Source organism: Scyliorhinus canicula, chromosome 6 (assembly GCF_902713615.1).
Source record: "Scyliorhinus canicula chromosome 6, sScyCan1.1, whole genome shotgun sequence".
Classification (NCBI taxonomy): domain Eukaryota; kingdom Metazoa; phylum Chordata; class Chondrichthyes; order Carcharhiniformes; family Scyliorhinidae; genus Scyliorhinus; species Scyliorhinus canicula.
The window spans coordinates 156,995,463-157,283,820 of NC_052151.1; the positions used below are offsets into that span (position 1 = coordinate 156,995,463).

The following is a 288,358-nucleotide window of genomic DNA, read 5'->3' on the forward strand; positions in this document are numbered from 1 at the left end:
CTGTCGTTGTTCGATCCTATGTCATACGTATGGCTGATGGCTCCATTGTGCGAAGGAATCGAAGGGCACTGCGAAAAGTTGCTTGCCCACAACAACTTTCCCTCCAATTCCACATGTCGAATTGCCACCTCCAGACACCTCAAACCACGAGGCCACCAGTCATGCCTCCCACTCGTCTGCCAAGACACCGCCATCCCCTCCACCATCTCTCCCGCGGTCGACGAGGATCCAGCCGCAAGCCTCAGAGACTGGACTTGTGAGCATCTGTTCTGTTTGTTCTGTTCTGTATTCCTCAGTCAGTCACATTAGACAGACACATTCACATGTTTTTACATCCAAAAAAACCAAAATAAAAGTGGGTGATGTCATGATAGCAAACATGCAACCAATGAACACTCAGAATAGGACACAACCAATGGGCGGTCAGGACACTCAAGGTGGCATCACCACAAGGGGGCATGACATAAACACTATAAAAGGGATGAGGCACTCACACCCTGCCTCTTTCCACAGACAGACATCTAGAGAGTTAGACAGGGTTGATCAGTGGCTTAGAGCAAGCTGGTACAGTTAGACTGAGTTACTACAGTTAGATTAGCAGAGAGTCGAACTCATTTGGGAACTCTGTTAATAGCTCAATAAACATTGTGAACTAATTTCAGAGTCTGGAGCATCCTTTAGTTAAGACTGCATCAAGTAGCAGCCTGCGTTATCCGAAGCAGCAGAACACAACAGTGGGAATTGGGGAAGAAGGGGGGGGGGAGAGGGAAGAGGGGGTAAACAGGGAACATTAGAGGAGAACCAGAGAGGGGGGAGGGAGGCAAGGGAATGATAGCCAGAAGGAGAGCACGGGAAACAATAACAAACTTGGCAAACACAGGAACAGAGAGCAAGGAAAATACGGGCGAAAGACGGGACGAATGGCCGAAGCGGAGGTGAACGCGAGACAACACCGGCAGCGAAAACCATCCGGGAGAAGCAAGTAACAACACCAACGCCAGATCCATTCCCGTATTGCCCTCTCTGTATTGGACATAACTAATGTAATTGTTTCTCTGGTACCCAAATGTATATGTACCTCCCCAGTCTCTCCCCCCGCCACACACATCTGCCTACTTATGTGTTCAAAATAATATTGCTGACTGTACAGAGTTACAGTTGTTGAGCTAGTGCACAATATCGTACCAGTTTATTCTTCCTTTAGTTTTCATCCCTTCTATGCATATAAATTCTATTCTGTGTACATAACTATAAATATACTTTGTTCAAAAACCCAATAAAAAACATTTATATAAAAAAAAGAGTGTGAAGAAGTGTATCTACAACACAACATTTGTATGAATCTTTATTTTTAACAGAACAATAAATATAGCAATCATGCATCTGGACTCTATTACAATGTCATCTAGATATGGTCAACTCTATCTTGCAAGAATGGAATGCATTAGATGTGGGTGTCACTGGTTCGATCAGCATTTTTTCTTACCCAGCCCTAATTGTTCTTGAGAAGGTGGCGGTGAACTGTCTTCTGAACTGCTGCAGTGCATGAGGTGTCGGTACACCCACAGTGCTGCTAGGGTTGGAGATCCAGGATTTTGACACAGCAACACTGAAGGAGCGGTGATATATTTCCAAGTCAGGATGGTGTGTAGCTTGGAGGGGAATTTACAGGTGGTGGTTATCCCCTGTATCTGCTGCCCCGGTCCTTCTAGGTAGCAGTGGACACGGATTTGGAAGGTGCTGTCGAAGGTGTCTACGGTGGTGGAGGGAGTGAATGTTGGATGGAGTACCAATTAAGTCAGCTGATTTGTTCCAGATTGTATTGAGCTTCTTGTGTATTATTGCAGCTGCACTCATCCAGACAAGTGGAGAGTTTTCCATCACACTCCTGACTTGTGCCTTGTAGATGGGAGATAGGCTTTGGGAAGTCAGGAGGCGAGTTAGCCTCCTCAGAATTCCTCTAACCTGGTCTTGCATTTATATGGCTAGCCCAGTTTAATTTTTGGTCAATGGTAAGCCTCAAGATGTTGACAATGGGGGTTCAGCGATGGTAATGCCATCAAGGGAAGATGGTTGGATTCTCTCTTGTTGGAGATGGTCATTGCGTGCCACTTATGTGGTGCAAATGTTACTTGCCACTTACCAGCTCAAGCCTGAATGTCGTCCAGGTCATGCATCATATGGACACAGACTGCTTCAGTAGCTGAGGAATCGCAAACGGTACTGAACATTGTGCAATCATTGCTGATCACTGGGTGGCACGGTGGTGCACTGGTTAGTACTATTGCCTCACAGTGCTGAGGATCTGGGTTCAATCCCAGCCCTGGGTCACTATCGGTGAAATGTTTGTACATTCTCTCCGTGTCTGCATGGGTCGCACAATCCCACACAAGGTAGGTAGATTGGCCATGCTAATTTGCTCCTTAATTGGAAAAAAAGAATTGGGTACCTCTAAATTTATTTTTTAAAATCATTGCTGATCATAATATTCAGAATCATCTTGTCACAAAATAGGATGTATCGACAAAATGGTGAGCTTAATTGTGACAAAAATTACTATTAGTGTAGAAACAAATCCATGATTCATCTCGTCAGTCTACTTTTGATGTGGTGTTGTTTTGAGGTTCCTTTTCTGTTCCATAAACACTAATAGCTCCTTCAATTGCAAAATCAATATTCCAGGAAATAATAGCTCACCATAATTCAAAATATCAAAGTCACCTGATCATGTTTCAATAAACACAATCTATTCCTTCAGAACAAAATGTTTTGTTCTGTCTCCTAATAATTGTTATATATACTTATAATTATGGACTTATCAGTTTGGACAACGAGAGTTGCTACATCAAGCATTACAATCTTGGTGACAATCAATATCCAGTCACCTCTGCTCCTCCTACACTGGCAGAGATGGCCAGAGGAGAACTGTTACCTATCCAGTGATTTGTTACCTGTTTGCATGATTTCATATTTAATCTGTACATTAAGTTGTCACCTCGAACATACGCCCCAAAATTAGTAACCTGATGGATTGACGGAGAGCAGACAAAAATAAATTAAATTGTACACTGCTGTAATCCAAGTTGTTTCTTCCTGGAGTTATAGAATCCAGCTGTAATGGGGCTAAGTGATGTTCCAATACTTACCCATTTACCTAGTGAACGTCAAATATTAGAAAAGTCTTCTATCCTTCTAACTATATTTGAAACATTACAAATTCAAGATATCTATCTCTGTGAGGGCTTTTTGCCGACTGTCAATGTTTCTTGATTTAATGGTGAGTGCCTACTTATCATCACAAATGATGGTGGGGAAGAAATGAACTTCAAGTTACTTTTATTTATAGGATATGGGCATCACTGGCTGGCAGTTACTGCCCATCCCTAATTGCCCTTGAACTGATTGGCTTGCTAGATTATTTCAGGTGGCATTTTAAGAGTCAACCACATTGCTGTGGATCTGGAGTCACATGTAAGGATGGCAGAGTTACTTCCCTAAAGGTTCCTTCCTAAAGGACATTAGTGAACCAGCTGGATTTTTATGACAACGGGCAATGCTTCCATGGGCATCATTGGACTTTTAATTCCAGATTTCTTTTTATTGAATTCAAATTCTTCCAAATTGCTGCGGTGTGATTCGAGCCCATGTCCTCATGGATTTGAACTTGAGGGTTCTGGATTACCAGTCGTAACAATACAACTGTGCCAATGCTTCTCTCTGAAGTATACAGCAGTATTTTACAAGGCTTAATACGAAACTAAATACAATTAAATATATTCATATAATTCATTTTGTGAGCTGCTATCTACATGCCTTAAGGAATGGTCAAAATTTTAACCATCTTCAGTACCTCTTTACCCAACAAGCTGTAAAGCCTTAATTTAGAATGGCCCCAATTTATCAAATTAGGAACATCTCCAATTAACATACTAAGGTTAATCTTACACAATGACTTAAACCCTAAAAAACTCTGTCCAATGTTGTATCATTTTAAGGCTATGTCTGGAGCATAAGACCACAAGACATAGGAGCAGAATGTGTCTAGTATTACAACCAAAAAGTTGGCTGCGCCCCCGCACCGATGCTCTGCCTGGTGGGGGGGTTAGCAGCTGCGCCATGTTAAACTCCCGGCTTTCCCTGCAGGTACGGCCAGAGAATTGCCGGGTCCATGACTGCACATGTGCACGGCGGTGACTCGCAGCGGTTGCGCCATACATCACGGCGCTGACCGCGCACAGACCCAACCTGCCAGATAGTTCCCCCCTGTAACCCCCCTCGCCACCCCAGGACCACGCCTCACCAGCCCCTTCCGAAGCCCCCTTGGCCAGCCAAACGGCTCCACCCTGATTGTGGCGGCGCTGGTTTACAAAACTTCAGGCCACAAGTGATCCGCGCTGTCAGAAAGTTGGCCCATCAGGGCAGAACATCGGCGAAGGTCCTTCAGGTGACGTCCTGAGGCCGTCCCTTTGACGTACTCACCAATGACACCGTTTTGGAGGGGGCGGAGCATTCAAAAACAGGCACCGCCCCTGATTCCAGCATCAAAGGGGATTCTCCAACCAAACGCCAAATGCATTTTCGGCGTCGGCAATCGGAGAATCCCGCTCTGTATGTTTACAAACACTGCTTCCATGTTACAGAGATTAACATAGATCAACACTAGCTGATTAAGGCGTATTTGACCGAGGTCAACACTTCTAAGTCTGCCGTATATTATGATTTATTGGGAATTTAAATAGATAGGGCAAAAAAATAACCTTATCACAATTAATCTCGTAGCCGCTATCCTTCCATGAAACATAACTCCGTAAATATGTTTAAAATGTGCTGTCAAATTGATTTCGATGTAATGAAATTAAACTTTCCAACCCATATTGCTTACAGTAAATAAATCTAATTGACCACATTGGAAATAAGCTCATCAATACGCATAAATCAAGGTGCACCAGAGAGTATCAAATAATGATTTGAATTTAATAAATCTACTCCTCTATCTATGATAGAGGACACACAAGAGTCCAGAAAAATAGTCACTCATTTTCCCAGCAGTTCCAAGTCAGGCTACCAAGAGATAGAGCAATACAAATCAGAAGTAGGAAGGGAGAGCCCAAGTTTGCAAATAAATGCTCATTTACTGTCCCCAATTTTAACAGATCTTGGGAGGAGAATGGTATTGGGCATGCCAACCCTGAAACAGGCAACCAATTCAGACAATCTTGAGACAAGGCTGATCTTGAAAGTAGAGCCTAATTCCCATAAAATTAATTGGAATCCAGCTCCAAACCACATAGGTTCACTACCCGGTCAGTGGGCAAGAGCAGAAGATCAAAGGTAAGAATGGTAGAAATCACTGGGAAATCGAACTAGCTGATGGTTTTTCAGTGTTCATTGATAAAATCAAACTGAAGCCTGGAATCTGCTGAGATGCTTTGAGGGGGAAATCGGCAATTTAACCGCTGAAATCTGGTCAAATTACTTTCAATAATGGAGCAATGATCTTACAGGTATTTTAATGGCGCCCTGCCAGTAAAACATGTATTTGGAACATTTTAGTATTTAAAGGGGTTATATATTCAATTATTTCATATAATGCCAAACATTGTAAATCCCATGCTCACAAGAGCTGTTAGGCATTGTGGATTGTAAAACTATTCATACGGTGACAGCAATGACAAGTGAGTATTGCACTTACAGGAAGCGGCTAATGGCATTGAAAACAAGAATTCACAGTGCTATGAGTTGATTAATTTCTAAAAGTGCTTTATTCTTGAATGTAACAATAAATAATTGTTTAATGAAGAAATTAAGATTGGTAATAGCCCACCTGAGCTGGAGTGGTTCAGCTATGAAGAGAGGCTGGTTAGACTGGGGTTGTTCTCCTTAGAGCAGGGAAGGCTGAGGGTGGGGTGGTGGTGAGGATGGGCCTGATTGAGGTGCACAAAATTCTGAAGGTAGTAGATAGGAAAAGGTTTTCCTCTTGGTAAAAGGGTCAATAATGATGGGGCACAGATTTAAGGTAATGGGCAGGAAATTTCAAGGGGGATTTGAAGAAAAGCCCAGAAGGTGGTGAGAATCTGGAATTCACTGCCTGAAAGGGTGATAGAGGTGGGAACCCTCATAACATTTAATAAGCATTTAGAGGAACTCTTGAAATGTCATAGTATATAAGGCTGTGGACCAAGTGCTGGAAAATGGGATTGGAATAGATAGGTGCTTGATGGCTGGCACAGACATGATGGACCAAAGGGCATCTTTCTGTGCTGTCTAACTGTATGACTATGTGATCAGTACATATGTTATGAACAGATTGGTCTAGGCTACTGAGTGTGCCTTGTACCCTGTGCAGAATCTTGTGCTGCTCATGCATGTTCTCCAGTACTGGAGCATGTGGCTCTCCATGAAGTTGGCTATTCTCCTGAGAAGAGTTCATGCACTCGAGCCCCTGAGACACGGTGGCACAGTGCTTAACACTGCTTGCACACAGCACCAGGGACCCGGGTTCAATTCTGGCCTCGGGTGACTGCCTGCGTGGAATTTGCACATTCTCCCCATGACTGTGTGGGTTTACTCTGGGTGCTCCGATTTCCTCTCACAGTCCAAAGATGTGCAGGTTAGCACTGCTGCCTCATACCGCTGAGGACCCAGGTTCGATCCCGGCCCCCGGGTCGCTATCTGTGTGGAGTTTGCACATTTTCCCTCCCTGTGTCTGCATGGGTCTCACACCCACAATCCAAAGATGTGCAGGGTAGGTGGATTGGCCACACTAAATTACCCCTTAATTTAAATTTATATTTTTAATTCACTGCTAATGCACATTTCCTAATCCTAACCCTAACCCTAACCCTAATTAGGGTTAGGGTTAGGGTTAGGTGATTAGGGGTCAATAAATTCTGCAGTCAAAGGGAGGTTGCAGCTGCCAGCTTCACAAGGTGAGTCGCTGTTTCAGCACTCCTTAATGACTCGGAGGAGCAAGATTGATTTCCCAGGCTCCTTAAGGTAAAGTTGGATTCTACAGCCCTGCCAATCATAGGTCCCTCCCCAGCTTTTACTTAGCTTGAATGATCTTCAGATGTGGGTTCTCAGGCCTCATCAGAACGGAGTCGGCCTGGTGATTTTAGTTGTTGTTGCAGTATTTGCCACTTTTGGAGTACACAGAGGAGCATCCTTTTGCTCCTGAATGGATGGGGTTCCTTGTATATTTAAAGAATAATTGTAAGTCCAGTGTGTAAGTTTTAGTTTATGAGGAACTAGGTCTCCTAATGGAAGCCCAGGGTTGAAAAGTCACACCTCTTTGACCAGGATCGTAATATGCTAGGTGGTTGCCTTCCACTAGGGATTCTGGAAGGCTTCATGGAGGTGCACAATATCTAGCTGCTCAACAAAATGCTGTGGCACAGGAGACGGTGAGATGCGTGTCCCATTCGGTTTTTGGATTACTGGTAGTGATAATACCACTGTGCCATTGCTTCTCTCTAAAGGTTATAACAGTCTTTCACAAGGCTTAATACGAAACTAAATACAATTAAATATATCCATATAATTCATTTTATGTTCCTCATAAACTATGTACATGTAGGTACATGTAACCTAAGCGTAGGGATCAACCTCTGATTCTGGGAATGGCGAGGTCAGATCTGTAGGTCGTGGCTGGGCACATCCCAACACTTAGGATATAGGCAATATAGATTTTTGGCCCCCCTGTCTTTCACTGTTTGCACAAGTTCAAAACGTTGAGTGAAAACTTGAACTACAATACCTTGCACCATCTCAAAAATGGAAATTGACCACCAACTTTTCGTTACATGTGGAGGAAGAGGAAATAATTATACAGAAGAGTTTAGATCAGAGGCCATGTCGTTGTAAGCAATAATTGTAATACAGCAATGGTGTCATGCCTCAGGTCAGGTAGGTGTCCGTTTTTCCCAAGGAAATCAGTGATCAGGAATAACAACCATCATGCAACTGTAACAAAGGATTCTCAAACAATTTCCAAACCTCATTTATTGCTTTGTTGTGAAGGACAGTTTTGCATATTTAGTCAACAGAGAATCCACCACAAAAGATTTGTGAGCCTTAATTGAACTATAAATTCACACGAATTATAACTAACATTATGCTATTCAAAAATTAATCATATCTAAAGACTCTAATTCAAATCAGTCCTGACAGAAACATTGCTTGGTGAGGAAGAGTTCAATGATAAGATGCTTTGTTTTGTCTGTATTTTTGCAAATTCTAAGACGCTGGAGTATATAACAAAAAGTCTTCTCATTATTTATAAAGTTCATTAAAATGTGACAAAGAAGAAGATTACACTGATTAGATATTTGAAACTTATTGCTTTATTCTTTTCAATGTAATCAATTTAATTCATCTCCTGAGAATGTAATTATTTTGCAAACGCAATTATATTTAACAGTTAGCCTGCTGATTAGGCAAAAACAGAAATAATTAATCAGAAAATTACAAAATAGAATTAATCACCACCATACATAATGTCCTCATCTGTTATATAATAAAGAAATGTTACTAACAAATATATTAGTCAGGATGCATCAGGAGTACACAAACTTTGATTTTAAAAAATGTTAATATATTTTAAATAATCAGATTAATGAGCATCTGAAAGCTGCAACTTCATCTAAATGCATATTGGTGGCTTTAAAGGACGATTGCCCACCAGTGCTGAAAATGGCTCTTCAAGGTGTTACTTTGCTTTTCATTCAAAAGGCTTCTTTATAGGCTTTACCCTAAAAGTAAACAAAGAAAGGACTATTATGGGAAAGTAGTTATGTACCATTAGAACCCGTAATTGCGCATACACACAGGGTCAGGGAGAGAAATCATGGGCCAAGAAGAAGGAGAAGCACCAGTCAGGGCCCCTTTCCCCTTGTAGAATATTGTTAATTTGAGGGCAGCACAATAGCACAGTTGCTTCACAGCTCCAGGGTCCCAGGTTCGATTCCCTCCTGGGTCACTGTCTGTGCGGACCGGTCTGCATGTTCTCCTCGTGTCTGCGTGGGTTTCCTCCGGGTGCTCCGGTTTCCTCCCACAGTCCAAAGATGTGCAGGTTAGGTGGATTGGCCATGCTAAATTGCTCTTAGCATCCAAAAAAGGTTAAGTGAGCGTTACTGGGTTACAAACGCGGATTTCAGTGGGGTGCTCTTTGTTAGGGCTGGTGGAGACTCGATGGGCTGAATGTCCTCCTGCACTCTAAATTTTATAATTCTATGACAGGAAACTATCCCATTGGCAATTTATAACAATAATTTCAGTGATCACCTCATTAACATGTTCTGTACATTGACAGTAAATTCATAAAATACTGCAGATGCTGAAAATTTGAAATAAAACAAAGATGCTGCAAATACTCAGCATGTACGGCAGCATCTGAGTTAAGGTTTCATGTTAATGACCTTTCATCAGAACAGTAAATTTATATTTTGGAGAAAGGTTCAATACTTGCAATTCAAATTTCAAGAAAACCCATCAGATTTTGTTTTATATATTTTGACTACCCTGTGCTGTATAGAAATGAAATAATGCCTGCATGCTGCAGCTCGCATTGTTTCATCATTGGAGTTATAGAAGGGAAAGAGGGAAGGAGAGAGGATGGTCATGTGCTACTGTCTGAGCTCCCTCCTCCAACCCCAGACAGGAACAGCCAAGGAGGCAGGTCACTCCTTCACCTCTGCCCACTGGGTCCACAATGTGGCTGATGGCATACGTTTGGTAGTCACCACTGATGTATATATTGTATATAGAGGATGTTGTTTTAGTATTTACGGTAAGGCCCCTGTACTACAGTTACGGGGGTAGATCCCTGCCTGCTGGCTCTGCCCAGTAGGCGAAGTATAAATATGTGTGCTCTCAGTACAGCAGCCATTTCATCAGCTGATGTAGGAGGCCATACATCTCAGTGTAATAAAGCCTCAATTACATCCTACTATCGTCTTTGCGTAATTGATAGTGCATCAATAGGGTTGCATTCCACAGTGATAGCGAATGAAGAGCTGCTGAGCATGCATCATCTATCCGTTACACAGGAAACCTCCCCTCTTCAACCATCTTGGCAAATCGGCTCTGGGTCCCTAATTCACAGCCGTTGCTGAGCTCACAGCCACCCCTCTCATTGGGACCAGAAGACAAAGGCAATGGATTGGCTCCCAGCAGCACAGTGCCAGGCAATGACCATCTCCAACAAGAGAGAACCCTCTCCCCTTCTTAGTCAATGGCATTACCATCACTGAACTCCCCACTATCAACATCCTAGGGGATTACCATTGACCAGAAACAGAACTGGACCAGCCATATAAATACTGTGTTGAAAAAAGCAGGTCTGAGACTGGGAATAAGGAAAGAGGAAATAAATTAGAATGCAAATTTGTTAGGTGAGATAAAAAATCAAGACAAAAATTTTGTTCCAATGCTTTATAGGTCAGGCGTCGTTCCAAGTTCAAACTTGATACTAGGGCCAGTGTTAACGTACTGGTTGACCATTTGGAAAGACTCAAAGCAGCAGATATCCAGCCATTAAGAGTCAAACTGCAAGCCCAGATCGAGAATAGGTCAGATAGCTGCCACCCTTAGCCACAAGGGGTGAGAGATTACTTGCACAATCAAAGCACACCTCTACTGACCAGAAATTCTTGTGCATAATTGGGTTTACTGGGAAAAGTAGGCAAAGATCGACAGCAGGACAGCCAGGTACCATTCAAGGATGAATTTCCATAGTTGGATGAAGAATCGACAGATTTAGATTCAGCAACAGCTGGTGAGGTTTAATCATTCAGCAGTGAGTCATTCTTTATTACAGACTCACCACCCACTGGAACACAGGGGGAGATTGAAGATCTCAGTTCTTTTTATGGACAGGCACAGAAATATATGGTGCTGAAGAAAAGGGTGACCATCTGCTAGAGGAGTTTCTAGGCCTATGTTGGCTGTTGCCTGACAAAGGTTATTGCAACGACACAGACTGGAAGATGAGGTTCTAAAGATTGGTACGCTTTTGATCCACTACCAAAGCATATAAAGGGTGGGATGTTCCCGTCCGCCAGCCGCATATTTCTCAACCGCACGTCGTACATTGGCGACGGAATTCTCTTTCCCGCCGATTGTCAATGGGATTTCTTGTGTAAGCATCCCACACAGCCGTGAAACCCGTAGGCGGAGGGGCGTTGCTGGCGGGAAAGTCAGCTGTCAAAGATTTTGGGCTGGATTCTCCGATTTGGAGACTAACTGCTGACGCCAGCATGGGAACGATGAGCTTTTACGATGGAAAAAAAAGTGCGAAATGGCCACCGATCCTCTGACTGGTGGGGGTAGAGCCCCGGCTCTAGCAGCGGATACGGCTGAAGAATTGCTGGGTCCCTGGCCGCACACGTGCAAGGCGGCACCTGAAGTGGCCGGGCCTCGCAACATGACATCGACTGCAAGTGGACCCAGCCCGCCAAATAATGATCCCCTTTGGCCAGGCTCGCCACCCCTGGACCACCCCCCAGTGCTCCTAGCCCCTGCCAAAGCCCCACCTGCCCGCCGAATGGCTCCCTCGGCGACTGTGGCGGTGCTGGACTTAGTCTGCAGCCGCCACATCGAGTTCCCGAAACTAAATACGACACGCAACTGACGGGAACTCGGCCCATCAGCGGCAGAACATCGGTGGGGGGGGGGGAGAGAGAGAGGGCCTCAGGGAATGTCCTGAAGCTGCCGACAGTGTGTGGTGTACTCCTAGAGGGGGCGGAGCATCGCAAAAATGGCACCGCCCCCCCGGTTTTGGCGCCGCCGTGGATTCTCCAAATGATCGCCAAACGCGATTTTAGCGTTGGGGACCGGAGAATTCCGCCCATGGTATATTTGTTCCACTGAACCCACCAATGAGATGCATTCCTGACCTTAGTGCATTGTCATGTGCAGGAGACTGAGAAAATAAGATGGAATAGTTTTTACAAGAGAGTGATGTACTTACCTGGAAGCCTATAGTGTGCTGCAGTGTGAATAAAAGAAGCTGAAGTCACTCATAGGTAATGGGAAACATTCTCATGTCAGGACAGGCCACAGGTTACCCAAAGAGACATCCAAATAGTATATTAAGTGGAAACCAAACAACAAACCACTGTTCACAATAAATATTATCTGGATGAAATGAATCATCTTAGACTGTGTGTGACTAAAGGCTTATAAAAAGTTAAGCTTTCTGTGATAGAGCCAGGGGAGTCCAACGAGCTTCTTAAAAGTCCTTTATTTCAGCAATGGCATCATACATGCACACGGCCCGGTTACCTTTCACCGGGTCCTCATTCCTTCTTAGCTGGCTCTACAGCTGCCAGCCTTTTATGCTAGTGCTGGGTTAACTCAGTCCAATTGAACACGGAGAACAATCATCCCCAGCCGGATGAGTCCTGTGCAGGTTATTACACTTTCCTTAATAATTTGTAGGGAATCAGGATTGAAAAGATCAATGAAGGTTACATCACACCCAGAGGGAAAGCAAGGGAATTTTATTTGTTTCTCTGTAGGTCTACTAGGTCATTGCATGTGTCAACACAATAAATGAATTGCACCGCAATTGAGCTCCAGCAGTACGTTAGTAACACTTGAGAGTTCTCAAGCCTGAGCTTTGCCAACCTGCATCTATATTTCATGGGATTTTGAAGAATCGGGGTGGCCCCATTAGCTCTGATATTTACAAACAGCACAAAGAATGAGTAGCAATGTTTTTGTGCATTATCCAACTATACTTGCTCATGACAATATCAATTCTCAGTGTGTTTGGTCTACTGCCTGCATGTGGCTATATAGGTTGTTAGGCCAATCATGTTCATCACGTCATCAAAGCAGCAATTAAATTCCCCATTCTCTACACAATGCTGGCTTAATTCCTGCCAATAATAAGCACCTCTGTGTAAAACAAGGAGGCCCGAGTGTTATTGCTACCATTCTCGAAGCTTACTTAAAAGTTACGAAAGATCATCCCGAGACCATCTACACTTACCACGCCCTTCATCTACGGTCTGGAACAGGGGAGGCTCTCTTCATTTGTTATCTTTATAACCATCTAAAAAAGATGAAAGAGCACAAAGTCATTTCAATAAACATGCGCGAAGAAGCATGATATGAATTAATACACCTCTTTTCAGTAAGTCCCCAACCCACTAAAATTCAGGCTCACTAATGCTAGCGCCACTAATTCTGTGCAACAAATGGTGACCAAAATATGTTGGTGTTATTGAAGAAGCATCTGTGGTGGCCAGATGTTTACATATCAGAAAAATCATACCCAATCTGGATAACTTAGCTTTGTGAACATTGTGTTAGTTGCTCACGTCTTGCCATTTAAAAGCTGAGAAAGAATGCAGCACAGCAGAAGCGCAGCAGTAAATAGCTGACACACTTGTAAATTATAATGTTTAATTTCAAGCTCCTCAATCCAGTCCATGTGCTGAATCAGCCTTTGTGGACGAATACTCAAGTGCAACATTTTCATTTAAAATTAATTTCATGGGAAATTGAAAGTGCATTTTAAAACAGATCAATGGGTACCATTGAGGTCAATAAACTGATGCGAATTAATGACAGGTTTTCCAGGATAAGAAGTTCATTTTACATGCCTGCATTTTATTTGCTCAATCACCAATGAAATCTAAATAAACTGCCTTCTTGTTGTTATCTATAAATTACTAAATCTTACCAGGTCTGTGCACCTGAAAGACCTACCCTTGGTCTTTGCTGACCTCCTGCAATGAAATCCAAACAGTTTTCTGAATTTCTCCTGCCCCTTTGGTGCCTGGAATGTAAACCACGGTCTTTCAGCCAGTTCTTCTCATTTCCTTAACCTAAAGCACAGCTAGAACTAACATCAACTGGCCCAACCGCAGAACCGGAATATTCTGACAACCAAAACTACGCCAAGGTGTTATCCCTCTTCATTGCGGCCTCTAGGACATTCTGAAGCCAATCTATTAACAGCCAAAATGCAAGTCTGGGAGAAGAAAAACCTTCTGAAGACTTTTATGTTTTGGTAAATTGTGTGCCTCAGATGTGTGGTGATATGACTAGGAGGTTTACGGTACCTATCTGCCATTGGTGCAGTACACTCGCTGCCCATTGGCTCAGGCTGGTCATGTGCCTCTCGGATGGTTGGTTGAGACTAGACATGTGACTGCTCACCGATTGGTCGGGAGGCAAGTAGTCCCGCCTACAAGGCGGGGTATAAGAACCCATAGGACCCGGCAGTCGGCCTTTCTCTGTAAGTTGACTGCCGGGCACACAACTAGTCGATTAAAGCTTAATGTTTGGATCTTCATCTTGACTCGTGTCCAATTGATGATACATCAATATGTAATGCTACATGTAATAGCAATGCTAAGGCACAGTTTTTGGTTTCAAGGAAAAGGGAGTTGGGGGGGGGCGGGGGGGTGGGAAACAAGCCACAGGGCTACATGGTGTGGAAATCAGGATGACAGAAGGATTGTGTTTAGCTATCATGGCCCAGCTTTCACAGTAAGGAATCACACATGTAAAGTGGCCACTTAGATGTGGTACTGGATGATGGTTAGCTACAGTCATCCAGACTGGAAACGTTAGCTCCCTTCTCTCTCCACAAATGCTGCCAGACCTGCTGAGATTGTTCAGCATTTTCTGTTATTTTAGATTTGACTGGGTAATGGTAGATCTGTAGCCCAACGTAAAATCACTACTTTCAGAAGAGCAAATGAGTAAATTGAATAAAAACACATTTCTGGGTGATATGTGGTCACATATAAAGATAAATAATTCTTATGCCCAGTACATAAGATTACCTTGTCCTTAAGAGCAAACTATGGCTGTTTAATGAGAAATCATTGAAAGAAAGGAGATTATTCACATATTACATTAATATTTGTCATGATCATTAACTGAACACTATGTCAGTTCTCTCTTTTTATATTCCAACTGCAGATTCCTCACATTTTCCTTTTGTTGTGAAGGTAAGGCTAAGGTATGATTGGTAAGATAGGCAAGTCCACAGGTTTAACAGTATAGAATTGAACCACTGACCATTTATCTTTACTCCCACCCTAATGCTGGCAGTACTCTACCATCATCAAGGTCTCCCATCTTGAACTGCAAATTAATATTACACACACAGGCCTGACAACTTATGGTTTCTAAAGTTATCTGGCCTATCTTGGTAATGGGAATTTACTGCAGAAAGCCACCAGGAATTTATTCATTTTTCTCACACGTCCCCTTTTTGAAAATCATTCTCATACAAATAACACTAACTTTCAAAGGGATTAATCCCACATGTTTAGAAGTACTTGAGTTAGAATAATTCATATGTGTCTTGCCTCAGAATGAAATATTTCATTTAATTTTGCATAGTTGAAAATGACAATGAACAGAAGTTTGCTCAGAATCAAATCATATTCTGTACAATTAATATGTGTGGCAAGTTAATTCCTTCAGTCACCCACCCAAGCATTCTACATCCTTACCTTTTCATGAAGTTCCTTAATTCCCAAAATTAGGATTCCTGCTCCGCTGTCCCATCTGCTTTGCAGCTTCTTCTGTTCCTAACTGCACCCTGCACCTTACTTCTTCACCCCTAGGTCCCATCCCAACAATATTCAGAAGCATCTCACTTATCTCCCTTGTCACTTTCTCCAGAATAGTCTCCATGAGGCACCGTATATGTGTCTTTGCTGCTTTCCCAACTCATCTCCTAAATCAGGCAAACAACTCCACATGCCCAAGATTCATTGGCATCATGTACTGCTCCCTTTCCTCTGGCCCTGTCCCTCCACCCTTCAAAGATGTTGCTCCCACTCACTCTCCTTAGAAGAGATCCTACATCTTCTCCAAACAACCATCTCTTTCTCTCGAAAATTCTCAAATACTTCATTCCAACTAATCTGGCAACAAGTTCTCGCACCATCCCCTGTTTAAATCACTTCATTCTGATATCCATGCAGCCACTCAACCATGGTCAAGACTCCTGTGATATTGTGCATTTCTCAGCAGATTTTAAGGCCATGAACCATTCTGTCCTCTCCTCCTTGGCACTGATTCCAAGCCAAACATCGGCAGCACCTTTCTTGCAATGAATCATTTCTCCCAGCCCGTAGAATGTGGTTCAACATTTCATCTTTGGCCTCACCATGTTCTAAATATGCATTCTGACCCGTGGCAACATCTACAAGGTTAGTCTCAGCTTCCACACGTAGTGAAAATACCCAACTCGCTACATGGACCCTTGAATCCAGACCTTGACTGTACTGTCTGACCATCTGTTTGACATCAGGAAATTTTGACATCCGTCAGGAAAAAGATACCAAAGTTTGAGGTCACGTACCAACCGACTCAAGAACAGCTTCTTCCCTACTGCCATCAGACTTTTGAATGGACCTACCTCGTATTAAGTTGATCTTGTCTCTACACCTTGCTATAACTGTAACATTATATTCTGCAGTCTCTCCTTCCTTCCCCATGTACGGTATGCATTGTTTGCACAGCATGCAAGAAACAATACTTTTCACTGTATACTAATGCATGTGACAATAATAAATCAAATAAAAATCATGGTGTAAAAGAGCCAGAACTTGCTCCAACACTCTATGCTTTTGATTTTCCACCATCGTGCTTATTGAAAACATTTTATTCTTCAGTCCTTCTGCCTTCCAAAATGCACATTTGGCCTCGGTATTGCTTCTTTTGTGGGTGCTATATGGTCCTTAAAATTTCCAGAATGGTGGCTGTGACACCCACTCATACATCTAATAAAGTGAGCCAGGTACCATTTTAATAAAAGCTAGGACACGTGCACTTAACGCCTACTGAAAGCACACAGAACACGAGAATTATGAAATCAATCAGCATGTAATGCTGACTTGATGTTCATGCAGCAATTTTGGAGCTCCATGCTGCAGTTAATGCTCTGACTTTACCTTCCACAGTAGAACTCATTAAACTCTCCTATTTGAAGAGACGATCCAGGTTATTGCTGGATTATTTGTCCTGGCTGTTGCTGTAATTCCATGGGTTTTGGATGCTTTCTACAGTTGGTTAAAGTTTCAGAATTGCAGGAAGTGGTCAGGCAGGTGTTGAACTACCCTTTTGGTGATTTCAAACATGTTGCTCCCAAATATGGGTGTCGGGTTTTCTCTTGGCATTGGGTATAACTGGAAGGATGGGCAGGAAGCATGCAGCACAGGACAAATTGATAAAAGATGAAAGAGGGTGAGAAGAGCTGTCAGCAGGAGGCTATATGAACGAGAACGAGTGGGCAGGATGAAGTTGGTACATTGCCCCTATTCCATTAAAGGGGCACAGGTTCACAGCACCTCACTGTTGCCACAAACATTTCCAAGAGTTAACCTTTTTAACACCCGAGGCCCAAACCATCCACCATTAGTGTAACTGCTGTATTACCTAGCCAATGTGAACAAGTTTAGCATCACTAACCTCGAAAGAGCTGTGAGCATTTAAGCAGCAGAGACTCATCAGAGACTGTGCTCCACTCTCTCCAGGACGAAGAGGTGAAGGTTACTTACTTTGAAGAAACTAATATTCAGGCCGGCTAGTAGACCAAGACGCACTGGAGGTAACTTTGGCTTTGAGTTCTAGTTTAAAAAGGGTTATATGCAATACAACTCTCTCAAAACTCTGATCTGATACTGCCCAGAGTCCTGGAACCATGGAACTGGGTGTCCATGGTCTCAGTCACAGCACTGAGGGAAATATGTGCCATGCATCACCACCCACTATTTTGGGGCTCCTTACACACACTTCTGCAGGTGCTCCAGGCTACTCAGAGCAAGTTCAAAGGATGGGGTGAAAGTCTTCTGCTCCTGTATGAACTTCTGAAAGCAGGATCTGAAGGAGATTAATCCCATGGCCTTGCCAGCGACAGTGGAGGATAATGGACTGGGTCAGCTGGTTCATTTTCCTTTCCCCCACTATCATTTGTTGTTCCTTATCTGTACATTGTATTTCACCGAGTGCCCCTGCATCCAACTCACTAACGATATTTTCCAGGCTTCTCTTATCTGTGCTGGTATGAGCGGTAGTTGGCGTGTTTGTGGCAATGTTCTAGTGCAGGCACTGGGGACACCACTCCCTTTTCTTCATGGGAAGGAGAAACCGGGACAACATTCTCAATACATCCCTCAGACAATAGCTTCCAAGACAGGTGAGGTGGTAAGAATTGAGGGGGCAAGTCTCCGAGCCCCGCGCCGGAGAATCGGAACAACCGCGCCACGATGCCCCAACGGCGGCGCGCGATTCTCCGAGGTGCGGAGAATTTGCGCCGGCGCGTTTGGCACGGCGCTGCCCGCTGGAATTGGCGGGCCACCGATTCTCCTGCCCACATGATTTACAGAGTCCCGCCGGCGCCATTCACCCCTGAGCTGGCCCAACTGCGCATGCGCAGGTTGGCGTGGTGCCCATTTGGCACCGCGTAAGGAGGCTGGAACGGCATGAACCCTATGGGGGCCAGCATAGGCCGTGCCTGGGCCCTGTTCGCGCCATCGTGAAACACGACGGCATTCACGACGGCACGAACACGGGGCCTCCTTATCGGAGAAATGCCCCCTGAATGCTTCATGCAGGCGTAAGTCATGATGTGAGTGACACTATGAGTGGACATATCAAATGGGGAGTACTTGCTGAGTGGTACCACAGCAACTCTAAATTTGTCAGCTGCTCTTTTGAGCGAGTTCATTTTTGTTCTCAGTCACTTCATAAGACGATGGGAACCAAGATCTGGAAACAGAACATAATGATCAGCACTTTAATTTTTGAGTGATTAACAGAAATGGGATCCTTTCGTCTTGAGTATTTGCCTCCCCAGCTCAAAATCTCCCAGTAACCTGCTTCCTGCTAGTTATCTTTTTGTGCTGGCAGTTTCTATAGAATGAGTGTGTGTAGTACTACAGTGTGAAAACCTTATGCAGGGTTGAATTGGACTGTACCTTGTATGGTGAATGAGAATGTAAGCACATTTTGGCTAGTACACCCACCTTGTCATTTCTTTTGGCACTACTGAAGTTCTGAATTTGTTAGCAGATCCTTTTGATCTGTGTCACAGCAATTGTTTGTTGGTGCAACTTCCTCCTAACTTCAGATTTTGCTTTTTTTCAGGGAGTTGGGTCACCTGTCCTGAAGATTGAAACCTTGTGTCCCCCATATCACCACTTCCAAAGGTAAAGTGCTGAGTGCAGAAACCTTCCTCATGACAATCTCCTCCGCATTTCCAACCAGTGTGTTGCTCCTGAACCTAAATGGCTTCAATTCATTTGCTAGATGCAACCCTTTAAGAGCTGCTAACTAGTCCAATTATTTTATTGACAGTCAACAATAAGGTTTCATCCACAATGCATGTATTTTGTGTACTTTCTAGTAAATGCTTTATAGTGGGTGCAGAAAATAAGAGTTTCGGATCTAAAAATAAGCACCTATAGATTTAATTTGATCTGAATCACTATCAACTTATGGACCTGGATTTTCACTGAGCCTTGGTGACTCGGGTGTCCCCTAAAATGTCCAAAGATGTTAGGGGGATTGGCCATGCTAAATTGCCCCTAGTGTCTCCAAAAGAAGGTTAGGTGGGGCTACTGGGGGCGCGATTCTCCGCTCCCCACACCGGGTGGGAGAATCGCGGGAGGGCCGGGCGAATCATGACCACGCCGCCCTGGCACCCCCCGTGATTCTCCCACCCCCCCCCCCCCAAAATGGCGTGTCGCGGAATTGCCGGTCGCCGTTTTTCACGGCGACCGGCGATTCTCTGGCCCGGATGGGCCGAGTGGCCTGACGTTCCCGACCTGTTCACGTCGGCGTCAACCACACCTGGTCGCTGCCAGCATGAACATAGCGCAAAAGGTAAGTTTGAGGCCTGTGGGGGGCGGAGAGGGGATCGAGCACCACGGCCGTGCTCGGGAGGGGACTGGCCTGCGATTGGTGCCCACCGATCGTCAGGCCGGCGTCTTCAAAAGACGCACTTTTTCCCGTCCGCCCCGCAAGATCAAGCCGCCACGTCTTGGAAGACAGCAACCGCGCATGCGCGGGTTGGAGCCGGCCAACCTGCGCATGCGCGGCTGACGTCACTTAGGTGCCACCATCGCGTCATTCTCAGCGTGCCGCTTTGATGCAAGCATCAAGGTCCGGCAGCCGAGTTTCTTGAAACGCCGCGCCTAGCCCCCGGGGGGGGGGGGGGGGGGGGGGGGGGGGGGGGGGGGGGAGAATATGGGGCGAGGAGCGGCCTATGGTGGAGGTGTGGGCTTAAGTAGGTGCACTTTCCAAGGGCCGGTACAGACTCGATGGGCCGAATGCCTCCTTCTGCACTGTAAATTCTATGATTAGTGTCACAAGTAGGCTTATATTAACACTGCAATGAAGTTACTGTGAAAAGCCTCTCGTCACCACACTCCGGGCCTGTTCGGGTACATTGAGGGAGAATTTAGAATGTCCAATTCACCTAACAAGCACGTCTTTTGGACTTGTGGGAGGAAACCGGAGCACCCGGAGGAAGCCCATGCAGACACAGGGAGAACATGCAGACCCCACCCAGACAGTGACCCAAGCCTGGAATCGAACCCAGTTCTCTGGCATTTTGAAGCAACAGCGCTAACCACTGTGCTACTGTGCCGCCCATTCCCAGCCACAGTTACAGATTTCCTCCAGCTACCGGGGGGAAACGCGAATCCCAACGGCTGGAGAATTCCGGCCATTAAGTCAAACTTTGTTTGATAATTCTCCTGTGAAGCACCTCCGATATTTTATCCAGTTAAAAGTGTATCAATGTCAGTCATAGTAGTTTGGTAAGCATAATTAAGGGCCTAAGCAGCCATATCAGGAACATCTGATTATGCATCCAGAAAGGTCTGGACCGCTGCATTTGGAATGATCAAGTGTATTTTTGATCTAACCAATCACTGTTCAGAGGCCAAAACCAATAAGCCAAGTTTTAAAGAAAAAATGTAAAATATTTATCTGCGTGAGAAACTGGGAGAAAGAGAAGATATTTGTCAACAATTTGCAGGTCAGGCAGTTTACCAGTCAATCTGCCTTATTACTACCAGGCAAGAAGAGTTAAAATCGGCCCATCTTTCCCAAAGATTTAACTTTCCTTGATAACTAAAATCAATTGATTTTCGAGCAACGGCTTTTTGCTAATCCAAACCATGATTCGTACTGTACAAGCAGCATATTCACACAGTGTATTGGAAGAAAGTGAGAAGTGACAGAGCAAAATGAAGAGTTTAAATCTAATATTGTGGGGGAGAGATTTATTCACAGACTGTTGCTTCTAGTGGCGCTAGACACATTTAACGTAGAATCCCCAGGGTAGGACCATGGCATGGCCTGCTACTTGTGTAGCCCATGTAGCTTTCTTCATTGATATAACTGAAGAATGATACACATTTTCTGCAGATAGAGGAAAGTGGCATGATTTCCCTCCCCTCTGGGAATCAACATAATCTGCGGAACATTAACAAATTCATTTCTCCACTAGATCTGGCTATTATAAAATGAATCAGTCATTTTGATATGTACAGAATACAACGTTCCAGTTGTCATGATAAGAATTTTTCTGTATTGATTATAACGTTAACGGTCATCATTTTCTAACTGCACTAAATCTTTCATCCTACAGCATAGGGACAAAGGTATGAAACCAGCCTTCTTTGACATTCAAATTCCATGTCTCGTTCAAAGTTCGAGCACCTCATTGAAGCATGCAGTTTATTTTGTTTATTTCCTTAGTTCCCATTTATTTAATGTTATTTTATTATTTTGGTCCATGGACCCATCATCTAGATGTGCCTTCAAGCAGAAGAATCAAAGTTGAAATGACCTGCTTGTCAGGACACATTGTTCCCAGGCAGAGGAGAAGCCAGACTCCTCGGCACTGAGTGGATCTTAGGAGCGAGCTTTGGAGGAGCTTGATTTGATTGGTTAACTGACAACTGGTGGGTTGGCCAGGGACAGTGTCCTACCTGACAACAGTCAGTGATTGGCTACTGCATGATGCTTTCTGGGAGCACTTGGCAGAAGTGTTTAGACCTTGGAAGTGAAAGGAAGAGTCTTTCTCTCTCCCTACCTCTCTATCTCCTGCATGCTGAAGTGAAAGAAGTGCTCTATTGTTCTAAAAGCAGCGAGTAGCTGGCACGCCCTTTGCTGTGAACTTGAAATGATGCTGAGTCTGCAGAGAAGGTAGATAAAATCGGCAGAGAATATCATCTCAAGCCTTGAAGGAAGAAGTACCAAAACAAAATCCTGAGTTTCAGAAAGACATTGACTGGAAGTCATCCCAGTGCAAAGATCCTTATCCTTTTATTTTATTAATATTTTATTTTCCTTTCCGTCACCCTTTCCCCTCTGTGTTGTTTGTGCGTGTGCATGTAGAAAATGGGGCAAATTAGAAAGGGAAGGTTGGGAAAGGAGCAGCAGATAGTCAGTTACCTTTTCTGTCTATTTAATGATAATACTGTACGAAATAAAAGGATACTTGTGTTTTAAAGAACAAACCTGGTTATCATAATTGATTGGGCTCAAAAGGACCTCGGGTATTTTAAACAAAATCTAATTATGTCAGTGTTTTGACTCCGGGTCAAGTGGGACAGGAATTGACGGCGCACTAGCCCAGGGTGTCATGACAATATCACACCCAAATCTCCATTTGGTCTTTAATTTTGCATTATTAAACTACTCTTCCATCAGTCTACACTCAACATAAAGTGAGTAATAATTAACAAACTTACTGAACTGTATTCTTTTATTCTCATTTAAGACAGGTACACAGTATCATTGCAATATAGCGAGGTTTTGATCCTTGGAGTTTAGTAGAATTTGTCTTACTCAACTGCTCAAAAAATGTTTCAAACGCCCAACCATAGATTCTTAATGCGCACTCCTCTGCAACAACTATCACTTGCATATTACAGTTCATTATGTTTCTTTTTATCACTAACCTTTTCTAATTCTGAGACTTCGTCAACGTTCTCTTGTTTCTCTGCTAGCTCCTGCCATGTTGCCGATTCATGTGACACTGTCTCTTTCTGAGCTGATTGTAAGCTCTTTTGTTCTGAAGTCACACCTGCAACTTTGTCATCATGGGCTGGCCTTGAACGTTTTTTCCCCGGATTCTCCTCTTCTCCATGAAATACACCATCTGTTCCTGAAGGTAGTGCATTAGAATTTCCAAGTATTAAGGTATTACGATCAACATTATTGTACAGACTATCCTCTTTAGATTTATTGTATTTTTGTACGTCCTCAACTAGTCCGTCCTCATCTCCTGTCCACCCATTTGGGTCATTCCACTGCTCTCTTCTATTCTCATAACCGTCCACTTCATAATGGAGATCCTCCTTATGGTTTGTGGACATATTATCATCATAAGGTGGTATTTCTTCCTCATAAACAATTTCAGCAGGGACCTGTAAAAGACAACACACATGTTTTTGCGAGGCTAGAAATTGCATTTCCATTGTCCTAGTCTCCAAATTGTGATTATTACAGCATTCTAGTTAATTAAGTCTTCGATAATCTTCAGGTTGGACAAGTGAGCCTGAGGGGCAGCAACTGTGCAGGAAACAAAAACAATTTTAGAATCTAATCACTCTCTCGCTTTCACTTCTATGCTGTAATTATACTGCCCATTACAATCTTTATTTTTCTGTCATTAGTATTATGGTCACTGATCCACTAAGCTTTTCTCCCTTGCTCCTCTTTTTAAAAATATTTTTGTGAGCGTTTTTTCAGTTTAACAAAGTAACAGCTCATGTGTATGTGGCATTTACAACAGGTTTGTGTCATATTTACACCGGATTTTACACGAGGTCCCCCGCCTTCCCTCATTGATTGGTTAAATTCCCCTGGTAATGTTTTTATTATTACGAGGGGGGCTGCGTGACCCTTCCTCTTCTCCCCTTGTTCCAGTGTTCTATTTTGTCCTTCCCTTGGGTTCCCTTCCTTCCCCTCCCCACTCTACCCCCTTCTCTTGTGTATACCTTCCTTTGGCTTCCTACCTCTCATCTTCCCCCCCCCCCCCCTTCCTAATCACTATTGGCCTTGATCAGGTCTTGGAACAGCCCCCTCGCTTTATGGAAGCCCTCATTCAACCCTCGGATGGTGTACTTGATCTTCTCCAGCTAGAGAAATTCCGCCAGGTCTGCCAGCCAGTCTGCAGCTGTGGTGGTGCTGCTGATCGCCAGCCGAGCAGGATTCTCCGGTCTGCGATCAGGGAAGCAAGGGTGACGGCCCTCTTCCCCATATGAGGATTTGGTTGTTATACCCCGAAGACTCCACCCTCACCCCCACAACCCTGGACATCCACCATCTTAAACTGGATGAGGCTTAGCCTAGCGCAGGAGGAGGTGCTCAGTGCTTCGCTCCAGAGTCCCCAACCCATCTCCGTCCCCAGTTCGTCCTTCCATTTCTGTCTAGCTTCCTCCAGTGGCAGTCTTGCACTGTCCAGCAACTGTTCGTATTTGATCCCACAATTCCCCTCCTTCCTTACTGTCCGTGTTGATTAGTTCCTCTAGTCGAGGGTTTTTCGGGGCCCTGGGGTACTTTGGCTGTCTCCTTGCGGAGGATGGGTTTAATTTGGAGGTGCCCGAGCTCTTGTTCCATCAGCAGGTCCAAGTCCTGCATCAGCTCGTCCAAGGTTGCGAATCTATCCCTACGTAAAGGTCCCCAACTGCTGCCGTCCCTCCGTCCCCTCTCCACATAAGGCTTAATTGTATCAGTTTCTTCCTTCCTGTATTGTCACTGCTTGTAATATCATGATCCCTCACTACCAGAGAAGAACTGTGCTCACAGGAAGCAGCTGGCAGAGTTAGGGTTACAGCATTAGAAGGATAGTTCTCTGACCCTGATGAACACAGTTTTCTGCTGAGTGCAGGGGTACTATTGAAATCAGTACATTCTGCATTGTCCTATACTCAAACTCGTTCATTAACCAAGAGGGAATAGAATTTCATAGAATTCACAGTGCAGAAGGAGGCCATTTGACTCTTGGAAATATCACATTACTTAAGCCCACGCCTCCACCTGATCCCCGTAACCCAATAACTCCAGCTAACCTTTTAAGGACACTAAGGGCAATTTATCATGGCCTATCCACCTAACCTGCACATCTTTTGACTGTGGGAGGAAACCGGAGCATCCAGAGGATACCCACGCAGACACGGGGAGAAAGTGTAAACTTCACAGTGCAGACTCCGCACAGACAGTGAACCAAGCCAGGAATCAAACCTGGGATCCTGGAGCTGTGAAGCAACTGTGATAACCACTGTGCTATCGTGCTGCTGTAAAATAATACAAGATGGGAGGTGTCCTAACGCAGGTGCTCCCTGAAAAAACTAGCACGTTGGTATGGCCTACTGTCCTCAGGACTGTCAGGCACAGGCTGAAGGTCTGAAGGTATGTGCAGCATTTCACTTTTTTTTAAACTGCTCTCTTGAGAATTTTAATGGTCAGTTCGAACCTGACAGCTACCAAATCTCCGTTGATCTCAATTTCCATTTAGGGACAGCGATATTGCTGAAAAAATGACAATGGCTCCTGGCATAGGAATTAAATGACAAAGATGAGAAAACCCAGTAGGACTTGGTACGTGACACATGTGGCATGCTTTGGGTATGTTGTTCCTCTTTAGCACCCAGGTACACAGAGTCCAGAATAATCAGCCCTGTTAATGACCAGAGCTACTGGCCTAAGCAGTTCAACTAATTGTTCTTGTGAATTGACTTTTTCTTCACCCAACCAGCCAATTGGTTCACCAAATGTAAACATCGGGGGGGGGGGGGGGGAGTAAACCTCTTTAGTCAATGCCACCCAATGTGCATTTTCTTTTGACCCACAGTACGTTCAGATTTGTTTGATAATTTGTACATTGTTTAAAATATCTCGCCCGCAAAATCGTTTTGCAAATCATCTTTTAGATCAACAAAATATGGCATTATGAAATAATTGTACTGAAAAATGTGTTTTCACATGGTATTTCTCAAATTAATTTTGAGATACTCAGAATTTAAAATTTGCTTTCAGAAGATATAGTGTTATTTTTGAGAGACACATAACTTCCAACAGTTACCCCATCAATTTGCTGCACATAAAAATTCAATTAAATTTGCTCATGACTTCAATGTGAATTAATTATTAGACCGTAGTCCCTATTTCACATCCATCACAGTCAATGCCGAGTAAGATGATAGAGTGCAGAAAGCCATTTACATTCATGGCTACTGGACTACTTCATCAATGGAACAGGACAGATAAATTATTTTGCATGTGCAGCGAATGGAAGGGCACTTTGTCCTGGTCGAAAATAAATAGGTAAGAATATAAGAAATTGGAGCAGGAGTAGACCATACGCTCCCTTCAGTCAGCTCTGCCATTCAATATCATCATGGCTGATCTTCTACTTGAGTGACCGAAAACCTGTCCAACTCAGTGATAAATGTATTTCAATAGGGCAGCGCGGTAGCGCAGTGAGTTAGTCCTGCTGACTCACGGCGCCGAGGTCCCAGGTTCGATCCCGGCTCTGGGTCACTGTCTGTGTGGAGTTTGCATATTCTCCCCGTGTTTGCGTGGGTTTCGCCCCCCCAACCCAAAGATGTGCAGGCTAGGTGGATTGGCCGTGCTAAATTGCCCCTTAATTGGAAAAAATGAATTGAGTACTCTAAATTTATTTAAAAAATTAAATGTATTTCAATAGTGGGACATTGTACCCCCTGGGGTAGAGAATCCCAAAGATTCACAATCCTTTGCGTGGAGAAATATCTCTTTATCCTAGTCCTAGATAATTGGTCCCTTATCCTGAGCCTGTTTTCCCATATACCAGATTCCCCAGCCAGGAGAAACAACATCTCTATCCTAGCAAGTCCCTTCAGTAGCTTGTATGTTTCAATGAGATATACTCTAATTCTAAACTCCAGAGAGGATAGGCTTAATTTAGTCAGCTTCTCATCACAGGTAATCCTCTGGCCCCATCAGTGACCAATCAAGTGAACCTTGGCTGCATCACATCCTTCCTTAGATAGTCATGAATCAAATCGAAAATTAACGGTTTGGAAACCCTTTCAGACATATTTAAGAGACTTCTGTTGCCTAGAAACTATGAAAAGGTATCAGCTCTATTTCCACATTTCATGGAGGAGATGAATATTTGCCCACCAGAAACTGAGGATGTTCCTCATAATTATTTTAACAGCTTAGGTTGCTTTACAAAAATAGGATACAAGTCTTTTACATATACTATTGAAGTCGTAGGGGGGTCTGTCTTGCTATACATTGGCTGATGATTTGGAAAATATGCTCTTTGCTACATACACTAATAAATACCAAATTTATATTAACTTCAAGCCTCAAAGTTGAGTCAAATTAGCACCTCGAATCAGTTCCAGGAAAATGGGGAAATTTGAAATAGCAGTTAAATCACACTTGGAGATCAGTGAGAGGCAGCGTAGATGTCATAGCGGATCATCTGCTGTGGTATTAGTCAGTGAAATATTATACTAAAATGAAACTGGAAACAAACACAGAACTGTTATCATCATTATGCGTTGTGAATACAATAAAATATGAATTCTAAATGCCCACTAAGGACAGAGATCACAATTACTTATGAAAGTAAAATCATGATTTACTGTAACATATTCTTCATCTCTATCACCACAACTGTAAGCAACAGGTGTGTGCATTTTTGAAAAAATAAAAGCTTAGACGTTTACATAACAGAAATTAATTCAGAACACAATAGAAGGTTTGGCTAATAGAGCCAAATGTGTGAACTTTGGAGAAATGTCAGGTTTATATTTTTATTTAACAATATTTTGAGTTGATGCAGCGGTTAGCACTGCTACCTCAAGGCGCAAGGACCCGAATTCAATCCCGGCCCCGGATCCTGTCCGTGTGGAGTTTGCACATTCTCTCACTCCCACAACCCAAAGATGTGCAGGGTTGGTGGATTGGTCACACAAAAATTGCCCCTTAATTGAAAAAAAAAATGATGTTTTGAGTTGTAGGGAGGGATGAACAAAGGCTAGGCGATAAAATTGTATTTTCAATTCAAAGAACCCTTTCATAATCATGACTTGATATTTACTTTTTTTTAACACATCCTCACAATCTGGGGGTCACTGCTGGCCAGCATTTATTTCTTGATTGTTCACAGAATATGGGTATGACTGGTAAGTGCAGTATTTATTACCCATCCCTAATTTCCTTTGAAGATGGTGGTGAGCCACTTTAAAGTCCATGCATTTAGGAAGGGACAGTCCAGCAACTGTGACAGAACAGTGATATATTTCCAGGTTGGGATAATGTGTGTCTTGGAAGGCTATTTGCAGGTGATGGTGCTCCCATGCCCTTGTTGTGCTTGTCCATATAGGCAATAGAGGTCATAGGTTTGAAAGGCGCACAGAGGCCTTGGTGAGTTTCTGAAGTGCATCTTATAGATGGTAAACACCGCTGTCACAGTGCATCAGCGGTGGAGGGAGTGAATGTTTAAGATAAATGGGCTGCTTTGTCCTGGATAGTGTCGGGCTTCTTGAGTGTTTTAGGAGCTGCACTCATCAGGCAAATAGAAAGTATTCCATCACAATCCTTACTTATGCTTTGTGGACAGGCTGTGGAAGTCAGAAAATGAGTTACTCACCACAGAATACACAGTCTCTATCCTGCTCTTGTAGCCACAGTATTTATGTGACTCATCCCTTGTTGCCCTGAAGAGGGTGGTGTTGGGCCTTGTGCTAAAACACTTAGAATCTATGTGGTAAAAGACTTCCAAAGTGTTATTAGGCATAGGGCTCCCTAATTCTGTTAAGTGGTGATGAAGGAACAGTGATATATATCTGGGAGGCAGTGGGGCAGTAATATTGTCACTGCACTTGTTATTGAGCAACCCAGCGGACTCTGCGGACTCAGGTTCGAACCCTACCACAGCAGATGGTAAAATTTTAAAATCTGGAATTAAGATTTAATGATTGTCATCATAAACCTATCTGGTTCATTAATCTCCTTTCGGGGAGGAAATCTGCCATCCTTACCTGGTCTGGCCTATGTGTGACTCTAGACCCACATCAATGGGGTTGACTCTTAAATACCCTCTGAAATAGCCCAGCAAGCCACTCAATTCAAGGGCAATTAAGGATGGGCAATAAATGGTGATGTCCAGCAACTTCACATTCAATGAATTAAAAAAAAGTCCCAGGATGACTTTGAGGGAAATAATGGCCATTGTGTTTCAGGGTAATGGGAAGTGCGGCCTTATTTAATTTCTGCAGTGCATCTTGCAAATGGTACATACAGCAGCCATGGTACATCCATGATCCCAGATGGTGCTGAGAATCTTGATCATTAGTAACCAGGGGCTGTTTAGCACAGGGCTAAATCGCTGGCTTTGAAAGCAGACCAAGCAGGCCAGCAGCACGGTTCGATTCCTGTAACAGCCTCCCCGAACAGGTGCCAGAATGTGGCGACTAGGGGCTTTTCACAGTAACTTCATTTGAAGCCTACTCGTGACAATAAGCGATTTTCATTTTCATTTCATTTCATCCATAGAGAGCATGCCACCACACTTCTGACTTGTGCGTTACAGGTGGTCGAAATTCATTGGAGAGTCTCGAAGTGAGTTACTTACTACAGATGACACCAAGATTGGTGACATAGTGGACAGTGAAGAAGGTTATCTAGGATTGCAGTGGGATCTTGATCAATTGGGCCAGTGGGCCGATGAATGGCAGATGGAGTTTAATTAAGATAATTGTGAGGTGATGCATTTTGGTAGATCGAATCGGGGCAGGACCTACTCAGTTAAAGGTAGGGAGTTGGGGAGTGTTATAGAACAAAGAGATCTAGGGGTACAGGTTCATAGTTACGTGAAAGTGGAGTCACAGGTGAAGAGGATGGCGAAGAAGGCATTCAGCATACTTGGTTTCATTGGTCAGAACACTGAATACAGGAGTTTGGATGTCTTGCTGAAGTTTAACAAGATATTAGTAAGGCCACACATGGAATACTGTGTACAGTTCTGGTCACCCTATTTTAGAAAGGATGTTATTAAACTAGAAAGAGTACAGAAAAGATTTACTAAGATGCTACCAGAACTTGATAGTTATAAGGAGAGGCTGAATAGACTGGGACCTTTTTCCCTGGAGCATAGGAGGCTTAGGGGTGATATTATAGAGGTTATAAAATAATGAGCAGCATAGATAAGGTAGATAGTCAATATCTTTTCCCAAAGGTGGGGGAGTCTAAATGTGGAGGGCATAGGTTTAAGGTGAGAGGAGAGAGACACAAAAGGGTCCAGAGGAGCAATATTTTCACACAGAGGGTGGTGAGTGTCTGGAACGAGCTGTCAGAGGCAGTTACAATTTTGTCTTTTAAAAAGCATTTAGATAGTTATAGCTGGGTATATCAGTTAAGATGGGTATAGAGGGATGTGGGCCAAATGCAGACAATTGGGACTAGCTTAGTGATAAAAACTGGGCGGCATGGACAAGTTGGGCCGAAGGGCCTGATTCATGCTGTAAACCTCTATGACTATGAGAGTGCCAAAACCTTTTCTAGCAGCCATGGCAGTTATGTGTATGATCCTGTTGAGTTTCTGATTAATGGTGACCTCCAGATGTTGTTGGCAAGGGATCAAGCAGTGACTGCGCTATTAAACGTCAATGTGGCGATGGTCCCTGTTTGGAAATGGCAGTCGCAGTATTTCTTAACCTATATTAACACAGAATTTAGATGCGCTAGCCAGACAAAATGCAATTTATTTTACAATAAATGGAACTAGTTATTTTGTAATTTTGTGGAGGAGAGGATGAGCTTTTAATTTAATTGGACATTGATCCCAATATCCATCACCCACCAAAAAGTAGATGGTAAATTTTAAGGACAGAGGTAGGTGAGTGAGCCTTGTTAGGGAAAGTTCGGACCCCATTCGAACACTAGGCCAGTCTGATACAGAACTCCGTCTGACTGTCAGGCATTGCATAAGGATTAATCAGACTCTTCTGAAAAATATATTTGGTTAAATGGGTAATCAAATGTTAAAATAAACTCTTGGAGCAAGAAGGTTTTAAAAAATTAATTTAAAAAGCTGTGGAATAGTTTATTGATAGACCTAACACCATCTTGAGAGACACAGGAAATGATGTTAGCTTTCTATGCATGCTCTAATCTTCATATCCTGCATCTATAAAATAGGAAAAAAGGACCGCTAGACATGTCAAAGAATGGCAAAAGCAACAGTATTGCTTACATTCTAACCTGATCAATAGGTAGATCCACCCTCATATCTGCATCTTCTCTCACCTCAGCAGCACCTTGAGTTTCTTTCCGAGTGTCTTGAGCTTTAAACACACCATTGTCTTCTACATCAAATTAACATAATGTTCAACTTGTTGCATGTTCATTTACAGAAACCTTTGCATATATCAGTCATGCTTTCAATGAGAGTAGACCATTTATTACATTAAAGTCAAAAATGTCAGGAAAATCAATGTCCCTTTAAATGTAGACCATTGAAAGGTTGACGCTTAACAAGTACTTTTTCCAAAACCGGCTTAATTTCAATACTATTCATCAATATCACCAAAATGGATCCCATCCCCATAGTTCTAAGTTCACCACAGAACATAGAATCCTTACAGTGCAGAAGGAGGCCATTTGGCCCATCGTGTCTGCACCAAACCTCCCTGCCCTATCCCCCCTAACCATCCTTGGACACTAAGGGGCAATTTAGCATGGCCAATCCACCTAATGTGTACATCTTTGGACTGTGGGAGGAAACCGGAGCAGCCGGAGGAAACCCATGCAGACATAGGGAGAAAGTGCAAATTCCACCTGGAAGAGTCACCCAAGGCTGGAATTCAACCCGGGTCCCTGGTGCTGTATGGCGGCAGTGCCAGCCAATGTGCCACTGTGCCACCTGAATCGTGACTTCTTTGGTACAATATTCCAAACAAGATTTGATTCCAGAATAATGGGATGAATTCTACAGTAGAAAGCACCAGCCTCTGTACCATAAGGAAGTCTAATTTTTTTTTTTAAAAAGCGTACCCAATTATTTTTTTCTGAATTAAGGGTAAATTTAGCCTGGCCAATCCACCTACCCTGCACATCTTCGGGTTGTGGCGGTGAGACCACGCAGACAAGGAAAAAATGTGAAACTCCACATGGACCGTGACTCGGGGCTGGGATCGAAACAGTCCTCGGCGCCTTGAGGCAGCAGCGCTAACCATGCCGCTATGCAAGGAAGTCTAAATGATTGAGAAGAAAACTACCCTAGTAACCTGTCCATTGAGTACATTACTGCTCTACTGTATGCAATGTAGGCTTGCAACCCATGCTCCAAAATATACACTGTGTGTTAGGGTAACAGTTTCATTTACAGCACAACAATGGTTTTCAGATGGATCACAGTTTGTTTGTTTCGGTAAGTACCCACAGACTTTGGGAAAAAAAAATTCAGCTGCTGAATTCAGCAGCATCTTCCTCCGGCTATTGGAGCTTCAACTCAGTGAAAACAGGAAAATTAGGCAGGGAGGATCCCATTCCCCATATGGGATCTTCTGTCTACTAAATTACATAGATGGAAAATTGAGACGTCTTCTTAATCTGCTTACACACCTCCCAACCTTTTCTTGCATTTACCGTGCCCAGGTAATCCAATTTTCCCAGGTGCAGGAAATGAAAATTTCCCTCTATTTTCTGAATCCATGGATGCTAATTGCAACTAAAATGCAACAAAAATATGTTGGCCCTGTATTTCCTCCTCACACTTCTGCCCTGCATAATTTGGCTGTGAAACTTTCCTAAAACACCTCATCTGACCTTTGCTCAACCTGGAAACTTCTTTAGATTCACCAGTTTGAAATGTGTTATGAAGCCAGAATTGATGTTTCATTCCAAAATGTGTGCAGTGATTTGGAGCCTAAAATTCTCGAGCGCAGTTAAGAGACAGTAGAATTGAGGAGATGAACAGGAACATTTTTTACTCATTCATGGGATGTGAGCTTCAATGACTAGCATTTATTACCAACCCCTATTGTCCTTCAGAAGGTGGTGGTTCTGCTATCTTGAAAACTACAGTCCATACGGTGCAGGTGCACCCGCATTGCTGTTAGAGAAGGAGTTTGAGTATTTTGACCCAGCGACAGTGAGGGAACAGCAATATATTTCCACATCAGGGTGGTGACTGGCATTGAGGGGAACTTCCAGCTGGTGGTGTTCCCATGTATCTGCTGCCCGTGTCCTTCTAGATGGTAGTGGTTGTGGGTTTTGGAGGTGCTGCCTAGGCAGCCTTGGTGAGTTCCTGACGTGCATCTTGTAAATGGTGCATACTGCTACACCTGTTCGTTGGTGGTGGAGAGAGTGGATGTTTGTGGATGGGTGCCAATCAAGTAGGGTGAGTTTTTTGAGATGATGTTAAGCTTCTTGAGTATTGTCGGAGCAGCATTCATCCAGGCAAATGGAGACTATTCAAACTCACTCTTGACTAGTGCCTTGCAGATTGTGGATCAGCTTTGGAGAGTCAGGAGGTGAGTTACTCATCACAGAATTCCTAGCCTCTGACCTGCTTTTTTGTAGCTACTTTATTAATATTGCTAGTCCAGATCAGTTTCTGGTTAATGGTAACCCCTAGGATGTTGATACTAGGTGACCCAGCTATGGCAATGCTACTGAATGTCAAAGAGGTGGAGATTGTCATTGCCTGACACTTGTGTGGCACCAATATTAGTTACCACTAGTCAGCGCAAGCCTGGATGCAGGTCTTTCTGCATTTAGACCTGGACTGTTTCATTATCTGAGGAGTTGCAAATGATGGTGAATGTTGTGCAGTCACCTGCGAACATCACTTCTGATCTTATGATGGAAGGGAGGTTATTGATGAAGCAGCTGAAGATGGTTGAGCCGAGAACACTACCCTGAGGAACACCAGCAATTATGCCCTGGAGCTGAGATGATTGACCTATAATAACTATGTAATAAGTCCATGGAGGCAGACGTCCCTTCACCAGAATCCCTTTTATTAACAAAACCAACAGCAGTACGACCATGTGCATTCAACTTACTATCTCCACTTGGAGTGCAGATGATCTGACACTCCCTGTTATACACAAAGAAGAGGTTCCCTGATTGGCTCACTAATCTGGGAATTCATATTCCAATTGACCAATTTCAAAGGCCTGGTCTAAGTCATTACAAACTACAACCATCTTCCTTTGATCTCTGTTCAAAACAGCAAAGAGTTTTCCCCTTGAATCCGATTGACTCCTGTTTAGGCAGGGCTCTTTGAAGCCACATTGGGTCAAATGCTGCCTTGATATCAAGGACAATCATTGTCACCTCACCTCTAGAGTTCAGCTCTTTTGTCAATGTTTGAACTAATGTTGCAATGAGGTCAGGACCCTGGCAGAACCCAAACTGGGCGTCAGTTAGCGGGTGATTGCTAAGCAAGTACTGTTTGATAGCACTGTTGGTGACCCCTTCCATCACTTTACTGATGATCGAGCATAGACTTCTGGGGCGGTATTTGGCTGGACTGGATTTGTCTTGCATGTACTGAGGCAATTTTCCACATTGCTGGATAGATGCCAGTCTTGTAGCTGTAATGGAACAGCTTGGTTAGGGGTGTGGCTATTTCTGGAGAATTCTTCAGTACTATTGCCGGAATATTGTCAGGGCCCATAGCCTTTGCAGTATCCAGTGTCTTCAGTCGTTGCTTGATATCACGTGGAGTGAAGCATATTGGCTGAAGACTGGCATCTGTGATGCAGGGGATTTCTGGAGGAGACCGAGGTGGATCATCCACTTGGCACTTCTGGCTGAAGATGGTTGCAAATGCTTCAGCCTTGACCTTTGCACAGATGTGCTGGGCTCCTCCAACATTGAGGATGGAGATATTTGTGGCGCCTCCTCCTCCAGTGAGCTGTCTAATTGTCCACCACTATTCACGGCTGGATATGGCAGAACTGCAGAGTCTTAAACTCTGATTTTAAACTCTCCCTCACCACTCACTCCAGTCGACACATAAGTATGTCAGCCTGCAGACCTGCTCCTCGCTTTGAGTATGCCGACCTCACAAGGCTTCTCGATACAGTGGATGTGAGATAGAACAACCTGTTCCCCTGAGGGGGTCGGAGGACCAGCAGCAGAATCACCAATACTGCCTGCGAGTCAGTGGCAGCGGCTGTCAATGCAGGCAGCATGTCAAAGAGGACTGCCATACAGTGTAGGAAGAAGACAAACGATCTCCAGCGAGAAGCAAGAGTAAGTTACTACCTCTCTCCTGGCATCAGTTCCGCCTGCCACCCCTCAAATTCACAAACCCCCCTGACAAATCACCTCCCACCCTCCCCACATCTGACCTTCATGCTTGCTCCATAGCACCTCCTGGCATCCACGAGCACAACCACTTCACATCTAATTCCAGTGCCAACACATGCCACCGGCTATCGACTCCACTGACCCATCAAGCATGCGGATCAGAAAGCCCTCTCTTTGTTCCTGCAGGAGAAAATGGCCCACAATAAGCTGGAAAGGGCCAAGCCAAGGGGCCGGTATACCAGAAATCTGAGTCCTCACCCACAATGAGGACAGATCCTGGAGATCGTGGGGTTGGCCAACAGCAGTCACTGTTCGCCTGTGCCGCAGAGGTGAGGATCCACTGCCCCTTCACCCAGATGACCTATCTCAGGTGTGTTGTTCATGTCAGACAAAATGATCCTTCCCTCTCACTGACCACATGTTCATTCTCTCACACTGATTGGACAGGTCACCCAGAGTACTCCCCCCCCACCTCCCCCCCTCCCCACAATCACTCCCCACAACCAACCCACACAACCACCCCCTCCGCCACCCAAGAGAATACCTCAGAGGAGAGCCCCGGTTAGACCATCGGTGAGGCATCACAGCTATCTCCCCCACCTTCCACCAGCGCAGAGACATACACCTCAGTGGGCAACATTAGTGGACATGTTTCTGAGGCACAACCTGATGAGCACCATACAGTTGCTGATGAAAATCAGGTGGAGGTAGGAACATCCAAGTGAGTCAGCTGGATCCCAGGACTCTGCTGAGTCCCAATCAGATGCCGAGCCTCTGAATAAGGTTTTCACAGAGCTGATACAGATGCTAGGACACAGCCAGCAGATTCAGAAGAGGATGTCAGCCACTTTCCAACGAGTGCCGATTGGGGGAGTCCCAAAGGTGATGGGTGCAAGATATGATGCTGACAATGCATGGCACCAAAGCCAATGCTGTTAGGGAACAACCGCAGTGGAAAGCCTGGATCAAGACATCAGTGTCTTGAGTGCTGATGTCCAAGGCAAGGCTCAGCCTGTGATGACCATGGCGGAAGGCCTCGACCAACAACATGTTCCAGTCACTGAGGGATGTGTTTCAGACGCAGGTGGACATTGCCAAGGCACTGCAGAGCATGTCCCAGTCACTGAGAGATGTGTTCCAGATTCAGGTAGACATTGCCGGAGCTCTGCAGAGCATGGTCCAGTCACTAAGGAGAATCGCTGAGGCTGTAAACACTATGGTGCAGACAATGGGGAGACGCCAGGACTGGCAGAGCCAGATAATGCTGAGGCTTCTGGAACTCACTCCAGCTGCCCCTCCAGCCCACGAATACCCCCAGGGCCCTAAGGGCACTATCAGAGAGGAGGAAGCACTGGAGGCCAACCTGGGGACAGCCACCAAGTGGTCTCCAGTTCTTCCGAATACCTCCCTCTTGACATCAGCACATTTCAAGGGCAGGGGACAGAACAGGGTGGCACGGCGATGCTAGTGTCACTGGTAGGTCGGCCGGGGCCTTCTGGCTCCAGGTCCTCCACAGGACATCCGCCACGGGAATCAAAGGCCGCAGGGGAGAAAAGCAGCAGGCTGCCTCCACCTCTGATGTGCATCCTGGGGATACACCTAAATGTAGCACAAGACCACGTAAAATCAAGAAGCTTGAGGATTACTGAGTGGGCACTGGGGGGGGGGGTTCACGAACTGTCACGAGGGGGAATGGAAATATCCAATGTTCACTATTAAGACGTTACATGTGATACAATTGAAACCTCTGTCACATTATTCTTCACAGCAAACCTGTCTGCATCCCCACCCCCTGTTCCCCCGCCTCCTGGCACAGTGGTCCAAGATGTAATGCCCCCAATGCAGACCCCGTTCAGAGCATGGGTGTGACCGATCTATCAGCAGAAAGATAGGAGTCAGATTTTGATATAAACTGAGGAGCGCCAGAGTTAATCTCACAGAGGGTGTTCATCACTCTCCTGCCTTGTAAATTGACCCGCTGACAGTGCTGACACAGGTCCATCACCCTGGGGTGACATTACAAAGACCGTGAGAGGGTGGAATAGTGTAGTCAGGAGGGAGGGAAATGGCTGCGAATCCTGCTACCTAGAGATCTTGGTGGGCTTGGTTCAGCTCAAATTTGATATAATCAGCTGCCCAGGCATACAGCTGACCTCATGGATGCACTTGTGGGCTATAGCTTGTGAAATGCCTCAAGTCCTCGCGAGAGCCCTGGAATGAACCAGTTGCATTCAAGTTCAGGGTTGCAGTGATCGTACACACATCAGGGGTCCTCCTCCTCCATGGGTTCCAGGTCTGCGAGGATATCGCACAGGTGCTGCACTGTCTCTGTTGAGACAAATTCTCCGGCAGCACATGCTGTCCGTCACATCTTCAAAAGTGGAAGTGTTTGGTAGGACAGACAGGCAGCAGCTATTATGGGTCTCCACAATATTTAAAGATGGCTTGAAGGCTTCATAAATGAAAAACCCCTCGCCCCACCCCCACCCCTCCCCCCAGCCATTGGGCACACCCCAACCTGGAACCTGTCAGCCCCCACAACCAAGCCAAACCACCCTAAGGGTCCCCCAGCCACCCTGAGCACTGAAGCTGCAGCTGCTGTGCCCCTGAGCTGCATATCCCAAAATGGAAATGGCCACTCACCTCGTCAGTTCCCCTCAGCAGCCATTGCGCCAGCTTCATGTTTTTAACAATAATAATCTTTATTGTCACATGTAGGCTTACTTTAACACTGCAATGAAGTTAATGTGGAAACCTCCCTGTCGCCACATTCCGGGGCCTGTTCGGAAAAAGGAGTACTAAACGAGGCCTGTGTGATTTCTCACTGGGGAGCTGGTTAATTCCCATGAGGCCGTTCCATTCAATCACAGTCTCGCTCATGAGATTGAAGTAAATGTAAATTGGGGTTAATGATTTGCTCGCGATATTTGGGCGAGATCTGGATCCCGCCATCGGGAGTTGGCCAATTAGATGGCAAACTGATTCGTGGATTCTGGCCTTTCCCGCTGTTTAACTGGTACACCCAGATCTGCGCCAGGCGCAATGGGGTGGTTACATCGCGCCCAATGTAATCAATTCTTCTCAAACTTCACAAAACAAAGTCACCAGAAGTTGGAAGCCAGAGTGAAGGCTAAATTCAAACAATCTGTGCCCATATGTAGAGCTTTAATTCCCCTGATTATCACAAGCAGGGACACAGTAAAGCTGCCCTGCCAAACAGGAATAGTCTCCCTGCAGAGAAGGACTTGCATTAATGATGTCCCAGGCCCAAAATCCAGACCATTTGGTCAAGTTCCAACCTCATTACTTCCTGTCCCCACAGAAAACAGGCAAATTGGTAAGCCAGGAACCTGGCCTGTTTGCAGTGTGACTATTACTGCTGTCGTTCTTTTCTGAAGTACATTATAAACATGTGTTGCCTTTTGAGAAATTTAGGAATGTTTGCTGGTTTAGGTTATTTTCCTGTGCGTGTTTACATCTTCGCCATCATATCCTACAGAATTGTTGATTGCAGTGATTAGCTGTCAGTGTCCATTTGATAATGAATGAGAAGATTTGACTTATTAATTTTTGATGTGGCTCTGTCCTCCCCACTGATGTGCCAACCACAAAATTAGCCAGGAAAATGTCAGTGCTTAGCATCATAAAAATAGTGAAAACCGCAACCTATCTGCCATGATTTAAAACACAGTGAAGGGTAATGCAATCTAAGTTGTGTGCATTTTGTTTTGCTCTCTATATCTGTTAGAGGGTAACAAGGGGAAAGTGTTTCTGAAATCGTGGAGTTGATTTGAAAACGCTCAAAATCGATTCATTTATCCAGAGTTAAAATCAGGAAAGTGACAGGAAATGAAACACTTTGAGAAATAAAAAGTGCTTAAATTTGTTTTCAGGGGGCAAGTTGCGACTTACCATATTCTGCCAAAGGGCCAGTTGAATGTTTGTGATGTTTGACCTTCATGGGTTTTGCGCGGAAAATGGAGTTCTTCTCCCTGGACGGCTTTGCTTCCAGATCTTTTGATTGCCCTTGGACTGTTTGTGGAAGTCCCACAAGTACTTGTCCATCTGTTGTGGAATGGGAGCTATCACCTTCAGACTAGAAATGAAGGAGAGAAACATTTTCCATGTTCTTAAAATAGTTTTTATTTCCGTGCATCAGACAGATGAAATGGCTTGCATAATGAATACACACTGCAAATTCATTTCTCATTAATCCTTTTTTAATGACATATTAAACACACGGGAACAGTCAGTCATTGATTTCCCCTTAATTCCTGCACTGTTTCGCCAAACAGTTTATCAATCAGATAGCTGGACAACCTCATGATTTACTGACTGATCGTGGGAGCATAGCATTTGCGGGGAAAAAAATTCTTCACTAAATTTGGGAGCAGCAGGGAGTCATGCATCACAAGCCCAAAGCTGTATAATACCGTCTGCACAAAATGATACATTTAATTTGTTCATTGTCCCCATTTATACAAAATACTCACAGTAACTGACTCTGAGATGGGAAGGGGGGAGGTGGGGGTGCTGGTACATAGATTTGGAGTACATTCCAGTTCAGAAAAATAACATTCTTTGGGTCAGGTTTTGGGTCGCCTGGAAATTTTCCCTCATATGGCTTTTTGACAGTTATTTTTCTCGACGTCGAGGAGTTCACGAAGGTTACTTGCCTCTTCTCAAAATATGAATGCCTGTCATCAATTTCCTGAGAAAGTACTGCTATTTTCAGTGTTTCTTGTGCTCAGCAAAACGTGGGTCTGTCAGCACCTTGAAATGGAATGCTTTTCCGTGTTAGGCACAATTAGTGGCCAAATCTGTTGTGTCAGTCAAGTGCAGACTAAAACAAAAATCAATGGTTTGCATTTATATAGCACCTTTGTCAAAGGATCATCTGGACTCAAAGGATCATCTGGACTCGAAATGTTAGCTCTTTTCTCTCCCTACAGATGTTGCCAGACCTGCTGAGATTTTCCAGCATTTTTTCTTTTGGTTTCAGATTCCAGCATCTGCAGCAATTTGCTTTTATTTTCCAAGGTGCTTCACACATGCATAATCAGAGAAGAGGAAAAGTTGCTTCTATCTGCTCCAATAACAAGTCTTACATCCGCCTCTAAGAGCACTCCAACTACATCAGTGTGTTTTATTTCTTCAATACCAGCCATTCTCATGAGCCTTCAGAACTAGGATAAGACCAGCTTACACTTAACAAAGAGGGTGTTCTCAGTTAATCTATCTTGACTGAATTTAAAGTTAGCTTTTAGAAATGATTTACACAGGCAGCATGGTGGCACAGTGGTTAGCATTGCTGCCTACGGCGCTGAGGACCTGGGTTTGAAACCCGGCCCTGGGTCACTGTCCGTGTGGAGTTTGCACATTCTCCCCGTGTCTGTGTGGGTTTCACCCCCACAACCCAAAGATGTGCAGGATAGGCGGATTGGCCACACTAAATTGTCCCTTAATTGGAAAAAATAATTGGGTACTCTAAATTTATTTTTTTTAAAAGAAATGATTTACAGGACAATGATGGGAGAATGTGCCCGTTCTCAGCATCACCTCAAAACATAATGGTTGGGATTCTCCACCCCAGGACCTCCAGATGGAACAGTGAATTGGGCATTGGGAGGAAATTGAGATTGCCCCCCCCCCCCCCGCTGGCGGAGTGAATGAGGTGCACAGTGCACGCTCGCGAGGGGATTAAAATAAATGCAAATGGATCTTAATGCCCATTCGGCATTCCAAGCACTAAGTGCATGCCAATCACTGAAGTGTGTGATTTCATTGCACCAACCTCGCTTTGATCTGGTTAATGTTCACGTACATTGGGGTTTCACCACCTAGGCCACTGAGGTGTGACAGGATATGAATGGATCAAACAGCCGATGTTTTTTATAAACTGTCAATCACAGGCCACTACTCAAAAGCTATGAATGGCCTGCAGATAGTGGATCTGTGGGAACAAGACGCAGGTACAGCTGCTCTCCTTTGAGGAATGAACACATGGAGCTGCAAGGTAAGTATTTCAGCTATAACGCTTCCCACTGCCCCTGTCTGGGCCACTCTTTAGCTTCCAGACAGTGGTCCCTTTTCTGTGTGGGGAGGGGTGTTGGGGGAGGAGGAGTCTGTCTGTGGAAGGGAGGACGTCTGTGCAGGGAGTCCCTGTGGGAGTTCCACTATTACAGGTGTCCCTGTGGGGGAGGAAGGGGTGGAACCTTGGGTCTGCTTTTACAGGGGTTCTTGAGGGGGTCTCCCTATTACAGGTGTGTCTGGGAGGGGTGTTGGGGGGGGGGGTCTGTGTGTGGAAGGGAGGGGGTCTGTGCAGGGAGTCCCCGTGGGAGTTCCTTTATTACAGAGGGCCCTGGTGGTTACCCCCTAATATAGGGCTTCCTGGGGTGACTACCTATTACAGGGGCTTTTGGGGTGTGGACTCCCTTTTACAGGGATGTCTGGGGATGTCTCCCTATTACAGGGTTCCCTATGGGGGGCGGTTCCCCTTATAACAGGGGTAACTGGAGGGGGAGGCAGATCGGGTCACCCCCATACATGGGGGTAGTGGGGCATCCAGGCAATCTAGTGTTGGGGGGGTGCTGCTGTGCGCTGGGGAGAGGGGTTGGGGTGTTTACGGTTGTGGAGGAAGTCTGGGTCAACTTACAGTTGGGGTGTCCAGGCCGATTTGCGGTGCCAGGGAGATGGGGCAGTGGCTGGCCACGGGACCTCGCTATCGGGCCATCCGCTCAAGGTGGCGGCTCGATAGTGGGATTTCCTGGGAATCCCTCATATTCCACGCCATGCATATATTTGCATGCTATGGAACACTGAACTGCACCCCACTTTACAACAGCAAGGGGATTATAAAACTGGTATATATCAGCTCCGACTCTGAGGCTAAGTGCAAAGGATCTGTGGTGTATTACATGGAAAAATTTGGCGTCGCCCCCTCACCGATGCTGTGACTCCCGGCCTCCACAAAATAAATGGTTGGAGAAATGCCGGATCTGCAGCCGCGCATGCTCACTGCGACAACCTGCAGCGGTCGCGCCATTTAAACATGGTGCCGGACGAGCACGGACCTAAACTGCCATATAGTGTCCCCTGGCCACTCCTTCACCATCCCCTGGCCACCCCCCCACCAGTCCCCCCAGCCTCGCAAAGCCCCACCTGACCAGCAGCATGGCTCCCGCCCGACTGTGGTGGTGCTAGACACAGTCCGCAGCCACCATGCCAGGTTCCCGCATGGCTGAGACCACAAGTGAACCGCGCCATCGAGAACCTGGCCCATCCGAGGTGGAACATTGAGTGGGGAGCCTTCAGCCAACACGCTGAGGCCGTCCCAACCGTGTGCGGCACGCACCGCGATGACGCCATTTCGGAGGGGACAGAGCATACGAAACCTGCGTCAAACAGGCGCCGCCCCCAATTTCAAAGTCAAAAGGGATTCTCCGCCCGATCTCCAATTACAAAATTGGCATCAGGGAATGACGAATCCCTCCCATAATTTCCCAAACGGAGAATCCTGGCTAATAGCTTTGACATAACATGGATGAGATGAACAGCAAAATGTCTCCATATAGTCTCACAAACTATATCTGAACACTCATGTCCAAAGGTTGCACCCTCCTGAACTGTTGTACATTTTCCCACATATCACCAGTCAATGCTTGGCTTCTTTGAATGAAAGTGATGAATCGTGCCTCTTTCATGATGTGAACTCACATTCATGTTGGGTTGGGTTGACAATTTCACAATTCACTTTAAATGGGTGCAGGGAAAATATTAGTTCCATCAATCTGAGCTGGACTAGTCCAAGAGAAGGAACTATGCTAATCTGGCTGTTCAGGCAAATTTACCACATCCAACAATTTGTTTAATTGGTGATTCTTCAAAGTCAAAGCAGATCTATCACTGACTGGAGAAAAACTTCAGTGGTGACATTTTGCATGGAGGAGATTGCAAGAAACTGCTAGTTTTATCTCTTGAACGATGGAATCGGTGCCAGAATCTGAAAGCTGGCTTGTGGTGAATTGGCATTCTTCCATGCACATTTCCACTGAAAAGGTTACTGTGTAATAGGGTTGCCAACTTACGATGAGCTCATGTCGCCTCACTGGCACAGACCAATTTCACCCTCAAATTGAATCTTTTTTTATTAAATGTTTTTAAGGCATTTATATATATATGTACACATCAAATACACCCAAAACCAAAAAGAGAACAAACAGGAAATCTCATAACAAATAAATAACCATCACCCCTGCGCCCCACCCTCCCTCCCGCTACCCTCCACCCACTCTGCCTCTTTTTTTAACCTCAAAGTCCCGTTCCCCCCCCCCCACCCCCCACCCCCGCCGCTCCCTGCTGACTTAACTATCCTGGAAGAATTCGATAAGCGGTTTACATCTCTGGACAAATCCCTCCACAGACCCTCTCAAGGCGAACTAGATTTTTTACCAAAGGAATTCCGGGAGGTCGCTCACCCAAACCCCCAGGTTCGTCGAGCCCGAGACCCTCCATCCCAACAAGATTCATCTCCGGGTTATTAAAGAGGAAAAGGCCAAAATGTTGGCCTCTCTAACAGCCCTACGTCCAGCCTCCGCTGCGGCCCTCCCCCTCCCCCCGACCCACTTGCAAGTCCACCCAATGCGGAGCGTGGTCTGAAACCATGATCGACCAGTACCCCAAGCCGACCACCTCCGGCAATAATGTCTTACCCACCCCAAATAAATCAATCCAAGAGAACATTCTGTGCACATGGGAGAAGTACGAAAACTCCTTCGTCCTCGGCCTTTCAAACCTGCACGTGCCTAACTCCACCTCCCCTCCGCCCTCCCCCCCCCCCCCCCCCCCCCCCCCCCACACGTTCCATGAATCCCTTCAGCTCCTTTGCCACCACTGACACCCTCCCTGACCTCAGGCTTGACCGATTCAACCTTGGAGCAATGACCGTATTAAAGTCTCCCCCCATAATCAGCCGGTGCGAGTCCATGTCCGGAGTCTTCCCCAGCACTCACCTCATAAACTCTAGATCGTCCCAGTTTGGGGCATAAACATTTACCAGAACCACTGGCATACCCTCCAGCTTTCCACTCACCAACACGAACCTTCCCCCCGAATCTGCGCCTATATTCCCCACATCAAACGGCATCCGTTCATTTACCAGCACCGCCAATCCCATGTCTTCATGTCTAATCCCGAATGAAAGACTTGCCCTTTCCACCCTTTCCTTAGCCTTGTCTGATCCCTGAACTTCAAGTGTGTTTTTTGTAAAAAGGCCACGCCCGTCTTCAAGCTTCTTAGGTGTGTGAAAACACACAACCATTTAACTGGCCCATTCAGCCCCCTCACATTCCATGTAAGTAAGCTGGTCGGAGGGCACCCTGACTCCCTCCCCTGACGATCAACCATACCCCTTCTTGGGCCAGCCCCCGGCCTATATCACGCGCCCCTGCAGGCCCACCCTTAAATGTCCACCGTCACCACTCCCTCCCATGCTACGTCACAGAAACAACACCTTTGTCAGCAGCCCCCCGATCCCCTTTCCCTCAAACAAAACAACTATCCCATCCCCCTCAGCAACACTAGCCACCTGATCAACCATCACTGCGCTCCCGTTAACTAGATGTCTCTGCTATCCTGGCAGCCCCCACCCAAGGCGCCTAAGTATCCTATCCCACTCTGATTCCCCTCCCCCCCCACCCTGCTTGCACAACTCACAAATAACAACAAAACACACCTCCTTCTCCTGCCAGTCCATTGTCTCTTAAAAACTCCATCACCTCCTCTGGTGTTCCAAAATAATGTTCTCGGCCATTAAACGTCACCCAGAAGCGGGGCGGGTACAACATTCCAAACTTCACCCCCTTTTTAAAGAGGACAGCCTTTACCTGATTAAACCCGGCTCTACCCTTCGGCAGATCCGCACCCAGGTACACCCAAAGCTCGCTCCCCTCCCAGGTGCATCATCTGCCTCACCCATCTCAATAACTTCTCTTTGACTGGGAACCGGTGAAGACGCACCACCATCGACCTCGGCAGCTCATTTGGCTTCCTCATCAGCGCCCCATGCGCTCGGTCGACCTCCAGAGCCGGTCAAATGCCCCTCTCCCATCAACGTGTCCAACATTTTGGCTCCATATGAGTCAGCGTCTGCTCCCTCGACGCCTTCAGGCATCCCTACGATTCTTAGATTCTGTCTCCGGGAGCGGTTCTCAAGTCCTCCACCATCTCCTTTAACCGCTTCTGGGTCTTTTACATCAGACCCACTTTAGCCACCAATGAGACGAACTGCTCTTTATGCTCCCCCACTGCCTCCTCCACTTTCCGAATAGCCTGGCCCTGGAACGCCAGCCTCTGCTCCACACGATTAATTCCCACTTTTAACAGTTCCACCGCCTTCGCTAAGTCCTGCTGGGCCTTCCTCCTCTGCCGGCTGAACTTCTCGTTTACAAAATCCACCAGCTGCTCTGTTGACCTCTGGGCATGCAAAGCTGACCATTTACCATCCGCCATCTTGATCTGTGGCGCACAAAGTTTCTCTTGCTCCAACTGCTCCCTTCTTCTTGACCCACTTCTGGCCCGTGGATGCATCCACCAGTCCCACCACTGGAGTTTAACCTTTCTCCAGTCGGCCCTGCACCTTTTTTCCGCAAAGCATCCACCCTGCAAATGGGGAATGGTCCAAAAATACTGCCTCGAGCGGGAGTTGCCTAATGTGCGATCACTCACACCTTGGCCGCCACCCCAAGTCCCAAATCTGACTCTTTACTCAACTGATTCTGGACTGTTGGTTTTGTATCAAAGTGAACAGAATCATGCTGTGTGACATTAGCATGCAAGTGCTTAACTTTCCATTTGAAATTCTATTGTCTACTATTCTGAAGGGGTGAGGCCATTAATATCTCCACTAATGCAGCAGAGGAAGGAATTTCACACAAACACATTAAGCATTCATTGAAATCAGCTCTGAAGAAGGGTCATATGGCCTGTGGTGAATGTGTAACCACTATAATTCACACTGTACATTACTGTGTCCCTGTGGGCTCTATCTGTGAGCCGTTGCGCGGCTCTGCCCACGGGGGAGATGAGGAGCATGTACAGGGCTCCGCCCTTGGCTCCGCCCCATTCAGGAAGTATAAGTGCTGCGGTCCTGCGAGGCCGCCCTCAGTTCAGCACAGTTGCAGGCAGGCTCAGTTGTAAGCCGATTAAAGCCACAGTTTACTCCAACTCGTGTCTCAGAGTGAATTGATGGTCGCATCATGGCCTTAAAACGTTAACTAGGTGTCTCTCTCCACCGATGTTGCCAGACCTGATGAGTTTATCCAGCATTTTCGTTTTTTGTTTCAGAATTCCAGCATCCCCAGTATTTTGCTTTTACTGAAGCATTCACAGAATTTCTACCCTTTCCGTCTCCTACGGTGGCCAGAAAGTGAAGGGGAGTTTGCAAAGGACGACAGAAATTAAATATTTTTCTCAGTGTTTGCCGATATTTTAATCATAGCAATTCTGTCCATGAAAGCAATGAGCCAATGCCAATCAATAATTAATAATCAAAATGAACATGTGTCAGAATAGAAGGGTAATGAGGGAATTACACATTAAGGTTGTGAAATTGCTCCACTCTTGGGGTCTATGTTCATAGATCTTTGAAAGTTGCCACTCAAGTGGATAGAGCTGTGAAGAAGGCCTATGGTGTGCTAGCGTTCATTAGCAGAGGGATTGAATTTAAGAGCCGTGAGGTGACGATGTAGCTGTACAAAACCTTGCTAAGGCCACATTTGGAGTACTGTGTGCAGTTCTGATCGCTTCATTTTAGTAAGGATGTGGAAGCTTTGGAAAAGGTGCAAAGGAGATTTACCAGGATGTTACCTGGAATGGAGAGCAGGTTGTACGAGGAAAGGTTGAGGGTGCTCGGCCTTTTCTCATTAGAACGGAGAAGGATGAGGGGCGACTTGATAGAGGTTTATAAGATGATCAGGCGAATAGATAGAGTAGACAGTCAGCGACTTTTTCCCCGGGTGGAACAAACCATTACAAGGGGACATAAATTTAAGATGAATGGTGGAAGATATAGGGGGGATGTCTGAGGTAGGTTCTTTACCCAGAGAGTAGTGGGGGCATGGAATGCACTGCCTGTGGAAGTAGTTGTGTCGGAAACATTAGGGACCTTCAAACGGCTATTGGATATGTACATGGATTACGGTAGAATGATGGGGTGTAGATTAATTTGTTCTTAATCTAGGACAAAAGTTTGGCACAACATCGTGGGCCGAAGGGCCTGTTCTGTGCTGTATTTTTCTATGTTCTATGTTCACTCTATGCCACTGGCCTCACTGGAAAAGGAAATCAGTTGCAGTGTAAAAGGGGGCCGGTAATTCCCCACTAGCCCATTTCACACTCTCAAGAATCTAGCACACAGCATCGCCTACGAATTACAATGTTGGTGTGATATAACATGGGCTAATCGTAGGATTGCCGTTTTGCAAACTAAGCCACTGGTGGTCAACAACCAGTTTACCTGTTGGGGAGAGGCCAACATTCCAGAATCACTTGATCCACCTTGTGAAATGTGCTGTAGCTCAAACTGAAGAAACAAAAATTCAGATTAATAGCAGTTCAGCCGAATTACAAGGCAAAAACTTTGAACATGGGAGAGAACAAGTCCTGAAAACCCAAACTGAAAAGACTGCATTATTCCAAAAGTATGCACACGGGCACCGCTGCTTATTACAGAACCTCACAGATACACTTCCGTTTTTGCTCTTTAGAAAGAACGAACTACCCAGTGTTACCCCGATAAAGTAATTAGCAACACCCTCTTCCTCAACATTTATTGCCCATCCCTAATTGCCCTTAAGGGGGCAGTTAATAGTCAACCACTTTGTTGTGGATCTGGACACACATATAGGCCAGACCAGGTAAGGACAGATTTCCTTCCCTAAAGGACATAATGAACCAGATGGGTTTTTACAACAATCGACAGTGGTTTCATGGTCATCATTAAACTTTTAATTCTGATTTTTAACAAATTCAAATTTCACCATCAGCAGTGATGGCATTTGAACCTGGGTCCCAGAGCATGGCTCTGGATCTCTGCTTTACTACTCCAGTGACAATCTTCCCAATTCCGTCAGTCAGCCACTGAGATTGACCGGCAGATCTCTATGGCAGGAGGGACAGAGGTTGTGTCTTGGCCGGTTTAGCCTGTCAGCAGCACTTTCTGGTTTCGTAATGGGCTTCCTTTATGTGAGCAATCTGCCCCCTCTCTTTACCTTAGATTCTTTTACGTCCTCAAACAGTGACAAAATATGAAACAGAGATTAAATTTAAACTAGCCCTTGTACAACTGGTGAAATGATCCCAGCAAGTATGGGTTAGAAGGAGTTGTAGATACTGTTGAGCAGAGACCTTTGAAGGATCCTACAAAGCAATGAGGATTCTTTTGACCAACAATGTAGAGTTGCACTGTCAAGGTAGCTAATCGCTAAATTAACCACTCTCAAACATGGTTTGCTGTTATTATAAATCCTCAATACAAGTAACATTTCTAATCCATTTACCAATATTGATTGCAATTAGAAGGTTATCAAGAACCCAGGCATTTTTATTGAAATGCTATCTACTATGATAATATCCAAAACTGAATATTCCGGCATGCTTTAGTTGGAGGTGTTACAATAGCTTTCTGGACTAATTGTATTCAGACCATGGATAATATCTGTGGTAGAAAATACAATCCACACAAAAGAGAACCCAACCTCATTAATTATACACCGACATTTTACACTGTATTCCGCGGTGAGGAAGGCCTGATGGCGAGTAGTCCGCCATCATTTCCGGATTCCATTTGAATAAGCGCCCAACATCAGAGACCTAGTATTGAAGGAAGAAAGTGGACCTCCTGTAAATGAAGATTGATCTCAGGGAGCACTCTGAGGCTAGAAGATGGGTCTCCTGAGAAGAAAGATGGATCTCCAGGAGCATTCTGAGGCTGGAAGATGGTCCCCTCCAGCACAGCCTCCATCTTGAACTCCAGAGACAGCAGTAGGCATTGATCAGGTGAGTCCCGAAACCTACACGCCACATTGTCCAAGACATGTTTCACGCTGGCGTGTTTTCCCATCGGCATCATGGAGAGTCTGGCATGGAGGGGGTCAAGCCTTCATATGCATCCCATTAACGGGATGCAAGTGAGGTTAACACAGCCTCTGGTGAGTCTTCCAGCCCGCCATAGCAGGCACCAGAGGAAGATCCCACTGTAAATTGAAGCTGGTATGAAAATAATTTCTCAGCCTCCCTCCATATTCTCCCCTCATGCCAATCATCAAACCCGCTAGCGGAGCTTGGGAGAATTCCACCAGCATATTTAGTACTCAAGTAGGAGCTTTTTTTAAATGTTATTCAGCTTAATCTATCAGTGCATTTTACAGGTTTCTTCATTGTGAATAAAGATCCTACTTGCAAACAACGCAGGGAGAGACTGAGTTAGATTTTCTTCTGTATTCCCATTGGAAGTGGGGCAGAATAATGGTGGGGAATGAGGCAATCCCTGGCAATGATTATACTGTCATCTCACCACCCAAGCTCAATTTTACTTCCTCCCTCATCCTCAAAGGCTCCTCCATTGTACACACATGAAATGCAAAGTACAGTAAGCCCAAGTCCATTTTACACCACCTGACGATCCAGTAACTGTTTCTCCTTGAAACAACCCCAGGAAGGCTGCATGAAGCTTGTCATCTGGGAATCCGCTGACTCTTTAAATACCCAGCTACCTTTCTTGGTTCCACACTGGTGATCCTACTGCAGCACCACCAGGGAATTTGTGCCCAGCGCTGGCAGGCTCCACCTTGCCAGGTGGAAATCTTGCCGACAGCCCTGCACGCATACACTACTACCTTGGCCTCGCTACATTCTCTTCCAATTCCAATTAAGGGGCCTCACGGTAGCATGGTGGTTAGCATCAATGCTTCACAGCTCCAGGGTCCCAGGTTCGATTCCCGGCTGGGTCACTGTCTGTGTGGAGTCTGCACGTCCTCCCCGTGTGCGTGTGGGTTTCCTCCGGGTGCTCCGGTTTCCTCCCACAGTCCAAAGATGTGCGGGTTAGGTGGATTGGCCATGCTAAATTGCCCGTAGTGTAAGGTTAATGGGGGGATTGTTGGGTTACGGGTATACGGGTTACGTGGGTTTAAAAACGGGGCAGCAGGGTAGCATGGTGGTTAGCATAAATGCTTCACAGCTCCAGGGTCCCAGGTTCGATTCCCGGCTGGGTCACTGTCTGTGTGGAGTCTGCACGTCCTCCCCCTGTGTGCGTGGGTTTCCTCCGGGTGCTCCGGTTTCCTCCCACAGTCCAAAGATGTGCGGGTTAGGTGGATTGGCCATGCTAAATTGCCCGTAGTGTCCTAATAAAAGTAAGGTTAAGGGGGGTGGGTTGTTGGGTTACAGGTATAGGGTGGATACGTGGGTTTGAGTAGGGTGATCATGGCTCGGCACAACATCGAGGGCCGAAGGGCCTGTTCTGTGCTGTACTGTTCTATGTCTATGTCTATGTCAGGGAAAGTTGGCAAGGTCAGGGCATAGTCAGAGAGGTGGGCACAATTCCCACCTTGCTGCCACACATACCACAAAGAGGAGGCTCTCGTACATCTGTTTCCTGTTCAATTATCTGTCTGCAGCTACTTAGCATCATGCTGTAGTTCACATGCTAAGTGTTGCTGTTCACAACATGACTGCCAGTATTGCTGAATGAAGTCATTTGTAATTGTGCCAATTGGCAGTAAGCACACAACCTCTTATACTCTTATACAATTTAGCTGACTTCATCCACAGTGAGATAAATTACTCGGTGTTCTTTCCACAAAACAAATTAACCAGACTCCAAGCAAACCTTTCCAGACAGTTAATAGAGAAAACTCCTCAATTGCCTTTCTTCTTCTGAGGTTGGTCTTCCCTTAACGTACAGTATTAAGTTTTAATAATTGTCCCAAAAATGCAAGTATTTAACTGATTTGGTGATTGCCTAAAGTTAAATTTGGGTTGGATTCTCCGTTTCGTGACGCCCAAAGCATGTTTCTCGATGGGGCAGAGAATCGGTCTTCGGGGGAAAATCGGGATCGAGCACCCGTGCGGCGTTACGACCATCCTTTGGAGGAGGGATCAAGGTTCACCACGGTGCACCAGCAGGAGGATGTAAATGAATGCAAATGGGTCTTTAATGACTCATCTGCATCCACTTGGCTGCCGCAGCACCAGAATCTCTGGTGCTCCATGATTATCCGGTCCCCTGGTATTTACCTTCAAGGCCCTGTTGTGGCAGAACTTGGTGGGCCACAGGGGTAACCCCTTAGGGGAGTTAGCCCCAGTGCCCACAGAGGGCTGCACTCCCACTCTACCCCTCCTTTTGTTGTATTATATTGCTACTCCTGGTAGCATGTTGTATTACTTGGTTAAAGTAATATCTGTCGTTACTGGTTGCAGATGATCTTGAAGAATACACGAGACTTCGATGTAAATTAAACAAATTTATTAAGTAACGATAAAACTAATAAATGAGTTTGACACTCTACTGAAGTCTAGAAATAAAGTAATGCGATATAACTATATAAATTGTATCTGAACTACACGTGGGGCAGGATTCTCCCGTACCCGGCGGGGCAGGGGGGTCCCGGCGGGACTGAGCGGCGTGAACCACACCGGCATCGGCCTGCCCCAAAGGTGCGGAATCCTCCCCACCTTCAGGGGCTAGGCCGGTGCCGGATTGGTTTGCACCCCGCCGGCCGGCGTGGAAGGCCTTTCGCGCCATGCCAGCTGGGGCCGAAGGGACTGCACCGGCCGGCGAGTGTCCGTGCATGCGCGGGTGCATCAGCGGCTGCTGACGTCATCCCCGCGCATGCGCAGGGCGGGGGTCACCTATGCGTCGGCCATCGCGGAGGCTGACACGGCTGACGTGTAGTAGAAGAGTGCCCCCAAGGCACAGACCCGCCCGCCGATCGGTGGGCCCCGTTCGCGGGCCAGGCCACCGTGGGGGCACCCCCCCGGGGCCAGATCGCCCCGTGCCCCCCCCCCAGGACCCCAGAGCCCACCCACACCGCCAGGTCCCGCCGGTAAGGGATCTAGTCTGATCCACGCCAGCGGGACCGGCAAAAGACCAGCAGGACTTCGGCCCATTGTGGGCCGGAGACTTCGGGCAGCCCTGGGGCCCATTGAGTCGCGCCAGTCCCCGCCATTCTCCAGGGCGGGTGGCGCGACTTACGCCTCGCTGACTTTTGGAGGGCCGGAGAATTTGGTGGCCGTTGGGGACGGGACTCACGCCGACCCCCGCCGATTCTCCGACCCAGCGGGGGGTCGGAGAATCCTGCCCGTGGTGTCTAGGCTGTGATCTAACTATACTGTACTACTGCTGTCTAGCTAATCCTGAATGGAAAGAGGCCAAGAGCCTTTGGGAGCTCAGTTATATAGTGTGATCTGGTGATGCTCTCTAGTGGTAGTACAGCTAAGTGTTGCGATTAACCCTTTAGTTACATGTCTATCTAGATATCATTACATCTCTAACAGACGCCACCCCCAAAACCCCCTCAAGGACCCCTTGAATAAGGAGACAACCTTAATAGGAAGACCCTCCCCTCCCTCAGGGACCACATGAAAAGGGACCCACCCACCCACTAACATGCATGAGTGATTGGAATGCACGTATGTGATTGAAATGCACTTACCTCTCTCTGATGTGGTTGATGTTTGTAAACATTGGGGTTTCACCACTGAGAGTCACACATCCGTGAAGGGAGATGAATGAACCAAGGCTGCAGCTGGTTTATGGGAGCTACCAATCACAGCAATCTACGAGAGATGAATGAATGGCTTGCAGCTAATGGATCTGTGGGGTTGAAACACAGCTCACAGCTGTTCCCCTTCGGAATGGACACGTGGAGCTCCAGATATAATTTTCTTCACTCCTCCTCTCCTGACTGCTGTCTAGCTTCCAGACAGGGTCTCTTTTCTGGAGGGGGGGGGCAGTCTGTTGGGGCCCACTGGTAAGGGGGTTCCTATTGGGGGTCCCTTTAGTTAGGTGGTCTCTGTGGGGATACCTCCAGTTAGGGGGTCCTTGTAGAGAGGTCTCTTTAATTAAGGAATTCCTGTGGGGGTTCTCTAAAGTTAGGGGGTCTCTCTGGTTAGGGGGTCCCTGTGGGCGTTAGGGGGTTTCTATGGGGGTGGAGCCCTCTAGTTCAGGGGTCCCTGTGGGGGCCCTTCAGTTAGGGGGGGTCCCTGTGCAGTGGTTCCTCCAGTTAGGGGGGCCCTCCGGTTAGGGGGTCCTTTGGGGGGTCTCCCTTATTATAGGATCCCTGGGAGGTGGGGGGGGGGGGGGAGGGTGCATCGGGTCACTCATGTACTTGGGGAAAGAGGGGTACCCAGGCAATCTGGGGGTGGGGGATGCTTTGCAATGCAGGGGTGGTTGCTTTGAGGTGCAGGGGTCGGCGGGGGAGGGGGCACGGGACTCTGCTATTGGGCCGTTCGTTCAAAATAGCAATAAATTTGCATGGCAGGGGTACGGAACTGTTTCCCGATTTGCGCTCCCGGGGGAACGTAAATCATTTGCAATTCTCCTCCGGCAGGAGAACGTAGGACAGGATTCTCGGTTCCGTGCTCCTGTTGTCTGGTGCAGTGCGCCCCACACAGCACGGGATACTCCCTCCCGGCAGCCGGCCCATGTGTTTTCCCATTGTGGCCCCCCCCCTCCGCCCCCCCCCCTCTCCCCCCCCCCCACCCCCCACCCCCCCACGTCGTTGGGGAATTTACGGGTGTGAGGGCGCTTTCCGGCGAAATGGAGAATTCCGCCGACGAAGAATCCAGCCCATAGTCTCCCAAACGGAAAGTCCACCCCCAAAATCTGAAATAACACCACAGCTTATTGTTACACCGACCGTTTAAAAGTTTTTGTCATTGTACAAAATTCCAAAGACATACACATCCTTTTAAAGAATCATGCTTTTTACTTTGTCAAAGAAATAATGAAACAAAGTTTGGAATCTCCGGTTCTCGATTGGATGAAACGCTCCATGACTGGCAGGAGGGGCAGCATGGTGGCGCAGTGGTTAACACTGCTGCCTCACGGCGCCGAGGTCCCAGGTTCAATCCCGGCCCTGGGTCACTGTCCATGTGGAGTTTGCACATTCTCCCTGTGTTTGCATGGGTTTCGCCCACAACCCAAAGATGTGCAGGCCCCTTAATTGGAAAAAATGAATTGGGTACTCTAAATTTATTTATTTTTTAATTGAAAGGGCAGCACGGTAGCACAGGGGCTGTTTAGCACAGGGCTAAATCACTGGCTTTGAAAGCAGACCAAGGCAGGCCAGCAGCACAGTTCGATTCCCGTAACAGCCTCCCCGAACAGGCGCCGGAATGTGGCGACTAGGGGCTTTTCACAGTAGCTTCATTTGAAGCCTACTTGTGACAATAAGCGATTTTCATTTTCCACAAGTGGATAGCACTGTGGCTTTACAGTGCCAGGGTCCCAGGTTCGATTCCCCGCTGGGTCACTATCTGTGCGGAGTCTGTGCATTCTCCCGTGTCTGCGTGGGTTTCCTCCGGTTGTTCCATTTCCCCCCACAGTCCAAAGATGTGCAGGTTAGGTGGATTAGCCATGCTAACTTGCCCTTTGTGTCCAAAAAGGTGAGGAGGGGTTATTGGGTTATGGGGATAGGATGGAAGTGAGGGCTTAAGTGGGTCGGTGCAGACTCGATGGGCCGAATGGCCTCCTTCTGCACTGTATGTTCGATGTTCTATGTCTGTCAGCAGCAGGTGTACTAAGTGAACAAGTAGGTGCAAATTCACAACTCAAGGCTGACTCAGCTTCAACACTAATTAGAACTAAATGTAATTTTAGCTCAGAGAAACAATTCCATTACTAGGAAAATGAAAATGTTACCTCAGTTCTCTTCTTTTTTCATAAATTTAGAGTACCCAATTATTTTTTGTTTTTTTTTCCAATTAAGGGACAATTTAGCGTGGCCAATCTACCTATCCTGCACATCTTTGGGTTGTGGGGATGAAACCCACGCAGACATGGGGAGAATGTGCAAACTCCACACGGACAGTGACCCAGGGCCGGGATTCAAACCCAGGTCCTCAGCGTCGTAATCCCAGTGCTATCCGTTGCGCCACATGCCGCCCTACCTCAGTTCTCTTATGAGATTGAGAGATGAGATACAAAGGCAGGGTTCCCCCTCCCTTTGTTTTCAGGGGGACAGGAATGGCAGTGGGATGCAGGGAATCGAACAGGGGTCCCAAAGCAAGTTTTACGCCAAAGGGATTTCCCCACTCAATTGTCCCCACCCCCGCCAAATGACGTAACAGGAAACAGACTTTAAAAGTCGAGATCTCCATTTACATCAATTTAAATCTCATTACCAGGCTTTTACACCTGATCGTCCCCACACGTTAAATTGTTCTTTCAACCACATCGACTGGTCCCCATGACATGGCCCTGTGAACAGAACGCACCAGAGGTGCACAGGCGAGTACAGCCACTGGGGGAAATAGATCATGCACAGGTAGTGCCCTGGCACTGCCTCCTTGCGTGGCCCCCTGGCGCTGCCTGGGTGATCAATTGGACTCGAATCGTGAAGAAGTTCCATATATCAGGCTTTAATCAACTAGTTGTGTGCCCGACAGTCGACTTACAGAGAAAGGCCGACTGCCGGGTTCTATGGGTTCTTATACCCCGCCTCGTAGGCGGGACTACTTTTCTCTCAGCCAATGGGTGAGCAGTCACATGACTAGCCTCAACCAATCAGCAGAGAGGCACATGACCGACCTGAGCCAATTGGCAGCGAGTGCTCTGCACCAATGGCAGATAGGTACCGTAAACCTCCTAGTCATACCACTACATTCACCCCTTATGGAGAAAGAACCTGGGGGGGGGGGGGGACAGGAGTAAGAAGGGGGGGGGGCTGTTGAACTGGTGGTATGACTAGAGAGAACGAGGTGTACCGGGGTAAATGGTGGCTGTCCACTGTCTCGCGACGACTGTACAGATACAATGAACGGCAATGAACAGTCCACAAATAGATAAAAAACGAGAAAAAAAATGTGCAACTTGTGCATTGGAACTTTGAATGACACGAGGAGTCCGATAAAAGTCCAGTGGAACATCAGATCGACGCGATCAGTCTGTCGGGCGCCCTCGATGTTCTGCTGGACCGTCGCAGCGGTGCCGGTGACGTCGGGCCGGTGGCTGTCCTTGACTCCGGGAGCGGCGGTCGTGATCCTGTGTCCGTACCCCTGGTCGGTGCTAGCGAAGCTCTGGCCGGGGGAGGGGGTTCCTGTGCGCTGGGCTGTGGGGGTGTGGGGGGTGGGGTGGGACTGGGCGGAGGGTGGTGAAGTGGGGGGTTGGGGCTGCACGCACACGGGTGCCAGGTCTCGAAGGGAGACCGTGTCCTGCCGACCATCGGGATACTCCACGTACGCGTACTACGGGTTAGCGTGGAGTAACTGGACTCGTTCCACCAACGGGTCGGACTTGTGCACCCGCACGTGTTTCCGGAGCATGATGGGCCCGGGGGTGGCCAGCCATGTCGGGAGTGGGGATCCTGAGGACGACTTCCTGGGGAAAACAAGCAGACGTTCATGAGGCATTTGGTTTGTGGCAGTGCAGAGGAGAGACCGAATTGAATGGAGGGCGTCGGGGATGACCTCTTGCCAGTGGGAGATAGAGAGATCTCTGGACCGTAGGGCCAGTAGGACGGTCTTCCAGACTGTGCCATTCTCCCGCCCGACCTGCCCGTTACCCCGAGGGTTATAACTGGTCATACTGCTAGAGGCGATGCCCCTGCTCAGCAGGAATTGACGCAGTTCGTCGCTCATAAAGGAGGACCCCCGGTCGCTGTGGATGTACGCAGGGTAACCGAACAGGAAGAAAATGGAGAGGGCCTTGATGACGGTTGTCGTGGTCATGTCGGGGCAGGGGATGGCGAAAGGGAAGCGGGATTACTCGTCAATCATACTTAAGAAGTATGTGTTGTGGTTGTTGGAGGGGAGGGGACCCTTGAAGTCCATACTAAGACGTTCAAAAGGGCGGGATGCCTTTACCAAATGCGCTTGCTCGGGGCAGTAGAAGTGCGGTTTGCACTCTGCGCAAATGTGGCAATCCCTGGTCACGGTCCTGACCTCCTCAATGGAGTAGGGCAGGTTGCGGGTCTTGACAAAGTGATAGAAGCGGGCTACCACTGGATTGCAGAGGTCCACGTAGAGGGAGCGGAGGCGGTCAACCTGGGCGCCGGCGCAGGTACCGCGGGACAGGGCATCAGGAGGCTCGTTGAGCTTCCCAGGGCGATACAAGATATCGTATTTGTACGTGGACAACTCAATCCGCAATCGCAAGATCTTGTCGCTCTTGATCTTGCCCCTCTGTGTATTGTCAAACATGAAGGCCACTGACCACTGGTCTGTGAGGTGGTCCTCCTACCGTCCAGATAGTGCCTCCAATATTGCACAGCTTCAACTATGGCCTGTGCCTCCTTTTCCACCGAGGAATGGCGGAGTTCGGAAGCGTGGAGGGTCCGGGAGAAGAAGGCCACGGGTCTGCCCGCTTGGTTGAGGGTGGCCGTCAGAGCTAAGTCAGATGCGTCGCTCTCGACCGGGAACGGGAGGGACTCGTCGATAGCACGCATCGTGGCCTTTGCGATATCCGCTTTGATGCGGCTAAAGGCCTGGCGGGCCTCCATCGACAATGGGAAAGTGTTGGATTGGTGAGGGGGCGGGCTTTGTCGGCATAGTTCAGGACCCACTTGGCGTAATAAGAGAAGCCCAGACAGCGTTTAAGGGATTTGAGGGAGTTGGGGAGAGGGAGATCCATCAGGGGGCGCATGCATTCGGGATCGGGGCCCATCACTCCGTTACGCACTACGTAGCCGAGGATGGCTAGACGGTCGGTGCTAAACACACACTTATCCTTATTATATGTGAGGTTAAGGAGTATTGCGGTCTGGAGGAATTTTTGAAGGTTGATGTCATGGTCCTGCTGCTCGTGGCCGCAGATGGTGACGTTATCAAGATATGGGAAGATCGCCCGTAAACCGTATTGGTCAACCATTCGGTCCATCTCCCGTTGGAAGACCGAGACCCCATTTGTGACACCGAATGGAACCCTTAGAAAATGATAGAGGCGCCCATCTGCCTCGAATGCGGTGTACTTGCGGTCACCCGCGCGGATGGGGAGCTGGTGATAGGCGGACTTAAGGTCCACTGTGGAGCAGACTTTGTACTTCGCGATCCTGTTAACCAGGTCGTAAATACGAGGGAGAGGGTACGCGTCTAGCTGCGTAAACCTGTTGATGGCCTGACTGTAATCAATGACCATTCGGTTTTTCTCCCCAGTCCGAACTACCAGCACTTGGGCTCGCCAGTGACTGTTGCTGGCCTCGATGACTCCTTCCTTTAGTAGCCTCTGGACCTTGGACCTGATGAAGGTCCGGTCCTGGGCACTGTATCGTCTGCTCCTAGTGGCTACGGGTTTGCAATCCGGGGTGAGGTTCGCAAACAAGGAAGGGGGGTCCACTTTGAGGGACGTGAGGCTGCAGACAGTAAGGGGTGGAATAGGGCCGCCGAATTTAAAGGTCAAGCTCTACAGGTTGCACTGGAAGTCCAGTCCGAAGAGTGCCGGTGCGCAGAGGCGAGGGAGGACGAGGAGTTTGTAATTTTTTTAAACCCTCACCTGGACCGTGAGGTCCGCTACGCAGCGCCCGCTGATGTGGACGGAGTGCGAACCTGAGGCTAGAGCTATCTTATGCTTGACCGGGTGAACGGGGAGCGCGCAGCGTCTTACCGTATCGGGGTGGACAAAACTCTGTGCTCCCGGAGTCTAGTAGGCAGCTTGTTTCGTGTCCATTGAGAAGGATCTGTGTCGTTGCCGTGGAGAGCGTGCGTGGTCGCGGCTGGTCGAGAGTCACTGCAGCGAGTAGTGGCAGGAGGTCTGGGTCATCTTCGCTTGCGGAGTAGGCGCTGGTGGGGTCCTCTGTATTGGTTCAAAATGGCGGCGCCCGTTGGCCACACGTGGTGTCGGGTCCCCAAGATGGCGGCGCCCAGGACCCACGCGTGGAGATGGGGCCCCAAGTTGGCGGCGCCCGGGACCCACACGTGGCGTCCGGGATCCAAAATGGCGGTGCCCGTGTGTCACGCGTGGTGGCTAGAGGCAGGGGCAAAGAGGTCCGTGGGTTGCTCATGGTGGCCGGGAGTGGGGGCAGAGAGGCCTGTGTGCCACGCGGGGCCCTGGAGGAGCGTGGTCGCTGCGTGGAACAGCAGCGACCAACTTTGATTGGCAGGCCACTGAATAGTGACCTTTCTTACCGCAGCTCTTACATACTGCGGAGCGGGCCAGACAGGTGGGGGTGTTTGGCCAGGCCACAGAAGTAACAGCGGGGCCCCGTGAGCTTATCAGGGCGTCCCGCAGCGCAGGCCTGGGGGGGATCGGAGTCGGCGGGGGACAGGGGAGTTGCGTGCCACGTTGCCCAAGAGGCTGCCGCGCGGCCGGGTGCATATGTGCGGGCGTTTCGGTCAGCAACCTCCAGAGAGAATGCGAGGGTCCATGCCTCAGTGAGGCTGAAAGTATCTTTTTCTAATAGTCGCTGGCGGATTGCAGAAGGTTGCATGCCTGCACGAAGGCATCCCGAATGAACAGTTCCGTATGTTTTGCCACAGTAACTTGCGGGCAGGCGCAATTTCTCCCCAAGACAACAAGGGCCCGATAAAATTCATCAAGGGACTCACCGGGGAACTGCTGCCTTGTAGCCAGGAAATGCCGTGCGTAGACTTGGTGAACAGGCCTGAGAAAATGTCCTTTCAGAAGGTCCATGGCCACGTCATAGTCTTGTTCATCCTCAATCATCGAGTAGACGGCGGTGCCCACGCACGAATGGTGGATGTGGAGTTTCTGCTCCTTGGTGGGTTGGCTGCCTATGGTGGAGAGGTAGCTGTTGAAGCACGCCAGCCAATGTTTAAAAGTTGCTGACGCGTTTGTAGCATGCGGGCTGATGCGGAGGTAGTCTGGTTTGATCCGAAGCTCCATTTCAAAATTCTAGTTGATTAAATTGACGTACCATCAATTGGACTCGAGTCGTGAAGAAGTTCCTTTATCAGGCTTTAATAAACTAGTTGTGTGCCCGGCAGTCGACTTACAGAGAAAGGCCAACTGCCGGGTCCTACGGGTTCTTATACCCCGCCTCGTAGGCGGGACTACTTGCCTCTCGGCCAATGGGTGAGCAGTCACATGACTAGCCTCAACCAATCAGCAGAGAGGCACATGACCGACCTGAGCCAATGGGCAGCAAGTGCTCTGCACCAATGGCAGATAGGTACCGTAAACCTCCTTGTCATACCACCACATTGGACATGGCCTCTGGCACTGCTCCTTGAGAGGGATTGTTCCGTGGCGGGGGGGGGGGGAGGGGGTTTTCAGTGGGGTGTTCACATATCCATTTTATTTTTAAAAGGGCGCCCCGATCTTTCAGAAACGTAAGTTGCTGGCGAGCAGCTCAATCTGAGCCCGCCTACTGGCATGATGTCATGGGACCGTCCGAGACAACGCTCTGCCAAAAACCCAGATAATTCCGGCCAAAGTTCATACAGAATAGCAGGAGCTTTGGTTTGCATCAAGAACATGTTACACCAGGGACGGGATTCTCAGTCAGCCGACGCCGGAATCCGGAAATGCGATTAAGCGCAGAATTTGTAATGATGTCGAAATCATGGCAGGTGCATATTTCGGACCATATCGCAATTCTCCTTGGGTGCCTTTTGGTCCCACCCATCCCATCAGCTGTATGGGCCTGCTCCAGCACAAACAGTGTCGTCTTGTTGGCTGGGATGGTGTGTGGGAAGTGAAGTGTGTGTATGTGGATGCAGCTTTTTGGCATCCTGAGTGTCAATCGCGAGTCTGGCGAATCCGGCACCATTTCTCATTGGAATTGATTGTGTTCCACGTGGTGCCAATGCTAACTCCTTAACAGTCGCTGAATCGCTCCAGGTGCTAACTCCTTAACAGTCGCTGAATCGCTCCAGGTGCTAACTCCTTAACAGTCGCTGAATTGGTCCAGGTGCTGACTCCTTAACAGTCGCTGAATCGGTCCAGGTGCTAACTCCTTAACAGTCGCTGAATCGGTCCAGGTGCTAACTCCTTAACAGTCGCTGAATCGGTCCAGGTGCTAACTCCTTAACAGTCGCTGAATCGGTCCAGGTGCTAACTCCTTAACAGTCGCTGAATCGGTCCAGGTGCTGACTCCTTAACAGTCGCTGAATCGGTCCAGGTGCTAACTCCTTAACAGTCGCTGAATCGGTCCAGGTGCTAACTCCTTAACAGTCGCTGAATCGCTCCAGGTGCTAACTCCTTAACAGTCGCTGAATCGCTCCAGGTGCTAACTCCTTAACAGTCGCTGAATCGGTCCAGGTGCTGACTCCTTAACAGTCGCTGAATTGCTCCAGGTGCTAACTCCTTAACAGTCGCTGAATCGGTCCAGGTGCTGACTCCTTAACAGTCGCTGAATCGGTCCAGGTGCTAACTCCTTAACAGTCGCTGAATCGCTCCAGGTGCTAACTCCTTAACAGTCGCTGAATCGCTCCAGGTGCAGTGCCAGTTCTGCTATCAAGAAAATCCACGAACCTTGCGCCAGCAGCAACACTTCAGGCTGGCTTCTCCGATTTTGCGGCTATGTCCGGAGGGTGTCGTTGGTGCCGCTCCGGGAGCGTGTTGGCCTCGTCTTCGTTACCCCTGAGTGGAAACAGTGGGAGGACGGATCCTCCTGGGATGGGGGCTGCAGTGAGGTTCGCTGTGGGGAGGGTGAGTGGTGCAGGGGTGAATGAGGCAACCGGTGGGGGAGGGGTGTCAGGTCGGGGGCCGTGGGTGGGGATCCAGCGGGTGCCAGGTCCCAGAGGGAGACTGTGTCCTGGCGCCCGTCGGGGTGCGCCACGTAGGCGTACTGCGGGTTCACATGTAGGAGGTGGACCCTTTCGACCAAAGGGTCTGACTTATGGGTCCGCACGTGCTTGCGAAGGAGGACAGGTCCAGGAACTGTCAGCCATGTTGGGAGCGAGACCCCGGAGGTGGACTTCCTGAGGAAGGCAAGGAGACGTTCATGGGGGGTTTCGTTAGTCGCGGTGCACAGGAGCAATCGGATAGAGTGGAGCGCGTCAGGGAGGACCTCCTGCCAGCGGGAGACCGGGAGGGTTTTCGACCGCAGGGCCAGCAGGACGGCCTTCTAGACCGTCCCGTTCTCCATCTCCACCTGCCCGTTTCCCCGGGGGTTGTAGCTGGTCGTCCTGCTCGAGGCAATGCCTTTGCTGAGCAGGAACTGACGCAGCTCATCACTCATAAAGGAGGATCCCCGATCGCTGTGGACGCAGGTGGGGAAACCGAACAGGGTGAAGATACCGTGGAGGACTTTAATGACCGTGGCAGAAGTCATATCCGGCATGGAATAGCGAAAGGAAAACTGGAGTACTCATCGACCACGTTCAGAAAGTACATGTTGCGGTCGGTGAAGGGGAGGGGCCCTTTGAAGTCCATGCTGAGGCGCTCAAAGGGGCGGGAGGTCTTCACCAGGTGCGCTCAATCTGGCCGGTAGAAGTGCGGCTTGCACTCCGCGCAGACTTGGCATTCTCTGGTGATAGTTCTGACCTCCTCAATGGAGTAGGGCAGGTTGCGGGCCTTGATGAAATGGAAGAACCGGGTGACCCCGGGTGGCGAGGCTATCGTGGAGACACCAGAGTCGGTCCACTAGTGCGCTGGCACATGTACCGCGGGATAGGGCGTCAGGGGGCTCGTTGAGCCTCCCGGTGCGATACAAAATCTCGTAATTATAGGTGGAGAGCTCGATCCTCTACCTCAAGATCTTATCGTTTTTGATCTTGCCCCACTGTGTATTATTGAACATGAAGGCAACCGACCGTTGGTCAGTGAGGAGAGTGAATCTCCTGCCGGCCAGGTAGTGCCTCCAATGCCGCACAGTTGGCGAAACCTGGTGGCAGGCGATGAACAGCCAGACGAACGTCCCGACGAGCAGGGGTCCTGAGGCGCCGACCAAAATGGCGCCGAAGATGACGGCGCCCATGGCGGGTGGCATTAAAGATGGCGGCACCCACGGGCAACACATGGCCTGCGGAGAAGAAGATGGCAGCGCCCACGGGCCGCATGTGGCTTGCGAGGAGGAAAATGGCGGCGCCCCTGGGTCACACGTGGGGGGATGTAGGAACGCTGGGCCTAAAAAGAGCGGCGACCGGATGGGCCTGGCACACTGAAGCAAAGTCTTCCTTCTTTCCGCATCTGTTGCAGGGTGCGCTCAGCAATGGCAGCGCTGCTGGGGGTGTTTGTTCTGCCCGCAAAAATAGCATTTGGGCCCACCGGGGTTGGCTGGCTGCCGTGCGGCACAGGCTTGCGGTGAGCTATAGTCGGTAGCTGGTGGGGCCCACGATGGCCATGAGGGTGCCGTGCGGTCGGGAGCATACAACTGGACGTTACGGGAGGCCACTGTTAACGAATTTGTGAGCTGCCTGGTTCCCGCAAGATCGAGCGTACCCCCTTCCAATAGGTGCTGGCGGACATACGCAGACCCCATGCCCGTAATGAAGGCGTCTCGGATTAAAAGTCCTGTGTGCTGGACTGCCGAAACTGCCTGGCAATCACAGTTCCTCCCCAGGATGTGCAGCCAGAAATCGTCTCGGTACTCACCGGGGAGTTGCTGTCTCATGGACAGGAGGTGCCTGGCGTATAGTTTGTTGACTGGCCGAACGTAGTGTCCCTTCAGGAGCTCCATTGCTTCGGAGTAAGTGGGCGCATCCCGGATGAGAAGAAAAATGACAGGGCTCACCCGTGAATAAAGGACTTAGAGCTTCTGCGCGTCCGAGGGTTCCTCAGCAGATGTTCAGAGGTAGCTTTCAAAGCAGGCTAGCCAGTGGTCAAAGCGGACATAGCGTTGGCTGCTTGAGGGCTCAGCTGCAGGCGATCGGGCTTGATGCGAAATTCCTTCATTTAAAAAATCTTGCTCAGTAAATTGATGCGCTATCAATTACGACAAAGACGAGAGTAGTGGAATAATCGAGGCTTTATTGAGCAAAGATGTTATGCCTCCTGTCGCTGCTGCCAGAATGGCTGCAGCCCCGGCGAGCACACACATTTATACTCCACCTACTGGGCGGAGCCAGCAGGCAGGGATTTACCGATGTACGTCGAGTATTTGTGTCTTACCGTACTACATATAATACAGCCAGTGGTGACTACCCCGGGAACAGTCCCCGGCTTCACCTGCAGATACGGACGGAGAATGGCCGGGCCCGTGGCTGTGCATGCGCACAGCGGCGGCCACGCCGCACAACATGGCGCCGACCGCGCTGGTCCCGCCCTGCCAGAGAGTCTCTCCCTGTAACCCCCATCGCCACCCCTGGACCACCCCCCCACCAGTCCCCCCAGCCCCGCCGAAGCCCCCCTGCCAGCGGAAGGGCTCACCCCTGACTGTGGCAACACTGCACGCAGTCCGCAGCCCGCCATGCGAGGTCCATGAAAACTGAAAGGACACGGGGAGGGCCTTAGTTGACGTCCTGAGGCCGTCCCAATGGTGCGCAGCGTACCTTGCGATTACGCCATTTTTGATAGGGCGGAGCATCCGAAAAATGGCGCCGGCCCTGATTTTGGAACCGGATTCTCCGGCCAATCGGCAAAGGCAATTTCAGCTTCGGCTATTGGAGAATCCCGCCCTAAGTGTTGGCGCCGGGTCTGAATCGGTGGACTTCTACGACAACTAAATGGGCGCAGGTCCCGGAGCAATTCATGAGCAGTTAATGGACCAGCACCAGCACTACGTGAAATGTGAGCGATTCCAATTTGCCATTGTCGGGATTGACCCGAGAGAGATTGACAAGCTGCAGCTGCATATTAGCATTCCGCTCCCCACACACACTCATCCCAGCCAACAAGGTGGCAGAATGGAAAGCGGCCCCCCAGTTTGCCGATGCAGAGCTCAAGACATTGCTCGATGCCGTGGAGGAGAGGCAGGCCGCCCTGATCCCTGGGATGGGAAGGAGGCTGCCAACCGCCGCTGTACATCTGCCTGGGCACAGGGGGCAGAGGGCATGAGCTCCGTAGGCCCCACTGACAGGATCGGACAGCAGTGCAGGAAAAAGCTGCACAACCTCCTCAAGGTGGGCCGGGTGAGCAGGCAGCACCTTGACACTGGCAGCAAGTCCCACCCCACACAAAAGTAACCACCCACTCCACCCGGAGGATTAGCAAACCCCACCTGCCAGCAGTGTGCATGCCCCCTCAGCCTGTGCCACATGTCACGATCCATACTGGCTACCATAGCCGGGAACCCTGGCTACAAAGGCCACCAACTGCCTAACCCCTGTGCTGCCCGTGTTAAACTGTTTAACACTGTGCACTTTCTGTCTCCGCACCCTCCACCAGGAGAAGACTGCTGGACCTGCGGCTTCTCTCTGCAGCAAAGTGGCGGGCACTGGACCTGATTGGTGGGCCCGGAGAGAGGGCAGTCACCAAGGTGGAGGTCGACATTGGGCAACTAAGTGACCTGCTGCGTTGCAGATTCCTATAGCATGCATGGCACCATCACCACACCACCCACTCACCACCCCCCTACCCCCCTCGCGAACCCTGTCTCACACCCACTCCACACCCACCCTCTCACCACCCCGTCCTCTCCACCGCTTCACCATCCCCACACCACCACCCCAACCCGCGGAGATGCAGACACAGAACCAGGGACCACGTGAGGGCTTGTCAGCAACCATCCAGTGCCTGCAGGTGCAGTTGGAGAAGTCCAACTGACTGCAGGGGCAGGAAACGGTGCCTACCATGTGTTCCAAAACCGCACAGGTGGCATTCATAATGGAGGCCTTGGGGAGGTAGGTATCGCCCATGGGTCAAGATGTCCAAGACTTGGGGAACTCTGTGCAGACAATGGCTGAGGCATGAGACAACGCTTCCCTGGCTCAGGCAGCTATGTACCAGGGGCACCTGGACATTGCAGCAGTGCTCCAGAGCTTGGCCCAGTCAGAAAGGGTTATGGCTGAGGGTGTTGCTGGTATGCCCAGGTGTGGCTGACCTGTGCCGGTCCCAGAGGGAGAAGCCACACTCTCTGAATGATGTGTCAGTCCCAGAGGGAGGCGGCCCAGTCCCTGTGCTCCATGGCCGCGAGTATGGAGATCCTGGTCAACAGAAGAGCAGGCCTTCAGGACTGGCAACACCAGTTAGCAGGGGAGCCCCCAGAGTTTTCTCCAGTTGCAAACCCGTCGCACGAGTAGCCCGGCGGCCTTCGGGCACATCAAGGGAGGAGAAGGTGATGAAGAATGTGCCTCAGACCCCGCAGGGGAGGTGCTGGACTACCACAGCTAGATTGCACATCCGATGGGCAACAGCCAGAACAATGTGGCAGGACGACACCTGGGACCCCAGAGCAACAGCCAGGCCCATCCAGGCCCTGTCGCTCCAGAGGACGGCTGCCAAAGGGACATCCATGCTGTCGGCCAACCTTCCTAGTTGGTGAAACTGGAGGCGATTAGAGCGTCCAGTGCGTGTCAGCCCACATTGTGCGGCCTCCTGTGGCTACCTGGATCCGATGCCCTGCCAATCCAGGCCCTCCTCTGCATCTTCCTCTTCGGACAATGCCTGGCATTTATATTCCTCCTCCAGCACGTTGCCCCTCATCTGTAAGATGTTTTTGAGTACGCAGCAGGCCACCATGGTGTGGGCGACCCTCCTAGTGCTACATTGGAGGGCCCCTCCAGAGCAGTCCATGCACCTGAACTGCATCTGCCATGGGCACCGCTCGATCATGCCCCGGTTGCAGAATGGCCATTGTTGTAGCGGGTCTCCAAGTCGGTCTGTGGTCTTCTGTTAGCCGTCATCAACCACGGCCGCAGCGGATAACCCCTGTTGCCCAAGAGCCAACATTAAAAATTGTGTCCTAGGGCAGCACGGTGGTGCAGTAGTTAGTGCTGCTGCCTCACGGTGCCGAGGTCCCAGGTTCAATCCCAGCTCTGGGTCACTGTCCGTGTGGAGTTTGTACATACTCCCCGTGTTTGCGTGGGTTTCGCTCCCACCACCCAAAAGATGTGCAGGCTAGGTGAATTGGCCACGCTAAATTGCCCCTTAATTGGAAAAATGAATTGGGTACTCGAAATCTATTTTTTTTTAATTGTGCCCTGGCCTCAGTCTAAATATGAGCAATACCAGGAAAAATCAGCATTAATACATGTGAAAATCTGAGAAACAAAAACAGAAAATGCTGAAAATATTCAGCAGGTTAAACTGCATCTGGGGAAAGAGAAACTGAATTAATGTTCTGGGGCGGCACAGCGGTACAGTGGTTAGCACTGTTGCCTCACCACGCCAGGGACCCGGGTTCAATTCTGGCTTTGGGAAACTCTGCGGAGTTTGCACATTCTCCCCATGTCTGCGTGGGTTTTCTCCGGGTGCTCCGGTTTCCTCCCACAGTCCAAAGATGCACAGGTTAGGTGGATTGACCATGCTAAATTGTCCCTCAGTGTCCAACGATTGGGTGGGATACTGGAATAGGTCAAAGGATTTGGCCCAGGTGGATAGATCTTTTGAAGGGTTGGTGCAGATTCAATGGGCAGAACGGCCTCCTTCTGCCCTGTAGGAATTCATCAGCAATGGTAACATCTAGAAATGTAATAGATTTTAAGCAACTGAAAGGGTGGGGGAGGGGGGGGAGAACAGCAAAACAAAAGGAGACATTAAGTGACAAAAGGGTTGATGGTGCAAGGACAAATGGATTGATACTAGGACAAGTAAAGAAACAAAAGATGTGTCTGGAGGAGGTGTGAATAGCAGATTAATGAACAGCCGCCATCTGAAAACAAAAGCAAGAAAAAAGCATAGTAAGTGAAATCAAATCCTGTCAAATAAGCAGAAACAAAATGGGGACAGTTTAGGGTTTGGATTATTTTGAATGTATTGTTGTGTTTGAAAGGCTGTAAAATGCCTAAACAAAAGATGGGACAACATATCATGTAAGAAATACAAGGCCCAGGAAACACAATACAGAAGGATTTGGATCAAATCGAAACTGGAGCTGAAATAATTCTGATTTATATGGTTCAATGTGGAATGGTATTAAGTCTGCAAAAGGGAAATAAAATGGTAACATCATCTGGGCAGTTCTTCCCTGAGGGAACAATATAGCAGAAGTTTTGGAAGATTGCTCGGGGATAAGTCACTGAAATCAGGACAGTATGAGTAGCAAAGAAACCAATGTTGAATGGCATTTCCTGGAATGTTTCCCCTTCTACCTTCTCATGAGTACCTCCTCTGTGGCCTCTTGAACTCTTCCATTCCTTCTCCAAATGCTGCCTCTCAACAACACTACCACGTAAGTGAGTGGAGCAGTTTTCACATGTGTGCTAGTAACACCCCCTGGCTCCTGCACTCCTCAACTCCATGGGCAGAATACTATGTACACCGGTCGGATGCCTGACCCAGAAATGTGTGAAATTATGCTGATGTTGGCGCACATTGGCAGCGCATCTGCCCTCAATTTTTCAGCCACTTGAGGGGATTATCTCTCCAGTTGCTGGGTGTATTACATTGCCCATGCGATTTAAATCTCGTCACATGGGCAACACGGGCAGGCAGACCAACCGTTCTTTGCACTTTTCTCAATCGAGGGCAGGATAAAAGGGAGCTGGAGCAAAGGCAGGCTGAGGAATCAGGTGTTTGGTGGCATGGGGTCAGGGATTGTTTGTGAATATTGAGAGTGGTTTTCCTATGTAGGGTTTGTCATCGTGTGGAGCTCACAGGCTACTGCTGTACTCTGACACCACAGACTTGTGTTCCTCTATTCTCCTCTGCACACGGGTCAGCACCATTTGCATACCAGCAGATAGATACAGTCTACTCAGCAGGGAGCACACCCTCGGAGGAGAAGGACAGGGACAAAGAAAGAGGTGGCCTGGTGGTCGCAGGCATCACCCTGTAGCAGAGGAAGGCACATGATGCTCAGGACCATTAGAGTGGGCAAGGAAGACGCCCCTGCAGAAGATGCCACTACCCAGATGGTAGGGTGTACAGCGATCCCACTACCTTGACATGACTGTGGTCCAGTGTTGCAGAAGATTACGACTTTCAAGGGAAGCCATAATGACCATTTGCCAGATGATTGGGCCAGAGCTAACTTCCAATTGCGTGGGTGGATAGCCAATGCCCATGCCTCTGAAGGTTGCTCTGGCACTTTATGCCTGCGCACTTTTCCCTCCATGCTCACACTCAAGCTCCAGGGCTCACACCTTATGGCTGGTGAGGATGGCCAGGTTTGGCACCTCACCACCAATGGCTGCTCTCTCCATTGCAGAACTCCATTGAGTACTGCACCCTCTATCGCCAGCACCGTATTGTGCTGTCCCCCCATTTCAGATCACCCCCGAGATGTTAGAGAACGTTATCACCCCTTTGGATACCTGACCCTTTGATGGACCTAGAGCTTCATATTCTCCCCTTCAGCCTTGGGATGCTCAGGTAGATGTTTAATTGCAATTATGGATGGACATTCTTCTTTTGTCCCCCAAACTGGATGATGCCCTCTCAGGACTCACTCTTGCAGAGCGCTGCAGGCCATTGAACCTTTTCTGGGTGTGGATCCAGGTGTGTCAGCCTCAGGTCATTCCCACTGGCCTCAGCTGCCACCTCTGTCCAGGTCTACTTTGTTAGGTGGAGTGACTTCCCTCTTTCATCCCTAGGTATTAGGACATCCCTCCCGGCTGTCACCGCCTCCAACAGGGCTCACAGACAGTTCTTGGATAAACGAGGGGCTTGCTGGCCACTGAAGCTCCCCTCCCACCTGTTGTGTTTCACAGCAGACAACATTCGGCATCCTCCAGTTTCTTCAGCGGCCTCAGTGCGCCGTCTTTAAACTTGGCAGTGGGCCACCATTGGACACAACGCCTGCCATGCGCCCACCCCTGCCAAACCCGATCACCCAATGTGGCCTATGCTTCCTAATTGATGTTGGGTGGGACCGGGAATCTCGACCGCTTCTTGTTCCGCCTGCCGAGCAGACACATTGCACCTAAAACTCTACCCCATGACTCCTTTGGTGCTGTAAAGCTTTCTTCCATCCAAGTTATGGATGAAGCAGTATCTTTTCCACCTTCGCAAGACTAAAGCCATTCTTCTAGGCTTCCAAAGGTCATCCCTTCTGTATCTCCTGATTCCAATTCCCCAACAATAGAAGAGGCAACTGAAATAAAGGGTAGAATTTTCCCAACCTTTGGGAGGTGGACTAAGATGAGGCGTGGGGGTGGGGGTAGAGCCACTAAAATGCTGGGGAGCCATCATCAGGATGACTCCCCATCGCAGTCCCACCACAGAACCACTTTGGCAGCATTGGCTGCCTGGCAACTGGAGGCGAGCAGCCAATTTAACTATTACGGGCCACTTAAGGAGCCATTTTGAGTGGTTACTGGGATTTTCCTGATAGTGGAGCTCCCTGTGGTCTCCCTGTGGCTGTCCCTGGTTGGGGGTGGGGGGGTGGCAGTGTGATGATGTCCATCAGAAACAGAGGCGCCATGGCCTAAGGAGGGGAGCCCAGAAGCAAAGACTGTCCCTGCATTCACCACAATGCCACTGGAGGGGTTACCCCTCTGATGGTCGGGATCTGCCTGCCTCGTCCCGGCAGAGAAAAAAAAATTCTGACTCCCCAGCAAAGGCACCTTAATATTGAGGCATCCCTCACCTTCCTTCCAGCTTTAGTAGCAACCATTTATCTCGGTCCTGACATCAGGACTTACCCACTTCCGAGAAATCCCAGCCAGAGTGTTTCGACAGGTAAAAAGAAGAATCAAGGGAGATGTTCTTGACGTATTCAAGGCTCCAAAGAGCACAGATAAGATGATTGATATAATCACAGATTTTACGAGAAGGTACAAACTTCGGGCAGACAGAGGATGGTCATGAGATAGTTTAGATTCAAGTACTTTGTAAATGGGATCATCAATAGGTGGGACCAATCACCGAGGAAGACATTGAAGGCAGAAAGAGTTACATCTTTCATGATGTGAGATTGAGGGTAGCAGATATAAATGTATGCACAGTTTGAGTTTAGAATTCGCAGATGAGCTGTAATGAGTTTTTCAGGTCCTGTGTATTCCAATATTAATACATATTTTACACAATATAGCCATTGAAACCAATTCTGCTCATTCTATAGTTACGTCAAAACAGTTTGACATTGTGTTTTTTACTCTCCGAGGTCCAAATATACTTTATGGAGGTATTGGAAAAAAAAGAGAATTTTTAAAAAGTTGGATATGAACCTTTAATAGTTCCTTTAATACTGAAAACTCTTTATGTTAATTAAATTAGTTTAATTGGGTTACACAAAAAACCTCACCTTTTGTGCCTTCTTTTCGTCTTCAAGGTGGAAAGATTATGAATCATTTAAAACAGTACAATTTTCCTTCATCCAAAATAACTGTGCAACTGCATCTAAAGGAGTCAATCTCTGATATTCGGGTGTTGTCCTGTTTTTGAAATTATCTCTCACTGCTTATGCCTTCAGAGTATGGTGTTTCTAAATGGTCTTTCAAAATGTTCAACATGAAAATAGTCCCTCTGTTTCACTCTGCCCCTCCAACATGTAAACCCCTTGGGATATTTAACTACTTCAAAGTTGCTACATAAATGTATGTTTTTTTTACTTTAAGATGTTCTGGGTTTTGGATGCTCTCACCTCTAAAACTACAAACAATAAAAGGCAATAGCTCTCGACTCATTAATCTGTACCGGAGTTTACTGGGCAACTCGCACTTTGCCATTGCAAAGATGCATCGATCTTTAATCCAACTAAAATTTAACAGAAGAGCATAAGAACTAGGAGCAGGAGTAGGTCAAATGGCCCTTTGAGCCTGCTCCACCATTCAATAAGGTCGTGGCTGATCTTTTTCTTGACTCAGCTTCACTTACCCGCCCGTTCTACATAACTTTTTATTCCTTTACTGTTCAAAAATCTATCTACCTCTGCCTTAAAAACATTTAACACGGTAGCCTCAACTGCTTCATTGGGCAGGGAATTCCACAGATTTACATCCCTGTGGGTGAAGAATTTCCTCCTCACTCTAAATCTGCTCCCCCTTATTTTGAGGCTATGCCCCCAAATATTAAGATTACACAATTCCACAGTCCTTTAATTGGTCCAGAAAAATGAGTGCTGTGAAATCTGTTGAATCTTTGCTATTGGTTTCATGCTATTTAACAATATCGACTAATGATCTGCTGGTGCAACAAACGACAGCTTTCATCAAGGACAATTTAGGAATAGCAAACTTATGCATAATTATCAATCAGCACTGCATGGATAGTTTTTAAAAATGATTTTATTTCCAAGTTTGACAGAGATCTCTCATGGTTTGGTTGGGTCTCTTGGTGCGCCTCTGGAGTGAATGCTCATTTGCTCCTCTGAACTGATTTATTTTATTATTTAACAGCAATTAATATTAAATAGGCGACAATACAACTGGTTAACAGCTATCTAATTCCCAACCCCCGCCTCTTTCTAAATTACCCACTACACCCACACACAGACAGCACAGAGGGAAAGAGTGGTGGTGAGGGAAGAAAATTATGATAAAAAAAAGATGGGGATCCTTGACTTCAGATGGCTATCTTCCTGTTAATTTCTTTCTCCAGCTTAGGCTTTCAGTTGGATGTAACTTTCCCTTCAGCTTGTAATGGTTTTCACTGTAGACTCGCAGAGCCAGCAGGCAGCCAGCAGCCGAGAAGGAGAGGGAAAAAACACAGCTTCTTACTTCAAGGGTCTCAGGACTTCTGCTGAATTCTCTATGGAAAAACCCTACCTGGCAGGAACTGATCGCTGTCTGTTGCCAGGCAGAACACATTCCCTGGCCAACCCATTGGCCATCAGCCAACTAATCGAACCAAATACCTCGAATCTGCTGGGTGCAATAAAGTCTAGGATTTCCTTTCTTAAATACAAAATTTGAGGACATAGTGTTCCAGTTGTCAAGCTATTTGAAACTTTGACTTTTGTGTTTTGTCCGCTCAACTGAAAGGTATATCTCAATTAATGATTCCCCGGCCAAAAAAAGACAATAAACATAAATTGAAAGAATTGTTGGGAACAAAGAGAAATCGAAAGGAATGCTAACAATAGTTAGGTTACATTTTTATTCCAGGCCGAATTTAAACCCAAATCCCAGAAGTGTAGGTGAACCAATGCATTGTTTCAACCAATCTTTAGAATTCAGTTCTGTTTATAAAGTGAGTGAAAAGCAGGGATTAGGCCATGTGTGAAATTGCAAAGCGCCAGAGAGTTAATTTCACCGTAAGTGATTCCACTAAGTATGTGACTAACCCAATGACAGTTATTGAATTGAACAGTATAGAAGTTTACTCCAAAATCAATTCATCCCCCTGTAAATAAAAATGACCACTGCCGCCCAAAGACACAAGACTTTATTTTTGAATGGATCATTTCTCTCCTCGGAGACTCTACACACTTGATTATTCTGCTCAAGTCTAATCTAATCATTTATTAAGGTGGAAAGATAGGTAATGCTTAAACTGTGACATATTTCACTGCTGTTGGTGATTAATGATATGACTTTTTAAGCATTGATTTTGAAATATGCAGCATCAATTATGTTTCGTGGAAAGCAATGACAATTATGAAATGTCAAGGCATATCCATCATTCAGTCATTTCTGTGTTTGATTCTTTTTATACTTGCAGAATAACTTAGTAAAATAAAAAAAAACAAATTACTAGTAAAAGGAATAAAACAATAACTTATTAAAAAGTAAGAACCTTACAACCAAACATGACAGAATATGTACATTTTATCACAGAATTTACAAAAGTGCATTTAGTCAAAATCAATGGGAAACTTGAAACCCCGATTTTACCAATTTCTCTTTTGAATTCAAGCAAATTGTCCTGTGATTCAACGCGTTTTGCTCTTGTCATATTTTGTTAGCTTAACAAAAGGAAGGTCACTGTGAGAATATCGCCTTAGTGACATCAACTAATTCTGATGAAAACACGAAATACAGTGGAATCAAACATAATTCCCTGAGTAGCTCTTATTTACGCGACATTCCATGAATTTGAGCTGTGGAACCTCGAGGCATAGCAAATGTAAAGAATAAGGCAGATAATTAAAAGATATCTCACAGCCAATAATGCTTCTGCCCACAATCCTATGTAAGCAGCAACTGATGGCTTACTCTCAACTTGACATTTTGCTCAGTTTAAAGTCTCACATGGACAGAAAGAGAGTGAGTAAATCTCAGATATTGTTCACGTTGACTTCTTGATAGTGCTCTATGTACTATTTGATCAATAACTAATTTGAAAGCCAGATGCCCAATCCAGTATTAAGACCACCTATTTCCAAATTTCTAATGTAACCCACCCCTTTCCTTACCTCACCCCTTCCTGCAGGATATTTTACTACATTTTATGCTGCTTGATAATTTACTTTCATAGTTCCTCTTTGCCTTCCTTTTTTTTAAATATACTCCAATGTTATGCTTGCCCACCCATCCCTGCTTTCCATGTGCTTAGTAAACACCTCTTCCCTTACCGCCAGTGTTTTCCCTGTCTTTATTAATCCATGGTGTTATATCATTGTTTTGTTTTTTTAAAGCAGGATATATTTTTCAAGTTAGTAAAGGTGCCACACCACAGGCAGTTATTCTCAACAATTATGCACATGGTCTTCCCAGTGAGAATACAAAACAACAGATTATACTTAGAAATCACCTTTACACAAGTTTCTTCACAACGACAGGATCAGGCAAAACAAAATCCTGAGACAAAGGAGGAAATATTAGGCGGGATGACCAACAGCTTGGTCAAAGAGTCTTAATGAGAATCATAAAGATGGAGAAGGAGATGGAGAGGCATATTGATTCAGAGAGGGAATTCTAGAAAGTGGGACCCAGGTGGCTGAAGGAACAACTATCACTGATGAGACAAAAAGAAAAGGATGGACAAGTGACCTGAGTTGGAGCAATGCAAAGTTCATGGGAGACTGTACGGCTGGAGGTGGTTACAGGGAATGGGAGAGGTAAGGACATGATTACCGTTAAATCAGAATTTTAATTTGGAAAAATATAGGCGCGCAAATAGAAAAGTGGCAAGTGATTGGGATGTGGTGCGGGATGGGGTATTTTGTTATTAATATGGCATGTCTTTGCTAGGCATGACACTATCTTTCCATTATATGTTCGCAATCACAATAGAAGCTGCCTATTTGAATTTGTCAGGCTGTACGCCCACCCACCAATGGAGGTATTATTTGGAGGAGAGTGGAATTACATCAAGAAAAGTTTCTTTCATGAATGTGGGTATAGGAATTTACAATGAAAGGAATGAACAGAAAGGATCTGCATAATTGTTTAGATATAAATGTGTGTGTGCATTTAGATAAATTAGTTTTCCTTGTAAATTTTTTAAACGATTTTTGAAACCATGATTTGAACTCTGGGTGAAAATCAGGGCCACCGAATGCAAAGCGGGTGGTGAGCCTTCCAACCTTGTGAAGCGTGAGGCCTGAGTTTCATTTGTATACTCTTAAACTGTCTCCCAAACCCGTGGGAATTATGACATGGGAGGCAGGCGGGAACAGAAATTGGAAGGTTTTCAGGTCAGTGTAGGGACCCAAGAAAACAGTTTTCTGCCAAGGCAAGTTATAAATATGGAGGAGAGAAATAAAGGAAATCTCTGATCAGGGTTACGGGGGTTGGCTGGAGCAGTGGAGATCGGAATATGCTTGTTGTTCCAGCTGGAGCTTTAAAAAGTAAAATAAAAGCATTTACTTGTACCACCAAAGGCCTAGATGATACCTGAAGGTTTGAAACCCTGTGGCTCTTAGTCTAGTCAATGGTTAAAATACCATGCACATCCCAATGACATCATTGGGAATTGGTTTCACCATTATTGTGTAACAGGCGGCCTTTCAGGAGGTTTCTTTAATCCTTCATAGTATCAAGACATCATTAGTGAGACCAACTGAGGAGAGGCAGAGAAATGTGCCCTCTTATGGTGATGCCACTGCTGGGTGTTCTGATTACCCATTGGTTGTGTCTTGTTCTGATGACCCATTGGTTACAGGTCTGCATATCATTACATCTCCCCCCCGCTTTTCTTTTGTTGTTGTGTGCCTGTCTAATGTGGTGATGGTAGCTGTGGTGAGAAGACCTAAACACTCCTTTTCAATCTGCGCATACTTGGTCTCCGTCGGTGTCATTGCCCGTGATGCGTATGCTACTGGGAACCATGGTGATGTGTCGTCTTTCTGTAGCAGTACTGCTCCAATGTCATCCTGACTCACATTGGTCGAGATCTTAGTTTCACAATCTGGGTCAAAGAATGCGAGGACGACGCAGTGGTGAGATTGGCCTTCAGCTCCAACCACTCCGACTGGTGTTCTGTCTTCCACTCAAAGGCGGTTGATTTCTTTTTCCGTTTTCTTAGAGACCTTGCGTGTGTGGCCAAATTTGGGATGAATGTGCCTAGGATGTTTACCACTCTAAGGAAGAGCAGTACTGTTTTCTTGTCCTCGGAGACCTTCATTGCCTCAATGGCATTTATTTTGTCCGTGTCTGGCCGTACACCGTGTTTTGATATCTGATCACCCAGGAACTTCAGCGTAGACATCCCAAAGCAGCACTTGGATTTGTTTAGCTTGAGGCCATGCGCTGGAATACTCTCTTCAGTCGCAACACATGTTCCTCCGGAGTTGAAGACCAGATTATGACATTGTCAACGCAGACACGAACCCCGTCTATTCCTTCCATCATTTTATCCATGATGCGGTGGAATATTTCTGATGCCAAATGGCATTCAGTTGTCGCAGAATATGCCAAAAGGTGTGTTGAAGGTGCAGAGCTTTCTGCTGGATTCTTCGAGTTGAATTTGCCAGAATCTTGGGATGTGCCAGTTTTGTGAAGAAGCGCGCGTGTGCAATTTCGCTCTGATTTCTTCCCTTTTTGGGATTGGGTAATGTTCCCGCATAATGTTTTTGTTTAGATCCTTGGGGTCGATGCAGATTTGTACGTCCCCCAAAGGGTTCTTGATGCACACCATCAAGCTGACCCAGTCAGTTGGTTCAGTGACCTTAGAGATGATGCCTTTCTTCTGTAGGCTTGGGAGTTCTGCTTTCAGTCGATCCCTCAGTGGAGTAGGGACTCTCCTTGGAGGGTGGACCGCTGGTTTTGTGTCAGGCCGCAGTAGAATCTTGTACTCGTGTGGAAGTGTCCCCATTCCGCTGAAGACATCTGGGTATTAGGTCAGTATGTCGTTGATGCTGGCCTGAAGATCCTGATGAGACGGCGTCATGCTGTAGACCGTTTGGATGAGGTGCAGTTGCTTGCAGACTTGCGCACCTGTCTGGTTGGACAATCTCGAATCTCAGGCTTGTCTCTATGTCTCGGTTGGACACTGTCAGATGGCATGATCCCAGTGCCATGATTGCGTTGCCATTGTAGTCCTGTAGTTTGCAAGCAGCTGGAAGGATTTTGGGAGCCTTCTTGATTTTCGTGAAGTCCAACTTTGAGATCAGGTTGGCGGAGGCACCTGTGTCCAGTTTGAACTGGATGGGGCATCGGTTGACATCCATCACTGCATTCCATTCATCCTTGGAATCAACGGCAAGGATTGATTGGACTTGCGAGGTGTCCGGTGTGGCATTTTCGCACTTCGTGATGATACCTATTTGGAATGTTTCATCCAGGTAGTCATTGTCTGGATCTGTTGCACTACCTTGATCAGAGTCATGCATTTGGTGTTGCACACTTCTGATGCGGTTCTGTTTGAACTGTGGTCGCCGACTCCTGAATTGTGGTGCAGATCTGCACAGGGCTGCATACTGGTTGAGTTTCCCACATTGGAAACATTGTTTGCATTTTGCAGGGCTTTTTTTTCTAAAGTAGGCAGTTCCACAGTTTGTACACGTCATGACGGTGGCATCATGATGGTCCGTGCATCGTTGCGCATGCGCGGTGCGGTTCTCGGCTGTTTGCGCATGCGCGGAGCAGTTCATGGCCGATTCATAATCCCGGTCCTACTGCGCATGCGCCAGGCCCCAGAAGGAGCGTGCAAGATGGCAGCCATCGGAGATGTGGAGGCGCTGCATCTGGGAGATGGCCTGAACGCTCTCCACCTCCTGGGAGGTTTCTTTTTCACTCTCAGCGTTTCTGTATTGTGAGTAGAGATTTTTTGAATGTTCATTTACATTGCACATTTCAACAGCGATCTTTAAGGTCATATGATTAATTTTTAGCAATTGCTCTCTCAGTGGATCAGAGTGGATTCCAAAAACGATTTGGTCTCTGATCATGGAGTCAGTTATGTCACCAAAGTTGCAGGATTGCACTAGCAGTCTAAGGTTCGTGAGATAACTATTGAAGGATTCATCTTTATCTTGCATCTTTTGTTTAAAGATGTAGCGCTCAAATATTTTGTTTGTGTCAACCTCGCAGTGGCTGTCGAATTTTTCCAGGATAGTTTGGTATTTTGTTTTGTCCTGCCCTTCTGTGTATTGAAACGAGTTGAAGATCTCTATCGTGTGGTCACCCGCAGTGGTCAGTAGGAGAGCTATCTTCCAAGCATCGGTCACGCGGTTCAAGTCGGATACTTCTACATATAGTTGGAATTTTACGGTGGTCCTGAGGTGATGGGGAGCCTTTGTCTTGTCTTGTCCATCATGCCTGGATTTGTTAGCTGTTTGTGTTGGCTCTGTTGCCGAAGAGTTGTCTGAGTTTGTCTCTGATCTTACTTAGTTGAACTAGGTAGATTCAGTAGCCACTTCTGTACCATGTGTTGTTACGTTACTTTGAATAACAGAAGCCGCTACTTGGTGTATACTTGGTGAAGAATACTCCAGACCTTGAGGTAAATTGAATGTATTTATTGAGCGATTAACAAAGCTCCGAAATGAGTTCTACAATCTACTAATCTGACTCTAGTAACACAGTATACTCTACTAATTATATGAACTTGCTCTGGACCATATGCTATGGTGTGGCGGTGCTGCTAAGCACACACGTCTTGCTCTCTAGGTTTCTGCCACTGGAAGGGGCAAGGCCTGTGTGCCTTGTCCTTTTTATAGTGGTCGTGTGGTGCCCTCTCGTGGTGATGCCACCGCTGGGTGTTCTGATTACCCATTGGTTGTGTCTTGTTCTGAAGACCCATTGGTTACATGTCTGCATATCATTACAGGTACCTGGCCCAAAGACAGGCAAATCTTGTACCGGAGAGTAATCTGAATGAAGTCAGGCCCTTGTTAAAAAAACTGCATTCAGATGTGAACAGTTGGCAGCTTTCTAAAGCACCACCTTGTGTGGAGCAAGGCCATAGCTAGCTGTCAGTGTCAGTGCTATAGCTACATTGCTGGCAGGACCCCTGTGCCTTGAAGCAGTCATTACAGCTGTTGACCTGGCAGGTACTTAATACTGCTGTGTTGTTGGTTGCGGATTTATTTGTTCACATAAATAATTCAGATCTGCATTTAAAAGGGAGTTAATCACCTTAAAACAAATACTTTGGACGGAATAAAATGGGTTTTGGACAGGGTGGATTTCCGTTGGTCAGGGTGGGGCACTGGGGGGCATTTGCATTTAAGGCTGTCCAAAATTAGGAAGAAAGTGAGGCTGGGTGTTCAATAACCCCCAATCCACAAAGGGCAGAAGATTGAACTCTCACCTTTCTTCCTGTCCTTGGAAGGTCACATTACAAAAAATCAGGACGTCCCCCCAACTCCTGCCCGGCAGCCCACGCCAATCGTTTTGACATGAAAAGCACATTATCAGGGTCAGCTGGCTTGGGAACAAGCCTAATTGACCCTAGATTACGTATTTGAATATGGCGATTTGAATATGAATATTGAATTTGAATATGCTGATTTTGGCATACTATGTGGGTGAACTCAGGGTGGGAAGGTGGTGGGGTGGGTATCTGCCCTATTTCAGGCCGCCCCATGCCCCCTTCAGAAACATAGGGTATGCAAAATGCAGTCCTTTGAGTCGTATTTGTTTTGAGTTTCATCCATAAAAGGTGACCTTCAAGGGCTTTTGGTGTTTTGGTATTTTAATGCAAAACAGATTTCTGTAGAAGCAGTTTTCTAATCCTTAATTAAATGCATGTACGTGTTGTTGGGAAGAGGCAAGATTGCTTTATTTTGACCCTGTTAGAATGTAGGGGTCTTTAATCTACTCATTATTAGAAAAAGGGTAATAGAAGCACAGAAGAAAGCCCAAAGAAGATATGTGTTGTAGTGCGAGGCAAAGTGATGAGACAGTGTTGAAACACAGGTCTAGGAGCAGCATGGTGGCGCAGTGGGTTAGTCCTGCAGCCTTATGGCGCCGAGGTCCAGGTTTGATCCCGGCTCTGGGTCACTGTCCTTGTGGAGTTTGCGCATTCCCCCCCCCCCGTGTTTGCGTGGGTTTTGCCCCCACAACCCAAAGATGTGCAGGGTAGGTGGATTGGCAATGCTAAATTGCCCCTTAGTTGGGTAAAATGAATTGGGTACTCTAAATTAAAAACAACACAGGTCTAGCTCCCTCAACACCCAAGCCTACTCTGTTGATACCCCAGTTGGCAGGTCTGCGCCTAGATACCCGACGGGCTGGGGTTCACCCACTCCATCCCCATAGACTTCAGGTGGGTCATGTGGCCCACGAAGCATCACTCCTTAAAGGAAACATGCTACCACAATATGCAAAGGTGTTGGCAGAGATAGAAGGGCACAGCTATCGGGCCACAACGTATTTCTATAGAAAATTGAAATCTGAGAGTTGACCAGAATTTTAAAAAGTGTATTCAAAGATAATGTTTTCACTCAGTAAGGAAACCAAATGTTGGGGACATAAATATAGAATAGTCAAAAATAAATCCATGGGGTATGCAGGAGAAATTGCTTTGCTTGGAGAGTGATTAGAATGTGGAACTTGCAGTTTGTCATGTGAGAGTACCTTTAAGAAATGTGTGTTTATAAATGGGTGTGTATATAAGTATCTGTAGTGAGAGTACCTTTAAGAAATGGGTGTTTATTACTGCAGTGATGTCAGAGAGTGGGTGGAGCTGGGATGTCTGTCAGCTTTTTACTTTTGTTTCAGGCTGTTTGCTGCAGGGTGTGTTTTAGTGTTGTTTTCAGGGTTGGACCTGAAGCCAGACAAAACAGGTGTACTGCTGTTCTCTCTGCCATGAAAAGACTATCTCTTGATCATTTGGTGAATTCAGAATTATAAAAGTTCTCAGTAGTGACTTTAACCTGATGTGCTTCTGTTAAAAGGTGTTTCTTTTGTCTTCTGGATGTTGTTTGTGAAGTTATTAAGGATTACTTAGTGCTGTATTCTTTGGGGGTTGTATTTGAATTGATGGTTGCTAAGATGTTCACTGTATGTTCTAAAAAGGTTAGCTTGAGTTCATAGAATAAACGTTATTTTGCTTTAAAAAAAAAACTTTTCTATTTCTGCTGTACCACACCTGTAGAGTGGGCCATGTGCTCCCCACACCACAATCTCGTAAAAATTGTGGGTCAAGTGAACTCCATGATACACTTTGGGGTTCTCTAAACCCTGGCCCATAACAGGTTACATGAAGTAGTTGAGGCGAATAGCATTGATACATTTATGGGGAAAGCTAGATAAGACACCTTCAGCCAGAGGTGTCAAGTGGATGATTCATCGCAGCCTCATCCTGAGGTCCCCAGCATTACAGATGTTAGTCTTCAGCCAATACAATTCACTCTACGTGATATCAGGAAACAGCTGAAGGCACTGAATACTGCAAAATATGGCAGAGAGAACAGCAGTACACCTGTTTTGGCTGGCTTCAGGCCCAACCCTGAAAACTAAACTAAAACACACCCTGCAGCAAACAGCCTAAAATGAAAGTAAAAATCAGACAGACATCCCAGCTCCACCCACTCTCTGACTTCACTGCAGTAATAAACACCCATTTCTTAAAGGTACTCTCACTACAGATACTTATATACACACCCAGCGCTTGTGGGCCCTGATAATATTCCGGCAATAAAACTGAAGAAATATGCTCCAGAACTTTCTACTCCTCTTGCCAAGCTATGCCAGTACAGCTACAACACTGGCATCTACACCAGGAATGTGGAAAATTGTCCAGAAGTGCCCTAAACACAAAAAGCAGGACAAATACAACCCAGCCAATTAATGCCCCATCAATCTACTCTAAGTCATCAAAGTGATGGTAGGCGTCACCAACAGTGCTAGCAAGCAGCACTTACTCAGAATAACCTGCTCACTAACGCTCAGTTTGGGTTCACCCAGGGTCACTCTGCTCCTGACCTCATTCGCGCCTTGGTTCAAACATGGACAAAAGAGCTGAAATCTGGAGGTGAGGTAAGAGTGACTGCCCTTAACATCAAGGCAACATTGGACCGAGTATGGCAGGGGTGGGCAAACTTTTCCGTGCAAGGGCCACATTCAGAAATTCACAATTTTAAAGGGCCGCATAGTATATTAAGTAAAATAATTACTTCACCCGGTTATGATTCTGGGCGCCTCATATAGAACATAGAACATAGAACAGTACAGCACAGAACAGGCCCTTTGGCCCTCGATGTTGTGCCGAGCAATGATCACCCTACTCAAGTCAACATATACACCCTATACCAGTAAGTAACCCAACAGCCCCCCCCCCCCCCCCCCCCCCCCGCCCATTAACCTTAAAAAACCATTTTTTTATGACTTGATCTTGGTGGGCCGCATAAAGACCTTTGGCGGGCCGCATGCGGCCCGCGGGCCGTAGTTTTCCCACCCCTGGAGTATGGCATCAAGGAGCCTGAGCAAAACTGGAGTCAATGGGAATCAGGGGGAAAACTCTCCGCTGGTTGGCATCATACCTGGCACAAAGGAAGATAGTTGCGGTGGTTGGAAGTCAGTCATCACTGTCCCGGGAAATCACGGCAGATGTTCCAAGATAGTGTCCTAGACCAACCATTTCTGGTACTATTATCACTTACCTTCCTCCCAACATAAGTTCAGATGTGGGGATATTCGCTGATGATTGAACAATGTTCAGTACCATTCATGACTCCTCAGACACTGAAGCAGTCCACGTACAAATGCAGCAAGATCCGGACAATATCCAGGCTTGGGCTGATAAGTGGCAAATAACATTCACACCACATAAGAGCCAGGTATTGACCATCTCCAATAAGAGAGGATCAAACAATCACAACTTGACACTGAATCCACCACTATCAACATCCTCAGGGTTACCATTGACCACAAACTGAACTGGACTAGCCATAGAAATACTGTGGCGATGAGAACAGGTCAGAGGCTAGGAATCCTACGGCGAGTAACTCAGCCCCTCCCCAAAGCCTGTCCACCACCTACAAGGCACAAGTCAGGAGTGTGATGGAATACTCTCCACTTGCCTGGATGAGTGCAGCTCCAACAACTTTCAAGAAGCTCGTCACCATTCAAGACAAAATAGTGACATCAGTGTGTACCATCTACAAGATACACTACAGGAACGCACCACGGTTCCTAAGGCAGCAGCTTCCAAACCCACGACTGCTATCATCTAGAAGGAGAAGGGCAGCAGATACCTGGAAACCCCACCAACTAGAAGTTCCCCTCCAAGTCATTTCACCATCCTGACTTGGAAATATATCGTTGTTCCTTCCCTGTCGCTGGGCAAAATCCTGGAACTCCCTCCTTAATAGCATAAAATGTGTACCTACACCACATGGACTGCAGGTTCAAGAAAGCAGCTCACCACTACCTTTTCAAGGGCAATTAAGGATGGGTAATAAATGTCGGCCTAACCAGTGATGCCCACATCCCGTAAAAAAATGAATTAAAAAAAACTGGTTTCTGTTTTTTGCTTTTAGCAAAATTGCCTCCAATGTGTTTTCAGCTAGAATATACATCGCTTTGATCCACAAATCAGTCTTGATTCTGGATAAACTGCTACTGTCAAGAAGTTGGGAGGCACCAGAAGAAAGCAAGCTAGGTCAGGCAACATGGCAAGCTGGGACTCTCAAAGATCCTAAAGACAGTTCTGAAGGTATATCAAGACTGCACACATATACAGTACATAGAATTTATAATTAACTCTGCTTATGGTTAAGTGATTATTTTTTGGAAGCATTCTCTGGCCATTACAATAAATTCCAGTCAATTCATACCTGTCAGGAGCCATGCAAAACCCATATTCAAAAGAACTGTAAAGGCAGCCAGAAATGTATATTTTTCATGCTTCTTAGTCAGATTGATTAATATCTCCCTGCATTTTCATAGCCAATAGTTTAAGGAACGTTCATGTACTTGATTTATTTTCTTCCACACTCCTCAGCTAGACTATTTGATAGTACAGAATTAGAGGAGATTGAGTTCAATCTGGAATGCACTTAATTTGTTTTACTTCCCCAACCCTAGGTTGGATCATTTTAAGCACACAGGAATCCAACCCAACTTCATTACTCAAGTAGTAATGAGTTGGCTGGAGGCAGCACATTCAGTAATATTATGGAACATTCCATATTTAAAATGTTACTAAATTTCAAAAATACTAGTTCCACATTTTAAACATTACCAACATCTTGCTAGTATCTAAGAGAGAATCTGTTATTCGTCAGTTGTGAAACATATGAAGGATGTATGACCATGTTAACTCTTCTAACCTATCACATTTTAAATTGCTGTGAAGATGATAGAGATTTATGCGGAAGAGTTATTGCAGCAGGTTCCAACCTAACAGTATAATAAATTCAACTATAAAAGAACAGAGGAAATAAAAGTAAAACCATACCCTCTCCCTGACCTTTCGACCTCTTCTGATTGGAGGCAGCAGATCGGAGTGAAATCTGTAACAAAATGCACACAACTATGTAACCACCATCATAAACCTGAGGTCAGCATCCATTGTCCAGGCACTTACCATGCTCTGTAAACCAGCTCATTTATTAATCTGGGAACCATTTCAAGTTTTTCCCCTTTGCTCTATCACGTTTTGAAAGTCATTAAATTTGATAAATATCAAACAAGCAACACATAAATGCCAAACTGGTCAAAATAAATTGAAGAGAAGGTACAAAATGATAGCTTTATGTAACTAACATTATAAATGCTCTGTAAGAAGAACACAGGTCCCTTATTGAGGTGTAAAAATATAAAATAAATTAACACGGACTTGCCCGGGAGGGGACTATAGTTAATACTGTGTTTAACCAAAAAAAACCAAATAGTGCCAGATTTCCAGTGAGCTTTAACCATTGACAGCAAGGCAAGAGGCATCTCTGTGGTTTGGTTTACCGTTTTCTCTCAGTCTCTTTTCCAGCAGTTTACTGTGTTTCTACTGGTGAACACTTCTCTTTAACCCAGCTCTCCACCACCTCTCCAAGCTCACCCACAGAGGCTCATCTTTGGTTCATCCGTGAAGCACGTTGGTGTGGTGGTATAACTAGGAGGTTTACGGTACCTATCTGCCATTGGTGCAGAGCACTCGCTGCCCATTGGCTCAGGTCGGTCATGTGCCTCTCTGCTGATTGGTTGAGGCTAGTCATGTGACTGCTCACCCATTGGCCGAGAGGCAAGTAGTCCCGCCTACGAGGCGGGATATAAGAACCCGTAGGACCCGGCAGTCGGCCTTTCTCTGTAAGTCGACTGCCTGGCACACAACTAGTTGATATATGGAATTTCTTCACGACTCGAGTCCAATTGATGGTACATCAATTTAATCAACTAGAATTTTGGAAATGGAACTTCGGCTCAAACCAGACTGCCTCCGCATCAGCCCGCATGCTACAAATGCGTCAGCAACTTTTAAACATTGGCTGGCGTGCTTCAACAGCTACCTCTCCATCACAGACAGCCAACCCACCAAGGAGCAGAAACTCCACATCCTCCACTCGTGCGTGGGCACCGCCGTCTACTCGATGATTGAGGATGAACAAGACTATGACGCGGCCATGGACCTTCTGAAAGGACATTTTCTCAGGCCTGTTCACCAAGTCTACGCACGGCATTTCCTGGCTACAAGGCAGCAGTTCCCCGGTGAGTCCCTTGATGAATTTTATCGGGCCCTTGTTGTCTTGGGGAGAAACTGCGCCTGCCCGCAAGTTACTGCGGCAGAACATACAGAACTGTTAATTCGGGATGCCTTCGTTGCAGGCATGCAACCTTCTGCAATACGCCAGCGACTATTAGAAAAAGATACTTTAAGCCTCGCTGAGGCATGGACCCTCGCATCCTCTTTGGAGGTTGCCGACCGAAACGCCCGCGTATATGCACCCGGCCGCGCGGCAGCCCCATGGGCAACGCGGCACGCAACCCCCCTGTCCCCCGCCGACACCTACCCCCCCCCCCAGGCCTGCGCTGCAGGGCGCCCCGATAAGCTCACGGGGCCCCGCTGTTACTTCTGTGGCCTGGCCAAGCATCCCCGCCCGCGCTGTCTGGCCCGCTCCGCAGTCTGTAAGAGCTGCGGTAAGAAAGGTCACTATTCAGTGGCCTGTCAATCAAAGTCGGTCGCTGCTGTTCTGCGCAGCGACCGCAGATCGCCTCCCACGCCCATCCAGGTCCCCGTGCGGCACACAGGCCTCTCTGCCCCCGCTCCCGGCTCCCACGGGCGACCCACAGACCTCCTTGCCCCTGTCCCTAGCCACCACGAGTGACCCGCGGGCGCCTCCATTTTGGGTTCTGGACGCCATGTGTGGGTCCTGGGCGCCGCCATCTTGGGGCCCCGACTCCACATGCGGCCAACGGGCACCGCCATTTTGCATCAATACAGAGGACCCCACCAGCGACTCCTCCGCAAGCGAAGACGGCCCAGACCTCCTGCCACGACTCACTGCAGTGGCTCTCGACCAGTCGCGGCAACGCACGCTCTCCACGGCGACGACACAGATCCTTCTCAATGGACACGAAATGAGCTGCCCACTAAACTCCGGGAGCACAGGGAGTTTTGTCCACCCCGATACGGTAAGACGCTGCGCGCTCCCCGTTCACCCAGTCAAGCATAAGATAGCTCTAGCCTCAGGTTCGCATTCCGTCCACATCACCGGGTGCTGCGTAGCGGACCTCACGGTCCAGGGGAGGGTTTTTTTTAATTACAAACCCCTCGTCCTCCCCCACCTCTGCGCACTGGCACTCTTAGGACTGGATTTCCAGGGCAACCTGCAGAGCTTGACCTTTAAATTCGGCGGCCCTATTCCACCCCTTACTGTCTGCAGCCTCGCATCCCTCAAAGTGGACCCCCCTTCCTTGTTTGCGAACCTCACCCCGGATTGCAAACCCGTAGCCACTAGGAGCAGACGATACAGTGCCCAGGACCGGACCTTCATCAGGTCCGAGGTTCAGAGGCTACTAAAGGAAAGAGTCATCGAGGGCAGCAACAGTCCCGGGCGAGCCCAATTGCTAGTAGTTCGGACTGGGGAGAAAAACCGAATGGTCATTGACTACAGTCAGGCTATCAACAGGTTTACGCAGCTGTACGCGTACCCTCTCCCTCGTATTTCCGACCTGGTTAACAGGATCGTAAAGTACAAAGTCATCTCCACGGTGGACCTTATGTCCGCCTATCACCAGCTCCCCATCCGCGCGGGTGACCGAAAGTACACCGCGTTCGAGGCAGATGGGCGCCTCTATCACTTTCTAAGGGTTCCATTCGGTGTCACAAATGGGGTCTCGGTCTTCCAACGGGAGATGGACTGAATGGTTGACCAATACGGTTTACGGGCGACCTTCCCGTATCTTGATAACGTCACCATCTGCGGGCACGACCAACAAGACCATGACATCAACCTCCAAAAATTCCTCCGTACCACAAAACTCCTTAACCTCACATATAATAAGGATAAGTGTGTTTCGCACCGACCGTCTAGCCATCCTCGGCTACGTAGTGCGTAAGGGAGTGATAGGCCCCGATCCCGAACGCATGCGTCCCCTGATGGAATTCCCTCTCCCCAACTCCCTCAAATCCCTTAAACGCTGCCTGGGCTTCTTCTCTTATTACGCTTAGTGGGTCCCGAACTATGCCGACAAAGCCCGTCCCCTCACCAATCCAACACTTTCCCTTTGTCGATGGAGGCCCGCCAGGCCTTTAGCCGCATCAAAGCGGATATCGCAAAGGCCACGATGCGTGCTATCGATGAGTCCCTCCCATTCCAGGTCGAGAGCGACGCGTCTGACATAGCTCTGGCGGCCACCCTCAACCAAGCGGGCAGACCCGTGGCCTTCTTCTCCCGGACCCTCCACGCTTCCGAAATCCGCCATTCCTCGGTGGAAAAGGAGGCACAGGCCATAGTTGAAGCTGTGCGATACTGGCGGCACTATCTGGCCGGCAGCAGGTTTACCCTCCTCACAGACCAGCGGTCAGTGGCCTTCATGTTTGACAATGCACAGAGGGTCAAGATCAAGAAAAACAAGATCTTGCGCTGGCGGACTGAGTTGTCCACATACAACTACGATATCTTGTATCGTCCTGGGAAGCTCAACGAGCCTCCTGATGCCCTGTCCCGCGGTACCTGCGCCAACGCGCATATTGACCGCCTCCGCACCCTCCACGCGGACCTCTGCCATCCAGGGGTAGCTCGCTTCTATCACTTTATCAAGACCCGCAACCTGCCCTACTCCATCGAGGAAGTCAGGACCGTGACCAGGGATTGCCACATTTGCGCAGAGTGCAAACCGCACTTCTACTGCCCCGAGCAAGCGCATCTGGTAAAGGCGTCCCTCCCCTTTGAACGTCTCAGCATGGACTTCAAGGGTCCCCTCCCCTCCAACACCTACTTCTTAAGTGTGAGCGACGAGCTGCGTCAATTCCTGCTCAGCAGGGGCATTGCCTCTAGCAGGATGACCAGTTATAACCCTCGGGGTAACGGGCAGGTCGAGCGGGAGAATGGCACAGTCTGGAAGACCGTCCTACTGGCCCTACGGTCCAGAGATCTCCCTATCTCCCACTGGCAAGAGGTCATCCCCGACGCCCTCCATTCAATCCGGTTTCTCCTCTGCACTGCCACAAACCAAACGCCCCCATGAACGTCTTCTTGTTTTCCCCAGGAAGTCGTCCTCCGGATCCCCACTCCTGACCTGGCTGGCCACACCCGGGCCCATCTTGCTCCAGAAGCACGTGCGGGTGCACAAGTCCGACCCGTTGGTGGAACGAGTCCAGTTACTCCACGCTAACCCGTAGTACGCGTACATGGAGTATCCCTACGGTCAGCAGGACACGGTCTCCCTTCGAGACCTGGCACCCGCCGGCATGCGGCCCCAACCCCCCACATCAATACCCTCCGCCCAGTCCCACCCCCCCTCCGGCGCCCCCGCAACCCAGCGCACAGGAACCCCCTCTCCCGGCCAGAGCTTCGCTAGCACCGACCAGGGGTACGGACACAGGATCACGACTGCCGCTCCCGGAGTCAAGGACGGCCACCGGCCCGACGTCACCGGCACCGCTGCGACGGTCCAGCAGAACGTCGAGGGCGCCCAACAGACTGCTCGCGTCAATCTGATGTTCCACTGGACTTTTATCGGACTCCTTGTGTCATTCAGAGTTCCAATGTGCAAGTTGCACATGTTTTTCGTTTTTTTCCCCTAATTATGTACTGTCATTGCCGTTTCTTGTATCTGCACAGTCGTCGCGAACCAGGTGGGCAGCCGCCATTACCTTGGTACACATCACAAAGCTCTAGTCATTATCACCAGTCCTACAGCCCCCCCCCCCCACCTTCCTACTCCTGCCCCCCTCCCCAGCTTCTTTCTCCACATGGGGTGAATGTGGTTGATATGACTAGGAGGTTTACGGTACCTATCTGCCATGGTGCAGAACACGCGCTGCCCATTGGCTCAGGCCGTCATGTGCCTATCGCTGGTTGGTTGAGACTAGTCATGTGACTGCTCACCGATGGTCGGGAGGCAAGTAGTCTCGCCTACGAGGCGGGGTTATAAAAACCCGTAGGACCCGGCAGTCGGCCTTTCTCTGTAAGTCGACTGCCGGCACACAACTAATTGATTAAAGCCTGATATATGGAACTTTATATATTTGGAACTTCTCACGACTCAAGTCCAATTGATGGTACATCGTTGGCACATTTCTCTAGCTAAAGATGCTGCACCAGAAAAACTGCTGTGATGTTTACCTGAGAGCCGTGAGTTTCAATCATCTCCCCATGTGGGTGCAGCAGCTTTACAAGAGGGCCTGCATCCTTAGGACAAGGATTGGCAATAAATTCTTGCCTTACCAGCGAACCTCATATTCTGAAGAACTTGTCATGAAATCGATAATAACTCCAAAATCAGCTTGCTACGTTTAGGGATCCTCGAGCTTAAAAGAACATCAACAAATTAAACTGAGTTAATTGGACTAACAGAAGTAAGAGACCAGACAGTAAAAAAACAATATCTGATTCAGGAAGTCCACTGAACACGCTTGCATAATTGTTCTGGAACATTAAGAAAGAGTCCATCCATGCTTTCTTTTAAGTTGACTACTATTCTGATACCAACCTTAACTACAGATCAAGGGAAAGGGTTTCTGCTGCCAAGGGAGAAAATGCTGGGAAATCTCAGCAGGTCTGGCAGCATCTGTAGAGAGAGAAAAGAGCTAACGTTTCGAGTCCAGATGACCCTTTGGTCAGTGTGCAGTGGAAATCTGGTGAAAATCTTAAACAGACTCGCAATGGGCTGAACGTTTGCTGGCGGTGCAAGAGGAGCACCCATGTCTCCTCACTCATGTAAAATATTAACTTGTACAAAACCCACCCAGTTATACTTGAGTTAAAAACCATGGCCCAAAATGTCACTAATAAGCAGCAATCAGAGAAAACCTCCTAGCCTTCACCCATTTGTGATACTATTGACTGAAACTGAATGTTAGGTCAGTTACTTTTGCTACATTACACTACTCTGAGCTCTCAAGTCGACTGAGGTCACAGACATATTAAGGCACTACACCAGCAATGATGCTTTCATATCTTTCGGTCACATATTTATTTCACAGATGATTCACTTTTACATTTTAGATACATTGTATAATTGGATTCTTAACTGATCATTAACTTTGGCAAATTACCACATCACTGGTCGGTGAAATTGTCATTCACACTCAAGAGGGCAAAATCAATAGTTCATTTTGCACAAGAAAGGGTGAGCTGATTCTTTTCCCCCACATGAACAAGTTTTCTTCCTACATACAAGATGAATGTGCATATAGTTTAAACACAGTTTGCTATTATTCAATTTGATGTTAATAATTTATATTAAGCGCACAAAATACACTAAGGTGAATCTAACTGTGATTATAATCGATTATGACTTCCTATATAAATGTTAAACTTCACGATTTTCACTCACAGTTTGCAAACACTAACCATAATGACCAAGCTAGCCAGTAATTGGTCAGAAATGCATACAAGTACAAATTTTATATAGCATATAAAATGAACCTAAATTGTATATAAATGTGGATTTTGGAATTGAATTTTTTCAAGTGACTGTCAATTGTATTGAATTTATACCATAATTGGGTAGTAAAATTATCATTACACTCGTGGGATAAATTAATCATAATACAGGATTTTCTTGGCCATTGCAATGTCTTCTGGTTCCCTTAAATTAAAATAATCATACTTTATAGTCAAAATGCTGAAGCTTCATCGAGGGTATTTGTTGCATCATTGGTGGACTGATTCATGCGTTGTTACTCAGCACATGACTGCAGTGCGGTAGTCAAATTTGAAACCCTGGATTACATTCTCGTAACTCCTACTTCTTCACAAATAATATAGCTATATTACACCCCTCTTTCTTTAGAAAGATATGTAATGCCTCTATATCAATATAATGCTCCAATCATTAACTTTTTTATTCCAATCTAACGGACAGAAAGGGGGTAAATTCAAACAGCCCAGATTTCCTCTTACACCTGTCTGTAGACAGAAGGAACTTTGAACTAATTTGTTTTAAGGAATAAATAGGGACTTTTTTTTCCCGACCCCTCAATCTTTGTGTGATCCCATTTTACAAAGAATCTACAGCAAACTCAAATTAAGATTAACTCAGCAGGTTAGTTGATTTCACACATTCAAAATCCACAAAAGGCATGTCAGCACCGTCCCACTCCACATTCACAGAGTCAAGGAGGGATACAGCACAAGGACCAGAGAAAAACTGGATATTGTTTCATGTGAGTTCCAAAGTTCCAAAGTCAGAGTTCAAGAGGAATTTTTTCACAAATTGAATTCAACTGATTAGCGTCCGGGATTGTAGGATTGTAGAATATTCACATTAGAGTGAGACTAACTCGCGAGGCATTGCAAGCCGGGTAGATCTGGGAGCGAGGTCTCCCAGCTTTATCAACCACGCTGTGCCGCGTCGAACTGCTTTTCTGACACAAGACGATCAGTGGATCTCGGCCAGTATCTGGAAATTGACTTTATTTTCAGGACTGATGATGTCTCAACCATTATGGGTTGAAAGTGCTTCTATTTATGTTCATAGTCTGGTGTATGAGAAGCCATTGTCTCAATATACTCACTGACAAAATTAGTTATAAATGCGAATGACCTTCCTGTAGCTCCCTTTGATATTAGTATGAGTAGTCCCAGTGGTCCGTTGGCAGCTCCTTAGGCATAATGAGGTGCGACATTCCTAAAACTAAGAGAATTGTTTTGTTCTGGAGACTGCGGAGATAACTCCCAGAGGGTCGGGCCACCTCGATTGTGTTTGTTCAGCAGAAAAGTCCAGTTTAACAGTAATAAATAGCAATAAGGATAACGTTGAAAACATACATAGCATGGGTTTCTGTTCCGTGTTGGCAGAACCCAACACTAAACCAGAGGATTAGCAATCAACTTTATAAAATAAACTGAACAGCTTAAGAATATTTTAAAGTTTGTTTTCTTTTCTGAAAATATTATTGTGGTGCTAAGGTGGGAGGATGTTGTGCCTCCATCTTGCAGATTTGGTATTCTTTGCTCTCAGTGATGAATTGGCACACTGCACAGGGCATGTTATGTGTGTTGCTTGTGGTGTGATAGAATCTTGCTTGAAGTTGCAAATGTTGTGTCACTTGCTGACGATGTGCACCTCTTGTTGGTGATGCTGTTGATGTTGTATCTCCAGTTAATGATGCCACTGGTATGCTGATGATCTTTCTGCTTTTCCTGCTCAGGTGCAGGTCAAATATGGACTCTGCTCCCTCTCATTTGATTACCGGTTTTGGTCTCAATGATTTAGGACCTTGGAATCTCAGTCTCACCAACATCCTTTGCTGGATTCCAGGTTTTCATGATTGGATCCTGCACATGTACAGTTTGTCATTTCAACAGCTTAGGCAGCATTTTACCATGCTTGTTCAAGTGTTGACCTGCTTCTACCTGTGCATCAGAAAGTTGTAGTAATACTATCTCCTGGTCACTTGGAGGGACTATCTTGCTTGGCAGTGTGGTCTTATACTTTACTTCCTTCAATAGCTCTGCAGGTGATTTCATGTCAGCCTGGAGAGGTGTGGATCAAAGTGACAGGGCAAGGACATTCTTTTTTCTCTCTACATTTTGTGAGGGTTCTGACTCTGTAGACATGTTTTTCTATAAACCCATGGGTAATGTGATGGTGAGCTGATGTTGAACCCATACTGTTCAGCAGATTCCGTGAACTCGAGATGAATTTGGTTCCATTATCACAGATTATTCTTTCAGGAATTCTTTGTTCAGCGAACAGAACTCATACTGGTGAGATGACTGTTGTAGCTCTCAAATCTTTCACTTTTTGAATAAAAGGGAACCTTGATCATTAGTCTGCAACTATGAGATGCTGTTCTTGATTATAGAACATAGAACAGTACAGCATAGTACAGGCCCTTCAGCCCGCGATGTTCTGCCGACCATTTATCCTAATCTGAGGTCAACCTTAACCTACACCCCTTCAATTTTCTGCTGTCCATGTGCCTGTCCAAGAGTCACTTAAATGTCCCTAATGACTCTGACTCCACCACCTCTGCTGGCAGTGCATTCCACACACCCACCACTCTCTGTGTAAAGAACCTACCTCTGACATCTCCCCTATACCTTCCTCCAATCACCTTAAAATTATGTCCCCTCGTGACAGCCATTTCCGCCCTGGGAAAAAGTCTCTGGCTATCCACTCTATCCATGCCTCTCATCACATTGTACACCTCTATCAAGTCACCTCTCTTCCTTCCTCGCTCCAGTGAGAAAAGCCCTAGCTCCCTCAACCTTTCTTCATAAGATGTGCCCTCCAGTCCAGGCAGCATCCTAGTAAATCTCCTCTGCACCCTCTCCAAAGCATACACATCCTTCCTATAATGAGGTGAACAGAACTGGACACAATATTCCAAGTGTGATCTAACCAGGGTTTTATAAAGCTGCAGCAAAACCTTGCGGCTCTTAAACTCAATCTCCCTGTTAATGAAAGCCAACACACCATACGCCTTCTTAGCAACCCTATCAACCTGGGTGGCAACTTTGAGAGAGCTATGTATGTGGACCCCAAGATCCCTCTGTTCCTCCACACTACCAAGAATCCTGCCTTTAACCCTGTATTCAGCATTCAAATTCGACCTTCCAAAATGAATCACTTCATATTTATCCAGGTTGAACTCCATCTGTCACTTCTCAGACCAGCTCTGCATCCTGTCAATGTCCTGTTGTAACCTGCAACAGCCCTCAACACTATCTACAGCTCCACCAACCTTCGTGTCATTGGAAAACTTACTAACCCACCCTTTCACTTCCTCATCCAAGTCATTTATAAAAACCACAAAGATTGTGTGTGAATAGTTCGGTTCCCACAGTATGCCATGGTCTGGGTGGTACTTCGATACACATTGGGGGGGGATTCTCTGGTCCGCCTTGGCGGCGCGCCATTCATTGGTGCTCTGATTCTATACTTGTCAACGGAATTTCCCATTGTAGCCAGGAAACTAGCTGGTGGGGGTGCACTGCCAACAGGTAAAGTGAATCGCAACGGCCAGAGAATTTTGGCCATTTGCTGCTCTGTATTTCTATACTTCTGACAGATTCATTGCAGATCTGGCAAATATTTTAACGTCTTTCTATATGCCTATCCAGTCACAGCAAATTTGGCTCTGAACTTACATTTCTCCATTCCCATGTGGCCTTCATGTATCTTCTGGCATGATTCTTCCTGCATCTTTTTGGGTATCATTATTCTGGAACCAGCTGGCGAGGTGTCGGGCTGGATTTTCACAGAGTCGAGGAGACTCCACAGACCTGTAAAGTGAAAGATGGGACCCACAACCAGAAATTCTGTCCCCACTTCCAGCAGACACCAAGTGAGCAGGGCCTGAAACATACAGGCATCAATTACGAATCAGCTGGGCCAATTTTAGTCAGTGCACAGGACAACCAGATCCAATTTTTACTCCTGGAATTACTGCAATTCGCAACGCGTGCTTCATTAATTTATGGTGGAGACATAAATGCTCTTAAAGGACAGAGAAGTTATTTAAAACTGCCAAGCTGTTAAATTATTTAAATCCCCTGTCCTTTAACTTTTGTGAAAAATAAGCTTGCCTTTGTCTATGAGTGAAAAAAATTAGTTCTTGCAGTATCAATACATGTATGTTGACGTAATCCTAAAGTGTATCACTGGAGCATTATTATTGCTTGACTGCTTCCATAACCTGTCATCATCACAGTGGGGAGCTTTAAGATCATAGTTTGACCAACAGCTGCCAGAGGCTATCGAATGTTTAGCTGTTTTTGGTATGGAGTTAAGAATACATATGTTTGTTTTATAAGGAATTAAGTACTTGAAGTGATTAAATATATCGAATGGATTTCATGACTGATATTGTTTTATTATAGAAGTGAAGTCCATACCAGAAACTTAGAACTTCATTTTATTTAATCTTAGCATGCTTCCTGAAGTCTGGTAGATGGTAGGTACCTTGGCATAGAGAGTTTGAGGACAACAGATGGTGGGTGGTAGGAGGGGTCATGCATTGCCCCTAAGTTGCCACTGGGCTATCAGGGGCCATGAGGATGAGTGGGATGTCATGAGTTCACATCAGTTGCACTAATTTAGCATAGAGACTACAAGGTCATGAGGAAAAGTGCAGTGGCATGGGTTGGCATGGAGAGTATGGAAGATATTGCGGATGGGGGAGTGGGATAGATTGGTATGGAGGGCATCAGGAGACATTGGGGATGTGTGGAGAGGCAAAGGCTGGGTTGAATTGGCAAGGAGGAGGATGAGGGTTAGTGGACCTAATATTTAACAACACAACTGGGGCAAAGTCCCAGAGAACTGAGGGGACCTTGAAAACAAACCAACCCACATGGGTCTGCATCTAGGGGCAGCAGGCCTGAATCTATCCAGAACCCAGCCCGCATGCACGCCTCCCAGCCCCGAAGTGAAAGTCACACTGTTCAGTCACTTTGTCCCAAAGCAGGAATGCTGAGCCAAGAAATTTCCCGACTCCAGCTACCCGCCTCTAAGATGAAAATCCAGCCTGTATCTCTGATGGACCATTACTGCCATATTTCTGGCTGTGCTTATCAGGCCATCCATTGATCACTTGCCGAGGGAGCCTCTATAACTTTCTGTCTTTTCTAGTCTCACCTCTAATTTGACCCAGGTTCTGTGGTGTCATGTTCACTAGATGATGGATCTTTATACTTTGATCATTTCTCTCCTCATGTATTGAGATAAGCTGCAGCTCTTCACAACTGTTCAATCACAGGATAGCAAGACAATCTTGTCAGCGACGCCGAACATACAAAGGAAAAGATGTTGAGGTGAAAATAAATATACACAGCTTGGTGTTGGAGATGTTGTTGTTAGTGTTAGAGGCCTGCATGTGGCACATCTTCCACCCTGTGGATTTTTTCATTTTAGGATACAGATAGGTTCTTCTGTCAGACACGGGGTCTGGGGGTTATCAAGGGGTTGGGTGCAGCTCAGTTTCGAAGTAAGGATGTCAAAAGAAAGTGCTAGTACTTTCCAGGGTTTTTTTGGCAAGAGCGATTAGGGTCCAAATTACCAGCACAGGTGTTGGAACATCAAGCCATGGCATGTTGTTAAAGAAAAGGGCTTGAATTTCTATTCGGAAAAGAGACATAAAGTTATTACCCCCCCCCCCCCCCACAATCAAAGTGAAGACACTGAAGAAAGGTTTGGAATGATAGACTGATATCCTTCGTGTCCCCCCCCCCCCCCCCCCCGCAACTGATTGCCATGTTATTACACGGGTGTTGTCAGACTGCTGTACCTGCTTGGGTTGCAACGCTCCAGGATTAACCCAGAGTTGCCAGGATTGAAGATCAATCTCCAGAGCATTGCTGTCGACAGCCCTGGAGAAAAATCAAGGAAACATTTTTTTGGGATCGTTTTCTTAGAATATTTCCCTTTACATGATATAAAATATTGAAAATGGGAATTAAAAGGCTGTTTGGATGGCAGTGAAACATCACCCATGGGTAATGAGTCTTTTTGCTTTCCAATTGGCAGAGGAAGGCAATCCATCGCAAGGGTGGGTGGGTCAAGGGATTAATGGCACAAACATGGCGGCAAGGCATGTGAAGAAACCCCCAGGAATACGGTTAATCACATTTGGCAACTTTTGTATATGCTGCCCCAGATTTCTGATTTCACCTGAAATCCTGTTCAGGTGCTTTGTCAAGCAACATTATAAAATCAAGCAGATTTTGAATGTAACTTTTCTTGAAATATTGACAGGTAGCATAGGGTTATGGTGCATCTTAGATTGGTTCTCAGTTTCTGTTCACCTTGACCCCCAAGTCCAAGATCATCTAGAGTATCTCTAAAAGTTCATTCAAAATGTACGTTTAAGAGTTAGGGAGGAGAAAACTTGAAAAACGACTACCCCTGCTTAAAGGAATACATGTATGAAAACAGCATTACGCTCCGGCCCTGAAGGTTGCTTGACCTCCCAGCGCCAGTCACCAGAATGGCAAGGGAAAGATACAAGAGGATGGAAGAACACTGAATAAGGTGTACTGCCAGAAAAGGAGTTACCTGGAGATGACCAAGAGGCAGTGCCAGAGGAGATTGTCTGTGACCCCTGTCTGGACAGTTACAAGTGTGTAGCCCACTCCCCTTCCCCAACATCCCCCCTTTTATTAGCTCAGCAATCAGTTTAGTTGGTCTCAATGGGGATGTGTCAGGATAGCTGGTGAACCCTCATCCAACCCTGGTAAAAATAGCTGACACCGGAAACAGCGTCAGCAAACCGACATGCCGACTATTGCCGGTATTTCTGGCCCCATCCACCTCTACTCCCAACCTTGACGGAGCGCCAAAATTCAGCCCTCTGTTCCTCTTCTGCTCTTCTGGTTTCCAAGAGTTTAGAGATGCCTTTGGTCAATATGCATTCTGAACCAAATATTTTGCAAAAACACTCATTACTAAATGCTGCAGTGGCAATTATCAACTGGGGAGGAGTCACCCAGAGAATAGTTGGAGGGAGTGTTTGATGATGCATAAAACACAGGGCGGGGGGGGGAGAGCAAGTGGAATTGTATTTGTTGAAGTTCATATGGCTGGAGGCTTAGCCCAAGGACTCCAGCAGCTGCAGAAATCAGGAATCACACTACTTGCTTACAAATGCAATTTGACAGTATAATCTGTTGTTAAGTAGTGTCTCGAAGCTGCAGACCACCATCATTTATCTGAAGTGCAATGAACCCTGCATTTTACTGGTTGAGATCCTAAACTCAGCTGTAGCTTTCTTAACAAATGAGCCCTCAGAGACCTGGGTTCTCCTTTGCACTCACACTATTGAAGGTCATCCTAGTTCTTCAGAGGTCTACACACATGCACATCTCTGAGCAACTGGCAGAATCCCACAAACACATATTTAAATGAGCCTAATGCAAGGACTAATGGCTCATTTAAATATGCTGATCTGGACCGCTCCCAGTGAGGGTGAGATCCAGATCATGACATCCCATGAGACTACATTTAGTCTGATGAGGCGTTTCAAACATGGCAAATCTCGTGAGAAAATGTCCTCGTCCCTGTTATATTACGTGATTGTAATACGTCGGTTACTCTTCTGCTTACTTCCAGAATGATCTGATGGTTGTAGTTCAGCAAAACTATCAGTATTCAAATTAAGCAAATAACATTTATTGAATAACAAATATAAATATCTATGAGTTTGTTCACTCTTCTGCAACTATAACTGATGATTAAGTAAATAAGAAGTATAAATAATGTTTAACTCCACGTGCCAACTAAGCTATATCTCTAACACTCTGCTCACTAGTCACTCCTTATACGAAGAGGCGGGAATCTCCTCTGAGTGCAGTTTATATACATGGATCTGGTGCTGCCATCTAGTGGTTGTCTAGCACCATAATGCAGATGTTAACCCTTTACATACCAGCAGATATACAGATCACTACATCCCCCTTTTTTAAACATATTTTCTATGTGACAGAGAAATTGTATAACAAGATAAGTATAAATCATAAGATGTATAGCTGTACAAGCAAAACTGGAGTAATAACTATACACAATGGTGCAATATTTTATAAGTTCAGTCTGTTTGGTTTTCATCGTCATCTTGTTGATCTTCTTGGCTGACAAGGTGGTGAATCTGAAGCTTTCACAGTCTTGTGCATGTCATCTGAATTTCTGGTATGCAGTAGATTGTCACAAAATATTGACTCTGTGAAGTCTAAATTTGAAAAAATGTGGTGGTGAAGTCAAATTTTGTGCAAAGCATTTTTGTTACTCAAAAAATCATGCCTTCTGCTGATTTTACTATGCAGGAACGTGGAGCTGCTTGCCTAATGATTGTAGCTGGAGCAGACCACCCTTATGATTTTTGGTTCTAACAAGGTCATCATTTGTCAGCGGTTTCAATTCAGATGCATGTCTGTCGTAGTATGATTGTTGTCCTGAACGTTGTTCTTCAATCTTCTTCAGAACAGACAAATGGTCTGGATTCTGCAGTCTAATTGCTGGTAAGGTAGTCCTGAGATCCCTGTTAAATAACATTTGAGACGGCGAGAGTCCTGAAGATAGTGGTGTAGTTTTATAAGCTAACCACTCAAGATGGATATCTGACATCAAGTCATTTGCTTTACTTTTTTTAAATAAATTTAGAGTACCCAATTCATTTTGTTTCCAATTAAGGGGCAACTCAGCGTGTTCAACCCACCTACCCTGCACATCCCCGGGTCATGGGGGTGAAACCCACGCAAACACGGGGAGAATGTGCAAACTCCACACAGACAGCGACCCAGAGCCGGGACCGAACCTGGGACCTCAGCACCGTGAGGCAGCAGGGCTAACCCACTGCGCCACCGTGCTGCCCGTCATTTGCTTTACTAATGAACTGTTTGACTATGTGAACACCCTTCTCTACCTTGCCGTTGGACTGAGGGTAGTGAGGACTGGATGTCACATGCATGAAGTTATATTTCTTCGAGAATTCTGACCATTCCAAACTTCCAAAACATGGACCATTGTCCGACATGACAGTATCCGGTGTTCCATGCCTTGAGAATGTTTCTTTACATGCTTTAAGGACTGAGTTTGATGTCAAGTCTGGAAGTTTCATAACTTCTGGGTAGTTAGGATAATAATCCATTATTAAGACGTAGTCTCGACCATGTTCCACTCTAATTATTAGCAACCATTTCACTTTGAAAGTTAGCAAACTGTATTCAATGCTGTGAAACTTTGCATCCCATCATAGCCAGGGGCTCAAAAACATGTGAAGATTTGGAAATAATTTGTTTACAATTGTAACAAATACAAACATACAAATTAGGAGGAGTAGGCCACTCGGCCCCTCGAGCTTGCTCCACCATTCAATAAGATCATGGCTGATCTAATTGTGACCTCAACTCCACATTCCTGCCTACCTTCGACAATCTTTCAACCCCTTGCTTACCAAGTCAGTGGAAGGCACAATTTTTCGACGTAAAAAATTTGACTTCACCACCAAATTTTTCCAAATTTAGACTTCACAGAGTTAATATTTCTTGACAATGTTTCTTTAGCTCTGCCTTTAAAATATTCAGACTCTGATTCCACTGCTTTTTGAGAAAGAGTTCCAGTCTCACAATCCTCGTGAGAGAAAACATTTCTCCTCATCTTTGTCTCAAATGAGTGACCCTTATTTTTCAACAGTGATCCCTCGGCCTAGATTCTCCAACATGAGAAACATCCTCCCCACATCCACTCAGTCTGAGCTCCCAAAAACATAGTCAAGTGCTTGACCTTCTCTGGCATTTTTAAAATGTATTTTCAGGATGTAGGCATTGCTGGCAAAACCAGCATTTATTGCCCATTCCTAATTGTCCTTCAGAAGGTGGTGGTGAACTGCCTTCTTGAACCGCTGCAGGATTTTGTTCCAGTGACACTCGGGTCATAAGCCTGTGAACTTATGGAAATAGAGAACATTTTTACTTTAAAAAAAAGCATGGTGGCTGACCAATTTGCCTTGACCAAAGATGGAATCCAAGGGGTAATCAGGTGACGTTTTCTGATTTCTGCTTAAAGGCTAACTCATGTTTCTGGAAAGTCATTAAAATATAAAAGTCCATGGGTCCTCCTTTGGCCCTCCTTTAAAATAAATATATTCAAAGTATAAGAACATTTGTAGAGTTTACAGCTCCTATTGCCTGAACATTTACAGAAACTCAAATAAAACTGTTTTCCCAGACTCTGGGGTGGATTCTCGGCCCAGCGATGCCAGAAAAGCGGATCATGATCGGGCGGAGTATCGGACGTCCGGCGAAAACCGAGGTTGGTGCCAGTCGCCAAACCGACCGCCGTGTTCCAGGGCTCTGCTGGTGATGACAACGCGCTCCACACGCTGGTATCAGCATGCAAAACCAGCATTTGAGAGCATTAACATATCATTACTGAGTTTGGCCCAGTATTCTCCGGGCCTCCGTCAAGTGGAAGTGGCGTGAGCGCGATTCACTACAGGTATTTTAAAATGGGACCAGGCGCCATGGCTGTTGAGAGAGAGAGCGAGAGAGGAAGTAAGAAAAGTTTCCAAAATCGCATTAATAGGCTGACAGTTGTGCCAGCCGTGGGACGTAGGATGATGATGACCTGCTGTGATATGAGCTCTGGTGTTCTGCATCGTTTGGCAAAGTCTGACTGCTGCCTTCACATTCCACTGTCTGCCCAGTGACCCTGCATGCATACTGGCCATTCCATCTCACGGACCATAGACCCTCTAGGGCGGCGGGGATGGGACTGGTGTTAGGGAGGAGGGGCGGTTATGGGCGTGGTGAGCGGTGATGGTCATGCACCGGATTAGGCCGTACCACATGGCGACCCCACAGCTCTGGCTCCATCCCCTGCTGCCTCTGAGGGGAAAAAATGATCACTTGGATTTATTGCCAAGCGGTGAGTCAGTCAGCTTAGGAAAAAACAGAAATGATTAAGTCCATTAGCGACCGACCTCCAAACTTGAAAAGACACAAAGGGGCGGCACGGTGGCACAGTGGCTGGCACTGCTGCCTCACAGCACCAGGGACCCAGGTTCAATTACGGTGTGGGTCACTGTTTGGAGTTTCTGCGTTCTCCTTGTTGCTGCGTGGGCCTCCTCCGGGTGCTCTGGTGTCCACCCACAGTCCAAAGATGTGCAGGTTAGGTGGATTGGCCATGATAAATTCCCCCTTAGTGTCCAGGGATGTGCAGGTTAACGTGAAACGCCCGGGGACTGAATGGGCCAGGTAAAAGGTCGCAGGTGTTCACGCACCTCAGGAGCTTGAAAGCGGGGGTGGTCTTTTTGCAGGAGACGCACCTCCGTGTGAAGGACCAGGTTTGGTTAAGGAAGGGGTGGGTTGGGCAGGTTTTTCACTTGGGGTTTGATTCAAAATCAAGGGGTGTGGCGATTTTAATGAGCAAAACAATGGGATGCGTGAGTGCGAAGGAGGTGGGGGATCCGGGTGGGAGATATGTGATTGTGAGTGGGGTATTGGAGGGGGCACCGGTAGTGTTGGTAAATGTGTATGTCCCAAATTGGGATGATGTGGGTTTTATTAGGGGGTTGCTGGCAGCAATCCCGGATTTGGCCACGTACCAGTTGATCATGGGAGGAGATTTTAACTGTGTCCTGGAGCCGAGGGTGGATAGATCGAGCCCCAGGTCGATGGGTAGGGTACAAATGGCAAGGGAGCTGGGGGGGTTTATGGAGAGGATGGGTATGGTGGATTGATGGCATTTTCAGAACCCAGCGGGAAGAAAGTATTCCTTCTTTTCACACGTCTACAAGGTGTATTCGAGGATTGATTACTTTGTAGTGAGCCGGGTGATTTTGGTTGTGGTGGAGGGGGCAGAGTATGCGGGGATAGTTATCTTGGACCATACACCCCACTGGCTGGATATTCGGTTCAGTATGGGACGAGAGCAGAGGCCGGGGTGGAGGTTTGACTCGGAGTTGTAGGCGGATGGAGGTTTTTGTGATAAGGTGCGGTTGGTGATTAGGGATTATGTGCAGTTGAATCAGAATGGGCAGGTGTCGGTGGGCTTTTTTTTGGGAAGCACTGAAGGCAGTGGTTTGGGGAGAAATGATCTCATTTCAGCTCGTGCGAATAAGGAAAGGAGGGCGGAACATGACCGTCTAGTGAGCGAGATAGTGGAGGTGGACAGGATATATTCGAGGGTGCCCACCGTGGAGGGATTGGCGAGGAGGAAAAAGTTGCAGGGGCAATTTGACAGGCTGACAATGGGGAGGGTGGTAGGGCAAATGCGTAGGGCAAGAGGGGTGCAATATGAGTATGGGGAGAAGGCGAGCCGCATGCTGGCGCACCAGCTGCACAGGCTGCATCCAGGGAAATATTGAAGATCCGGACTGGGGCTGGGGATGTGGTGTCAGAGCCAGGGTAGATAAATGTGTAGAATACAATTTAGAGAGTATTACCAGGGACTTTATGATTGGATTGGATTGGATTTATTTATTGTCACGTGTATGGGCCTCACGGTAGCATGATGGTTAGCATCAATGCTTCACAGCTCCAGGGTCCCAGGTTCAATGCCGGCTTGGGTCACTGTGCGGAGTCTGCACGTCCTCCCCGTGTGTGCGTGGGTTTCCTCCGGGTGCTCCGGTTTCCTCCCACAGTCCAAAGATGTGCGGGTTAGGTGGATTGGCCATGCTAAATTGCCCGTAGTGCAAGGTTAATGGGGGGATTGTTGGGTTACGGGTATACGGGTTACGTGGGTTGATCATTGTTCGGCACAACATCGAGGGCCGAAGGGCCTGTTCTGTGCTGTACTGTTCTATGTTCTATGTACCGAGGTACAGTGAAAAGTATTTTTCTGCAAGCAGCTCAACAGATCATTCAGTACATGGGAAGAAAAGGGAATTAAACAAAATTCAAGAAAATACAAGAAAATACATAATAGGGCAACACAAGGTACACAATGTAACTACATAAGCATTGGCATCGGATGAAGCATACAGGATGTAGTGTTAATGATGTCAGTCAATAAGAGGGTCATTTAGGAGTCTGGTGACAGTGAGGAAGAAGCTGTTTTTGAGTCTGTTCGTGCGTGTTCTCAGACTTCTGTATCTCCTGCCCGATGGAAGAAGTTGGAAAATTGAGTAAGCCGGGTGGGAGAGATCCTTGATTATGCTGCCCGCTTTCCCCAGGCAGCGGGAGGTGTAGATGGAGTCCATGGATGGGAGGCAGGTTCGTGTGATGGACTGGGCGGTATTCACGACTCTCTGAAGTTCCTTGCGGTCCTGAGTTCCTTGCGGAGGCAGATCCAGGAGGAGAGAAGGAGACATGGGGCGGTTTCTGGATGAGCTGGAATTTCCCCAGGTGGAGGAAGCAAAGAGGCAGGCATTGGAGGAGCCCCTGGGGCTGAGGGAGATGCTGGATAGTATCAGGGGTATGAAGTCAAGGAAGGCCCCTGGGCCGGATGGGTACTCGGCAGAATTTTATAAGGAATTTGCAGTGGACCTGGCACCACATCTGTTGAGGGTGTTTAATGAAGCACTGGAGAAGGGGGAGTTGCTGGAGATGATGAAGCAGGCAGTAATCACACTAATCCCAAAAAAAGGGAACGATCCAGGTGGAATGTGGGTCGTATAGACCCATACCACTATTGTCATAATATACACCAGTATATCATGGTGCAGACACACATACTGATGGACATACACTAGGACCAATCAACATGCACAAACACCGCAGCCAATCATCAGTTAGAACACACGCACTATAAAGACAGAGGGCATCATTTTTCCCGCTCATTCTGGATGCTTCCTCTCAGAAGCACAAGACCTTATCAAGTACAGTACAGACTCTCACCACATGCTGAGTGATTCAACTGGTTCGGACAGGCACAGGTCTCTAGTTAATCTAGCAGTGTGTAAACCCACAGTTATTGTATGTCTAGCATTTTATAAGAGTTAATAAAATAGCGTTGAACCATCTTCAGTGTTGGTGGCATATGTCTGCTTCACAAATCCACAGTGCCCAACACTTCAACTATTGAACACGGATGTGAAAATATTGGCTAAGTTGTTGGCGGTGAGGATGGAGGATTGTCTCTCGGGGGTAGTTGCAGAAGATCAGACATGCTTTGTGAAGGGCAGGCAGCTCGGGAGTAATAGAAGACGGCTGTTGAATGTGGTGATGAATCCGTCGAGAGCTCTGGTAATGGAGGTGGTGGTGCCCATGGACGCGGAGAAAGTGGAGTGGCGGTACTTGTTCGAAGGTTTGGGTTTGTGCCGATATTTATGGTATGGGTGCGGTTGCTGTATGTGGCACCAAGAGTGAGGGTGAGGATGAATGATATGAGCTCACAAAGCTTTGACTTACACAGCGGTACGAGGCAGGGGTGCCCGCTGTCGCCGTTGCTGTTTGCACTGGCCACAGACCCATTGCCGAATTCTCTCATGGGGTCGGCAGAGTGGCAGGGGATAATGAGGGGACAGAGGGAGCATTGGGTGTCGCTCTATGCCGATGACCTCCTGCTGTATGTTTCGGATCCGTTGGAGAGTATGGGAAGGATTATGGAGCTGGAGGGGAGGTTTGGAGGGTTCTCGGGATACAAGCTGAATGTAGGGAAAAGCGAGGTATACCCAGTGAATGAGCTGGCATAGCAGGCTAATTTAGGGGGATGCCATTTACGATAGCAAGGGATAGGTTTAGGTACTTGGGGATTCAGGTAGCGAGGGAATGGACGGGGCTCCATAAGTGGAACTTAACGAAGCTGGTGGAGGAGGCCAGGGAGGATCGTAAGAGGTGGGATACACTGCACTTAACTTTGAATATTCTGCCGAAGTTCTTGTCTATCTTTAAGGCTCTCCCGATTTTTATACCAAAGGCCTTTTTTCGGAAAGTGGACACAATCATCTCTGACTTTGTATGGGCGGGGAAGGTGCCGAGGGTGGGGAGGACCCTGTTACAGAGCAGAGGCAGCAGGGGGGGTTGGCGTTGGCAAACGTGCTTCATTATTATTGGGCGTCAAATGTGGACAAGATGCGGCGGTGGTGGGAAGGAGTAGTGGTAGAGTGGGTTAGGATGGAGGAGGAATCTTGTAAGGGGTCCAGTTTGAGGACTGTGGTGATGGCAGCATTGCCAATGGCTCCGAGTTGAGGGAGCCCAGTGGCGCAGTCCACTGGGTGAAGATATGGAATCAGCTGAGGAGGCATTTTAGGGTGGAAGGGATGTCGGTGCTAACGCCGCTGTGCGGTGTAGCCACTGTAGCCACCTAAAATGGACGCTGAGCTGCAAAGTAAGCCAAGCGCTAAGACTGCAGGGAAAAAGGCAGTTTAGCCAAAACAGCAGTCTGCAAAGAGAGCATTTTGCATTCTGCAAGTAGCAGAAACCAGTTTGGGCTCAGGTGAGAAGACCTTAGTTAGGTGCAAATGGCAAAACGCTTTGCATACTAATGAGGCAATCAGACCTGAACACCCACACAATAGAAACATTTGATTCTGAATGGACACATTTGAACCAAGGCCCAGACATCGAGGCACCAGAAACCTCCAAACAAAAGGGCATAAGAAACGCCCCCCCCATCACGGAGACCCCCTCGCATTGGGGAATTCAAACAGTATCGATGAGGAATTGACCCAATAGATAACCAAAGGTTAAAGCCCGCCCAAGAAGAGGGAAGGACATTGGGATCCCTATAAAAGACAGGGACCTCGTGTTGTCAGGTCTGTTGTTTCCGTGCTCCGGCCCTGACCAAGACCTTGAAGCTGTACCCTGACTCCAGCCGTTGAGCACCAGCCGCCGAACCGTAAGTGCCAGTACGACGCTCGCTACGCGAACTAAGCCCGCTAAACCCCCCAGTGACCAGAACGCTTGCTGAAGGTTGCAGCCCAAGACCGGGACGAAGGCCTCGCTCCCTGACCTTGCCTGTTCCTGTTAGATAAGTATTCTGATTACTTAAGTTTAGTTATAGCTTAGTCTCTTAGTGTGTGCATGAGTATTTGTTATAATTGTATAATAAATATTGATCGTTTGGACCTTACTAATCGGTGTATCGTCTTTATTACTTTGAACTTGACCTTGGAATACTCGTGACGGTGTCTATACGGCACCTGGCGACTCCTGAGCTGAATAAATACATAGAACAGAGCCTAGTGGTGTTAAGCACTTGGAAGTTAATACACCCCAATAAACGCGTTTTACACTCATAGCAAAACGTGCAACATTTAGTGGCGACTTCCTGACGGGACACGGTTGTAAGTGGAAACCCCACACCGTCCAGGACCCTGAAATTTGAATTAGAACTCCAAATTACAGAGAAAGTAAGAAAGTAAAGAAAATCACAAGTATTCAAGGTGTTCAAACTAATAAGCGTAATTCGGAAGTGTGTTTAGTGCATGCGTACTAACAGGGCTGTAAGGTAAAACTGAAAGCATTTTTTTTGTTGCGACAAACTTTCGGTAGTTTTGTGAACGGAACATAGCGTAAGCCGTACCCGTTTCTTGAAACACAACCCCAGCAACCCCCTGTTCCAAATTAACTAAAAGAGAGTCAGAGGAAATGGCCATGCAGGCAATGGAACGTCTGATGGATCCAGAACGGTTTGTGGTCGCAGCGACCAGCAGCAGTAGCAGGGTAGGTCAGTGTCCCATGTGGGAGCTGGAACTCCGCAAATATCTGCAAGGAAAGGGATGGCCCCTTTGGAAAGAGTTTTGTTCAAATGAGGAGACAGGTCCCGGAAGTATAGGTCATACTTGGTGGGAGAACCTCTCTCAAATTCACACAACTGAAGTCCTCAGAGGTTTCGGCAGAGAAACTAAAGTGCGTGTAAGGTGGTCACAAGCCTTACAACTTGAAAAGATCTCCAATCAAACGGGTTTGGGAACTGAAGTTCTCAAAGGTATCGGCGGACAAGCTAACGTGTGTGTGAGGTGGTCACAATCTTTTCAGCTGAAAAGAAGATGTCCATCCTCCAACTGAACCATTTACATTCCTGAAAGACAAACAAACATAAAACGATAGACAAACATACGTGCAGGTTCCATCAGAAAGGACATTGTTTCCCTCAAACGATTCCTATTTTACATCATCTGGACACCTCACTTTTCCTCTGTCTCTGTGAACAGGGTCACAAAGGGGTTGCCGTATCGGGATTCAGACACCGTGTCGTCCTGCTCTCCCGGATCCCACACCCTTGTGTGGATCAGGCATGATATTTTTGCATTATGTGACCGGGGGTCACTTTCATCGTTGCGGACAAGTCTGTACGAATTGTCCCTGTGCCATAGTGTTGGGTCCAAAAGTGAATGGGTATTGTCGGGGTCGTCGGGGTCGGGTGGTGGGTCTGGGTTTTTAATGTAAGTGACTTCCATGGGGTCACTGTAGTCGGGGTCATAGTCGCTGCTATGTGGGCTGTAGTGTGGTGTGCTGTGGCTGTCCTCAGAGTCAGTGTCTGCATCGCTGTCTCTGCCGCGGCAGCTTGTGGGCGTTTCGGGGCGTGGTCTGTTGTGGTCGGTGGGCGGAGTCGTGGGCGAGTCCGATGAAGAACTGGTCTGTGAGGGGGATGGGGGAAACGTGTCTCTAGTGGGTGGGGGAAGGTGTTCTGCTGCATCTAGCAGGACATGGTGTGCGTAGTTGGCCTGTGTTCCATATGCCTTTAACTGGTTGATATGGAACCACGCGGTCTTACCATTAGGATATTTTATCCTATAAACTGAGGGGCTAATTTTATCCGAAATTGAGTATGGGCCGGAATATTTTGGAGCCAAAAAACTGCTGGGGTTGTAAACAGATAACATTACCTGTTGCCCAACCTGGAATTCTGTGGGGTGTACGGTCTTATTAAAACAAGCTGTGCGTTGTTTACGGCGTTTCCCTAGCTGAACTGCGGCTGCAATCTGTGCAGACCTCACAGTCTCAACCAAGTCTTTAACCGTCTTTTCGTGTGTGAGGGCCGTCACTTCGGGGCTGGTCATGTCCAGTCCTAAAAGGAATTCTGTACCTTTCATAGGGCGTCCGGTCATGAGTGTGTGTGGTGTGTATCCTGTGGAAGTGGAAACAGTGTTCCTTATGAACATGAGTGCAAATGGGAGCACTGAATCCCATGTCGAATTGTTCTCCTGTACCATTTTCCTAAGGGTAGTTTTTAGGGTCCGATTCATGCGCTCCACAATCCCGCTGGACTGTGGATGATACGCAACTCATTCGGACGTTTCTTTCAAAATTTTGTTTTCATTTTTCGTTAGGCAGCCCTTAGGCCGCCATCCCACATGCTATTTACATCCGGGAACATTCGGATGGTAAACTAGCAAAGCCTGCGAGACGGCTCGCAGGAGAAGGATTGTTAGGTGTATTCTGGTCTTCAAATTCGCTTTTGAAAAAAAAAAAATGAGGGGAGTCACAGGGTGTGACTTGGCCAGTCATTTTTAAAGGGTCAATTGGAATTTAAAAGACAGATGCACTAACAGGTAAAGATCTTAAACTGTGTATTGACAGATACTGTGCTTGATCCCATAGCTTTCGAAGGACGATACAGGGATCGAAGCAAGGATTGTCCATACAGGAGGAAGAAAGAAGGAAGAACAAGTTGAAGATGATGGAAGCTCAACTATTGCTTTTAACTGTTATATCTGTTTGTGTGGAAGCAAGACACGTTTCCCCCACAACCCCCACCGTAAATGTTTCCCTTACAGCCACTCCCCAGTGCTCAGCTCTGATCAGTGAGGTTCAGACCTGGTGCACAAAATTTATGACATGGTACTCCATGTCATACGTAATCGAATCACTGCTAGTGATTGCGATCCTCGCCATACTTGTACAGACCCTCAGGTTGAGGAAGTGGAAGAGGAGAGCCTCCCGTTCCTGCCCCTCCGTCTATGGAGTTCGATCTCCTATTTTCCGATTTCATCAATCCCCTTTGCCCCATGATGAATAAAGCACTGTGTAATGAATAAAAATTCGACCCTGTATTATATTGTCCTATACTCGACTGCCGAGTTAGGAAGTGTGATGTTGTGGTGTGAATGGTTAAGGTTTTAGAGTGTGAGGAAATGTTTAAGTTAAGTTAAGGATAATTGTGATAGGTAGAGGTTCCCAGTTTGTGGTAATGCATGTCCCCTTTGACATAGCGCCAAGTAGAGATGTAAGGTGAAAAATTTTCTTCCCATAGTTTAAGATAGAGTAGCCCAGGAACTGGCAAGAGGTCAGGGAACACAAAGAAGGCAACCCAGATGCACTCAAGGCAACGTACATAGGTGATCCTTCACAATATTTTGATTGTGAGGATCACAAGGAGGGAATGTAGCCACTGTAGCCACCTAAAATGGACGCTGAGCTGCAAAGTAAGCCAAGCGCTAAGACTGCAGGGAAAAAGGCAGTTTAGCCAAAACAGCAGTCTGCAAAGAGAGCATTTTGCATTCTGCAAGTAGCAGAAACCAGTTTGGGCTCAGGTGAGAAGACCTTAGTTAGGTGCAAATGGCAAAACGCTTTGCATACTAATGAGGCAATCAGACCTGAACACCCACACAATAGAAACATTTGATTCTGAATGGACACATTTGAACCAAGGCCCAGACATCGAGGCACCAGAAACCTCCAAACAAAAGGGCATAAGAAACGCCCCCCCCATCACGGAGACCCCCTCGCATTGGGGAATTCAAACAGTATCGATGAGGAATTGACCCAATAGATAACCAAAGGTTAAAGCCCGCCCACGAAGAGGGAAGGACATTGGGATCCCTATAAAAGACAGGGACCTCGTGTTGTCAGGTCTGTTGTTTCCGTGCTCCGGCCCTGACCAAGACCTTGAAGCTGTACCCTGACTCCAGCCGTTGAGCACCAGCCGCCGAACCGTAAGTGCCAGTACGACGCTCGCTACGCGAACTAAGCCCGCTAAACCCCCCAGTGACCAGAACGCTTGCTGAAGGTTGCAGCCCAAGACCGGGACGAAGGCCTCGCTCCCTGACCTTGCCTGTTCCTGTTAGATAAGTATTCTGATTACTTAAGTTTAGTTATAGCTTAGTCTCTTAGTGTGTGCATGAGTATTTATTATAATTGTATAATAAATATTGATCGTTTGGACCTTACTAATCGGTGTATCGTCTTTATTACTTTGAACTTGACCTTGGAATACTCGTGACGGTGTCTATACGGCACCTGGCGACTCCTGAGCTGAATAAATACATAGAACAGAGCCTAGTGGTGTTAAGCACTTGGAAGTTAATACACCCCAATAAACGCGTTTTACACTCATAGCAAAACGTGCAACAGCGGGAATCATGGGTTTGAGTCGGGGGGGCTGGATAGTGTATACAGGAGGTGGAGGGAAGTGGGGCTGGTCAAGGTGAGGGATTTGTATTTGAAGGAAGGGTTCGCCAGTCTGGAGGGGCTGAGGGAGAGGGTAGAGCTGCCAAGGGGTAGTGACTTCAGGTATCTACAGGTTAGGGACTTTGCACGAAAAGTCTGGAAGGGGTTCCCTGCTCGAGCGACTGCTGCTTCCTGATGTGAAAGGGGAGGGAAGAATTGGGGATATATATAAGTGGCTGGGGGAGCAGGGAGGCGAGCGGGTGATGAAGATCAAGGAGAAATGGGAAGCGGAGTTGGGAATGGAGATCAATTGGGGAGTATGGAGTGAGGCACTGCGAAGGGTAAATGGGACCTCCTCTTGTGCAAGGATGAGCCTGATACAGTTCAAGGTGGTGCACAGGGTGCATATGACTCGGGCGAGAATGAATGGGTTCTTTCAGGGGGTAGCAGATGAGTGTGAGAAGTGTGGGCAGGGGCCAGCGAATCATGCGCACATGTTTTGGGGTTGGGAAAAATTGGGAAGATTCTGGGCGGGAATGATCGCGGTCTTAGCCAGGATAGTGGAGGAGGAGGTGGACCCAGACCCTTTGGTGGCGATATTTGGGGTTTTGGAGAAGCCAGAGCTCATGAAGAGGAGGAAGGCCGATGTCATGGCATTCGCCTCTCTGATTGCATGGCAACGAAATTTGCCGGAGTGGGGGTCGGCATCACCACCGGGGGTAGCAGCATGGTTGGGTGACCTGTACGACTTCCTGCGGTTAGAAAAGATAAAGTATGAGTTAAGGGGCTCAGCAAGGGAGTTTGAGAAAAGGTGGGGGCTGTTTGTGACCGTGTTTGAGGAGCTGTTCGTTGCGGGATGGAGGGGGGTGTTTGATGGGGAGGGGGGGTGAAAAAGGAGGAAAATCTGTACAAACTGTATAGATGATTGTTGGGAAGAATGTTTACCGGGGTGTTTATTTGCTGTAACCTACTTTGATACAAGTTTGAATAAAATGCGTTAAAAAAAAAGGGATGTGCAGGTTAAGTTATTGGGTTATGGGAATAGGTGGGAAGTGGGCATGGGGAGAGTGATCATTTGAACGGTCCGTGCAGACTCGATGGGCCGAAAGGCCTCCTTCTGGACTGCAGTGATTCTATGATTCTACGAATGACAGCATAAGAAATAGGAGCAGGAGAAGGTCAAATGCCCCCTTTTCATCATTGATATGGCCATGAGCATTCTTGGACTCCGCTTTTATCACATATCTCTCGATTTTCTGAGAGACCAATTCTGTCTCTCTCATCCTTGAATATGTTCAGTAATCGAAGTCGACAACCCCTCCCAGGATAGAGAATTCCAAAAATTCACAACCCTCTGAGGAAAGAAATTTCTCCTCAATCAAACGTAAATGACCTGCCCCTTATCCCAAAACCATTCCCCCATGTGCTAGATTCTACAGCCGGGAGAAACAATGGGCAATATTCTCTGCCTCGGGGCGCTGCTAATGCGAATCGCGATTGGGCAGCCGAAACCGAGGTCAAAGGCTGCAACCGATTCAGGTGCCGTGCTTTGGTCCCTCACTGGTGGCGATAATGAGATTTGCACCCCGCTCCGGTGGCAGCATGCAAAACCGGCATTTCCATGGATTTAAATGTGATCAACGGGTTGAACACTTCATGCCCTGCCAGTTCACGATGCTCCGCTCCTCTCATGCAGAAGTCTCACGGGCGTGAATTAGTACCAGTATTGATAAACGTAGACTGGGTGCCATGGGTGCGAAGGGCGAGCGAGAAGCTAAAACAGTGAAAAACTGTTGAAAACTGTCGGACTTGCCGGGAGATGGCTGCCCGGGCCAGGTACAGTAGTGGGTAGTGACCTGGTATCAAATCCGTGGACTTGGGGTGTCCCCCTGTGGATCGGGGTGGCCTGACTCAGACGTCATTGTGCAGCATGTCTTTCAAATGTACCCCTTTGGTGTTACTTACATGCTCCTGGCTGTTCACACTGCTGACTGCTCCCTTTGTCCTTTAAATGCTCAGAAGGCCTCTGGCCATCTGGGAGCCCACCCAGGACATCCCTCTGGACACCCTCATAGCCCAGCTGCATCATCAAGTGCAATGATTAATCAGAAGCCTACCAGGTGTTGCCACTCCTCAGAAGCGCTGCCCCACTGCAGGGGAAGCAGGGGATCAGCAGAGCTCACCCTAACCAGAGGACATCTACACTGCAGCCTTTTGAACCCTCCCTGGTCTCAGCCCCTCTCAGGGCAGAGGGCTCACCAGTGACCCCCACCCCTTTGGATCACCAGCTGTGTTCTCCTGGTGAGACTGTCAGCACTGACTGTCTCTGTTACCACCTCCCAGGCAGTGTTCAGGAGGGCAGGCCTGATTCTGCAGCCCATGCTGGGGAAGAGGGTGTCCCTCCACTCCTCACTGGCATGGAGCTGTGGGTCCACCTCGGACTCCTGACTTCAGGAGGCAGGTCTTCTCTGAGCCATCATGGCGGCTCCAGTCAGTATGTGGTAAGTGATGCACTGAAAAACCGCTCCAGCGGCCAGGCGCTTTGACGCTAACTCAGGCTGTGCTACTCCCCAAAGAGCCCACTCATTCTCGCCCGAGTCACATGCACCCTGTGCACCACCTTAAACTGTATCAGGCTCTTCCTTGCACTAGAGGAGGTCCCATTTACCCTTCACAGTGCCTGACTCCATACTCCCCAATTGATCTCACCTCCCAACTCCCCTTCCCATTTCTCCTTGATCTTCACCACCCGCTCGCCCCCCCCAGCCACTTGTATATTATCCCCAATTCTTCATCCCCTTCCATATCCAGAAGCAGCAGTCATTCCAGCAGGGTGTATCCCGCAACCTAGGGAACCCCCTCCAGACCTTTCACGCAAAGTCTCTAACCTGTAGATACCTGAACTCACTCCCCCTCAGCAGCTCTACCCTCTCCCTTAGCTTCTCTAGACTGGCGAAGCCTTCCTCCAAATACAGATCCCTCACCTTGACCAACCCCACTTCCCTCCACCTCCTGTATACACTATCCATTCCCCTCCCCCCGGCTCAAACCCATGATTCTCGAATTTAAGAACCCACTTAGCCGTGTTCATGCCGGATCAAATGGCCACATGGCATTTACCGACTTCGCTGAGGAGACCTCAGCCAGGTGCCATTCTCTACCAGTCCCCACAAAAGTTGGGATCCTTTGGGTAAGGTGGCAACCTGACACTGCTGGTGCCAGCTGGGCACCTTGGCATTGCCAGCTCAGCACTCTGGCAGTGCCATACTGACACCCAGGGTGCCCATGTGGCACTGCCAGTCTGGAAAGGCACTGCCAGGGTGTCAGGCTGGCAATGCCATGGTGCCAGACTGGTATTATGCCCCTGCCACGATTGGGCCCTCTACCGGAGCTCCTCAGTGTAGGAAATGACGCTGAGTGCGGCCATGGGGTTGTGGGGGTGTGGGGGGGGGGGGGGGGGGGGGGGGGGGGGGTCAAGTTGGGAGACTAAACAAAAAACAGAGTGGGATTAGATATTGCTAATCCCTCCCAGAAATTAAAAAAACATTTCAGTTAGATCGCCCCCTTAGTCTCCCAAACAGAGAATTCGTCCAATGTGTCCATGTCTATTTTGTTAAGCCCCTTCAAAATCCTGGATGTTTCAATGTGATCATCTCTCAATCTTCTAAACTCCAGAGAATAGAGACTCAGTTGGGACAAAGAAAAATCAGGGCAATAAATCAGAGTACTTCTAATATGTCCTAACTGGAATCAATTAAGCTCAGGTCAGGGGACAGTCATATTTGAGCTGCAGTTTACTATTAAACATAATACATTAACTAATCAGATTGAGCAGCTATAATGAAAATGTATGTATTAATGAGATTTTAAAATCTCAGCTCATCCTAGTATGATGAGCAACTGCAACAAGTGCTATGGTCCTTAACCATATTAATCAATAAGATCCCATGCCCAATTACATGTTTCAGCAATTTATTAAAAATGACATAAACACTTTCTCAGAATGTGGTAATTTCACCGTTTCAGTTCTCTATCTTGAACTTTTATTAGCTTTGCCAAAACACAAGCACAAGTGATCTTTTCCTGATGTTTCAAGTGCTCTTCGGAGGTCAGAGAACAAATTTCACTGTTGCAAATAATAGTTTCTTCCTGCCTATTGCTTCCTGCAGTTTATCTCGGAGGACTTTTCCTACATAGAATCATGTATTAGTCACAGCACAGAAGATGGTCCTTCTGTTCATTGTGTCTGTGTCGGTTCTCTGCAAGAGCAACTTTGCTAACCCCACGCCTCCGCCCTTTCCCCAAAGCCCTGCAATTAGGGGCTGGTTTAGCACACGGCTAAATCGCTGGCTTTGAAAGCAAACCAAGGCAGGCCAGCAGCACGGTTCAATTCCGATACCAGCCTCCCCGAACAGGCGCCGGAATGTGGCGACTAGAGGCTTTTCACAGTAACTTCATTTGAAGCCTACTTGTGACAATAAGCAGTTTTCATTTAATTTTCATTTTCATTTCATTTCAAATATTTTCTCTTCAGGTTGATTGAAAGCCACGATTGAATCAGCATCCACCGTACTTTGAGGCAGTGCATGCCAGATCCTAACCACTCACTGTGTAAAACTGTTTTTCCTCACATCGGCTTTCATTCTTTTTCCATTCACCTTAAATTGGTGTCTTTTGGTTCCCGACCCTTCCACCAACAGGAATAATTATTCTCTTACCTACTCTGTCCAGACCCTGTATGATTTTGAACATTTCCATCAAATCTTCTCTCAATCTTGTGTTCTCTCAGGAGTACAAACTCAGCTTCACCAATCCATCCACATAACTAAAGCCTCTCCTCCAGGGAACCATTCTCAAAAACCTTCTGCACCCTCTCTAATGCCTCCATCTGCTTCCTACAGTGTGGTGTCCAGAAATGGAGACAAAAGTTTAGCTGAGGCCGAATCAGTATTTGATAAATATTCAGCATAAATTCCTTGGGCTGGATTCTCCGCCGGCAGGATGCTCCATTTTGCCGGCAGCCCGGGGGTTTCCCGACGGCGTGGGGCTGCCCCACAATTGGAAACCCCATTGACCAGCCATCGAAACGGAGAATCCTGTCGGCGGGGTGAACCTGAAATGTGGCCCAGCGGGGCGGAGAATCCAGCCCCTTGTTTTTCTTACTCAATGTTCCTATTTATGAAGCCCAGAATCCCACATGCCTTATTTTCACTTTCTCAAGCTGCCCAGCCACCTTCAATGATTTATACATTGAAAGCCCCAGATCACTCTGCTCCTGTACTCCCTTCAGAATTTTATCCTTCATTTTCTATTGTTGCTCTCGGCTCTTCCAACCAAAATGTATCATTTCATACTTCTCTGCATTGAACTTAATCTGCCACATGTCCACCCATTCCACCAGGTATTGTCCTCTTGAAGTCTATAATGATCCTCCTTCTCAACTCGCAATATTTTCAAGTTTTGTGCCATCTAATTAGTTTAAAATTGTGCCCTGCATACCTGTTATATAGTTCGGATTGTTGTGTTGTCGCATGGTTACTTTAAGAAACGAGTCATGTGTATAGTTCATGGGCTGGATTCTCTGCTCGCTGACACCGAAATTGCGTTCGGCGAACGGTCGGAGAATCCAAATTCGTAACAAAATCAGAGTACGCCGCGCCACGTATCAATGGCCTTAGGCCATTGCCTGAGCCCCACCCCCAGATGCTCAGTCCCTGACTGACCGAGTTCCTGACGGCGCGAGACACGTGTGGTCTCACCCGTCGGGAACTCAGTGTGGCGGCTGCGGACTCAGTCCAGTGCCGCCACAGTCGGGGAAGGCTGATCCGCGGGCAGTGGGGAACATTATTCGGGGCTGAGTACAATGTGGTGCGCACAAGCCGGCCGAACAGAGGCACTATTCCGCGTGCTAGGTCGGCGAGTAACCCCAGCCATGAAGCACATGCACAGCCACGGACCTGGCAATTCTCCCGGCTGGATCGGCAGCTAGAACCAGGTGCTTTACGCTGTCTCCCTGCCAGCCCCCAGCAAAATGGGGAATCGATGGCCGTTTTGCACTAGTTTTCCCACCATTCCCACGCCAGCGTAGGGACATAGCCCCAGAATTGGAGAATTCAGTCCCATGACTATAGACAATAGCTGTTTTGCGGGCTTTCCTCTGTCTAGATCAAGCCTTTGTGGAGTTAATGGGTGCGACTTAACCAGCGTGTTGCGACCGGCATGATTTGGTTTAGCTCACTCGGCTAAATCGCTGGCTTTTACAGCAGACCAAGCAGGCCAGCAGCACGTTTCGATTCCCGTACCAGCCTTCCCGGACAGGCGCCGGAATGTGGCGACTAGGGGCTTTTCACAGTAACTTCATTGAAGCCTACTCGTGACAATAAGCAATTTTCATTTCATTTTTTTCATTTTTCATTTTAGCACGGCGGGTAAATAGCGGGAAAGGCCAAAATTAAGATTCGCGCCAGGTGCTAACCAGTTTGCATTTCATCCGGCCCACTCCCCATGGTAAAGTCCGGATCTCGCCCAGAAATGTTGAGCATATCATTAACCTTCATTTGCAATCATTTGAATCTCATTAGCGAGATTGAAGTCAAATGCAGTGGCCTCCTGGGAATTACCTCACTCCACAGCCGGAAGTCACGCGAGTGTCTTTTAGCACACCTTTTCAGAAACATAAAGCTGGCACAATGGCTGCTGAGGGGAAGTGAGGAGATGAGTAGCTATTTCCATTTTCCTGCATACAGGTTAAGGGCACCGTAGCTCCCCACTGGTGGGCCTGGAGCCGGAGGGCCCCGGCCAACTTATCGGTGCCACAGCGGCCCTGCTCTGCTCGCTGCCCTTGAGATGTGCCTGTGTCAGGAGGGGGGATTTGGAACAATTGAAGACCACCGTCGTCTCCTTGGTGGCAGGTCTCGGGTTGGCCTCCAGTGCTTCCTCCTTCCCATGGGACGGAGGGGCAGCAGCATTGTGCTCCAGAGGCCTCTGAGTCATCTGGCTCTCCAATTCCCGCCGGCTCCCCATTGTCTACACCATGGTGTCGGCTCCCTCAGCGATGGTCCTCAATCACTGGGCCAAGTTCTGCTGTGCCTCAGCAAAGCCCATCTGTGGGAACTCTGCAGTAATTCTGAATAAAGGCTCCACTGTGTAGTGTAGGGGGAGACCAATCAAAGGTAGTGGGCACAGAGCTGAAGACCGTGGAGGAGGATGTCAGCATCATGCCAAATATGAAATTCATTGATGTGATAGCAGAAGAGGAGGAAACTGAGGCTTTTGTTGAAGACTAATCATTCAGGATCAGGGCTGAAAATGCAATGGTCATAACAGTTCTGCTGTTCCCATTTATATTTCCTCTCTGATGCACTATCAATTACGACAAGACAAGAGTAGAGAGTAATCGAGGCTTTATTACGCAGCGATGTGTAGCCTCCTGCAGCTGTTGCCGAAATGGTTGCAGCTCGGTGAGCCCACACATTTATACTCCACCTACTGGGCGGTGCCAGCAGGCAGGGATCTACCCCCGTACTGTAGTACAGGAGCCTTACCGTAATATACCTCATATGCGATATATATACAACAGTGGTGACTACCACATTCACCCCCTGTTAAAAAAGAGTCCAGCGGGGATGGTGAAAGACTATTTACATGCATACGTCAACAGTTTTAGGAACAGTCTACAAATTCATTGATCGGGTGCCTTGATCTTCCGTTGCGAGCTCCGCAATCCCGATGGCGATGCGGGCGGCGGTTCGGTCGCCGGTGGCCCCGGGAGCATGTCGACCTAATCTTCATCCCCGGGTAGGACCAAGGGGAGGACGGATCGTCCTGGAGCGGGGGCTGTGGTGAGGTGCGCTGGGGGGAGAAAGGGTGGCGCTGGGGCAGTAGGGCGGGGGGGGGGGGGGGGACCCAGCTGGCGCCAGGTCCCTGAGGGAGACTGTGTCTTTGCGGCCATCGGGGTACACCCCGTAGGCATACTGTGGGTTTGCATGGAGTAGCTCTCGACCAACAGGTCTGCCTTGTGGAGCCGCACGTGTTTGCGGAGGAGAACGGGTGGAGCTGCCAGCCACGTTGGGAGCGAAACCCCGGAGGTGGACTTCCTGGAGAAGGCAAAGAGACCTTCATGGGGGGTTTCATTAGTTGCAGTGCAAAGGAGCGACCGAATGGAGTGAAGTGCATCGGGGAGGACCTCCTGCCAGCAAGAGGCCCGGAGATTCCTGGACCATAGTGCCAACTGGACAGCTTTCCAGACCGTCCCATTCTCCCGCTCCATCTGCCCGTTTCATAGAACATAGAACATAGAACGATACAGCGCAGTACAGGCCCTTCGGCCCTCGATGTTGCACCGACATGGAAAAAAAATCTAAAGGCCATCTAACCTACACTATGCCCTTATCATCCATATGCTTATCCAATAAATTTTTAAATGCCCTCAATGTTGGCGAGTTCACTACTGTTGCAGGTAGGGCATTCCACGGCCTCACCACTCTTTGCGTAAAAAACCCACCTCTGACCTCTGTCCTATATCTATTACCCCTCAATTTAAGGCTATGTCCCCTCGTGCTAGCCACCTCCATCCGCGGGAGAAGGCTCTCGCTGTCCACCCTATCTAACCCTCTGATCATTTTGTATGCCTCTATTAAGTCACCTCTTAACCTTCTTCTCTCTAACGAAAACAACCTCAAGTCCATCAGCCTTTCCTCATAAGATTTTCCCTCCATACCAGGCAACATCCTGGTAAATCTCCTCTGCACCCGTTCCAAAGCTTCCACGTCCTTCCTATAATGAGGCGACCAGAACTGTACGCAATACTCCAAATGCGGCCGTACTAGAGTTTTGTACAACTGCAACATGACCTCATGGCTCCGGAACTCAATCCCTCTACCAATAAAGGCCAACACACCATAGGCCTTCTTCACAACCCTATCAACCTGGGTGGCAACTTTCAGGGATCTATGTACATGGACACCGAGATCCCTCTGCTCATCCACACTACCAAGAATTTTACCATTAGCCAAATATTCCACATTTCTGTTATTCTTTCCAAAGTGAATCACCTCACACTTCTCCACATTAAACTCCATTTGCCACCTCTCAGCCCAGCTCTGCAGCTTATCTATGTCCCTCTGTAACCTGCAACATCCTTCCGCACTGTCTACAACTCCACCGACTTTAGTGTCGTCTGCAAATTTACTCACCCATCCTTCTGCGCCCTCCTCTAGGTCATTTATAAAAATGACAAACAGCAACGGCCCCAGAACAGATCCTTGTGGTACGCCACTCGTAACTGAACTCCATTCTGAACATTTCCCATCAACTACCACTCTCTGTCTTCTTTCAACTAGCCAATTTCTGATCCACATCTCTAAATCACCCTCAATCCCCAGCCTTCGTATTTTCTGCAATAGCCGACCGTGGGGAACCTTATCAAACGCTTTACTGAAATCCATATACACCACATCAACTGCTCTACCCTCGTCTACCTGTTCAGTCACCTTCTCAAAGAACTCGATAAGGTTTGTGAGGCATGACCTACCCTTCACAAAACCATGCTGACTGTCCCTAATCATATTATTCCTATCTAGATGATTATAAATCGTATCTTTTATAATCCTCTCCAAGACTTTACCCACCACAGACGTTAGGCTCACCGGCCTATAGTTACCGGGGTTATCTCTACTCCCCTTCTTGAACAAAGGGACCACATTTGCTATCCTCCAGTCCTCTGGCACTATTCCTGTAGCCAATGATGACCTAAAAATCAAAGCCAAAGGCTCAGCAATCTCTTCCCTGGCTTCCCAGAGAATCCTAGGATAAATCCCATCCGGCCCCGGGGACTTATTTATTTTCACCTTGTCCAGAATTGCCAACACTTCTTCCCTACGCACCTCAATGCCATCTATTCTAATAGCCTGGGTCTCAGCATTCTCCTCCACAATATTATCTTTTTCTTGAGTGAATACTGACGAAAAGTATTCATTTAGTATCTCGCTTATCTCCTCAGCCTCCACACACAACTTCCCACCACTGTCCTTGACTGGCCCTACTCTTACCCTAGTCATTCTTTTATTCCTGACATACCTATAGAAAGCTTTTGGGTTTTCCTTGATCCTACCTGCCAAAGACTTCTCATGTCCCCTCCTTGCTCGTCTCAGCTCTCTCTTTAGATCCTTCCTCGCTTCCTTGTAACTATCAAGCGCCCCAACTGAAACTTCATGCCTCATCTTCACATAGGCCTCCTTCTTCCTCTTAACAAGAGATTCCACTTCTTTGGTAAACCACGGTTCCCTCGCTCGACCCCTTCCTCCCTGCCTGACTGGTACGTACTTATCAAGAACATGCAATAGCTGTTCCTTGAACAAGCTCCACATATCCAGTGTGCCCAACCCTTGCAGCCTACTTCTCCAACCAACACATCCTAAGTCATGTCTAATGGCATCATAATTGCCCTTCCCCCAGCTATAACTCTTGCCCTGCGGGGTATACTTATCCCTTTCCATCACTAACGTAAAGGTCACCGAATTGTGGTCACTGTTTCCAAAGTGCTCACCTACCTCCAGATCTAACACCTGGCCTGGTTCATTACCCAAAACCAAATCCAATGTGGCCTCGCCTCTTGTTGGCCTGTCAACATATTGTGTCAGGAAACCCTCCTGCACACATTGTACAAAGAATGACCCATCTAATGTACTCGAACTATATCTTTTCCAGTCAATATTTGGAAAGTTAAAGTCTCCCATAACAACTACCCTGTTACTTTCGCTCTTTTCCAGAATCATCTTCGTCATCCTTTCCTCTACATCCCTAGAACTATTAGGTGGCCTATAGAAAACTCGGAGATTGTAGCTGATCGTCCTGCTCGAGGCGATGCCTTTGCTGAGCAGGTACTGTCACAGCTCATCGCTCATAAATGAGGATCCCCGGTCGCTGTGGACGTAGGCGGTGAAATCGAACAGAGCGAAGATGGTGTTGAGGGCTTTGATGACAGTGGCAGACGTCATATCGGGGCATGGGACGACGAAGGGGAACCTGGAGTACTCGTCGACCACATTAAGAAAGTACGTGTTTCGGTCAGTCAAGGGGAGGGGCCCTTTGAAATCCAAGCTGAGGCATTCAATGGGGCAGGAGGGCTTCACCAGGTGCGCTCAGTCTGGCCGGTAGAAGCGCAGACCTGGCAGTCTCTGGTGATAGCCCTGACCTCCTCGATGGAGTAGGGCAGATTGTGGGCCTTTATTAAGTGAAAATGCCGGGTGTCCCCTGGGTGACAGAGATCGTCGTGCAGGGTCCGGAGTGCGCTGGCACATGTACCTCTGGATAGGGCACCGTTAAGCTTACAGGGGTGATACAAAATCTCGTAATTGTAGGTGGAGAGCCCGATCCTCCACCTCAAGATTTTATAATATTTGATCTTTCCCCGATGTGTGTTGTTGAACATGAAGGCCACCGAATGTTGGTCAGTGAGGAGAGTGAATCTCCTGCCGGCCAGGTAATGCCTCCAATGTAGCACAGCTTCTATTATGGCTTGGGCCTCCTTCTCGACGGAGGAGTGCCGTATTTCGGAGGCTTGGAGGGTGCGGGAAAAGAATGCCATGAGTCTGCCTGCCTGGTTGAGGGAGGCGGCTAGAGCGACGTCTGATGCATCGCTCTCAACTTGAAAGGGGAGGGTCTTGTCGACTGCGTGCATCGCGGCCTTGGTGATGTCGGCCTTGATACGGTGGAAGGCCTGGTGCCTGGTGAGCCTCGGCCGTCAGGGGAAAATCTGTGGATTGAATGAGTGGGCGGGCCTTGTCTGCAGAATTATGGACCCACCGGGCGTAGTACAAGAAGAACCCCAGGCATCGTTTGAGGGCCTTGGGGCAGTGGGGAAGGGAAAGTTCCATGAGGGGGCGCATGCAATCGGGGTCGGGCCCTAGAACTCCATTTTGAACCACATAGCCAAGGATGGCTAATCGATTCATGCTGAACACGCACTTCTCCTTGTTGTAGGTTAGGTTGAGGAGTTTGGCGGTGTGGAGGAATTTGGAAAGGTTAGCGTTGTGGTCCTGCTGGTTGTGGCCATAGATGGTGACGTTATCCAGGTACGGGAAGGTGGCCCGCAGACCGTACCGGTCAACCATTCGGTCCATCTCCCGTTGGAAGACCGACACCCCGTTAGTGACGCCGAAGGAAACCCTAAGGAAATGGTAAAGGCGGCCGTCCACCTCAAACGCGGTGTACGGGCGGTCCACTTTGCGAATGGGGAGCCGGTGGTAGACAGATTTCAGGTCCACTGTCGAGAAGACCTGGTACTGTGAAATCTGATTGGCCATATCAGATATGCGTCGGAGGGGGTACCCGTCTAGCTGCGTGTACCGATTGATAGTCTGACTGTAGTCAACGAAGATCCTGTATTTGGCCCCAATTTTCACAACTACCACTTGGGCTCTCCAGGGCCTGTTGCTGGCCTCGATAATACCTTCCCTTAGCAGACGCTGGACCTCAGACCTGATGAAGGTCCTGTCTTGGGCGCTGTACCGTCTGCACCTGGTGGTGACGAGTTTGCAATCCGGGGTGAGGTTTGCAAACAGAGAAGGCGGGTCGACCTTAAGGGTCGTGAGACTGCAGACAGTAAGGGGTGGTAAAGCCCCCCCAAATTTCAGGGTTAGGCTCTGGAGGCTGCTCTGGAAGTCCAGGCCGAGTAGCAAGGCAGCGCAGAGGCTAGGGAGGACGTAGAGCTGAACTCTACACCCTGGATGGTGAGGGTGGCGGTGCAGTATCCCCGGATCACCACGGAGTAGGATCCGGAGGCCACGGAGATTTTCTGGTTAATGGGGTGTACCGTGATGGAGCAGCGCCTTACCGTATCAGGGTGGATGAAGCTCTCAGTGCTCCCGGAGTCCAGAAGGCATGATGTCTTGTGCCCATCGACCTTCACTGTCATCGACGCGGTCGCAAGGTTGTGCGGTCGGGACTGGTCGATCGTGATGGAGATGAGACGCGGCTGGTGTTGGAAGGCCCCTGGCTGGTCGGCAGCGGTTGCAGGTGATGAGCGGACCGATGAGGTGCCCGACGAGCAGGGGTCCTGGGCGGGGAAGATGTCGGCGCCCAAGGGGCGCACGTGTCCTGAGACAAGCAAAATGGCGGCGCCCACGGGCCACATGTGTTATGAGGCGAGCAAGATGGCGGCACTCACGGGCCGCACGTGGTCTGGGGCGAGGAAGATGGCAGCTCCCAAGGGCCGCACGAGGTCTGAGGCGAGGAAGATGGTGGCACCCACTGGTTGCACTTGTGGGGTGCAGGGACAATAGCGGCGATCGAACAAGCCTGTCACACAGCAGCGCAATGTCCTTTCTTCCCGCAGGCCTTGCAGAGCGCGCGCTGCCGGGGATGTTTTGTCTGTCTGCAGAAGTAGCACTTGGGTCCCCCGGGGTTGGTTGGCTGCCGCGCGGCGCAGGCTTGGGTTTGGCTGGGGGTGGTCGCTGTTGGGGTCCACGATGGGGTACTCGCTGGCGGGGTCCATGATGTCCAGGATGGGGGGGCCGTGCGGTCGGGGGCGTACGCCTGGACATTGCAAGAAGCGACTGTGAGGGAGATCGCGAGTTTCCTGGTCGCCACGCGGTCAAGGGTAGCCCCTTCTAAGAGGCGCTGGCGGATGTACGCTGACCCTATGCCCGTAATGAAAGCGTCCTTAATTAGAAGTTCAGAATGTTCAACGGCCAAAACGGCCTGGCAATCGCAGTCCCTCACCAGGGCCTGCAGGGCACGCCAGAAATCTTCCACAGACTCACCGGGGAGTTGATGTCACATGGACAGGAGGTGCTTGGCATAGATATTGTTGGTCTGCTGAGTGTAGTTCTCCTTCAGTAGCGCCATGGCCTCAGTGCAGATAGGCACGTCCCGGATAAGGGGAAAGATATCGGAGCTCAGCTGCGTATATAGGATCTGGAGCTTCTGTGCTTCTGGGGTGGTTCTGCTGCAGATCCGATGTAGGCTTCAAAGCAAGCTAGCCAATGTGCGAAGGCCGACTTGGCGTTGTCTGCTTGAGGGTGCAGCTGCAGTCGATCAGGCTTGATGCGGAGATCCATCGTTGTAAAATCTCTGTGTAATAAATTGATGCACTATCAATTACGACGAGACGAGAGTAGAGAGTAATCGAGGCTTTATTACGCAGAGTTGTGTAGCCTCCCGCAGCTGCTGCAGCTCGGAGAGCCCACACATTTATACTCCGCCTACTGGGCGGAGCCAGCAGGCAGGGATCTATCCCCCCCCCGTACCTGTAGTACGGGAGCCTTACCGCAATACACCACATATGCAATATATATACAACAGTGGTGACTACCACACTCTCGACCATCTTTTATTTCATTACTTGTCTCATCACCGTCCCCTTTTGCATTGCACTATTATCTCATTTGACATTTAATTTCTCCTGGCTGAATCCCATCACTGATTTCCCCTTACTTGTTTATAATCTGTGCGATCTCTATACTTTTCCAGTCTTGAAGAAAGGCCATGTTAACTGTTTTTCTCTTCAAAGATGCTCCCAACCTGCTGAACACTTCCAGCACTTTGTTTTTATCTCAGACCTCCCAAAATCTGCAGCATTTTGCTTTTGTCCTATTAAAGTAGCTATGCACTGTACTTCACAGCAGTAAACTTCACCTTCTAATTACTTGCCATAAGCAAACACTTTTTCAAACTCCCCCTTTAATTCTTCCTGCTGTTATCTTAACTTTGTGTATCAGCGCTCTGATTCTGTTCCTGTTCAGAGGTCTTTTCATTTATCAGTTTCCTGGCCTTCATGCATCAGTGGTCCTTGTAGTACATCTGTTGGGATCATCATGTATCACAGCCTTCAGCACAATCCCGACCCGGCAAAAGGCATTGTCACGTTCAAGTGCATAAGATTCAATCTGTTTCTGACAAAAGGCCGTCACACTCTTTCACTCCTGGCTCCAATCCTGACAGGAGACCTAATTATATATCTGTTCTCCTGTCTCAATCTATTCCTGGCAAAGAGGCCTTATCATGTATCAATGCTCTCGCTCAATCTATTCATAGCAAAATTCATTGTCAGGTGCCAGTGCTTCTGATTCTACTCCTGGCAAGAGGCCTAATTGTATACGAGTGCTCCAGGTCCTCGAGCGAGCAGGAGACTGTGTCATGTATCAGTACTCTTGGCATCACTTCTGATAGGAATTCATCAGGTATTAATGCCATTGGCTCACTCCAGTCCTGGCAACAGACCTTACAATGAACCTATGCTTTTGGCTGCACTCCTAGTTAGAGACCAGGTCACATATTGGTGCACACAAGCTGGTCATGGATCATGCTTTCCTGCCGAGAGGACTTGTATCACTGCTCTGAATTTTTAAAAAACCTTGTAGAGCTTCAGTTCTTCTGGCTAGAAACAGTAATGTATGAAGACTCCTGAATCTGCTCCTGGAAGTAACTTGTTGCATTAATGACCCTTGCTCCCCAACTGTGTCAAGAGGTCCAAATCATGTATCAGTCATCCTGGCTGTTCCCCTGACAGCAATCCTTCTCATGTATCAGTGATCACCTCCCAAACTGATAAACACATACAGAAGCCGGATTTGACAGCTATGATTTTTACTTGTTCTCAGTAAGGCCACAAGTGCGACCCGGGATTGTCTGTGGTCCACTCTCTCGGAGGTTTGTTTCGGAGAAACAATTGAATTCCAGCCATATATATCTGGCATCCTCAGTCACCTGAAGCTGAAAAATCACTCCCAAACTCTGCAAAAAGAAGCTATGAATGCTAACGCTAGAGAATACCACAACTCTTGGAGGAGCAGTGACGGTAACTTGTTGAAATTGTACACACCAAAGTGAGATAGCTGCATTACTGTCATACCATAAGAAATAGGAACAGTAGTGGGCCATTCAGCCCTTCGAGCATGCTCTGCTATTTAATAAGATCATGGCTAATCTAACACTCACTGAGTCCACTTTCCTACCTTCTCTCTGTAACCCTTAATTCCCCAACTAATTAAAAACCTATCGATCTCAGCCTTGAAAATGTTCAGGGACTCGACCTCCACAGCTTCCTGGGATAAAGAATTCCAAAGATTCACCACTCTTTGAAAGAAGAAGTTTTGAAGTGTGGTAGCGAGCAACAATTGCCGGGTGCTTCTCGATGGCTAACCCAGGGAGACCGCCACTGGTATCTGTCTTGTTATGCTCTTGGCGTAGCATAAGCGGCTTCCTTGATGTTCACTCTGACAAAGGAAGGTTCAGACGTGGAGATAACTTCAGCACGTTTATTAAACTATTTACAATTCTCCGACTAGGGTTCGCCACGACTGTTAATCCTTCTATAGCTACTCAGACTGACAAACCAGTCTGCTACAATCCACGTGGTGGGTGTGATATTGAATCAACCCTGTGTCTCTACTCAGAGTGTCTCCACTGGAAAGAGGAAGATTATGTGTGTTGTGTCCTTTATATATGGGTTGGTGTAATGCCCCCCTGTGTTAGTGTCACCTCTGTGTGTATCGTGAATACCCATTGGTCGTGTCCTATCTAACTGACCTATTGGTTGAGTGTGTGTGTGTGATGTCTCTGGTGCTCCCTCTAGTGTCGAGCTAGTCTACATGTATTTACATTAACCCCTTGTGTATTTACAGTGATGCATATCACCACAATATCTAACGTCAATTAGGACTGATAATGATGCCCCACGAGCTTCACATCAGAAATCACTGTCCCAGGGCAGCACGGTGGCACAGTGGTTAGCATTGCTGCCTACGGCGCTGAGGACCCGGGTTCGAATCCCGGCCCTGGGTCACTGTCTGTGTGGAGTTTGCACATTCTCCCCGTGTTTGGGTGGGGTTCACCCCCACAACCCAAAAGATGTGCAGGATAGGTGGATTGGCCATGCTAAATTGCCCCTTAATTGGAAAAAATTGGGCACTCTAAATTAAAAAAAAAAAGAAATGACTGTCCCACCAGCTGATTCGCCTGGCAGCTCCCCGCTAAAATGGGAGAGCAGGTCTGAGATCGCGGGTGTGGCCGAGGACAGAGCGGTTCCCTACGTTGAGCGAGGATGAGGGCTTCTCTGGTCCTCTGCGCATTCCATACCCTCACCTCTGTCACCTGTCCTCCTTCCTCTGGCTGCTGCCACCGGTCTTCCCCGGGCTGGTCCTGCCAAGTCCCCTCAGAACCTTGTAGGTTTCAATAAGATCGCCTGTCCCAAAAGACGTGTTTGTTAGGTGAACTGGACATTCTAAATTCTCCCTCAGTGTACCCGAACAGACGCCGGAGTGTGGCGACTAGGGGCTTTTCACAGCAACTTCATTGCAGTGTTAATGTAAGCCTACTTGTGACACTAATAAAGATTATTATTATCAATTTTCTAAACTCCAAAGAAGGCCCAGCCTGTCCAAAGTTTCCTTGTAAGATAACTCACCCACCACTCCTGTCCACTATCCCCATTCCAGGGGACCTTCTCTGAACTGTCTCTATCCTTGAACTAAGTGGCTTGCTGGGCTATTTAAGAGGCCAGTTAAGAGTCGATCATTTGGATCTGGAGTCACCTAAGCCAGGTTACTTAAGGAAGGCAGATTTCCTTCCCTATGAGGCATTAGTCAACCAGATGGATGCTCATGATAATCGATGATAGTTTTATGGTCGCTATTACTGAGCCTAGCTTTCAATTTCAGCTTTTATTAATTAATTTTAAGTTCCACCTTCTACTGTGGACAGATTTGAACCCATGTCCCCAAAGCATTAGCCTGGGCCTCTGAACTACTGGCTCACTGACATTACCACTCTGCCACTGTATCCTGCTACTGTTTTAGAAAGGAAGGGAGTCCTGTTCATATCCAGCCAACATTTGTGTCACAATCAGAATCAACAAGAAAATCAGAATTGCATCATTACTATTTGAAGAATCGTGACGTGTGTAAAATGTTAAACTACAAAACGTATAAGAATGCACAGACAGGGCCTTCTGGCCAGTTCAGGCTCTTAAAATCCAAGGCTGTTCCAGAAAACCAATTGGATCGAACCCCTTCACATTGGAGACCTCGGGTGAGCGCCGTTCAGTACTGGCCTCCACACACGGGCACCAGATGGAATGGAACACGTGGGGGGTGACCCAAGGGATTGAAGGCCCCCAGAGGCTTGCCCTCTGGGCAGGGTGGTACCCTGACTGCTGTTGTCACCTGGACACCCTGGCACCTGGCACTGCCAGCCTGGCACCCTGGCACTGCCACCTGGGTGCCAGCTTAGCACTGCCAAGGTGGCACTGCCAGGGTGCCAAGGTGGCGCTGTCAAAGTATCAAACTGGTATTTTTTACACGCTGGTGATCGGGCCGGGGGTGCCCTGCACGAGTTTGGAGGTTGCGGGGGACCCCCTTATAGCGAGTTAGGGACGTGAGGTGGGTTTGGGGGTTGCACCGTGGGTTGAGAGATCAGGACACTTTAAAAATGGTGGCCCAATCTCTCGCTGCAATGAGCAGTTGAGGTGAGCAGAGCTTCTCAGTGCAGAAAATGGGGCTAAGTGCGGCCTCATCAGGGAGTGACTCACTGAAGCTCTCGATCTACCTGGATGGACGTTAGATAGCGGGGTGTTTCTTAGTGCTCCGAGTGCCGGGAAACACCGGGCTAATCTCGCGCTACGGGACTCTATCCCCATTCGGGTAGATCGCGCCCATTATTTAGTTGGTGTGTGTAAGCTTGGTTGTACCGGTAATATTGAATGATTTGCTGACAGCTGTGGGGCCCACCAGGCATGGACACCTGAAATTTTTTTTTAAAAACTGGTCTGCTTACTCCAGATACTGTGGGATATTTTAGAGCCAGCATCTTTCTCAACAAGATCAGCCGTGCAGGATTTTTTCTAATGTCATTTATCTGTCTCAGTTGTGAGACAGCCCTTCCACTGCTCAACTGAGTACTCAACTATATTAAACTCTCCCAAAGGAAGGTGGAAGTGCTATCAGCTCCAGCTGATGGAGGATAGCAGACAAATATGGCTAGACTTCAGATTGTTTATACTAAACATACATGTCTCTTAGCTGTTTACTAGAGAGTATCACTGATGGTATTGTTGCTCTTTGGATTATCCTGTACTACGAATGAGGCAGGGGGAACAATAAAAAAACAGAATGAGCAATGTCCTGAAGTACAAGCTGTTTAATAAAAGTGTACTTCAAAGATTATTTCTGTCTGCATTGCTGTATTGCTACAGTTTTGGTCCCCTTATTTAAGGAAAAAGATATTATCATTGGAGACAGTACAGAGGAGGTTTACTAGGATGATCCCGGTTATGGAGGGACTGTGATATGAGGAAAGATTAAACAGATTGGGTCTGTACTCCTTGGCGTTGAGAAGAATGAGAGATGATATGATTGTTAAGACAGGGGGTGAAATCTAATGGCTGCGTTGCGCCAGGTGGAATCCGATGAGCCGGTTAGCTCGAGGGAGAGGCTGAAAGCGGGATCAGTTTCTGATCTAACCAGCCCGCTCCCATTGGTGAGATCTGGATCCCGCGCGACCTGGTGAGAAACCAATAATCACCAACTAAGGCCAAACTCTATATCGTACCAACTCCTATCTAACGGCCTCTCGTGATCTAACCAGCTCCCCAGCAAGCAGTCGTGCGGGCTCCCTTTAGCACATCTACTTAAAAACGTGAAGCTAGCACCAACTAAATCAAGTGACACTAACAAACTGGTGGGTCGGAAAGGTGAAGTGCGTAAATGATGAGATGCTAGCAAAAGGTGATGTTGGCCAAATCTCTCAGAGAAATTGCTTTCAGCAAGTAAACTGTGTCATTGTTACTGTTATGTGGAGATGCCGGCGTTGGACTGGGGTGAGCACAGTAAGAAGTCTTACAACACCAGGTTAAAGTCCAACAGGTTTGTTTCAAACACGAGCTTTCGGAGCACGGCTCCTTCTTCAGGTGAATGGAAAGGCTTGTTCCAGAAATGTTTATATAGACACAGTCAGAGATGCCTCTGACTGTGTCTATATAAACATTTCTGGAACAAGCCTTTCCATTCCAGCTTTCACCCGAAACACATTAAAGAAGCCATCCCCTATGGACAAGCCCTCCGTATACACAGGATCTGCTCAGACAAGGAGGAGCGCAACAGACACCTACAGATGCTGAAAGATGCCCTCGTACGAACGGGATATGGCGCTCGACTCATTGATCGACAGTTCCACCGCGCCACACCAAAAAACCGCACCGACCTCCTCAGAAGACAAACACGGGACACCACTGACAGAGTACCCTTCGTCGTCCAGTACTTTCCTGGGGCGGAGAAACTACGACATCTTCTTCGCAGCCTCCAACACATCATCAGCGAGGATGGACATCTTGCCAAGGTCATCCCCACACCCCCACTACTGGCCTTCAAACAACCGCGCAACCTCAAACAAACCATTGTTTGCAGCAAATTACCCAGCCTTCAGAACAGCAACCACAACACCACAAAACCCTGCCAGGGTAATCTCTGCAAGACATGCCAGATCATCGACATGGACACCACCATTACACGTGGAAACACCACCCACCAGGTACGCGGCGCATACTCGTGCGACTCGACCAATGTAGTCTACCTCATACGCTGCAGGAAAGGATGTCCCGAAGCGTGGTACATTGGCGAGACCATGCAGACACTGCGACAACGAATAAACGGGCATCGTGCGACTATCAACAGGCAGGACTGTTCCCTTCCAGTTGGGGAACACTTCAGCAGTCAAGGACATTCAGCCTCTGATCTCCGGGTCAGCATTCTACAAGGAGGCCTTCAGGAGACGCGACAACGCAAAATTGCTGAGCAAAAACTTATAGCTAAGTTCCGCACGCATGAATGCGGACGCAACCGGGATCTGGGATTCATGTCGCATTACATTCGGCCCCCACCAACAAGCCTGGACTTGCAGAGGCCTACCGACTGAACTGGCTTGGGACAATTCACACCTCTTTAACCTGGAGTTACCTCTCTCTCTGCATCTTTGATGATTTGATTGCCTGCAGGTGCTCGCATTCCGGGGCATCTCTGACTGTGTCTATATAAACATTTCTGGAACAAGCCTTTCCATTCACCTGAAGAAGGAGCCGTGCTCCGAAAGCTCGTGTTTGAAACAAACCTGTTGGACTTTAACCTGGTGTTGTAAGACTTCTTATTGTTACTGTTGTTAGAGATGGTTATAATACTGCGGGCTTCTTCAGCTCTTCTGCTGAAGATATGTCAGGTGACTATTGCAAGCAGAACATCTGTGTAAGTTTTGTTCCCCATGAACCTACACTGAGAATTGCACTCAATGGTTTGTCAACAATCGAAGTAGAGATGCACAACAGTTCGCCCTGTCCTTTTCAATTTCAATTTGAACAAAGGTACTTCCACAGGACAAACATCATGAAGCCTAGTGAGTTTACATTTATCCAGAATATATGAATATGTCCACAAATTTTTCTAAGGAGCATTGATTATTTTAGTTAGGGACACCTGTTAATGTTGAATTAATTATATAATTAGTCACCGTCTCTTTCATAATAATTCACACCTGAGTATCTTTACAACACATGACAATGCAGTCGATCGTGCGATGTAATACAAGTTTGAGAATGAGCCCATCCTAATGGATGATTGCATTGTTGCACAATTGCTTAAAAATGTTTTATTGCTTTAAATTGCATAATTGTTTAATCGCTAAAAATATACTTTAGCGGCAAAAATGAGTAAGTTACCTTAACCTATTTTAGCCTTCCAATAAGTCATTTGGGTCATTCTCTGCCTATGAATTACTGACTATCCACATCATATTAATGCAGTAAAGTAGGCTTCACTGAGGCACATTATTAGAACATAGAACAGTACAGCACAGAACAGGCCCTTCGGCCCTCGATGTTGTGCCGAGCAATGATCACCCTACTCAAACCCACGTATCTACCCTGTACCCGTAACCCAACAACCCCCCTCTAACCTTACTTTTTAGGACACTACGGGCAATTTAGCATGGCCAATCCACCTAACCCGCACATCTTTGGACTGTGGGAGGAAACCGGAGCACCAGGAGGAAACCCACGCACACACGGGGAGGACGTGCAGACTCCACACAGACAGTGACCCAGCCGGGAATCGAACCTGGGACCCTGGAGCTGTGAAGCATTTATGCTAACCACCATGCTACCGTGCTGCCTATTGGTGCAGAGTAAAGAGGAGCTTTGCTTTGCCTCAAGTCAAAAGTCAACAATCGCTTCAACAAAATAGGATGTGACTCACACACAAAATGACCAAGGGCGCAATTCTCCACAAAGATTTCTAACTGTGGTACGAGCGGGAATTGCTGCGAGTTTCTCGGCGCTCGGCCTGACAATGCTATTCAATGTTAATTGGTCCACTTAACGAGGCCCCACGGGCTTCTCGATGCAAATGACAGCTTGCCAGCTGATTTCCTGAGACCACGTTTGCAAGCCCACCCGTCCCCCAACAAGGTCAAGCAGCACTTAAACAGCACTTGCTCAGCCAACTCCCCTCAGCTTGCCGAGATGACCGGCTCCAAAATCAGGGCTGCAGACCAGGGGAGGCTCCTCAGTGCAGTGGAGGTCAAGAGAGATGTCCTGTTCCCCGGAAGGTCTTGGAGGGTGAGCCACAGGGCAGCCAGTGCCGCCTGGGACTAGCTGGCGGCGGCCGTGAGCTTGGGGAGTCTGACCAGGAGGACTAGCTTCCAGTTTCACAAGAAGATCAACGACCTACACCAGACAGAGCAAGTGAGTTGACACCTCCCCCCCCCCCCCCCCAACACGCAAGAATCCACCCCCCAACTCTTCATGTGGCCCCCATCCTTCTTCACCCTCCCCCAAGACCTTTCAGCCTCCACGCGAGCATTCACCCCCCAACCTTTGAAGCGGCCCCAACACTCACTTTACCCCCCTCTCCCTTCAACCCCACAACCCTTCCTCCACAGACCCCCCGGCCTCAACACCACTGTGGACCATGTGTGCGGCTGTCTCTCTGCAGGAAAAGCTCTCCCACAATTGCTGGGAGAGGGCCCAGACTGGCAGAGAGGTGCCGGGCATACGAATCCTCACCACCTTGAGGATCATGCCCTGGAGGTGACCGGTATGGCCGAGGACAGAGCGGTCACCAAGGCAGAGGGTGGCGCACACTGCAGAGGTGAGGAACCACCGGGCCCCACCTGGAAGACATGTCACATGTGCGATGTTATTGCCATACTGATTGACCCATCCCATAAGACCATAAGACATAGGAGCAGAAAAAGGCCACTCGGCCCATCGAGTCTGCTCCGCCATTCAATCATGGCTGATATTTTCTCATCCCCATTCTCCTGCCTTCTCCCCATAATCCCTGATCAGCTTATTAATCAAGAACTTATCTGTCTCTGTCTTAAAGACACTCAATGATTTGCCCTCCAAAGCCTTCTGAGGTAAACAGTTCCACAGATTCACCACCCTCTGGCTGAAGATAAGATCAAGATAAGATCGCTCCCATTGACCACATGTCCATTCTCTTGCAGGTCCTCCAGCCGATGCTGCCAGCCCATCCCGGTGGCCCCTTCCCCTGCCTCCCAGGAAAAGAGCTCCGAGGATGCCACGATTGATGTGTAAAAGCTGTCATCGCCACACTCCACCAGCGCAGATACACACACCTTTGTGGGAAACATTAGTGATCAGGTTTCTTGGGCACAATCTGGTGAGCACCACACAGCTGCTAATGCACATCAGGTGGAGGCAGGAACCCCCAGGTGAGACAGCAGTTAGAGATCTGCTGGATCCCAGGTCCCAGCCAGATGCTGAGCCTCTGGTACAGGGTTACCCGGAGCTGATGGAGATGTTAGAGAGTGACCGGGACATTCAGAGAGAGATTTTAGTGACACTCCAGCAAGTCCATAGCTGATTGGAGGCTACGGGAACAGGAGATGACACCGGCAATTACTGGCACTGAGGCCAAAACCACTGGGGCGGTGACTGCAGTGGAGAGCCTGGTGAATAACATCGCCACCATTAATGAAAGTATCCAAGGCATGGTGCAGCTGGTGACGGCCATGGCTGAGGGCCTTGGCAGAATGATCGACTCGCGGGCAGCATGATGGCGCATTGGTAGCACTGCAGTCTCATGGCGCCGAGGACCCAGGTTCAATCCTGGCTCTGGATCACTGTCCGTGTGGAGTTTGCACATTCTCCCCGTGTTTGTGTGGGTTTCGCCCCCACAACCCAAAGATATGCGGGGTAGGTGGATTGAACATACTAAATTGCCCCTTAATTGGGAAAAATTCATTGGGTACTCTAAATTTATTAAGAAAAGAATGATCGACTTGCTGGGAGATGTCACCCAGTACCAGGTTGACCTTGATGAGGAGCTGCGGGACATGTCCCATTCTCAGATGGGAATGGACGAGGTGCTGCGGAGCTTGTCCCAGTTGCAGGTGGGCATTGCAGAGGTGCTGCAGGTGCCCAATCACAGGAGCATCGCTGACACCATGGTGCAGACATCAGGGAGCCGTCAGGACTGCAGAGCCAGATGACGCAGGGGTAGCTGGGGCTCTGACAAACTGCCCATCCATCCCGAGATGAACCTCGGGGCCTTATGGGCACCAGGCAGGAGGAGGGTGCTCGGTGTCAACCTGGATCCATCCAATGGGGTGGTGGTTGGGGAGCATCAGCTCTCCCAGGTTCCACCCCTCCAATGAGGCCATGTATCAAAATCAAGACACAGCTGTGCATGTGCCATCGACAAGTGTGCCGGAGCCACCCAGCCTCAGAGCCCCCAGGGGATGGCTGCCAGGGGCATCGAAGGCCGCAGGATGTGATAAGCAGCTAGCTTCTTCCACCTCAGATGTGTATCCTGGGGAAACACCAAGATGTAACGGTAGAGCACGGAATGTTGAACATCACTGAGGGAGGGGGGGAAGAGGGTGGGGGTTAGGTAGGGAGTAAGGGGGGGCGAAGAGGTGGTGGGGCGAGTGAGGTGGCATCTTTGGGAGAGTGGGGCATTGTTGGACACCTGTGACACATTAAAAACCCTTGACCACAAGCAGTGTGACGCCTCCGTCACTTTTTTCCATAATGCAGCCTGACCTCCGAGCTCTTGGCCCATCACTCCAGACTTCCCCCCCTCCCCGTTGATCTCACTCACCCTTCTTCTGTGGACATGTCCCCTGGAGCTGTATCCCATCCCCTTGGTGTTTGGATGTTGGCTGCTGTGTGTGTGGTATTGCCTCCCGCAGTGTTCAGGCACAGTGTCCAGGCATCAAGATCTGTTTGGGATACTAGGCAATGACTCCCACATGCTACATGGCCTGTCCACCCATGGGAATCCACCTGGGTTGTGTGAAGTGCTCACTTAACCACGATTGCCAATTCCCCATTAGCAAAAGCCTTCAGACGCATGGCCAAAGGCATCGGCAGTTTGTGGAGGTTATGGGTGAGGTAGATGGGCCAGGGCTAGGATTGCCTTCGGACTCCAGGGGTTGGTATGCTAGTACTGCACGCCCCAGTGCCTCCCTCCTTGCCCTCCCCATCTTTGCATGGCAGCCCACCCCTGTGGAGGATAATCCATCCCCACCAAGTACTGGGGCGGCTAGCCTAGTGCACCCGGGCTCTTTACCTGTGAGCAAAGATGGCTACTCAACTCCTCAGCTCCCCACAGATGCCCTACTGCCAGGTTTACATTTTTCCAAAGGAGTTCTAATCGACGCCAGCATGAACACTAGCTGAGGAGGCCGCTGAATGTCAGGAGGCTGTTGGATATGGGGTGGCTCTCGTTAATTGTATGGAAATGGGGCTTAAGGGTGATAATTGGTTTCTCACCACATTATGGCGAGATCCTGATTTCGCCTACGGGAGCGGGCCGGTTGCATCGCAAACTGTTTGGCGCGGTTCTCATTTTTGGTCTCTCCCGCTATTCAGCGGCCTCATTGCGCTCAAGCGAGAGCATAACGAGGCCTGAGAATCGTGCTTCGCAGGGTGATTCCCACAGGGTGCTTGGGCTCGATCCAGACCTGTATTCACCCACACTTAGTCACTTTTATTTGAAGCTTTGGTTGTCACTGCCAGGGTACCAAAGGCAGTGCCAGGGCACTGCCCTGTCCATGACCACCCGAGAGCTCCACTGGGCTCTAAGCTCCCTGGCACGGCCATCGCATCTGTCTTCCATTTTTGGAGACCAGGACTAATTTGTGCTGGCCTCAGGCTTTGCCATTGTGGCCAATGAACACAGGGAGCCAGGAAGCTCCGGCCTCGAACGAACAGCGTATATTTCGATAAGTTTAATCACAGATTTAAATATGATGATCTCAAAAAAGCATCGGGCATAGTGAAACGGGTGCAGGGCTCGCCGCCCAATATAAAACTCATATTTTGCCTCTCGCCCTATTCACCGGGAATAGCGGGATTGGCGCAGTGTGAACACGGTGGGAAAATCGTGCCTGTAGTCTTTGGGGTGAGGTAGGAGCAGCAAAGCGCACTGTCAACATCCCGTCGCCCTCTGCTGTAACGGCATGGAGTAATGAGGCACAGAGAGGTAAGTCACGACCCCTTTCTACGGCGGGATGGGTGTTGGACCAGAGGGGGAGGGAGTCAGTCTAGGGGGTCAGTGTCACAACAGGAGGGCAACGGATTGGGAGGGGGTGTCAGGTCTGTCCCGGGGGTTGGGTCGAGAGAGAGTTGGGTTGGGTCAAGGGAGGGGGTCAACTTGGGTCAAGTAGTGGAGGGGAGAGGCATAAAACTGGCAGAACTATCCAAATTAGTGATTTTAATCACTTCTGTCCGATGGCTTCCAGCCTGAGGAAGTGAGAACTTCTGGGAAATTTCCATGTTAACCTTACGTTAGAACTTTCAAGAGGGATTCCCCAGCGCATCATCGCAGTGAGCCTCCTGCACACTGCCCAAATGTGGCTCTGGGAAACCAAGAAGTATTAAGTTGAGATTGTGTTTAGCTGCAATGTGATTATCAATAACTCTACTTGAAGATGAGCAGAGCATTCATTCAATGTCCCAATCATTCGTCCCTCAAGCAATACCATGAAAACTGAATTAACTGGTTAGTTATTGTGGTATCTTGCTATGTAAGGTCACCGATATAGCAACAATAACTCTGCTTCATAAATGATTCATTGTGTGCAGATCCTGGAATATATAGTAAGGCACAAAATAAATCTAAGTTCCTTTACTTCAGTGGAGGATAACTTTTTCTTAAGAAGATATTTGCTCCATTGAGATAAGGTTTGAAGAAACCAAAAATATATGATATAGAAATAGAGAGGGGGACATTCTATGATGTCTATGAATGCAGCTGGAACTTTATCTTTCGGTTTTAAACGCAACTGACCTGCCCAGACCCAACACTGCTAAGTCATCTAATTAGACCGCTGCAAACTCCCAGTGTGCAAACACGCTGGACTCTGTCCTGCCACTCCAAACACACTGGAATCTGTACAGCAAATCCACATTTTCACAAGAGGGGATGGATGGCATCAGTGTTCACTGTCAGAAGAAGCCCTAATCACATTTTCTGGCACACCCCACAGCCATAAATGGCCACTGACCTATTAATTAGCTTATGGCAGGTCTTCTGCTCTCATCAGCGAGTAAATCCTGCCTCTGGGAGCAGTTGCCACTCCTGGGACTGCAGTCAATCCTAATGGAGGCATTCAGCGATGGAGCCAAGACTTAAGTCTGGGATCTCGCAAGCGTCAGACAAGCAGGCTGGGGAGAAAGGGGTAGGGGGCCAAGGTGGACAGGGCAGGAAAGTGGGTACGTGGGGGGGAGAAACAGGTGGGTGGGAAGATATTGGGGGAGTCCGATGTGCACAGAGCATTTATACAGGTGGAAACCCGCCTTGATCAGCCAACAGCTTGCCCAGTGAAGCCTGGCAGGCTGGCACAGGTAAAATCCCAGCAATGGTGGGACATTGCCCTTTGAGGGCTTTAATTTGCCAAGAGGTAGTCATGCCTCCCCATAACTGGCAAATTTGTGACGGGAGCCTCGATGGGCAGGTGGGAACCAGTAATTTTACAAACCTCCCACTCTGTAACCATTAGAACGGCAGAGGCTGAGGGGTGACCTGTTAGAGGTCTACAAGATTATGAGGGGCATGGATAGAGTGGATGGACATGCACTCTTTCCCAGGATGGAGGGGTCAGGGGACATAGGTTTAAGGTCCGTGGGCAAAGTTTACAGGAGACGGGTGAGGCAGGTTTTTAACACAGAGGGTGGTGAGCGCCTGGAACGCGTTGCCAGGGGAGGCTGTGGAAGCAGATACATTAATGGCGTTCAAAAGGCATCTTGACAAACACATGGATAGGATGGGTATAGAGGAATACGGCACAAGGAAGTGCTGAGGGTTTTGGCCAACGGTGATATCATGACCAGTACAGGCTTGGAGGGCCTGTTCCTGTGTTGTATTGTTCTTTGTTCTTTCTTCAAGCCACCCTTCAAGTATTGGCAGGAATGTACCATAATTAATTCTTCACTGTAGAAGCTCATTGCATGGGCCAAGATTTTCTGCTCCCATTCACATATCATGAAAAGTGCAAAGTCGCATTTAATGTTGGCGGAAACGTGTGATGCGATTGTCCCCATTACCTATCAGTGATGGAATGCATTTCACAATGTTCAATGTTAGGCACGTCATTATAGTACATTAACATATCATTGTCAGGCCCCTATTATCAGAATCATCTCTCCCCATCAGAAAATCCATCCACAGCGATTGAACAGCAGAAGGGCGTGAATCATGACTTGTCTCTGCACCTGGTGAGCAGACCTCCCGGGGAGATCGGGTTTTGCAGCGCTCGGCGGGGTAGGGGGAGGGCCATGCCCCGGTACTGCCCTGACACTGCCCAGGCATCCCAGGCAGTGGCAATGGCCAGGTAATCCCAAGGATCTGCCCCGGGTAGTGCGAGGATGAGTTCCAGAGTTAACTGGTTTGTTCGCTATGCGCTGGGGTGGCATTTACATATAGCGCCAAAATCCTCGGGCTTCTAAATTGCTGGTGAGGTGGATGAATCAGAGGCCACCCTGCCAATAATACGTGTGGGACCCAATCGTTGGGGATTCTCTTTCCCAGAGTGCTGCACTATAATGCGGAGAAAGCAGCCATTGCCGTTGCCGGCGTCAATGCCGAGTTCTCGACCACCATTGGCCTTAGCCAATTTCCGTGAAATCTCGCACATGGAGTTCTGTGTGTCATACAAAAAATGTTGGAAAACTAACAATGAGTCCAAATTTTAAGGAGTGAAAATTATCTCAGAATAACGGTAAAATAAAATCCCTACAAATTAAAAAAACAGGGCAGTAGTGGAAATATTTGGATGGACTAACTTTAGCTTTCTTAAACTGCGAAAATCTTACCAGTTCTTACCAATTTAAAATTGATGATTGCAAAACCAGTTTAAAAATAACTTCTGCACGAAACTAACCAAAGACCAGAAACTAACTGCAAATTTGCCTCACACATACGCATATAAAGATAGATAGATAGACAGTTGTTAACCATCCAGAATTGGCCTGCATAGAGTCTTCAGGAACTAAAGCAGGAATTTTTTAATCATCTGGACACTACATCTGGAGCAACAGGGGAGAAAAATTAGAGGACATATCATTTTCTTGACCACTTCATTTATTTGGAAGATAGGTACTGAAAATGGAAAACAAATGGTGGTATGACCAAGTTGGAGGGGGAGTTCATGTGATGAAACCTCTTGCAGTAAATCTCACCAGAGTTTGCCACCCTATATATATGTCTTAACAGCAGCGTGGAACATAAGGTTGGGCAAATCTGTGACGAGCTAGATGTAACATGAAAATTCCTACCACAGTGCCATCTACTGGAGCAATTAGGACAGCAGGTACGATCATGGGGCTGTACCATAACAGCAATATTTATATTAGAATTTTCAATGAAACATTTAGTCACATATCAATGTTAATATATAATAGATATCTGAATGCTGGGTCCAAGAAACACTTTTTAATGGAGTTCAAATCATGAAATAGTTAGATTAAAAGTCAGAGAGAGGAAGCTTGTGTGAAGCATGAATGTTAGTATAGATCAGACGTGCACAAATGGTCTGTGTAATTCCATGTAACTGTGAAATGTAAACTCGACTCACCAGCATCTAAAAATGCACAATACTACAACCGGTCTCCTGTTACAACTTTGACACAGCAGAAATCCCAAGGAGACAGTACAAATGGCCATTTACAACTGTTTACACTGTCTCTCTGAAGTTTGCACCAGACTTACACTAAGGGCATGTGATCAAAGGTAGACTTACAGAATTTCATCCGAATAAAATAAATATAGATTGGACCTCTGCAGTGGGGTGATATGCCTGTGGATGATGTTGCGTGCACTCAGCGGTGAGACCTCCGACCAGCAGGTGGCATCAGACATCAGTCATGTGACATTGGCTATCGACAGAAGGTTGTAAGGTGTACTATCAGGACAGTTGCACATAAGAGTAGTTCCAGGAGAGTCTAATGTAACTCTAGGATAACTTGGTCTGTAGAGCAATTCTGATACCACGTGTAAATCAATAAAACATCACTCCAGTTAACTCGCCAGCAATTCTGTAGGTTCATTGCACAGACAAGATCACAGAACACAACATGGTGCCAGAAGTGTTGAAGATTTGATGGTAACAACAGAAAAGGCTACGTTTTTTTTTCAAACTTAGAATACCCAATTCATTTTTTCCAATTAAGGGGCAATTTAGCGTGGCCAATCCACCTACCCTGCACATCTTTGGGTCGAGGGGGCGAAACCCACGCTACAACGGGGAGAATGTGCAAACTCCACACAATGACCCAGAGCCGGGATCAAACCTGGGACCTCGGCGCCATGAGGCCACAGTGCTAACCCACTGCGCTACCGTGCTGCCACAGAAAAGGCTAAGTTGAATTGGCCGAAGAACGGGAAAAAAAAGAAAAGATTCTTCCGCCGACCTGGTGAACTACAGCCTTTAGCGATTCAATACCGTAAAAGACACTGAAGTTTGAGATGGAAGGTTTAAAGGCACCCGACCAGCTTCACGTATAGGGTAACGGAGACAAAAACTGGTGTGTCTTCAAACAGCAGTTCAAACTCTATGTCTCAGCCTGCAGGCACAGCCTGACAAAAGACGAATTGCATTGCTTGTCAAGGTGGGGGGTCCGCAAGCAATTGAACTATATAAACTTTTGCTTTTGATAGTGAAGAGGAGAGCAAGAGATATGATGAAGTCATCAGGTACTTTGATTGGCATTGCTCCCCCCCAAAAAATGAAACATTTGAAAGATACATTTTCTTTTGTCCGCATACCCAGAAACCAGGCAAATCTTTTGACGGATTTGTCACTGACTTGAGGCTGAAGGCCCAGTCCTGCAATTTCAGTAGTCTGAAATCTTCAATGATCCGCGACCAAATTGTATTTGGGTTATCACATGATGAGCTCCGTAAGAGGTTGCTGCGGGAAGAAAATTTGATATTGGAACAATCAATAAAGATTTGTCATGCGAGTGAGTTAGCTGCACAGCAAATCAGCACACTCAGCTCAAAACAATTTGGCGCCAACATGGAGGATGACGCCAGCGCTATTAGCATTGTGATGCAGGTCAATAAGAAACATGGTCTCAGTGCGGGTGGCCATTTTAAGCAACCAACAGGAGCTGTCATCTTGTGCCAGAAATGTGGCAACTGACATGGCCCACGGCAATGTCCAACCTTTCGAAAAGTATGTTCCAGGTGTGGCCGTGACGGCCTTTTTGCAAAACAGTGTTTTCCGTTTCCTACAGTGGACCAGATGGAATCGATCAATGCAGTTAATGAGATGACCCTTGATGAATTATTTTTCGTGGATCTAATCTCAACCAAGGACACGATAAGTCTGAAAACAAAAGAGGAAGAAGTTTTGATGACCAATTGGAAAGACAGTTCCAATCCAGCTGATACCGTCAAAAGCAGGTGGGCCATTTCAGTGATGTTAAACGACATGCTGATAAAATGTAAACTTGACACGGGAGCAAAGGCAAACCTCCTCAGTTTGACTGATCTGCACGGTCTGTGAGTGCCGCCGACAGTCGTAATCCGGCCAAGAACGCTGATCGACTACAGTGGGAATGCGTTTGAGACATTGGGGGAATATGTCCCAGGAGCTTGGGTACACAACAGAAGACACGGATACCTTTCTCCATTGTGGACATGAAACGTGAATCCATCCAAGGAGCAGATGTGTGTGAGACCCTGAACCTGGTGGAGCAGCTGGACATCCCAGTCAGCGAGCCGACAAAAAGTCACAGAGATTCACAGCCAGATACAGTGACAAAATTGTCCGATGAGATACGAGCGATGACGAAAGTGGAGGAAGAACAACCGGGGATGTAAATGGAGAGTCCAAAGGACACTGCAGAATTCTGGCTGTCCGTCTTCAAGAATGAGGATATGCCCAGAAGCATGAGGGAGGAGCATGATGAGCATTTACAGGACGTTTCAATAAACGTTTTGGATCCCGGACAGCCAATGGGCTTCACTCTGAAGTTCAAGTTTGAATCAAATGAGTACTTCACGAATGAAGTGGTCTTAAAAGCATCCAAATGGAGTCGTGGCCTGATAGGGCAGGCTTCCTTGTATTTACAATCACGGGGTGCACAGGCTGCCACATCGACTGGAAGAATTGTGAAAGAATGTCACAATGAAAACCATTAGACTGAACCAGTTGCATGAGAGTTGGCCTTGTAAAGCAGTCATGAAAACTGTGCTAAATAACTCTTTTTACAATTTCTTCACTCCCCCTGAAGTTCCAAAACATGGAGTGTTAGGTGGAAGCTCCGCAGAAAGACTCGCTGCTGATTTTAAAATAGGTCAATTCCTGCATGAACACATACTTCCACAAGTAGTGTTATACTTCACGGAAGATGATGATGAGCACGAGGATATTGGTGATGAGTATGAGGATATTGATGATGAGTACGAGGATATTGATGATGAGTCCGAGGATATTGATGATGAGTATGAGGATATTGATGATGAGTATGAGGAAATTGATGATGAGTCCGAGGATATTAATGATGAGTACGAGGTTATTGATGATGAGTATGAGGATATTGATGATGAGTACGAGGATATTGATGATGTGTACGAGGATATTGATGATGAGTACGAGGATATTGATGATGTGTACGAGGATATTGATGATGAATACGAGGATATTGATGATGAGTTCGAGCTAATTGATGATGAGTACGAGGATAGTGATGAGTACGAGAATATTGTTGGTGAGTGCAAGGTTATTGATGATAAGTATGAGGATATTGATGTTGAGTGCAATGGCATGAACTCCGATGATGATGACGATTAGAACACTTACGAAGAATGTGAATATGATGATGAAAATGAAGACTCCGAGAGTGAGGCAGTGGAGGACAATGATAAAACGCTGGCAAGTGGATTCGAGGGCGCGATGAGGTGATAGCACTGGGCATGAAAACAACAGTGGAGAAGCTGACTCCAGAAGCACATGGTGAGTCATCTCAGGCCTCTGAAATGGTTCCGGTAATTGACTCCCTGCTGCTCGGTGGCATCAGACATCCATAATGTGACATCCAGCTAACGGCAGAAGGTTGTAAGGTGTAAATCAGGACAGTCGCACATAAGGGTAGTTCCAAGAGAGTTTAACGTAACCCTAGGATAACTTTGTCTGTCTAGCAATTCTGATTGTTACTTTGCCGTGTGTACATCAATAAAACATCACTCCAGTTAAGTCACCAGCAGGCCTGTAGGTTCATTGCATAGACAAGATCACAGAACACAACATGCAGCAGTCCCAAAAGACATGCTTGATAGGTGAATGAGACATTCTGAATTTTCCCTCAGTGTACCTGGACAGGTACGGTACTGTGGTGACAAGGGGATTTTCACAGTAACTTCATTGCAGTGTTAATGTGACACTAATAAAGATTATTATTATGTTCAGTGTAATTTATGTGTAGCAGAGTGGCATGAGGCTTCATCTTATGCTACCTTTGGTCATCTGAAAGAGGCATTTCAGATCACTTTCTTGCCATAACTGGTCCTGATATCACACTATGACAGATCGGAATTATAACGGTGATATTGAAAGGAATGTGTAATATTAGCTTTTCCAATCCTTGGGGAGGGATACTAGATTTAGCAAGCCCGAGGCTGAGAAATTGAATCATTTTAAAAATGGCAGGAGATAAAATGACAAAAACTGTAAACCTAACAGTAAATATCATCTCTGCAAGGGAGACATTTGTGTCTCAATGAAAAAATAAAAGGAATTTACAAGGGATGGTGAAGTGGGAGTACACAATCTGAAACTGTTTGTCTCTCCAATTTCCCTATGTGCATTCCATGTCTGCTTCTGGACACTCAATCTCTGCCATTCTATAAGCAGGTTCTGACAGAAAGCCCAAAGAGAAAGCTTTGCATGCTTGCTGAGATTGACAAAGGAGTTTAGTGACACCGATGTTTGAACAATACCTAGGTTTAATGTAAGAACGTAACTACTTACAGATATACAAGACGACGGATATTCCTCAGACTGAGTCATGAGCTTCCTCCAACTAGACTCTGTCCTACACCACCATGTGGGCTGTACCATTTCCCCAGTGCCACACACGCCTTCAGCTCTAAGTACCTTAATATCGCAAAAGCTACCCAAAGGATTTTTTACATGTCTACTTGTCACTGATTCTAGTTCGGTATTATTGCAGACCAACTTATTCCCTTATGTTAATATTATTCACCAACGTAACCCCACTCGGGGCTGGGATCAGACAATATTGAAGAAGCCAGTCGCCAGAACTCACCCCTTCTGGCTTACAAGTGTGCATATAGAAATAAATGGCGGTTCAGGCTTTTCACAACGGAGAGACTGAGGTGCCAACTACCTAGCTTACCTTGATTAAGACCCATATGTGATCTACAGAAGGAATGACCAGCTGGTTCACAAGGAACTCATTCCAGGTAAGGAGAATTAAGCTGACTGGAACTCAAACCAGCATCAAGTTCTGAATGTAAAAGTTCAGGCACACCCAGTGCTGGCAAAAATGTCAACGCCAGCAGAAAATCTCACGAGACCGCTGGTGAGATACTGAGGCGCCTGTCCAAATTAATTTTACTTAACACTTAAAGGGTTTCCCCACCTTGCATTCCCCTCTCCCACGCACCCACAGGAGGTCCCCACTCGTCGACATGATGTCACGTCGATGAGGTTTACAGCCGCTTCTGCAAAAGAGAGGTAGTCGAGGGGAACCCAGTAGGAGTGCAAAATTAAGTACAGCCCTCGGAGGGGGGGGGGGGGGGGGGCGGGAGGGACATACATGGGCAGTGCCCCGTCCCGCTAGCATAACAACAAAAAACACGCACCCTTATTTTCTGTCCACAGAGTGCCAGAAGATCTGAAGAGAAAATTTGGCTCTGCAGCTGGAGAGCCCCAGCACAGAATGCAAAATTCCGTCCAGGTGGTTTAGCAGAGTCCCATTTTGGGCGCGAACAACGATGTATTTCTTGGTGCCTGCAGCACCAAGAACAATCCCGCTATCAAATGACACTCTTTTTTGTCGTCATGCTATCAAACGAGGCTCATTTTTTTGGCCTCATTCGGGAACACTCTTACCTCACTTACCTCACTTCCTGAACCGACGAAGTCAGTTTGTCAGTGCAGGAAGATATGGGGGTGCCATTTTTAAACGCTGCCCTGATCTGTCGAGCCCCTCAGACTCCCCATCGCAGCTTCCAGACCTCCACAACACCTGATCGACCTCTTTAGGGGTCCTCGAGCTCTTCAGCGCAGAGCATCCCTGGGCCCGATCTCTGGCACGGGCAACCTGGTATTTTGGAATATTGGCACTGACAATCTAACAATCTGGCAGTGTCCCTGCCAGCCTGTAAGTGCCATTCGGGCACCCTGTTGCTAGAGTGCCCAGGTGACAGTGCCAAGGTGCCAAGTTGGCAGTGCCAAGGTGCCCAGGTGCCAGCTGGTGCGCCAGAGTACTACCCTGCCAGAGCACGACCACCCCGGGGACCATCAAGGTGCCCAGGTGCCATTGCACCTGGTCCATGTTTATGTGGACCAATATTAAACGGAGCCATGGCCAGGTCTCCCAGCCTCGAGCATTCAATCCCGGGCCTCGGGAGAATCGGTTGCCGACATATTTAAATGAGCCTAATGGCTCACTTAAAAATGTAAATCTGGATCTCACCCTCGGTTGTGACATCACGCGAGATCTCTATAGAATTTTATAGGTTTCTGTGAGATCCCCCTCCCCCCCCTCATTCTTCTGAACTCCAGTGAATACAATCTTAACCAATTCAATCTCTCCTCATACGTCAGTCCCACCAAGCTACCAAATCTATCTGGTAAATCTCTGCTGCAATCCCTATTCAGGAAGAACATGCTTTCTCAGATATGAAGACCAAAAGTACATACAATATTTCATGAGCAGGCTCACCAAGGCCCTGTATAAATGCAGTAAAACATCCCTACTCCTGTACTTGTATCCTCTCGCTATGAAGGCCAGCATACCATTTGCCTTCTTCACCGCCTGCTGTACCTTCAGTGACTGGTGTACGAGGAATCCAGGTCTCGTTGCACATTCCCCTCTTCTATGGCCATTCAGATAATAATCTGCCTTCCAGGTTTTGCTACCAAAATGGATAACCTCACATTTATCCACATTATACAGTATCTGCCATGTATTTGCCCATTTACTCAACTTGTCCAAATTACACTGAAGCAACTCTGCGTCCTCCTCACAGTTCACCGTCCCACTCAGCTTTGTGCGATCTACAATATTCCTACTCCATCTGCAATTGCCTGCTCTGAGATTGAGGATCCGATCCTCCATCTTTCCCCATCCACATCTTCTGCTTCCATTTGCACTGGCTGCCACCTGGACCAAGGAATCATGAGGCTAAAATCCTGCTCTGGAGGCAGCTGTGGATGCGTTACATTTTGCAACCACATTTTGATCTGCCACCAGACAGAGGGAACACACGGGCTTTCCACTGTTCATTTCCACTGGCTCATTGAAATGCAGTGCACTATTTAAGTCAGGCACTGTGAATGCCGAGGTCGGCATGTCTTGAGCAGGACTGTAAGCCTGCTGTTTTAGCTTCTTTCTGAAAGTGATCATTTGCATTTCCGACTGGTGGCAAATAATGAAGCTGAGCGTCATCTGCTGTGTCTTGTGCTGGGATAGGACAACAATGTCCAGAGGGCAAGCAGGTCAGCCTAGTTCAGATAGAGACAGAGCATGCTCCAAGCACTGGTGCCCCCACCTCTTTACATGGGAGAGCTGCTGGCAAAACATTTGTGACCAGTAGCAGTCTATCAGATAGATGCCTCCTGGTGTGAAACCATGCTTTATGGCTTCACAGCGCTAGGGTCCCAGGTTTGATTCCTGGCTTCGGTTACTGTCTGTGCAGAGTCTGCACGTTCTCCCTCTGTCTGCGTGGGTTTCCTCCGGGTGCTCCGCTTTCCTCCCACAAATCCTGAAAGACATGCTATTAGATAACTTGGACATTCTGAATTCTCCCTCTGGGTACCTGAACAGGAATGTGGCAACTGGGGGCTTTTCACAGTAACTTCATTGCAGTGTGTGAACATTGAGAGTGTGCTCACGGAAGTATATCTGTTTTGAAACCTGGGGCGAAATTCTCCGACCCCACGCAGGGTCAGAGAATCGGCCGGCAGCGGCGTTAATCCCGCTCCCGCAGGGTTTTTAATTCTCTGACCGGCCAAAAACCGGCATTGTGCAAATCCCGCCGGCAGCCTCTGAAAACAGCTGGTGCCGGCGGGATTTCATTATATTTTTGTTTCCACAAATCTCCGGCCCGGATGGGCCGAAGTCCCGCCGACATGGCCACGGGTCACGTCGGCGAAAATCACAGTTGCTTTAAAACGGCGTCAACCATTGATGATGGTTGACGCCGTTCAGTGGCGGGGGGGGGGAGTGGGTTGCGGCATCGGGGGGGGGGTGGGTTGCGGCATCGGGGGGGGGGGGTTGCGGCATCGGGGGGGTGGGTTGCGGCATCGGGGGGGGGAGGTTGCGGCATCGGGGGGGGTTGCGGCATCGGGGGGGGGTTGCGGCATCGGGGGGGGTTGCGGCATCGGGGGGGGTTGCGGCATCGGGGGGGGTTGCGGCATCGGGGGGCGTTGCGGCATCGGGGGGGGTTGCGGCATCGGGGGGGGTTGCGGCATCGGGGGGTTGCGGCATGGGGGGGTTTTGGGGGCAGCGGCGTGCAGAGAGGGGGGGTGACGGATGCCCGGGGCCAACGCACCGTCGCCCCCCCCCTCTGTACACCGCTGCCCCCTACCCCAACCACCCCCCCTCACCACCCCTACCTCCCTCCAACGCCCCTATCCCCCTCCCCACCACCCCTACCCCCCTCCCCACCACCCCTACCCCCCTCCAACGCCGCTCCCCCATCTCTCGCAACGCCGCAACCCCCCACCCTCAACGCCGCAACCCCCCCTCATCGCCGCAACCCCCCCCCTCTCAACGCCGGGTCCCCCCCCTCTCAACGCCGGGTCCCCCCCCTCAACGCCGGTACCCACACCCCGTCCCCCTCCCTCTGAAGGCCGGTACCCACACACCCCCCTCTCTCCTCCTCCCCCCCTTCCTTCCTCCTCCCCCCCTTCCTTCCTCCTCCCCCCTTCCTTCCTCCTCCCCCCCTTCCTTCCTCCTCCCCCCTTCCTTCCTCCCCCCCCCTCCTTCCTCCTCCCCCCTTCCTTCCTCCTCCCCCCCTTCCTTCCTCCATTAGTGGGGGGGGGGGGGTGCGGCGTTAGTGGGGGGGGGTGCGGCGTTGGAGTGGGGTAGGGGTGGTGAACGGGATAGGGGTGGTGAGGGGAGGGGGTTTGGGTAGGAGCAGCGGTGTGCAGAGGGGGGGCGACGGTGCGTTGGCCCCGGGCATTCGTCGCCCCCCTCCTCTGCACGCCGCTGCCCCTACCCCAACCCCCCCTCACCACCCCTACCCCCTTCACCACCCCTACCCCCCTCCAACGCCGCCCCCCTCCAACGCCGCCCCCCTCTCTCAACTCAACACCGCAACCCCCCCCTCTCAACTCAACGCCGCAACCCCCCCCCTCAACTCAACGCCGCAAACCCCCCCCCCCTCCTCTCAACTCAACGCCGCAAACCCCCCAACGCCGGGTCTGTCTCTCTCCTCCTCCCCCCCCCCCCAATGCCGAGTCTGTCTCTCTCCTCCCCCCCCCCCCCCCAAATGCCGGGTCTGTCTCTCTCCTCCTCCCCTCCTCCCCCCAATGCCGGGTCTGTCTCTCTCCTCCCCCCCCCCCCAAATGCCGGGTCTGTCTCTCTCCTCCCCCTCCCCCCCCAAAATGCCGGTCTGTCTCTCTCCTCCTCCCCCCCCCCCCAAAATGCCGGTATGTCTCTCTCCTCCCCCCCCCCCCCCAAAATGCTGGTCTGTCTCTCTCCTCCTCCCCCCCCCCCAAATGCTGGTCTGTCTCTCTCCTCCTCCCCTCCTCCCCCCCCCCCCCCAAACGCCGGGCTGTCTCTCTCCTCTTCCTCCCCCCCCCCCTCCCAATGCCGGGTCTGTCTCTCTCCTCCCCCCCCCCCCAAATGCCGGGTCTGTCTCTCTCCTCCCCCCCCCCCAAAATGCCGGTCTGTCTCTCTCCTCCTCCCCCCCCCCCCCAAATGCCGGTCTGTCTCTCTCCTCCTCCCCTCCTCCCCCCCCCCCCCCCCAAACGCCGGGCTGTCTCTCTCCTCCTCCCTTCCTCCCCCCCCCCCAAACGCCGGGCTGTCTCTCTCCTCCTCTTCCCCCCCCCCCCAAAATGCCGGTCTGTCTCTCTCCTCCTCCCCCCCCCCCCAAACGCCGGGCTGTCTCTCTCCTCCTCCTCCCCCCCCCCCCCCCCCAAAACGCCGGGTCTCACCACTTCCGCAGCTCGTGAAACTGACGCGTATCGCGTCAGTCCGCTGCTGGCCCCTCCGGGAACTGAGAATAGCCGCCTAAAAGAAGGCCCCCACGCCGGAGTCATCTACACCAATTTTGCTCGCCGGAAATCGGCGTTACGACGGTCTGCAGAGAATTTCGCCCCTGTTGCGGTCAAAGGAGGAGAGGGAATTGGGAGCAGCCAGTCAACCTCTCCTCACCTGATAGTAAAACTCCTAATATCGAAATGACCCAGCCACAGTGAACAACTGTCCAGGGTGTGAACTTCCTGGGATGCCGTTTGTGCTGGGTTTCTCTTGTGTCTGAATCTTTATTGTCTGTGCATGTGCACAGTGCTGCTTCACATGTGCAGACTTGAGCCCACACAGCCACAAGGGACCAGGGGGAGTATGAGCCAGCAGACTCCTCTGAGCATTGCTCAGCTTTGGCACATGGGTAGTTTGGAATGGGGGCGTAGGGTATCCAGCAGGTGTTCAGAAGAGTGGTGTCCCAGTCAGTGGAGACGGTCCCAGACTCAAGTCCAAGCTTGAAACCATCTCTCCCCCACGTCACTCCCCCTCCCCCGCCCCACACTTGCCCCCTCCCATTACCCCACTCTACCGTCTCATCAGCACCAATATCCACGCCCCACTCCAACTCTCCCCCTTGGAGGAGTGCTCCTTACTTGATGTGATTTCAGTAGAGAGGGTGCAGGGGAGATTCATCAGGATGTTTCCAGGGTGGGGCATTTGAGCTATGAAGAGAGGCTGGATAGGCTCCGGTTGTCTTCTTCAGAGCAGATAGGGCTGGATGGGGACCTGATTGAGGGGGCTCCCCACGCCGGGTGGGAGAATCGCGGGAGGGCCAGGCGAATTACGACACGCTGCCCTGGCACCCCCTGCGATTCTCCCACCCCCCCCCCAAAAATGGCATGTCGCGGAATCGCCGGTGACAAACCCGACCGGTTCATGCCGGCGCCAACCACACCTGGTCGCTGCCGGCATGAACATCGGGGGACAGGTAAGTGTGGGGCCTGTGGGGGGCGGAGAGAAGAACGAGCACCACAAGCGAGCTCGGGAGGTGACTGGCCCGCGATCGGTGCCCACGGATCGTCGGGCCGGCGTCTCTACGAGACGCACTCTTTCCCCTCTGCCGCCCCGCAAGATCAAGCCGCCATGTCTTGCGGGGCAGCGGAGGGGAAGACAGCAACCGCGCATGTGCGAGTTGGAGCCGGCCAACCTGCGCATGCGCGGCTGACGTCACTTAGGCGCCGCCGTCGCGTCATTCTCGGCACGCCGCTTTGACGCAAGCGTCAAGTCCCGGCGGCCGTGTTTCTCACAACGCCGCTCCTAGCCCCCTGGGGGGGTGAATAGGGTGCGAGGAGCGGCCTCCGATGCCATCGTGAAACTCGGCCGAGTTCACGACGGCCTTCCCGAAGCCGCGCGGGAGCGGAGAATTGCGCCCATTGTTTCCCTTAGTTGAAGGGTCAGTAACGAGGGGATATAATTTTATGGTGAGGGGCAGGAGGTTTAGAGGTGATTTGAGGACACCTTTTTCATCCACAGAGCGGTGGGAGTCAGAAATGCAGTGCCGGGGGGTGGGGAGTGTTGGGGGGGGGTGGGGGGGTAGTAGAGGCGGGAAACCTCACAACCTTTAAAAAGTATTTGGATGAGCACTTGGAATGTCACCAAATTCAAGGATATGGGCCAAGTGCTGGCAAGTGGGATCAATGGAGATTTAGTGTAGTTTTGTTGGTGCAGACTCACTTCTGTACTGTATGACTCGATGAAACCCTACCCACAGATTTGGTCATCCCGGCCTCAACTGCCCTACAGGTTAGTGAGGAGGACAGTTTCAAGAACAAGAGTGAATGACAATGGTGGTCAGGGCGTCAACAGTTTGGAACATTTTTCCAGCGCTCAGACATGCCTTCTAGTTCTTCCAAGGTGCCCAAAAATAAAATCTAACTTTCACTCTTTCCGGCCTCTTTGGCACCATCAGCCATAGAGCCTGCACAGTTCATGCTCCCAAAAGTTTGAATCTGAATTGTCACCCAGAGCTCTATTTACGTCACTGGACTCCAATTTTTATTTTAAATGATTCTACTGCCTGTAAAATTCAGACAAGCCATCAGCCATTGAACCTCTTATGTTAACAAATGGCATGGCTACCAGAACCCATAATGTCAAGTGAGGAAATGTAAAAGAGCTCCATTTGTGAATGTCCATTAACTCCTACAAATCTTACAATTGTCTCTATACCAGGGAATTACACTCCAACATAGTGCAGTTGCAATAATATTACCACTTCAACACATTGAGGTTTTGATATGTTACCTGTAGTAAAAGGTAAATGATAACATGTTGTTTTAAGGGAAAGTTTAGCAGTCCCTGTCAGCATATTTGATCTTGGAGATCTGGCATTCACTTTCAAAATTATAATTATCAATATCTTCCTGAAGAATCCAAAAATTCCTCCAACCCAATCTCTGAGCAACACTTAATTTTACATTGCAAAATATAATTCATGCATTACCATCTAGAAAGAAAAGGGCAACAGACAAATTACTTCCCAAGTCACACTGTGGCTGTATCAAAAGGCTGGAACTCCCTCCCTAACTGCTTATGGGCTTCAGCAGTTCAAGAAGGTGGCTCACCACGGGCAATTAATGATGGGCCATGAATGGTAGCCTTGTCAGCAAAGAGCAATGTCCACATCCCATAGCTAAATAAAAAAGTAAAGCTTTGCTGACAACCACACGTTTATCTGCTCAGACATCAGAGAACTGTAATGTTTAGAACTTACCCTTGAGTCTCTCGACCTGTAATTTTCTTTGACAAGGCTTGATAGTAAGGCAGCTTCTTGAATTTCTCTGATCCCACAGCCACATAATGCTGGTGGTTGTCTAACTCAGCTGCACCCAGCAACGATCTTCCATCTAGTGTGCAGAGTCTGAATATGTTAAAAAAAAAAGTTTCACTGTTTTTTTAATATAAATTTAGAGTCCCCAATTATTTTTTTTCCAATTAAGGGGTAATTTAGTGTGGCCAATCCCCCCAACCTGCACATCTTTGGGTTGTGGGGATGAAACCCACGCAGAGACGGGGAGAACGTGCAAACTCCACAGATAGACAGTGACCCGGGGCTGGGATTGAACCCGGGTCCTCTGGACCGTAGGCAGCACTGTGCCACCATGCCGCCCAGCACTGTTTTTATCTTAGCCAATTTTTAAAGTTCTATAAAACCATACGATGTAGGAGCAGAAATAGCCACTCGGTCCATCGAGTCTGCTCCGCTATTCAATGAGATCATGGCTGATCTGATATAATCCTCAACTCTACTTTCCCGCCTTATTCTAATAACCCTTGATTCCCTTACTGATTAAAAGTCTGTCTATCTCAGCCTTGAATATACTTAGCGGCTCAGCCTCTACAGCTCTCTGCACTAAAGGATTCCACAGATTTACTATACTCTGAAAGAAGAAATTCCTCCTGATCAATGTCTTAAATGGGCAAATTCCTACTCTTTGCTTATGCCCTCTGTTCATAGACTCTTCCACAAGAGGAAATATCCTCAGTATCTACCTTGTCAAGCCCCCTGAGAATGCTATATGTCTCAATAAGGTCACCTCCCATTCTTATAAATTGCAATGAGTACAGACCCAATCTACTCATGCTCTCCTCAAAAGAAAATCCCTCCATACACAGGATCAACCGAGTGAACCATCTCTGGTCTGCCTCCAATGCTATCTTTCACTTGGTGAAATGGGGCAAGATTCTCCGGACATTCACTGCTGGCGGGATTCTCAGGTCCCACCGGCATCGCATCCGGACCTCGGGATTCCCGGCAGCGTGGGTAGTTTCAATGGAAAATGATGTGACAAAATTCTCCTCCTCGCTACCAGCGGTAATGGGGCGGAACCCGAAGCGGAGATTCCCGCCCATGATTTGCCAACTACCTCGGTAATTCTTATCCACTGTAACCTTTAAGAATCTCCAACAATGGCACAAAACCCGAAGAATATCAGAACATTCTCAGAACTTGACTAATTAATGAGAGTAAATGTCTACCTCTGGACAGCTCCGGTGCGCAAGTGAACTTTCTCTGTGATCAAGGCGAGGACACGATTCCAGTCTTGAATGATATATTTTGGGAGAAGCAATCTCACAGGGGGAATCAGCAGGTCTCCATTGGTAAAAATGCTAATGGGAAGAAAAAAAAGTAAATTCTTGTTACTTCATGCATTTATTTTCCGCCATCTCTGAAGGCGAATCACACATCCAATCTAAAATTTATTGCAAGTGAGGAGAATATTAGGAGGTGGAGTGGCCCAGACAGGCAGCAGCTGTGGAAAAAAGAGGAGCTGGTCAACATTTAGACCATGATACCTGCCCCGCCATTCAATTATGGCTGATATTTTCTCATGCCCATCCTACTGCCTTCTCCCATAACCCCTGATCCCCTTATTAATCAAAAACCTATCTATCTCTGTCATAAAGGCACTCAATGATTTGGCCTCCACAGCCTTCTGCGGCAAAGAGTTCCACAGATTCACCATCCTCTGGCTGAAGAAATTCTTCCTCATCTCTGTTTTAAAGGATCGTCCCTTTATTCTGAGATTGAGTCCTCTGGTTCTAGTTTTTCCTACAAGTGGATATATCCTCTCCATGTCCACTTTATCCAGGCCTCACAGTATCCTGTAAGTTTCAATAAGATCCCCCCCTCATCCTTCTAAATTCCAATGAGAACACCCAGAGTCCTCAACGATTTCTCATACGACAAGTTCTTAATTCCAGGGATCTTTCTTGTGAACCTCCTCTGGACACTTTCCAAGGCCAGCACATCCTTCCTTAGATACGGGGCACAAAACTGCTCACAATATTCCAAATGGGGTCTAACCAGAGCCTTATACAGCCTCAGGTCTTTAAATCTTACCTTAGGACCAGGAAATGTTATAGCTGATCGAAAATTCAAAAATGGAACAGCACAAGGGAGAGGGAGGGGCAGAATGAGAAAAAGAAGACATGCAGAGAATAACCTAAGAAGTGTTTAGGTGGAAGGGCTGATTAAATTGATGACAGTAGCAGAATGCAAATCAAGGTGAAGTGAGAAACAGCAAAGAAACAAAATTTATATGAGATGCATGGCAGCTCACAGGGGGATAGTAGAAATATGAATAAAAATCAGGAATCGTGTATAACGAGCTGCCAACAGGCTATAATATAACCCTTTCACACTCAAGTGCTTTAATTTAAACACCACAGCAGCGACCTTATCCACTGGCTAGAAAATCAAGAGCAACACTGCCATGGCCATGTTTGTTAGCCCAATGGAATTCAATGACCATCAAGCAATTAACAATCTGCGATCCTGATTTCAGCCTCCAATAGCTGTTGGACAGTCAGAGGACCGAGGGCTCTTCAGTCTGAGCAATGCCACACTAATGGGCCAGCCAGCATGAGGAAAGGTCAAGAATCCTGGGTTGTGGAGCCCACCGGGGTCGGGGAGTCAGTCATGAGAACATGGGCGACGTTATTCTCCGTTCTTGAGACTAAGGCCTGGATTCTCTGTTTGGGAGACAAAGATCCCCACGCCGGCCTGAAAAAGTTGGTGTTTTACGCCAGGAAAACTGGCGCAAAATGGCCACTGATTCGCTGTTTTGCTGGGGGCTAGCAGGGAGGTAGTGTAGAGCTCGCAGCTCTGGCCCTGAGTATTTCCGGTTCCATGGTCGCGCATGTGCACATCAGTGGCCTGCAGCGGCCGTGGTGTGCTTCATGGCGGACTCAGCCCACGGACCTGGACCATAAAAGTAGTTCACCCCCTTCAGTCCATACCCAGGACTGCCTGCCCACAGTGCCCCCAGCCCTGAATAAAGCCCGCCCTGCCCACGGATCGGCCCTCCCCCGACTGTGGTGGTGCCGGACTGAGTCCGAAACCGCCGCGCTAAGTTCACAACGGTTGAGACCATAACAATCCACACCGTTGGGAACTCAGACGGTTGGGGACGGAGCATCGCAGGGCGGGCCTGAGGCAATGGCCTGAGGCTGCGGTTACGTGGCGCGGTGTGCTCGAGTACACCGCTTTTCAGAGGGCGGAGAATGCGGAAATCGGCTCTGCCCCCGACAATGACGTCAAAAAGGATACTCCGCCCTGTCGCCGAACAGGATTTTGGCATCGAGAAGCGGAGAATCCAGCCCGAAATATTGACGCCGGCACAGAATTCGTGGTGTTCCACGACAACAAAACTGCCACCACTCCTGGACCGATTCAGCGACTCTTACGGGGCTAGCACCGGCGCCACGTGGAACTCAATCAATTCTAATGAGAAACAGTGCAGGATTCACTGGGTCCATGACTGACACTCGGAAGGCTGACAAGCTGCAGCCGCATATACACATTTCACTCCCCACACACACTCATCCCAGCCACCAAGATGGCACTGGTTGCGCTGGTGCGCTCATATAGCTGATGGGTCAGCTGGGGTCAGAGGACACCTAGGGGGGTGACCTGGGGGAACACCCATTTGATCTGTGGCCCTAGGTTTACAGCGGGAAGTCAGCGGCATGCACAGCTGCATGGCTGCCTTGCAGGCTGCAGCAATGGTGCTCCGTGCTGTACATCCTGACCCCATAGCCTATCTCCTGGCCACCCCTCACTACCACCCCTCCCCCCCAGGCAGAAGCTCCCCAGCCAGCGGCACAACGGTCAGCAAACTATGGCCATGTTGGGCATCTGCTGTACCCCCTCTCTCTTCCTCAGCATCCACTGAGCCTGCTTCACGATTTTTTTTTTTTTTTTTTTTTTTTTTAAATAATTTTTATTGAAAGAGTTTTTCCATACAGACATTTACCCCTACTAATTTTTAAATTATTTACAACACAATCCCTCTAGGCAAATGTCCCTCCCTCGCCCGCCCTCTCGCGCGCACCAGTCCTCCCTGCTTCACGATTTTTAAACGCACAAGTGAACCTTGGCATAGGCAATTCGATCCAGTGGCGGCGGAGAATCGCAGAGGCCTCGGAGAATACTGGGTCAGGCCTATTAATGATATTTAACTTCCCCAATATTGACTGGGACTCACTTAGTGCTAGGAGCTTGGACGGGGTAGAGTTTGTAAGGAGCATCCAGGAGGGCTTCTTAAAACAACATGTAGATAGTCCAACTAGGGAAGGGGCTGTACTGGACCTGGTATTGGGGCATGAGCCTGGCCAGGTGGTAGAAGTTTCAGTAGGGGAGCATTTCGGGAACAGTGACCACAATTCAGTAAGTTTTAAAGTGCTGCTGGACAAGGGTAAGAGTGGTCCTAGGGTGAATGTGCTAAATTGGGGGAAGGCTAATTATAACAATATTAGGCAGAAACTGAAGAACCTAGATTGGGGGTGGATGTTTGAGGGTAAATCAACATCTGACATGTGGGAAGCTTTCAAGTGTCAGTTGAAAGGAATTCAGGACCAGCGTGTTCCTGTGCGGAAGAAGGATAAATAGAGCAAATTCTGGGAACCTTGGATGATGAGAGATATTGTAAAAAAGAAAAAGAAGGCATTTGTCAGGGCTAGAAGGCTGGGAACAGACGAAACCTGTGTGGAATATAAGGAAAGTAGGAAAGAACTTAAGCAACGAGTCAGGAGGGCTAAGAGGGGTCACGAAAAATCATTGGCAAATAGTGTTAAGGAAAATCCCAAGGCTTTTTACACGTACATAAAAAGCAAGAGGGTAGCCAGGGAAAGGGTTGGCCCACTGAAGGACAGGCGAGGGAATCTATGTGTGGAGCCAGAGGAAATGGGTGAGGTACGAAATGAATACTTTGCATCAGTATTCACCAAAGAGAAGGAATTGGAGAATGTTGAGTCTGGAGAAGGGTGTGTAGATAGCCTCGGTCACATTGAGATCCAAAAAGACGAGGTATTGGGCGTCTTGAAAAATATTAAGGTAGATAAATCCCCAGGGCCTGATGGGATCTACCCCAGAATACTGAGGAGGCTAGAGAGGAAATTGCTGAAGCTTTGACAGAAATCTTCGGATCCTCACTGTCTTCAGGTGATGTCCCGGAGGACTGGAGAATAGCCAATGTTGTTCCTTTGTTTAAGAAGGGTAGCAAGGAGAATCCAGGGAACTACAAACCGGTGAGCCTAACGTCAGTGGTAGGGAAATTACTGGAGAGAATTCTTCAAGACAGGATCTACCCCCATTTGGAAGCAAATGGACGTATTAGTGAGAGGCAGCACGGTTTTGTGAAGCGGAGGTCGTGTCTCACGAACTTGATAGAGTTTTTCGAGGAGGTCACAAAGATGATTGATGCAGGTAGAGCAGTGGATGTTGTCTACATGGACTTCAGTATGGCCTTTGACAAGGTCCCTCATGGCAGACTGGTACAAAAGGTGAAGTCACACGGGATCAGGGATGAGCTGGCAAGGTGGATACAGAACTAGCTAGGTCATAGAAGGCAGAGAGTAGCAATGGAAGGGTGCTTACCTGATTGGAGGGCTGTGACTAGTGGTGTTCCGCAGGGATCAGTGCTGGGACCTTTGCTGTTTGTAGTATATATAAATGATTTGGAGGAAAATGTAACTGGTCTGATTAGTAAGTTTGCAGACGACACAAAGGTTGGTGGAATTGCGGATAGCAATGAGGAGGATTTAGATCGTTTGGAGACTTGGGCGGAGAGATGGCAGATGGAGTTTAATCCGAACAAATGTGAGGTAATGCATTTTGGGAGGTCTAATGCAGGTAGGGAATCTACAGTAAATGGTAGAACCCTCAAGAGTATTGACAGTCAGAGAGATCTAGGTGTACAGGTCCACAGGTCACTGAAAGGAACAACACAGGTGGAGAAGGTAGTCAAGAAGACATACGGCATGCTTGCCTTTATTGGCCGGGGCACTGAGTATAAAAATTGGCAAGTCATGTTGCAGCTGTATAGAACCTTAGTTAGGCCACACTTGGAGTATAGTGTTCAAATCTGGTCCCCACACTAGCAGAAGGATATGGAGGCTTTCGAGAGGGTGCAGAAGAGATTTACCAGGATGTTGTCTGGTGTGGAGGGCATTAGCGATGAGGAGAGGTTGAATAAACTCGGTTTGTTCTCACTGGAACGAAGGAGGTTGAGGGGTGACCTGATAGAGGTCTACAAAATTATGAGGGGCATAGACAGAGTGGATAGTCAGTGGCTTTTCCCAGGGTAGAGGGGTCAATTACTAGGGGGCATATGTTTAAGGTGCGAGGGGCAAGGTTTCGAGGAGATGGACGAGGCAAGTTTTTTACACAGAGGGTAGTGGGTGCCTGGAACTCACTGCCAGAGAAGGTGATGGAAGCAGGGATGATGGTGACGTTTAAGGGGCATCTCGACAAATACATGAATAGGATGGGAATAGAGGGATAAGGACCCAGGAAGTGTAGAATATTTTAGCTTCGATGGGCAGCATGGTCAGCACAGGCTTGGAGGGCCGAAGGACCTGTTCCTGTGCTGTACTTTTCTTTGTTCTTTGTATATGCCAAGGGTGTTTACTGTATGTGGGGAGTGAAACGCATTGACGCCACTGTCAAGGCACCAGAGAATTGTGATTTGGCATGAAACTGGTGCCCGCCAAGATTTCAGCATTAAAATCGATGTTCCGCCCAATTGCTTTTCCTGATTCTGGCTTTGGCCTACGAAGAATCCCGCCCGGGGTGTTTTTCAGTTGGAGTGGACTTTTGTAGTGAATGGGCCTGTCCTGGGCCACCAGATGCCCAATGAGGAGGGCTCCATCGCCAAACCCAAAGCGTAGCCTGCAGCTTTTACTGTGTGGCTTTGCCTTGTGGTGCATTGCCCAAGTCCACCATTAGTGGAATACCAGTAGCGGTGGGATAAGGCCCTTAGGTGACCATTATTTGACAACTTCAGTACCTGGATAAGAATATCTGCCCGAATTTCAAGGAGTTCTGTAGGCAAAGGCACTCCACAACCACCCCACCGTACCCCTCCCGCACTGATTCGCCTCTCCCCACCTGTTAGCCCACCTCCAAGAGGGGAATTCAATTTCATCCAAAGGATGTACCCCCAGCACAGGTGGTTCCTAACCCAGTTTCAATTCCTGAGACTCACCAAAGAATAAGCAGAGGTTCTCGGCACATGTCTTTGTTGTCTAGATTGGGAAAGCAGCTAAACCGCTACAAATGGTTTTGATTACAATGAAATCACATGTGACTTACTTCAGCATGTTCCAAAGAAGGTGTAAATTCATGCAATATTTCATCATGTCTCACAAGAACTCTTCCAGAGACTTCACAACCAATTAATTATTTTAAAGGGAATATGTAGGCACTATTCCAGCAATTGGCAAAGAGAGAAAATGGTTTGCCAAACAGCTTTTCAAAAAGGCACCTTTTCCCCTTAAAAGGGAACATTGCTGCTGATTGGAAAGATTGCTGTTCAAAGGAATCTGCAATGCTTGGTCAACAATCAATTTTCAGTGACATCTTTCAATGGTATCCAGGATGGGAAATGGATATTTGTTTACCTCTAACATTTTTTGCCTAATGCTCGTACAGATGAAAACAGATGCCGCAAAATCTCCTGCTGGTTTGAACAGGCAGTTCAGTGCTTCCCAAGACATAGGGTGAATCTAAGTAGAAACTTTTCCTGATCCTACTATCCTTTAATAGCTCAGGAAGCAAGATTATTTGTTGATAACAGGGTGATTCATGCCAGGCGTCAAACTGATCACGAGTCTCCGGGCCTGCTGACACAAGGTGTCAGGGACACCAAGAGGAGCAAAGGGGTGAGTGCCCTTTCTATACTTATTTCCAGGATGTCGACTGGATACATCATGGGAGCTGGGGGTCGGGGAGGCTTGGGCTGGGTTGGAGAGTCTCAGATCAGGGGTTTATCCCAGGATGGGGTTGTGTGGTAAGTCCTCCCTATGTAGCCTTGAAAACCTTTAAATTCTCTCCCAGCAGGTCAATATCTCAAAGGAGGGTTAGATTTGTTTTTGTAGCTCTTCACAGTCCATTATCTTTTACAAGCCTCTTGGATAACAGGTCCAAGCTATTTCAAAGGAGGGATTCTGGCTGGCCTGAAGGGGGGTGGGGGGGCTGATAGGGCCTTTGGCGAACCCATAGCGGGGTGCCAATGACTGGGGGTGAGGGGGCTGCAGACTTATTCTGAGATCCTTTTAAAAGGGTGCCCCGTCTCTGAGGAGTTGGCCTTGGATCGCGCTGATCCACCTAGTTCCCCACTGGAGACCAAACTTAGACATTTTTGGGGAGAACTGAGCCCAATATCTTAAAATCAATGCGTCAACCATTCCATTGTGCTATTTAAAATAAAACTGACAATAACCTTTGCATGTCCATGTCCTGAGCTTACTGGTAAATTCAGAATCAACCTTAATTTAGTATTCATGGTGAGTTCATATCCAGGGTTGGCCCTTCTGCTGGGAGATTCCTCAGTGAGAGATGGCAGAGAGAGGGCACAGAGGCAGTAAAGAAATTCTGATGCTGTTCCAGCAAAGAATTCACAGCAGCAATTAAATGGGGAGGTTTTTTTTTGTCACAGCCAAACATTCTCCAGAGCTTGAAAATCTCCTCAAGCAATGAACCCCATATTTTATCGGATGCAACTGTGTAGCTTCAGGAAATCTTGACAACAAACATGTTTCAAACTCTGAGATATCCTTTCCAAAAGACAGAAGTGCAGATAGTGTAGAAGACAGGTGTAACCTGGGTCCAACACCCAGAGTGGCTGTCAGATGGGAGTTCATCAGCGAGAAAGTCTGCCAGGATAAGACAACCCACCAATTCCCTTTACCACTATTAGCACTTCTTCAGTCCTTAGGGGAGGCGATGGCCTACTGGTATTGTCAACGGACTAGTAAACCAGAGACCCAGAGTAATTCTCTGGGGCCAAGGTTCAAATTCCGCCACTGCAGATGGTGAAATTTGAATTCAATAAAAATAAAATCTGGAATAAAAAGATGACCATCAAACCAATGCCAATTGTCGTAAAACCCACCTGGCTTACTAATGTCCTTCAGGGAAGGAAATCTGTCGTCCTTACCTGGTCTGACCTACATGTGGCTGTAGACCCTGAACAACATGGTTGATTCTTAACTCCCCCCCCCCCCCCCCCCACCCCCGCACACCCGCCCCCTACGGATGGGCAATAAATGCTGGCACAGCCAGAGACATCCAATCCCATGAACAATTTTTTTAAAAAGCACGCTTTTGTCTTATGTGCATGATTACTTTGTCACTTTCTCCTTAGCTCTTACCTATCCCTCTCCAACTGACCTCTCCAATGATACTATTCATTACATTAACTGTTGATTCTATGATTTTAATTCTATCCCTTTTCAGTTCTGTAGAAGGGTCAATATGGACTTGAAACATTAACTCTGTTTCTCTCTCTTCACAGATGCTTCCGGACCTGCTGAGTTCATCCAGCATTTTCTGTTTCTATTTCCCTACAGCAAGTAGGTGGGCAAATTATGCATGCACTAAATGTTTCCTTACGACCTGCAACACCATGCTAAGCACTCTGACAGCCTTACTACTTTTCCAAAACCCATGCTCCAGCAGCATGCACTAAATACTAGAATTTAAAATTTTGTTGGCCAAACTGCTGTCAGTCTTACATCTTTAAAAGTAGGCCAAGAAAGCATCCTGACAAATAAAAACCGAGGTGCACAAGGCATTGCATATTCGCTGGACGGGCATTCAGATCTTATTGTATTTGTTTTTCAAATTTCCAACATCTTAACATTATCTTGCAAGATAAGGCAACACGTAAAAACACAAAAAAGTAGAAAGACTATTAAAAAGGAAAAGGCACTTTACAAATCACACAGATATACACCGCAGTGTGTGGGGCAAGGTGAAAATAAAGCTTTTCTCCAAGCTAGGGATAGTACCATCCTTTCCCTTATTATTCTTTTGCCCAGTCCTCATAACACTCTTTCACAAGCACGTGCTCAAGTACAACTTTTTAAAAATAAATTTAGAGTGCCCAATTCATTTTTTTGCAAATGAGGGCAATCTAGTGTGGCCAATCCACCTATCCTGCACACCTTTGTGTTGTGGGAGCGACACCCACGCAGACACATGGAGAATGTGCAAACTCCACACAGACAGTGACATAGAGCCAGGATCGAACCTGGGACCTCGGCGCCGTGAGGCATCAATACAAGCCACTGCTCCACCGTGCTGACCTACTCAAGTACAACTTAACGCAAAGCCTGCCACCATGGAAGTACTGCGTAAAGGAATGTCTTACAGTCAGAATTTTAATACTTGGTTCTGGGTTAACGCATAGGATATAAGCATGGGGAAATCAGGTCAAATCCAGGCAAGTCACCAGCTTAGTCATAGCTGGAGTCACGTGTACATCATCACCAGAACATTCGAGCTGTGGAATGGGTACAAAATTATACCATGGCTTTAGGATTTTAGAAAAATAAAGAAAATTCAGATTTTGAGAGGGAAGGTAAAGGAATGTTTCTAGTGGTTTATCAAAAACGAGGGGCATATTTTCACACTCATTCTGAGAAGAATGAGGTGGTGGTCTTTACACACACATGGCTATTAGAATATGAAATGCACTTCCACAATTTGCATGTTCAAGTGAGGCAACTATTCAGGATGCCAGTAGAACTTGATGCTCTTCTCCAAACAGTGCCACCAGATCTTTAATGTCCACCTGGACCATCAAAACAGGGAGGCGGACGCTGGATTCAATGGTTCATCCAAGGGAACCAGTCTAATACCACAGTGCGTCCTGGACACCAATACACTGTACATGCTTGTACATGTGTCTCAGATCCCCCTGGCAGGGTGTGAGGAAAGTGCAGGACATCTTTGTTCACGTTCTGTCTCTTAGCTTCATTTTAAACTTCACAATAAGCAGATCACTGGCACCACCCAGTGGATTTTTCTTGTCAAACAAAATCCACCAAAAGACTTTTGTGATCTACCCCAGAAAACAACGATTGAATTTTATTTGGCTAATAAATGCTTGTGCTTTTTAAAATATCTCACTCGTTATTACAATTACTTTATGCAGATGTTCTCAAAGACTGCAAAACAAAAAAATGGCCAAGTGGGTAAACAAATGTACAACAGCCACAGAGATCAAAAATGCTTATCCCTGTTCTTTTCCATGTTAGCTGATGTCTGTCAAGATATCAATGTGGGTATTACTATTGGTTCAGTAACATTGGGCTGGAGGGAGCGATTGGGGGGGTGGGAAGGCCAGATTACCATTCTTGATCACTATCCAGTAATCCCTGCTGAAAAAGAGCTCATATGTGGATAGCCAGTGAAGCCAGTGAACTCAGGTTAAATAGTATCACATTCCTTTCACCACCCAAGTCTAAACATAAAAAATAATTTCTTCAAGTATGGAATTGTATTCCAGTCTGATTCAGGAGTGGAGGGTAAAATTGAAAGTAAATAAATCCCTCAGCCCTCAAAGAGTTAAATCTATGCCCAATGTTGATACTCTCTCTGTAAACAACACTACTTGAGCAAACAAAAATATTGTCAGATAATTTCCATCTAATTTGCCATACAGAAAACATTTATCAACACATTTGAATTCTCACAACCATCAGGACTACTTTCTTTCGCAACCCAACTCTTTATTCTGCTCCATTTAATAAATATGAAGACATCGGGACCACAACTCAATCACTTAAAACCCAAAGAACACATTTGGGAAATGAGAATCTCTCATCCCTCAATTTCTGTGGACAAAACAATAAATTTGCCATCATCTCTCAGTGATAAGAGGGCTACAAGCCCATAGCTATAACAGTGCTTACCTGAACGATAAACTGACGAAGGGTTATTTGATACCATGATATGATAGCACCACTACACCATATTTTGTATGACAATTTTGTATCATGGTGTAATCGAATCATACTATCCCATGATATTTATAACTTACAATAATGGGTTACAATAATAGTATGCCATTAGGCAATATGATTGAACTATGTCACAGGTTGCATGATAGAATTATGCATGCTGCTTTTTTAGTTCCTTTGTAGGATATCAGCATTACTGACAAGATGGATATTTCTTGGTCAACCCTAGCTGCTACTGAGTGTTGTCTTCTTGACCTCCTGCATAGAACTGAGTGTTTTGTTAGACCATTTCACAGTGCAATTGAGGGTCAACCACGGTGATAAACCCCAGACCATCTATGGTTAGCAGGTTTCTCTCTGTAAAAGGATATCGGTATGCCAGCATTGAGAATTGAAATTCTGGTAAGCCCTGGTATGAAAATATTGTGCCTTAGAGTGGTGTGATACTACTGTGCTGTGGTGGAATCACTGTAAAGCTCTCTAACTGTAGATCTAATCTACTGTAAAATACTTGCTTCACAATTATCCTCCACCAATGACCTTAAAAAGACAGGCAAACGCAAACTCAGGCCAGAATTCTCCGGCTGGTGGGATTCCCTGATCCCGCTGCCAGCACATCCCGTCTGCAGATTTCCTGACGATGTGAGATGGCTTGAAGGGGAAATATCATTGACAAGCGGCGGGAGGAAAGAATCCCGCCACCGCCGAACGCCGCACCGCTGGGAAACCCTCAACTGGGTGGGGGGGCTTGTGGATCCAGCCCCTTATTCCCAAACTCACTAATTCATACCTTTTTAGGAAATGGGAATCCTGGAATTTAGTGAGTCACTGGCAGAATTATTGGAGGTAGCTCTCAATTACAGAATTCTGTACCAATAATTCTGCTTTACCTCATCTCCCAACCGTTCACCTCTTCCTCATCCCCTTTCAGTGGGCCTGCCATCCAATGTAATTGCTCCTCATCCTGCTGCATGTTCACTTCTCGTTGAATTGGCCGTAAGCAGCAAATGGTGCCTTTGGCTGGAATGTAGAGCTGCATCATACTTGAACAGACTGAACTATTGAATTATTGCTTCTGCATCCTTGTTGTATGTTTGACAGTGCTTTGTCTGGCCACATGGGTGTCATTGTATCTGTAATTCCTGATTTGTGGAGCAGCCTGAATTGGGGTTACTAGCCATGGTTTCAAACAGTGGCTGTTGTTTTCTAATATCAACCCATCTATTCGCTTGTGATAGTGCAAGCACCATAAACTCTTGCAGATTGAAAACATCATGACTGCTTCTCATAAAACAGGCTTAAAGGTGCAGGTTGCTACTTCTATCATCTGAACCAACCAGCTCATTTTTGCAGCACTACACTTTCCTCTTGGTGTATAACCTTTGCATTAGCATGTGGAGCTCTGGTACCCACATGGATTCCATGTCATAATGTCCTGGATTCTTGCAATGCCTGTCAGGTGCTAAAGGTTATGTTCCCTTTCCAATTGTCTCCTTTCCGTTGGGAAAATAACAAAGGTGTTTCACCAGGCAACCACAGCATCAATCACTTGCTTTAGCCAGGCATGAACTGAAAAATGTCTTCTCTGAAAGCAGTCTCTGTGTGATCTGCAAGGGTCTTATTACACAGAAGCTAAGGGTTGGTGTACTACGACTGTGGAATGTGCTGTATGATAGCACAGTGTCATAGGGAGGTCTGAATGTTAAGTTAATTAACAGCTGATTATACCTGCAGCAAAATACTTGGCTTTTAATTATCCTCAACAAAGAACCTCAACAAGGCCAAGTGATTTTTAAAAATCAGTCACCAGCATTAAGGAGGGCTGTCCAAATCCTTGAGGTTATTATTAATAAACCTTTGCAAATGCCATCTCTCGGTGCTGGGTCTGTAATGAACGGGAATTGGTAAAGCAGATTTTTCCTCTGGCACACCCCAGGTTGAAGTAGCCGGTCTGTAAATATGGGTCTTTAGGTATTGACATCAGTGAGCAAACTGCCTGAAAATATTGTGCCCCCCACATTTTGATCTTAATCATTTAATTCAAATGGTGCTATGTCTACAGCTCAGTTCTGTGGTGTAACTTGTACTGCGGCAGTAATTGGCAAGAGTTCACAAAACAGTGGCTGAGCAAATTGCAGACTTCAGCAAAAAGGCTGATATATAGAAGCCAATAAAAGTATGCAAGATGTTCAATGCAGTAGTGAAATGTTGAGAGCCAAAAAGGTAGAATTCAACATTAACTGAAACACCACCAGCACTTTGAATAAGGAAGCAACCCATGCTGCTTTAGTGTACATGTTCCCATATTTTTTACAGGTGAAGAGTATGCCAAAAGTTGTGAAGTTCATCAGAGGTGGATTTTAGGGATTTGCCGAAATAGTGCTTCGTGTGCACACCTCATTTAATCCCTCCAACACCACACATTGACAAAACAGGTTTGTGAGGTGAGGTAAGTGCGAGGGAGGTCTTGTGGGTTGTGTCCATGGCTCTGAGCCGGAAGTTTCAGATTCAAGTTACACTCCAGGACTTGATAGCCATGGAAGGTAAGTTCACAATGTGGCCAAAAATCCTTCCGATACGCCTCTGACGGATATAAGAGTGGGAGAGTCTGGTCAGCCATGCTTGATGCAGAGTGACACCCTTCAAGCTATATCCTCTGCTAACAAGCCACTATTTCAGGATGAAATAGCCATGGAAACAGACATAACAATGTACCTCACGTGTCACTTGATGCAGGAAAGCCTTTTAAGTCTCTAATCTTTACCTCATGCCGATGGTAGGAGGTGAGAGCGGGAGAGATTCCTGGTCAGCCATGTTTGGCATGAAGTAGTGTCCCTCAAGCTAAAACCACTTCTCCCTCCCTCTCTCGCTGAAACATAAAGTGGTGCCTTTGTTCGCTTTCAGATTATGGCAAATTATGGTCGGGTACCGAACTTTCCAATCAGCACCTAAGACCAGTGGAGCCTCAAAATAAGAGATTCTTATTTTAAAAATCCGTGTCTAGGGCCGAGTCATTTGCCGAAGGAAGAGCCTTCCCGGCGGGAGACTTCCCCGGAGCCTGCAGAAGGGAAGCCTGGTCGATGTGGGGCTTGTGGTCACCGGCCCCAACTTTAGCACAGGCCACGGGTGACGCAGAGGTCCAGGCGCCCCGGTAGAGGTAGACCTCAGCCCAGGGCCTGGACCTTCCATCTGAATAAACCAGAAGAGGAGGATGACTGTATGCAGTTGCATTGCGTGGCAGCCTCCCCAAGTAGTCTCAATAAAGATTGTAGTGTAAGTCAATGGCCATTTGCTCAATATAGAATTGGACAATGGCACGGTGGTTTCTGTGGTTGGACAAAGACGTTCGTCCGAATTAAGTAGGGTATTCAGACTTTGGATTTAATGGACACCCATGCCAAGGCTGGCCACTTACATGGAGAGCTGTTGGATATCACTGGTACTACTGTGACTCCGGTGGTTTATTGGCACCAATCGGTGCACCTCCCGCTTATTGTGGAAAAGGACCAAGGCCCCAGCCTGTTGGGTAGTGATTGGTTACGTTATCTGCAGCTGCAGTGGCAGCACATCCTTCAGATGGGGACCAGAGGCTTGGGCGAGGTGCTGTGCAAGTACCCCAAAGTGTTTCAACCCAGACATGGGAAGATCAAAGGCACCGCATACAAGCCGGCCCAGAATCCCCGCCGCGGTATTTCTGGGCTCGGCGGTTCCCTATGCTTTGCTGAAAAAAGTAGAAACTGAGTTCAGTCGCTAGGAGTCATTGGGTATCATCCGGCCAATGAGCTCCACTGATTGGGCAGCCCCGGTGGTACCGGTAATGAAGCCGGACAAAACAGTCCGTTTATGCAGGAATTATAAACTGACAGCAAACATGGCTTCGCGATTGGACCGTTACCCCCATGTCGCGCATACAGGATCTCAGTGTGAATCTTGCAAACGGACATTGGTCCACGAAACTCAATATGAGCAATGCATACTTGCAGCTTGAATTGGATCTGGCCTCCTGCAAATATGTTATCATCAATATGCACAGGGTTCATACGGGTACACGCGGTTGCCTTTCAGAGTGTCCTCCGCCTGTGCAATATTTCAGCACGTAATGGAGGAGAGGGCTGCCGAACGTAGCGACTATACTTGGGTGACATACTGGTCATTGGAACCTCAAAGCAGGAGCACTTGGATAACCTGGAGGCAGTTTTGAAAAGGTTTTCTGGGGCTGATTTCCACCCATGGTGAGCAAAGTGCCTTTTCCATGCGAAGGATGCGGTCTACCTTGGCTATCGGGTGGACCATGAAGGCTTGCGTCCCCTAGCGGAGAAGTTGTACGCCATCCGGCAGCCCCCACCCTGATGGACACCACGGAACTTCATTCTTTTCTCATACTCATTAACTATTACGGCAAGTTTATCTCGAATCTAGTGTCCATATTGGCTCTCTTGCACCACCTTCTGAAGAAGAATCATGAGTAGGCATGGGGCCAGCCGCAGGAGACATTTTTTCGGCAGGTGGAAAAGCAATTGTCTTCAGCGTTATTGACCCATCGCAATCCTGCCAAAACTTTGCTCGTCACATACAATGCTTCCCCCTATGGGATTGGGGCCATTCTGGCCCACCGGATGGAGAATGGAAGAGAACATCCAATCACCTTTGCCTCCCATACATTGGCTGCAGAGGAACAAATGTATGCACAGATCGAGAAGGAAAATTTGGCGGTCGTCTTCGTGGTAAAACATTTTCACCAATCCGTCTACGGCCTCCATTCCCCACTTATTACAGACCATAAACCTTTGCTCGGGCTTTTCAAGGAGAATAAGGTGATCCCGTCCATTGCCTCCAAGCGGATCCAGCACTGGGCCCTGTTATTGGCCATCTGTCAGTACTCTTTTGAGCATAGACCTGGGACTCAAATCGCGAATGCCAACACACTGAGCCATTTGCCTTTACCGACCGGGCCCTTATCAACCCCTGGGACAGTTGAGATAGTCATGACTATGAGTTTCATAGACTCCTTGCCTGTCATACCATACCAGATCTGTGAATGGACCCAGACAGATCCGATCCTATTAAAAGTTCGGCACGTGGTGCTATATGGAGTGAAGCATCGACAGCTTCAGGCGAGTTACAGGCATTGGGCAGGATTCTTCGTCCCACTGCACCAGAAATCTGGCCGTTGGGATTTTCCGTTTCGGCAGCTGGCCAATGGGGTTTCCCATTGTGGGGCAGTCCAATGCCGTCGGAAAACCCCCGGGCAGCCGATAAAACAGAGAATCCCAAAGACTGAGAATTCAGCCCATTATCTTCCAAGCATTCCGGGTTCAGCATGGAGGATGACATCCTGCTGTGGGGTTTGCGAGTTATTGTTCTGGGTAGAGGTCAGAAATTGATCTTTAAGGACATCCACAACGGACATCCAGGCGTGTCCAAGATGAAAATACTGGCCTGAAGATACAGCTGGATCTGGATGCGGCATTGAAAAAAAGACCCAACAATGTCCTGTTTGCCAAGAGCATCAGCCGCTCCCACCGGCTGTGTCCCTACATCATTGGGAATGGCCAGAACGGCCGGGGACGTGATTGCATGCCGACTTCACTGGTCCGTTTCAGGAATTCATGTTCGTCATGCTGATTTTTTTTAACGTTCCCAGTTTTGGGCAATTTAGCACAGCCAATCCACCTACTCTGCATAACTTTGATTTGTGGGGTTGAGACCGATGCAGACATGGGCAGAATGTAAAAACTCCACATGGGCAGTTACCCGGGGCCAAGATCAAACCCGGGTCCTCGGCGCCATCAGGCATCAGTGCTAACCACTGCACCACCAATGCTCCCTGTTCCTCTTGTTGATTGATGCCCATTTGAAGTGGCTAGAGATACCCAGGATGGAGAACACATCACGGACAACCATTGAGGAGTTAAGTACATAGTTTTGCACGCACGGCATCCCTGAAGTGCTTGTCACAGATAATGGCACTCCGTTAATGGGTGCGGAGTTCGCCGGGTTTATGAAAGCGGCATATTCGTACCCCATACCCTCCCCCACCCCCCACTCTGGCTTCAAATGGCCTTTCGGACAGTGCAGTTCAAACATTTAAGTGGGGCCTTAAGAAGCAGACTTCTGGATCGACGGATACTAGACTGGCTCGTCTCTTGTTTTGCTACAGGACCACGCCGCACGCAGTTACTGGAGTGGTACCCACTGAAATGATTATGGGCTGGAGACTTCGTACGCACCTAAGTATGGTTTTTCCAGACATAGATGCGAAAGTGCACCACAACCAGGAGCAGAAAGGGTGTTGCCCAATTCGACGACGACTGCCCAGGCACTTTATACCAGCTGACTCGGTGTTTATTCGAAATGTTGCTGGCAGCGCCCAGTGGGTCTCCGGCGTTATCCTCTGCCAAACAGGATCGGTTTCTTGCCAGCTGGAATCCCAAGGTAGGATCATGCGAAAACACCTTCATCACATTCGAAGGTAGCCACTTCTTCGGAACCTTCTTCGTCCTTGGAGTAATCGCGAACCGCATTTGTGGCCTGATCAGGCTGTGGTGGAGCCCCAAGAAAATCATGATTGAGGTCATGATTGAGGTCATTGACTCAGACTCGGAGATGGAAATACAGGAAGTCTCCGATGGGGAGCCTTCGGAATTACAGCCTCAGGAATTGCAACCACAGAGGCATTTGTGACGGAAGCAGCTTCACCTTTTAGATACATTCCAGTCGACAAGGCACCGTGGGTGCATGACGTCCAGCCTGTCATCAAGAGAGTCCGGCGCTCTCCTTCACCACAATCTTCAGAGAATTCTTCAGTCTTTTGGGGTGGGAGGGATGTTATAACCTGCACGGATCTTATGGAGTGGGAATAAGGAGATGGGAGACCTCTAATAATGTCTGGCTATGTACAAATAGAGTTGACCAGTAAGGAAGATCCAGTATGGAGCTATTGGAGCTGTGTATGATAGTAATTGTAAAATAAGGTAAATTTTAATTTCTACAAAACCCGCTGTGGACTCTTTGTCCCTTATAAAAATTACAGTAACCAACAATCATTGACCATTTCCAAAGATTGCTTGAACTTTTTTCTGCCCAGCGTGTTTTCTGCTCACTGTTCAAATTAGTTTTTAAAACTTGGTCAGTGCCTCTGCGCACGCATTGGGGGTAATTCTGTCTTTGGACAATGATGTAAAAGGACCGATATCAGTTCAACTACAGAGTATCCATCTCTCTCGAGTTTCACATGGCCCAACATCAGAATCAACCCCAGTGCCTGATGTTTCTGTGAATACCATAAACCATTTTTTTTTTGGACTTCCGGTGGCATGGGCGCGCAGGGCGGCCGCAGCGCGAAGAGCTCCCGCCAGTGGCCGCGTGTCACGGCGATTCCAGGGAAATCCCCGAGTTTCGATGCACCCCCCGACTACCGTCTGCCTTCGGAGCTGTCGCGAGCAGCCAGCGGGGCCAGATTAAAAACCGGCGAAGAACCCCGCGCGGGTGTTGGGGCAGCGGGGGCTGAGGTCCTGTGCCCAGCGCGGCGCCGGGGCCAGAGCAGTGGGGGCGGAGCTACGAGAAGGCCGAGGGGGCAGGCCTGAGTCCAGGACACCATGTAAGTGCGGTGTCCCACGACGGATGGCTCCCACCTAGGAGGAAGAAAGAAGGCTGGAACCTGGTCCAGGGGAGTTGTGGATGAGTACAGAGGGGAAAGGAAGGGAGCTGGAAGATTTAAAGAAGTTTGGTGAAGTTTCTTTTTCCTCCCCTTTGTCTTTAAAAAAAAGAATAATTCAGATTGATGAAGGACAGAAGGGTGGCGGGAGAGAGAGGAGGAGAGAAAGAAAGTGAAAAACAATAAGCTGCTAAAGGATGCGAAAAGCAGCGTCGAAGAAAGGAGGAAACGCGGGGTCGCCGCTGAAGGAGAAGACGACTAAAAGTGGTGATAGATTGGCGGACGCCGAACTGCAAAACGGGGCCGCACTATTTATGGTGGAGAAGATGACCGAGGTGATGGCGGGGGAGCTGTAAAAACAGTTTGCGGGGCGCATAGAGGCCTGGAAAAAGGAGACAGCGGCCGCATTGAATTTACTGGTGGAGGAGGCAATCGCCCTGATAATTGCCCCATTGAAGGTGGCGGTGGCAAAGGCATTGGCCGAGGTGAGAGAGCAGGGCGAGAAGATGAAAGAAGTGGAGGAAGCCATGTCACGACACAGCGACCAGGTCACCTCGATGGGAGATACGTTGCGTAGGGCTGTGGAGATTAATAGAGGTCTCCGAGCAAAGTTGGAAGACTTGGAAAACCGCTCAAGGTAGCATAATTTGAGAATTGTGGACTTGCCCGAAGGGACAGAGGGCCCAAGGCCAACACAATACTTCGCTAACAAGTTGGCGGAGCTGATGGGGGAGGGTGAGAGCCCCTCCCAGTACGAGCTAGACCGAGCCCATCGGTCATTAAGGCTGAAGCCCAAAGTGAACGAGCCGCCAAGGGCAGTAATTATCTGCTTCCATACGTTTTGCGTGAAGGAGAAGGTGTTAAACTGGGCGAAGCAGAAGCGGGAGATACTATGAGATGGTACTACGGTCCGGATCTACCAGGACTTGACAGTAGAGTTGGCAAAAAGACAAGCGGCGTTTGGGCGAGTGAAGGCGACGTTGTATAAGAAGGGGGTGTGGTGAATGTAACTCCGTAATTCACACTATTGTATATACATGAGACCATGCATTTGTAAGCGCAGTTGTGTTGCCCTACCACTAGGGGGAGTAGCGCTGGGATGCTTAGGAGTTTGCTCCACCCTTGGCTCCGCCCACGACTCCTCCCCCTGGACTGCTGTATAAATACCAATGCTCAGAGCTAGTTGTTCAGTTCATTGAGAGTTCAACGCGGAACAGGCGGGCTCTGTTGTAAATAGATTAAAACCACTGTTCATATCTTAAAGCACGTGTCTAGTGAATTGATGGTTCCATCGGGGGTACAGTTTGGTATGGTGTACCCAGCGAGGTTGAGGGTAACATATAATGGTAAAGACTTTTATTTTGAGACAGCAGATGCGGCAGAGGCGTTCGTGAAGGCAGAAGGCTTGGGACAGACATGAAGAGTGGAGCTGGAAGAGAGACTGTGGACTGTGTTTGAACAGCCGGAAAATGTATAAATGTTATAACTTTCTTTTTGCGGATTCTTATTGTAATCTACTTCTCTTTATATTGTTATAGAGTTTAAGTTAATGGTGGGTTGATGGGTGCTCTGTGTTGCAACGGTTACATGTTATGTTAGTGAATTGTATGGGTTGGATTGTTGGGTTTGGTTTTTTATTTCTCTGGGACTGGGTGGAAGGGGAGGATATGTCTTGGCGGGGGGGAGCCACCCGCACTAGCTAGCTAAAGTCAGTCAGCTAGTGAATGGAGGTGAGAGGAGAGGAGAGGAGGGCTGTGGACATTGGAGCCTGGATAGCAGGCGTCAATGGGCCTACGAGGCGAGCAAGGGGGGGGGGGGGAGTGTTGGATGCTGGGGGATGTTGTTTCTGGGGAAAGGTAGGGGGGGTTTTCGGGAGGGGGGGAAGGGGTTCGATGTTAACAATGGACAGGGATGCGTCAGGCTTATGGGGCAGGGCCCAGCGGTGTGTTGATGGAGGATAAGAAAGGTTGGGGGGGGGGGGGTGGGTGTGAGAGACCCCCAGTAAGGATAGTTACGTGGAACGTGAGAGGGCTAGGAGGTCCGGTCAAGAGGTCAAGGGTGCTTGCGCATCTTAAAAGTCTGAAAACCAATGTTTTCACTTGAGGGTGAAGGACCAGGTGAGACTTAAAAATGGTTGGGTTAGCCAAGTGTTTCACTCTGGATTTGATGGAAGGGCTCGAGCGGTAGCAGTGTTGGTCAGCAAAAGGGTACGCTTCCAGATGGAGAAGGTAGTAGCAGATCAGGGGGGTAGATATGTGATTGTGGCTGTGGCGCTGGATGGGAGATTAGTGGTGCTGGTAAGTGTATACGGTCCCAACTGGGATGATGCAGGATTTGTGAGGAAGGTGTTTGGAGCCATTCCTGACTTGGACAGACAGGAGCTGATTGTGGGGGGGGGCTGGAACTTGGTGCAGGAGCCAAGGTTGGACAGGTCACGGCCGCGCTCGCTGGTCCCATCAGGGGGGGCAAAGGCACTGGCTGGGCTAATGGTGGAAATGGGAGGGGTGGACCCTTGGAGGTTTCTGCACCCAGGGGAACGGGAGTACTCGATTTTCTCAGCAGTCCATAGGGTATACTCGCGGATTGACTTTTCTGTGGTGGGAAAGGCTTTGCTGGCTGGAGTCAAGGGGTCAGAATACTTGGCAATTGCAGTGTCAGATCACGCGCCACATTGGGTGGATATGGTGCTGGAGAAGGGGGTAGCGCAGAGGCCGGGGTGGAAACTGGATGTGGGGCTTTTGGGGAACCAAGTACTCTGAAAAAATTGAAAAGGTAATTAAGGAATATGTAAGATTCAACTGTACGGGTGAGGTGTCAATGGCAGTCGTCTGGGAGGCTTTAAAGGCGGTAGTGAGGGGTGAGGTCATTTTGTTTAAGGCCAGGGTGGACAAAGAGGAGAGGTTGGAGCGGCAGAGGCTAATAGATGAGATGTTGGAGGCAGATAGGAGTTATGCGGAGGATGGGACCCAGCGATGCTGGGAAAGAGGAAGGAACTACAGGCGAGCTTCGACCGACTATCCACCAGGAAGGCGGTGCGCCAACTGAGGCGAGCGAGGGGTGCAGTTTATGAGCATGGAGACAAGGCGTATGTTAGCAGGTCAGCACCAGAGGGAGGCAGCAGCAAGGGAAATTCTTCAGGTAAGGGATAAGGCCGGGAAGTTGGTGGTGGCTCCGGAGCTGATTAACAAGCTTTTTGAGGAATTCTATGAGAGGTTGTACAGGTCAGAGCCACCCGGGGAAGACCGTGAGATGCTGGAATTTCTGGATGGGTTGGAGTACCCGAGGCTAGGGGAGGGGGACAGGGCTACATTAGAAGGAGCAATAGTAGAGCAGGAGATAAAAGACGCGATTGGGAGGATGCAGTCGGGGAAGGTGGCAGGGCCGGATGGGTTTCCGGTGGAATATTATAAAAAATTTAAGGATAAGTTGGCACCCCTGATGGTAGGGATGTTTGAAGAGGCGATAGGGAAGGGAGTGCTGCTGCAAACCTTGGGACAGGCATCGATTTCACTGTTGCTTAAAAAGGATAAGGATCCGACGGAGTTTGGGTCGTATAGGCCCATTTCACTTCTTAATGTGGACGCAAAGGTATTGGCAAAGGTACTGGAGGGTAGGCTGGAGGGGTGCCTCCCGAAGATGATAGGTGAGGATCAGACAGGGTTCGTGAAAGGGAGGCAGCTGTTTTCGAATATTAGGAGGGTCTTGAACGTCGTTATGGCAGCGGCGGAAGGGAAGGAAACAGAGCTGGTTGTGGCACTGGATGCCGAGAAGGCGTTTGACCGGGTGGAATGGGGGTACCTGATGGCAGTGCTGGAACGGTTTGGGATTGGACCAAGATTTGTGAACTGGGTAAAATTATTATATAAGGAGCCGAAGGTGAGTGTCCGCACGAACAATATTAGTTCGAGATACTTCTCTCTCCACCGTGGGACGAGGCAGGGATGTCCTATGTCCCCCCTGCTGTTTGAGCTTGCGATTGAGCCATTGGCCATCGCATTAAGAAGTTCGGGAGCATGGAAAGGAATAGTGCATGGGGAGGGGGGTATAGAGCATAGGGTGTCCTTGTATGCCAACGACTTGCTGCTGTATGTGTCGGAGCCGAGTGCGTCGATAGGAGGAATATTGAAGTTGCTGCAGGTATTTGGGTCTTTCTCTGGGTACAAGCTGAACTTGGACAAGAGTGAGTATTTTGTGGTGTCTCAACCGGGGGTGGGGGCAGGGGTGGTGGGGCTGCCGTCCCGTAGGGCAGGGACTCACTTTAGGTATTTGGGGGTGCAGGTTGCCCGGGAGTGGGGAAGGCTTCGCAGATACAACATCACTAGTTTGGTGGGGAGAGTGAAAGCTGACCTGGCGAGGTGGGATGGTCTCCCTTTGTCACTGGCGGGTCGGATGCAGGCGGTTAAAATGAATGTGTTGCCGCGATTTCTGTTTATTTTTCAATGCCTACCGATTTTCCTGCCAATGTCCTTTTTCAGGGAGATTGTAGAGAGGATTACCTCGTTCATATGGGGAGGGAAGGTGGCCAGAGTGAGGAAGGCGCTGCTACAGAGGGGAAGGCAGGCAAGGGGTTTGGGTCTCCCGAACCTGATGTACTACTACTGGGCGGCGAATGTGGAGAAGGTGCGGAGCTGGGTCAGGGGGGCTGATTCCCAGTGGGTCAGAATGGAGGAAAGTTCGTGCAGGGGGTCGGGACTGAAAGTACTAGCAACGGCCCCGCTCCCGATAGCTCCGGGGAAATACTCAGGGAGTCCGGTAGTAATAGCTTCATTGAAAATCTGGAGGCAGTTTCGCTGACACTTCAGGTTGGGGGCAGGGTCGAGGGAAATGCCGATCCGGGAGAACCACAGATTTGAGCCAGGGAGGTGGGACGGAAGCTTTCGGAAATGGGAAGAGAAGGGGATTAAGACTCTAAAAGATTTGTTTCCTCGGGGTCGATTTGCAGGATTGAGGGAGCTGGAAGCGAAGTATGGGCTGGAGCAGGGAGAAGTGTTTAGGTATAGGCAGGTTTGGGACTTTGCGAGGAAGGATATACAGAGCTTCCCGGAGGAACCGGCCTCCACATTGTTGGAGGAAGTGCTGGCGGCAAGTGGACTGGAGAAGGGAACAGTGTCTGCGGTATACGGAGCTATGTTGGAAAAGGATAAGGCGCCACTGGAGGGGATCAAAGCGAAGTGGGAGGAAGAATTGGGAGAGGTTATAGAGGAGGGGGTCTGGTGTGAGGTGCTCCGGAGAGTGAATGCCTCCACCTCGTGTGCGAGGTTGGGGCTGATACAGCTGAAGGTGGTGTACAGGGCACACCTCACGAGGGCAAGGATGAGCCAATTCTTTGAACGTGTAGACGATGTGTGTGAACGTTGCCGGGGGGGGGGCCCGCTAATCACGTTCATATGTTTTGGTCCTGTCTAAAGCTAAGGGAGTATTGGAAGGAGGTGTTTAGGGTCATGCAAGGTGGTGCATGTGAAGCTGGACCCGGGTCCCTGGGAGGCCATATTCGGGGTGTCGGATCAGCCAGGGTTGGAAACGGGTGCGGAGGCAGATATCATAGCCTTTGCCTCGTTGATCGCCCGAAGGCGGATCCTGCTGGAATGGAGAGTGGCCTCTCCACCCTGTGCCCTGGTGTGGCGAGGGGACCTGTTGGAATACTTGACCCTTGAGAAGGTTAAGTTCGAACTGAGGGGAAGCTCGGAGGGGTTCTACAAGTCATGGGCACTATTTATTATGCATTTGCAAGAACTGGATAACATCGAACATTAGTTGGGGGGTGGGGGGGGGGGGGCGGTGCGGGGGGAGGGGGGCTGTGTATGTTGAAGATGGCGCTGGGTAATCCTTGATTCCTTTTTTTTTTCTTTGTCATTTGTTTATGTTAACATGCGGGCTGATGTCTGGGCATGGTGGGAGGATGGGATCGTTGTTCCTGTTATGGGGTTTAAGATATTTGTTGTTGGTTATTGATAGTTGTTGGGTGTAAATTCAGGAGAAAAATTGTAAAAAAGGAGAATAAAAAATATATTTTTTTACAAACATTTTTTCCAATTAAGGAGCAATTTAGAACATAGAACATAGAACAGTACAGCACAGAACAGGCCCTTCGGCCCTCGATGTTGTGCCGAGCACCCTACATGATCACCCTACTCAAACCCACGTATCCACCCTATACCCGTAACCCAACAACCCCCCCCCCCCCTTAACCTTACTTTTTTTTATTAGGACACTACGGGCAATTTAGCATGGCCAATCCACCTAACCCGCACATCTTTGGACTGTGGGAGGAAACCGGAGCACCCGGAGGAAACCCACGCACACAGGGGGAGGAAGTGCAGACTCCACACAGACAGTGACCCAGCCGGGAATCGAACCTGGGACCCTGGAGCTGTGAAGCATTTATGCTAACCACCATGCTACCCTGCTGCAATTTAGCGTGGTCAATCCACCTAGCCTGCACATCTTTCAGTTATGGGGGCGAAACCCACGCAAACACGGGGAGAATGTGCAAACTCCACACGGACAGTGACCGAAAGCCGGGATTGAACCTGGGACCTCGGCGCCGTGAGGCAGCAGGGCTAACCCACTGCGCCACCGTGCTGCCCGAATACCATAAAACATGACAGGACGCTAGAGATTTAATCACATGATACGCCAATAATATCTAACGTAGCTATGATGAAATAGATTTCACAATTAATTTGGCTTATATCTAGGGGGATGTACATCCATCTCTATTTGCTTTTAAATCCATCAAACAAAGCAAAAGTAACTGCAGGCAGAACACAAATTAAAGTGAATTGGATCCATTAAGCAGCTTTATACACAGGAAATCACTTGTTTGAGTAAAACACAGCTGCCGCTTTTCTTTGATGTTACATCATTAAAATATTTATGAATTCACACCGCTGAGTATTGACAACAGTGTTGTATTTCCAGGCTTAAGATGATCCACACCACATCTGTTGTCTCCTTTTTAATCAAGCGGCTATTTTATTTTAAACCAGCCGAGTTTTCTCCAACAGACGTCATAGAGTCAGAACGTTGTACAGCACAGAGAGAGACCCTTCAGCCCATCGTGCCTGTGTTGGCCATCAAACACCTACCTATTCCAAGGCATGAGGGCAGCACGGGAGAAGAGTGATTAGCACAGTTGCTTCACAGCTCCAGGGTCCCAGGTTCAATTCACGGCTTGGATCACTGTCTGTGCAGTCTGCATGTTCTCCCCGTGTCTGCATGGGTTTCCTCCGGGTGCTGTGGTTTCTTCCCACAGTCCAAAAATGTGCAGGTTAGGTGGATTGGCCATGCTAAATTGCCCTCTGGTGCAGACGTGATGGGCCGAATGACCTCCTTCTGCACTGTAAATTCTATGAATTTCATTTTCTCGCACTTAATCTGTAGCCTTGAATGCTGTGGCGTTTCAAGTACTCATCTAAATGCTTCTTAAATGTTGTGAGGGTCCTGCCTCTACCACACTTTCAGGCAGCGAGTTCCAGTTTCTCGCTACCCTCTGGGTGAAAAAGCTTTTCCTCTAAATCTCCTGGCCATTACCTTAAATCTACGCCCTCTGGTTATTAACCCTGCTATCAAAGGGAAGAGTTTCTTCCTGTCTACCCTATCTTTAATCCCTCATAATTGTGTACATCTCAATGAAGTCCGCCCCCTCCCACCCCCCCCCAAGCCTTTTCTGCTCTAAGGGAAACAATCCCAGCCTAACCAATCTCCCTTTATAGCTGAAATGCTGCAGCCCAGGCAACACTGTGCTTGATTCTGTAAACAGAGAGGGAAAAAACTGCCCTGCACCAAGAACTTTGTATAGAAAAGGGTAAATATTCCAAATAAAAAAGCATACTGACTTGATAGTACATGGTTCATAGTTGTACTTCCTCCATCTTGCAGAAACAACAATGCGGCTGTGAACAACTGGTCGAATCTGAAACAAAAACGCAAGGTTAATGTGTCTTGTTCTATCCTATTGCAGAAAATAGTGTGAATATGTTAACTAGAGTAAAGCTCGAGCAGTTAGTCTGATTTCTTGCAACTTTATTCCAGTTCGTCTCACTGGATTATAATAAATTGGTGCCAGTAAAAGAGAACTTATTAATTTTCATCTCTCCCCAATACATAAAGACAAGGGACTGGATTCTCCATTTTTGGGTCTATGTCCCTACGCCAACATGAAAACTGTGGTCATTTACGCCAGGAAAACTGGCGCCAAAAAGCCACAGAGTCACAGTCCTGCACTTCCGGGTCAGAGGCCGCGCATGCGCACCGTGGCAGCCTCCAGCGGTCGCGCCGTGCTCCATGGCGGACTCAGCCAGCGGACGTGGACCTCCAAAATAGTGCCCCGCATCGGCCGCTCACCCAACCTGGACAGCCCACACACATAGCCCCCCAGTCCCAAATGAGGCCCCTCCTGCCTTCCGATCGGCCCTCTTCCGACTGTAGTGGCCCCGGACTGAGTCCACAGGCACCGTGGTCTCACAGACGGTGTGACCATGTGTTGTCCACAACGTCGGGAATTCGGCCGGTAGGGTACGGAAAATAGCCAGGCGGGCTTCAGGCTATGGCCTGAGGCGGTGGTTAATCGGTGCGGCATAGTCCCCGAGTACGCTGATTTTTGGGGGGTGTAGAATCGCGGAACCGGCGTCGGTCCCGATTTCGCGTGGGAAACCGGATTCTCCGCCCCATCGCCGAACGCGATTCCAGCGTCGGGGTGCGGAGAATCTAGCCCAGGATATCCAGTAAACCTTTGGTCTTGTTTTTAAAATCTTCTTATCTTATAAAGCAACAATCATATCAAAGTCAGCAATACTCATGTTGTATCAAAACTAAGGCACGTGATGTCCTGAGGCGTGGACATTAAAGATTATTCCCTGAGGTAAGTTAATTTGCTAACCAGATGTTCATGCTGTAAATTTTTACATGTACCATCTCACTCACTTTTGGCTTTTTTATGATAAATCAGAAGGTTTTGTAGCCAAGACGCCAGAAAATTTTGAACATTGATGACATTGAAATATATACCATCAAATTAGGTCAAAATTGAAATCTGATCAATTTGTTCACTTAATGATTTAAAAATGAACCGTCAGATAATTGACTTGTGATATCGTAGAATTTGCGATGGCAACTTAATATAGAACAGAAAAGAGCATCATGTCATTATCCAGGACAAAACAGCCCATTTGACTGGCACTCTACCCATTCCTTCCACTGCTAACACACAGTTGGTGCAATGATGCTATCTACAGGATGCACTGCAGTAACTCCCTCAAGGCTCCTTTGACAGCACCTTCCAAACCCACAGCCTCTACCACCTAGAAGGACAAAGGCTGCATATGCATGGGAATACCGCCACCTGCAAGTTCCTCTCCAAGTCGCACACCATCCCGACTAGGAACTATGGGTGGAATTGACCAGCTGTTCACACCGGCCGGGTATTCCAGACCCACGCCAGCGCACAGGTTCCACAGCAGCGAGAGGTACAGTCAACGGGAAATCCGATCAATAAATCCCGTCCTATATCGCCACTCTCTCACTGTCACTGGATCAAAATCATGGAATTCCCTTCCAAACAGAACTTTAAATGTGCCTGGCTCACATAGACTGCAGTGGTTCAAGGCAGTGGCTCATCACCACTTTCTCCAGGGCAGTTAGGGATGGGCAATAAATGCTGGCTAGCCAGCGACGCCTGCATCCTATGAAAGAATTTTTAAAATGTAGCATGTGAGAAATGGTTCAAATTCAGCTTCAAAACATCTGGGACATTCTACCAGTCTACAAACTGCCAGATGTAGTAAAAAACCTACGGAAGCAGCAGCCACCATGGTCACGAGAAGGTGTTAATGCTAATATATGAGGCATAAATGTACTAAAATAGTTTAGGTACCTCATTATTTTCTGGATATAAGCAGAAATGCACCTTAGCATTGTGTCCTTCATCTGAATTCATGGGGCTAGATTCTATGCCATGTAAACCTCAGGGGTGAGCTCACCTCTCCTGAGCAGGCTCGCACTGCTTTATTTTTTTGAGCAATGGATTGTTAATTAGAACAAGGCAGGACTTCCCTCCATCTCAGCAAGGAGTCCTGCCTTATAGAGCTGCTGGCCAATCAGAGGCCACCAACTCTGCAAACCAACAGCACCAAGCAGCAGCACTGTCGGTAGACCAAGGAGGTGGCATTCCGTGATGGACCCGGTAAGTCTGAGATGCCAATGAGGGGGTGGTGGGGGGGGCCCTGTGGAGACAGAACTGTACCATTTCCCATTGCTGAACTGGAAATTACACTTTGCAAAAATGTGCTGTTAACTGAGATAGGTTCTAACTCCAGGCTTCCTGCCAGCCAACAAAAGGAAATAGACAGAAACTATGAGCCATAATTTCCTCGGAGTAGCCATCAGAGGCAGATGGCCACTCTGTACTCACTTAACTGAGCTACAATTCTTAAGCAGCTGCTCGCTCGACCTTCCTGACTGAAGTCAAGTGAGATCTAGGCAGCACCCCGGCTCCAGTTTCGAAGTCCAAAAGAAGCGGAGTGAAGGAGGAAAGGCGTCCTTTTCAAGGCCTTAAAGCAGATGATTTTAAACGTCCAATTGAAAATAACTGGTCAAAGAGCAGATAAGTGTCTATGGTAAGTGAATGAGATGTGGGGGTGGGTATTCGGACATGGACGGGAAGTCGAGCACTGAAGGGAGTCAGGTTGGGGGGGGGGGGGGGGGGGCCTTGCCACCCGATGGTAGGAGTCAGGTCAGGTCAAGGTGGGGACCATGTTGGGGGTGAGATGGGAGTCAGGTCTGATCGAGGTGGGTGTGGTCGGGTCAGAGAGGAGGGTCAGGAGTTAGGTTGAGAGGGAATCAGGGAACCTCATGCAGATATGGGAAGTGGGGTGTTGGGAATACCATGGAGAGGGGGTGGGGAGTTTAATTAGAGGGGGTTTCCCTGGGAGGTCGGGAGAATGAGAGTTGAGTATTTAAAATAATTATGCTGAAGTTAGAAATTTAGATATTTAAGGTGATTAAAAGTTTTAGTGCAGTTAAATGGGTATGGAGTGGCAATCTGATGCTGATTGCCACTCTGAGGAACTTATGGCTCAATGATGTTAATATTCTTTTGGTCTGAAGTACAGGCCCATCTGGCTGGCATTGGTTTTCTCAGTTTAGTGAGTTATCGCCTAGACCAACGCAAAACTGCAACATCCTCCATTAGTTCTCAAACTGAACTGCTTGCTTCGGTCAGTAAATTCACACAAATAAATTAAACAAAAGAACCTTCTAATGAAAGGTTCACCCTGATTCAGGATCGTTATGTCAATGTGGTATGCTTGGGGATGGTTCAAACAGAAATGCAAACAAATTATTTTGCCTTCAACACAACTCTTTGAATCTGTAATCGTATAAATAGTTTATTGTGCTGATGGAGTGTTATGACCCTCTTCTTCCATAATTACTGACCCTAGTGAGGAACTTTCTTGTTCACAGCTTGGTTTTATCTTCTTTTGATCTGGAAACCACATACATAATTTAAATCTTTTACAGAGGTCAGTGTCGACCCTCTGGCTCCTTTATAACATGGATCATTACAGGATGGGAAATTAATTGTTCAAGTTTTATACTTCTACTGACCATGCAAGATAAATGTAAGTTAGCTTTAATTGTAATGAACTCCAGCTTGTTTGAAGTGCATTCACTGGAGATGTCTACCAATTTCTTAACCAGATATCCCCATTTAGCTAGTTAAAAACTTTAATTCCCCTAAACTAACAGTTATGACATATCAATTATGAACTAGATATTCACAACAGTAGTTTTAAAGTGCAGTCACTGTTGTAATTGTGATGAATGTAGAAATTGTTATATATTATATTTTATATTCTGTTACAGCAATGTTATTAAAAACCCATGTTTAAAATACATACAGGCAGTATGTCTGATAAAGCAATTCAGGGGGTGCAAAAGGTCAGATCATGATTCATTGCAACCAATTACTTGATTACAAACAAAGATTTAATGGAATACTGTTACAATTGCTGGAGATCCCCTGGGGAGTAGATAATTGATGACGGATTGTGAATTAGTCTTAGCTAGTCATGAGACAACTTACTGGAATACAGATGATGTAATTAATGGGAGGAGCCAGATCTGTCTGTAGTTTTGCAGTCTGCTAGAGTATTTTAAGTTGAACAGCAGTTTTGCCTAATGCTGCTAGGTTGAGCAGAAGTGTATTGGTTCTGCTCCTGAAATGGTCTCTCTCTCTTTACACAACTAAGAAAGTAATCTGTCTGTTCACTTTATTTCTAAATGCCATTTGAACTGTATTGCTTTGCTTAATTGGAGTTAGTGGCAGCAAAAGACAGTAAATTTAAGTTTTTCCTTGTGCTTAAGAACTATTTGACTGATAATTGTGAAGCTATTTCATTAGTGTGGTTATTTTATTATTTAAATTAAAGTTTATTTTAACATAAAAGATACCTATTGGTCAGAGTCATCACTCCTGGGGTGAAGTATAATTTCCATACAGTTTTACCAATTTTTTTTTATTGTTTGGGGTTCTTGTCCGATATCTTAATTAATGTTGGGGTCTAGTCTGGTAACCTACCATAATGTAGGAAACACAGTAGTCATACTGCACACAAGCTCCCACAAACATCAATGATACAACAAGCAAGTCTAAGTGATGTTGGCTGGGGATAAATGTTGCCCAGAACACCGAGAATAGCTCCTCTACTCTTCTTTGAAATCATACCAGATGATTCCTAATGTCCATTTGAAAGGCCCAATAATGCCTCAGCTTAATGTGTTCCCCAACCTTGAAATGAAGATAAACAAGTCAGCATCTGATCATTTCTAGACATGAACCTTGAATTCCCAGATGCTTGAAGAGAAGTTAAGATGAAGAGCTGTCCAGTAGCTGTTAATTTAATATTCATCACAAAGTTTATCTACTATTCTGCTTCTTTCAACCAGTTTATCTTAATAATTATGTATAGTGTTATTCCCACTTGTAATAACTGCTGAAAAATGCCAGCAAATCTTAATCTTCTAATGTGTGAAGTTTTAAAATGACAGAAAGATATATCTTGCAGGAAAATAGCTCTATATTTTGTTAACATTGCATATGTGTGGGCAGAAGTGGCCAGAATTAATAGTGCCACTTAAAATATTAAATAAAAGATGCATCATGTCCAATAAAACTGGTTAGAAAAGCACTGCTGGGACTTTTTCAAATAGAAAATATTACACAGCAGTCCCAAGGCTTCTCCATTCTGAGTTTTTAATATATTCTAAACTCCCACCACCCTCCTCACATCCCTTCTAAACCTCCTGCCCCTTACCTTAATCTATGCCCCCTGGTCATTGACCCCTCCAGCAAGGGGAAAAGGTTATTCCTGTCTATTCTATCTATGACCTTCATAATTTTATACATCTCAATCATGCCTCTCCTCAGTCTCCTCTGCTGCAAGAAAAGTAATCCAAGTCTATCCAATCTGTCTCCAGAACTAATACACTCCAGCCCAGGCAACATCTTGGTAAATCTCCTCTGCATGCATTCCAATGCTATCGCATTCCTCCTAAAATGTGGGTTTCAAAACTGCACACAATACTCTAGCTGTGGCTTAACCATTGTTTTATACAGTTCCAGCATAACCTCTCTGCTCTTAATGTCTATGGCTCGGCTAATAAAGGCAAGCATACTATATGCCTTCTTAACCACTGTATCCACCTGCTCTGTTACCTTAAAGGACCTGTACATGCACACCAAGGTCCCTCTGATCCTCGGTGCTTTCCAGGTTCCTGCCATTTGTAATGTATTCCCTTGCTTTGTTTGTCCTGCACAAGTGCATGACTTCACACTTATCCGGATTGAATTCCATTTGCCACTGATTAGCCCATTTGACCAGCCCGTCTATATTGTCCTGTAATTGAAGGCTATCCTCCACACTATTTACCATCCCACCAATTTTTGTATCATCTGTAAACTTACTGATCAACTCTCCTACATTCATGTTTAAATCATTTATATAAACCACAAACAACAAGAGCAACAACATTAATCCCTGGGGGACCCCACTGGACACAGGCTTCCAGTTGGAAAAATACCCCCCCCCCCCCCCGCCCCCCCGATTATTATTGGCACCAGGGGCATGTCATGGTGACACACCCTAGCTGGCCTGGGGAGAGAGTGTTGCCCATCCTCACCCAGCGGTCTGCCTGGTGAGGATGCTGCATGGGGTATCGGGTACGTGGGACAGGGGTTGGTGCCAGGGCCACGGTGATGGAGGTGACCTGAGGAGCTCTTCCCGCACTGCTGCCAGGCCCTGGGCAGTGGGATCCACACACACACCTGCGCCTAGGCCCAGTTGGCACCTACGGGCGCCTTCCCACCCCAGGGAAGAGGGTGTCCCGCCTCTCCTCCACGGCATCTAGCAGTGTCTCCAGCTCTGCGTTGGCCAATCTCAGGACTGTCCTCTAGGGTGGTATCATCTTGGCTGGAATGAGAGTGTGGGGGGAGTGCAGTGCTTATATGCAACGCTAGCCTGTCAGGCTCTCCAGTGCCAATCCCAACCACAGTGAATCTAATGGCAGCATCTGTTGGAATCACACTAGTACCGTTTGGCACCGGTGCTGGGCCATTAGCATGTCCTGAATAGATCTAGGACCGGCGGCACTATGGGGGCCGTAGAATGCCCACGATTCAGTCCCAGCGTCAGCACTTAGTCTCTGAAGTGGAGAATCCCTCCCAGTGTCTTTTAGGTATGAGAATGATTAAGTAAGATAGCAAGGAGCAGAATCAAGTATTAATGTTCCCATTTGCAGCAAAAGATTAAAGTAAAAGATAAAATGTAATGAGCTGAGACAATACAAATTAAATTAAATGTATTCACTCATCAAGAACACTAACACACCATATGAGGTTGTAGTTTTTGAATACATTGTTGGATATTTCCCAAGTTTAGAGAGATAATCAATACTATGCTAGACTATAATGGCTTTTCAATTCTGTTAGTCATCACTGTAATTCAGCATGGGGAGGGCGAGGCAGTGCAGAATGAGGTCATTCAGCCCATCGAGTCTGCACCAACACTCCAAAAGAGCATCCCACCCAGGCCCACTCCCCTGCTTTATCCCCATAACCCCACCTAACCTTTGGACACGAAGGAGCAATTTAGCATGGCCAATCCACCTAACCTGCACATCTTTGGACTGTGGGAAGAAACAGGAGCACCCAAAGGAAACCAACGCAGGCACAGGGAGAACGTGCAGACTCCGCACAGACAGTCACCCGAGGCAGGCATTGAACTTGGGTCCCTGGCACTGTGAGGCAGCTGTGCTAATCACTATGCCGTCGTGCTGCCACTCATGCCCTTTAGGAAGGAATCTTACCGTCCTTACCTGGTCTGGCTGATAAGTGACTCCAGACCCACAGCAATGTGGTTGACTCTAAAATGCCCTCTGAAATAGCCGAGCAAGCCAATCAGTTTAAGGGCAATTAGGGATGGGCAATAAATGTAAATATTTTGTAAAAATATTTAATATAATTGTGTTGTTAAGCACAGCTCACCTCTTTGGGTTGAAAGGATGCTTTAAAGTAAATGATAATCTAACTCTGAAACAATAATGGAATCTGAACCTAAATTCTCATCCAGTTTGAGACAGTGCAATTGTAGACTAAAAATGGATATGGTCACAACTGTTGCAACGATACATTGTCTACAATGAGAACTATTAATTATTAGTTGCATCAGTTGGTGTAATATCTTCGATTATTTTTTAAAAGCAAAATAAATAGCTAGAAATCTACAAAGACACTTTTAAAATGTCTCCAGCACTCCAGAATGGGCAGCACGATAGCATTGTGGATAGCACAATTGCTTCACAGCTCCCGGGTCCCAGGTTCGATTCCGGCTTGGGTCACTGTCTGTGCGGAGTCTGCATATCCTCACCGTGTATGCGTGGGATTCCTCAGGGTGCTCCGGTTTCCTCCCACAGTCCAAAGATGTGCAGGTTAGGTGGATTGTCCATGATAAATTGCCCTGTGTTGGGTGGGGTTACTGGGTTATGGGGATAGGGTGGAGGTGTTAACCTTGGGTAGGGTGCTCTTTCCAAGAGCCGGTGCAGACTCGATGGGCCGAATGGCCTCCTTCTGCACTATAAATTCTATGATAATCTATGATAAACTCAACTGACCTACAAATTGGCCAAGTTTCTGGCCCCCTCCAAAAACGGATTACTAGGGCACACATCTAGGCAGTTCACCTGATGGATTTCCATGACATTGTCTGATCTTTCTTCAAAACCTAAGAGCTACCACGAGGCTATTAGACTTCAGGGCTCCGAAAACTGCCAGGAGCAAAGAAGGACTAACGAATTTCAAAATGCAAAGAGGGTGCTAAGGACGCCTATCTGCTTCCATGGCATCTTGACAGCTATGACAATGGGAGATTGAAGCTCCTCCATTGTGTGTCGATAACTGTCACATGGTCAAAACACCACATGTGAAAAGCTATGATTATATGCTTGTCTACAGGTTAACAGCAAGAAAGGAGTCTACAGAAAGGAGCATACAGCAATGTAACATCATCTCTCCCTCACCCTGCTATTTTCAAGTTCAGACCCTGTTACATTACAGAGATGGAGAACTTTAATCGAAAGAATATTAAACTGTCATTGCATCCACTTTGGAAAAAGATGGATTGCAGTTTAAAAAAGACTTTCTCCAGAAGAATAACCTACTTAAATCAGCTGGAATCCCTGGAATATCAAGACCACTAAAGGAACATTGGAATGTATATATTTTTTCTCCCACACATTAACACTTTCGAATTCCACTTCCTCCATTCTGTAACAGTTTCTGTTTTTTTTTATAAATTTAGAGTACCCAATTATTTTTTTCCCAATTAAAGGGCAATTTATCGTGGCCAATCCACCTAACCTGCACATCTTTGGGTTGGTGCAACCCACGCAGACACGGGAGGAATGTGCAAACTCCACAAGGACAGTGACCCAGGGCTGGGATTTGAACCCGGGTCCTCAGCGCTGTAGTCCCAGTGCTAACCACTGTGCCATATGCCGCCCTCAGGTTCTGTTTTGCACGTCAGTGTGTGTGTGTGTGTGTGCGTGCGTGCGTGCGTGTGTGTGTGTGTGTGTGTGTGTGTGTAAGTCATGTGATTCGGGACACGTTTGTACCTTTGAATAAGTCTTATACTTTAACCTGAGTGAGTTTATTCACCCCTCTGGACTCAGTCGTAACAGAGCACATAAAAAAACACTTCAAAAACAATATTGGAATGCTGATGATTTAAATGGCTACGTTACAAAACATGCATTGGAAATATATATTTGAGTGAATACGCTGGCCTTTTAAGTCTTTACTGACATTATAATAAGACTTTTGTATGTTGGCTCACCACCACAACTTTGACAGCTTCAAGAGTTTAAGCTCCTGTTGGACCCAGAACAGAGTTCAGTGATACAGAAAGCAAGCACCACTTCCTGTTAATGCTCCAACAGGGACTAGAAGCACATGAATGCAGGTAAATAGAAAAGGAGGGAAATGTTGGAGTTCGGAATCGGGGGGGGGGGGGGGGGGGGGGGGGGGGGGGCGTAGGGCAAAGTAAAATGAGCTCACACCCAACTATCCGACAGTTTTCAGCAACGTGAAATCACCGGCAAAAAAATGCTTCAGGCTACACAAGTGCCAAAGCGATAATAGGATCAAGGACACCTTGATAGTTTGTTTCACATTTTCACCTTCGATTGTCTCCACACAGCTTCCAGCATTGGCAACACCAAACATTTCTCCTAAAATAAACTTCCATTGATGGACTGTGCATGACATTCTGTTTAAGTAGCTTATTATTAGGCACGGACACAGTATTGTGATAATATCTACAGACTGCAGATTGACTTTATCCTGGGCTTTTTGAAGCCTTATCTCCGCAATCAAAATAGTTCCTTCCCCAGCTGGAATGCATTGCTTTTTGCTCCGTCTCTTATGAAAATATTTCTCCCCCTCCTCTACTTGTGGGAAAGGAACAACAATATCTCAGGTTACAAATGTACCAATCACTAAAAGTTGCACCTCAAGTTAACAAGGTCATAAAAAAAATCAAACTAAGCACTAGGCTTTATTTATAGAGAGTTAAGACTTGAAAAGTAGGGAGGTCATGCTGAACTTACATCGAACCCTGATTAGATTGTGATTAAAGTACTGAGTGCAATTGTGATTGTCACATTATAAAAGGATATTGAGGCACTGGAGAGGGTGCAGAGATGATTTACAAGGATGATACCAGAATTACTTGGATATACATGTCAAGAAAGTGTTAGGAAATAGAGATAGTTTAAGTAGTCAATATTTGTACTGTATGTGCTAGAAATAATTTCTGAAATTATGTGCTAAGAAAGGGTTAAAACTTCAGTTTAAATTTATGTTGAACAAAGGTGCCTACAAGTGTACAGTTTAATTTCACTTTAAATGTTGCCTGCATTGTAATTGAGGTTCTATGACGTAAAAGCAATTATAGGCTTTTTTTTAAATGAAGCTGTTGCTTAGCAACCAGAGGGCCATGCTGAAAAGCAGGAGCATTTGAGTTCAGTTGGAACCAGGTAATCCATAAGCAAGAAGTTTTCCACAGAAACTTCCAGTATAGGTAGGACAATACAGAGGAACAGAGGCTAAATGGTCAGACATCAGGGAATGAGAGTTTCAGGATGTTTAAGGAACAAGCGGTAGAAGTTTGGAACAAGGATTCTGTTCAGTGAAGTCAGAAGCAGATCAAGGCTCCCATAAAAGACCAGGCTGCAAGATACAGATCCGCAGACATCAGCTAGTGAGAGCCAGGCATCTGAGATGGCCCTAATGTTGGTGACACCTTCATACAGTCTGTGAAGCAGTGGCGTTCTGTTGGCGTGGCTGGGTACCTGAACGTTTCTGTGGTAGCTCAAATGCAGGTGTTGTCAAGGGAGAGGAATACTGAAAGGAGAGGTTGAAACTCTGGGTGTGGATCTGTGATGATGTCCAAACGAAAGCATCATTTTGGAGAAGATTCCATAATTTTTTTTATCTAAAAGTTAATCAGCATTCCTGTGACTCTCTTCATCAATGTCTCAAAACAAAAAATTAGAGATACCCAGCCAAATTCTCCATCTGCATAACCTCCAGACCGCCGATAGCGCACCCATGCCCTTGGGTTTCCCGACGGCATGGGGTGGCCCAATGGGAAACCCCATTGGCCAGTTGCGGGACTACAGATTCACGCTGCCCGTGGGGACGCACCACACAGGAAAACGCGAATAGCGGACCCGAGAATCCCGCCCACAATCTATCGAGCTGGGGCTTCCACTTATGCCAGAGAGCATAACTAGAACCCATAAATATAGATAATCACCAAGAAATCCAACAGGGAATTCAGAATAAATTCTCTATCGCAGGGAGTGGTTAAAATAAACAGTATAGATCGGGGAAGCTAGACAAGCATACAAGGGGGAAGAGAATAGAGAGCTAATAATGATAGATTTAGATGAAGAAAGATGGGAGGAGGCTTGGGTGGAGCATCAATGCCAGCATGGATGGCCTGTTTCCATACTGTATATCTAATGTCATATAACTAATATATAATTTTCCAGTCAAAAAATAGTGGGGAAGTAATCTGCTTTCAAGCCCCTTATAACACAATTTGGCATCGGATGTTCCTTTGAGAAGTACTTAGTCAGTCAGGACTCCCTCATGACAACAGAGGCATGATCAGAAATTTGCCAGGTAGGAATCATGGGCAGAATTCGCCATTTCTGTGACGAAGTGCTGCACCTGGACCGATTCCGCAACCGTTGAGGGGCTAACACCGGTGCCCCGTGAAGCACAGTCAGTTCCCATGAAAAGCGGTGCGGGATTGGCCGGGTCCATGATTGATACTCGGGAGGCTGACAAGCTGCAGCTGCTCTCTCCCCACACAAACACTTCACGAAGCCAAAAAGATGGGACTGGTTGTGCTGGAGTGTGCCCATACAGCTGATGGGTGCGCTAGGGCCAGAAGGCACCCAAGGGGGTGCCCCGGAGGATACACCTATACGACCCCTGGCACTAGATATAAAGTGGGCTGTTAGCGGTGTGCACAGCTGCATGCTGACTTGCTGGCCGCGGCAATGGTGCTCCATGTCCGTCCACTCCGACCCCACAGCCCACCTCCTGACCACCCTCCACTACTCCCCCCGGCACTGGCAGAAGCCCCTCCTGCCTGTGGCACAAACTATGTCGATATTGGGCACTGTCCACATGCCCTCTCTCTTCCTCAGCAGCCACACCGGGTTCATGGGGCGAGATTCTCCGCAAATGCGGAGAATCGTAAAGGCTACCGTCGACAGGCCGTGACCCACCGCAGCCTTCACGCCCACTTCCGGGCCGATTCTCCCCCACGGGCGAGGCTAGAAGCACAGCCCCGTGCGTCATGGCGGCACGGCCTTGACGACGGTCGTCAAGGCCGCACGTCAAGCATCACGCCGGCTGACGCGGCCAATGACGTCGGCCGCGCATGCGCAGGTTGGACAACGCCAACCCGCGCATGCGCAGTTGCCGTCTTTTCCCTCAGCCGCCCCGCAAGTCGTGGCAGCTTGATCTTGCAGGGCGGCGGATGGAAAAGAGTGCATCCGTTACGGACGCACGGCCCGCAATCTGTGGACACCGATCGCGGGCCTATGCCCCCCTTGGCACGGCCATGGTACTGCCGTGCCAATCGGGCCCCCAGATGCCCCAAACGGGCATCTGGCGCCCGTTTCACGATGGCAGCGAACAGGTGTGTTTGCTGCCATGTTGAAACGGGCGTGAAGGCCCGGCCGCTCGACCCAACGGCGAGCGGCAATTCGTGGCGTGGGTTGGGCGTGGGGGGGGGGGGATAGCGGGAGGGCATGAAAAATGTCGGGAGGCCCTCCTGTTATTCTCCCCCCCGGCGTGGGGGGCGGAGAATCGCACCCATGTGTTTGAAAGCACAAGTAAACCATGCTGTCAGGAACTCAGCCAATCGGAGGTGAAGAATCGCGGGTGGATCCACTAATGATATGTAAATGGTATTTAAAGTACTCACTGAGGAAAGCGCAATGACACTGTTTTTGAGGTGATGAAGAATCAAGATTTGGCTTCAAACTGGCGCCTGCTGCGATTTGGCATCGGAAGCTATTCTCCGATCACACTCCCCGATTTTGGGATCGGCTAACGGAGAATCCCGCCCCATATCTATACTGTAATGATGGAGACTAACACGCTCAGACGCTGTGAAACAGGAGACCTTCCCGATGTTCTGGTGGTGGTCATTGGTCGGGCAAATTACTTGATAATAATATGAAATTTGTATAGTTAAAGGGAGATTTAATAAAGATGTAGGGTTTTGGTTGAGTAAGTAGTGAGAGACTGATATTTGAAAAGAGATTCAACAGTGAATCTGAAAGGGTATTGGATAAATACTTGGAAATAATAGAACAATTGCACAGCTATGGGCATCAAACAGATAAGTGGGATCAGTTGCTCTTTTAAAGATCTAGCATACGCACAATGGGCCAAATAGCCTCCTTCTGTGCTGTATCATTCTATGATTCTGGTACTTTCTACATTTCTTACTTGGAATATGGTTTGCTACTGAAGGGTCACAATTTTACATAAGAGTCCTAGAAGCAGAACAAATATTAGTTTCTGAGCACACTTTTGGATAACAAACTACCTGTTTATCATGAATGGTGTTTGTTCTACTGTAACTACCAGCTGCAGACTATTTATTACCTGCTTGGAGCTGCATAGAGCTCTCAAACATCAATTACATGGTTGACTTATACAACAACAACAATTTGCATTTATTTAGCATTTTTAATGTTGGAAAACACCCCAAAGCACTCCACAGAAGTGTAATCGTGTAATTTGGCACTGAGCCAATGAAGGAAGTGTTAGGAGAGGTGATTCGAACTTGATCAAAGAGGTAGATGTCAAGGAGACTCTAAAAGGTGCACAGAGGTGAAGAGATGGAAAGATTTAGGGAAAAAATGACAGCATTTGAGGTATATTCAGCTGAAGGTACATGTGCCAACAGTGAGTGAAGACAATGTAGGAGACTAGAGTTGGAGCAATGTGGACTTTTGTAAATCTACAGGAGATTACAGAAGTAGGGAGGGACAAGGCAGGGACGAGGCTGTGAATGAGGATTGTAATTTTGAGGTGTTGGTAGAGTGGGAGCTAATGTAGGTCAGCAAGTACTAGGGTAATGAATAAGTGGGGCTTGATCGATGTTTGAGTGTGGGCAGCAGAGTTTTGAATGGCCTCAAGGTGATGGAAGAAGGGAGACTGGCCAGGAGAGCATTGGTCTGGAGGTTACAAAAGGTCTGGGTTTAGCATTATGGCAGGGAGGAACCAGGTGAAAAATTTGGCCAGATGGGCAAAGAGAAAGGAGGATGCAGAAGAATTGATAGTCTCAATGCTATTGACAAAGAAACCCTTAAGTGTTGTTGGATGCGTGATTGGTGGGGAAAGCAAGAGTGATATTAGAGAGATGATGGAAGAATAGAAGTGAGGGGTTATCTTTGCATACCATGATGATACTGGAATAATTAAAGAACAATAACAAGGGCAGCATGGTGGTTAGCATAAATGCTTCACAGCTCCAGGGTCCCAGGTTCAATTCCCGGCTGGGTCACTGTCTGTGCGGAGTCTGCACGTCCTCCCCGTGTGTGCGTGGGTTTCCTCCGGGTGCTCCGGTTTCCTCCCACAGTCCAAAGATGTGCGGGTTAGGTGGATTGGCCATGCTAAATTGCCCTTAGTGTCCTTAAAAGTAAGGTTAAGGGGGGGGTTGTTGGGTTACGGGTATAGGGTGGATACGTGGGTTTGACTAGGGTGATCATTGCTCGGCACAACATTGAGGGCCGAAGGGCCTGTTCTGTGCTGTACTGTTCTAAAAAAAATAAGACCCAATAACATTTTGATGTTGTTCGACCAGATCTGTGGTGAATGCCACCTTTTAAATAAGACATTAAAGTGAGTCCACATCAGTCTTCACAGTTGATTGTCAAACAACGTAGGCAGTACTCTGAAGAAGAGCAAGGAGTATTCCCCTGTGCCTGGATGATCCCTCAAGCGACAGCACTGAAATAGATTATCTGGTCATTATCACATTCCTGTTGTTGGGGTTTCCCATTTGCAAATTAGTTGCCGTTACAACCATAGAATTCCTGCAGTGCATAAGCTGGCCTTTTGGCCCATTGATCATGCACCGACCTTCTGAAATAGCACCCTACCAAGGCCCATCCCTGCCCCATCCCATAACCCCACCTATCTGCACATTTCAGACCTAACAGTGATTACATTTCAAAAAAAACGATTTTAAACGACTGTATTTTGCATTTTGAGGTGTCCTGATGGTTGGAAACGTGCTACGTAAAAGCAAATCTTCCTTTCTTCTTTTTAAAACATTTTAACGTTAGGGGAGAGCCACCAGGCCGGTTAGCAAAGGTTCAAAGAAAAAAGGTTAAGATGAAAGTTCCAAGCCACTTTGGTGTAGATTTTCATCTTTAGTGGAAGAAAACCAGGTGGATCCTGTTACAGTCACATATTCCTTCCTGTCCATTTTTCATGTATTCATGCTGCTGAGGCAATGCTTGAAGTCAGACAGTAAAAATGCAGATCTACCCATTTAAATTAGTTGTGGTTCTATCTGTGAGTGTCAAATTGAAGCAGTGTGATGCTCACTCCTGGAGGTGGTCTCAAGTACTATCAGTATGAGTCAATGAGTTCACACTCACACTACACAAAGCAAATTTTGTCAATGTGAAGACAAGGACATTTTGCATCAACATTGGCCTTTGCCCATACGACTAATACCAAGTAAATCGAAGGCTCACACATATTGAATTAGAAATAAAGTTAGTGAACAAGAACAAACAAAGAGGAATACTGGAATAAGTAAACACCTGTGCAAAGGACTCACCATTTCATTTGTCTTTTTTTGTGGCTTCTTTGTTGTAATTTGCAAATAACTGAGGAAAAATAAGATTATTAATAAGATTAAACGGCATGGCAAATTTAATGAAGTTGAAACCAGCAACAGTTATGAACCAATTTCACAAGTCTTGGTCATGTTTAATATTTATTGTAGAAAAAGATCAGGTCTTTTCAATTATATTTACTTGGAATTTTTATATGTTGTACTTCTGTCACTAAACACGTAAATTATAATGATTTCACTTTCTGAATTACTCCAGATTAAGGACCTTTTTATTCTGCACTTTGCATTCACATAACCAGACCAACTGCACAATTAACCTATTTCCAGGAAACACCAGCCAACAAAACATTCCAATACATTGTATTTTGACCAACAAAACAAGGTCATATATTTCCCTTAAACCTCCTTCATAAAATCTTTTTCATAAAATAGTTTGACAAAAATTTGCAGCAGCGCTGGCCCCGCATTTTGGGGGATGTTCAACGACTCACTGTCAAAGGGGGCCCAAAAAGGACAAAGACCTGTCAGAGTGTGGAGCATACAGACCTGTCCCTTTCTTAAACACTGATGCAAAAGTCCTCGTGAAAGCGAGGCGCCTGGAGAGCTGACTGCCAGAAATGATTGTGGAAGATCAGATCGAGTTTGTTAAGGGCAGACAACTATCAGTGAACATCTGCCTGGCTGAACGTAATAGTGACCCATCCGGGGAGAGGACATCAGAGGTGATCGTCTCCCTGGACACTGAGAAAGCCTTCAATCAAGTAGAATGGAGGTACTTGAATTGTTTGGGTTTGGAGCAGGGTTCACTTTGTGGGTGAACCTCCTGTACAGTGCCCATCCGGTGAGCATACGAACGACACCAACTCCAAATGCTTTCTACTGCACAGGAGAATGAGGCGTAGCCCGTTAACCCCGCTCTTGTTCACACTGGCAGTTGAACCACTGGCTATCGCCCTTAAATCAGCGGGGTTATGGAGGGGCAGATGGGCATTCAGAGAGTGGACAGGCAGCATAGTGTCTCGCTCTATGTGGATGACCTGCTCCTCTATATGTTGAACCCCCTAGCCAACATGGGAAAGATAACTGGACTCCTGAGGGAGCTCACTGCCTTCTCAAGTTATAAACTCAACCCGGGAAAGAGGGAAATCTTCCCGGTGAGCTCTTGAGAGGGAAGAGTGGAGCTGGAAGAGCTACCGTTTAAAGTGACCCAAATCGGCAAGAACGAGGCATTCCCGGTGAACCCGAAAGGGGGAGGGATAGATCTGGAGAGACTACCATTCAAACTATCCCAAAACAAATTCCTCTACCTGGGGATCCACATAGCCCATGTCCAGATAGCCCATGACTGGACACAGATCCACAAGTGGAATCTGACCAGTCTGGCGGAGGAAGTAAAAAAGGACCGACTGAGATGGGATTAATTCCTGGTTTCCCTGGCGGGGAGAGTGCTGACGATCAAAATGAATGGACTGCCGAGTTTCCTCTTCCTGTTGAGACCCATATCAATCTTCATTGCCAAGGCCTAACTCCACAAAGTAGACAAAATTATTGTGTTGTTTGTGTGTGTGGGGGGTAAGAATCAGAGGATCACTAAGTCAACTCTGTAAAGGAGGAAAAACATGGGTGGTCTAATCTAGCCTTGCCAAATCTACAGTACTACCACTGGGCAGCCACAGCCGTGAGGGTGGGGGGATGGATACAAGAACCAAATATGCAATGGGTGAGACTGAAGGTGTCCTCCTGCAAAGGAACGACCTTCTAAGCCCTCGCCACGGCAGTGCTTCCGTCCCCCCCTATCAATGTAGGCAGCCAGTCTAGTGGTGGTAGCCACATTGAAGACGTGGAACTAAATGAGGCTGCATTTCCGGTCTAATCGGGGACACCTTTAAATAATGGAGACAGGATGGGGGGGGAACGCTCGTGGTTAGGGACCTTTTACATCGGGGACAGACTCCCGACCTTGGACGAGCTGACGGAGGACCTGGTCTGCTGATGGGACAGGAGCTCAGGACCTCCAAATGAAACACTTTCTCCGCAAGGAGATGGCAAGGGCTCCGAGAGACACAATACTAGTGGAACTAATTAACACGGACAGTAAGGAGGGGGGAACTGTGGAAACAAAAACGAACAGTTGCTGGAGAGGGCAATGAAGCTAGATGGAAATGGGAGGTTAATTGGGGACGGAAGTGAGTTGGGGATCCTGTAGTGAAGCACTGAGGACCTCCTCCTGCACAAGGCTAAGCCTCATCCAGTTTAAAGTGGTGCACAGAGCCCACCTGACTAGAACCTGAATGAGCAGGTTCATCCCAGAGGTGGAGGACAAATATAAAAGCTGCCAGAGAGGCCCGGCCAACCACACCCACATGTTCTGGGCCTGCCAGATTTGTCGGGTTCTGGACAGGGTTCTTCGAGGTGATGTCCAGGGTTGTGGGGTTGAGGATGGAGCCGTGCCAGGAGTGGCAGTCTTCGGGGTATTGGACTAGCTAGATCTTCATATGGGGAAGTGGCCGATGCCCTGGCTTTTGCTTTCCTGATCGCCCGCTGAAGAATCGTGCTCGGCTGGCGATCAGCAGCACCACGACAGCTGCAGGCCGGCTGGCAGACCTGTCGGAATTTCTCCACCTGGAGAAGATCAAGTACACCATCCGAGGGTCGGACGAGGGCTTCCACAAAGCGTGGGGTCTGTTAATCAGCCTGTTCCAAGATCTGTTCGTGGCTAACAGCGACTAGGAAGAGAGGGGTGGAAGAGAGAGAGGAAGTCAAGGGAAGGCACACACAAAAGAAAGGGGCAGAGAGGGAAGGGGAGGGAATGGAACTGAAGGGAAGCACAAAACGAAGCACGGGGACAAGGGGAGGAGGGGAAGGGTCAAAGAGACCCCCCACCCCTCCCAAAAATAAAAACTAAAAGCCCCAGCAGAAAGAAGCGGAGCATAACACACCACATCCAGGGCAAAAGGCAACACAAGAGGGAACTAAACTACCAACGAGGGAAAGGGAGGGGGGACCTCATGTAAAAATCATTGTAAATAAGACACAACATTGTTTGTAAATACCAGATGAATTGAGCTGTTACTCTGTAAAAACTGGAAAACACCAATAAAAATATATTTTTTTTAAAGTAAAGTGACCCAAACCACGTTCAGGTATCAGGGGATCCAAGTGGTCCACACCTGGACAATGGTCCACAAATAGAACCTCTCCAGCCTGGTGAAGGAGGGAAGAGGGACCTGCAGAGATGGGACTCACTCCCTCTTTCACTGGCGGGAAGGGTACAAGCGGTCAAAATGAACGTGCTGCCTAGGTTCTTCTTCATATTCAGATCACGCCCAATCTTCACCTCATATCCTTCTTCACCAGGGTTGACAAACTAATCATGGCCTTGGTGTGAAGGGGAAGAGTCCCTGGGATACGCAAGACCATCTTACAGCGAGGACGACACGTGGGAGGTCTAGCCATACTGAATCCCCTATTCCAACACTGGGTGGTAAACACGGAGAGGGTTAGCGGATGGCTAAGGGAACCAGAGGCGGATTGGGTCCGAATGGAGCAGGCCTCCTGCATGGGGATGTCTCTCCGAGCGCTGGCCACTGCACCACTCTCGGCACACACACATACACACACACTTCAGGAACCCGGTGGTTGTGGTCACACTAAAGACATGGAAGCAGTTCAGGCTCCATTTCAAGCTTGACAAGATACCCATAGAGGCCCACATCTGCAACATTGGTTCACACCGGCAAGGATAGACGGCATATTTGGGACGTGGAGGGAGGTCAGAGGATCACTGAAAGTGAAGGACATGTACCTGTACGATAGACCGGCGACCCTGGGGGAAATCTCAGAGAGGCTCCAACTCCCGAAAGGGAATGAGCTCAGATACCTGCAGTTGCACAGCTCTCTACAAGGAGACAAACACGTTCGCCCAGAGAGCCGGACACACATTTAGGGGCACAATGGTAGGGCTCGACTGGTTTGGGGACAACAAATGTGACGACATTTATGGATGACTCAACAAAAAGGTCAAGACCCCTCTGGACGAGACCAGATGGAAATGGAAGGAGGAGCTGGGCATGGAGATGGGGTGGGGTGGGGGGGTGGGGGGGGGGGGGGTGAACTCAGGATCGGTGCGCTGCATAAGATCAACTCCACCTCCTCCTACATAGGGTTAAGTCTGATGCAGCTCAAGGTCGTGCACAGAGCGCACCTTACCAAGACACACATGAATGTGCCGGAGGTGGAGGATAGGTGATAGCGGTGTCAGGGGGGCCCAACCAACCACACCAACATGTTCTGGTCATGCCCCAGACTCCGGGAATTCTGGATGGCCTTTTTCGAGTTCTTTGCCCAGAGTGCTGGGGGTCGACGTGGAGCTGTCCCCATCTATGGCAGTCTTTGGAATGTCAGAGCATCCAGAGCTCTAGACAGGGAAGGGAGCTGACGGCCTGGCCTTTGCCTCACTGATCGCTAGGCTAGAAGTCGACAGCCCATATACAAAAGAATTCATTAACATGCCTGGTTATGAACTGAGTCTTTGATCAAACAAAAAATGGCTCTTTCCCAATTAACAGGTCGTATTACCTAACCAATAGTTTGCAGAATTTGTCAGTTCGACAAATAATAATAATAATCTTTATTATTGTCACAAGTAGGCTTACATTAACACTGCAATGAAGTTACTGTGAAAAGCCCCTAGTCCCCACACTCAGGCGCCTGTTTGGGTGCACTGAGGGAGAATTCAGAATATCCAATTCACCTAACAGCACGTCATTCGGGACTTGTGGGAGGAAACCGGAGCACCTGGAGGAAACCCACGCAGACACGGGGAGATCGTGCAGACTCTGCACAGACAGTGACCCAAGCGGGAATTGAACCCGGGACCTGCAGCTGTGAAGCAGCAGTGCTGACCACAATGCTACCGTGGTGCCCCCATTTGTCATTCTAGCAAAATAACTCGAAATAAAACTGCAACTGTTCAACACCTTGTCAATCGTGATGTAATGCAATAAGGATTATCAGGCTTATATAATACCAACTAAGCTTGTCTAGACATCTTGCTATACCACAACAGGATCAAAGGTACAATATGGTACTCACTCCAGGGTTTTAAACTTTTCCACTCCCGCCGCTACATAGCTAGCTCCGTTTTCCAGATCATCCAGATCCAAGACTCTGTGTCCTTGCTTAGGGGTGTAGATGTTCCTGACAGCTCCAAAGGGTGCGTTGATGCCCTTGGTTACCTGGTTAAGGAAAGTGTCAAAGGTGGAGACTTGTTTGTTGATGAGAAACCTTCTGCCAGTGAAGAACGGATCTCCATTTCGGTAAACTATTACACTCTTAGCTGGCGGTAGCTGAAGGGGAGCTCCTCTTGATGCTGTGGCCATTCCCTTTAAAAGTAACAACAACAATCATAACAAATGAGACTGGAAATGTCAGCAGTCACTTTTGTTCACAGTCACTGAGTTTAGTGCAGACCGTCAAGGTTTAATGTTCTCCAGAAGGTCCCACTGTCAAATTGTGTGGAACACAAAGCCAATCAGCTTGTTTGTCTGCTACCTCAGGTTCAACCTCACGACAACAACTAAAGGTAGAAATCATTCAACCACAAAAAAAACCTCTGACTTGGGGGGGAAAATATGTAACCTTGAAATAAAACAACACAAAACTACTTAGGTTAAGAAACAGTTCCAGGACACATTAGGTCGAGTTAATGATTGCACATCAAATATCAATTCAAAGCATTGCATTTGAATACTTATTGTAGTATTAAAACAAAAAGCAATAACGAATAGAAAAACCACCTTTCAGAAATGCTCATAAACACAAACTCCACATATTCTGCATATTTTAGTCAGCTGTTTGCTTAGGTGTACCTCAGCAATATAGCTTTCACATTACAACAACTTACATTTATATAGTGTCTTCAACATAGTGAACCACACAAGACAGCCCCAGTGAGAGACCTTTGCAGGTTGGAAGGAAAATAGCTCAACAAGAGATTTAAGTAGAGAGTTTCAGAACGTAAGGTCGCGGTCAATGGTTGGATGGTGAAGAGTCAGGCTATGTGTGGCGAGGGAATGTGTACGAGATTAGAGTCAAGAGAGTAGAGCGCACACACTGGCCCATAGGACTGGAGAAGGTAATGAAGGATAAATCAGGCAGAATTTACAAATAATATATTGGAGAGCTGGGAGCCGATGGAGTTCAGCAAGGATAGACGTATAAGGTGAGCTTGGTTGTGTACGGGTTCAATTTGGAAAAATTGGACTTTATACAGACTGCAGCGAGTGAAGTCTAGAGTGAAAGGAAAGTGGCTGTGTGGGCCCAAGTATATGCAGGGAAGTTTTGAAAATGGTACATTTGAAACCACATTTTGCCTTAATAAATAGATGGTTGTAATTAAACCTTTGTGAGTTTCCTTTTCAGCTGTGAGATCAGTTAATCACCAAGCCGGAACATAAAATAATCATCAGGTGAAACACCAAAATATATGAACAAAGAACTCCTTCGCTCCAAAAGTACAATCAGAAATATGAGATGCTGGAACAATATCATTTTAAATTATCATAAAGGGTCAGCCACCCCAAAGAGACTCCGGAATATGGCGACTAGGGGCTTTTCACAGTAACTTCATTTGAAGCCTACTTGTGACAATAAGCAATTTTAATTTTCATTTCATTAGGAGCACCTAACAAGGCTGCAACACATCAAGAATCACGTTGCAAGGCAGAAATATACAGGTTTGGCAAACCTTATACGGTTTACATATTGTCATAAATTTTAAAATAACAAGCTGAGAGCACCTTCAAACATATTACAGCAAATTTTTAATCTTGCTTAACTGGCCATGCAAGGATACGAAGGAGTTCTCGTTGACAGTATGCCAGGTCTTAATGTTGGACAGAGGTCGACAGTGGATAATGTACTCAGCGGTTTGATGAGACAGTTCACCTTAACTTTTCTCAGCCAATTTGAACTGTATGGATGTGATGCACCTAAGTAATGTTGGAAAGAAATTTCTGACCAGATTCTTGCAATATAAATGTGCCTTAATGTTTTTTTTAAGTGAACAATTTCTCTCTTTCATGAGGTGACCTTGCGGATGACCATGGAACTGAGGTGATATTCTCCTGCTGTTCTCTATTGCCCACAAAGCTATGCTGAACTCTTGGAAGGCATTCTACTGCCTCAGTGACACCCATCTCAAATCATCATTTTCCTTGCCAAAGCAGGCAGGACAATACATATGAAAAAGCAAATTACTGCGGATGCTGAAATCTGAAACAAAAACAGAAAATGCTGGACAATCTCAGCAGGTCTGACACCATCTGTGGAGAGAGAAGGGAGCTAGTGTTTTGAGTCTGGTTGACTTTTATCTCACAGCGCCAGGGTCCCAGGTTCGATCTTTGGCTTGAGTCACTGTCTGTGCAGAGCCTGCATGGGTTTCCTCCGGGTGCTCCGGTTTCCTCCCACAAGTCCTGAAAGACGTGCTGTTAGGTGAATTGGCCATTCTGAATTCTCCCTCTGTGTACCCAAACATGGGCCGGAGTGTGGCGACTGGGGGATTTTCACAGTAACTTCATTGTAAGTGTTAATATCAGCCTACTTGTGACGATAATAAAGATTATTATTAGATGCTGTCAGAGTTGCTGAGATTGGCCAGTATTTTCTGGTTTTGTTTGAGGACAATCGCATCTCCTTAGATTTCAGCCATGGTTTTAGTTATAAAGTCATACAGATTTACAGCACAGAAAGAGGCCCTTTGGCCCAATGTGTTTGCGCCAGATGGATCTGCGTCTGCATGGATGAATGAATCGTCCATGTGGTTACATGAATGTGCTATTTCTGAATACTGACCCTGCACTCAACTGGAGCATATTTTTTACAAGATTGCTGAGCTACATTCATTTATTTGAAAATAAACAATAAAATGACACAAAAGAGGGAAGTTAATGGCTCAGACTTTGGCACTTGCTGTTCCTTACATTTACACTAGCTCACTGACACACTGACTTTCTATGGACTGGGTTTTGTAGTTATTAGCCATACAAATCAGCATGGCATCCCCTGCAGGAGATTAGGGATCTGTGTGAACAGGGAAAAGCAATAGTGTGTTTCATTAACCAATCATATTGAAGAATCCTTCATGAGACACACAATGTTGGGGGAGGGGAGGGGATACCATGTGAGAGGCTACACCCCAAATCGTTCACCTCCATCCCTTGTATCTCTTGGATACCGCGTTCTGTGCTTTCCCAGGACAAGGAGATCTGCAGTGTCTGTTGTAAGGTGAGGGAGACTTTGGGCAAAAGTTTTTTCTGTGTTTCCATATTATTTATACCGTAGACCAAACGATCGCGGAGCACATCGGATAAAGTAGCTCCAAACTCACTATCTTCGGGAACCGTGATCCATACTCAGTGAAGGACTCACCAGGGCGCCTCTCTGCAGTATTAAACCGATACCTTTGAAAGATTACTGACGGAGTGGTTAATGTGTTGCGCCACAATTGCCATGAGTTGGTTGAACGATTGCGTATCTGGCGCCGCCATGTATGTGAGACTCCGGATCACCCGCATTCCACAGGCTGTCAACAGTATGAATGTCTGGCTCTCGCTCTCCATGATGTTGTTGGCCCGGAAGAAGTAACGCCTTCTTTCTCTGTACTGGTTCCAGTCTTCTGCATCGGCATCAAATGCATCCAATCACCCAAACAGAGGCATGGCGAATCAAGTAAATCCAAACCTGAGTCCATATAACTGGGGAGGTGGCTCAGCCGAAGTGGTCACAGTGTCAACGGCAAGCCAGTTTACTCCTCATTGCCAGTTTAATAAGGACACGGGGAGTCCACACCGTGTAAAATAAAGAAACATAGCTTTATTTACAACATGATAGTTACACTTTCCAGTAGATCCCTATGGGGTTCCTGTTCCAGCCGGTGCCTTATTGGCTGACCTTTCATACAGGAATAACAGAGATTCCCCGTCTTAGTGGGGCAGCTCGTGCTCCGCAAGAGCCATGGGGAAGTAATCATTCCCACCTCGTCAGGTATCCATTGTGAAGGTTCATCACCTGGATAACAACCCACCTGTCCCAGAGCAGAATACCATCCTCCACACTCAGTTCAGACAACTTTGAGGCGAAGGCACGCAACTTGCCTGGCTGCTGTTGAAGCTGACCACCATGTAACACTAGATCTCATACCTTGGCGAGAACGTGGTCCATCTGAGTCCAGTTGCGGACATGCAATGCAGTGACCAGTAGGCAGTCCATGAAATTCAAGATGGCGGCCATTTCTTCACTTGGTGGGGGGGAGAAGGGCGCAGTATTGGCCTGCAAAGGCAAATGGCTCCTTGTGTCGGCATGCACAATGTGGGTACCTGGCCGATGCTCAAAGAAACATTCAGAAGCAGCCTGCAACAGCTCCCAGTGCCAGATCTGGGCAGGATTGCCCTGTCTTCGCAGAAAAGACCTAGCAAGGGCTTATGGTCTGTAACGATAAAGAAATGGCAGGCATAGATATATTCCTGAAACCTTTTCACCCTTAAGACCACCGTCAGAACCTCCTTCTCAATCTGCGTGTATTTACATTCAGCCTCAGCCAGCGGTCGGGAGGCAAAAGAGATCGGCCGCTCCACCATCCAATGGGCCAGGATGGCCCCAATTCCATTGGGTGACGCATCACACTTGATGATCAAAGGTTTGGCCAGATCATAGTGAGTCAGTACTCTTGTGAATAACAATCGTCTGTTGGCACGCAGAATAGCAACACTCAACACCCAGGCCTGGTATTTCTTAAGGAGCAGATGTAAAGGAGCCAGTAAGGCCACGAGATTTGGGACAAACGTTACATAGTAATTAACCAGCCCCACAAACGAGCAAAGTTCTGTGGCATCCTTCGGGGCGGGGGCCAACTGGATGGCGCACATTTTCTCAGCAATCCGAGTACAAGCTGTCACGGTCCACCTGATACCCTAAGTAGACCACCTCCTTCACATGGAACATACACTTTGCACAGTGCAGATGGACACCATACTCCGAGAAGTGTTGTAACACCGCCTTAAAGTTCTCCATATGCTTCTGCCAGTAGCCCCTGTGACCAGTATGTTGTCCAAATACACTGCAACGCGCGGCGACCCCCGCAGGAGAGCTGTACTGACCATGAGTTTATAATCCCTGCACAAACAGATTGTTCTGTCCGGTTTCATGTCAGGGACAACTGGTGCCGCCAAACCCGCGCAGCATACGGGCCAAATAATGCCAAAATAGTGTTGAGTTCAGCTTCCATCTTCTCTATCAAGACATAGGGCATGCCCAATAATATCACGGTTAAGCTTGCGAGTTAACCTGGATCTTGGCCACAGCCCCTTTTATGGTCCTTAAGCGAGGCTGGAAGACTTCAGGGTACTTGGCAAGCACCTCACACATGCCACCAGAACCCACTTGGAGAGTGTGCTGCCAGTACAAGAGCAAATGGTGCAACCAATCACGCCCCAACAGGCTAGGTCGTTCCCTTGAATGATAAGAGGGAGGTGAGCCAGCTCGCAGCCATAAACGACGGGAGTCAACTCCGTCTCTACAATACGCAGCTGCTCCCCATTATACATGGCCAACTGAAGCACTTTCCGCCAATACCAAAGTCTGCACACCCTTTATGCAGTCAAAGGTGTTCCATGCCACAACACAAACCATCGCGGCAGTATTTATTTTATTCGTTCATGGAACGTGGGCATCACACGTGGTCTCCTCTATATCGGAGAGATCAAATGTATACTGAGTGATCGCTTTGCTGAGTACCTTCGGTCTGTGTGCATTCAGGACCCTTCCCGTTGCTTGCTAATTTAACACAAGACCCTACTCCCATGCCCACATGTCTGTCCTTGGCCTGTTCCAGCGAAGCTCAACGCACACTGGAGGAACAACACCTCATCTTCCGGTTAGGCACGCTACAGCCTTCCGGTCTCAACATCGAATTCAACAACTTCAGATGGTTAGCTCTACCCCACCTCGCCCCTTTTGTTTTCATTCCATTTTACTTTAACTGTCTTTTAAATTTTATTTCTTTTTTGTCTTTGTTTATATTTCCCTCCCCATCTTATCCTCCCTCTCCTTACCTTTTCTCCCCTTTGCATCCCCTTTCCCCCCGACATCTGTCACAGCTTACCCTCTGATTTTAGTTTCTCTGCTGTCGAGCCTTTCACACCTTTTGTTCTCTCTGGGGACTGCCATTAGCACTCTTTCCCCATGGTTTCTGTGGCTATTAGCACCCGGTTTCCCTTGATTTCTGTGGCTATGACTTATCTTTCATTCTCACTCCACAGTATAAATATCTCCCACTTTCTATGCCTTTTAGTTTTGGCAAAGGGTCATCTGGACTCGAAACCTTAATTCTTTTCTCTCCCTACAGATGCTGCCAGACCTGCTGAGATTTTCCAGCATTTTCTCTCTGTGGGCATCACAGGCTGTGCCAGCATTTATTGCCCATCCCTAATTGCCCTCGAGGGGGCAGTTAAGAGTCAACCACATTGCTGTGGGTCTGGAGTCACATGTAGGCCAGGCCAGGTAATGACGGCAGATTTCCTTCCCTAAAGGACATTAGTGAACCAGTAGGGTTTTTGAGACAATTGACAGTGGTTCCATGGTCATCATTCGACCTTTTTAATTCCAGATTTTTACTGAATTCAAATTTCACCATCTGCAGTGACAGAATTTGAACCAGGGTCACCAGGGTATTACTCTGGGTCTCTAGATTATCAGTCCAGTGACAATACCACTACGTCGCCAACTCCCCTTCTCAAAATCCATGTTCAACAAGTGGTCGCTCGCCTGCACCCGAACCCGAATGGGAACCCCACAGGGCGCTGCCACACAATTCAGCAGAATCACGGCATCTTCTTCCTGCTCATCCAGATGAAAAGCCTGGTCCCAAGGCAGACTCTTACCCCTACTGGGGCGCCTGGACTGCTGGGACCCTCGCTGCCTGTGGTACCACCCGGGCTGGCGGCAACACATCGCACACAGGCCTGAATCACCCTCAGCAGAAACTGGGAATGTCCCTCGCAATGACAGTCAGGCCTGCGACCATAAGCCGGAATCTCTTCAGGAGTCGGACCAGGGGGAGGGAACTCCACGGCAGGAACCGCGCCCCAGGGCATTCACCTCCATCCCTTGTATATCCAGCACCTCTCGCTCAGCACTCTCACAGGATAAGGAGAGCTGCGACATTTGCTGAAGGCTATGGGAAGGTGCGGCCAAGAGCTTTCTCTGCATCTCCATGTTGTTGATGCCGCAGAACAGACACTCGCACAGCATCATGCAGACGAAGCAGTCCCTTACTCACAGAACTTAGCAATTTTTCTCAGTCGGGTCACAAACTTGGTGATTGACTCACCCGGGGAACATTCTGCCATGTTAAAGCAATACCGCTGAACAATAACAGATGGCGTCAGGTTGAAATACAGACCCGCAACCGTCACAAGCTATTCGAAGGTGTGGTGTCAGGCATTGGAGTATTCAGAATTAGACTCTGAATTACTCCATATGTATGGGCATCACAAGCGATCAGCATCTGGCAATCGCTCTTCGTGATGTTACTTGCACAAAATAAATAACGTATCCGCTCCGCGTATTGATTCCAATCCTCGACTCCAACATCAAATGCATCCAACTGTCGAACAGAGACATGGCGAAAGAAACAGGATCCAACCTAGATCCACTGAGTGAGGGAGGTGGTTCAATCGACAGGGCTGCAGCACCGAAAGCAACTAGTTTACTCCTCGTCACCAGTTTTAAGATGTCACAGAGAGTCCACACTGAGTTGCATTAAAGAAACTTTGGTTTATTTATAAGGCTACAATACACCGTTTCCGTTCATTCCCAATCGGTGTCAATCTGGCTGACCTTATACATGACGTAGGTGATTTTCCCCTGCCTCCTTAACATGGGTTCATACTCCGAAAGGGACACAGGGGAGACAATCATTCCCACCCCGTAAGTCCCATGCTGGTTATGACACTCTCCCAACTTTAACGCTAGATATCCCAGGCCCTCAAAATTTGATCACTAAGGGAAGACGAAAAATGGATCAAATTGTGTTTTTCCAGCACTGTATGTGGGCCAGGAGGAGTAAGAGTGGCTCTCATCAACCCCTTCAAGAAAACCTATTACCCTTTCCAGCAATAGAACCTTGACCTTCCCCATTATCTGATGCCGTCCTGCTGTTCGCCATGGTTCCCGTGACCTATTCCCCTTTTCACAATCTTTCCAGCCACTTTAACAATCTTCTCCCCTTCCTCGCTGATCTCTCCAACCTCCCCCACCCCATCGATGTCGCCTCCAACTCTAATCTCCTTTTTCCAGCTGTGACCTGGTGCTAAAGAGCTACCCACCCAATGGCCTGCCAACCTTTCAATCTGGTTCGCTGTGGACAGGAAACAGATGCAAAAAATGGTAAGCAGGCTTGTCCATTAATTTCAGTTAGGCCTGAGCGACACCATTCTTGAGTTTCCCAACCATCCAAATGCCTCTCCACCCTACTCCTTCCCATTATTATCAAGAATGTGAATCAGAAATAGCAGAAGCTGGAATAGTTAATTCAACACTAAACTGTATGGAAAGCAATTTAGGACTGAAAGATGGAGTTAGGAGGTAGGGATGGAAAGAAAAAGTAAACTAAATGTTTAATTTCAATATTTTATTTCTTTGATTTTTCAACAAAATCTGAAGGAATGAGACTCCACGTTTGTAAAAGCTAATTTTCAGTTCCAAGAGGTTGTTTGGTGGTAATTAAGATTTATCAGATCACAAAAAAATTCAAATGTTCAGTGAGTATTACATAGGATTTACAGTGCAGAAGGAGGCCATTCGGCCCATCGAGTCTGCACCGGCTCTTGGAAAGAGCACACTACCCAAGGTCAACACCTCCCCCTATCCCAATAACCCAGTAACCCCACCCAACACTAAGGGCAATTCTGGACACTAAGGGCAATTTATCATGGCCAATCCACCTAACCTGCACATCTTTGGACTGTGGGAGGAAACCGGAGCACCCGGAGGAAACCCACGCACACACGGGGAGGATGTGCAGACTCCGCACAGACAGTGACCCAAGCCGGAATCGAACCTGGGACCCTGGAGCTGTGAAGCCATTGTGCTATCCACAATGCCATCATGTAAGTACAGAAACTTCACATCTTTTTGTTATTTCCATACCAAATTACCAAATGTCTCAGCGAGATACGATTATTTTATATTTTCTGGCAGAGTGGGGTAATTTGAACAGCACTTTTCGTATTTCCACACTTAACTATGCAACCATCAAGATTTGCAGTCCAAATGACTATTCAGTCACAGTGAGAGCTGATAGCCTCAGTGTCATTTTTACCACAAAATCTAAGCAAATGTTATTAGGGCAATTTACAAAATTGTCATCCCAATGGGTGAGACTCCTAGCTGGGCACATGATTTTGTAAAATTAGATCTAGTCTGTAAGGTGTAACTGACATTCATCTATTATTCCGTATGTTTCTGCAAATACTTCCTCTGTCAATGTTTTCCTTTATAGTTGCCCGTGATTACATTTATGATGACAATAGTCCATATAAATCTATGACGCTATAATTACGCCTGTCACAGTGTAGCACCTCACAATTTGAAGCTTTCAGCTTCTCAACCTGCACTAATAAAAATCCATATGTTCTAAATCAACTTAGAATCCGCAGAATCCGTAGAATCCCTACAATGCAGAATGAAGCCATTCAGCCCATCGAGTCTGCATTGACCCTCCAAAAGAGCACTCTACCTAGGTCCACTCCCCTCAACTATCCCCGCAACCCCACGCATCGATCATGGCCAATCTACCAGACCTGCCCATCTTTGAGCTCCTGCTTGGCTGTTCAATTTGCGCTAACTTTTGCTGTGCATTCAAAACCTAATATACATGCATTACATTAAAATCTAAATAAATAATGAAAATAAAGACGGAAATAATAACTGTAAAAAGAGATTCAACTGCATTTTCTGAATGCTCCAATTATCCCCCATCTCTTAACATTGCTTCGCCTGAAGTTCACATCTATTTCCCTTGTGCGATACCAGAGGAGATTTGCTCATGCTATATATTAGTATAAATGCATTGCATATGGTTGGCATCCTAAGCAATCAATGAAATACGACATTATGTTCGAAAAATAACTTACCTGGGGGAGCTGGCTGCTGGAGTGAATTAGATACTTGCTTTTTTACCTCAGCAATTTGAGTTCAAATTTAACTCAGGTTTATGAGATGAAAGTTTTCTTCATATGCTGGCTGTAAGTACACTAAAATAAAATTACTGGAACATTCTATGTCCAATTACCTGTGGATCCACAGACCACAGTGAATTCAGCATTGATTAACATTAAATAGCAATTGCGTACAGAGAAGCCAGAAAACGACTGACATGGGAATTGAAAAGAAATTTACATCAGTCGAGCAGAGCTTGCCATACTAGACCTGAGACACAATGTTTGCCAGTGCACATAATCTGTTTCTCTGTCTGATCTGATCAGTGACGAGAATGTGCTCCAAAAGCTAGACTCGGCACCCAACTCAAACGTGCCTCAACTCAATGACCTCAGACCAAAGAAGAATCACAAACTGGAATCACCACCACCTACCTCATAATCTGCATCTCCTTCCAATAATTGTTCCATGAAGGTAAATTCGAATACCATCTCCCTCCTGGGAATGAAGAGGCTCAGGTTATGAAGTCTATCTTCACAGCCTTGGCAAACCTCATGCTCAAATGCAATCTTACCCTTAGGAGCTATACTGGACTTGATTGAACTGCTTGACCATACTCTTTGCTGTATCTACAAGCTTCGAGGTTTGATCAATTCATTGACGATTCCAAAGAAAGAAGCCTGTCTCCTTAGCATCACTTCCATAGTCTACCTGACCTCCTGCTATACAGAACATAACCTCACTATTTCTTAAAGGTAACGGCAGAGCTATTGCTGTGCAGTAAATTACTAGGGTCAATTTCCGACTAGTTAAGCAGATCAACATTATTGCAAATATCTTAATTTATTGCTTTAGCTTTCTGTCAGAAGGACGGCACAGTGGTGCAGTGGTTAGCACTGGAGGCCCAGGAGACGACAGTGCGGGATCTGGAGAAAGCGGCCACCAGCCAGAGCGATCGTATCGCCTCGCTCAAGGCTGAAGTGGTAAGGTTGGTAACAACCTAGAGAGCGCTCAAAGGGAAGGTGGAAGATCGAGAGATCACGTCTCGCCGCCAGAAGCTAAGGATTGTCAGGCTACCTGAGGGCACAGAGGGCAGAAACCCGACAGAGTACCTGGCGCAGATGCTCAATAAGTTGGTCAGGGGGAGGAGGTGGAGTTTCCCCAAGCCCCCAGAGGTAGACCAGGCTCACAGGTCACTATAACAAAGGTCCAAAGTAGGAGAACCTTCACGGACGATTATAGCAGAACTCCATAAAAAGCAGGATCAGGAGCGAATTCTAAACTGGCCAAGCAGCACACTGTCCTGAAAATGGGAGGGACACACAATCTGAATCTATCAGGACATTGGGACCGACCTGGCCAAGCAGCGGGCTGAGTTCAATGGGGCCAAGCTGGCTTTATTTAAGAACAAGGTGCGGTTCAGAATGTTGTACCCGGCAAGGCCCTGGGTAACACATGGCAATAAGGACACTATTTAAACACGCCGGAACATGTAGGCAAGTTCATCCAAAAAAAGCAGCTGAGATGGCAGCAATAGCGGTCATATATGGACCAAAAACAATGTTTCTTTGTTCTCTGGACTGGACACTTGCACAAGCTGGGGGTGGGGAGGGGGGGGGGGGGGGGGGGGCAAGAAGGCAGGGAGGGTGAATAAAATGGGCGGAGCTGTTGCTCTATTTATTTATCTCGGTGAACCACAAGCCTTTCCTTATATCGATCAAATGTCCACACAACCAGTTGGTTAGTTCAAAAGATGGTTTATTTACATATACAAGAGTTATCGCAACATGCAAACACAATATCTACTGCGAATTAAACTACACCTGTCAGCTACAATAAGCTATACTTAATTTCAGGGTGACCGGCACTGTGCAAATGGATAAGGCCTTTATCTGGATTTCACTTGGCTGGTTCGATGAAAATGGCTCTGTCTCTGCTGGGCTCATCTGTCAGGTAGCAATCGTTGGTCTTGAACTTAGCTGGCTGTTCCTGCTGCAATTGGGTGGCACAGACCGGATCCAAAAGAGACAGAACACATGGCTGTGCTCTCTTTGATCCCCCTGGGATTTTGCGCTCTTTGGGGCGGTCCTTAACCTTGGACACAATAGTTCAATGGGGCTCTGATCACTCTCTTCGATTTCGGCCAATAAAGGGGCGGGTGACTTGGTAGCTGGGTGGGTCTTTGGAAGGTCATTGACCTTGGCAGTTGTGCTTTCTGAGCAAAGGAGTGGCGCCGATCAGTCTGTGGCTATACCGGTTGCTTGATTGGAGTTCTATTGTCCTGGTTAAAGAGACCATTAAAATGTAAACGAGCAGGGGTTTCAGTCAGGTCTGGTTACCTGTATTTTAGATACACATAGGCTGCATATCTGTCTGAGTCCTGGGTTGGTCATAATTCCCATGGTCCTTTGCAGGTGGCCATCGTGGATGGCCACAGAGGATAGGAGAGCTGCTCCCAGGGGAGAGCCACCACACTAGTTAATATGCTAGTGCACAGAAGGAATAGGAGAGGTGGGCTGCAGTGCAGCTCCTAAAAGGGAGGGCCGGCAGAAGGGGGGGACAAAACAATAACTCAGGAGAAAGGGGGAGGAGAAGGCTAATGGGGGGGGGAGCAAGGGCAAAGGCAACTGTGCTACAGTATGAGAGCGAGGAGGGGTGGCCATACTGTTTAGTAAAAGCAAAACCTTTACAGCGACGAATACGATGTCGGACCCAGGGAATGGTATGTAATGGTCAGCAGTGTCCTGGAAAAGGCACTGGCGGATCTTGTGAATGTATATGCCCCCAATTACGATGACGCAGACTTCATCCAAAATAAACCATGGCAGAAATCCTCAACCTAGATTCCCACCAACTCATCATGGTGGGGACTTCAACTATATACAGGACCCAAGGACGGGTAAATCCAGCCCCAAAGCGGGGAAACAATCGGCTATAGCAAGGGAGCTGAAAGCTTTTATGGAGCGGATGGGGGGTTGGACCCATGGAGGTACAACCATCCAAGGGAGAAGAAATGCTTCTTCCGATCCTCCTATTCTATCACTGGGCAGCCACAGCAGAAAAGGACGGGGATGGTTCAAAGAGCCATGAGCGAAATGGGTAAAAGCGAAGAGAGCTCCTGTAAGGGGATATCCCTCAGTGCTCGTGGCCATTCTGAGTACCTGGAATCAACTCAGGCACATCTTCTGACTGTTCACAATGTCCACCACGGCCCCTACCTGCAAGAATCATAGATTTACCCCTGCAAAGTTAGACGCCTCCTTTAAAAGGTGGAGACAGGATGAAGGAATATTGACAGGAGGTGACCTATACATAGACGACAGAGTAGCGGCCCTAGGGGAACTGATGGACAAGCTCCAACTCCTGAAAGGGAATGAGCTCCGATACATGCAGATAAGGAACTTCCTCTGCAAGGAGGCACTAATGTTCCTCCAGCTACCAGGACATTCCCTACTGGACAGACTTTTAACCGTGGGGGAGCGAGGGAAGGGTAACTGCGCTGGCATGTACAGATGTCTACTGGAAGAGGTACAGTCACTGCTGGACGAGACACAGAAGAAGTCAGAGGAAGAGCTAGGTATGGAGAAAGGGGAGGACTATGGATCAAAGGAGTGCACAGGGTGAATTCCACCTCCTCATGAAGGTAGTGCACAGGGCGCACTTGACCAGGACACGCGTGCTCATGCTCCCGGAGGTGCAGGACAAATGTGAACGGTGCCAACCACAACCACATGTTCTGGTGCTGTTCCAGGCTGGTCGGTTCCGGACTGTCTTTTTCAAGGCCATATCCAAGGTCGTGCAGGTGAGGGTGGAGCCATGCCCACTAGAGGCAGTCTTAAGGGCATTGGAACAGCCAGAAATTTTTAAAGGCAGAGGGGTGGATGCCCTAGACAATGCCTCCCTGATTGCCTGCCGGAGACTCCTGCTTCGCTGGAAATCATCAGTGCCGCCCAATGCCGTGGGCTGGCTGTCCGACTTACCAGACTTCCATAAATTGGAAAAAAATAAAATTCTCCATCTGAGGATCAGAAGAAGGCTTCCACAACATGTCACCAGCCTGATCCAAGACCTGTTTGTGACCAATAAGGGAGGGGGAGGGGAGGGTTGAGGAATAGCAGGAGAAGGGGAGGAGGGAAGACACCAATCACAGCAAGCAAGGCATAGGGGACAAAGGGCAAAGAAGCACATGGGTGCGACCACAACAAAACTCACTAATGTCTCTTAGGGAAGGAAATCATCTGCCATCCTTGACTCCAGATTAACAGCAATGCGATTGACTCTGAGATGGCCTAGCAAGCCACACAGTTGAATTCAGCCACTGCAAAAACAGGGGCAGCACGGTAGCACAGAGGTTAGCACAGTTGCTTCACAGCTCCAGGGTCCCAGGTTCGATTCCCGACTTGGGTCACTGTCTGTGCAGAGTCTGCACGTTCTCCCCGTGTCTGTGTGAGTTTCCTTCGGGTGCTCCAGTTTCCTCCCACAGTCCAAAGATGTGCAGGTTAGGTGGGTTGGCCATGTTCAATTGCCCTTAGTGTCCATAAAAGGTGAGCTGGGGTAACTGGGTTACGGGGATAGGGTGGAGGTGTGGGCTTAGGTAGGGTGCTCTTTCAAATTGCCGGTGCAGACTCGATGGGCCGAACGGCCTCCATCTGCACTGTAAATTCTATGATTCTATGGCCTAGCAAGCCACTCGGTTGAATTTAACCATTACAAAAACAGAAAAATGGAATGAAACAGACGGACCGCCCGGAATTGACCCAGGCACCAGAAATGACAACAGCAAACCCAGCTCTGTTGACCTTGCAAAGTCCTCCTTACTAACATCTGGGGTCTTGTGCCAAAGGTGGTAGAGCTGTCTCACAGACTAATCAAGCAACGGCCTGACATAGTCATGCTCACAGAATCATACCTTATAATGTTCCAGACACTACTGTCACCATTCCTGGGTATGTCCTGTCTCACCAGCAGAGGTGCTGGCATAGTGGTATACAGCCAGGAGGGAGTTGCCCTGGGAGTCCTCAACATCGACTCTGGACCCCATGAAGTCTCATGGCTTCAGGTTAAACATGGGCTGATTACTATGTACTGGCTAGCATCAGCTGATGAATCAGTACTCCTCCATGTTGAACACCACTTGGAGGAAGCACTGAGGGTGGCAAGAGCGCAGAATATGCTCTGGGTGGGGGACTTCATTATCCATGACAAAGAGTGGCTTGGTAGTACCACCACAGACTAAGCTGGCCGGGTCCTAAAGGACATAGCTGCTAAACTGGGACTGCAGCAGGTGGTGAGGGAACCAACAAGAGGGAAAAACATACTTGACCTCATCCTCACCAACCTGCCTACTGCAGATGCATCTATCCATGGCAGTATTGGTAGAAGTGACCACGGCATAGTCCTTGTGGATATAATGGTTCATCTTCACATTGAAGATACCCTCCATCGTGTTGTGTGGCACTATCACCATGCTAAATGTAATAGACCAAACAGATCTAGCAACTTGATTTGGCATCCATGAGTCACTGTGAGCCATCTGCACCAGCAGATTTTTATTCAACCACAATCTGCAACATCATACCTGGCATTTCTCCCAGTCTACCATTACCAGCAAGCCAGGGGACAAACCCTGGTTCAATGGAGAGTGCAGGAGAGCATGCAAGGAGCACCATCAGGCATACCGAAAAATGAGGTGTCAACCTGTTGAAGTTACAACACAGACTAATTGTGTGCCAAACAGCATAAGCAGCAAGTAATAGACAGGGCGAAGCTATTCCGCAACAAATGCATCAGATCTAAGCTCCGCAGTTCTCCATATCCAGGCATGAATGGTGGTGGGCAATTAAACAACTCACTGGAGGAGGAGGCTCTACAAATATCCCCATCCTCAATGATGGAGGAGCCCAGCACATCTGTGCAAAAGGCAAGTCTGAGGCATTTTCAATAATCTTCAGCCAGAAGTTCCGAGTGGATGATCCATTTTGGTCTCCTCCAGAGGTCCCCAGCATCGCATATGTCAGTCTTCAGCCAATATGAATCACTCCATGTGATATCACAAAACAGCTGAAGGCACTGGATACTGCAAAAGCTGTGGGCCCTGACAATATTCCAGCAATAGTACTGAAGACTTGTGCTCCAGAACTTGCCGCACCCCTAGCCAAGCTGTTTCAGTACAGCTACAACACTGGTATCTACCCGGCAATGTGGAAAATTGCCCAGATGTGTCCTATACCCAAGAAACAGGATAAATCTAACCCAACCAATTACCGCCCTATCAGTCTACTCTCCATCATCAGCAAATTGATTGAAGGAGTTCTTGTATTATTATAACTATCAGCATTACAAGGGGTAATGTAGTGTAAAGAGTACCCACTAGAGGGAGCTACAGATACAACTATATAAAACAGTGATGCTAGATCTTAGGGGAGGAGTGTATGCAGGAGATAGCTAGTGAAGGTAAAAATGCAGTTAGTGTGAGAAGGTTAGATTGTAGTGAGATTGGCAGTAGATGAGTGTTGTTCGATGTTTTTGATCAATTGTATTCTAAAGGACTAAGTGTCAAAACCCAGTCGAAACACCACATGGTACCAGGAGTTTATTCCTTTAAAGAAATAGTAATTAGATTAGGTTAGAATCGCATTAGAAATAGAAGATACTCAGAAAAAATCTACAGTAAAGACTGATCAGAAGATGGAAGGTCTTCAAGAGACAAGGTAAACTATACCAGAACTGGGCTTTCTTTAAACAATAGTTTGAAGTAGTTGTTTCTGCCTCCATGCTTGAAAATGCATCAGACCAAAGTAAAATACCACTCCTACTAAATGTGGCTGGACCGCAAGCATTGGAGCTATTCAATTCATTTCAATTTAGTGCAGATGAGGACAAAAATAAATGCAGCATGGTGCTCCAAAAGTTTGACACACACTGTAAGAAACAGGTGAAAAATCTGATGAGCACTACATGTTAAACAAATGGCTGCAGTTCAGAGGAGAGTCTGTAGATTCAGACATCACAGCTCTTAAGCTGTTGAGCGCAGTCAAGTAATTTTTCCTCAGTCTCAGAGTCTATGCTGCGAGATAAAGTTGTATTTGGAATAAACGGTGAATGGGTGCACGAGAAAAAATTAAGAAGGCCGGTGTTGTCAATTGAAGAAACTATAAATAAGGCCAGCGAACAGGCATCGAACAAATATGCCGAATTCGTGGCTAAGGAAAATCAATAAATGTGGCTGACGCCATTGATGCTGTGTCGCAGCAAAGAAAACTGCGTACAACGGCTGGCGGCAATTTTGAATGTCACATCACAAGCATGATGATGTGCACATGGACACTCCCCACAGTAAAAAACATTGTCCGGCAAGAGGGAAACATTGTTTCAATTGTGGCAAACTGAACCACTTTTCAGCACAGTGTTGTTTATCAGCAACTGTTCCAGGAACCAAATTTAAACAGTCTTATAGTGATGGCAGATGGATCCAAAGTGTGCAAAGTGCTGAGAAAAAAATCCAAAATCGTAGCGGCTAGAGAGGATTGCTCACCACATTCACTTTTGGATATCTTCATCATAGAAGCTACCACTCGGATTGATTTACTGGATTGGGAAGAAAGACCAGTAAAAGCACTCTCAAAGATAATAAAGGAGTGGACTGTCTCATTTGAAATAAATGGAGAATTGATCCCATTTAAGATTGATACAGGAGCGCACGCAAATATTATCACGTACCGATTGTTAAAGCAAGCAATCAAAAAACCTCTGATAAAGCAGTCCGCCTGTAAACTCACAGATTACAATGGCAACACGATAGCCTCAAAAGGGCCATGCTGTCTCGGCGTGAAGAGTGGGAAAATAGAGATACCCATCGACTTTGAGGTGATAGAGGGTGAGAAATCTTCATTGATTGGTGTTGATGCTGGGGAAACATTGCAGCTAATTGAAAGGATTCACTCAACCAGTACTTCAGATGACACAGTCCTGCTCAAGCGAGACAGGATAGTGATACCTGCCAGTTTACGTTTAGGGATTCTCCAGCAGATTCACGAGGGTCACCAAGGCATCGAAAAGTGTCATGGGCGAGCCAGACAATCGGTGTATTGGCCCGGAATAAACCAAGATATCGATCAGTATGTTCAAGATGTCCAATTTGTCAGATGCATCAGCCTGCACAGAGCACAGAAACCATCCGTTTTTTTGGTGAAGATTGTGACCGGTCCATGGAAAAAGATGGGCATGGATCTATTTCATTTGCAGGGTCATGATTACTCGATAGTCACAGCCTATTACTCCACCTTTCCAGAGGTGATGTTGTTGAAAGATTCAACTGCCAGATCAGTGATAAAGGCAACAAAATCGATTTTTGCATGCCATGGTATACCTCTTAACGTTGTCTGTGACAATGGTCCATGTTTTTCGAGTTGGGAGTGGACACAGTTTGCAGAGCAAAATAATTTCAACCATCTGACTAATTTCAACTCAGTCTAACGGGAAAGCCGAGAAACGAGTAGGGACAATTAAGAAGTTATTCTGCAAAGCGAGTGCCGATGGTCAAGGAATGTCATTAGCGTTAGTCTGGCCTTCTATTCAATGTAGCGATTTAAGTTAACTTGTTTCCATTGTACCTGGGAATCCCCGGGTATCGTCTCATTAGTATGCTAACTTGTTTTCTTTCACAGTGCTGTCTGGTTTCTGCAGCAGTCAGAATACACAAGCGCTTTTGCAAGCTGCTTGCTTTTGCAACATGTCTATTTTCCCTGCATTCTTTGTAATCTTCCATTTTGTGTTGGGCAGTGGCCACCCCAGGTGGCTACAACTTACAGACAAAAGTTTAAAAATAAAGGTACAGAAACAGTTTGGACAGACTTATATTAAATTTGAAAGGGTTAAACAAAGCGATTTTGATGGTGGATGAGAGCATTAAAAATAGAAGAAACCTATGAGGCCCTTAGAGAAATACTTCTGTTGGAAGAATTTAAAGGCTATCTACAATGATAAGAACTCATGTGGAGGAACTAAGAGTTAAAACTGTAAGACATACAGCAGAGCATACTGACAATTATTAGTTAGTTCATTGGCCAAGCCTTTCCTCAACACTCTTTTAATTCTGAGAAAGATAGAAAATGGGAAGGTGCGAGAAAGGACAGTTAAACAAGAGAGGGAGTGGTTAAAAATTACAAGGACACTTCACCTGAAAATAAAAAGATAGTGCTGAAGGGATGAGAAATGAGGAAAGTGAGATGCTTTCATTGTAATAAACTTGGCAACACCAAGTCAGTATGTTGGGTGATAAATGGAAAACCGGTTGGAGTTATAAATCTTAAAACAGGAAATATAAGTTTAGAGGCTGGAGAACAGGAAAAGCAGGCAAGATGTATATGCAAAGGAAAAGAGAAAATAATAGGAATGAAAAAGCTTGTACAAGTAGTACAAGAGGAGAGTGACCAGCAGATGGCTGATGTGTTTAGGATCTTGTTTGCGAAGGTCAGGTATTTTCATGTGGACAGATTAGAATGGGGAATGCTGGGACTCTTATTTTCCTCTTCTAATAAGAATCGATAGTCCGGTTGATGAGGTTCAAAATATAACTTTATTGTCAGACACTTGGCTGGTATATACTCATATATGAAGTGGCCTTTCGGCGATTACAAAATGAATTAAAAAATTGGCCGTTTTGTGATTACACTTGAATATGACACTAGCCACTTGGCAATTACAAAAGAATAAAACCTTAGAAAATAATATCAAAAACTACATTGACAACATGGAAATACACTGCAAAGCCTAAGCACAAACAAATGACTGGACATACACTAGCGAAAGCTGGTTTAGAATAAAGACCTGCAGCATGAATCACTCTTTGTAAAGGTCTTTGTCTTCGGTTTAACCCCTTCCTCGTGTCATATTGGCTCCTCACCTTGAGCAGTAACCCTTCAGTTTGTTTAACTGAATGTCTGTCAGTTAGATGATGAGATCTTGGACACCCATTGGTCTCAATTGCTACAGTCTGACATCAGATTTGTGCCTGAAACCTATCTTGATTAATGTATAGCAACCCTGTAAGAAATTATAAGAGTGAAGGTCTTTACACTGGCTACAAAGGCTTAATTGATTACGATGATGTGGAAATGCCGGTGTTGGACTGACAGGAGCACAGTAAAAAGTCTTACAACACAAGGTTAAAGTCCAACAGGTTTGTATCAAATCACTAGCTTTTGGAGCACTGCTCCTTCCTCAGGTGAATGAAGAGGTATGTTCCAGAAACATAGATATAGACAAAGTCAAAGATGCAAGACAATGCTTTGAATGCGAGCATTTGCAGGTAATTAAGTCTTTACAGATCCAGAGATGGGGGTAATCCCAGGGTAAAGAGGTGTGAATTGCCTCAAGCTAGGACAGTTGGTAGGATTTCACAAGCCCAGGCCAGATGGTGGGGTATGAATGTAATGCGACATGAATCCAAGGTCCCGGTTGAGGCCGTACTCATGTGTGCGGAACTTGGCTATAAGTTTCTGCTTGGCGATTCTGCGTTGTCGCGCGTCCTGAAGGCTACCTTGGAGAACGCTTACCCGGAGATCAGAGGCTGAATGCCCTTGACTGCTGAAGTATTCCCCGACTCGACGGGAACATTCCTGCCTGGCGATTGTTGCGCAATGTCCGTTCATTCGTTGTCGCAGCGTCTGCATGGTCTCGTCAATGAACCACGCTTCGGGATATCCTTTCCAGCAGCATATGAAGTAGACAACGTTGGCTGAGTCGCACGAGCATGTACCGCGTACCTGGTGGGTGGTGTTCTCACGTGTAATGATGGTACCCATGTTGATGATCTGGCACGTCTTGCAGAGACTGCCATGGCAGGGTTGTGTGGTGTCGTGGTCGCTGTTCTGAAGGCTGGGTGGTTTGCTGCAATGGTTTTTTTGAGGTTGTGTGGTTGTTTGACGGCAAGCAGTGTGGGTGTGGGGATGACCTTGACAAGATATTCATCTTCATCGATGATGTGTTGAAGGCTGCGAAGAGGATGTTGTAGTTTCTCCACTCCGGGGAAGTACTGGACGATGAAGGGTACTCTGTCGGTTGTGTCCCGACTCATCGATCAACAGTTCCAACGCGCCACAGCAAAAAACCACACCGACCTCCTCAGAAGACAAACACGGGATCCAGAAACAGTTTTCCTGGCCCGGACCACATAAAGATGTAGGTAACTTCTATTGAACTTGTCGCACTTGTCAATTAAAATGGAAACCACAAGCTGAAATAAAACCAGCACCTTTGATCTCCTTTGCAGTTTCTGAAGAACCTTTTACAAGAGTTCTAATCAACTGTGTGAGACCCTTGCTGAGAACGTGAGGTGGAAATTGATACTTGTTAACTATTATCATGGATAAATCCACGAGGTGTCCTGAAGCCATTAAGAACCATTACAACTAATAGAGTGGTAGAGGAATTAACCAAGTTATTTACGAGATATGGCTTAGCAAAGAAGATACAATCAGATCTAGGGTCAAATTTCTTGTCAAGGTTATTTAAATAAATCATGACTAGCCTGGAGATTAAACAGTACCTTTCATCGGCTTATCATCAAGAGCCACAGAGAGCATTATAGAGGTGGCATCAAACTTTAAGAACCATGATGAGAACATAAAGCCATGATTGGGACAAAGGGGTTCAGTTTTTATCATTATAATTTGCCATTAGGGATGCACCAAATGATTTTACCAGATTTAGTCCTTTTGAATGTGAAGTTAGAAGACCGCTGAAATTAATCCAAGAAAAATTATTAAGCAAGAAGTCAGAGACTACATGTTTAGACTATGTCTCAAATTTCAGAGAAAGACTGAACGCAGCTTGTGAAGTGGCAAGGAAATATTTAAAGACAACACAACAGGGAATGAAAGTGATGGCTGATAGAACATAGAACATACAGTGCAGAAGGAGGCCATTCGGCCCATCAAGTCTGCACCGACCCATTTAAGCCCTCATTTCCACCCTATCCCCATAACCCAATAACCCCTCCTAACCTTTTTGGACACTAAGGGCAATTTATCATGGCCAATCCACCTAACCTGCACGTCTTTGGACTGTGGGAGGAAACCAGAGCACCCGGAGGAAACCCATGCAGACACGGGGAGAATGTGCAGACTCCGCACAGACAGTGACCCAGCGGGGAATCGAATCTGGGACCCTGGCAGTGTGAAGCCGCAGTGCTATCTACTTGTGCTACCATGCTGCCCTAAGGAAAGCACAGACTTGTAGTTTCGTAACAGGGGGGAAAGTGCTTGTGTTATTATCCGTGTCAGATGAACCAGTGATAGCCAGATTTAGTAGGTCTTATCAAATCAAACGAAGGTTGAGCGAGGTACGTTATCTGATATGCATACCAGATAGATGTAAATCAGAGTGTGTCGTATCAATCTGTTTAAGAAATATTGGGATAGAGGAGATGAGGACAAGCATGAGGTATTGATAATAATGAAACAAGGAGAAGGAAAAGGGTTAAATTCTGACAATGACTTCCCTAAAATTCATTTGGATATTGAGGAAGTCCTGAAAAATTTAAACAACTGATTAAGTTATCTTCCGGATAAGAGCAAGAGCAAATTGAAAGTGTTACTGCAGTCCTATAAATGTATTTGTGAGGATAAATTAGGTAGAAGGGAGGTAGAAATGCATGATGTGGATGTGGGGGATACAATCCAGTTAAAGTGGCATCCATACATGTTAAATCCAGGAAGATTATCACAAGTACAAAAGGAAATTGAAGGATTGGCCATGCTAAATTGCCCGTAGTGTCCTAAAAAGTAAGGTTAAGGGGGAGTTGTTGGGTTACGGGTATAGGGTAGATACGTGAGTTTGAGTAGGGTGATCATTGCTCGGCACAACATCGAGGGCTGAAGGGCCTGTTCTGTGCTGTACTGTTCTAAATTCTAAATTCTAAATACATGCTCCAAAATGACATTATTGAATTGAGTTCTAGTGACTGGAGCTCCCTTATCGTACTGGTGCCAAAGCCAGATGTGTGGTGTACAGGAGAATGAATACTATCACCAAGATTGTCCCAGAATTTCCGTGCCTCCCCATGAGTATACAGCTCAAACTGTGAACTTCATCCTCCACCATGCCATATAAACAAATGATTGTAATTTTTTTGTTGATTTTAAAAAGAGTCCCGTTTCATGGTCATCATGACAGCACAGTGGACTGGTAGAACAAGAGCAAATACTCATGATTCAGTGCTGGGAAGGACCACTCTATCTATCAGGACTCTATTGAAATTCGGGGCCCCAGTGGGGGACTCCCTGCCGAGCCGCACTTTATCCCATTTCCTGCACTGAGGAGCTCCACTCGCTGGAGTTGCCGTGACCCCGCTTTGCAGTCAGCGGGAGCAGGGGCTGCACCTCATCAACAACAGAGGCTGGAAGAGACCCTTCATCGGCTGCTCAAGAAACTCAATTGAGCTCTTGCAAGGTATCTTGGTGATGGGAAAATTTCAGGTACGCCTCCACCACCTCACCTCCGCAAATAAATGTGCATCCTTCCCGCCTCCCTATATCACTATACGGGCCACCTTGCCTCCCAGCCCATCTCCAGCTGCCTGATAAAATCCAGCATAATGGGGTTGCTTCCCACAACCAATTAAAATTTCTTGTTTTGTCAGTTCAATAAGCTTAGAGGAAAAACCTACCCAACAAGCAGTTACAAAGCATAAACACCCACAATGCATATCAAAGTGTTTCTTTATTAGAATACATATTAGGAACATGGTTCTGCACATGCGCACCAATGAGGAGGCACCATGCGCAGTGTGCCTGTATTTTTATTTTATGGTCGAGGCCGTCATTTTTGTGAAATCGTTCTGGCATTTTTAAAAGCCGGCTGCTGTGGCTGTTGCGCGCGGATTCGCGCAATCGGGAGCGCTGCGTCGGAAGACTCCGCGACCTTCCCGACACCCGCCTGCAGGTGGCGACCCCGGCTTTGAAAATATCTGGGCCAAAGGACCTCTTTTTGTGCTGTAAAATGCTTTTTTAAATTTGGTAATGGGATGGAGACATCGTTGGCTGGGCCAGCATTTAATGCCCATCCCTGAGGGCATTTGGGGATTGCTATAGATCTGGAGTCACATGTAGGCCAGATAAGGTAAGGACAGTAAATTAGGGAACCAGATGGGGTTTTTACAACAATCGACAATGGTTTCATCATTAGACTTTATAATTCCAGATTTTTATTGAATTCAAATTTCACCATCTGCCATGGTGGGATTCGAACCCGTGTCCCCCTGAGCATTACTAGTCCTGCAACAATACCACCACACCACCGCCTCCCCATAATGACTCTGTGACTCACACTCTCTTTCAGTAATCATTTAAATATTTGAGTTGGTTGAACATGGTTGGAGCACTAAAAGTCTTAACTGAAACCAGAGGAAATGTCATTAGTGATTATAATTTCAACGCTCAAAATATTTCATTAGAGGAAAGAGTATTTTACCTTTTGACAGTAACAAGGAGAGAAAATATATGTGCATTCTAGAAATTGGAAATAAAAACAGAAAATGCTGGAAATACTCAGCAGATCATAGCAGCATCTGTGGAGAGAGGAATAGAATTAACGTTTCAAGTTTGTGACTTTTCATTAGAACTGGGAATAGTTCGAAATGAGAAAAAGGGTTTGGAGCAAAGGGTGGGTGGGGCAAGGACAAAAGGAAGATCTAGAACAGGGTGAAAGGCAGGAGTCAGTCGTCCAGGTCTTTTGTTTCTTTCCTTGTCTCATCACCTTTGGACATGGAGACTAACTCTCCTGTCTTTCAACCGCTCATGAAATTGAGCTTGGTCACTCCAGGGTGGCAGGGTGGGGCAGCATGGTAGCAGTGTGGATAGCACAATTGCTTCACAGCTCCAGGGTCCCAGGTTCGATTCCGGCTTGGGTCACGGTCTGTGCGGAGTCTGCACATCCTCCCCGTGTGTGCGTGGGTTTCCTCCGGGTGCTCTGGTTTCCTCCCACAGTCCAAAGATATGCAGGTTAGGTGGATTGGCCATGATAAATTGCCCTTAGTGTCCAAAATTTCCCTTAGTGTTGGGTGGGGTTGCTGGGTTATAGGGGTAGGGTGGAGGTGTTGATCTTGGGTAGGGTGCTCTTTCCAAGAGCCGGTGCAGACTCGATGGGCCGAATAGCCTCTTTCTGCACTGTAAATTCTATGATAATCTATGATAATCCTTCACAAATTATCTGCACAGTCTTACTTGTGGTGATATTTCCTTTACTGACCATGGCGTTTTACCTATATACAAGACTTAATCATGTGAGCATTATTGAGTTGGGTAATATTACTGGGGTAAATCAATCCAACAATCAGATGGCTGGCGACACTGTGGTCTCGTGTTTAACACTGCTGCCTCAGTCATCCAGGTTCGATTCCCAACTTGGGTGACTGTTTGCATGGAGTTTGTACTTTCTCCCTGTGTCTGCATGGGTTCCCTCCGGGTGCTCCGGCTTCCTCCCGCAGTCCAAACATATGCAGACTAGGTGGACTGGCCACGCTAAATTGCCCTTAGTGTCCAAAGATGTGCAGGATAAGTTGGGTTACTGGGATAGGGCAGAGAAGTGCGCCTAGGTGGGGTGCTCTTTTAGAGGGCTGCTGCATACTTGCTGGGCCAAATTACCTCCTTCTGCACCGTAGGGATTCTATGGACCTTCTTCCGTGCTGTAAAATTGAATGATTCTAACTATCCAATTCCTTGTTATAAGCCTGGAGATCTCCAAGTTGAAATAAAAATGACTGTAATAAGTAGTAAATATTATATAATTCATTAATTCATGTGCACCTTCAATATTTTCTATCCATTCTTGACATTATATCCTTTTCTACACAATTTTAACAGCCATTTGTACAATTAACATAAATTAATGAAGAACAAAATTAAAAGAGCATAAACAGGGGTGAATCAATTCACTGCACAGGACACAGTGAAACTTCACCACCCCCAACACTCCACCCACCATATCAATTCTACATCTCAATAGGATGCATTGTACGGCACAATTTAGATGATCATCTAATGACCACAAGTTTTATTTGTCAGAAATATGAACAAAAATCACTCTCCTTTAAATGTTTTAGGGGTTCTGTCCATCATACAAAAAATACACTTTGCTCGTGCATTTTATGACATATCTCAAACCCTCCATCACATTGCAGTTTACTCCTGATCATTTACCTGAGTTTCATCATACACCGCACCAGACCACTCGTTCCATCATGTCTGAACCAGCTCTTTGAAGGGACGAACCAATTATTCCCACGGTCTGCCCCTTTCCCCACAACCATACGAATTTCTCCTTGTCAAATAAACAGCGAATTTCCTTTTGGAAATGATTATTAAATCTGCTTCCACCATTCCGGATGGTAACAACTTGCCGCGTGAAATACAGGCGTATTTATTTCCGCCGGATTATTTGAAGCCTTTTGTGTGCTTAAAAAAATGAAGCATCGAATCAAATTAATTAATGGGAAAATGTAACGCGGAGCACATGATCATGCCACATTAACTAAGATTAGAAGCTGAGAGAAGTTGAGAGAATTGGGGCATCCAATTTTCTCTGTTTGCATAACCTTACTGTAAAATCACTTCACGAGGCAGTGTCCTTTCGTTGTACTTCTGCTTAAATGAATTTAAAGATGTTCGGCAGGTGTCAGAGACAGCGGTGGGTGGTAATTGCACCAATTTGGAACTCCCTTTCTGTAAATCAGGAATTTGGTGTTGTTCAGGGGTTGCAGTGGAATTAACTGTGCTTCGGGCATTCCGATGTGTTATCAACCCTTTGGGAGATATCCAATTCTATACCTTGAGGATAGATTTTAATAGCCGTCCCACTCGAGGGATTTTCTTGCCAGCACACGCAGAATGAGTGTCTGCTGGATCACAATAGTGTCTGAACTTTTGTTAACGGGCGGAGTGGGGGGAGGGGGGGGGGGTTCAAGTCCTATCCTTCCAACAATCCAGTGAGAGTGAAAGGGAGAGAGAGTCTGTGACAGAAGAGGTGGGGAAATAGCGATGTAATGGATAGTCGCTGAGCTCACTTACTTAACCGTGCAATGGGTGTCCTGTGCTGGCTGTGCGCCGCGCCACTCCTGACTGACTTGTTGCAGCCGCTCGCTCAGTGTTGGCAGTCGGTTGCTGCTGTCACCAGAACCCATTCAACCGGTGATTTATTTCAACCCACACTGAAGTACTGGCCCTGGTCAAACAATGCAAAGGCTCCGACTTTCCTTCTTATCATTGGCTACTTTTAAACGTTTCCCACAGCCAAGGGCAAGGGTGAAAACCAGATTCCAGAGGGGTGTTTAACCAGAGCATCTCACCTTAATGTAAGACACTGGATTTTTCTCACCTTCACATTCTTTCCAATAGTTATTTCTCTCGCTTTCATTCTTAGAAGTGGACGCCCCTTTCTGTCTCTTTCAGTCCTTGTCTCTTGCTCTCCTTTCTCTCTCCCCTCCCTCCCTCCCCCTAATTCCTCTCCCTAATTCATTTTCATTCCTCTTGTTGTCATTCTTGCCTTGCCACCTTCCCGCCTGACACACTCCCTGTCCCAAGACCGATTTGAGGCTGTTCCAAACACGAGTTGCAGGAGTTCACCCACGTGAGTTTGGGCTCGGCATTTTGAACAGAGCGGGAACCCAGAAATACTCCTGAGTGGCGTCGCGTCCCAAACCTGCCACCTCCGCCATGATAACGGAGGCGGGCGCGTGGTAACCTGAAGGTTGTCCTCGCCAGTCAGTCACACGCGGCCCTGGCTAGGTAACACATCACCATTCACTTCATCATCACTGGATCGAACTCCTTTCCTATCAGCGCCTTTTCCACACTCTGCGGGAGCTCAAGAAGGCGCAGCTCCACCTCCTCAAGGGCATTGGGAATGAACACTGAGTTACCTCACCAACAGCGTCTGCAATCTGAAAATCAATAAATTCTCACCCACCCTGTCCCACATATGGTTCTTTCTGCCGCCCATCTCTCAGGAAGATTTCGGGGTTTCGAAATAATGGTCAATTTTAGAAACGCCGTGATCTGCTGAGCATTCCCCGCGCTTTCTGTCAGAAATGTCGGATTTCAGTTTTTGTTCACTGTACACCCTCTGGTTCTGGGGCTGACTGGAAAGTAAGGAGCAAAGACATTATATAAACTGCGCACCGTTGAAACCAATCCCCACTTCAAAAAAATGACATCCTTTATAGCAAGTTAATATAAGGACAAAGTTTTAATCCTCAACTCCTCCTCTCTGGAGGAACGAAAGAGCGGTATAAAGACTACAACATTGAAGTAAACTGTTGAAACCATAAATGAGAGCCACAAAGGGAGTGCGAGTCGAGCGAGGTCTGCAGGCTTCTTTAACTAGCTTGCAAAACATGTTCCAAAGTATGCTTCATGCCTTACATGGCCATAATTAGCAAACCATTAATCTTGCTTTTTTAAAAAATCTAATTTAGTCACCACAATGAAAGCCGCTTGAGAAGGACTCCCCTGAAGCAGATAACAATTGTAAATAAATAATTGATCCACGTCTGTACAATCAGAGAACAAGCTAGTTTCGCTGCAAATCTCTCACTCGGCATGAATAATACCTACTTCACACACCCAAGGCCGCCACTGTTGCTGTTAATCTTGGGCACAATCACTGGTCTTTATACCTTTAAGTCACGTTAAGGTATCGATTCACCGATATTAGAAGGTGTGAAATCGTTCTGGGAGTAGTACTGTCATCGGAGAAATATGCAACACGAATATACCATTGGCCACTGGTGCTTAGTAACTCAGACACTGTCTCACGTTTATGCGAAACTCTATTTTTGGAATGGTGGCAGGAAGGATAATGTTTTAGGCACTGAAATAAGGAAGGTAAGAGATTCTGCGTTTTAAAAAAGTATTCATACCTAAATATTTTATAACCATTAATTAGTTTTCTGATATCTGAGAGTGTAGTCTTTCAGCCTTCACAAAAGAATTGCTCCTTTGACATCTCGCAATTGCTAGGGATGTGAAAATCCATAGAATCCCTACAGTGCAGAAGGAAGCCATTCAGGCCCATCGAGTCTGCACTGATCCTCCGAAAGAGGACTCGCCCTAGGCCCACTCCCCCCACCCTAATACCTAACCCTGCACATTGATCATGGTCAATCTACCTGACCTGCACATCTTTGGAGTATGGGAGAAAACTGGAGCACCTAGAGGAAACCCACACAGACACTGAAGAACATGTAAACTCCACGCAGTCATCCAAGGTGCAATTGTATCGGATCCCTGGCGCTGGGAGGCAGCAGCACTAACCACAGATCTTCTAGAGCTTTGCTTGATTAACTTTGGCAGTAATAATAATCTTTTTTATTGTCACAAGTAGGCTTACGTTAACACTGTTATGACACAGGGTTCAGAGAGCCCCAAAGTGTATCATGGAGTTCACCTGACCCACAATTTTTAATAGATTATGGTATGGGGAGCACACAGTCCACTCTACAGGTGTGGTACAGCAGAAGTGGAAAAGTATTTTTTTAAAGCAAAACAATATTTATTCTATGAACTCAAGTTACCCTTTTTAAAACATACATTGAAGATCTTAGCAACCATCAATTCAAATACAACCCCAAAAGAGTACAACACTAAGTAATCCTTAATAACTTTCCAAACAACATCCAGAAGACAAAAGAAACACCTTTTAACAGAAGCACATCAGGTTTAAATTCATTACTGAAAACATTTATAATTCTGAATTCACCAAATGATCAAGAGGTAGTCGTTTCATCAACAGCACACCTGCTTTGTCTGGCTTCAGCTCCAACACTGAAAAGAAAACTAAAACACACCCTGCAGCAAACAACCTAAAACGAAAGTACAAAGCTGACAGACAGCCCAGCTCCACCCACTCTCTGACATCACTGCAGTAATAAACACCCATTTCTTAAAGGTACTCTCACATGACAGCACTTCAATGAAGTTACTGTGAAAATCTCCTAGTCACCACACTCGGGTATCAGTCCGGGTACACAGAGGGAGAATTCAGAATGTCCAATTCACCTAACAAGCATGCCTTTTGGGACTTGTGGGAGGAAACCGGGGCACCCCGAGGAAACCCATGCAGACATGGGGAGAACGTGCAGACTCCGCACAAACAATGACCCAAGCCGGGATTCGAACCCGGATCCCTGGTGCTGTGAAGCAACAGTGCTAACCACTGTGCATGGGAAATTTTACAGAACCTTCCCTACAGAAATTAACTTTAAGTGGAGTCCACCATAAAGTTAAATTATACAACTTCTGCAGAAGCAGTGAGTATGATGGTGTGAATGGCCTTTATCTGTTCCATTTATTCTCGGGTTAGTGTTAGTGTGAGTACCAGAGGTCATTTTTCATGAGAAAAGACATTAAAGGACAAATTCCAAAGTGCAAACACAACCACCCAAGTAAACCATGTGGAAGAGAACAGGCTAGTCGGGATGTAAGAATTGGAAATGCCAAACTTTGATTTTAAAGTCTATATATTGTACATATAACAAATGGCTGAGGAAAATAAAGTGTTTCCCAATTTTGAAGTCCTGAAAAAGAGTAAGTCACAGGAATAGAACCATGGAAATCTACAGCTTAGAACATAACCATTTGGAACATCATGTGCCAGATCCTTGTTGGAACACTTAAAAACTGATTACACTTCCTATGACTTCCTAATAGTCTAATGTTTTCCTCTACTTCAAACATTGCCTGATTTTGCCTTAAGAGGTCTAACATTCTGTATCAACTATTACCTGTGTTCGGATACTGGACCAGACCCCAACATTTGTTAGGATAGCGGACAAGAACCCCAAACAATATTTCCAATGTGTAAAACCATGAGGAAAGGATATTGCACCCCAGGTGTGTTGACTCTGACCAATGGGTATCTTTTATGTCAAACAAACTTTAATTTAAACATAAAATTAACCACATTAGCATGAAATAAAATAGCTTGTTGCTCTTTTATCTTTATTAATAATAACCACAAGACATAAGTATGTTCCTTGTATTGGACAAATGACCACACAACCAGTATATTAGGTCAATTATTGTTTATTATTAAACACAGGCTTGGTTCTATGCGTAATAATCTACACGTGGCTACGTATTAAACTATACCTAAACGTTTAAATGACCTTTACTTCACTTTCAAGTGACTGGCTCTGTGTAGGTTAAACAAGGCCTTTGTCAGAATCCCCACGCGTAGCGGCTGGAAGTCGTCAGGTATGTCTAGGCTGTAGCTCGTCCTTCAGGTAACGATCGCGGGTTCTTGAACTTGGCTGGTCGAGGTGCTGCAGTTGGTAGGGGCAGAGGCCAGTCCCAAAAGAGACAGAATATTGGTCGCACAGTTCTTCTTATCCTCCAATCTTTCACGCTCTTTTGGGTGATCCAAACTCGGAATCCAATGGATCGATAGGATTTTGATCACCCTAATCAATTCTGGCCAATTTGGGGGGGGCACCTTGATAGCTGGGCAGGTCCTAGTTGTCATTGTCGAAGACACGTAGGCACTCCCAAATAAGGTAAATAGGCACCCCCTAGTCTATTACTGCTGCTATGTTTCAATCTGTGTCCCATTGTCCTGGGGAAATCAGTGATTGACCTTTAGCAGGTGCAAGTATCGATGTAGGTCTGGGTTCCTCTGCACAATACACAGGGACTGTGTATCGCCTGTGTCCCAACCTAACCACAATTCCCATTATCCTTTGTGGACGGCCATTTTAGATGGCCACAAGCTTTACAATGATCAGTTAAACAATTCTAAAACACAAGGAAAAACTTAAACTTACGATCTATACCTGCTACTAACTCCAATTAAGCAACCCAATACAGTTCAAATGCTACTTATAAATAGAGTTAAGAGATCACATGTTTAGTTGTGTAGACCTTTGGAGAGAGTTCCATTCAAGAGCAGATTCGGTATACTTCTGATCAACCCAGCAGAATTTGGCAAAACTGTTGTTCAACTTAAAATCCTTCTGTCTGGTCCGACCCAAATCCTATGCCAAACTGTAAAACTACAAATAGACCTGGATCCTTCCATTAATTACATTATCTGTATCCCACTAAGATGCCACTTAATCTGCTTAGCTAGGACTAAGTATAAGCCCTCACAAGTTATCTACTCTCCAGAGAATCTTCAGCAATCATAACAATGTCCCATTAGCCCTTTATCTGTAATCAATTAAATGGATAGAATCAATCATGACCTCAACTCTTGCGATTTTACCACTTTAGCAGACACAGTCTGGATGCCTTAACCTAGGTTCTTTAATAATATTACTGTGACAAATATATGCTTTGTCCCAGATTTTTAAAAATATTTTCTTACATTTATCACACCTCCCCCTTAAAAAATGAACCAGCAGTATGGAAAGATGCCTTCATTTTTCAAAGCCACTACTATTACGTTATATGATACAAATCTAATCATATTTATGCATGCTAATTTAAACATTAATATAGTCCATTTAAATCTTTCATTCCAAACTTTGAACATTCCATTTTCTTTACAACTCAAAGTCATGTTAAAGCATCTGTAATCACATTTCTCATTCTGCTACATGTATCATTATCAAGTTAAATGGTTGAAGCAATAAATTCCATCAAAACAGTCTGGCATTTCTATCTTTAAACCTCATTGGATTATGGCCTGTATAAGCAATTGTCTCTGAAGAAGTGTCAGGAACATAAATGTCAAAATATTGCAAAGCCAATACCAAACTCAATGTCTCCTTCTCAGTGGTTGAATATTTATTTTGATGGACATTTTTGTTTTTTTGGAAAAGTGACCAACAGGTCTATTATACTTTTGTTGTCTTCTTGTAACAGTACAGCACCAATGCCAACATCATTCACATCAATGGCCACCTTAAATTGCTTGTCTTAATTCCAAAACTAGTGTGGCAGTCAATTCAGTTTTCAGACTGTCGAATGCCTCCTGACATTCTGACGTCCAATGAAACCTCCAGTTCTTTTTTAAGAATTCAGTCAGTGGGCCAACCACACGGCTGAAATTTGGCATGAATTTTCTGCAGAAATCACTCATGCCCAGAAATCTCAGAACATGTCTTCTCATTGATTTTATTGGGAACTCCCCAATAGCTTTAGTTTTCACACCCCGTGGTGCCAACTAATCATGTCTAACAGTATGGTCTAAGAATGTGACTTGGGCTTTCAGAAGCTCACTTGTAGTCAAATTTATCAAGAAGCCAGCCTCCTGTAGTCGATCAAAAACGTCCTTTAAATGTTCCAAATGCTCCTTCCGCTTTTGACTGAACACCACCGGATACACAATTCTTTAGTCCAGAAATTACCTTGCTGGTTAGTTTGTCGAATCTTGCTGGTGTTCATTCCAAACGGAATAACTTTAAACTGATACAGACCATTTGACATTACAAAAGCTGAAACTTCCTTCATCTTCCGTTTAGTAATTCAATTTTGGTAATGAATTTTGCTTGCCCCACCTTTTCAATACAGCCTTCCAAATGAGGAATAGGATATGAATCTGGCTTCATAACTGCACTGCCATTCATGCAATCCACACACAGTTGTTACGCTCCATCTTGTTTTGGGACCATCACAATAGATAGAGAAATACAGCACAGAACAGGCCCTTCGGCCCACGATGTTGCATCGAACTTTTGTCCTAAGTTAATCAAAGAATTTTGGACAATTTTTCATGGCCAATCCACCCAACCTGCACATCTTTGGACTGTGGGAGGAAACCGGAGTACCCGGAGGAAACCCACGAAGTCACGGGGAGGATGTGCAGACTCCACACAGACAGTGACCCAAGTCGAAATCGAACTTGGGACCCTGGAGCTGTGAAGCAATTGTGCTATCCACAATGCTACCGTGCTGCCCTTAAGAAGTTAACCTACACTCCATTATTCTACCCTAATCCATGTACCTATCCAATAGCCGCTTGAAGGTCCCTAACGTTTCCGACTCAACTACTTCCACAGGCAGTGCATTCCATGCCCCCACTACTCTCTGGGTAAAGAACCTACCTCTGACATCCCCTCTATATCTTCCACCATTTATCTTAAATTTATATCCTCTTGTAATGGTGTGTTCCACCCGGGGAAAAAGTCTCTGACTGTCTGTTCTATCTATTCCCCTAATCATCTTATAAACCTCTATCAAGTCGCCCCTCACCCTTCTCCGTTCTAATGAGAAAAGGCCTAGCACCCTCAACCTTTCCTCGTATGACCTACTCTCCATTCCAGGCAACATCCTGGTAAATCTCCTTTGCACCTTTTCCAAAGCTTCCACATCCTTCCTAAAATGAGGCGACCAGAACTGCACACAGTACTCCAAATGTGGCCTGACCAAGGTTTTGTACAGCTGCATCATCACCTCACGGCTCTTAAATTCAATCCCTCTGCTAATGAACGCTAGCACACCATAGGCCTTCTTCACAGCTCTATCCACTTGAGTGGCAACTTTCAAAGATTTATGAACATAGACCCCAAGATCTCTTTGCTCCTCCACATTGCCAAGAACCCTACCGTTAACCCTGTATTCCGCATTCATATTTGTCCTTCCAAAACGGACAACCTCACACTTGTCAGGGTTAAACTCCATCTGCCACTTCTCAGCCCAGCCCTGCATTCTATCTATGTCTCTTTGAAGCCGATAACAGCCCTCCTCACTATCCACAACTCCACCAATCTTCGTATCATCTGCAAATTTACTGACCCACCCTTCAACTCCCTCATCCACGTCGTTAATGAAATTCACAAACAGCAGAGGACCCAGAACTGATCCCTGCGGTACACCACTGATAACTGGGCTCCAGGTTGAATATTTGCCATCCACCACCACTCTCTGTCTTCTATCGGTTAGCCAGTTTGTTATCCAACTGGCCAAATTTCCCACTATCCCATGCCTCCTCACTTTCTGCACAAGCCTACAATGGGGAACCTTATCAAATACCTTACTAAAATCCATGTACACTACATCCACTGCTTTACCTTCATCCACATGCTTGGTCACCTCCTCAAAGAAGTCAATAAGACTTGTGAGGCAAGACCTACCCCTCACAAATCCGTGCTGACTATCCCTAATCAAGCAGTTCCTTTCTAGATGCTCAGAAATCCTATCCCTCAGTACCCTTTCCATTACTTTGCCTACCACCGAAGTAAGACTAACTGGCCTGTAATTCCCAGGGTTATCCCTATTCCCTTTTTTAAACAGGGGCACGACATTCGCCACTCTCCAATCCTCTGATACCACCCCTGTTGACAGCGAGGACGAAAAGATCATTGCCAACGGCTCTGCAATTTCATTTCTTGCTTCCCATAGAATCCTTGGATATATCCCGTCAGGCCCGGGGGACTTGTCTATCCTCAAGTTTTTCAAAACGCGCAACACATCTTCCTTCCTGACAAGTATCTCCTCGAGCTTATCAGTCTGTTTCACACTGTCCTCTCCAACAATATGGCCCCTCTCATTTGTAAATACTGAAGAAAAGTACTCGTTCAAGACCTCTCCTATCTCTTCAGACTCAATACACAATCTCCCGCTACTGTCCTTGATCGGACCTACCCTCGCTCAGGGCCAGCTCAAGGTACCGGCAACTCGGGCAGTCGCCCGGGGCGCCATGTGCTAGGGGGCGCTAGGAACCCTTTACAAATGTTCAGTCATTGCTGTGAATTGCTGGTACAGTGAGATTTATTTAGTGACTTTTGAACAAGTCCTCAACGGGAAGGGAAGACGCATATTTGCTTTGATGTCTGCCGAGATAGTGAAGCAAGCCCGGTTCTACATTTGGGTTCACATATGGAGGGGGAGGGGGGGGGATTGGTAAACACAACCATCGGGCCTGCTGCTGGGGCCACAGGGCTGACCCGCCGCCTATAAATGTCAATAACGTCTTGTTAGAATCAAATACCTGCAGCACTCCACCACCTCTTAGATCAAAGCAAATCACTGAGGATGCCGGAGACGGAGACAATCCACCCTCCCATCCCCCCACCCCACCCAGAACAGACAGAACAATCTCAGCAGGTCTGACAGCCTCTGTGGAGATAGAGATCTGCAGATGGGATTAGCTTTGTATTTGCAGTTCTGCTTCCCGTTCACTGGACGAAGAATGATCCGGACTCCAAACCTTAGCTCCGAGGTTCTCTCTCCACTTCGTGTGACCCCCCACCAAAAAAAAAGGTTAAGAGTTCCAGTCGCCTGAATCAACAGCCTTGGCTCTGGGAAATACTAATTCTGTTGTAAGAAATCTGCAACAACAACAAACATATTGACCAGACAAGAGAACAAGGTGAAGTGATTCTGTCAGCGGAGATTCCCTCTGTGGACGGGGCAGACAGGCTTGGGGGTGGGGGGGGGGGGAATGGATAATTCCCTCAATTATACACTGTCTCACCCAATGAGTAGATGAGTAGAGTAAAATAAGAATTAATCACAGGTGCGTTTGCCAGTGTATTTGGTGTGTTAACCATTAATAAATCACAGTTTCTTACTGTCGTTAATGATTACAGAGAAATGGACACCAATTTGTAGCAATCTGAGTTTTGGCAGAGAATTCCGTTTTGTCATTGGGAGGAGAAGGTAACAATGCTGTCAACTTTCAGCCTCTCTCTCTCTCTCTCTCTCCTCTTTCTCAGTGGCTAGTAGCGACATCATCAGGCAGTGTTAATAAGGTGGGGTGTGCGGGCAGAGTCTGTCCTCAGGTACTCCAAACCCTCCACTGGACAACAATGCAGAGATCACCCATTGAAAAAACCAATGCGTTCTCCAAACTCTTCTTCAGGTAAGCTCCTTCCGCATTCCGAGCCACCCCTCTCTTCCTCTCTCTCTCTGTCTCACTCCTCTTGTTCTCACCGCGGGGAGGGGGTGAAATGAATCGTTCCCACACTTTTCCCGGAATCACTGCAGGGTTGGTATTGATTAACCTGCCCCTGGCACCCAGCCTGAAATGCCACGGCCATGTCCCTTTCACACGAGCGGCGTTGCTGCACTTCGGGCATTTCAAGGTCCAGGGCAACGACTCCCACCAAGTGGCAACTGACCTTACCCCGGTCTTGCTGTTTGCCAATCAGCTCCCTAACTCGCCGGAGAAACCAGAGCTTCACCGGAGCGCCGGCGACGCTTCAGCTGTCTGTCCTTTGAAGTCTCAAAACTCTTCCGAAACTTTGCTCCAACTTTTTTTCACCCCCTTGACCACACGCCTGAGACCGCTTGACGGTGCAGAGGCCAACAATCACGAGTTCGCTTCAGACGTCCTTTTGCAGCCGCGAAAAGGGAAAAGTCTGACATCTGGTTAAAGTTACTGAATGTGCAGCACATGCATCTGAGGGAGAAAGTTTCGCGGATCGTCGCTCGGGTGATTCAGAAACATTTCATTTGTTATCAATTGGACAGCGTTCGGGTCCTGTCCTGACCATCATGGTATGTTTTGAGAGGCAGACAGTTTTTGTTTTTTAAATGAGAGACAGGTTAGTTGTGTACACAGTGAATTGAAGATCGGTCCTGGACAGAATATAGAAACGAAAAAATTTCTACCCATTAAAAGTTGTGAGGCTAAATGAGAACTATTTGCCAAATGGCTCTGGGGTGACTCGTGTGTCCAGCAGTGGGTCCGGGAAGCGGTTCGCGTTACTGTACAGAGTGGCTGAGCTGTGAACGCCGCCAAGTTGTATTGTAACTGCTGAATTTTTATTCTACATTTTCAGTTTTTCTCCTTGTGAAAATTTAAAAAAATTATATTTGTAAGGGCGCCGAAGTTCAGCTTGCCCGGGGTGCCAGCAACCCTAGGGCCGGCGCTGCCCTCACTCCTAGATGAGCTCCTGTCGCTGCAACTCACTTCAATGGTATTATTCTTAAGCATACTTTCAATCTCCTTTTGTGCCTGTGCCAACTTTAGTGGATTTAGTCTATATGAATGTTGTTTAATTGGAATATAATTTCCTACCTCTATATCATGTATAATCACCTTTGTACTTCCTAGTTTGTTACCACAAGTAGCTCTATGTGACTGCAACAGCTCTTTCAGGCCACTCGGAATTTCCTGTGGAAGGTAACTCAATAATGCATCCAAATTTCTTCCTGCGTCCTCATTGTCCAATCCAATCCATTGGATTTATCTCTTCTCTCTGAATCATAATGACTAACACATCCTCCTCATTTCCTTCCCTATCAAAATACATTTTCAGCATATCAACATGACATACCCGTGAGTTTTCCTTCTATCTGGCATTCTTATCAAATTATTCACCTCACTCAATTTCCTTTTGATTTGATAAGGCCCACTAAATCTTGTTTTTAATGGTTCAACTACCACTGGTAACAATACTAATATTTTCTCCCCACTAATAAAACCTCGAGTTTTTGATGTCTTGTCCGCCTCTTTTTTTCATCATGTGCTGTGACGATTTTAAATGCTGTCTAGTGAAATCACCAGCTCTATTTATTCCCTCCCTAAAGTTGATACATAGTCCAACAAGGTAGTCTCCGAATGCTGAATCACCAATTTCTCTTTGATCAATTTAAGTGGTCCCCTCACCTCATGACCAAAAATCAATTCAAACGGACTGAATTTGATTGATTTATTAATTGTATCACTAATTACAAATAAAACAAATGGAATTCCTTTATCCCAATCCTCTGGATACTCCTGACTAGAGGCCCTCAACATATTCTCCAAAGTTTGATGCCACCTTTCGAACACTCCCTGCAATTCTGGACTATATGCAGTTGGTTTAAATTGCTTAACTCCTAAGCTATCCATAATGTTCCTGAATAACTTTGACATGGGCAGCACGGTGGCACAGTGGTTAGTACTGCTGCCTCATAGCGCCAGGGACCCAGGTTCAATTCTGACCTCGGAATTTGCACTTTCTCCCTGTGTCTGCATGGGTTTCCTCCGGGTGTTCCGGTTTCCTCCCACAGTCCAGAGGTGTGTAGGTTAGGTTGATTGACATGCTAAATTGCCCCCTTGTGGTGCAAAGGTTAGGTGGGGTTCTGGAATTGCAGGGGGGTGGGGGGGTGGCCTAGGTAGAGTGCTCTTTCAGAGAGTCGGTGCAGACTCGATGGGTCAAATGGCCTCCTTCTGCACTGTAGGGATTCTATGATAAAATTGGAATCCTGATCTGATTGGATTTCTTTTGGTAGTCAGTGTCTGGTACAAACTTTTAGTTAAGTCCTCTACAACAGTGCTTCTCAAAGTGTGGTACGCGTACCGGCACCGGTACGCGAGCCATCGTCTGCCGGTACTTGGAGTGTTTCCAGAAAAGAAAGAGACAGTAATCCTGGATTGGCTTGTTTCGCTCACCGGTCCCTGGCACATTGGAAAAAAAAATTGCCGGTACGCCACATCAGATAGTTTGAGATGCACTGCTCTACAATACTTTTAGCTGTAATTTTTCTTAATTGGATGGCCTCCGGAAATCTATTAGACGCATCCATTATGGTCACCAAATACTGATTCCCACTTTTCGTCTTAGTATGGGGTCCCATGCAATCAATTAGGACCCTAGTAAGAGGTTCCTCAAATTCCGGAATGGGTATTAAGAGTGCTAGTTTGATTACTGCTTGAGGTTTTCCTATTATCTGTCATGTGTGACATGTACGGCAAAATTGAACAAAATCCTTATGAAGTCCAGATCAATAAAAATGATTTTATATTTTTGCTTGAGTTTTCCTTATTCCTAAATGACCCCACTACTGGGCTCATTCACCATCCAGAAAACCTCCTTTCTATAACCCACCAGTAATACAGCTTGATGAACTTCGGCCTATTTTTCATCTGCCTGAATATGTAAAGGTCTCCACTCCCTAATTAATACATTATTTCAAATGTAATGGAACTCCGGTATACACTAAGGTTCTACTTTTGTGCATGTGTTCTGATTTTTTAAAAATTCATTTACGGGTTGTGGGTGAAGGAACGGCGATATATTTCCAAGTCAGGGTGGTAAGTGACTTGGAGCGGGAACCTCCAGGTGGGGGGTTTCCCAGGTAACTGCTGCTCTTGACCTTCTAGATGGTAGTGGTCGTGGGTTTGGGAGGTGCTGCACAAGGAACCTGCAGTGCACCTTTGTAGATGGCACATACCACTGCCTGTGTTTGTCGGTGATGAAGGGATTGAATGTTTGTGGAAGGGTTAGCAATCAACTGGGCTGCTTTGTTCTGTATGGTGTCAAGCTTCTTGAATGTTGTTGGAGCTGCACTCACCCAGGCAAGTGGAGAGTATTCCATTATGAACCTGACTTGTGCCTTCTAGATGGTGGACATGCTTTGGGAGATCAGGTGGTTGGGTTACTCATCAGAGGATTCCTAGCCTTTGACCTGCTCTGGTAGCCACAGTATTTGTATGGCTATCCATTTCAGTTTCTGATCAATTATAGCACCCAAGATGTTGATTGTGGGTGATTCAGCGATGGTAATGCCAGTAAATGTCAAGGGGCAATCATTAGATCCTCTCTTGTAATAAGATAAGGTAATTGCCTGGCACTTCTGTGGCACAAATGTAACTTGCCACTTGTCAGCCCAAGCCTGGATATTATCCAGGTCTTGCTGCATTTGAACATGGACTGCTTCATTATCTGAGGAGTCGTGGATGGTGCTGAACATTGTGCAGTCATCTGCGAGCATTCCTACGTCTGACCCTATGATGGAAGGGAGGTCATTGATGAATCAGCTGAAGGTGGTGGGGCCGAGGACACTGCCCAGAGGAACTCCTGCAATGACGTCCTGAAGCTGAGATGATTGAACTCCAACCATCACAACCAGCTTCCTTTGTGCCAGGTATGACTCCAACCAGCAGTGATTTTTCCCCCAGATTCCCATTGACTCAAGTTTTGTTCTGGTTCCTTGATGCCATACTTGATACGTCTGCTTTATCTCTGAATCCTTCTGTTGTAATTCTGCCAATTTTCCTGAATTAAAGATATCAGCTTTATCCTCGACCTGCTCTTGTTCATTATCAACCATCTGGTCAAAGGTTGCTTCTGAAAATTAAACTTCAGCCTCCCTATCTTTACTCATTCATTTCTTCTCCTCCTGTCTCAACCTGAGGCTTTATGATTTTTTTTTACCATACTATCGAAAAACATCTCAGGGTGTGCTTCTTGCAACACCTCAGTTGCTCGACTTTCTGCCAGCTTTTCAACCACAATAGGCATCACTCACACCCGTGATCCAGCTGTATCATTACCCAGGATAAACTGCACCCCTAAAAAAAAGGAATTTTTCTATTACTCTGACTTCCCCACTTCTCACCGGACTCTCTAACTTTACCTTACATAATGGAATACTACTAATTTCACCAGTAATCCCACATATTACCACCTTCTTCTGAACTACATATCTCCTTATCTCTGGCCATTAAAGATTGACGTACTCCTGCATCTCTTAGGATATTAACCTCCTTACCAACTCCACCCTGTACACGTGAGTAAATCTTATCCGCACTAATAAATCTTCAAAATGACCTGACACCTTCCTATGAAACAACCTAAAGCTGCCAGTCCTGGAGATCCGCTCTCGTCTCAACTAGGGTATCGATGCCCTCAACCATGTCACCTGGCCACAGAGGACTCTACAGGTGTTGGGGTTTTGTGCAGAGTAGGACATGAGAGACATGCGGGCAGATGGGTTTTGATTAGCTAATATGGTCGTGCAGTTCTGATGTGAGGGTAAGTGACAGGAGTGATGCCAGGAGAACAGAGGTGGTGACTCACCCGAGCTGCCCTAAAGAGGTTGTTCATCTTCTTGCTGCACTGTATGCCAGTTCAGGACATCACCTGAAGGCCCTCCCTGTTGTAGTAACCACTGCTGTATATATTAGGGTATGTATGGGAAGGCCCTGTACTACAGGTATGGGGGTAGTCTCTGCCTGCTGGCTCCGCCCAGTAGGCAGAGTATAAATATGTGTGCACCCCGTACAGCAGCCATTTCGCCAGCTGCTGTAGGAGGCCACACATCTTAGTGTAATAAAGCCTCAGTTGTATTCAACTCTCGTCTTTGTGCAATTGATCGTGCATCAATTTATTACACTAAAGTTTTCAGACGATGGACCTCCACATCAAGCCAGATCACCTGCAGCTGGATCCGCAATCAAGCAACGGCAAAAAGGACTTTGAACACTGGCTAGCTTGTTTCGAAGCTTACATCAGGTCTGCACCAGACCCAATTCCGGAAGCTCAGAAGATCCAGATCCTCTACACGCGGCTGAGCTCCAGCGTTTTTCTGCTTATCCAGGACGTGCCAACCTACGATGAAGCCATGGCGCTATTGAAAGAGAATTACGCTCAGCGGACTAACATGCTTTACACCAGACACGTCCTCTCAACTCGTAGTCAACTCCCTGGTAAGTCAATAGAAGATGTCTGGCGTGCCCTAATTCCCCTGGTTAGACACTGACTGTCAGGCCGTCCCGGCCACGGAACACTCAAATTTACTCATGCGGGGCGCTTTCGTTATGGGGATTGCATCAGATCACATCCGGCAGTGACTATTAGAGGGGGCCACGCTCAACCTCGCGGCAACCAAAAAACTGGCGCTATCAATGATGGTCGCCTCGCGCAATATCCAGGCCTACACCCCCGCCGCGCGGCCCACCCCTCCTACACACTGTGGTCCCCGCAGGAGGATCGAGCTAATGGCCGAGTTCTCCACCTACAACTACGAGATTTTGTATCGCCCCGGTAAGCTCAACGAGCCCCCCGATGCCCTATCCCGAGGTACACGTGCCAGCGCACAGGTGGACCGACTCCAGACTCTGGACGACAACCTTTGTCACCCGGGCGGCACACGGTTGTACCACTTCATTAAGGCCTGCAATCTGCCCTACTCTGTCAAGGAAGTCATGGCCATCACTAGAGGCTGCCAGGTCTGTGCGGAGGGCAAACTGCACTTCTACCGGCCAGATCGTGCGTGCCTGGTGAAGGCATCCCGACCCTTTGAACGCCTCAGTGTGGACTTCAAAGGGTCCCACCCTCCACCGACCAGAACATGTATTTCCTCAGTGTGGTCGATGAGTACTCCAGATTCCCCTTCGCCATCCCATGCCCTGACATGACGTCTGCCACAGTCATCAAAGCCCTCAACACCACCTTCGCTCTGTTCGGCTTCCCCGCTTACATCCACAGTGACAGGGGATCCTCATTCATGAGCGATGAGTTGCGTCAGTTCCTGCTCCACAAGGATATCGCCTCGAGCAGGACAACCAGCCTTAACCCCAGGGGCAACGGGCAGGTGGAGTGGGAGAACGGGACGGTCTGGCGGGCTGTCTAGCTGGCCCTACGGTCCAGAAATCCCCCGGCCTCCCGCTGGCAGGAAGTCCTCCCCGACGCACTGCACTCCATTCGGTCGCTCCTGTGCACCGCGACTAACGACACACCCCATGAACGTCTCTTTGCCTTCCCCAGGAAGTCCACCTCCGGGGTGTCGCTCCCAACTTGGCTCGCAGCTCCAGGACCCATACTCCTCCGTAGGCACGTACGACTCCACAAGGTGGACCCGTTCTTGGAAAGGGTGCAGTTACTCCACGCCAACCCCCAGTATGCCCACGTAGCGTACCCCGACGGCCGCCGAGATACTGTCTCTCTCAGGGACCTGGCACCAGCTGGTTCCACACACACACACCCCCAGCCCGGCGCCACCCTCCCCTCCCCTGGCACACCCAGCAGCAGCCCCCCCAGGATGATCCGTCCTCCTCCTGCCCATGCCCGAGGATGAAGAGGATCTTGTCACGCTCCCGGAGTCACCAAGGACCCGACCGACGCCAGAATCGCCGCCACCACTGAGTCGCTCCCAATGTCAGATCAAGGCTCCGGACCGGCGAAACCTGTAATTGGTTCTGGACGCAAAGGCCGTGATTCTCCGCAACCACAATGGATGGGAGAATAGTGGGAGGTCCGCTTCCGCACCTCCCGCTATTCTCCCACACCCCCCAAAATGGCGTGTCCGGTTTTCCGACACGCCGCTCGGAGAAACGCGGCCCGCGATTCTCCGACCCGGATGGGCCGAGCGGCCTGCCGTTCCCGACCTGTTCACGATGGCGGCAACCACACCTGGTCGCTGCCATTGTGAACATGGTGCGCCAGGTAAGTATGGGGCCGAGGGGGGAGGCGGATCAGGGATCGAGCACCACGACCGTGCTCAGGAGGGGACTGGCCGGCGTCTCAAGGAAACACACACTTTCCCCTCCGCCGCCCCGCAAGATCAAGCTGCCACGTCTTGCGCGGCGGCAGAGGGGAAAGACGGCAACCGCGCATGTGCGGGTTTGAGCTGTCCAACCCGCGCATGTGCGGCTGACGTCATTAGGCGCCGCGGCGGAATCATTCTTGGCGTGCCGGGCCTTGAAGCCAGGGACAAGGCCCGGCCGCCGAGTTTCCCGGTACGGCCCGCCTATCCCCCCGGGTAGGGGAGAATAGGGGGCTGGGAGAGGCTTCCGACGCCGTTGTGAACCTCTCCAGGTTTCACGACGGCGTTGGGCCTTGCGGAGAATTCCGCCCAAAATGTTTTTCTCTGTATATTAAACTTGTGCTGTATATAGTTCTCCACCACTCCCGCCGGACTCAATTTTAACAGGGGGTGAATGTGATAGTAACCACTGCTGTATATGTAAGGGTATGTGTGGTAAAGCCTTGTACTACAGGTACGGGGTTAGTCCTTGCCTGCTGGCTCCACCCAGTAGGCGGAGTACAAATACGTGTGCTCCCCATACAGCAGCCATTTCACCAGCTGTTGTAGGAGGCGACACATCTTAGTGTAATAAAGCCTCAGTTGTATTCAGCTCTCGTCTTTGTGCAATTGATCGTGCATCACTCCCCCAATGCTCCAACCTGATGGGCCAACTTCCCGACAATGTGGATCACTTGTGGTCTGAGGTTTCGTCAACCTCGCGTGGCGGCTGCGGACTGTGTCCAGCGCCGCCACAATCGGGAGGGAAGCCGTTCCGCTGGCTGGGAGGGCTTCAGCAGGGGCTGGGTGGATTGGTAAGGAGTGGCCCAGGGGTGGCGAGTTGGGTTACAGGGGTGCACTATAGGCCGGGTCTGCGCGCAACCTCCGCAGGTTGCTGCCGTGCGTATGCGCGGCCATGGACCTACCAATTCTCCGTCTGTATCTTCAGGGAAAGCCGGCGGGTGGGTTACCTGGCGCGGCTGCTGGCTCCTCACCGGGCGGAGCATTGATGCAGGGGCGGCACCGACCTTTTGGTCGTAATACTAGCCACATGCTCCAGACATAGCCTCAGAATCGGAAAATCCAGCCCATAGTCTCCCAAACGGAGAATTTTGTCCATAGTTTACACAGTGTCTGGGGTGGGGGGGGGATGAAACCAGGCACATTTAAAAATTCACAACGAGAACTCGCATTATTTACCTATCCTACCTGACTAATTGCTCTTTGGTACTAACAATTAATTCCTCCCACCAGGATGAAATAAATAGTTGATCTGTCCTTGAATATGTGGTGCAGTCACCTCTGGGGGAAAAAATGTTCCTTTCAAACCACCAGAAAATAATCATTAATGTTCCAGAACTTCAACCCACACGGTGACATGACTGATCAGAAAAAATTGCAGTTATTCCATTCCAAAGATAATTATTAGCCAAAGTTTGCCAGTACACAGAATTCTTCTGGATATTTTCAGAAACCTCATGAAAGGGCTCATCACACCTGAAACTGTATCTGATGTTTCATTTCACACCCAGAGATCCTGATTGAATGATTTGAATTATTCAGGTAAATGTGTGTGCTTGCAAGTGATGTGTTGGGAGAGATGCCAGTAAAGAACATGAACTATTTTGTTGTTTCAGTTCTCACTATAACACACACGCACGCAGACACATTCTTTTGCTTTTTGCAGTTCACTTCAGACATGTAAGTAGTGGCGATGAACTTTTGTCCTCAACAACATTAGAATGGCTGGGGAATCGGATTGAACAAGATTTTCTAATTGGACGCCCAGTCTTTGCTGAACTGCAGTAGTTCAAGAAGGTAGCTCACGACCACCTTCTCAAGGGTAATTAGGCAATGGGCAAGAAATACTGACCTAGTCAGTGATGTCCACATCCCATAAATGAATAATAAAAAAAAATTGGGGTCCCTGACGTAGACTCTGCCATTCCCGCCTCATCTAGACAGATGTTTCTGTTTCTTTGGTTTCCTATGTCCTCTCCATTGATCCTTGTACCGAGAAATCCTTTGCCCTGAATCTCTCCTGCCCTCCGCCCAATCACAAACCTTCCCCATTTTTCTTCTCCCACACTCCCTTCCTTTCATTTCCTCATACTTATTGAATTTCTCACTTTTCTTAGTATTGGTAAACGGTTACAATGCTGAGAGGTTAACTCTAGTTTCTCTTTCCAGACGCTGTCAGAGTTTCTAAGTATTCCCAGCATTTTCTGTTTTCACTGTGCCATGAGATCACAGCATCTGCACACAGGCAATTCGGTTTGGCCTCAGACTCTTTCGTTTCCCTTCTGCCTTCAGCAGTAAATACATCCCAGCTTGCTGACGACACCAGGTTTGGTGGCGCAGCAGAAAAACAGCTGCAAAAGAATTGTGATAGATGAAGTGAGAGGTCAAAATTGTGGCAGATGATATTCAACGTGCGAAAGTGTGAGGTCATCCACTTTGAACCCAAGAAAAACAGTCCTGAATATTTTCTAAGTAATGAGAAGCTAAGAACTGTGGAGGAGCAAATTTCTCCCACAACAAAGGGCAAAACTATCTGTTTACTCTGTTGTCTCCACAAAGCGCTATTGCATAATTTATAATTTCATGACCTAGAATCTATAGAATTTTTTAAAAAGAACAAGGGTGGGATTCTCCATTTCAGAAATCAAGCGTTGAAGCTGGGACTGAATCAGTGGATTTCTACCAAAACTAAATCGACGCCGGTCCCGGAGCGATTCAAGATCCGTTAATGGGCTAGCACCGATGCCACGTGGAACTCAACTGATTCCAATGAAAAGCGGTGTCCGATTCAACGGAGTCAGGATTGGCACCCAAAAGGCTGACAGACTGAAGCCACATATTAGCACTCCAGTCCCCACATACAGTCATCCCAGCCAACAAGGTGGCAACACAAGAGCGGTACCCCGGTTTGCAGACGCAGAGCTCGAGACCCTGCTGGACGCCGTGGAGGAGAGGCAGGCCACCCTGTTTCCCAGAGTGGAAAGGAGGCTGTCACCCTCCTCCGGACACTGGGTCTCAGTGCAGTGGCAGAGGCCGTGAGCCTCTTGGGCCCCAAGCAGTGCAGGAAGAAACTGTATGACCTCCCCAGGGCAGCCAGGGTGAATAGGCAACACTGTGCCCCTGGCACTGAGCCCTGTCCCACACACCCATAAACCGCCCCCCACCTGGAGAATGATCGCACCCCACCCTACACCACATGCCAGCACCCAGACCCCCCGCCATGGCCGCGTGCCCTGGCCACAAAGGCCACCAGCTGTCCACTCCCTGTGATGCATGTGTCCGACTGCCTAACACTGTGCACTTTCTGTCTGCCCCCACCCCCGGGAGAAGTGGGAAATAACCGCAGAGAGAGAAGACCGGAGGGGTCTGCCAGACCTGCGGCCCCTCACCGTCGTGGATCAACGGGCACTGGACCTGGTCAGTGGTCCTGGAGCGAGACAGTCACCGAGGTGGAAGTCAGCAAGGGCAACCAAGTGAGCACCCGCTGAGTTGCGGTGTCCCAATGGCATGCGTGGCACGGCCCCCACCCCACCTCAACTACACCAACCCCTCACCACCCCCACACCACCCCACCTCAGCAAACCATGCACCACCCCAACCCGTGATCCAACACATGTCTTCTGTTTTGCAGGATCACGTGGCGGAGAGGCGGGTCTCTCTGGTATCCTCCGCCCAGACCCCAACCGAGCGCTGGCTGACATGGCACAGACCCAGAGGGATGTGACACAGACACTGGCTGATGTGGCACAATCCCAAAGGGAAGTGGTCCACTCCCTGTGCTCCATGGCTGCAAGTATCGAGACCCTGGTCGAGACAGGAGCAGGCCTCCAGGACTGGCAGTGCCAGTTGACGGGGGAGCCTCAGGGGTTAGCTCTGCTCACACCCCTATCCCATAGAGAACCCCGGGGGCCATTGGACACCCTAGGTGAGGAGGAGGTGATGGGGGCCATGCCAGTGACTTGCACAAGGGAGGTGCCGGAACACAGTGCCCCAGACACTGTGCCATGTCTCTTGGCATCAGGCCGCTCTCTGTGGGCTTGTACCGCTCTCTGTCTCTTGATGTCAGGCCGCTCTCTGTGGGCCCTGTACCGCTCTCTGACTCTTGGCGACATGCCGCTCTCTGTGGGCTTGTACCGCTCTCTGACTCTTGGCGTCAGGCCGCTCTCTGTGGGCCCTGTACCGCTCTCTGACTCTTGGCGACATGCCGCTCTCTGTGGGCTTGTACCGCTCTCTGACTCTTGGCGTCAGGCCGCTCTCTGTGGGCCCTGTACAGCTCTCTGACTCTTGGCGTCAGGCCGCTCTCTGTGGGCCCTGTACCGCTCTCTGACTCTTGGCGTCAAGCCACTCTCTGTGGGCCCTGTACCGCTCTCTATCTCTTGGGGTCAGGCCGCAGCAGAATCCTGTACTTCTGGGTTAGGATGTCATCTGTGCTGGGCTGAGGATCCTCAAATCCGAAGAACTCATCCATGTCTGTGTTGGATTCTTAAATGTACAATACATCTCGTTGCGGTTCTGATTTGGTACTGAGGTCGCCACTTCCAATGATGAAATCATCGTCTGAGTCATAATCTTCAAGGACCATATCATCACTTTTTGTGTCGGAGCTGTAATTGTGCTCGCGATGTCCAAAGAAGTAATCAACGTCTGAGTCGTAGTCTTCAAGGACTAAATCATCTGTTAGGGTGGTGCTAACTGCTTGTTGCATGGTTCTGCGGAGGTTACGTTCAGCGACTGGTCGAAGTTCAGGCATTGTGCTGTCGTTCCAGGTGAAAGAATTGTGTTTTCCGACTTTAATTTTTTTTTACTGTTTTGGGACATTTCACCTTTAAGTGGGCGTAGTCTGGCCCTCTGACATCATGACACTTGTGATGTAGAGCATAGGAATGGATTGTGCATGCGCAGATCGCTGTTCCTTTACTTTGCACCGTTTTCGCAACTGCGCATGCGTGGCTTCTCACGTATGCGCAAACGGACCTTCCTTTTCTGTGCGCTCTTGTGTTTTCCTCGCAGTATGTTTGAAACTTTTCCAGGACTGTCTGGAAGTCTCTCTTGTCTTGCCCTTTGGAGTACTTGATGGTCTTGAAGATTTCTGCTGCTCTTGCACCTGCAATGGTGAGCAGAAGCTTTATTTTCTCTGCATCAGCCACGCCATCTAGGTCGGACGCTACCAGGTAGATCTTGAATCTCTGCCTGAACGCACGCCAGTTTGCACTGAGATTGCAGTGGTACCTGAGCTGCTGTGGAACTGGAATCTCAAACATCTTGCCTGGGTGCTGTTGCTGGAGTCATGGATATGTTGAGTTGAACTATATAGATTTAACAAGCACTAACAGGTACCATGTTGTGTTCTGCTTCTTCATGTAGCATAAGCTGCTTCTTTGATGTATACTCTGACAAAGGAAGGTTCAGACTTGGTGATAGGTTTAACACATTTATTGAACAGTTAACAATTCTCCTACTTGAGTTCAACTCTCATGCTGATATCTTGCTATAGGAACAATCTAACTAACCATTCTGCTCTAATGCATGCGGTGGGTGTGATGCTTTCAATCCGCCCTGTCTCTCTGAGTGTAGCCTCTGGAAAGAGAAAGAGCATGTGTGCCCTGTCCTTTTATATGTGGTAGTGTCACCTCTGGGTTCGTCTTGACTGCCCATTGGTCGTGTCCTATCTTACTGACCTATTGGTTGAATGTCTGTGTGTCATGATGTCTCTGGTGCTCCCTCTAGTGTTTATTTAGTTCTAGTGTATCTACATTAACCACTTGTGTATTCACAGTGATGCATATCACCACACCTGCATTCTCAGCTGGTGTGCCAACAGGCAGCTGGCTTTGTCTCCGTGTTCGTATAGGGTCCCACGTGCCTGGCGCTGTTGGTGTACTGCTTTCCTGGAGGAGAGCAGATCAAAGTTCCTTTGTAGCTCTTTCCTGCCCGCCAGGGGCTCTATGGTTGGGGCCTCGGAGTATTTACGGTCTACCTCCAGTATGGAGTCGATCAGCTGCTGCCCTTTCTTCCATATCTCTTTGCACTTTGAAAGTGATGATTTTCCCTCTTAGTACAGCCTTTACCGTTTCCCAGAACGTGGAGGGTGAGACCTCCCCGTCTGGTTGTTCTCCGTGTACTCTGCTATGGCCTGCGATATCTTTTCGTTGAAGACCTTGTCAGCTAGTGTGGCAATGTCTAACCTCCATGTGGGGCATTGGGCCCTGCCCGTCTCCAGCCTCACGTCCATGTAGTGTGGAGCGTGGTCTGATATCACAATTGCGGAGTATTCCACTTTGTCTATCCCTGGAAGCACCGTTTTCCCCACCACAAAGAAGTCAATTCTGGTGTATACGTTGTGCACTGGGGAGAAGAAGGAGAATTCCTTCTCCCCTGGGTCTGCGAACCTCCAGGGGTCCACCGCTCCCATCTGTTCCATTAGGTGACCAAGTTCCCTTGCCATGCTTGAGGTTTTCCCCGTTTTGGGGTTTGATCTGTTAGTCGTTGGATCCTGTACACAGTTGAAGTCCCCCCATGGTTAGCCGGTGAGTCGCTATGTCGGGGATTTCTGCCATGGTCTTCTTGATGAAGCTTGTGTTGTCCCAGTTGGGTGAGTACACGTTAACTAGTACTGGGTGGCACAGTAGAACAGCGGTTAGCACTGTTGCTTCACAGCTCCAGGGTCCCGGGTTCAATTCCTGGCTAGGTCACTGTCTGTGCGGAGTCTGCACGTTCTCCCTGTGTCTGCGTGGGTTTCTTCCGGGTGCTCCTGTTTCCTCCCACAAGTGCCGTAAGATATGCTTGTTAGGTAATTTGGACATTCTGAATTCTCTCTCTGTGTACCCGAACAGGCGCCGGATGTGGCAACTTGCGGCTTTTCACAGTAACTTCATTGCAGTGTACTTACAAGTAGTGTAAGCCTACTTGTGACAATAATAAAGAATATTATTATTACTACCGGTGCCCCATCCAGGGCCCCACTGACCATGACCCTGGGTCCGTAACCGTCTTTGTCGCCCTAAACATCGTCCTCTTGCTGATCAGTAATGCCACCCCCCCCCCCTGGCCCTCGTCCCATAGCTGGAACAGTAGGTTTGTCCCACCCAGCCCTTTCTTACCCGCAGTCGGTCATGCTCTCTCAGGTGTGTCTCTTGGAGGAAGGAAGACTATGTCGGCCCTCATATTTCTTAGCTGGGTGAGGACTCTGGATCTTTTCTCTGGGCCGTTGAGTCCCCTTATGGTCCAGGTGACTATCCTGGTGGGGGGCTTCAGTTCCCTCGCTCCTGTGGGATTAACCATACTTACCTGGTGGACGGGCCCCTGCCCTCTGGGGTTTCCTTTGTTAGGGGGCCGTCCAGGATGGCCGCTGTCACTGCTCTCTCCATGCGGTCGGACCCCTGCGCTCCAGGGTTTCCCTTTGTCCAGGGGTCACCCGACATGGCCGTCCACTGTGCGTCCACCAAGCGGGTAGTCCTCTGCACTCTGGGGTCTCCGTTAGCCCAGAGACCATACTGGGTGGATGCTTGCAGCAATTCCTTGTTTCGAGCCCTTGGTTGTGGTACTTTGTAGCCCTATTGCTATTCCTTTTCTAGCCTTGTTTGTCCCTCCTTCCCTGTGTCCCCCCCAGGTCTCTCTCTCCCTCCCTTTGTCCCCCCACCCCGGTCTCTCCCCTGCTCCCCCCTTTTCGCCCCCTCTCCCGTATACCACGCCTTTGTCCCTCTTTCCCCTGTTCCTATCCCCGTTTCTTCTCCCGCCTCTGTTGAGTGGTTCTCCCCCACCCCCCCCCCCAACCCCCCGGCCTGGCACCTTCTCCCCTTTGGGGCCGCACTGCGGCCCTGCTTTGGTGCATGCCCCAATGCTAGCTTTCCTGCTAGTACGGTGGCCCCCCTCTCGGGAGTTACTGTCTCGCTTCTCCCTTGCCCGGCCTCTGCGGTTTTCTGCCCGCTCTTCCTCCATCCTACCCTGCACTCCTCTCGCTTGCTCTCCCTTCTCCGCTACTCTCGTTCCCTCGTGCTGGGGCCTGGTCTCCCACCTGAAGCGGTCCCTCAGTTAGTGGTTTGCTTTTTGTTCAGGGTGGGCTCGCCGTGGCCGGGGTGGAGGCGGGGTGGCCTGGCGTTGCCTCACCCCTCCCCTCCCCCCTCCGCCGGCGTGTTGTTGCCCCTTGCCAGGGGCCCCTTATTTCTACCCTAGCTCTTGGTTTTCCAGCCCGTGTTCCTCAACAAACTCGTTTGCTTCGGCGGGTGCTGTGAAGAAGTATTCTCTTTCTTGGTATGTGACCCAGAGTTTCGCTGGGTACAGCATACCAAAACACACTTTGTTTTTGTGAAGAGCTGCTTTCACTCTATTGAATTTGGCCCGTCTCCGAGCTAGGTTTGCCCCAATGTCCTCGTAAACTCTAATGGACTGTCCTTCCCATTTGCAGGTTCTGTTTTGCCTGGCCCCACACAGGATTGTTTCCCTGTCTTGGTACCAGTGCAGGTTAACTATAACTGCCCTCGGGTGGTCCCCTGCCTTGGGCTTCGGGCGCAGCGACCATTTCTGATGTGTTGGGGAAATGTTTCTTCCCACTAAGATGCCCAGCATCTCGGCCACGTATGCCGTGGGATTTCTACCCTCTATCCCCTCTGGTAGGCCCACTATCCTGACATTTTACCTTCTCAAGCGGTTTTCCTGATCATCCACTCTGCCCTTCAGGCTCCCCTGTGTTCTGCCCAGTCTCGCCACCTCCTTTTCCAGGGCCGTGATCCGGTCGCTCATGTCAGTCGCGGCTTTTTCCAGCTCCTTAATGGTCGCCTCTTGGGCTTCCAGCTTCTCCTCTTGGGCTTCCAGTTTCTCCTCTGCTCTGCCCAGGGCATGCTGGACCTCCGCCAGGGCCTTGGCCATTGCTGCCTGCACTGCGGCCTCTATGTCCGCTCTGGCCTCTGCCTTGTTTTCCTGCTGATGTTCCCTCAGCGCCTTGGCAAAGGCTGCCTTCCAGTTCCAGATCCCTCCTGGCCCAGGGGGGAAATGCTCCTGTCTGCCCAGCTCTTTTTGTTGCGGCGAACCTTCCGTTCCGCCGCTTCATGCGCTGATTAGCTCATCTGAACGAGCTCACACATTGCCCCGTCTGCTTGTGGTGCCCTTTCTCCCTCAGCTTTGGCTCCCTTCTGGCATTTTTTTCCCCTCCCCATTTTATTTTTTCTTTTCTTTCCCCCTATTTTCCCCCCTTTTTCTTTTCCCCTCCCTTCTCTCCTTTACCACTTTTGTTTATAAAATTCTTTTCAAGAAAATTAGTTTTTTTTTAAAAAGTGAAAACATTTCTTTTTCTTTAAAAGTTTTCTTTTCAAAGTTTTTTTTTGAAAAAGGGGAAGTTTTTTTTTCTTTTCCCTCACTCACCCAGGGTCGAGAGAGAGGCTTCTGGTTGGGCCGGGAGTCCCTCTTTGTTCCACCGTCTGCATTGCGGTGGTCGCTGCCGGGGGGCGGGGGAGGGGGGTCGGTCCTTGCTGCTGGCTCGGTCCCTGCTGCTGGCTGGGTCCCCGCTTTGGTCTGGGCCGCCGCTCATCTTACACCGCGCTCTCCTGCCGGGGTGGGGGGGGGGAGGGGGTCGTCGGTCATTCCTGCTGGCTCAGTCCCCACTTTGGTCTGGGTCGGCGCTCGTCCTGCCCTGCGCTCTGCTGCCGTGCGTAGGGGGAGCGCGGGGGGGGGGGGGGGAGGGGGCGCTGGATCGCTCCGTTCCCCTGAGTGCCCAGGTCACCCGCTTTAATGAGCTTTGGAGTCCGGGTTTTTCTTTGTCCCCACTCTCTTGTTGTGGGGGGCCCCAATCGGGTGAATTTGCGCGCTTGGCTGCAAGTTCTCAGCGAGGAGCGGCACGCAACTTTGTTCCCCCCCCTGTCCTTGGTCCCTCACCCCCAGCTGCAACTGCACAACACCCCTGACCACCAGTCCCGGGACGACACCGACTTCTCACCACTGCTAGCACCGGCTGCCTCCACCATTCCAGAGATTCATCTCGGTGGGTCATTATAGTGAAGAGGCTCCTAGGACACTAGCTGGTGAGCACGGCACACATGCCGGAACAGCGGGTGGAGGTATGAACCTCCGAGGAGGCACATGGTCGGAGTCCGGCCCAATTCCCGGGACTAGCTGCCGTCCAGGCTGGTCTCGGACTTCTGGTGGGCGGTCCCATTAATGCTAGATATGCAAGCGTAGAGCCAGTGACTACAGGCGGTGGGTATCAGCCACCTTCCAGCATCAGGAGGTGATGCCGACAATGAAGGTTCAAGATGTGATGCCGACAATGCATGCCACCGGGTCAACATTGGAGGCTTTCGCGATGGAAGCCTTGGGTGTGAGAAGCATGGCCATGGTCAAGATGCCCAAGGCCTGGGGCACACTGTGTGGGCGGAGGCTGAGGCGCAGGACAGGGTGGTCGAGTCACAAGCAATCATGTACCAGGGCCCACAAGTGGCACAGTCACAACAGGCCATGGCTGCGGGCGCCGAGAACATTGGCTGGGCAATGGCTGACCTGAGCCTGTCACAGAGGGACATGGCATAGTCTGAGGGACATCGCCACAAACATCAAAACCCTGGTTGAGACGAGAGCGTGCCTCCAGGACTGGCAGCGCAGCAGAGCCCCGCCCCCGGGGGTTCACTCCGTCTACACCCCTGGGGGGTCACCGGGCTCCCTGCAAGAGAAGGAATTGATGGGGTCAGTTCCAGTGACTTCCACAAGGGAGGTGTTGGAACTCCACAACACCTCTGAATTCCCTGCCCCCCATGTATCACTGGTGCATCCGTGGACAGCAGGAAAAACAGACTGACACTTCCTCACATGTGACACCCAACAGTCGGCGGGGCACATCCAGCTAGCTCCAGAGGACGGCCACCAAAGGAGACCCAGGTCACAGAGCGGGATTCATAGCAGGCCGCCTCCACATCTCCACATCTGATGTACCACCAGAGCATTGGGACAGGTAAGATTAGACAGGAAGACACCAGTTGAGTTGGGAGAGGTGCAGCACATAGGATTGTGTTCGGGACTAGAGTACATAGCACCGTTCCAAATAAACACCTGTATACGATGTTCCGAAGTGCCTCAGCCCTCGATCTGAAGGTTGTGAGGGATGGGCTGAGCTGGTTGGAGAGGGTGTGCAGGATGGGGTGGTGGGTTAGTGGTGTGTGGTGGGCGTGTTGGAGGAAAGCACAGGGCAGGGGCCCAACGGCAGTCTGACTTTCTCCTTGATTGCCCCTCGGAGGCAGCAGAGGACAGGGCCAGAGATGCGGGGGCACCACGTGGTAGGGCCCACTCGGTGGGGACCCACCACTGCTCACCACCCCAATCCCCACCACTCAAGAAGGTCTGTGGGTCCAATGGAATTGCCAGCATTGTGCAGGGATCACTCGAGCAGGCATCGGAATGTGATACCCGAAACAGGGATCAGACATTTGTCAGACGTCACAGAGCACCTGAGCTCATCGCAGAGCGTTTGTCATCATCACCATAACAATAATAATCACTTATTGTCACAAGTAGGCTTCAATTAAGTTACTGTGAAAAGCTCCTAGTCACCACATTCCGGCATCTGTTCGGGGAGGTCGGTACGGGAATTGAACCAGCATTGCTTACCTTGTTAGTATTACAAGCCAGCTGTTTTGCCCACTGTGCTAAACCAGCCCCTAAATCATCCCCATCACATGGATCAGACCCACTGAAACTGCCAAGCCAGGGCTAACATCCTGTAGTGAAGCTGGTAGAAAGCTAGGAGAGCGGTGCAGGTGCTGGGGTGGGCGATGGAGAGCAGGAAGGGGGGACAGGGGAGGGGGTTGCTGGCAATGGGAGGGGGAACACTGTGGGGAGGTGGAGCATGGAGGCTGGGCTGCCGGTGACCAGGCCCCTAGTAGGTGAACCCATGGAGGTTATTTTTAAATACCACAAGTGAATCGCGCTGGTGCCCCTTCCATCTGGGAGAGGCGGAGAATTGATCACGGAGGCCCAGACAATATCGGGCCAGACCCGAGAATATGTTAACCCATGCAAATGCCAGTTTTGCATGACGACGCCAGCGCAGGGCATGGATTTTGTTGACGTCGCCGGCGAGGTACCAGAGCATGGCAGTTGGTCCGGCGCCCGGCGCCAACCTTGATTTCCGGCTGACACCCAATTCTCCGCCTGATTGCGCTTCACGATTCCGGCGTCACCAAGCAGAGAAGCGACCCCAAAATCTGCTCCACTGCTCCTAATCTCATTTCCCCCTCTGGATGTACTCACAACAGACCTGTTGATTCCAGTCCTGTCAGCACTTTACCGCACGCATTTTTGTACTCACCCCAGTACTGATAGGACAGTAGAATAGGAGATTTAAATGTTCAAGTTTGCAGAGTAACTCATTTTAGGAAGTATTTTAATTATTTTTAATCTTCAATGAGGAGCAGCTATGCCATGCCCTCTGCAGGCTGGGGTCAGGTGCATATTTTAGCTGCGAGCAATTAATAGTCCCATTCTATTTTAGTTTGTGAATGAGCTAAGAACTGTGCATTCATTTTCAATGTAAGACTTTATTTCCTCAGAAATGTCCATTCAATATAATTATTTTTATGAAGATTGGTTTGACACATTTTCAGGGTGGATTGGAAACCAGGTTCGTACTGGTAATACGAATGCATATGTAAAATAAATCTCTCCAGGCCAAAGAGAACCACATCTGGAATGCAACTTAGATCCTCTGGGTTAACTACCAATTGAAATTGCTCCATAATTGCACTGCAATGGACTTTTTCCCACATTCTGTTGCACTAAAAAAAACAATCCGGTGGCCATTTTCTGGTTCCCCTGAAACTTCTACCCAAAGTGGAATAGGTTGGGCCGGATCCACACCTTCAGAGAACAGGTATAGGCCCCATCCAAGTTGAAAAGAGAAGTAATTAGTTGACAACGAACACAAAAAGTGCTGGAAATACTCAGCAGATCTGGCAAGCACGTGTGAAGAGAGAAGAGAGAAATGTTGGCGGGATTTTATGGCTCCCCATGTTTCCAGCAGCAGAGACAGCTCGCCATTGGCCGCCGGTGTGGTCCCGCCAATGTCTACGTTTTACATTGTTCGCTCCATTCCGCCGCTGGGGGACCCACCACCTTCAGTGGGACCGGAAGATCCCGTCAGCAGAAGGCCAGAAAATCCCACCCAGAGTTCATGTTTCGAGTCAAATATGGCTGTTTTTCAGAACTGCTCTCAGTAATTGGTAAACTACCTTTATTAAATTGTCCCTCCATCTTCCTCATAGAAATTGTTTAGCCCGTTTTTTTTTCGGCCCACTTGGGGCTCATTTGGTCTGTTTCAGAGGGATAGCGTGCCCCTTCAACATCTGTCCCCTCAATAATGCAGACACATCTGGGGCTGGATTCTCCACAGCCCGACGTGAAATCGCTGCTAGCGCCTGGGCAGAGAATCTATTTCCCCGTCCGGAATCGGGATCTGCGCCGGTTCACCGATTCTGCGGGCCCCGAAAGCGTTGCAGAGCATCAACCTGCAGCCATTGCCAGAGGCCCGCTCCGCTATTCTCCATCCCCGACCGGCTGAAATCCCGATGGCGTAGATCTAATGTGGTCCTGCTGGTCGAGATAGATGGTCGGGGGCGGGCCAATCGGAGGGAAGGGGGGGCCTTTTACCCGGTGGGCAATGTTTGGGCAGGTGGTCAGGGTCGGGCTCGCGGCCAAACGGTGGGTCTATTTTTAATGTCCAGCTCCGCGGTCTGAGTCCGCCATGGAGCACAGCGTGGCCTCCAACCCGGAAGTACAGGTGCCCGTCACTGCAGCAAAAGCTGCTAGTTTTATGCCAGGTCCCTGCCAGCCCCATGCAGGGCTGGGAATATGTGGCCCTTTCGCGCCATTTTTCTGGTGGAAAGTCCAGTTTTTACGACGGCGTGGGGACATATTCCCAAAAACAGAGAATCCAGCCCCTGTTGTGTCACTGCAGGCAAACCAAAAATTTGGGACAGGCCTGAGCAAAAGGGCAAAGCAGTGGGCAGAACCCACCATATTACACTTTTGCTACCTCAAAAGGGTCTGTGGAATCTTTACCCCCCACATGTTTTCCTGCTGTTACTCCTTTACATTGCTTCACCGAGGCTCATTCCGGAATTGAATTGGAACCTTTGATGATTACTGAACTATGAGGAGGTCCCTGGTTGCTCAGTCCGACTGAAAAACTGTGTTGTCATTGACAGCTGAAGTGTAGAACCAGCATAGCTACAAAGTCAAGTGCACATTAGATTTTTTTCAGTCACTTTTTGTATCGGTGGCAGTGGCATCGTCGGTGTGTGGGTCTTGCACAGGTGACTGCAAATCAAGTCTCAGCAGCTCTAAAGGCCGACTAAAGCTGTTTTTAATTTGAACAGTACAACAAACATTACAAACAACAACAAAATTAGAACTACAAACAAATCAGATTCAGATTTTATTCACAAACCAGGGCAACCATGTTGCAGGAAAGTACACTTTCGGAAATGCATTGGGATACTTTAAACAAACAGAAACACAGGCTGCTACAATGTGTGATTGGTGCAGTGTTAGTCCAAAAGTTATACCAGCACTGCTCATAACACTCCACCTATTGATCTCACTGTTGAACAATTTATATCCCAAAGCACTGCAATGAATTTTGGATGGTGTAGAATGGATACTGTGAAGTCTCCAATGAAGTTGTCAGATTTGTACAAATGGCTGTGCCAAATTCTGTCAGTCTGGGGATCACTGATGATAATGAAACACAAGCAATAACCTGCTGGGAGTTTACTGCTCTCATATGTCATCTTAAATTTTATCAGTCTCCTACCAGTCCAGAGTAAGTATATAATGGAGACGGAACTGAATCAGATAGTGTCATTGAATCCTTGCACATAGATATTAATTTTTCACATACATCCATTATTCATGCCACGTCTAGTCAGGCATTCAGGAACTCAATATCTGTGATTAATTACTTTTTTTATTCCAATTGTCTCTTTGTTGTCTCTCTATGTGTTGTCATTTTATACGGCATTTGTCAGGGTTGAATATTTCACTTTGATGCCTAAGAGTGTATCACTCGATTACAGACCGCAGGTGTAGTTTATGCTTACTTCTTCATCTCTTAAATGTCTGAGTGTGGATGACAGTGATCCAATGTGTACTACATAACTTCCACAACTCACAGGAAAACTGGAGCTCATTCTCAAATGATGTCAGAAAGAAGGCAGCAGCGGACAATGCCCTTGTTTTAGTTTCTAAGTAAACCACAAAGGACTTAATAATAATAATAATAATAATCTTTATTATTGTCACCAGTCGACTTACATTAACACTGCAATGAGGTTACTGTCAAATCCCCTAGTCGCCACACTCCGGCACCTGTTCAAGTGCACAGAGGACGAATTCAGAATGTACAATTCACCTAACAGCGCATCTTTCGGGACTTGTGGGAAGAAGCTGGAGCACTCAGAGGAAACCCAGGCAGACACGGGGAGAACGTGCAGACTCCGCACAGACAGCAACCCAAGCGGGAATCGAACCCGGGACCCTGGAGCTGTGAAGCAACAGTGCTAACCACTGTGCTACCGTGCTTCCCAAAATCATCATCTGTTCAACAATTTTAAAGAAAAAAAGTTTTAAAATAAATCAATTGAAATATGAAACGTTGGCGCAGAATTCCACACAGAGCACTGGGGGAAGTGAAAACAAAATTCTCACTAGGACTGTCAAGCATTGCTTTAAACATATGCCATTTGTGAGCTGATTTTTGCTTTATCAATAGCGTAAATATGTAATCCGGGAATATCCAAGCTACAGATCGTACGACATAAATGGTCCACAAAATTCACCATCTCACCCCAAAATACAGGTGAATCAATTCCTGTTTGCACTTACACAGCTGGATTCAAGCTGTTTGATCTGAGCTCAGTGCTGGTGGATCATTGGCAGAAATGTTCTAAATCCATGTTTAATGCAGAGGGGTGGGAAGTGACTTCTGTGCAAATTCAGTGAAACTAAATTTGCCTATCATTTGGTGGAGCATCAATGTTTTGTACCCTAATTGTACACATCCATCTATGAATGTAGTCTGAAGGACTCCATAGTACACAACATGATAACCATCGTGACAAAGGTTAAGAGATGCCAGCTATATTCACTACATCATTGCTTATTTTTAACTATTTTGGCATTACATTGCCTTTTTCTGTTCCTGTTACCCCATTTTCCCTTTTAGATAGAATTAGTCCAATGAGCTGCATATGGCTCTGAAGCCCTCGGAATTACATAGATTTACATAGAATTTACAGTGCAGAAGGAGGCCATTCGGCCCATCGAGTCTGTACCGGCTCCTGGAAAGAGCACCCTGCCCAAGGTTAACACCTCCACCCTATCCCCATAGCCCAGTAACCCCATCCAACACTAAGGGCAATTTTGGACACAATTTATCATGGCCAATCCACCTAACCTGCACATCTTTGGACTGTGGGAGGAAACCGGAGCACCCGGAGGAAACCCACGCACACACAGGGAGGATGTGCAGACTCCACACAGACAGTGACCCAAGCCGGAATCGAACCTGGGACCCTGGAGCTGTGAAGCGATTGTGCTATCCACAATGCTACCGTGCTGCCCTTGATTACTGCTGTGATCAATTAATTCGAAAATGCGCTTTAGAACTGCAATGGACCACCTAAACCAAACCATACATATGTTCAGGAATTTCAGCTTTATGTCCATGCACCTCACCAAATATATTAGGTTGGCTGAACTGGATGGACAAAGTTAAGATCAAATATTATGAATTGTATGCTTCAGAAACGATAAGTAACATTGGTACATGAGATGTCTATTCAGCCCCCTAAGCCTGTTCCACCAATCAATAATATTACAGCTCATCTGTACACTGGCTCCATATCCCATTCTACCCCTGGCTATCAAAAATCTATCTTAAATTATTAATCTACCACTTTCTGTGGAAAAGAATTCCACACCCTGCCAACAATTGCGCGAGTAAGTGTTGTCTGATAGAATCATAGAATTTACAGTGCAGAAGGTGGCCATTTGGCCCATCGAGTCTGCACCGACTCTTGGAAAGAGCACCCTACCCAAGCCCACACATCCATCCTATCCCCATAACCCAGTTACCCCAACCAACACGGAGGGCAATTTTGAACACTAAGGACAATTTAGCATGACCAATCCACCTAACCTGCACATCTTTGGACTGTGGGAGGAAACCGGAGCACCCGGAGGAAACCCACGCACACACGGGGAGAACGTGCAGACTCCGCACAGACAGTGAACCAAGCCGGGAATTGAACCTGGGACCCTGGAGCTGTGATGAAATTGTGCTCACCACTATGCTACCGTGCTGCCCCATTCGTGTGGCTAGCCTGGCTAGCCTGGGACTCGAGCTTGGTCCGGTACTGTCTTTTGGCATCTTTGATGGATTTCTTGAAATGAAAAATGAAATGAAAATCGCTTATTGTCACAAGTGGGCTTCAAATGAAGTTACTGTGAAAAGCCCCTAGTTGCCACATTCTGACGTCTGTTCAGGGAGGCTGGTATGGGAATTGAACCGTGCTGCTGGCCTGCCTTGGTCTGCTTTCAAAGCCAGCGATTTAGGCCTGTGCTAAACCAGCCCCAATTCTCCTTAATAACCTTGCTCTGATTTTAAAGTAGGTCCCCTTGTCTTCGACTCTCCCAAAAGATAATATTAAATTTCAAAAATCTAAAAACTTCAATAAAATCAATCCTCATATTCAAGGGAAAATAAATCTAGTTTGTTTAATTTCTTCGTCATTTAACCCTTGGAGCCGAGGTAATCTTCTGGTGAACCTGTATTGAACAACTTCCAAGCTCAATTCTAAGGTGCAGTGCCGAGAATGTTACAGAGTACTCCAGATATAAGACCATAAGACCATAAGACATAGGAGTAGAAGTAAGGCCATTCGGCCCATCGAGTCCACTCCGCCATTCAATCATGGCTGATGGGCATTTCAACTCCACCTACCAGCATTCTCCCCGTAGCCCTTAATTCCTCGCGACATCAAGAATTTATCTATCTCTGCCTTGAAGCCATTTAGCGTCCTGGCCTCCACTGCACTCTGCGGCAATGAATTCCACAGGCCCACCACTCTCTGGCTGAAGAAATGTCTCCGCATTTCTGTTCTGAATTTACCCCCTCTAATTCTAAGGCTGTGCCCACGGGTCCTCGTCTCCTCGCCTAACGGAAACAGTTTCTTTGCGTCCACCCTTTCTAAGCCATGTATTATCTTGTAAGTTTCTATTAGATCTCCCCTTAACCTTCTAAACTCCAATGAATACAATCCCAGGATCCTCAGCCGTTCATCATATGTTAGACCCGCCATTCCAGGGATCATCCGTGTGACCCTGGGACATAACTATGGCTTTGTATAGATACAGACAAACTTCCTCCTCTTTTATATTCCAGCATAAAGATCAACATTCATTTAGTATTTTTGATGATGACCTGACCACACAACCTATGTACCTGGACTCCTAAATCTCCTTGGGTCTTCACATGTTCCCAACTTTTCACCATTCAAACTTAATCTGGGGCGCGATTCTCCGACCCCCACGCCGGGTGGGAGAATCGCGTGAGTGCCAGGCGATTCCTGCCACGCCTCCCTGGCACCCGCACGCGATTCTCCCACTCCCCCCAAAATGGCGTGCCGGGTTTTACGACAGGTCGCACGGAGAATCGCCGCTCCAGTCGAGCGGCGTTTCTCCGGCCCGGATGGGCCGAGCGGCCTGCCCAATCCGACCGGTTCACGCCGGCGCCAACCACACCTGGTCGCTGCCGGCGAGAACAGCGCGCGAATGCTGCGTGTGCAGCCTGCGAGGGAGGGGAGGGAGGATCGAGAACCAGGGGGCTGCTCAGGAGGGGTCTGACCCGCAATAGGTGCCCACCGATCGGTGGGCCGGCGTCTCTAAAGGACGCGCTCTTTTTCCTCCGCCGCCCCGCAAGATCAATCCTCCATGTCTTGCGGGGTGCCCGCGGGGAGGACGGCAACCGCGCATGCGCGGGTGACGTCATTTAAACGCCGCCGGCCGCGTCAGTTATGCGGCGCCGCTTTGGCACGGGCGCCAAGGCCCGGCACACGAAATTGATGTGGGGCCGCTCCTAGCCCCATGGGGTGGAAGAATAGGGGGCGAGGTGCAGCCTCCGACGCCGGAGTGAAACACTCCGGTTTTCACTCCGGCATCGGCACTTAGGGTGCGATTCTCCCAGACAGGGAGAAATCGTAAGGCTGGCGTCAAAAACGGGCGGGTTTGACGCCAGCCTCCCCCCTCCCGACCGGGAACCGATTCTGGTCCCCGGTCGGGGCTAGCATGCCGCGGCCGTGAACTCCGGCATCGCGGGCTTTACGAATTTCGTTAAGCCCACTTGCCAGAGTTTGCGACGGCTGACGTGTCACAAATTGGAAGACTCCAACCCGCGCATACAGCAGGGCGGCGGAAGGACAAAGAGTGCGCGGGAATTGGACCCGCTGCCCGCGATCGGTGCCCACCGATCGCGGGCCCATGGCACCCTTGGCACGGCCGTGGTACTGCTGTGCCAATGGGTGCCATGGTTGCCAAGATCGGGACTTTACGGCCGTTTTTATGAACGGCCAGACCAGGTGTGTTTGCCATTCGTAAAAACGGCCGTAAAGGGCTTGGACTTCGGCCCATCGGCCAGCTGAGAATCGCTGCGATTCGTGTCGGGAGTCGGGCGTGGGCGGGGGGGGGGGGGGGGGGAGAATAGCGGGAGGGCGTCAGACTAGCGTGGCCGTAAAAATTTACGACCCCTGCTATTCTCCGCACCGTCGTGAGTGCGGAGAATTGCGCCCTTAGTCTCCCGTTGGGAGAATCGCGCCCAGGATCTATCATTCTTTGTTCTAAAGTGGATGACCTCACACTTACCTGTATTGAAATCCATCTGTCACAGTTTCACTCGCCCACTTAATCAATTAATAACTCTTTATAATGTTGTGCTCTCATCTACACTACATATTCTGGCACCTATCTTTGTGCAAACTTGGATTGATTGCTCTCCAGTATTTTATTCAAGTCATTAATAAATACAGTGAACAGTTGAGGTCTATAGGCAGATCATTGTGGAACACAACTAGACAAGAGTAAGGGTAAAAGCAAATTACTGCGGATGCTGGAATCTGAAACAAAATCAGAAAATATTGGATTATCTCAGCAGGTCTGACAGCATCTGTGGGGAGAAGAGGGAGCTAACGTTTTGAGTCTGGATGACTCTGTCAAAGCTGGAGAGAGCTGGAAATGGGGTTAGATTTATACTGTAGTGGGGGGGATGGAGTAGGGGGCTGGATAGGGGGGCAGTGATAGGTGGAGATTGACAAAGATGTCAAGGACAGAAGACAAAAGGAATATAAATCGTGGTGATTAAGGCTAAGAAGGGTCTGATATTGGCACATAAAGAGATTAGAATGTCTGAATGGCTAAATAAAGGTGAGCAGTGTGTCAAAGCACAACTAGGAATAGTTGGCCCAAATGGGGTGGGGGGAGGGGGGAACAATGGTGAGGGGAAAACAGATCAGTGGAAGAAATGAAAATAAATTGGTAGAAATAAAAATGGGGTGAAGGTAAAGAAGAATGTTCACAGTCTGAAGTTGTTCAACTCGATGTTTAAGACCGGAAGGTGCGTAATCAGAAGAAGAGGTGCTGTCCCTTCAGTTTGCACTGGGCTTCACTGGAACATTGCAGCAGGCCAAGGACGGACATGTGGACAAGAGAGCAGGGCCGTGAGTTGAAGTGGCAAGTGACAGGAAGGTCTGGATCCTGCTTGCGAATGGACCAAAGGTGTTCTGCAAAACAGTCACCCAGTCTGCATTGGGAGCAGCAAATGTAATGGAGCAGATTGAAGGAGGTGCATGTGAAATGCTGCCAAACTTATCCTGGTCCCCCTCTCAAGAAGCTCGACACCATCCAGACCAAAGTAGCACACTTGATTGGCACCGCTTCCACAAACAGTCACTCCCTCCATCACCGATGAAAAATAGCAGAAGTGTGTACCATCTACAAAATGCACTGCAGGAACTCACCAAGGCTGATTAGGCAACACCTTCTGAATCCACAACCACTACCAACTAGAAGGACAAGGGCAGCAGTACCTGGGAACCCCATCACCTGGAGGCTCCCCTCCAAGTCACTCACCATCCTGACTTGGAAATATATCACCGTTCCTTCACGGTCACTGGGGCAAAATCCTGGAACTCCCTCCCTAATAGCACAGTGGGTGCAACTACACCACATGGACTGCAGCGGTTCAAGATGGCAGCTCACCACCACCTTTGCAATGGCAATTAGGGATGGGCAACAAATGTTGGCCTAGCCAGCAAAGTCCACATTCCGTCAAAATAAATTGATAAAAAGACAAGCTGAACATTCATCAAGTGGAAGCCCTTGCGACTCACATATAGAACATAGAACGTACAGTGCAGAAGGAGGCCATATGGCCCATTGAGTCTGCACCGACCCACTGAGGCCCTCACTTCCACCTATCCCTGCAACCCAATAGCCCCACCTAACCTTTTTGGTCACAAAGGGCAATTTATCATGGCCAATCCACCTAACCTGAATGTCTTTGGACTGTGGGAGGAAACCGGAGCACCCGGAGGAAACCCACTAGTTCACGACTTGATGGCTCGAAGATCTTAGTGTCAAATGAGTGCAGTCGATGGCATTCTGCAACTGTGGAAAGACAGATATATGCACAATGTCCTTGCTCTTGTATCATGGCTTGCCTGATCCGCGTTGAAATGGATAAAGTTGTGTGCCTTTGCGATGATTGAGTCCGTCACCACTTCTGTGCGGCGGCTTGCGAAATCCCACAGATGTTATCTATGGAGCCTGGAAGAAGCCACTGGTAAAAAAAAGTGAGCGGCTTTGTAACTTTCAGTGACACTGCAGTGATGCCCTCCAAGTATCCATGGCACCAAATCCTGCAGAAGATGGTAGATGTAACCAACCAGTTCTTTGGACATGCATTGGCTTTGGAGAAGCTGGTTCTCCAACATCTACAGGTATGTTAGATGTCATCTGTACATCCTGAGTCTACCGAGGCACCTCTGAATAATGCTCTCTATCTGCAGAGCAGGCCCTGCCACCCCTTCCTCTACATGGTTCTGTTCTTGCTGTCATAATATCCATTCATGTATATAATGAGATGCAGACAGGCAGTGCTTGACACACAGGATGACCAATGAACACACAACAGAGAACAACCAATCACCAGACAGGACACCACCACTATAAAGCCCACAGGGCATTAAGACTCTCCCTCTCTCAGGACCCAGCTACTGAGACAGTCAGAGTGCACAAGTTAGTGAGCACTATCACCATGCGGTAGCTAGTAAGCCTGGTCAAGCCAGTAAGAGGTCATCAGTTGAATTAGTAGAGTGTCAACCCACAGCTGAACATGTACAGCAGTCCACTAGTTAAATAAAACAGTGTTGGATCATCTCCTGTGTCAGACGTTTGTTTCTAGCTTCCCTGCATCCAGTTGCAGTCAACATCGAACCAACCTGCCTAACACGTCACTTGCCTTTGATGAGCCAGATATCATCATGGGCATATTCTTCTTCTCTCCTGCCTATGAATGAGAAGAATGACAGTGAGATCACCAGGCTCCATATTCTGAATATTCTTCTAACTGCAGTATCAAAGAGACTTGCTGGTTAGCTTCTGACTACTAAGTATCACTCTTTGCCCATTCATCATCTGAAGCTGCCTCTCACGGGCTTATTTCCTGACTGCAACATTGAAGCCCAGTCCTTCATTGACAGGCTGGTTGGGCAAGACCCCACACCACCCTTGCCCCACAGCACATGAACAAGTGGCCACAGATTTGGCCCCTCTGCTGCATTCTGAGTTCTCATCTCACGCACAGGCATTGTTCCAAGCTTCATTCTAAGGCCTTGCACTCAACCTGGTCTGTGGGGGGCACGATCCATCTCAGCTCACAGCCAAGGGTAAGGAGCGCTCATCTCAGGCAGTGTGCCATTGCCAACTCTCTGAGGAAATATATTTGCTTTCCTAGTCAGCCAATAGTACAGTCACACCAGGGCAGTCATCGATTTTGGAACTCAGTGCATCAAGGGTTAAAAGCTGAGCGACAAATTGTGGTACTCACACTGATAACTGGTGCTTGAGTGAGCATAGTTCTGTAACTAGTTACACTCCAGGCATGTCAATTGAGTCACAGTTTAATTGTCTCAGCTGCAATGGGGTAACAATCACTGACAGATCTTTCCATTAGCCTTGCCGCCTCCAAAACTGCCCCCCCAACATTCCCCAGATTTGAGTTGAACTGTCAGTCCATGATGACTGCCCACCCACCCACCGCACTGCTCCAGGAGGCTTTCCTTGCCTCTGTGAGGCCCTTCTAAGTAGCCCGTGGCCCAGTAGCAGAAGGCAACCGCAGCAACATTATTTTTCACACTTGGCTGTCTTTCTCCCATTCTTACCCAAGTCAACCCTCTGATCTCCCCGAGTCAACCCCATAATTTCCCCCAAGTCAATGCTCCAGTCTCCACTGACTTGGCACCCGGTACCCTGGATTCTTCCCCATCCCCTCCACCACCCGGTAGCCTGGGGTCTTCCCCCAATAGCCTCCGACTGGACCCCCAGTACCCTTCCAATTGTTACCACAGTTTCACTCCAGAGTTACACTGGTTTTTCCCAAGTCAAACCTTGTTGCCCCGAGTCAGAGCCGGTACCCCCGAGTCAAAGGCTGGTCGCCCTCCAGTCAGACCCTGGTTGCCTCCAAGTAGGGGCCAGTGTTTCCCTCAATACACGGAGCCACACTGCAAGCGCTGCACTCCCCTCGGCGGGATGCTCGCTAAGTGCGTGCCTTTTGAAGCCAGGCGTGATTCGTGTCGCTCTGACATCACGCTGCGGCGGATGGATAATTCTTTTTTTTTAAAACATTTTATGACGGCATTTATGATTTTATAACAACAAATACAAACGTAAAAATGTGGTAAACCACTGTTAGTGTATTATATGTATTGTGGTAAACTGTCACTAGACTACATGTATTGTGGTAAACCACTGCCTGATGGCTCCGCCTGTGGTTCCTCCCCTCGGGCTCGGTATAAAGGTGGCTGACCTCGGGCCCTGCCCCAGTTCGGGATCAGTGGCCAGGAGGCTTCCTGTTTAGCCCATTAAAGCCTCAGTTTTGTTCACTAGTTGTCTTGTGTTAATTGATGGCACATCAATTTAATAAGCTAAACTTTTAAGATGAATTCATCACTCAAGCCTGATCGCCTGGACCTGGACCCACAAGCAGCCGACGCCACTGCGACATTCGAGCACTGGCTAAGCTGTTTCGAAGCTTACCTCGAATCCTCCACTGACGACGTCACCGACCTCCAAAAGCTTCAAATACTCAACGAACAGGTGATCCCGCAGGTTTTGCTTCTTATCAGAGACGGCCCCTCGTATACGGAGGCGATAATGCTGCTGAAGGGACAGTATGTAAAGGCAGTAAACAAGATGTACACCAGGCACCTCCTTGCCACAAGGCGACAACGCCCCGGAGAATCACAAGCCTAATTCCTGCGTGCCTTGCAGGTACTCGGCCGGAAATGTGCTTGCCAGGCGGTATCGGCTGTCTAACACATAGAGCTGCTGATCAGGGATGCCTATGTCGTGGGCATTAAATCCAATTCCATCTGCCAGCGATTGCTAGAAGGGGGTACACTCGGCCTGCCAGAGACAGTGCAGCTCTCGAACGTGCTGGAAGTGCCTTTCCAGAACATGGAGGCCTACATCTCCGATCACGCGGCACCCTCATGGACGTCATGGGCGCCGCTATCGCCCGACTCAAGTGCGGTGCAAGCCTGTGCCACACAGCAGCCCGCCAACTCCGGGAGCCCAAAATGCTACTTTTGCGGCCAGGGTAAGCACCCCTGCACGGAACACAATTTGTAATGGGTGTGGGAGGAAGGGCCACTTCGCCAAAGTATGCCAGGCCTGACCTGTCCCTAAAGTTCCTCGGCCCAGCAGCGCTGACTGTTGCCTGTCGGGACCGCCCCCATCTGCTGCTCCTCCCACCATGTGCGACCCGTGGGCGCCGCCATCTTCGCTGCCACCCGCCGTGTGCGACCCATGGGGGCCGCCACCTTCGGCACCATCTTTTATTCCACCCGCCACGCGCGACCCATGGGAGCCGCCATCTATGACGCCACGTTTGATGCCACCCACCACGTGTGACCCGTGGGGGCCGCCATTTTGGAACCACTCCGCCACCTCCCGGGACCCCTGCTCACCCGGTCATAAGCTGGCCACCGCTACCTCCGACCGGTCCACCCATCACCTTCCAAAGCTTGCCTCCATCACACTCGACCAGTCTCGGCCTCAACATCTCAAGAAATCCACGATGACCATCCGGATCATCAGGCACGAGACGGCCTGCCTGTTCGACTCCGGGAGCACAGACAGCTTTATCCACCCAGATATGGTAAGCGCTGCTCCCTCCCAATTTTACCCACGACCCAGAAAATCTCCCTGGCTTCCGGATCACATTCCGTAGAAATCCGGGGGTACTGTGTCGCGACCCTCTTGGTACAGGATATAGAGTACACTAACTTTAAGCTCCACATCCTCTCCCATCTCTGCGCTGCCCTTTTACTGGGGCTCGACTTTCAGTGCCACCTCCAAAGCCTTACTTTAAAATTTAGTGGACCCCTGCCCCAGCTCACCGTCTGTAGCCTCGCGACCCTTAAGGTCGCCCCACCCTTGCTCTTCGCGAACCTCACCCTGGACTGTAAGCCTGTTGCCACTGGGAGCAGACGATGCAGTGCCCGGGACAAGGCCTTTATCAGGTCGGAGGTCCAGTGACTCCTACGAGAGGGGATCATCGAGATTAGTACCAGCCCCTGGAGAGCCCAAGTGGTGGTCGTCAAGACTGGGGAGAAGCACCGGATGGTCATCGACTACAGTCAGTCCATCAACCATCAACTGGTACACGCAGTTCGATGCGTACCCCTTCCCCCGCATATCTGACATGGTCAATCAGATTGCGCAGTATCGAGTCTTCGCCACAGTTGTCTCGAAGTCCGCGCACCACCAGCTCCCTATCCGCCCGGAGGACTGCCAATACACTGCCTTCGAGGCAGATGGCCGCCTCTACCACTTCCTCGGGGTTCCCTTCGACATCACCAATGGGGTATTGGTCTTCCAGCGAGAAATGGACTGAATGGTTGACCAGTACGGGCTGTGGGCCACGTTCCCGTATCTAGATAATGTCACTATCTGCGGCCATGGCCAGCAGGACCATGACACAAACCTCCGGCATTTCCTCCACACCGCTAAGCTCCTTAACCTCACACACAATAAGGAGAAATGCGTTTTCCGCACAACCCGCCTAGCCATCCTTGGCTACATTGTGGAAAACGGAATCCGAGGGCCCGACCCCGACCACATGCACCCGCTCCTGGAATTTCCCCTCCCCCACTGCCCCAAGGCCCTGAAGAGATGCCTGGGGTTCTTTTCTTATTATGCCCAGTGGGTCTCCAATTATGTGGACAATTCCTGTCCACTCTTTAAATCCACCATTTTTCTCCTGACGGCTGAAGCCCGCCTGGCCTTCAACCGCATCAAGGCAGATATTGCCAAAGCCGCGATGCACACTGTGGACGAGTCCATTCCGTTCCAGGCAGACAGACCCGTGGCCTTCTTTTCCCGCACCCTCCATGCCTCCGAAATTCGGCACTCCTCTGTCGAAAAGGAGGCCAAAGCCATTGTGGAAGCTGTGCGACATTGGAGACATTACCTGGCCGGCAGGAGATTCACTCTCTTCACTGACCAACGGTCAGTTGCCTTCATGTTTAATAATACACAGCGGGGCAAGATAGGGGCTGTTTAGCACACTGGGCTAAATCGCTGGCTTTGAAAGCAGACCAAGGCAAGCCAGCAGCACGGTTCGATTCCCGTAACAGCCTCACCAAACAGGCGCCGGAATGTGGCGACTGGGGGCTTTTCACAGTAACTTCATTTGAAGCCTATTTCGTGACAATAAGCGATTTTTCATTTCAAGATCAAGAACGACAAGATTCTGAGGTGGAGGCTCGAACTCTCCACTTATAACTACGGTATCTTGTACCGACCTGGGAAGCTCAATGAGCCCCGAGATGCCCTATCCCGCGGTACATGTGCCAGCGCACAAGTAGACCGACTTCAGGCCCTCCACAAACCTCTGTCACCCGGGGCTCACCCGTTTTTTTCATTTTATCAAAACTCGCAACCTGCCTTACTCCATCGAGGAGGCCAGGACCATGACCAGAGACTGTGAGGTCTGGACGGAGTGCAAACCACACTTCTATCGGCCCGACAGCGCACACTGGTAAAGGCCTCCCATCCCTTTGAGTGCCTCAGCCTCGACTTCAAAGGGCCCCTCCCCTCGACTGAGTACTCACGATTCTCTTTTGCCATCCCATGCCTTGACATGACTCTGCCACCGTCACCAAAGCCCTGCACAATCTCTTCACCTTGTTCGGTTTCCCCACCTACATCCACAGCGATCGGGGTTCCTCCTTCATGAGCGACAAGTTGCAGCAGTTCCTGCTTAGCAAGGGCATTGCCTCAAGCAGGACAATCAGGTGGAGAGGGAGAACGCGACAGTCTGGAAGGCCGTCCTTCTGGCCCCACAGTCTAGAGGTCTCCCGCTGGCAGGAGATCCTTCCCAATGCACTCCACTCCATCCGGTCGCTCCTGTGCACTACCACCAATGAGACCCCTCACGAACGTATGTTTGCCTTCCCTAGGAAGTCCACCTCCGTGGTCTCGCTCCCGTCCTGGCTGACAGTCCCAGGGCCCGTCCTCCTCCGGTAGCATGCAAGGGGTCACAAATCGGATCCCCTCACTTCTATTGAATCTGCTGACAGTTTAGTTTTCTCCGAAGAAGTCGATAAACGGCTGCCACAACCGGACGAACCCTAACATTGATTCCCTTAGGGCGAACTTAATTTTCTCAAGCCTGAGAAACCCAGCCATGTCACTAATCCATATCCCCGGGGCCTCCGAGTCCCTCCACAGGATCCGTCTCTGGGTTACCAAGGTGGCAAAGGCCAAAACGTCAGCCTCTCTCGCCCCCTGGACTCCCAGGTCTTCCTACACTCCAGAAATCGGCACCTCAGGACTCGGCGCCACCCTCGTTTTTAGCACCGTGGAAATGACATCTGCAAATCCCTGTAGCTTCGGACATGCCCAAAACATGTGGGCATGGTTTGCGGGCCCTCCTGCAAGCTTCCAAACTGTCCTCCACCCCTTCAAAAACCTGCTCATCTGGGCCACCTTTATGTGTGCCCGGTGGACCACCTTAAATTATATCAGGCTCGGGCAGCATGCTGGCGCAAGTGGTTAGCACAGCTGCCTCACGGCGCCGAGGTCCCAGGTTCGATCCCGGCTCTGGGTCACTGTCCATGTGGAGTTTGCACATTCTCCCCGTGTTTGCATGGTTTTCACCCCCAGGTAGGTGGATTGGCCACGCTACATTGCCCCTTAATTGGAAAAAAATTATTGAATACTATAAAGTAATTCAAAAATTTTTTTTAATTGTATCAGCCTGAGCCTGGCACATGATGAGGACATTTTGACTCTACTCAGGGCATCGTCCCACAGACCCGCCTCTAGCTCCTTACCCAGCTCATCCTCCCACTTGCGCTTTCTCTCCCCTATCTGGGTTCCCTCCAACTCCATGAGCTCTTTATACATTTCCGAGACCTTGCCTTCCCGCACTCCCCTTTTTGAAACTACCTTATCCTGTATCCTGTAGAAGCGGAAAGGTCAAAATCTGCCTTTGTACAAAGTCCCTCACCTGCAGATACCGAAACCCATTCCCCCCGGCAATTCAAACCTCCTCCAAATCCTGCAAACAAGGAAAGGTCCCATCGATAAACAGGTCCACAGCCTCTCAATCCATGCTCTCTGCCACCTCAAAAAACCCCCATCCAACCTTCCCGGCACAAACCGGTGTTTGCCACAAATTGGAGCCCACACCGATGCTCACTCCACTCCCATATGCTTGTGCCACTGGCCCCATACCCACAGAGCCACCACCAGCACCCGGCTTGTGGAGTGCCAAGCCGGCGAGAATGGCAGAGGTGCCGATACCAGTGCTCCAAAGCTTGTGTCCTTACACGATGCCACCTCCACCTTCTCCCACACCGACCCCTCCCCCACTACCCACTTCCTAATCATGGCTATATTTACCGCCCAGTAATAATTCCTAAAGTTCGGTAAACCAGCTGCCCCCCCCCCCCCCCCCCCCCCCCCCCCACTTCCCCCACTCCGGCTTCACTCCAACACCTTCGCAGAGATCACCCCATTAACCCGCTTAAAAAAGGCTTTGGGGATAAAAACAGGGAACACTGGAAAACAAAAACAAAATCACGGGAGCACAATCATCTTTATGGTCTGCACCCTCCCCGCCAGTGAAAACGGGAGCATATCTCACCTTCAAAAGTCCTCCTTCATTTGCTCAACTAACTGGACCAGGTAGCTGCTCCCATCCCCGTACCACCTGAATTCCCAAGTATCGAAAACTCCCTCCCAACACTTTAAACGGCAACTCCCGCAACCTCCTCTCCTGCCCCCTCGCCTGCATCACAAAGACCTCACTCTTACCCATGTTCAATTTATATTCCGAGAACGGGCCAAATTCCCCTAGAACGGGTCTCCCAACCCCCTGAACGGGTCGTCCACATATAACGAGACCCTGTGCTCCACCACCACTTCCCCCCCACGCCCCCTCTCCTGGACTAACCACTCCCAGTCCTTTGAAGCTCTCAACGCCAACGCCGGGGCAGCGCGGTGGCATTGTGGATAGCACAATCGCTTCACAGCTCCAGGGTCCCAGGTTCGATTCCGGCTTGGGTCACTGTCTGTGCGGAGTCTGCACATCCTCCCCGTGTGTGCGTGGGTTTCCTCCGGGTGCTCCGGTTTCCCCCCACAGTCCAAAGATGTGCAAGTTAGGTGGATTGGACATGATAAATTGCCCCATAGTGTCCAAAATTGCCCTTTGTGTTGGGTGGGGTTACTGGGTTATGGGGATAGGGTGGAGGTGTTAACCTTGGGTAGGGTGCTCTTTCCAGGAGCCGGTGCAGACTCGATGGGCCGAATGGCCTCCTTCTGCACTGTAAATTCTATGATCTATGATTGCCAGTGACTCTATAGCCAAGGCAAATAACAGTGGGGAGAGTGGACATCCCTGCCTTGTCCCCAGCTCAGTCTAAGATAGCCCGAGCCCACTCGGTTCGCCCGCAAACTAACCAACGGTGCCCGGTACAGCAACCGGACCCAGTCCACAAAGCCCTGCCCAAACCCAAACTGCCCCAGGACCTCCCACAAATACTTCCACTCCACCCAATCAAAGGTCTTCTCCACGTCCATGTGGTGAACCACTGTGCACCTGTATTAGGGGATGTACGGTAGGACCTGCACTACAGGTTCGCCGGTAGCCCCTGGCGGTTAGCTCCGCCCACAAGGAGCCGTATAAATATGCGCGTCCTCCTCCTGATCGGCCATTTCGCCAGCTGCAGTAGGAGGCCACGCATCTGACTGTAATAAAGCCACAGTTGTACCAATCTGAGTCTTTCGTGCAATTGATCATGCATCAGTCCATAGCAACCACTACCTCCACCTCCCCACCTTCGGAGGGCATCATGATAACATTCAATAGACTTCTAAAGTTGGCTGTTAACTGCCTTCCTTTGATAAATCACGTCTGGTCCTCCCCTATAACCCCCAGAACACAATCCACTATTCTCGAGGCCAAAACCTTGGCCAGCAATTTGCCTGTCCACCTAACCAGCCTGTCCTCTGCACGCTCCACCTTCTCCCTATGAGCCTGTACCAAAATCAACTCCCCCCTAACAACTGCTTTCAGTGCCTCCCATACCGTTGCTGTCGAAACTTCCCCTGTGTCATTTATCTCCACATAGTTCTGTATGGCCTCCCTCACCTGCCCACAGACCTCCTCATCTGCTAACAGTCCTACGTCCAATCTCCATTTGGTCTGACACAACAATCGCCGAGTACTCGGCATCTACCACCCCAGCCAGGAAAGCCTTATCCAGAACAAAAAAGTCGATCCGAGAGTATACTTTGTGCACATGGGAGAAAAATGAAAAACTCCTTCGATCTCGGTCGTCCAAACCTCCACGGATCTACCCCTCCCATCTGTTCCATAAACCCCTTTAGTTCCTTTGCAGCCGCGAGCAGACTCCCTGTCCTCGAACTCGACCGATCCAACCTCGGATCTATAACCGTATTAAAGTTCCTCCCCACCCCCACGATCAGCCTATCCGAGCCCAGGTCTGGAATCTTCTCTAACTTCTTCTCCCGCCTTATAAACTGCATGTCATCCCAGTTTGGTGCATAGATATTCCCTAATACCACCAGCAACCCCTCCAGATTCCAACTCTGTGGTAGTCACCACTGATGTATATATCGTATATAGAGGATGTCGGTGTAGGTGTTTTGCGGTAAGGCACTGTTATACAGGTACGGGGATAGTTCCCTGCCTTCTAGCTCCGCCCAGTAGGCGGAGTATAAATATGTGTGCTCCCAGGACAGCAGCCACTTCGCCAACTGCTGGAGGAGGCCACACATCTTAGTGTAATAAAGCTTCGATTGCATCCAACTCTCGTCTTTGTGTAATTGATCATGCATCAATTTATTACACTAAGTTTTCAGAAGATGGACCTCCACATCAAGCCGGATTGTCTGCAGCTGGAGCCGCAATCAGACAATGCCAAAAAGGACTTTCAACATTGGCTTGCCTGTTTCGAAGCGTACATCGGTTCTGCGCCAGACCCAATTTCAGAAACTTAGAAGATTTAGGTCCTCTAGACGTGGGTGAGTTCCAACGTTTTTCTACTTATCCATGATGTGCTGACCTATGCATAAGCCATGGCGCTACTGAAGGAAAACTACGCTCAGCGGACCAACACGCTCTACGCCAGGCACATCCTCTCCACTCGTTGTCAGCTTCCTGGTGAGTCAGTTTTTGACATGCCCTGGTTCCCCTAGTTAGACTGTGACTGTCAGGCTGTCACGGCCACGGAACACACGAACTTGCTCATGACACTTTTGTCACAGGGATAGGGTCTGATTACATCCGTCAGCGCCTCCTAGAAGGGGCCAGGCTCGACCTCGCGGAGACAAAAAAGCTACCTCTCTCGCTTACGGTCGCTTTGCACAACATCCAGGCCTACGCCCCCGGCCACAAGGTCCACCCCTCCTGCGCATCGTGGACTCCGCAGACGGCCTCCCCATCGTGGACCTCACCAGTGACCCCCCTCTGCCAACCCCATGTCTGTGCCACGCAGCAGCCAGCCAACCCCAGGGGTCCCAAATGTTACTTCTGCGGGCAGCCTAAACACCCCCGACAGCGCTGCCCGGCCGGGGAGCGCCCTTTGCAAGGACTGTGGCAAAAAGGGACACTTTGCTGCAGTGTGCCAGGCTCGCGCAGTCGCCACTAATGTTCCGACTCCCCCCACTTGCGACCAGTGGGTGCCGCAATCTTCCCCTTCTCGGACCACGTGCAGCCAGTGGGCGCTGCCATCTTGTTCGACCCCCACCACGTGCGGCCCGTGGGAGCCGCCATCTTGTTCTCCCCAGGATCATCAGGCGCCGCCATCTTGTCTTCCCCACGACAAATGCGGCCTGTGGGCGCTGCCATCTTACCAGGACCCATGCCCCCCGGGCACTTCATCGCTGACCAGTCGCATCTCACCTCAGTCACGATTGACCAGTCTCGCCCACACAACCTGTAAACTGCTTCCACCAACGTGAAGATCGATCGGCATTAGATCGCCTGTCTGCTGGACATCGGGAGCACCGAGAGCTTCATTGATCCCGATACGGTAAGGCGCTGCTCCCTCACGGTACACCTCGCCAACCAGAGAATCTCCCTGGCCTCCGGATCCCACTCCGTGCGATCCGGGGCTACTGCATAGCCACTCTCACTGACCAGGGCGTAGAGTTCAGCGGCTTCCACCTCTACGTCCTCCCCAACCTCTGCGCTGCCCTACTACTCGGCCTGGACTTCCAGTGTAACCTCCAGAGCCTAACACTGAAATTCAGCGGGCCCCTACCACCCCTTACTGTGTGCGGCCCCGCGACCCTAAAGGTCGACCCACCTTCCCTATTTGCAAACTTAACTCCAGATTGCAAACCTGGCGCCACCTGGAGCAGACGGTACAGTGCCTAGGACAGGACCTTCATTAGGTCCGAAGTCCAGCGACTGCTTCGGGAAGGCATTATCGAGGCCAGCAACAGCCCCTGGAGAGCCCAAGTGGTAGTGGTGAAAACTGGGGAAAAACACAGGATGGTCGTGGACTACAGCCTGACCATCAACAGGTACACGCAGCTTGACGCGTACCCCCTGCCACGCATATCTGATATGGTCAATCAGATTGCACAATACCGGGTCTTCTCAACTGTGGACCTGAAATCCGCCTACCACCAGCTCTCTATCCGTAAGGTAGACCGCCCATACACTGCCTTCGAAGCATATGGCCGCCTTTACCACTTTCTCAGGGTTTTCTTTGGCGTCACCAACGGGGTCTCAGTTTTCCAGTGGGAAATTGACCGAATGGTTGACCGGTACTGACTGCGGGCCATCTTTCCATACCTGGACAATGTTACCATCTGCGTCCACAATCAGCAGGACCATGATGTCAACCTTGCCAAATTTCTCCACACCGCCACTCTCCTCAACCTAACTTATAACAAGGAGAAGTGCGTGTTCAGCGCAAACTGCTTAGACATCCTCGGCTATGTGGTCCAGAACGGAATTCTTGGGCCTGATCCCGACCACATGCGCCCCCTCATGGAACTCTCCCATCCCCACTGCCCTAAGGCCCTCAAAGGATGCCTGGGGTTCTTCTCTTATTTACGCCCAGTGGGCCCCAAACTATGGGGACAAGGCCCGTCCACTCATTCAATCCACTCAACGGAAAGTCAACCAGACGTTAGCATTTCAAGTAGAGAGCAATGCATCAGGCATCGCTCTAGCTGCCGCCCTCAACCAGGCAGGCAGGCCCCTGGTATTTTTCTCACGAACCCTACACGCCTCCGAAATTCGGCACTCCTCCATCAAAAAAGAGGCCCAAGCCATCATTAAAGCTGTGCGGCATTGGAGGCATCACCTGGCCGGCAGGAGAGCCACTCTCCTCACTGACCAACAGTCGGTTGCCTTCATGTTCAACAACACACAGCGGGGCAAGATCAAAAACAATAAAATCGTGAGGTGGAGGATCAAGCTCCCCACCTACAACTACGAGATTTTGTATCGCCCCGGTAAGCTCAATGAGCCCCCCGGTGCCCTATCCCAAGGCACATGTGCCAGCGCACAAGTGGACCGACTCCGGACTCGGCACGACAACCTCTGTCACCCGGGGGTCACACGTTTTTACCATTTCATCAAGGCTCGCAATCTGCCCTACTCAATGGAAGAAGTCAGGGCTATCACCAGAGACTGCCAGGTCTGCACGGAGTGCAAACCGCACTTCTACCGTCTAGACCGTGTGCGCCTGGTGAAGGCCTCTCGCCCCTTTGAAAGCCTCAGCGTGGACTTCAAAGGGCTCCTCCCCTTCATCGACCGTAACACGTACTTCCTCAGTGTGGTCGATAAGTATTCCAGGTTCCCCTTCGCCATCCCATGCCCCGACATGACGTCTGCCACAGTCATCAAAGCCCTCAACACCATCTTCGCTCTGTTCGGCTTCCCTGCCTACATCCACAGCAACAGGGGATCCTCATTCATGAGCGATGAGCTGCGTCAGTTCCTGCTCAACAGGGGCATTCCCTCGAGCAGGATGACCAGCTACAACCCCCGGGAAAACGGACAGGTGGAGCGGGAGAATGGGTCAGTAGGGAGGGCTGTCCAGCTGGCCCTACAGTCCAGAAATCTCCCGGCCTCCCGCTGGCAGGAGGTCCTTCCCGACGCCCTGCACTCGATTCGGTCGTTCCTGTGCACCGCGACTAATGAAACACCCCATGAATGTCTCTTTGCCTTCCCTAGGAAGTCCACTTCTGGGGTGTCGCTCCCGACTTGGCTCACAGCTTCATGACCCGTACTCCTCCGTAAACACGTACGAATCCACAAGGTGGACCAGTTGGTTGAGAGGGTACAGCTACTACACGCCAACCCACAGTACGCCTACTTAGCATACCCCGTCGGCCGCCAAGATACTGTCTCCCTCAGGAGCCTGGCACCAGCTGGTTCCCCACACACACACCCCCCCCCCCGACCTGGCGCCACCCTCCCCTCCCCCGGTGCACCCCTCTGCAGTCCCCACTCTGGGACAACCCGTTCTCCCCTTGCCCACACCCAAGGATGAAGAGGATTTTGATACGCTCCAAGAGTCACCGAAGACCAAACCGATACCGGAATCACCGCCAGCACTGTGGCGCTCCCGACAGCAGATCAAGGTTCTGGACCGACTGAATCTGTAACATGACCTGGACTTTTCAAACACCATCCCTCTGTACATAATTTTCCCTCCACCCCGCTGGACTCAATTTTTTTTGCTCTCTGTACTTTGAAAAGTCTACCTGTATATAGTTCTCCACCACCCCCGCCGGACTCAATCTTAACAGGGGGTGAATGTGGTAGTCACCACTGATGTGTATATTGTACATAGAGAATTTCAGTGTAGTGTTTTGTGGTAAGGCCCTGTACTACAGGTACGGGGGTAGTTCCCTGTCTGCTGGCTCCGCCCAGTAGGCGGAGTATAAATATGTGTGCTCCCAGTACAGCAGCCACTTCACCAGCTGCTGGAGGAGGTCACACATCTTAGTGTAATAAAGCCTCGATTGCATCCAACTCTCGTCTTTGTGTAATTAATCGTGCATCACACTCACCATAACATACCTATCCCCGAGTCTGCCACTATGCTCCCCACTTCAAATGACACCCGCTTATTAATCAGAATCGCAATCCCCCCTAGTTATAGAGTCTAGTCCCGAAAGAAAAACTTGCCCCACGCACCCCTTCCTCAGCCTAGTCTGACCCACGACACTCAGGTGTGTCTCCTGTAGCAATGCCACGTCCGCCTTCAAACTCTTCAGATGCGCGAACATGCGAGCCCTCTTGACGGCCCATTCAGTCCTCCCACGTTCCATGTGATCAGCCTGGTCGAGGGGCCACGCTAAATTGGTCCTTAATTGAAAAAATAAAATAGAAATGTTTTACTGCTGACAGGCAATGTACTTTTAATGTGTGATTGTTTTTGTAATTTAGGTTGTCTTTTTACTCCTATTGTTCAGCTATGGTCTTTTTAATGGATTGAAATTGTCCATTAAAAGGCTGCATTTTGTGCTCTAAACCCCGCCCCCACCCCCTCTTGTTACCTTACTGTAGTGTGTTTGGTAGCACTACTGTATGTAACATGCGTTACTCAATCCAGTTGCGGCAGAGGCTTTCTGTACCTTGATGAAGAAGGCTCAAAGTCATCCAGCGGTATTGAAAGGTTATTGAGTAACAGAATTTAATAACTGCGTGGGTTCTTACTTTAAGATCAATACCAGTAGAAAGGTTACAATGTTTATATACAGTAGCTATGTCTGACTACACTAGTAGCCCTGAGCGAGATCTGTGCTCCTGCTCTCAACACAGTCTAATCACCAAGAGAGGCAGAGAGCCACTTGCGTCTGCTTTTATACCCGCTAGTGCTGCCCCCTAGTGATCTTTCAATTTCCCATTAACCCCTTATGTACATACCCATGTAAAGATCACTACACCCCCCGTCCCCTAACGATCAACGATAACCCTTCATACGCCAGCCTCCAGCTAGTGTTCCGCACCTCTTCAGGCCCGTCCTCGGTCACCCATCGTCATCGACCCCCAATCTGTCTCCAAGCGCCAGTCCCTCCCCTGTCAGCAGATCAATGCCCCCTCCCTCCCATAACAAAATAATAATCCCAACCTCCCTCAGCAAACTTATCACCTGCTTGTCCCCCACTGCGCTTCCGTGAGCTAGCCCACTCACCTAGCCTGGTAGCTCTCGCGCATGGCGCTAAGCATCCTAACCCCCACTGATCTCCCTTCCCCCCGCTCGAACATACATATGCAAACATTACAGTCCCCAACAACACAAAGAAAGAAATTCCACCCACCATCCCCCACTAAGAACAAAGTTAACCCATAAACAAAACAGTGCAATGGCCCCAAACTTAGTACAAAACAATAGATACAAAACCAGAACATAGAACATACAATGCAGAAGGAGGCTATTCGGCCCATCAAGTCTGCACCGACCCACTTAAGCCCTATCCCCGTAACCCAATAACCCCTCCTTTTTTGGTCACTAAGAGCAATTTATCATGGCCAATCCATCTAACCTGCACGTCTTTGGACTGTGGGAGGAAACCGGAGCATCCGGAGTAAAAAGAAGTTTAACAGCAGATCAAGGAAACAACTACTTGTCCCCCAAATTCAATGTCCTCCATCCCCTGCCAGTCCCCTGTCCATGACAAAGTTCATCGCCTCATCTGGCATTCCGAAGTAAAGTTCTTGGCCCGCATAAGTGACCCACAAGCGTGATGGGTACGGATTACCAAACTTCATTTCACCTTGTTAAAACTCACCCTTCTTTTGGCCAGTTCCGCACCCAGGTCTTGATAGATACGCAGTTCATTGCCTTCCCATAAACAGCTCCTCGTCTGCCTGGCCCACCTCGAGATCTGTTCCTTGTCTAGGAACTCGGCGGCTCATTCCTAAGCAGCTTCCTCATAAGCGCTCTGTCCACCTCCAAAGGTCGGGAAAATGCACCTTCCCCCAGCAGCTTCTCAAACATACATGCCACATATGCACCTGCGTCCGATCCCTCGCTGCCCTCCGTCACGCCAACGATCCTCAGGTCTGTCTATGCGATCTGTTCTCCAGATCCTCCACTTTTTCTTGCAGCCTCTTCTGGTGGTCCTTCATCAGCCCCATCTCCACTGCCTCTTCCACATTTTGGATCTCCTGGCCCTGGGTTTCCAGTCTCTGCACCACACGATCAATCCCCGCCTTAATCGGATCCAGGTATTCCTTTCTCCGCTGACCAAATGTCTCATGGAGAAAGGCAACCAGTTGCTGCGTCGGCCACTGGGCCGGCAGCTTCGATCATCCTGACCATCCGCCACATTCACCTGTGTCGCAGGCTCCACTCCCATCATCGACCAAAGTTCTCTTCGTTTCAGACCGCTTCTAATTCATGAATCCATACTCTGGTGGGGCATCCTTCTCCTCTACTTCAGCATTCCCTTGTTTTGTCAATCAAATCCACTGTAAATCAGGGAAAAAGGTCCAAACGGTCCACCACGAGGGGGAGCTACCAAATATGTGACCAGTCATACCATGGTGGCCTGCGGAAGTCCGATGGATAATTTGACGTCAATATGATTCCAGGGTATGGGCTGCCCACCACTGACGGGGGGGGGGGGGGGGGGGGATGATCACAACAAGCTTTCACACCGATATAAAATGCAACTTTGGCCTTTTTCACAATATTTTCCCCTTCTGTCGACAAACCCACCTCATGGGTACTGAAAATCCCAGTTTATGAGTCAGCCATGCTTTCCTGGTAATGTGTACATCTACAAAGATAAACCACTGCCAACCACTGTTCTTTTTCAATAATAATCAAAATGGATGGAAAGCCAAGACCCACCAAGATTGAAACATGTAGATGTAAATAATAAAGCTTTCATACATCTGAGTCTTGGGAAAATACCAGTTCAAGTAGATGGCAAAATGGAGATACATTCCAATGAATACTGCTGAAGACAGATGGGAAATACCAGCTCCCTATAACAGCACATGCTCCAAAAACTGATTCCACTCATTCTAGATTTTAATAGGGAGGTGTTGGCGTAGTGGTATTGTCACTGGACTAGTAATCCAGAGACCAGCGGTAATGCTAGAGGACCTGGGTTCAAATCCCACCATGGTAGGTGGTGACATTTCAATCAAATTAAAGTTGGAATTAAAAATCTGGGCAGGGATTCTCCCCTACCCGACAAGGTGGGCCGTACCAGCACCGAGGAGTGGCGTGAACCACACCGGCATCGGGCCGCCCGGAAGGTGCGGAATCCTCTGCCGCCTAGGAAGAAGAGTGCCCCCACGGCACAGGCCCGCCCGCAGATCGATGGGTCCCGATCGCGGGCCAGGCCACTGTGGGGGCCCCCCGGGGTTAGATCCCCCCGCGCCCACTGAGGACTCCACAGGCCGCCCGCAGAGCCAGGTCCCGCCGGTAAGGACCTTGTTTTATTTACGCCGGCGGGACTGGCCGTAAATGGGCAGCCACTCGGCCCATCGCGAGAGGAGAATCGCCGGGGGGGCCACTGCCAACGGCCCCCAACCGGCGCAAAGCGATTCCCGCCCCTGTCGAAAACCGGCGCCGGAGAATCGGGCAGCCGGCATCAGGGCGGCGGGGCAGAATTCACGCTGTCCCCGTGGCGATTCTCCGACCTGGTGGGGGGTCGGAGAATCTCTTCCCTGGTGATGGGCAGCACGGTGGCGCCGTGGGTTAGCCCTGCTGCCTCACGGCGTCGAGCTCACAGGTTCTATCCTGCCTCTGAGTCACTGCCCGTGTGGAGTTTGCACATTCTTCCCGTGTTTGAGTGGGTTTTGCCCCCACAATCCAAAGATGTGTAGGATAGGTTGATTGGCCACGCTAAATTGCCCCTTAATTGGAAAAAATGAATTGGGTACGCTAAATTTATAGATTTAAAAAAAATCTGGTGATGACCATGAAACCATTGTCGTAAAAACCTATCTGGTTTCTGTTGTCCTTGCTTATTCATTCTTAAATGCCCATTGAAATGGCCGAGCGAGCCATTCAGTCCAAAGGCAATTAGCGATGGGCAACAAATGCTGGACCAAGGGCAGCACGGTGGCCTAGTGGTTAGCACAACCACCTCACGGCGCTGAGGTCCCAGGTTCGATCCCGGCTCTGGGTCACTGTCCGTGTGGAGTTTGCATATTCTCCCCGTGTCTGCGTGGGTTTCGCCCCCACAACCCAAAAATGTGCAGAGTAGGTGGATTGGCCACGCTAAATTGCCCCTTAATTGGAAAAAATAATTGGGTAATCTAAATTTATAAAAAAAAAACAAATGCTGGACCAGGCAGTGACGCCAACATCCCACAAATTAAATTTTAATAATGCAGTGAGAATATATACGTACCAACTTATTGGACATAACTGAAATATGTATAGTCTAGCTATTAATACAAAACTGGTGAGTAGCTGGAAAGCGAAGCCATATCACCTGGCTTCAGACCAAAAGACGTACCTGCACCAAAATAGATGTCTTAATTGTGTTGAACCCGATTGCCATTATTCAATTAAAGTTACATTTGATATTACATGGATGTGGCGGAGCAGCATTATTTGCGATAACTTGTAAATTACTAGCAGTAATGTACTGTGTTCATTATTACATTTGCACTAATATTACCTCATATAGGGGAAACAAGTAGCAGAATGTTAATCTAACATCAAGGTAACCAAAACTCATCCATTTCCTCTTTATGGAACTTAATT

At 47.9% G+C, this 288,358-nt stretch overlaps 1 protein-coding gene across 7 annotated transcripts; it reads right to left on the reverse strand.

Annotated features, from left to right (window-relative positions):
* Positions 1–8,324: 8,324 nt before the first annotated feature.
* On the reverse strand, positions 8,325–232,278 carry LOC119967594 (doublecortin domain-containing protein 2). 7 transcript variants are annotated; one of them, XM_038800324.1, is made up of 14 exons: positions 232,236–232,278; positions 203,491–203,780; positions 198,379–198,427; positions 182,275–182,351; positions 156,007–156,138; positions 154,742–154,888; positions 85,145–85,199; positions 47,834–47,899; positions 39,232–39,415; positions 31,258–31,361; positions 22,953–23,420; positions 13,691–13,786; positions 12,995–13,057; positions 8,325–8,750 (listed from the first exon to the last, which is right to left on the reverse strand). In XM_038800324.1, the coding sequence occupies exons 2-13, from the start codon at positions 203,775–203,777 to the stop codon at positions 13,007–13,009; spliced, it is 1,716 nt and encodes a 571-aa protein (XP_038656252.1). In that variant the 5' UTR covers positions 203,778–203,780; positions 232,236–232,278; the 3' UTR covers positions 8,325–8,750; positions 12,995–13,006. The 7 variants fall into 7 exon arrangements, with proteins under 7 accessions (XP_038656252.1, XP_038656250.1, XP_038656251.1 ...); XM_038800322.1 differs by lacking the exon at positions 232,236–232,278 and adding an exon at positions 230,682–230,843; XM_038800323.1 differs by lacking the exon at positions 232,236–232,278 and adding an exon at positions 229,815–229,907.
* Between the last annotated feature and the right edge of the window lie 56,080 nt (positions 232,279–288,358).

Excerpts from the sequence above, each read along its gene's own strand:
- LOC119967594 (XM_038800324.1), bottom strand. The coding sequence starts at position 203,777 with ATGGCCACAGCATCAAGAGGAGCTCCCCTTCAGCTACCGCCAGCTAAG. Across the intron at positions 39,416-47,833 it reads TGTTGGCCTCTCCCCAACAG|TCTGAAGGTGATAGCTCCCA; the intron begins GTAAACTGGTTG and ends CTTCATTTCTAG. Across the intron at positions 13,058-13,690 it reads CTTTCAGGTGCACAGACCTG|ATGGTTATAAAGATAACAAA; the intron begins GTAAGATTTAGT and ends CATCTTTTTTAG.